Source organism: Dermochelys coriacea, chromosome 1 (genome assembly GCF_009764565.3).
Source record: "Dermochelys coriacea isolate rDerCor1 chromosome 1, rDerCor1.pri.v4, whole genome shotgun sequence".
NCBI lineage: Eukaryota > Metazoa > Chordata > Testudines > Dermochelyidae > Dermochelys > Dermochelys coriacea.
In genome coordinates this window covers 108,960,585-109,248,942 of record NC_050068.2, presented here as the reverse complement: position 1 = coordinate 109,248,942, position 288,358 = coordinate 108,960,585, and the positions used below count along the sequence as shown (strand labels likewise).

The window sequence follows — 288,358 nt, the reverse complement described above, 5'->3', positions numbered from 1 at the left end:
TACTCGAGATCACTTTTGTTTCCAATACAAAAAGCTTAAATAGCATCACATCAGAAATATTTTACTGCACCTTGGACCCTCAAAGGTGCTTGCCTTTGCAGTGAGACCAAAAGTCAGGCTGACTCCCTCAGCCATCACAAGCTGGATACAAGAGGACAGGAGCTAAATCAGCAAATTTTCTATTGATTTTCCTTAAGGTGGTCCTTTCCATAAATGAACCTGTTTCCAATCCACTCCAACAGGAATACAAGGAAATTCTGCTCCCAGCCTGGACACCCACAGGCCTGATGAGTTGACACACTGTCATTTACCTGATCAAGTGTGACCCAAGGACTTATTGAGGTCAACTGGCAGAGGGCACATGGGTACCCAGGGTACAGGGATCACCTGGGTTCACCAACAGGGATCATGTGAGGTCCCCATTGAAAGTCTATGACACACTGGTCATCAGAATCATTACAAGGTGTGTGTATGGAAAATATGTGAGGAGTTATGTACATATGCTGAAAATTATGTTCTCTAGGCCTTGTAATTAAAGGCAGGTCTCTCCAAGGCAATGTATCTTGAGACAAACTTCTTCAGAAAGTGGTGGGGGGACACTTATCTCCCTGAAAGACCATTGTGTTCTGGGTGTCTTACAACAAGAATCTATTAACATACTGACTCAAATGCTAATGAAGAGCTTATTGTTGCCTGATCTATTGATTGATTTTTATTACTGACTTAGTTCCCCCGATTAACATTCTGAAATTGGGTAGGTTCTTGTCCCAAGATCAGGCCCAGTATTATCAAAATTACTGTTCAACTGGGAGCCCCGATGTATACAGTTGCAACATCTTCACTTAGGAAATCACACTACATTTATAATAGTTTCATTAACATAATTAGCAAGTTCCCAAGCAAGTTGTGGCTAGACATCAGCTGATGTCCCTATCTAAAAATATTCCAAGCTGATATAAACTAAATACCCCAGCATTCTATCTTGTGATACCTTATGATCTAGGGTGACTCTAAGTTAGACATTTATGCTTAAGGCTTTTGGGACCTTATGCCTTTATTAGTTTGGCTAAGTTAGTGTCTTACAGGCCTTGAGGCTTGTGGGCTCATTGCATTATTGCCTTACCTTGTACTTATGCCTCACTTAACAAATACCTATACTTATAAGTTACATATGCAGATTTCAGAAGGAAATTAACAGGAAGAGGTAAACAGCAGGGAATAGGGGGAGGATATTTTCAGATGAACATCAAAGGTCTGGTTTGGTCCATCTGGGGGTATAGAGACACACCCAGGTATCCCTCAATCTGTGAGGACAAGTGGGCTTGATTTTAGGACAGCAGGATCTCAGCCAACCTGGCTGAAAATGCCAGGGAAAAGACTTGGAGTAAATTGTCCAGTAGGAAACGGGGGTGGTCTTATGAGTTAAGTTAAGGCTCTGGAAAGCATGTTATGATTTTGTTTTGTATGTAGCCATTTGTTTCCAATGTTCTTACTCACTTTCATTTGAATATTTGTTCTTTGATAAAAACCTTATCTTTGTTTTCACTATGAATGTATCTAAGTGTGTGTGTTAACCAGAGTGATGATCCTGAGGTGAATCTTGTAAGCTGGTGTGTACCGTTCTTTTGGGAATAGTGGATCTCAGAGGTCTGTGAGTGTTCAGTGGAACAAGGGCGGGACACGCTCAGAGGACTCAGGGGTTGGTGTGTGTATGTTGCTACCTGTACAGGAAAAGTGAGGCCTGCAGGGGCCTGGAAAGCAGTGCTTGTGTTGCCAGAGGCCGGTGGTGTCAGGGAGCTGATCCACAGCAGACACAGATAATACTCCCTCACACTAAGGGCAGGTAGTGGTGAGGTGCCTCACAATGCTGGATTCCCTGGGAAGTGTTACGCTGGTTTATGCTTTTGTACCCTCTTCTCTAATATGTAGGGCAGAGGTCAGCAACCTGCGGCACGCATGCCAAAGGTGGCACAAGAGCCGATTTTTTACTGGCACACTGCTGCCAGCCGGGCTGCCATTCAGCACGCTGCCTGCCTGGGTGAACAAAACCCCAGGCCAGCAGCGGGCTGACAGCCGGGACCCCAGACCGGTGGTGGGCTGAGCCACTCAGCCTGCCGCTGGTCTGGGGGTTCTGTCCGCCAGCCCTCCTCAGCCCACTGATATTCTGGAGTTCCAGCTGCTAGCCCCTTGCCAGCTGGGGTCTTGGCCGCTGACCCCGCTCACCCTGCTGCCGGCCTGAGTAAACAGAACCCCCTGCCAGCAGCGGGCTGAGCGGAGCCAGCACCTGGGACCCCGGCTGGCAGGAGCCGGCGAAACCCCAGACCGGCAGTGGGTGAGCCGCTGCTGGTCTGGGGTTCTGTCCACTACCCCGTTCAGCCCACTGACTGACTGGGGTTCTGGCTGCCGGCCCCTTTCCAGCTGGGGTCCAGGCCATTGGCCCCACTCAGCCTGGGATACCAGCCACCGGCCCTGTTCACCTCGCTGCTGGTCTGGGGTTCCAGCCACTCGGCCCCCTGCTAGCTAGGGTCCTGGCCGCTGGCCTGCCTCAGCCTGCTGCCAGTCTGGGGTTCTGTCAGGGGGCCCCTGTAAATGTAAAATTTATTAGTGGCATGCAAAACGTTAAATTAATGAAGACTTGGCACACCACTTCTCAACGGTTGCTGACCTCTGATCTAGGGTGACCAGAAAGATCAGCCATGATCCAGCAGTAGTGATGCTGATCACTCTGTTTTGGGCCAGGTGCTGTTGGTCTCCCAGACTGCTGCTGGTCCTTGTGCCAGCCATGGATCTTTTCAGTCTCATGCAATGCCATTCATCAAGACCCTTTGACTTATCTAGGCCTACATTGTCCGATACTCCCTGTCTTGTATATAATTGCCCATATCTCCCACCACTTGGGAGATGGCTGAACTCCGGACCACATCCAGAGAACTCACCCCTGAGTTTTCAAGGGTATTTGCAGGGTGTGTTGTTCCAGGAAAAAAAATCATACTCATTGCAATTTTCTACTAAAAACATCTCTGCTACCATACTAGTTGGGTTCCATAAAGGTCTGAGTTCCACTCTCTGCCCTGGCAACCAGGTCTGTCACCTCATTCAGACATATCTTATTTTCTAAACGACCCTTGATCTAACACCCCCTGGAACTTCAGTCTAGCAATAAAAGTTATTTGAGTCACTGGGGGAAACTTCTTTCTTCAGTATGTTTTCCTTTTGGTGATCACATCGCAGGAGGAGGAGTGAACTTGGGCCTCTTTCCACCAAACAGCCTGATTTTCCATTTTGTTTTTCCAGATAAGGTGGTTTCTGAGGCCAGCCTACAATTTCATTCCCAAGGATTTTTTTTTTTAAACCGTTTGCTGCTTTCGATCAGTTTATGCCTGGAGTAGCAGATTCCCATGACACAGAAAGAATAAAATTAGTTTCTTTACCATTAATATTTCTCTTGAATGGGAATCTGTTACTCCATCAGGATCCACCTTACATTTGACAACTTCTGAATCATGACTGCATGGAATTAGTAAATGATTATTCTCATCTGCACTTGTCTTTCATTCTATATTTCTAGTGAAAATTAAGTTTCATGGCCTAATCCACAGTTTATTTTCCTGACTATTTTGTATTTTCAATTTTGGTAAGACGGCCTGGGAAGATACATGGTTGTAGTGCAGCAGGCTCACCCATAGGTAGGCAGCACAGAAGACCTACAAGAACTTCTTGTTTCAGAGTAGCAGCTGTGTTAGTCTGTATTCGCAAAAAGAAAAGGAGTACTTGTGGCACCTTAGAGACTAACAAATTTATTAGAGCATAAGCTTTCGTGAGCTACAGCTACAGCTCACTTCATCGGATGCTGTAGCTCACGAAAGCTTATGCTCTAATAAATTTGTTAGTCTCTAAGGTGCCACAAGTACTCCTTTTCTTTTTAAGAACTTCTTGCTTTGTCTATTAGACACAGAAAGGTGGGGAAATCTAATCAGCCCTATCTTACAGAGCAGCCAATTCCCTTTGAGACACACAAAATAAGGAGTAAGGGGAAAATGCATGTTGTCCTCTTTCCTACAAGCAAACTTCAAATATTATCAATCACTTTTGCTTAAGCATTCAAAAAGAAATCCTTTGAAGATAAATCAAGCCTAGACAACATTAGCCCAAAAAGATGAAAGACTGTAAATCAGAAACAACTGAAAAGTATCTTAATACTGAAATATTTAGGCAAAATTAATTCTAGATGGAGCATTAGTACTCCAGCTATAATGTTAATGGTAATATCGCTCTCTCTCACACACACACACACACGCTGGTGATAACCTCTGCTCAACTGCATTTGTCATGCAAGTCTTATGAATTCCATCCATTAATTAGGGTATATCAAAAATTGTTACCCAAGTCCTTGCAAGAATATTTTGCACAATGTAGACTACTCATACTGCAATGTACCTCCATGCCTAGTTGGGCCCCCAGGACGGACCTGCCTCTCCTGGTACCTTGCACCACGTCTTCCCAAGGCAACACATGGGAGGGGTGCACATATCCCCCACCCCAGATTTCTGCCAGGGTTTACACCAGAATGTGGCCAGCAGCAACCTTTCGGCACTGTGAGGGAGGGAAGGGATGGGAGCTGTTTCCAGCCACTGAGTTGCAGGGTGTGTGGGGAGAGAGATGACCTAGCCCAGGTCTTTGCAGAGCTCATCTCTCCTCCCAACCTGGCTCCTCTGTGGCTGGAAGCAGCTTGTCCCTTCCTGCCTGCACAGTGTCGAGAGGCAGCTAACATCTCCAGGCCGCTGCTGGCCACAGACATAACCCAGCCACCTCCTGTCCCCCAACTACAGTGCAGGGAAGGGGTTAAGCCCTAAGGATGCATTGTGCACCAGGACCCAAGGAACCTGACTGCAGGGGCTTCAATGAACCCAGCCAGAGAGATGGAGCAGAACCCAAGGCGGGGGGGGGGGGCAAGTGAAGAGGGTGCTAAGCCTCTGCCCAGGGGCCTGCTGTAGACCCTGCAGATTTGGGGCATGAACAGGCTGGAAATCACTTTCCCCCACACAACCCCCGCCACTTCAGAGCTTAGCTGAGAGGCAGAGAGGCTTAACCATGCCAGCACTGTGCGGAGCTTTTTGCAGGGCTTGGCTCCTCCTCCTCAGCACCATGGGCCAGAGGGTCTTGGGTTTTCACAGGCACGAGCCCAGCCTGAGGCAGTGGGGGAAGGAAGGAGGCTTTTAGTGCACTGATCGTGGCTCTGCCACGGCTACCAAGTGGTCGTGTGGAAGTGGAAGTTGATCTGTAGACCCAGATTCTAGTCCTCTGGATCCTTACATAGGACAGTAGATGAAAGTCTGGGTCCCCTAAAATAACCATGGCCCTAGACATTATGTTGGCATCCATATTATTGGGGGAGACTAAAATCCCAGTTTATCCAAATTACAAAATACCAGATCTCTGTAGTACCCTGGTGTCCTGTAGTGTTAGTGTTCATGACCAAAGCCTGAATTATGAGTTAGTACTATCCTTTCCGTTTATATATGCATGCGCATTAAAGCCAGCAGATCATCAGCCTAAACTCAATCCACGTCTTGCCACCAATTGGGACAGAGGAGGCCAACAGAAGTCTACTGCATGCCAAGCCAGAAATGTTTTACTTTACTGAATTGCTGGGCTAAAAACACTTCCACGCAGAGGCCCAGAAAGGGCCAATAAATTCTCCCACAATACACGGAGAACTAATTCAGAGAGTGGGGCAGCTTAGTGCAGCACTAAGACCTACAGAATGTGCCCCCACAAGTCCTAGCACCTTACAAGGGTGAGTGCAGCTCCAATGTGGGCATAGCAACTCAGGCATGGCTCTAGTGTGGCTTTCCAGTGTGGATGCTCACATCTGAGCTAGGCTAACCCAGGCATAGGCATGGAGTTTTATTTTTCCCTGGGCGTGCTCCACCCCCGCTCTGCCCTGAGGTCCCAGCCCCTTTCTGCCCCCTCCTCCAAGGCCCTGCCTACACTCTGCCTCTTCCTGCCTCCACCCTAACCCCTCCCTGAGGCCCTGCCCACCACCACTCAGAGCTCTCCCACAAGCACCTCCGTCAGCTGCCAAACAGCTGTGACTGATGAATACTGAGCACTCACTATTTTTTTTCCCCCATGAGTGCTCCAGCCCGGAGTACTCACAGAGTCAGCGCCGAGAAACCCATGTGGCCAGACCCAGGTTTGCTCTGCAGTGAAGACATACCCTAAATGGGAGTTGAAATCTTCTGAAATTCTGGACCAAAATGTGGCTGCTGAGCACTTAATATTCTGGCCCTGAGCTCTTTTGAAAAATCTAGCCCTGAGTGCTATGTCAAGTGGGAGGATGTTCCAAGCATATAGCTGACATGAAAGAACATGAAAAGTGGAAAATAGAAGGGAGACAATAGGAGCAGATGTTTCATTCTTAATCATACAGAAATAAACAGAAAATAAAAACTAAAAACAAATGTCACAGGGAACAAACTTGTCATCAAAGTAAAATAATTAACAAGCAATCTTCTGGTTGCTGGCTCATTAGGACCCTGATCCAACATCCACAAGAGGCAATGGGAATGTTTCCATTGTTTTCAGTGCACATTGGATCAGGCAACAGGTGAGCTTTTCTTTAGTTTACTGCCAAGTTTCCAGCTGCTTGGGAACATGGTGTGTCTCTGCAAGAAAAGCAAGTAAGAGACAGTTTTGCGCTCAGATTTCTTAATGCACCAATCAGCCCCAGCTATATCATTTCCCTTAAGTGAAAGATAACCTACACTAGGCATTCCCAGTCCCAAAATCAGTTTTTCAGGTCAGGTGGGTTTACTTCAAGAAGAAAATATGAACAATTTCAAACCCCTGTTTAAAAGAGGCTTTTTATGTTTCCAACTTCATTTGTATATCTATCTTTATCGTCATGTTTGAAAAAGAAACTAACTCCTTCTCATAGGAGGGAACTGCCTGCAAACTTCCACAAAACCACCTCATAAACCCATCTCATAATCCCTCCTTCAAATTCTCCTTTGCTGTGATACGTACAAAAAACCCGACAGCAGTTAGAGATCTCCCTAATGCGCTGACCGGTATTATCTCACTGTTACCTTGTGTCTGTCTCTATATGTTGCCTCTTGTCTTGGAAGGAACCAACTTTTCTCTGTTTATGCAGGGTTGAGTGAGGATTACCACACATGCAGGGCTGAGGCACACAGATATATTCATTCAAATTTTTATTTGAACCAAAAGCATGGCCTTGCGTTTTACAATTATTATAAAAGCAATGAATGACAGCTATACAGAAATACATCTTCTCCTGGGGCATAGGTGGCTTAAGATGGATTCTCCTATGAAGCTCCAAGTAGCCCCTTGCATGCTTATACCTTTCCACATTATCTGACCATCCAAACAACATTAAGCACCGAATCTTACATAACTCATACAGTATGCATGTGTAGCCTTCTGTTGACATAATTTTTGCTATCCATGCTATTTTCATGTCATCATGTTCTCTTTTCCAATTAGTTTATTTCCATTGCACACTGATTAGGCCATCTCACTCAATATAGGGACTTTCCTGTTTTTCCCAATACAGTGTTTTTTACAGTACCTTTATGTATTTATTGTATATATTTATTATCAGTATTTATTGTCCTGATTAACTTCCTCTTATCTACATCCTTCAACACAGTACATTCTCTGACCAAAACATCACCTGTGTCCTACCCAGCAGGTCCACCTAAGGACAAATTTAGCAAATAACATTCATGGCAAGCAAAGACTAGGCTGAAATCAGTTAGCTTAGCCAGAGATGCCAAAGAAAGAGAGAGTGCTGCTGCTGCTTACTGAGACCAAGGGGAGTTACGAGCACAGGAGCCCAATATGATGGAACCAAAACACAGCAGCCTGGTGAGTGTCCAGCTGGGAGAGCTCTACCAGGATTGCGACAATCCCACCATGAAGGCACATTTCACTGGGGAAAATGGGATTGAAGCAATCACATACTCTATTATGATCACTCCTAGCCAATGTTCACATGCAATATGGGTATATAAAATCTAGGGTTTGTGTTTTTCCTCACATTAATTGATTGTCAAAGGACTTGAGCTAATTAATCTGATTGTAAATGAATGTTTGTCTAGGACATAAGTGTTTGTGTTTTACTCTAGAAGGTAGGTCACTTGAGTTAATTGGCAATCAATTAACTCAAGTTAAAACAGGACTGCAATCTCTAGTCTCTAGACATACCCTAGTCTATGTTTTATCACTGAGTCAAGATAACACAAGCCTTCAGACAAAAGTTGATGTTTACTACGTGAGTAAGCTGACCTAAGTTACGCTGCTCCATCTACGTGAATAATGTAGCTGGAGTCGACATAGCTTAGGTCGACTTACCCCGGTGTCTTCTTGGAGAGCTGGAGTACCAGAGTTGACTAGAGAGCGCTCTACCATCCATTTAGCAGGACTTCACGTGACCCGTTGAATCGATCCCTGTTGCATCAATTGCAGCAGTTCTAGTGGAGATCAGCCCTGAGAATAAAACACTCTTAATCAAATGTAACACTCAAGCCTATGTTATGGAGAACTGGAAGGCAGCTTGCACTGTATTCTAAGTTTAAGTTCTTGATGGGAATTCAAATGGAAGATTAAAGAGATTTAATCAGCTGTGTCAGAAATGTAGAAATAGAACTAAAACAGAAATTACCAAGCAGTAAAGTGTTTGCCAAAATGAGAGGAATACATAAGGTTGGAGCCATATTTGCTCAGAATAATATTTCTTCCTGAACGCAGGAGAAATCTAAGCAGACAGATTTGCTTATAGAACAGGGTTACAGATTATGTTTTTCCCATTGCAAAGATATTTTTTAAATTAGAACATTTCACAAATTATTCCTTCACGATAATTTCAAAGCCTTTAAGAACAGAAAGGTAAATTGCCCCCACAGGACTGATGGAATTGTCACTATCAAGAAGGAATATCTCACCTTGCGGCCTGTTCCCAATGATCTGAAAGGTGCACTTATCATTACTATTAATAATAAACAAAAGTAAACACCTCAAATGGTGTGTCTCCTTTTTCTCCTATTACCATACTGATTCCAAGGGCCTGATATTTGCCATAGCAGGTAGAATGTAATTATAGCATGGTGCATGCCTTTTAGTGACTGTTTTTTTCCCCCAAAATATATTTCTATAATAGATCTTGGGTAAATTTTTCAAAATCACCTATGCCTCATTTAGGCTTCTAAGTGCATAAATCACTTTTTAAAGCAGAACTTAAATTTAAAATCACTTAGATTCCTTGTAAAAAAAAAAATCACCCCCTGTTTAGCTGCATTTGCTTTTAGGAAATGAAGGGCTCTTCTGTTTAACAGAAGATTTGTTCTTTTTTGTAATGAGCAATGTTTACTCAAGTGAAATAATTCAGATTTTCAATTTAGACAATGCTATCTTTTTTAATCTGTAGTCCTTTACTGACTGTGTTAAAAGTTCACAAAGAGCACAAATACAAAAGTGGAAGCACTGTCTTTCCAGCTTTTTATATGTGTGTGTTCATATAAACCAGCATTTCTTGTCATTCATTGATAGGAATTGCCAACTGAAACAGTCATAGGATTACTAGACTAGCAACAGCTTCTTGCTGTGAGAAATTTGCTAGTTATTCTGTGGATTAAATCACTTTGTAGGTGCAGGCAAGGCTAAAATAAGCCTAGGCATTATATGCCCATACCTAAAGCCCCAGCTCCCAGAATCGTGATTAAATCAGAACATCAGCTTTCATTTTTAAAAAGTAAATCTCTAGTCTTCCTGATCGCAAAATCCCTGAAAAGCATGACCCGAGTGTGACTGATGCAGGATGTCTGCCTGACATTGTATATAGCCTGAAATAATAGCTCTGAGACACCCATGCATCTGAGTAGGGTGTTAACTCCACAATGTACAGTGCTCCACAGCAAGTGTTTAAGAAGTGCTCATTGCTTATTAACATTATTCAACCCAACTACAGCAATATAAAAAATGATGGCAAGTTTAAATATTAAAACTGTAATGCTGAGTGTCTCCCATAGGGATACAAGAACTGCCATACTGGATCCAACCAATGGTCTAGCCAGTCAACATCCCATCTCTGGCCACGATCAGTGCCAGATGCTTCAGAGGAAGTTGTAAAACCCCCCAAAATAAATAATTATGCAAAAAGACAATAACCAGATATATTTTTCAAATATGATGTGGCCTCTTCTCCTCTGGATGCCTAATGTTAATGGTTGCTACATATACACATTCATGGAAAAAAAGACCCCTACATCATCAAGCATGTTACTTATGATGAATTAAACATTCAATATGAATATGGTCATGTGGCTAAAATTTGCTAAAGACTTACTCTGAATTTTTTTAAATACAAGTTTAGATAGAAATATTTCTGTTTTTTTCTGCCACATAACACTCTCCAAACCTTCTGCACTGACTGATTTCCATATCTACATTTCAGTTTTCAAATTTTACAAGTAAACACACCTTTTTATAGTAATGGGATAAAGAGGAACACGCAGTAAGGAGGAAGAAAGAAAATCAGGACACTGAAATTAAACAAAAAGAAAAGGAGTACTTGTGGCACCTAAGAGACTAACAAATTTATTTGAGCATAATCTTTCGTGAGCTACAGCTCACTTCATCAGATGGCTCCCTGCCTGCCCTGGCTCTGTGCAGCTCCCAGTAGCAACCAGCATGTCCCTGCGGCCCCTAGGCATAGGTGCAATCAGGGAAGCTCTGTGCACTGCCCCCACCCCAAGTGCTGCCTGCGCAGCTCCCTTTGGCCAGGAATGCACCGTACAGAGCTGCCTGGCCATGCCTCTGCCTAAGGGCTGGACATGGTGGCCACTTCTGGGAGCATCTCAGAGCCAGGGCAGGCAGGGAGCCTGCCTTAGCCCCACAAACTGAGAGCCACATGAGGTAAGTGCTGCCTGTCCAGAGCCCGCATCCTGAACTTCCTGCCCCAGGTTGGAGCTCCCTCCCAGAGCCCACACCATCATCTGCACCCCATCCCCCTTCCCCAGGTCAGAACCCCTTCTCATACCCAAACACCTTCCCAGAGCCCACATCATCTACCACACCCCAACCCTGAGCCCCCTCCCAAACCCAAACTCCCTCCCAGAGCCTGCACCTCAAACCCCTCAGCACCCCAACCCCTGAGCCCCCTCCCAGAGCCACACCCCCTCCCATACCGCAACCTGACCCAGAACCCCCTCCTGCACCCTGAACCCCTCATTTCTGGCTCCACCCCAGAGCCCACAGTCCCAGCTGGAGCTCTCACCCCCTCCCACATCCCAACCCCTGCCCCAGCCCAGTGAAAGTGACTGTGGGTGGGGGAGAGCAAGCGATGGAGGGAGCGGGGCTGGAGGGAGTAGGGGTGGGGCCTCAAGAATGGATGGGGCAAGGGTGTTCAATTTTGTGCAATTAGAAAGTTGGCAACCCTATCCAATCTGCTGTGACAAGGTTCCTCCTCTACCTTGGTGGATCCTGCGCTTATTGGTGGATTTTGCTCACCTCAGAGATTCACAGTAGCCCTCAGTTTGGCCAAATCTGCCATTCACTCAGATAACCTCATCACTGGTCAGCATGGGGAAAAAGGAAGAAGAACAATCCCCATAGTCTCTGCTGGTCCACATAGTGGGTCGGGGGACAGGCCAGGGACCTTCTCCTCTGGTGGGGCCCGCAGTCCAAGTCAACTCCTCCTATATCCAATAGGGAGTTGGAGGATATGGGGGGGAACCTGAGCCCACCCTCTATTCCAGGTTCCAGCCCAGGGCCCTGTGGATCACAGCTGTTTATAGTGTTTTGTGCAATACCTGTGTGACAGCTATAGCTCCCTGGGCTACTTCCCCATGGCCTCCTCCCAACACCTTCTGTATCCTCACCACAGGACCTTCCTCCTGATGCCAGATAGCATTTGTACTCCTCAGTCCTCCAGCAGCACACCCTCTCACTCTCAGTTCCTTGAATGCAGGTCACTAACTGGAGTGAGAGCCTTTTTTAAAACCAGGTGTCCTGATTAGCCTTAATTAATTCTAGCAGCTTCCCAATTGGCTACAGGTGTCCTAATTAGCCTGCCTGGCTTAATTAGTGCTAGAAAGTTCTTGAGTGTTCTGGAATAGTCCTTGTTATTTTACCCAGGGAAAAGGGACCTGCTTAACCTGGAACTAATGTATCTACCTTTGACCACTCTTTTGTAGCCGTCTGGCCTGTCCCTGTCACACTGCACAGATCTTGGGAGATAGACCAGTCCTTGCTTACAGACAGCCCCCCAATCTGAAGCAAATACTCACCAGCAACCACACAACAGAACCACTAACCCAGGAACCTATCCTTGCAACAAAGCCCGTTGCCAACTCTGTCCACATATCTATTCAGGGGATACCATCATAGGGCCTAATCACATTAGCCACACTATCAGAGGCTCGTTCACCTGCGCATCTACCAATGTGATATATGCCATCATGTGCCAGCAATGCCCCTCTGCCATGTACATTGGCCAAACTGGACAGTCTCTACGTAAAAGAATGAATGGACACAAATCAGACGTCAAGAATTATAACATTCAAAAACCAGTTGGAGAACACTTCAATCTCTCTGGTCACTCGATCACAGACCTAAGAGTGGCTATCCTTCAACAAAAAAGCTTCAAAACCAGACTCCAACGAGAGACTGTTGAATTGGAATTAATTTGCAAACTGGATACAATTAACTTAGGCTTGAATAGAGACTGGGAATGGATGAGTCATTACACAAAGTAAAACTATTTCCCCATGGTATTTCTCCCCCCCACCCCACCCCCCATTGTTCCTCTGATATTCTTGTTAACTGCTGGAATTAGCCTACCTGCTTGTCACCATGGAAGGTTTTCCTCCTTTTCCCCCCCCTGCTGTGGGTGATGGCTTATCTTAAGTGATCACTCTCCTTACAGTGTGTATGATAAACCCATTGTTTCATGTTCTCTGTGTGTGTGTGTATATAAATCTCTCCTGTTTTTTCCACCAAATGCATCCGATGAAGTGAGCTGTAGCTCACGAAAGCTTATGCTCTAATAAATTTGTTAGTCTCTAAGGTGCCACAAGTACTCCTTTTCTTTTTGCGAATACAGACTAACACGGCTGCTACTCTGAAACCTGCACAGACCTGTCGCCTACGTGACATCCTCAGGACCATAGAGGTAGTATTAGATGCAGCCCATATAACACATCATGGGCCACATATGCAGCCTACAATGGTAAATAGGTTGAGAACCACTGGTGTAGACAAAGCATTAGACTTGGGGTATGTTTGCTTTTGTGTAGAAGCATGTTTAATTCTGTCACTGCACTGAGAAATGCTGTAAAGATACAGATTACTTAAAATTTATTTGGGTCTCCTTCTCTCTCTTTTTTAGGACTCAATTCCTATAACAAGATCTAATTAGATATTTTTAATAGTTTCACAGACTGAAAGAATTATCTGAGTTTCTCAGCTATATGACCACACTCATACTGGTGTAAGGTTTAGGATAAGCTGTCAATACCCCTGCCCCCTCCCATTACTCTTTAAAGACATAATTTCTGTTTAAACATAATGTTTAATTTAAAATTAAATTGTTTTAAATTTTAACATTTGAAGTTTAAATTACGCCAACAGATCAGAGTGCTTGAGTAGCCTGTGAAATGTACTTCGTATGAACTTAGGAGTTTATATTTTTTTCCAGAGTGCTTTTAGAGGGTGAATTTTTTTTTTTTAATCTTCTGCTTGTTACTGTGTTTTATCACAGAGTACTCAGTCATGTAAAGTGGATTTGCAGTGCTGGTTACCTGAACAGAAGATGTTTCATAAGTTCTCCCCTCCGTATGTGGGGTTTTTCTTTTTTTTTGGGGGGGGGGGCACAAAGGAGAAGGATGTTGTCTTGTTAGTTTAACTTTCAGCTGTTGCTCAGGAAATTTATTTTAATGTCACAACAAAGTTGGATGCTAGAATTGCAGAAATGAAAAAAATCAGCATTTCTTTTTCTGCTCTGTTCAATTTTTATATTTTAAAAATATACTGTCATGATAGCTGCTCTTAGAGGGAAGAATTTCCCTTTTTTTTTTTTTTCCTTTTGTCATGATATGGACTTGTGTTGTAAACTGATGTTGCTCCATTACTTTAGCATTTGGCCCTTAATGTTTATGAGAATTCTCTTTATGCTAAAGTGGACTGCTTCATTTTTATTTTATTTTTTTAACATAATCTTGTACCAACACACACAACAGCAGAGTCCTAAAATGTATTGATACATGTACATCTCTGGTGTACTCAGTTTTGCTCTTTCTTTTTCTTGGTTATAGTAGCTGGAAATAGTAAAGGACCACCTCTAATTTTTTTTCTGGTCAGTTCTTGAAATAGAAACCACTATTGCAAGCTGAATTTATTACCAAAAAGATCAAGACTAACTAGTCTGAAAAATGATTTTGCTCCCCTCTTCCCCCCGCCCCCCAGAAAACACTGACTTTTGGGGGGGGAGGGAAATCATGGGAGTCATGGTTTGGGATACCTCTGCTCCCATTCTCATCTATAGACTATGCTTCTTGGTTTGACTACTACTCCCATAATGCACTAGTCTCCCATCTTGAGGGGAGGAGGTAGCACACCAGGAGAGTCACATGGCAGTAGTTCATCATGGAAGATGAAGTTCAGTTGGGAAGCAGGGCCTGTAGGGCGGAGTGGGGATATGAAGCACCCAAACTTCAACTCCCATGAGGCACTGTGGTGATATTTCTAACTCTAAATATTTAGATTTTCAGCTGACATTATTTCAACAAACGATAATTTCTGTGGAAAAAAGTGTGTGTGTGTGAGAGAGAATAATGCTGTTTAGTTGAAAGCCAAAACAGTTTACTCAGACAGCTATATGCGTGCAACACATGTATGCACACACCCACACTTCTCACAAGGAGTCTGCTGTTTTCCACTTAACAAATCATAGAAATGTAGGGCTGGAAGGGACGCTGAGAAGTCATTTAGTCCAGGCCCCTGCACTGAGGCAGGACTTAGTGTTCTTAGACCATCTGTGACAAGTTTTTCTCCAACTTGTTTTTAAAAACCTGCAATGACAGGGATTCCACAGCCTCCCTAGGTAACCTATTCCAGTGCTTAACTACCCTTATACAGTAACTGCCCACTTAACATCCTCTCGCTTAATGTTGTTTCGATCTTACGTCCCTGCTCAATTACAGAACATGCTCTATTTAAAGTTGTGCAATGCTTCGCTATAACATCGTTTGGCTGCCTGCTTTGTCGGCTCCCCTACACCCCCCTCCGTACCTCCTATCCACCAGCAGACCCTGCAGATCAGCGCCTTCTCCCTCCTCCTCCCCTCCCGCCAGTGGCAATCAGCTGGCTTGTGGCATTCAGGAGGGAGGGGGGAGGAGCAAGGACTCAGCGCGCAGGCTCCCCCTCCCACCTGAATGGTGCAAACCAGCTGACTGGGAAGGGGGGAAAGGAGGTAGGGGGGAGGCTGTGCACCGAGTCCTCGCTTCTCCCCCCACCCTCCTGGCCCCTGAACATCGCAAGTCAGCTGACTGCCACGGGCAGGAGGGAGGAGCGAGGACGCGGCACACCTCCCCCCTTCCTCCTGCCCGCGGCAGTCAGCTGGTTTGCAGAATTCAGGAGGCAGGGGGAAGCCTGTGCACCATGTCCTTGCTCCTCCCCCCCGAATGCCCCAAGCCAGCTGATTGCCGCAGGCAGGCAGGGAGAAGCGAGGACGTGGCGTGCGGAGTAAAGTGGGGGGGGAGAAGAGGTGGGTTAAGGGTGGGGGCTTGTGGGAAGGGGTGGAGTGGGCGGGCCGAGGATTGAGCCCCCCCGCCCCTTGTGCTTGCAGAGTAGGGGAAGCTGCTGCTGCTGCGCATTGTGCTTCTCCTAGCTTACAGCACCTTCAGCCTCATCTCCTGTGCCAGTGGGCTGTGCCTGTGTGGGGTAAGGTGGGGACACCTCCCAACTATAGTACTGTATGGCAAAAAAAAAAAAAAAAAATTTCCTTGGAACCTAACCCCCCCATTTACATTCATTCTTATGGGGGAATTGGATTTGCTTAACATCGTTTCGCTTAAAGTCGCATGTTTCAGGAACAGAACTACAACGTTAAGTGAGAAGTTACTGTAGTTAGAACGCTTCTCCTAATATCTAAATTTAAAACTTCCATGCTGCAGATTAAGCCTATTACTTCTTGTCCTTCACTGGATGTGGAGAACAATTGATCATCCTCTTTATAACAGCCCTTCACAATCTGAAGATTGAGGGGGATCCAGATAACAGTCTTCTTTATCAAGACTAAAGATGTCCAGTTTTTTTAAGTCTTTTCTCATGGGGCAGGTTTTCTAAACCTTTTATCATATCTGTTGAACTCCTCTGGACTCTCTCCAATTGGTCCACATCTTTCCTAAAGTGCATTGCCCAGAACTGGACACAGAACTCCAGCTGAGGCCCCACCAGTGCTGAGTAGAGTGGGACGTTTACCTCCCATGTCTTACATACAGCACTCCTGTTAATAGACCCCAGATCAGCCTTTTTTGCAGATGCCTCACATTGCTGACTCATATTAAGTTTGGGATCCACTATAATCCCCAGATCCTTTTCAGCAGTACCATTGCCCACCCAATTATTCCCCATTTTGTAGTTGTACATTTGATTTTTTTTCTAAAGTATTTTGTACTTTTCTTTATTGAATTTCATCTTATTGATTTCAGACCCGTTCTCTAATTTGTCAAGATCATTTTCAATTCTAATCCTGTCCTCCAAAGCGTTTGCAACCCCTCCTAGGTTGGTGTCCATCACATGCCAGATTGCAATCCAGACCAATGAGGTTGTGTCATCACCTGCCCCGTAACCCTGGGTGCCTTGCAATGCTTTGCTGTTGTAGATCCCACCCTGAGCCACTTACAAACAACCAAACAGCATGCAGGTCACACCCTCAGTGTCTGTGTATAGCCACAGCCCTGGCCCAGGAACTCTAACCCCAGCAGCCTGTCAGCAACACTCCAGTCACAGTCTGACATCCACCAGTCTTTGTTAACCCGGCAAGTAGTTTCATACTCCCAGTCTTGAATTTTCCCAAAAATGTGTGTTCTGTATTATCCAGCCCTTTCCTGGAGAGTTCAGATATTAAAGGTCCATTGCCCCTGTAAATTGTCAATATTCAACAGTTTGTTATTTTAACGGGAGTTACCAAACAGTTCAGTTTAAACACCTCACTGGATTGGTTTAGATTAAAAAAATAAAGCAAGGTTACTAACAAAAGAAGATAGGATTTTAAGTATATCTGGTGTTAAAGTCAGAAAGGGTTACAAGAGAAATAAAGATAAGTTTTAGCTTCTAGAAAGCATTTTAACAAGCTAGGCTTGGTTCAAAGTAAAATCCTTACCTCGGGTTTCCAGCGATGTGGCTGACAAATTTCTCTGATCAGGATCTTCCCCCAAAGTCAAAGGGCTGGTTCCTTGGTTTTCTCAGGTGAAAGAGAGAGGGAGGTTAGTGTTGTCTGTCACTTTCTTTTATAGTCCAGTTAGCCTTTGAAGTGGATTCTTCTGAGGGTTTCCTTTGCCTCCTGACATCTGCTCTCTTGAAGATTCTTTGTGTATTACTTATACGCAAGTGGAGGTAAACATACATTTCTTTGTTCAGGATACTTCTGCCTGGACAGGGCTGTGTGGTTTTGAACATATGTTAAAATCATCATACAGAGGGATTTTATAATTTTACATATAATGTTGCTACACACATTTCACCAGGATATAACTGACTAGTGAGTAATTAGTTTTCAAATGCTCTCTCACAAGGCATATTTTGTACAAAGATTATTACAGGACTATGTAGGGTGTGAATACAGGGGGGCTTTCAGTCACAAAGTCATCTGCAAATATTATAGGTATGCTCTCTACTCTATTATCCACTCATTAATGAAAATATTGAATTGTCCTAGACCCAGGACTGACCCCTCTGGAACCCCACTAGATACATCCTACCAGTTTGACAACAAACTGTTGGTAACTACTTTTTGAATATGGTCTTTCAGCCAGTTGTGCACCCACCATATAACAACTGCAGCCAGACTACATTTCTCTAGTTTGCTTATGAGAATGTCATGTGGGCATGCATCAAAAGCCTCACTAAAATCAAGATATCACATCTACTGCTCCCCTTCTGCCCCCACCATCATCTACTAGGCCAGTAACCCTGTCAATGAAGAAAATTGGGTTGGTTTAGCAATTCATCCATGTTTCCATTTTTAATAGTATTCCTTTGTTAATTTTCAGGTCATTAAAGAGCTCCTAATGCAGCCACATTGACTTCTTACTTTTCTTCCTCTTCTTCCCCCCCCCTCCATATTAGGATAATTTGCAGTTGTGCCTTTAATATTGTCTCCTTGAGAAACTCCCAGCTCTCCTAAATTCCCTTATCCCTTAGACTTTTCTTCCCATAGGACCTTACCTATCAGTTCTGAGTTTAACATCTACTTTTTTGAAGTCCATTATCCTTATTCTGCTGCTCTAACTCCTGCCTTTCTTTAGAATCATGAAATCTATCATTTTATGACCACTTTAACCTCAAATACCTTCCACCTTCAGATTCGCAACTGGTTCCTCCCTGTTGGTCAGAATCAAGTCTAAAATGGCTGTCCACCTGGTTACTTCCTCCATTTTTTGGAAACAAAAAGTTGTCCCCCCCAATACATTCCAAGCACTTACTGGAAATTGTGTTTTGTTTTATGACCTTTTCCATCAGATGTCTGGGTAATTAAAGTCCCTGACTATTATCAGGTCTTGTGTTCTGGATATTCTGCTATTTGTTCTAGAAACCCCGCCTCTTCCTGATCTTGTGGTCTTTAGAAGATAGTACATCTCATTCCCACACTACCAGATGGTACATCTCATTCCCATACTTTATTGTTATGCTAGCGGGTAGGGGAAAACCTCATTGAAGCTGGTGGGAATCTCTACCCACTTTCATTCAGAATAAATGTAAGAAACAATCAAGCTCTTTTATGGAACCAGAGCGCTGAAACAATAGAAGCCACCATCCAAAACATAGGCAAATGACAAGGCGTGAGTAGAAGCTGAACCATGTGGCCTAAGGGGTGTCCCTAGGGACTGGTCTAGCAATCTCAGGGACTGGGACATTGATTGGTGGAAATGTGTGTCCATGTATGTGACAGAAGCAGCAGAAACACATAGAAGAACATAAAAGGAGCAAAGGACACAGCCAAAGCAGCCCTGGTAGCATGACCCTGGAAGAAAAGCAAAGAGAGCTTTTAGGTAAAGCACAAACTGAAAGAGACTGAGTTTGTTTGCTCACAGTTCCCTCTCCTGTTGTTTGATTCCTACTGTTTTCAGGGAAACAGGACTTTATACATTCTTTGTAATTAAACAGGATTGCATCAAAGAAAAACCTGACTCCATCATCAATTTCTCCTCCTAACAGAAATAACCCACTAGGCTCAGAAAATTAGCTAACTGCTCAAATCAAAAAGTAGTAAAATTCTATGTTGTATGTTCACACACAGCTTTATTGCTTCCTTCAGTCCATTGCACATTGTACTTGCACTCCAGGCTCCTTTTGTAAGTAAAGTTATAATAAATGTGCTGCCTGCCTGCCTAAATAAATCACAAACCAGTTTATTTCCATAGACCCAGAAGGACAATGAGCCATTTCTTTGTAAATTAGACTCCACAGAAGGAGCTGAGAGAGAGAGAAAGAAATTAGTCTAGAGACAACATTCCACTCAATATTCTTACATGAAGACAAATACTGTATATAGTCTACATAAAGGAAGCATTTAAACTACATATCACTTAAGATCATATACATTCTCTCAAGGTAATATGCAATGCTCAAATTATTTGTTTTGCTGTAGTGCATAAAAGCCACAGCCCCACTGTGGTCACCATTGTACATGCAAATTACAAAGAGATGACCCCTCCCCTTAAGAGCATACAAACTAAGTAAAAGTAAACTCATGTCAAAAGTGTCTGATTTGTCAGATAAGGTAATATGAAATTAAAATGTATCCTGTGACAATGATTACCTTCAAAATGGGGCTAATGATCCTTACCTCCTTCGCAAAGCACTTTGAGATATACAGATGAAGAGCACTATGTATTATCACTGTCATCATGTGGAAAGGTTATGAAATGAGACTGCTGCTAAGATGCGAGAAAAGAATACTATATTTTGGTCTACTGGAGGTTCTGGGTTCTCTTGCACTGTTGGAGCAACTGGGGAAGTAAGAAATGAAATGCACTTTTCGTTCCTGGCAAGGCAGTATCACTTCCTGTTCATTGGAGAAACAGGAAATATATTGGGTCATACACTACATCCCTAGAAGTGCAGTTAGATAACTGCTAGCTACATGCATTTCCACCACCAGCAGCCATCTAGCAACATAGCAGCGTGTCATGGCTAAGGCTATGTTTTAGTAAAAGTCATGGACAGGTCACAGGCAGTAAACAAAAATTTGACGTGTACTATATACCCCTGACTAAATCTTAGGAGGGTGGTCCAGGGATGCCGCAGGTGCTCAGGGTGGTGACCTTAGGGTGCCGCGGATGCTCTGGTGGTAGCAGCCCAGGACCCCCACTGGTGTGGGGAGGGTGCTGGCAGGGCAGGCAGGCTCCTTATCCTAACCCGGGTCCGCATGACTCCTTAGAAGCAGTGATACGTGTCCCTCCCTCAGCTCCTAGGCAGTCTGGGCACGGTCTCCACCCCAAGTGCCAGTTCCATAGCTCCCATTGGCCAGGAACCACAGCCAATGGGAGCTGCGGGGGCAGTGCCTGTGGGCAGAGGCAACGCATGCCCTCCACCTAGGAGCTATGAGAGGAGGATGTCGCTGCTTCCAGGGAGCCTCCTAAGGTAAGTGCCGTCCAGAGCCCTCATCCCCTCCCACGCCCACACCCCAGCCCCAAGCCCCTTCCCACATTCAAACTCCTGCTGCTGCTGGAGGGGGCGGTGGCCTGAGACTGCCCCATCAGTGGCTGGTGTGGCTGGCCCAGGGACTGTCTGAACTGCTCAGGCAGCCCCCAGGACAGATGCACTGGCCACTGCTGCAGTCATGGAATCCGTGACAAACTCGCAGCCTTAGTCAAGGCTAGTGTTACACACTGGCTCTGTTCAGAGCTGTAGCAATGTGCGCTCCACTATGTGCATCTCCGGGACAACCTTTGAGGTTCACTATTCTTGTAACCAGTGGTCAACTGGAGCCGGTTCGCACCAGTTCGCGTGAACCGTTGTTAAATTTTGAAGCAGTTTTAGAACCGGTTGTTAACCCGCTTCCCTGCAGGGGGCGCTGATGCTTTGATGGGCTCCGGCCGGGAAGTGATGTAATTCCTCCTCTGGCCACTGGGGGTGCTGCGCTGCAGGAGCCATGTGGGCTCCCGCCTGGCCCTGGGCATGAGCCCTGGTGCTGCTGCTGCTCCCCTAGCCCCGGGGCTTCCGCTGCTGCCTGGTGGGTCCCTGGCTGCTCTGTTGGGCCAGGTCTGCGTCCTGCTGCTCCAAGCCGTTCTCCCCGTGAGCGCCCCCTGCCCTGCCTCCAGCCCCCCTCTCCAGCCAGCTCTGCACCCCTTGCCCTACCCACAGCCAGCCCTGCCCCACACCCCTCTCTGCAGCTGGCCCCACATCCACTGGGGCCCTGAAGTTCCCAGGGCAGTAACTCTGCACATCTACTTCAATGAGGGAGGCATGGAGCAGCTGGGACCCACACATGTGCACACCTTAGGGTGACCAGACAGCAAGTGTGAAAAATCAGGACATGGGGGGGGGGGGTAATAGGAGCCTATATAAGGAAAAAAGACCCAAAAATCGGGATTGTCCCTATAAAAATCGGGACATCTGGTCACCCTAGCACACCACCAGGGAGTGGCAGGGACCCACATATGTGAAATGGAGCTCATTTCTAGATCAGGCCCATCTTTTTAAAAAAGAACTTTAGGCAGGGTTATCATACATCAATATTTTCCCAGACAGGTAAGGCTTTTTGGTTCTTAAATCGCCATCCAGGAAAATACAGACATACGGTAACCCTGTTGGTACAAAAAATATATATATATATATATATATATATATATATACTGGGTCACATCCCTTAAATCAGAACTTTTTATAGGGAACCAGTTGTTAAGATTTTGGCAGCTCATCACTGCTTGTAACGTAACCATTTGAAAGTCACCAGACCTAGGCTACAACAGGGATTGCTGTATCATGTGACAGTTTACTTCTATCATGACATTTTCATGGCAATTTGAAATGTCACTGAATTTCTCTCTCTCTCTCTCTACTGAGCAGAATTCCATTGGAGCAAATAAAGTGGTAGATAATTGCCTGAAATCAACATCTCCTGTCTCCCTACAAGATGTGTGTGATGTGGGCAGTCATAGTGAAATCTCCCTACAATTATCTAGCCATCAGCCTCCATCTTGACCTGCAGAGAGACCACTCCATCTACAGGAGCACAGAACAGCAATTCAGTCAGTATCAGGACTGAAACTGGCACTTATTTAGAAAGAAAGAAATAAGTGATGGTGGCTTCCAGAGAGACATTTCTCTGTTCAGAATCAAGCATTTGCTCCATCTAGCCATTTGGCCCCTAGAAGTATAAGCCTGATTCGGAGCTTTCTTGAACTGATGTAAAGCAGGAATAATTACAATGAACTCACTAGCATGAGGTCAGATTCAGACCCCATATTAATTGAAATTGGTGTTTAAATGGCCTCCTATCATTGAGATAATCATTAGTTCTTGAGTATTGAATTGTTCAGAAAACAAAGATTATGGATACAAGGTGCTAGTGCATTGTTAAAGCTGGCAGTGTTAGCAGCCTGCACAAGCCGGCTATATTACACAATACTGGTCTGGGTAAAGTTTTAGTAGGATATCTATAATACCACCATCTATTATTAAGGTTGCCCAACACTTCCCATTATAAAATCTTGTTTTCAGTTGCTTGTAGCTTTGCCAGACTTTAATTGTTTGGGCTGAAGTTTTTCATGCTGGATGTCTGCCTCGGGCTGAATATTTTTGGAAAATTTTGGTCAAAATGATTCAACTGTTTCCTAGATAGAGGAAAAGAACACATTCTTTTATGCACGTTGGAAAATTTCTGGTGACATTTTCTTTAAGAAACAACAGTCCCGTTGCAGCATGGACTTATCCTAGGACCTGCTGAGCAAGGAGATTGGGATGAAAAGCCTAGGGAGTGGAGACTGGCTAAGTGAGAAGACTAGGACTGGGATAAGGAGCTGTGGTGGGGAAGAGAAAAGACTGGGACAGTTGGAGGGGACCAGGAAATGACAAGAGTCTGTGCCCACTAGAGCACACTCCCTTCCAGCCTGGAAAAGGACCCAAGATTCTGGAGTCTCACAGTTCTGCTGCTGTCAGCAAATATCTGTGAAACCCACTGGCAAAGCATCTCTTCTCTCTCTAGTGCTAGTCTACATGGTGCTTGACAATTATCAGCTACTCCACTAACTCAAGTGGAAGAGGTCCGCCCTGTGGATCTACAGGTTCCAACCCTGCTGATGAGCCATGTGGGTCCCAATATGATGCCACATGGTGGAACTTCTATTTTTTCAGTTTGCTCTTTTAAAAAAAACAAAAATCTAGGAAATCACCCACAAAAAAAAGTTAAAAGAACATTATTAAGGTTGTAAAGTTAAGCACTCAAAAGACAAGACAGTGGCTATTTCTGTAACCTTAATTTGGCCTCCTTATGTGTATGCATTAGAATACAGTCTTAAAAATGATTGTTTGATAAAGCAAAATAAGTTACTTTTAAAACAAAATAAGATGGTCTACACAGGGGTTGACTTAATTTGCACCAGTTTAATTCACCAAAGTGTGTGTGTAGACAAGACCAGAGCCTGTGGTCAAGATATGGGAGACTGAAGAGTACAGATTATATTTTGTATGCCTTCTTTGCATCCTCACACCAATGTGGATGAAAAGCAAAATGCCTGGAGAATTGTGTCACCCCATCCACAAAACATACAATAAGAATGTTGGCAGTGCAAAAGGCTAGCTAATCTGAAGGTGGTGATCCTGTCCTTCATGATGATACATCTATAGGTCTTAATGTCATGTGCATGTGGGAGGTTGCCTCTTTTCAGCCCAAGCTGGTAGTGAGAGGTGAGGACCCTGGGGATGTTCCAGGTGAAGCAGAAATTAACAAAGGAATCTGGTATTTTCTTTTAGCAATTTTGTATATTTACAAGCAGTGGTGCTGGAACTAGGGGTGCTGCCACACCCCCTGGCTTGAAGTGGGAACACACACCAAATACATGGTTTCCATCAGCACCCCCACTAGAAAAACTGTTCCAGCACCCCTGTTTGCAAGGCATGTACAAAGTCCTGTTATTCCAAATGCAGGAGGAACCAAAACCAGGAGATGGCTTCTTGGCTTACTGCCCAAGCTTCTTTCAGCTAGCAACCCTCACTCAGAACTTTCCTCCAGGCTTCTTCCAGGGCTGCTGTTTGGCTACACCCCCCCCCCCGCCAAAAACTCCTGGGCACATTCACATACCCCTTTGTCTTAGGTTGCAGCTTGTGACCGGTTATCTCAACGAAGTTGTAACTTACCCCTAGCAAGGTTTCATAACCTAGGAGTTTAATACTAGTTAAGAGAAAAATGCAAACATACTGGATGTCATCCATTTTAATGGACTTTTCTATTGCTACCCGATAACCACTTACTATAAAAGAGCAATGGTGTTGTGTGCATATTATTAGGATGGTATAATATCTACATCAGTTCAGTTTAATGCCTTTTGCAGATCTTCCACTAAAGTCTTTGAAAAATTTCTAAATTATGGTTTGCAGAGTCATTCTCTATAGCAGATCCATCAGCTCCGCTCATCTCTGGATAAGGATCTGATCCTGACTGGAACTGAGCATCCTTAAGTCCCAGTGAAGTTAAATGGAGTTAATTACATTCAGTACCTTGCAAGACATATAGACAACCATATAGACAACTCCTGATAATGCTAATGGGGGTTACACATATAAATCTTCCATAGATCAAAATCAGAAGACATATCCACAAATCAAAATGAGACTAGATACCAGACCATTTGAGATATTCATATTTTAATATGAAATTCCCTGCATAACTCATTTTTCTCTCTCCTTTCCAGCTAAATTTGGCATGTTGTACACTGCAGGTCTCTCTCTGCCATATATTCTACAGCATTGTCCAGTCATGCCTGAAGAAGAACAGGAGACACCAGACATGGTTTCGTTAGGCCACAACTTTCTTTCTAAATGTCAGGGAGTACATGACAGAAGTGCACAGTGCAGGTAATTCCATAAACATTTACATATACCAAGGGTGGGACTGCTGTCAGCCCCCCACCCCTCCTTTGCCCATCCTGGTCCCCAGTCAACCCGCTGCTGGGATCTTGCAACCCCTCACCTTGAATGAAGGTTAAAGGGAGCTAAAAAGGAGCAGGGGTGGGGGAAGTTGGCTATCAGCCGGCTATCAGCCATACCAGTCAGAGGAGCCCCAAGCTCACTCTGTGTCTGCTCCTTTAAAGACTACCTCCTTTAAATCCTTTCCCATTCCATTTGATCTGATCATTGTATCCCTTCCCTACAGGGTCCCTGCCCTGGACATCTGCCCCGGACATCTGCCCCATGCTTACATAATGAGTGGCAACATCATAGCCTACCCTGTTTTTGTGTGTGTCTACTCTTCAACCAAGCCCCAAATGTACTGTGGGGAAAGGCAAAGAACACCCCCGCCTCACCTTGGCCAATCCGGTGGCGAGGGAAAAAATTCCCTCTCAGCCCCCCTGAGAAAGGAGCTACTAGCACAATGCCCCCAGCAGATCTTGGCCAAACCTGGTATTAAACTAATTACATGGGTGGGAGGGTTGGTGCTGCTTTATCTGGTCCAGGTAAAAAGGGCTTTTCCTGCACCAGCATCAACCTAAATAGTCCCCTCTCTCTCCCCCAGTCACCTGAAGGTGGAGGAATGGCTCAGTGTCCCCATGCTGACCTGGTCTGAAGCTGCCACAGCAGGTCACGCTCTAGCTATCTAGCCCCAAAAGGGGCCACACACCTTTTCCTACCAGCCAGACAACGGCCCCCCAACACTTAATATGTGGTGAGATCATTCTACACTTGAGCTGCTCCTTAATTGGTCATGTAATTATCAGCATCATATTATTTCACACTACGCATTTTCAACCATTTATCACAATGTTGATCTTTATTTTAAATATAAATCAGGCAATCATTTATGTCTTTTATGGTCTTTGTATTTATTCAAGAATATTTAACTGTAGACAAAAGGTGACTTATTCATTATTCATCCTGAACAAGGCAAGTATGGCAATTTGAAAAGCCTGACATTTGAGCTTTTTGCCAACAGTAGCAAAATTATATCCTTCCCATTGTAAATCAATGAAGTAGAATCATTGTGCACAAAAGAATTAAATTGCCTTGTCACTTTAATAAGGCCACCTTATATACAACCTTCAACCAATGCCATTGTGCAGAGAAGGGGTACATCCTTTGCCTCAGATCTCAGTAGGCTTTCCAATTAAACGAACATCCTTTTAGTCTTTCACTCCACTCCACTCCTCCTCTTTATTGAGAGGCAATGTCAGAATGTCATAGGCATAACTTGCTATCAGTGGTTTGCACACATCAATGCGAATTAACTTCCCCCAACTCATGCTTTCTTTTGGCAGCCTTTTAACTTGTTTATCAATTCCAAATTATGCCAGAACTCCAAGGAAAGGGATTTTTATTTTAAATCGTTTACTGTTCTTGGATAAAAACTACAAGGAAATAGACATTTGCAGAACAAGAAAACTACACAGATATGAGCATCCTTTGCCTGCAATGTAGATAATGCAAAATGACAAAGAAACAACATGCCCAGTCAAGCAAAAAAAAAAAAAAAAAAAAAAAAAAAATCAAGTGGCATGATCCAGAAAGGGAACAACTTCGTGTATTGTCACTTCACAGGATAGGATTTTATTATTACCATCAGACCTAATTTTTTCTATCCCACACCCTTTGGTTGCATTTCACACCGAGAGTGGAAACCTTTAGCCAGCTATTTCCAGTCTGTAATATGACTCTCCAGAACAGCTATTTCATAATTCAACAGCAGACTGCTGTCTGCCATAATCCTGCTCCTGCCCCCACATCTAATGTACACCAGTTTGTCTACTGACTGAAAGAGCAATTTCAAAAACTCTATTTTTCCCCCATAGGATAAAAAGGAAACTAGCAAAAGAAAGCTTTGTGTTAATAGTCAAACCACACTAATTTGAATAAATCTTCATATTTCAAAAACAAGTACAAAATGTTATAATATTACAGTTGTTTAACATCAAAATATTTTGTCCTGTTTTGATTACTGAAATATGCACAGTAAAGAAAAACAAAGGGGTATAGTAAGTGGTGACAACAATATTCTTGATGCTGCTAACATTTTGAGTTTTAGTTGGAAAATGTTAATACCAAATGAGCCTTTTTCTGAAGGGTATTTTAAGGAGGCCAAGCAATTTTCTGTAATATGGTTACCATAGTGATTGGCCCTTTAAAAAGACTGAAAAAAAGTGATGTACATCTGTAATCAACCAGCGATTGCAACAACAAATGGTTTAATACATCAACACATTTAATTTTTTGCAGGAAAGATACTATGTTTAGAAAGTAAAGCATTAAAAAACTATTCATGGGTGGAAAAATAGGACCTCTTTTATAGAACATTTATGAGGAGTTGGAAGGTATGTTCCTTGAAAAAATATATTTGTCCACAATAGCTATCCAGTTTTTTTTCCTCTTTTAGAAAAAACTTCATCACATATACTGTAGTGAGTGAGCCATTCAGAGAACAAAGCTTGAGATACTTGTGAGGTTAAAGGAACTTCTGCCTTTCATGCTGCTCCTCATCTTTTGCCTTTCACAAAGTATACTTTAAAGATATTTGTTTAAAACCACCAGTTTAAACATGTGCTTCCACCAGTCCTGCAAAATTAGCAGGAAGATTCACAAGCCTACTTACTTAGCGAGGTTCTTGGGTATCATGACCACGCGACATCTAAGTGCCTACATGAGCACCAAAATTGAGTAGATTCCTATTACCATTAGGATGTCATTACCCGACCTTGCTATAAAGAGGAGAATTTTTAAAACAGCTAATGGTATTTTACTTGCCATCAAAAACATTTTATTCATGAGCAATAAGAATTCCACAAATGACTTAAGTGTCACTGAAGAGACTAGACTCGCTGGGATTGATCCTGCTCCTACGAAGTGCTTGATTCAAAACCATTAAAGTCAACCAGAGTCCTTTTGTTGACTTTCGGTCAGGTTCTGATAATTATTTCATATCAGTGCAACTCCCACTGACTATAATGCATTTACTCCTGATTTGCTCTGATAAAGTCAGAATCAGGCCCTTGCCGATTTGCTTGTATTTCAAACTGAGAGTCACTATGCGTTTAATTCAGTTTTCCATACATGTAACAATGGTTACAATGTGAATCTGAGTTTAAAGTAGAGCTGGTTGAAGTTTTTTCAAAACTTTTTTTCTTTAAAAAAAAATGCAGTTTGATCAAAATGGAAACATTTGGTAGGAATGTGTAGATTCCTGTAGAAAATTTTGTTGCAAAGAGTCAAAAATAAATCATTTATCCCAGAGTTAAGGCTGCATTGCTGTCCTTAATCCCCCTCATCTTGCACCCCAGTTATGGATTTGAGCTATGCATATACTAGAAGAGCTATGAAAGAAAGGGAAACCATAAAGATGAGCTGTTCCTCCCCAATTCTAGCTCCCCTTAAAACCTGCAGGCATCCTATTCTACATCTCTTCTGTGGCTTTTGCAGCCAAGCACAATTCTGAGGTAGAGATCAAGGATATGATATCTACAGTTCATTCCTTATGACTGTAGTGGACTCACGGTTGTGCCTCCCCCTCTAGGTCGGAGGGAGGGCCACACTGCTTCACTACATTGCTGGGCTCATGGCTGAGTATCAGGGGGAAAATCAGCAAATTAGTCGTTGGTGTCCCAAACCTTTTAGCTGTCAGAGCAAAAAAGCAGTATATGGGTTCTGGCTCTTAGGCAGGGCAGAACAAATAAGCAGTATCTAAGCTCTCACCCTTAGGCAAGGTGGAGCTGGCATGTGGTCTATTGTCATGGCTCTGGTGGGCAACAGACAAATGCAGGCTTCATGGCCTATGGTGGGGAGGCTGCCACTCCAGGGGTGGGGTGACAGGGACACAGGCTCACCCAGTTCCACTGCATCCCAGCCCAGGGCCCTAACAGTGGTGGGGTGTCCCACCACTGGGTCAAGGGGGATCCTCCTGCAACACACTGACCAGCTGTTAAGCCACCACATCACCAAACTGAAGTCTGGTTTTCCCAGACTACTTCCTACCAGAGTTCCAGATCAGGCTCCATTGTCTCAGGATCCCCTACTTCATCAGGGTACTAAGCCAATGGCAGCCCCACCAGCTCCTCCCTGGCTTCGGTCCTCCCTAGGTCCAGGGCACCTCCTAGTTTGGCAGCAGGCTGCCGCAAACAAGACACATCTATCTCCTTCCCTGGCTCTACTCCAACTGAGGTAGGGGCTCCACCTTTTGTACTTCCTACCCCACCTCCCAACTTCTGGTGGGAGGGCTGAGCCCAGCCTGACTCCACCCACCCAGGCAGAGAGTGTGATTCTTTCCCCTCTGGCTCAGAAGGAGACTACACCGCCCTATTACAATAACCACTGATCTACCTGGGGCCTTACCCATACCCCTTGAAATTATGTCCACTCTTGTTTGATAAAACCAAGTAGAAGGAGTACCTGAGGACACAGGCAGCTAAAATATGGGCTCAAATTACCCACTTTTGATTTGTGCCTGTTTCAGACCAAAAGAGAATGATTCAAAGATAGAGGAGGAGTGTGGTCACAACTGTGGGGAAAATGACGGTATTAGCCTCAGAATTTTGAATAGACATTAAGAAGAGTTACAGGAATGAACAGAACAAGATGTTACCATAGTCAAAGTGAGACGGATGTTAAACAACACTTAAGCAAGAAACAGAGAAGTATGGAGAATAAGGGTAGAAGTGAGAAGTAGTGAGACAGGATTAGGGAAGGGTAGAGCAGATAACCATGACTGGCAATCTATGGCCTTCTCGATCTTTGCCTTTTCCATTAAATGACTGCCAGTTAACACATTCTAACTAATAGACACACCTCACAAATATTAGCTCCAGTTGTTGTCAATCAAATAAGAGGTGTTGCTGCACAACTGAAAATTCAAGGTTAGACTAGGTCCTACAGGTCTAAGTGATTCCTAATCAGAGTTCAATCAAATTGGTTGCTAGGAAATCCCACTGTTGGATAATCTCTGTTCATCAGATGACAAACACACCTTTTTCTTTTTCATTAATGCTGAAATTATCACCCCCTATTACCATTGTGATGTTATCTAGGAAGCACATGCAATGGACAAGGAACCACATGTGACAGATGCTAGCCATGTCACATAAAGTACTACTGGAAAATTCCCATATGTTACAGTGACAAGGACAGTATAGGAACCTGAATAAAATAGGCCCCTTTGATATCAGCAAGATAAATAAAAAAACCCAAAATCAAAATATAATGGTGCATCCATTATATGCCAAAAAGTGATTTAGTTTTTTCCTAAAGAGTTTGATTTCACCAATAGCGAGGATTAGCATGTTGTTAGCTCATCCAGATCAATCCGTTTCATAAGACCCACAACACTATTTTTTCCCCAAATACCAGCCAACTGCTTGATCGTTTGGCCAAACAAATTGTTGTTTTTTAAATCTCAAAGCATCAGTTCATCTTCAAGGCATTAAAGACCAATTTATAATGAGAGTGTTTTATGCTGCCAAGATTGTTGCATTACTTTGACTTTGATCTGATACTACTCTAACTTTGATCTGATAATCTGGTAATTTTTTGTCAGGAACATGATAGGATGGTGAAGGAATGTTCTGAGAATGATTACTATGAAATGAGTATTGATTTTGTGGATTTGTTATCTGCCACTAAACAAATCCATTAAATCATTTTTACCTCATGAGCTCCAGGTGAGTATTAAAAAGAAATCTAAATTAAATCATTAGGACATTAAACTCTTTTACTACCATGTAAAATGCATTCCATTTTCCTAACGGCTTCTTTACACTCAATAGTAAACACCACTCTACACAGATATTCAAGGACAAACTAAAGGGAAAAGGAAGATTATGGGTGAGATTTTGAGAAGAGAAGTGCCTTTGTTATAAACAGAAGAAATGACAGAATTCCAAATTAATGGGGCAGTCCAAGTGAATTGCTGCTTCAGGCCTTCTCTGGAGCTACAACAAATCATTGGTAGGAATGCCTTGAGTTTGTAGCAACCCTACAGTGCCTTACACACAACTCTAACATTTTAAAAGCATTTGGTTGTATCAATAGGTCATAATACTTGAGATGAAGAATTTAGTTTCAAGTCCATTTTAGCCAGTGGCAGCTATCTATAATTTCTTCTCCCCAGCATAAGTGAGTTGGTACAAGAGCTGCAGATGCACCAGGTTAGCCAGTCTCCCTGGCTCAGTCCAGTAGCACAAAGTTTCATATTTGTCAATGATTCAAAGCCACGTGCTCCCACCAATCATGTTCGGCACTGTGGTACACATGCTTCAGAATGCATCAGAGCAGCCATAGATGTAAAGTGTACTGCCCCTATGCAGCAAAACGTGCATGTACGCGTGCGCACACATGCGCACACTAAACTGTTCTAGGGAGAAGGAAGACTGACAACTAATCTTTCAGGCAACATTTTCTCACTCATAGACCCATTCAGCCTAGTTATGCTATTGATTTCAAGTGATTAACTGCATTTAGCTAGTATGGATGGTGAGCCCAGGAGATGGGACACACAGGGTGCCAAGTCTACAAGCACAAGCAAGGGGGAAGATACAAAATGAGGCATTACTAGCCTAGTGAAAACCCATGGATAGTTTGGAAAGCCAGGTAGGCGATATATGGACTACATTCCGTGCTGGATAGGCAGCTGGTTAAGGTGAAGGAGGATGAGTGTGATGTACTCCTACATCTTAGAGTAAGAAAATAGTATGCAGCATTTTGTATTTCCTGACATATGATAGAGCCAAGATTTTCAGAAATATGAGCCTAAAACTAAGCTCTAAAATCATTATTTCTCCTCCCAAGATGCCTAGCAGATCACATTGATTTGTATGGAAGGTAGTGGGTGCTCTGCACTTATGAAAATCAGGTGACCTACTTAGGAGAGCTAAATATGGGTCTAGGAGCCTAAGTTTAGGCTTTTACTTTCTCAGTCTTGACCTAAGGATTTCAAAGCACAGAAAAGAAAGAGCATTACCCTAGTGCAGAGGTGGACAAACTACGGCCCACGGGACCATCCTGCCCGGCCTCTGAGCTCCCGGCTGGGGAGGCTAGTCCCTGGCCCATCCCCTGCTGTCCCCCCACCCCCGCAGCCACACCGCCATGCGGGCAGCATGGATTGCACCCACCCACCTCCCAGGCTTTCAAATAAGCCTGTCCTGCCACTCTGAGCAGCAAGGTAAGGGGGTGGGGATTGGATAAGGGCAGGAGGCGGTTGGATGGGGTGGAGGTTCGGGGGGGGGGGCAGTCAGGAGACTGGGAGTGGGGGGGGATTGTATAGGGGGTGAGGTCCTGGGTGGTCAGGGGGTCCTGGGAGAGGGGGGAAGGAGAGCAGGGGAGTGGATGGGGGTGAGGTCCCAGGAGCGGGCAGTCAGGGAACAAGGAGCGTGGGGGGGTTGGATGGGTCAGGGGTCCTGGGGGTCCTGTCAGGGGGCAGGAGTGTGGATAGGGGTCAGGGCAGCCAGGGGACAGGGGGGGTTGGATAGGGGGTGGAGTCCCAGGGGGGCAGTCAGGGGACAAGGAGTGGGGCAGTTGGATGAGTTGGGAGTTCTAAGGGGGGGGGCAGTCAGGGGGCAGGAAGTGGGAGGGAGCAGGGGCCAGACTCTTTGGGGAGGCACAGCCTTCCCTACCCGGCCCTCCATACCAATTCGCATCCCCGATGTGGCCCTTGGGCCAAAAAGTTTGCCCACCCATGCCCTAGTGTGACCAAGTGCACCTGTAACAGAGTGCACCTAGCCCTCCTGGGTCCTGTCTCTGCTAGCTCCAGTAAAGTCACTCAGAGTCCCTCAGGTTCTGAAACCACTGGTGCTTTTATTTACAAGTTTGTGCTCCCACCACCTTCTCACCATTCAACGTGCACAGCTCTGGAGTCCTTGTGTCTGAATCCAGGCCGGCCGGCCGGCCTTTCTTTTTCTTTTTCTTTCCTCTCTCTCTCTGCCCGCCCTCCCTCGCTCTCCTCCATCCCACCCTCTTGTTGCCTTCTTCCCAGCCTCTTATATAGCCCTGGGCTAATTGGGCTGGCAGCTGGCTCTCATTCCCCAATTAGGGCAGGTTATTTTCCAGCCAGCTCCACTTAATCACTTAACTGGGGCTGGTGTGGCAGGGGGCTGATTCTGCAGTTCTCCTGCTCAGCACCCTGTCACACACCTTCCCCGTTTTCCAACTGCCAGGTTCGCCTGTCCATGTCTTCTTCTCCCCCTGCTGGGCGGGGTCCTCCAGGGGAGCCCTCTGCCATCTTTCCCATGACCCTCCGGGTCCTCCTTGAGGTGTTCAGCCATCCCCCATCTGCAGAAGCCACATTGTGTGGGGGTTGGGCGGCCCTATAGCTCTGCTGCCACCCAGAGATCCTCACACCAGTCACGGCCCCAGGTGTTTCCCCCTTCCCTTTCTGCCTTTGCCCCTACTGAGGGTTCGGGGTCACTTGCAGCGCTCCCCTGGACACCCAGGACCTCACGTTGCCCAGGCCCGTCAAGCGGGTCCTGAGCTCAGTCTTCTGGGAGTTCTGGGAGTTCTGTCGGGCCTTACCTCTCCTGCCTTTGTTCCTCCGCTTCTTCCGAGCCCCAGCTCAGTTGTCTAGGGTTATTGACCTCCAGGACCCTCTCCTCCTCCCTCGGGGGTATCCCCCCTTTTCCATCATGGGTTTCCTTCCCCCACCTCCCTTCTCTTTGTGGAGGAGTCCCCGTCATTTCCCACCACCATGGGGTACGGCAGGCCCCCTACTACCTTTACCCGCATCCAGCGGAACCGGCCCTGGACCTCCAGGGGCAGCTGGGCCATTGGGCACTTCCTCTTATCCCCCTGGATGCACCCCACACTCAGTTTGGCTCCAGGAATCACCCCCAGGCTTTACTAGCCCCCTTCTTATGAGAGAGCAGGCTGAGGCCACATCCAATAGACCCCGCATCAGGGGAATGATGGACAGCCACCTCCTTTTCCCTGGCCCTCTCATATTGGTCTACCCACAGAACTGGGCAAAACCACATTCCATGTCTAGGCAATCCCCCTTTTTATGTCCGGGCCACCAGCACTGCCAGCAGACAATTGTCTTGGTCCCTGTGGGAGCTCCCCGCCTGGTCTCCCATTTCTTCTTGGGACCCTTCCCGGTCGGGGGTTCCTTGGTTCTTCTCCTGACGTCCTCCTCTCTATAGGGACGTCCCTTCTTCCTGGGGAAGTCTGCCTCCGCGTACTCCTCCGTCAGTTTCACCGCTGCCTCTACTGTACTTGGTTGGTGCTTTCACACCCAAACCCTTATGTTCTCGGGGAGACCATGTAAAAACTGCTCTAAGACAAGCATGTCCATAGTCTCCCCCACTGTCTGGGCATCAGGCATCAGCCAGTCCATTAATTTCTGGGCAAACGCCTGGGGTCTCAAACCCCCTATCCACTTTGCTACCTGGAACCACTGGCGGTATTTTTCAGTGGATAGCCTCACCTGATCTAGGACAGCCGCGTTCACCACATCATAGCTTCTGGCCTGCTCCTCGCTTAAGGCCATGTAGGCTGCTTGGGCTTCACCACCCAGGTAGGGAGTGAGCTGCAGGGCCCAGGTTGCCCTGTCCCAACCTGCTCCCATGGCTACCCACTCAAATGTGCCCAGGAAGGTTTCGGGATCATCCACCAGGCCCATTTTACAAAGTCCCAGGCCCAGTCCCCGAATACATCCCCCACCGTGGGACTCACCCTTCTCTGGAGGAGCAGCTGCTGTACACTGGTCTGCTCTTCTGCTGCTCGGCCTGCCAGCTAAGCAAGGCCTCCTGCTGCAGCTGGTGGGTCTGCTGAAAGGTTTGCATGGCCTTTTGCACTTCTTCCCACTGTTTCATCAGCCATTGCAGGGTCTACTCTATCTCCGGGTTGCCAAACTCTTGCTCTGGCACAGGGTCCTAGACAAGCCCCCACATGTAACAGAGTGCACCTGGCCCTCCTGGGTCCTGTCTCTGCTAGCTTCAATAAAGTCACTCAGAGTCCTTCAGGTTCTGAAACCACTGGTGCTTTTATTTACAAGTTTGTGCTCCACCACCTTCTCATCATTCAATATGCACAGCTCTGGGTTCTTTGTGTCTAAACGCACACGGGTGGGCAGGCTCACTCTCCTCCATCCCACCTTCTTCCCAGCCTCTTATATAGCCCTCGGCTGGCAGCTGGCTCTCATTCCCCAATTACGGCAGGTTATTTCGAGCCAGCTCTACTTCATTCACCTAAATGGGGCTGGCGTGGCAGGGGGCTGATTCTGCAGCCCTCCTGCTCAGCACCCTGTCACAGCACCCCTACACACTATTGTAATGATCTTTGTGCCTTGCAAATTAAATTGAGGTATAATTTGTAAACTAGTAACTCATCTATTAATAATATCATGGCGAAATGCATGTAGCAATGTTATATGTAAAGTTATGAACATAAACACATTTCAGTCATAATTTCAATGTATCAGACAAGTCTGGGGAGTGAGTAAACCAGTTTCTCAAAGACAAAAGACAAGCTGATGCCTCTAGTCAGGTGTCATCAAAGTTAACTGGCAATCACCTGTTAAGTGGCCATTCTTTGGCAATGGAGCAGGACAGGAACAGATCAATCTTCATTCTAGCAAACAACAACATGGAACTTCTTTTACCATAACATTGCATATCCCCGTCCTCACAGCAGGAAGGAACTTTATCTAAAGGTAACCCTCAGGCAAATGCATTTCAAATGGTGACTGGACTATAAAAGCGAGGGGCAAAAACAACCAAGGATCTCCCTCCCCCCCCACCTCAGAAAACAAAGGAACAACCCTTTTGGCTTTGAGAGAGATCCTGACATGAAAATTTGGTTTGCAGTGTTGCTGGGAGCACTTGGTAAGGAGTTTACCTTGAAACAAATCTAGTTTAAGTTTTAGTTACTGGAAAACCTTTTATCATTATTTCTCTTGTAACCATATCACACTTTTATACCTTATACTTGTACTAGCTTAAAATCTCTCTTTTTGTAGTTAAACTTGTTTTATTTTTAATCAAAATTAATCCAGTGTTGTCTTGAAAATGAACTGTTTTGTAACTCCAACTGAAGTAGCATACTGTTGTACATTGATCCCTTACAGGAGCAATTGACTTTTAATATCTGAACTGCCCAGGAGAGGGCTGGACATTGCAGAACACACATTTTGAGGGGGAAATTTGAAACTGGGAGTGTGTTAGGGTGACCCTGCAGGTAGTCACCAAGACTGCTGGAAGCCAGAATGTGGCTGGAGTGTTGCTGACAGGATCCTGGGGTCAGAGTTGCTGGATCAGTGTTGCAGCTATCCACAAACACTCAAGGTGTGACTTGTATGCTGTTTGGCGGTCTGTGAGCAGCCCAGGTGGGGAGCTACAACAGCAAAGCATTGTGAGGCACCCAAGATTGCAGGGCAGATGGTGATTCAACCCCTCACTGATCTGGATTGCACTCCAGAACATGACAGCTAGTCCAGCTACAAAGTGATTAAGGCATGAATAAGGATGTTAGCAGAGGCAGAATCAAGGTAAGGACATATCTGGCTTTGTTACTGAAGTGACAATTAGCAGATTTACAGACAAGGGAGGTTTGAGGGGAAAAGTTTGGGGTCAAGGATGACCTTGGCAGAGATGATGTGTGAATTAAGGATAATAACAGAGCCAGAGACATAAGACAAATGACTTTTTTAGAAGGATTTCAGTCATTGAAGTAGGCATTTAAACCTAATCTCTTTTCAACAGCCTTGTCAAGGATGAAGAGGTATCTCACACAAAAGTGATACATTCAGAAAAGTGAAAATGGTTTATGAAGGAAGGAAAACATACAGAAGTAATGCACCTTGAACTGTTGAGAAAAGCTTGGCATGTTACTAAAGATTTCATTATCTATGAGAAGTAAGGGTTAGAAAATGTAAGTTGTGAGCATGAACAAAAAAAGCAGTATGAATATCACACTATATATGTGGGCAACTTATTGGGATTTCATGTAGTCCATATTTATCACAATACAGATACATTTAAAATAAATGGAGGAAGAAAAGCTGCATCTACTTGCTTCAAGCTTCAAAGAAAATGAAAAGATGGATCAATCGGAACCTTCTTTTCTTTTGTTACGAGTGTGGTGTCGGTTAGTTATTATTAAAAGTCACTTAAGAATATTGGCAAGAAGGAGAACGGACTTCTGAAGGAAGTAGGTTGAAAGAGGAGAATGAGGTGGCGAGGCTTGGGAGATAAGAGACAGACCATTCCAGGCACAGAGGTCAACACGGGAGCAGGTTTTTTAAAAAGCAAACTGAACAAAACAGAAACTCCATCACAAGAGTTCATATTGACACCCACATGGGTCATCAGCAGGGTTGGAACAGTTAGATCCACAGCACAGACCTCAGCCTCTTGAGCTAAAAGAATAACTGAAAGCAGTAATAAATTGTAATTCTCTGTGGACCAGCACTGGAGAGGTATAAGATGCTTTGCCGCTGGGTTCAGTACTGGGTTTACCATGGCACCCCTGGCGCAATGGCGTTGGGCCCATGCTCCAAAGGGGCCCCGGCCTGGCCCACTCTTCTCCGCCCCCTACTGTCTCCTGTGGGGGCAGCGGGCAGAAGCTTGGTCCTGCCAGCTCCTGCTGCAGGGCAGGCTCCACCAGCCTCCAAGCTCTCCCCCCCACCTCTTCCCTGGAGCATGCTGTGTTCCTGCCCCTCCCCCTCCAAGCACTTCCCATGCAACCGAACTGCTGTTTGCCGGCGCAAGGGATGCGGAGGAGCGGGGCCACAGCGTGCTCGCTGCTCGGGGGAGGAGGTGGAGAAGAGGCGGGGTGGGGCCTCGGGGGAGAAGGTGGAATCGGGGCATACCTGCCCCCAGCCCCTTGCTGTGAGCCGCTCAGGGCAGGGGTTTGGGAGCACCCCCACGATACCAGCCCACACCCCCAGCCCCTTGCCCTGACTCCTGCACCCCCCTCACACACACCCAGCCCTGACTCTTGCATCCCCCACACATACCCAACCCCCCCACACCCTATGCCCTGACTCCTACACCCCCTCAGATCCCCAGCCCCAGCCTGAGCACCAAACGGGAGCTCCTTCACCCCCCCACACACACACATTCCCACCTGCACCCCTTGCACCAAATGGGAGCTGCCCCAGGTAAGCACTCCACACCCCAACCTCCTGCCCCAACCCTGAGCCCCCTCCCTCACCCTAACTCCTGGCCAGACCCTGCACCCCCATCAGCCATTCTCTGTGCAGACTGCATCACATCTGCCTAGGGCTCTGCAACAATCACGCAACCTTATCCCACCACCTAGATACTTAAGAAATGCATAGGGGAAACTGAGGCGCCCACACAGTATTCAGAGAAAACATTAAGAACATTCTCACTTTATCACACTGGAGGTGGGACAGCTCAGTGCAGAGAGAGACGAAGAGAATGGGCTACAACCAGGAAGAAGGTAGGTATCCGCTCTATATGGGCAAGACCGGAAGGAATCCTGTTTACCCTCTCCCCAGCCCAGCTACGCTTGCAGTTTATCCCCAGCCCCTGTCTTGCTCCAGGGACCAACCCTAGCTCCCACAACGCTGTGCTTTTGCCCCCGGTCCTTGCCTTGCTCCAGTCAGCAGGGACTAATTCTCCTGCCATGCCCCACTATGCTCATCTTGCCCCTGACCCCAGCTTCACTCCAGCTGGGGACCAATCCTTCCTGTCGCACCATGCCCAGCTGTCAGCGTGGATAAAAATCAATGATTTTTTTTTAATCAAAAAATTTGATTTTTTTTAATTTAAATCGGATTTTTTGGATAAAATGCTTTTTGAGGAAAAACCTATCTAAAGGTATAATGTATCTCATCATGGAATAGAGATTATAAATTTGAATTCTATAGTATAAGACAATATATTCATGTAATGTTTAAGAAAAGTTTTATAAAGGAGTTCTAATAGTTCATGGATTAGGGGCCCAATTTTATGGTGTTCCACAGACTTCTGTATAGATTATTTAGGTTAATCTTTCTATCTACTCAGTGCTCAGTCTAGAAGATACCATCAGAGATGCTTATTTTGCAGTTCTCAAACTGTAGATTTGTGTCTCCAGAGGTAACATGCTTGTTAACAGCAAAATAAATAAATAAATAATATAGAGAGGTGAGAAATAACAGACCTCAACTCTATTGTCCCTCTGAAAATTTGTGTACACGGAGTCAATCCCTTACCTCTCTAAAAGTGAAAAGTTTCAAAAAGTTTAATGAATAGAACATCGTTGGGGGCGGAATAGATCTGGACAAGGAGAAGAAGTCTGGAGATAAATGTGAGAAGCAAGGGACATATGCTTTTTTGTTAAAATATTATGTTTGCTGTTGAAGAAAAAAATCCAGAATACCTAATGTTGTTGTTGTTGTTTTAGTTAAATAAAACAATGTAAATGTCTGTCTGGTGATGTTCTCCTCCTAATACAGCATGGCAAGAAAATCCTCCAAATATTAATGATAGTTCACCTCCCAATGACTTCATAAATATCTGCTTCAATTACTTTTGGTAAATGAAATAACCAATCATTCATTCATTTTCTGATATAGCTGTAAAACTCATCTGAAAAGTTTTAAAAACGTATAGTGTGTACCTTCTAAAAATGAAACCTGCATCTATCTATCTATCTTTGAGTTGTGAAGAATATGTTTTAAGGTTATAACAACCAACAAGAATGCACTTTTATGTAGAAATCCATGATTAAATCGAGTCTTCCTGACAAGTGCTTTAAAATCATGATTTAAATCAAATCCAACCTGCCCACTGTGCTCTTGCCTGTGGCCCCTTCATTCCCTAGGGGGGGCCCACAAATATGTTTGGCACCAGGCCCACAAAAAGTTAATCCAGCCCTGGCTGGGTTTCATACATATTTGCCGACAGCAGAGGAATGGTGAGACTCAGGAGTCAGGTGGGAGTGTGTGCTAGTGGCTAAAGACTCCTCAGACCCTTACAGCCTCTTTCTATTCCAGTCCAGGCTCTTCCTCCAGTCTTCCCTGTCTCCTCATCCCAATCCCAATCTTCTTGCCTAACTAGTCCCAATCCACCTTGGCTCCTATCTGATTCCTAGTCTTCCCCTCAGCCCAGTTCCAGTCTCCATCCCTGGAATCCTCATTCTAGTCTCCCTACTAGGCCCAGCCAGTCTCAGTTTCAGCCTCTGAGCTCCTCATCCAATCTCAATCTCCCTCTATTCCTGCTCCCAATCCGCTCCCAACCTAAGGTTCCTTGCCCCAGTCTCCTTTCCCATCCAGTCCCAGGTTTTGCCCCCAACGCCAACTTCCATTCCCAGTCACTCCTGCCTGTACAGGCTTCTTGTCTTCATTTCCCAGTATTTCTCTTTGTCAGCATCAGATTTTTTTAAGTTACACTGTGGATGTCTGTAGCACTTTCTGAGAATCTCACAGCACTTTAAAACATTCACAAATTTAAGACTCACTACTCACCTGGAAAGTAGGTATTATTTCTATTTTACAAATACACAAATATAGGGAAATAAAGATTATGTGATATTCCCTCCCCTTATTCAGGGATGTCTAAATGGTAGTGTTATGGGCTGAAAACTATTAATCATTCAACAGCTGGACCAATACTCATCTAATATGGGTTTAGTAGAGCCTGATCCTCCTAAGAATCCCCATGGAGGAAGAAGAAATAACCCAATTTCAGAATTTTCAAGAAACATTGGCTCATTGACCAAGATTCAAAGGCAAATGCTAGGACTGGGAACCAATCTAGGTGACCCCTAGGGAAAACTAAAACCATTGCAGGCTCTCTGAAGTACAGTTTATTTCCCTTCTTCAAAAGGATGCTGTAAGAATCACTCTTTCTGAGTACTTTTCATCTCCCAAAGAAAAGGTGCCAAACAAGTGCACAGTGCTCATATTCACCTAGCTCTTGGTCAATTGTCAACATGTGTTATCCAAGGTTTTAAATCCCACGTGCACCTAATGAAAAACACAAAGGGGCGGGGGAAGGGAGGGAAGTGGAGGGAAGACGTACAGCAATAAATACTTGTGAACCAAAGAAAACAGTCGGGTTTTACTGCCCCCAAAGTACCTTTCTTCTCTGTATCATAAAAAATCTGGAAGGAAGAGTAGCCTAGTAATTAAGACACATGACAGGGGTTCAGTAGCTCTGCCAAAGGCTTCCTGTATGAACTTGCACAAGGCACTTGCAGAATTTCTCTCAGAGAGAGAGTAATTCCACATGTGTAATTCAGGGATAATAATATTTCCCTATATCATGAGGATAAATTCATTAATGTTTGCAAAATGCTTTGTGAAGCTTGAATAAAAAAATCACTTTATAACGTATCAAGTATCATTACTATGGCACACTGTTCTGCCACTCACACATTAAAAATCATGTATTTAATTGAAAGACCAGATTAAAATGAATTTAAGGTAGCCAAAATGTAAGATATATAAAAGGCAGGAGAAAGAACTAAGTAAAGATAATGACAATGTGTCTATATAGTTTACCCCTGAGGGAATTCTGCATCAAAAAATAAATTCTATGCCAAAAAATTAAAAATTCTGTGCACAATATTTTAAAATTCTGCAAATGTTATTTGTCAATAAATAAATATGGAGGCTCCAGCATAGCAGTGGAGAGCACAGGCCACTGGCTGAATGGAGGTGGAAAATCACCAGATCCTGACACAGCACAAGGGACGGGCCTGCCCCAGAAATGCCCAGGGGTCCCTGCCCCTCCATGCCAGGTGCACCAATTGTGGGCAGACAGGCTCAGCGCAGCAGGATCCAAGTGTTGAGGAGCTTAATATGGGAGGATACAGGTGTGGAGTGAGAGGGTTCTGTGTGGGGCAATCTGGGTGTGGGCAGCTCAGTATGGAGGGTGGGGGGGATCTGGATGCACAGGGACTCATTGGTGGTTCCAGGTGCAGGAGCAATTGGACTCTGCATGGGGATCCAGGTGATGGTATTTGGGGCTCAACATGGGAGGGATGGGTGTGAGGAGATGGGGCTCAGCATGTATTCGCCTATCAGCTGGCATTAAATTAAGCATTGTAAGCCAACATAACTGTCATCTACATATGAAATCAACTGGGGAACATGAAATCGGCAGGAAAAAAGCAGGGACTCATAAAAAAAACAACCCACTGTCCAAGAGATGGACAATGAACATCGGGGATATAAGCAGAAGGCAAGGAGATACCCCTTTACTCTGCACCTAGGAAGTAATTGGGCAGTATGATTATATTCATGAAAATGGGATCTCTATCAGGCTCATCTGAAACACTGCAGAGGACATTAGGGTGAGATAAACGTCTTAGTTTAGACAGAAGAATAGCCTTTCAAGTTTAGGCTCTAGAAAGTGTACTGTATTATGATTTTGTTTTATATGTAACTCTTTAGTTTCCATTATCCTTACTCACAACATCTTGAATCTTTGATAATACTTTATTGTTGTTGTTTTCCACTATAAATACATCTCAATTCTTTGGTATTGTACAAGGAAATGATCATGAGTTGAATCATTTAAGCTTGTGTATACATTGTTCCTCAGAGGGCAACAGACCCAGTATTTCAGAGACTGTTCAAAGAAGAAGAGGCTGGACACTACTGGGAATGCTTCAAAGTAAAGGGTTGGCGTAGCCCAGAAGAGAGTGCTTGTGTGGCTAACAAGCTGGTGGTGTCAAAGAGCTGACACCCTGTTAAGCACAAACAAGTGTCCCTCTCAGTGGAGGCAGGGGGTAACAAGGTGACTCACAGTCCTGGGTACCCAAAGAACCGTCATAGAAGTACCAGCATATTTCCAAGTAGCATCTTCAGGAGCTTTGGGAAATAACACACATCACCCTCACCCTGGGAATGTCTTTGGCTGTGGACTCTGTGGATATATATAAAGTCACAACCTGGCCACTGAGGACACTGAACCACTCCCACTAGATCAGCGGGATGCTAAACATTTAAATTTAAGGTTTGGAATTTTGGATATTCCCTCTCCTTTGCATGTCATTTTTGGACCCACTGTGTTCTTCTTCTTCCCTAACCATGTGTGATGAGGCAGATGGGTCCCACCGTGACAGCCAGAGGGTTAAGGAGAGCCTGTGGATACAGTTGGCCCTGCCTTGCTACACCTGCACCAAATGTCAAGTATGGAGAGGGGAGTTAAAAGGACCAAACCTAGCTCACTTCAGGGCGGACCAGCAGAGCTGCCCGGAGGGGGCACGGGACAAAAACAGGCAGTTTTCCCTAGGCTCTCTATTTGAGAGGGCCCCCAAACCAAATGGCATTGTGACCTGGCACACTGGGTCACAGTGCCACTCAGGTTTGGCCTGGCCACCCCTCTATCAGGCCAAACCTGAGTGGCACTGTGACCCCACACACCAGGTCATAATGCCTGGAGCAGGAATCTGGGTCTAGCCCCACAAAACAGGGGTAAGTGTAGGGCACACACACGCACACCCCGAGCCTCCCCTCAGAGGTAATTTTTGAAGGGTGGGATTCAGTTTCAGATTTAGCCCCAGGGTCCGCAAAAACCTCTGTACAGCCCTGCTGACCAGGAAGAGCAGAGATCCACTTCTCCTGATGGGAAAGAAGCCTGGTCGTAACACAGAGACTGAGCTAGCTTACCAGGCAGATAAGCCCCTGCCAATAGGGACATCCAGATCCTTGTGGCTCAACAGAAGCATGGATTGTTTTGAGACAAGTCCTAACTACAAGGGCAGGGTCCCATTGAAGGTTCATCAGACAACTCTTTCTGAGTTGTGCTTTTAGTTTCTGATTTGCTTTGGACCTTAACAGCCTAGAAGGGGTAGGACTAAAGGACAGAGGGCCTCACAGAGACAGTGACAGGCCAGCGGAGACCCGAAACTGGGTGAATCATGCCCTGATGGGCCACTAGGGAATGCTACAGAGGCAACCCTGTTACTGATTTATTTGAAGCCGTCCTGAGATAATTTATGAATGCTGCATGTTGGCCTGGTTACTGGGACGTTTACTGTATGAATATATTGGTTTATTGAAATAGCAGGCTGCCTGGAAAAACAGGCAGGAAGGAAAAATATGGTTCAAGACAGCCACCTCTCCATTAACACTTTTGAGTTGTTAAGGGACAATGCCAGAACTATTAGCTTTGATGATTTTGTCCCCGTCTCCAGCCAACTTATAAAACTGGTTCTGAACAGGGAAGGAAAAGGTGCATGAATGGCAAGGAACAACTGTAGCAGCATTTAAATAAGCACATGCTCTCAAGAGAGGAGCAGTAGTTTCATAGACTCAAAGATTCTAGTTGTTCAGGGGAACCAGTCTGAGGCAAAGCTCCGGTGTCTGGAGAACCTAGGCCTGCCTAGGTCACTATCACAGGAATGCTGAGTTTCAGGTAAGAGATAGACATGCATGTAGGCAGTTGTTTTAAAATCCTTTTTTCTCTAATGCTTTGTTCCAACTGATAAAATAGACTATGCTTTGGCTTAATAAGGTTGCCTCATCACTGTGTACCACTGGTCACACACCTGAAGGTGCCTGAACTCAGTCGGACCTACAGGGTAACAACCGTGGATACATAAGGTACCGTAGCCCAGGGTCTGGTTGAGGAATGGGAGAACTGCAAAATTCTGTCCCAAGATATATAAATGTACGAAGCTGGACACCTGAAGGGATGCTTTCTGAGGGGGGGGCAGGGGAAAGATGCAGCTAGTCCTGCAACCATTACACCATCTTTTTGGCTTCTGTTTAAGTCAACTCTGGAAAGTATCGAACCTCACAATATCATTCCCACGACCAGCACAACAGTCTAAGACGACTTAAGTAACCCAGTCTTAACATGAAATACTAATACTATCCCCAATCAGGAAAAAGAGACAAGGTCCAGAGATCAAAGTGCACCTGTCCATGTCTGCTGACCTGACTGGTGATTTTCCATTGATTCAACTGCAAGCATGAGAGATCGCATCAGAGCAGGATTTTTATATCTTTGGCTATTCTATCTTCTCTCTTTTCCACGCGTGTGTGTGTGAAACCACTGTTAAGCCAAAACCAAACAACAAATTGACTGTTCTCCACAAGGAAAGAATTTAGTATCAGTAAGAGACTTTTAAAACCCATCTTTTGCCCTCTGAAAGACTTTGCTGAACGGAAATGAAAACATTTTCAAAATGAAAAAACACTCATCTCTTGATATCCATTCATTTTAATGGTTCTTTTTCTCTGTCTACGCATGTGTGTTCAAGAAATACTTAAAATGATGATTTTTGTAGTAAAATCAGGCCAGAGTCACAATGCCCCCCAAACCACAGAGAAATTGGTTTAATATTGTAACACTAAAGTGCAGGCTCTAGTGGCCATCTGGACATCACTGAGCCCAATAACTCCTAGTTAACGGCCTGGTCCAAACCCCATTTAAGTCAACACACAACGACAACCAATTTTGGAAGTTTTGCTTTAAACTCTTTCATACAGGGAATTACTCCTAATTGACCAAGAAACACTTTCCAAAAGTCTCTCTCCCCTATGGCCAGTTATGATAAAGTATATAATGAAACATTAAACAAAATGTATTGTTGTAAGGAATATTTTAGGAGGGCTCTAATGAGTGTTATACCATACGATACACTGCGCAAAATGGAGGAATGTACAATACCACAACTCCATATGGCAATTGGATCTTTTTTCTTTTTTCTTATTCCAGTTCTTCCAGTACCATTTTTCGTTCATCTTTGCCAGCATTTTAACTTTTACCTTATGCAAAAAGATTGCATTATAAAAATAGCAATAGCCTTATTACTCACTTCAGCTTGCAATAGTTAAACATACAGTAGGTAATCTTTTAAACTCAGCTTGATGCTTATGTAATGCAAGAGTTTAGCCACAGAAGATATACAGCATGGGCAGTGGCAATATGAGCTTCACCACAAATCCCCTTTGAGCAACATAGAGGGACCACCTCTGGGTAAAAGAGGGAAGCTCAGTCTCTGTGTCAGTTCAAATTAAATAATGCTTGACTGGTATGGGAAGCTGTGCAAGCGTTGCCCTAGTTACATCATTGTCCATGAAGCTTTGTCAGTTAGTGCCAAGTCTGACAATGTGTTTTGGTGACAGTCACTTGACTGAGAACAAACTCATTTCAAGCAATGAGCAAAAATTGGAATTTCTCAGCTGTTTGGTGGTCCAGAAGTGAAAGTTTAAAAAAGAACAGGCCTCCCTCAGGGAAAGATCAAGACCCTATGGCACCACAGTAGTGGATTTCGGTGTCCGTTGCTGACAATAAGGCACCTTTGAGAGCACTAAATTAAAATTAAAAAAAAAAAGTGAACAGTCACCGCCACAGCCCAACCACAGGAAAGTTGAGATGCAACCATGATATTTGTTAAAAAGAAAAGGAGGACTTGTGGCACCTTAGAGACTAACAAATTTCTTTGAGCATAAGCTTTCGTGAGCTCAAATAAATTTGTTAGTCTCTAAGGTACCACAAGTCCTCCTTTTCTTTTTTGCGAATACAGACTAACACAGCTGCTATTCTGAAACCTGTTATTATGATATTTGTTATGATTTTACAGACTGGGCCAGTTTGGTGATCCAATGGTAATGCTGTGCACTAACCAGGAAACTTGGGTCAGTTCCCAGTTCTGGTCTTTTGCTCTCTAGGCTAGTCAGTACTAGAAGTGCTTCAGAGTCTGTGCTGTTAGAGGAGAGCTTCTAATTTAAGTGTTTGCAATGTTACTTGTTTCTCCAACTCTGTTCCCCTATCCTCCTTTCCATTTGCCCCATCTCATGGTTTTACGTCTACCTAGCATTCTTCTATACATCGATTTCTTTTACTTTTCAAGCAGCACTACTGCACAACATGCAAAGAGAGTGCCTAGGTATATTCATTATACTTAGTCTAATAAAAATATGGCCTTACTTTTTGAATCATCAGAGCTAATTTTTCTTTCCTGTTGTTGCTTGTCTTCTTCATTAAAATAAGTAGCAGTGGGATATAGTTCTGGCACATTTTTCTGTCGACTCATGTTCTTTCTTCTCCTCTTCTCTACCAGAAAGCTAAATTAAATGATTTCCTGATTTAACTGTTGTAGCATTGTTAGTTTAACAGCACACTTCAGACTATGCGCATGGAGAGAAAGGAGCATTATCTCTTACTTAGGGCATGGGATTTTGAGCCAGGAATGCTGACATTCTAATTCTTCCTTAGAAACAACTCCCTCTGGGGTCCTGAGCAAATCATTGTTTCCAGATCTGTGGAGGAGGGAGTGTGATTATACTAACTGCTCTACTTCACAGGGATGGAAGGAGGATTAGTAATTTATATTTATAGAGTGCTTTGAAGATGAACAGTGCAAAGTATTACCACCACCCTGTGTCAGTGTGGTACTGTACAAGGTGGTACAAGGTGAGACTCCTCTTTTTCTGCAATACAATGCCCAGGCCTTCAGTCAATGCCCCAATTCACCTCCCGGCCTTGAGTCTGGCTTAACTGGTAATACAAAACCAGCAACATAACATACATCTCCCTGAGCATGGCTGTCCCTAAGGTTTCAATCTCCCCAGTCCTAGCCCCCTAGATTCCTCCCTCCAGAAAAGACTCCACCTACCTTTATTCCAGGTGGAGTTAATGAATTACATCTGCCACAAGTATTTATCAGCAGGACTTCAGCATCTTTAGGCAGGTTTCTAACCCCAACTAAGAGGGTGGGTAAAATAATAGCCCTGCCACAAGGATTTCTGACTACATGGAGAACACACTCATAGTATGGGTATCATGGGAGGTACATAAAGACGTATGTTTTGTACAAGTGGTTGTAATGGATAAAGATTCCCTCTAGTAATTACAGTTCTGGATGAAGGCAAAGAGGCGTTGGTTAGGGCAGTGGTTTTCAAACTTTTTTTCTGACCCAGTTGAAGAAAATTGTTCATGCCCGTGACCCAACAGAGCTGGGGATGAGGGGTTTGGAGTGCAGGAGGGGCTCAGGGCTGGGACAGAGGGTTGGAGTGCAGGGGTGAGGGCTGTGGGATGGGGCTGGGGATGAGGAGTTTGGGGTACAGGAGGGGGCTTTGGGTTGGGGGGGCTCAGGATTGGAGCAGGAGGTTGGAGAACCAGCCAATGGGAGTGTGGAGCCAGTGCTCGGGGTGGGGGCAGCACATGGAGCCCCATGGTCCCCCCCACACACACACACACACCTAGGATCTGGACCTGATGCTGGCCACTTCCGGTCAGCACCGCCTACGGGACTTTTAACGGTCCAGTCAGCGGTGCTGACCAGAGCCGCTGCGACCCAGTGCCTTGCATTCTGCGACCCAGTACTGGGTCGCGGCCCACAGTTTGAAAACCACTGGGTTAGAAATTCTGTGTTGCTTTAATTCCCTGCTTTTCCTCCTGAAGAGCCTTTCTGGGTAGGAAAGTTTTGGCAGATGGAAAAGAAAAAGGAACCTTAGGGCATGTCTACACTGGCAGAGTTACAGCGCCGGCAGTTACAGCACTGCTCAGAGACCGCAGAAGGGAAACCGCTGTTATGGTTCACACTGACAACTGCCTGCGCAATAGTGTGTTCACATTTGCGGCACTTGCAGCGGTCTTCAGAGCGGTGCACTCTGGGCAGCTATCCCACAGAGCACCTCCTTCTCTTTTGCCGCTAAGACTTGTGGGAAGGCAGCGGAGGTCGTGGGGCATCCTGGACTTTGCATTGCTTCGCATCCCATCAATCCCTGTGCTTCTGTCCGCATTTGGCGCCATCTTTCAACGGTTTGTGTACGGTGCACCCTGACTCTTTCAGTCTGCAGGAATGGATCCTGCACTGCTGACCAGTATGCTGCTCACTCTGACCAACACGTCACGAGTGGCAGTGGAGTTATTCCTTAAACTACAAAGGTAAGAAGAGTGTGACATTGATCTCGCCATGCATAGTAGTTATGGCACAACATTGCTTGTGGCATTCACTGAGGTGCTGACCACAGTGGAACATTGCTTTTGGGATCGGGAAACAAGCACTGAGTGATGGAATCACATCGTGATGCACATCTAGGATGATGAGCAGTGGCTGGCGAACTTTTGCATGAGGAAAGTCACATTCATGGGACTGTGTGATGAGCTCTCCCCAGCCCTGCAGCGCAAGGACACAAGAACGAGAGCTGCCCTGTTGTTGGAGAAGCACGTGGCGATTGCACTGTGGAAGCTGGCTACTCCAGACTGATACTGATCGGTTGTAACCAGTTCAGAGTGGGAAAGTCGACCATTGGAGTCGTGTTGATGGAAGTGTGCAGAGCCATTAATCGCATCTTGCTCCGAAAGACCGTGACTCTGGGCAATGTGCGTGACATTGTGGATGGCTTTGCACAAATGGGCTTCCCTAACTGCAGAGGAGCGATAGATGGCACGCACAATCCAATTCTGGCACCAGACCACCTAGCCACCGAGTACATTAATCACAAGGGATATTTCTCAATGGTTCTCCAGGCGCTTATTAGCTGAATAACCTGGCAGTTTGTGTATACCAGCGGTTCTCAAAGCCGGTCCACAGCTTGTGCAGGGAAAGCCCTTGGAGAGCTAAACTGGTTTTTTTACCTGCCGCGTCCGCAGGTTCGGCCGATCACGGCTCCCACTGGCCGCAGTTTGCCGCTCCAGGCCAATGGGGGCTGCGGGAAGGGCGGCCAGCACGTCCCTTGGCCCACACCTCTTCCCACAGCCCCCATAGGCCTGGAGCGGCAAACCGCAGCCAGTGGGAGCCGCGATCAGCCGAACCTGCGGACGCGGCAGGTAAACAAACTGGTCCGGCCTGCCAGGGGCTTTCCCTGCACAAGCCGCGGACCGGATTTGAGAACCACTGGTGTATAATCTAGTTCAGCCTTTCTGATTAAGGATCCCTACATGTGATCATAGTAAGGTCTAAAGCATGAGGAACAACACAGAAACCTTCAGGCAGGATCTTGGTCCAATGTTCTTCTAGTATAAGATTCCTCAGGGACATTACATCAGTGGGGAATCAACCACAGTGGAACCTTGCTCCACCATACCCCCTCTCTTCCCCACTGCCTTCCCACTCCCTGTCCCCAAGATACCCTTCTCATCCTCCCATGCCAGGTGGTGCTGCTCTGGTGTAGGAAGCAAGGAAGTCATCTCCACCAGCTTTACACTAGTAGAGACTTCCTCTACCCAGCGGGAATTCTGGATCATGCCCTACCTGTTTAAAAAAATCAAGTGATCATGACAGACCAGCAAATCCAGCCCTCTGGGTTACTATTCCCAGGGCAGAACTTGTATGGAAGAGGGGGAAATTGACAAAAAAGAAAGCTCTTTGCCATCCACCCACTGAACATAACGGAGAGTATTTTCCTCAGTATATTCACAGAAAAATCCTCTACTAGAACTTATCAGAGAAGCTACCTGAGAGGTTGGCGTTTTTTGAATGAATGGGGGAGAATACCATATAAGGCTCTCAACTGGTTGATGTACATTCTTCTTAAAAATGTGATCAGTCTCTTTAGGTTAGAATTCATGACAATGCTCCGCTTCTCTTAACAGTGAGAAGGCTGTAGATGCCACTGCAAAAGAATACACTGGGGCAAGAGGAAGGGCCCTTTCTGCAAAACATTCTCCAGAACAAATGGAATTACCAAAAGTGTTTCATTATTTTAGATCGTTCCATTGTATTTATGTTTCTTCTCTTTTGATGCTTGAGTCCTTAATTGTCTAATTTTTTACCCTTCCAACTTGAGGCACCGAGTGATAATGATACGTTTTGCCTTAATGAATCAAATGAACCTTAGGTACCAAATCATATCATTTCCTACACACCAGCTGCATCAAAAATAAATCTAAAAACATCAGGGAGTTGTGTGATTCTTTTTTCCTTTACCCTTCTCTGTTCCTAGATTATAATTAATGAAGCTACAGGCAATCTGTCAGAAAACCAAGGTTAAGTGAATTGTGCCAATAGAGCAACTAACAATTCAAGGCTGATTTGCTTGAGTGAGCCAAATAATGCAAGTGACACATCTTGATAAGTGATCGGGTTTAACAAAATATTCTAGATGCTTACAAAGCTTTTGATGAGGTGACAGCTTTGTTGAAAAGTCTCTTAATGCCCTTTCTAAACAGAAGAAATTGGTTATTTATTACAGACCCTATATGTACTATATTTCTAGGTTTTATATCAAGTAAACAAGTTTAAAAGTACTGAATGAATGAATACTTTAAAAGTATTGAAGTTTGATGGTACACTTACCTAACAGTACAGGGCTCTCTAAATTTAAATTCACACTTCTTGGAGCACAGCTTTCTCCTTCTCCTCAGCTTTCTATCTAGGTACTCATATGGCCCACATCACCGTAACATCTTAGTCCCTCACAAACATTAGAGGGACATAAATGTCTCCTCACTCCTGTTAGGTAAGGTACAAATGGGGAACTTCACATGGAGACTTTAAGTGACTTGTCACACAACAAGACAATGGCAGCGCTGTGCACAAAACCCTGATCCTCTAAGTCCCGGTCCAGTGTTTTAACCATCCTTTTCCACCCTAAAATGTCAGCCAGCAATAGGCCACTAAACATGTGGATACTTCAAACAACTCCAACAACCTACACACTTCTTGTACTGAATCAGAAAGTCACCACAGAAAAGGTAATTCAAAGCAATATTATACAGACCCTAGCCTAAGCCTTTTCTCTCATCTGAGCTGGTCGTATGGGACTTTTTCTCCTTGGGACCTGTCTACTCAAACTCTGGCTTCGTCTCCCCAGAGGGCTATTCTCATCTTTCTTATGTTCAGGGTAAAATCCAAAGAACCATGCCTCCCATAAAAAGAAAAGGAGTACTTGTGGCACCTTAGAGACTAACAAATTTATTTGAGCATAAGCTTTTGTGAGCTACAGCTCACTTCATCGGATGCATTTGGTGGAAAATACAGAGGGGAGATTTATATACACACACAGAGAACATGAAACAATGGGTTTTATCATACACACTGTAAGGAGAGTGATCACTTAAAATGAGCTATTACCAGCAAGAAGGAGGGGGGGGAAGGAGGAAAATCTTTTGTGGTGATAATCAAGGTAGGCTATTTTCAGCAGTTAACAAGAACATCTGAGGAACAGTGGGAGGTGGGGTGGGGGGGAGAAATACCATGGGGAAATAGTTTTACTTTGTGTAAATGACTCATCCATTCCCAGTCTCTATTCAAGCCAGAGAACACTTCAATCTCTCCGGTCACTTGATTACAGACCTGAGGGTGGCTATCCTTCAACAAAAAAAACTTCAAAAACAGACTCCAACGAGAGACTGCTGAATTGGAATTAATTTGCAAACTGGATACAATTAACTTAGACTTGAATAGAGACTGGGAATGGATGAGTCATTACACAAAGTAAATCTATTTCCCATGTTATTTCTCCCTCCCTACCCCCACCGTTCCTCAGATGTTCTTGTTAACTGCTGGAAATGGCCTACCTTGCTTGTCACCATGAAAGGTTTTCCTCCTCCCCCCCCCCCGCTGCTGGTGATGGCTCATCTTAAGTGATCGCTCTCCTTACAGTGTGTATGATAAAACCCATTGTTTCATGTTCTCTGTGTGTGTATATAAATCTCCCCTCTGTATTTTCCACCAAATGCATCTGATGAAGTGAGCTGTAGCTCACGAAAGCTTATGCTCAAATAAATTTCTAAGGTGCCACAAGTACTCCTTTTCTTTTTGCGAATACAGACTAACACGGCTGCTACTCTGAAACATGCCTCCCATAGTGAGTCAGAAGTAATTCACCTGCAGCTCCCAGGGGAGTACCAATATCTTCTGTCAGGTGAAATAAGTCCTGCCATCCTTCTCTAAACTGTGTCAGTTGCAATGATCTCAGGATACCATTTCCCAAAGTTCTTGGCATATCTCCCAGAAGCAATTGATTCTGAGAGATTTGAAAAGGCCTCTGGTGCTCTGTAGGACAACTATCTGTACTGTTTCAATACAAACCATTTTTAGTACCTTCTGCATTTGCTTGGAATAAGTCTAATCCTAATGAGTATGCACTTAAGCCATCTGGAGCACTTCTGTACCTGGACGCAAGCTGGTTTTACAAGTTTTCCATGGAATTAAAAGGGCTCATATAATGGTTAATTTCTTTAGGCTTCCTATATTCCTAAAAGCTTAAATCTTTAAAATAAATGCATACTATGATCACCATCTGGCTTTCTGCTTGTTTGCAGATCTTTGTTCATGTATTCAAGGCTTTTATGTAAAGCACAAAAAGAGGGATTTAACCCAGACTTCCTTAATGCCACAAGTCTTCTAGATATGATTAACTATCTATCATTTCTCTCAATCCTTCTTAAGTGGTATGGAGCTGTAATCAACCTCTGTCACCCTTTCTTCAGGACTGAGAGGAGTTAGTCTCAATGAATCACCATCAAGCTTACATCGCAGATTAAGGTGTTCAAAATAGTTTTGTCATGGTTCATACTATAATAATTCTCTGAATCCCAGTAGTGTTCACTGAACATTCCCTGGGCGACTAACAGACTTTCCTGTAAATCTAATGCCTCAGCATCTGACCGAATTCCCATGTATTTTGATTCAAGTTATGGGGCATTTTCATTTTATATTGTCTGAGTCAAACAATTAAATTGATTTTATAATATCAAAGTACTCACCTGTGAAATACAAATAAAATGAAGGATCCCATGATGAGTAGTATCAAGACGATGAACACTTGCATGTATGCTGAAAAATAATTGCATTTTAGTGTCATCTAAAGCTCTCACAGATTTTTTCTTCTTCTTTAAATACTACTTGGGACAGCCTGCAGATTAAATACAGGAACAGTATGGAGAGTGCTGTACTAGCTGCATGCACTAATCTTTGAAATAGCAGCAGCTTTTCGCAGTCAATATGTGCTCTCCTTTGCAAGGTCTAAGACACTCAGCTGGTCTCAGAAGCTACTGTTTGGAGTCTGGATTTTTCTGCTGAATATTGATGCCATTAAACTAAGAATCCTGTTTAGTTTACCTTTTAAAAAGATTATTCTTCACCTCTCTCCTTTGATTTGCAAATAAGACATGAAAACAACTTCAAAATGCAGCCAATTTCTAAAGGAATTCCCCTTCATACCTTTTCTCAGTCGTGTAGACATACAGTAGCCATTGATGGCAATGTGTTTGAATTCCTAAGGTATCGCAAAAAATGTATATACACTCACCCATAACCAATTTTTAAGGAAATAGTTTATTCTGACCAGAACTCTGTTGGAAGTTAAAATTATTGTACAATTAGATATTCAAGGGAAAAGTTTCAATTTTGAAGAATCAGCATTTTCCAACAAAAAATTGTTTTGTTGAAAATGTTCCAGTCAGCTCCAATAAGAAGGGGATGTGCCAGTTCAGCACATTCTCAGGAGGCCTACGTTAGCAAGGCTTCTACTGAGTCCTGAAGTCTTGAACTCTGCCGCCCGCACCTCTAGGAAAAAATCCATAAGGTTATAGTGGAACAGCTGCTACAGGGGAACATAGATCCCTAGGTCACTGAAAATAAACAGGGAGAAGTAGAAAAGCTATTTTGCATAAAGTGCAGACCAAATTATCAGGATGAAGCACTGGAGCAAACACACATGGGCTTGTTTCACAAAGAGGAAGGGAAGGAGGAAGATAAAAGCATGTAAAAAACAAAAGAAGAGCCTTCAACTGCAAAGAATCTAGAAATGGAAAATTAGGTCAGCTAGTCCACCCCCCGCAGTTAATACAGGAGCATCTCCAGCTGTATGTTTACTACCCTTTTGTCCAATCTAGATTTAAATCTACCTAGTAAAAGTGATTCCACCACTTCCATTGTTTCACAGGCTAAATGATGTCACTATCAGGAAGTTTTTCTCAACATGGATCCCAAATGTCCCTTTTCTTAGTTGCATTCCATTTCATTCCCCCTGTTTACCACACAAACTCCCTCTCCATTTATTATTGAAAAAAAAAAATCCTCTCCCTTCTTTGTGTTAAACTTTTCTATAGTATTTTCAGATTTCTCTCACACTTAATTGTCACTTAGCCAAGCTATTCATATGTAGTTAATCATCCATGGTAAATCAATGCATCATCCCATTAAAAATTTCATTATTGTCTCTCTGAATACCTTTGACCATTTTCCGTCATTGTTTGCAGTGCTATTGTAGCCATGTTGGTCCCAGGATGTGAGGGAGACAAGGTGCATGAAGTAATATCTTCTATTAGAACAACTTTTGTTGGTGGAAGATACAAGCTTTCAAGCTTCACAGGGCTCTTCTTTGGGCCAGGAAAAAGCAATCAGTGTCACAGCTAAATACAAGGTGGAACAGATTGTTAAGCATAAGGTGTTAACATAAGTTGCAGAAGATCACTTAAAATGAAGTGGACAATTAACACCTTTGCAGGCATAAGACAAAGGAGGGTTAATAGGTTACAAATTCTTGTAATGAGCCATACAACTAGTTTCTCTGTTTAGTCCAGAATTTTTAGTATCTAGCAGAGATATGAATTTAAGTTCCAAGACTCATCATTCAAAGGTGTTGTGCAGGTTTCCTTTGAGGACAAGGACTGAGAGATCATATATAGTGATCACTTTGTGAAAAGTATTTGCTGTTGGGTAATAGGGCATTTTTGTCTTATTTTTCTGTGTGACTGCATTAGAGAGTGTAGTGATTGTCTGGTTTCAAACACATAGTTGTTGTGGAAATTGATGTGCTGGATAAGGTACACCATATGTTTTACAGGTATATGTAGGACCCATGGATCTGGAAAGGTGTATTCTGAGGTTATTGATCATTGTAGCAGTGGAGATATTTCTACAGGTTTTGCATTTATTGTTCTTGTAGAAAACACTTGGAGTTGGTGTGTCCTGGTCTGTGGCAAGCTTGTGTCTGATGATGAGTTTTGAGAGGCTGGGAAGGTTGTCTGAAGGCCAGAAGAGGGGGTTCAGGAAAAATTTCTTTCAGGATGGCATCCCCATCAAGTATGGGTTGTAGTTGTTTGATGATACCCTGTATGGGTTCCAATGTGGAGCGGCAGGTGACAACTAGGAGTGTGTGGTCAGAGGGAGGTTTATTTTGGTATTGTAGCAAGTTCTCTCAGGGTATTTTGGAGGTCTGTCCATGATGCAGCACACCACATGTTGTGTAGGACCCATGGATCTTGAAAGGTGTGTTATGAGGGGTGTTGCTATTTGTAGCATTGGAGATATGTTTGCAGGTTTTGCATCTGTTGTTCTGGCAGGGTCTGGTGCTGCTTTGAGTTTCTGTCCTGATCTATGGGGAGCTTGTTTCTGGTGATGAAATTGGCATGGATGAGGAGTGTGGGGGTTGAAGACCAGAAGAGAGGGTTCAGTAAAGAGGTCTTTCCAGATGGGGTACTAATCAATGAGTTATAATTGTTTGATGATCCCCCGTATGCATTCCAGTTTGAAGTGGTAGGTGACAATTAGGGTGTGCAGTTGGAGGTGGGTGTTTTAAATATATTAAAGCAGGTTCTCTTGAGGTATGTGGGTGGCCCATTTCATGATGAGATCTCCTGCTGTGGTAAAGTGTCCTTGCTTGGTGAAGGCAGTTTTCCCTATTATACTGTAAGCAGGGTCTGAATGGACTCTCCCCTGGCAGCTAGTTGGGGAGGGAGAAAGACTTCAGGAGCAAACCGTATTTACATGAACACACCTACTGTGCATAAATATCTAGCAGACAGGAGCTGTGTAGCTCCAAATGATCAGCTTTGGCTGGTGTTGGGTTACAAATCACTTTAATACTGAACGCAGAAGTAGTGAAATGTTATCTTCATTGTATGTCTAAAGAGGAACAGAACTGTACTGAGCTTGACCCGATAGAGGGGTCATCCTCAGCGGAAAGGAACTCGCTAAGCCAGGAGCTCGAATGCCAGACCCCATGAAAGTAAAAGGGACAGGTGTCCCATCCAGCAGGTGTGGACTCTCCCTAAGGGTTCCTGATCTGGTTTAACCAGTTCCTCCCCAGTGTTCAAAGACAGAGCTAAATAGGGTTTATTTGGAGCCTTTTGTTATTTTAAGTATTCAATAAGAGCTGAAACCACTTGTGCTGTGGCAGTGTTTCTGCCCACCCTGTTGAGACCTAAAAATCATGAAGAGACTGACCTAAAGAGGTCACAGCAGGGTGGCAGCAGTGGGAGTGGCTGGCGAAAGTGTCAAACAGTCAGCCTGTGGGGTGGCCAGGCGGCGAGGAACAGCTGGTGAGGCAGCCAGCTAGAGCAAGTGCTCAGATGGTGGAGAAAGCCAGGTGCCTTCTTCCTGGGGTGGGAGGTAAACTCACACAGATGTTCTTCTGAAAGAACTCAAATGTGAAATTGCATAACTATTAACCGTGGTTTGTAACCTGTCCTTTAAATCAGCTTCTGTGCCCAATGACTGGAAGGTAGCTAATGTAACGCCAATATTTAAAAAGAGCTCTAGAGGTGATCCCGGCAATTACAGACCGGTAAGTCTAACGTCAGTACCGAGCAAATTAGTTGAAACAATAGTAAAGAATAAAATTGTCAGACACATAGAAGAACATAAATTGTTGGGCAAAAGTCAACATGGTTTCTGTAAAGGGAAATCATGTCTTACTAATCTATTAGAGTTATCTGAAGGGGTCAACAAACATGTGGACAAGGGGTTCCAGTGGACATAGTGTACTTAGATTTCCAGAAAGCCTTTAACAACGTATGACAAACCTTTGACAAAGGCTCTTAAGTAAATTAAGTTGTGGCGGGATAAGAGGGAAGATCCTTTCATGGATTGAAAACCTGTTAAAAGAGAGGGAACAAAGGGTAGGAATAAATGGTAAATTTTCAGAATGGAGAGGGGTAACTAGTGGTGTTCCCCAAGGGTCATTCCTAGGACCAATCCTATTCAACTTATTCATAAATGATCTGGAGAAAGGGGTAAACAGTGAGGTGGCAGAGTTTGCAGATGATACTAAACTGCTCAAGATAGTTAAGACCAAAGCAGACTGAAGAACTTCAAAAAGATCTCACAAAACTAAGGGATTGGGCAACAAAATGGCAAATGAAATGTAATGTGGATAAATGTAAAGTAATGCACATTGGAAAAAATAACCCCAACTATACATACAATATGATGGGGGCTAATTTAGCTACGACTAATCAGGAGAAAGGTCTTGGAGTCATCGTGGATAGTTCTCTGAAGACGTCCACGCAGTGTGCAGCGGCAGTCAAAAAAGCAAACGGGATGTTAGGAATCATTAATAAAGGGATAGAGAATAAGACGGAGAATATCTTATTGCCCTTATATAAATCCATGGTATGCCCACATCTTGAATACTGTGTACAGATGTGGTCTCCTCATCTCAAAAAAGATATACTGGCATTAGCAAAGGTTCAGAAAAGGGCAACTAAAATGGTTAGGGGTTTGGAACAGGTCCCATATGAGGAGAGATTAAAGAGGCTAGGACTTTTCAGCTTTGAAAAGAGGAGACTAAGGGGGATCTGATAGAGGTATATAAAATCATGAGTGGTGTGGAGAAAGTGAAAAAGGAAAAGTTATTTACTTGTTCCCATAATATAAGAACTAGGGGCCACCAAATGAAATTAATGGGCAGCAGGTTTAAAACAAATAAAAGGAAGTTCTTCTTCACACAGCACACAGTCAACCTGTGGAACTCCTTGCCTGAGGAGGTTGTGAAGGCTAGGACTATAACAGGGTTTAAAAGAGAACTGGATAAATTCATGGAGGTTAAGTCCATTAATGGCTATTAGCCAGTTTGGGTAAGGAATGGTGTCCCTAGCCTGTGTTTGTCAGTGTGGAGATGGATGGCAGGAGACAGATCACTTATGTTCACTTCTGAACACTGGGTCCTCATTGACCAAGGACAACCACTGTGAGTGGGGTACGGTGAGGGAGCAGTGTGGGGCACAGAAAAGGAACTTTTGGTTGTAGAACTCAAGAACATGAGGCAGAAGACTCTGCCCCCTGCATGCTGAGGTGGGTGTCCTGCTCACCGTTTTGCATTTTTGAATCCAGCTTGTGGCATTTTTCCCTAATTAATATCAGGTGACTTCTATCCTTTCATTAAAAGTTTCTTTTCTACATTCAGACTCTGTGCTTGTGAGTGGGGAAGTATTGCCTCTCAGAGGCGCCCAGAGGTGGTGTGTAATTGTCCCAGGTTACAGGATGGGGGCTCAAGCTGGTTCTGTGTTGTATTGTTGAAAAGGAACCCCTAGATATGGAACCCGGCCCTGGTTGCTGTCGGCTCCACCTGGCAGAGGGTTACAATACATACAAAACGGTGGGGTCTAAATTAACTGTTACCACTCATGAAAGATCTTGGGATCATCGTGGAAAGTTCTCTGAAAACATCCAATCAATGTGCAGCAGTAGTTAAACGAGCTAACACAATGCTAGGAATCATTAGGAAAGAGATAGATACTAAACTAGAAAATATCATAGTGCTACTACATAAAGCCATGGGGTGCCCACACTGAATATTGTGTGCAGTTCTGGTTGCCCCCTTTTCAAAAACAGATATATTAGAATTAGAAAAAGTACAGAAAAGAGCAACAAAAATTATTAGGAGTATGGAACAGCTTCCATATGAGAAGAGATTAAAAAGATTGGGACTGTTCATCTTAGAAAAGAGACCACGAAGGGGGCATATAATAGAGGTCTATAACATCATGACTGGTGAGGAGAAAGTGAATAGGGAAGAGTTATTTATCCTTTTACATAACAAGAACCAGTGGTCACCCAATGAAATGACTACATAGCCGGTTTAAAACAAATATAAGAAAATACTTCTTCATACAATGCACAGTCTACCTGTGGAACTCATTGTGAAGAATTAGATAAATTCATAGAGGATAGGTCCATCAATGGCTATTAGCCAAAATGGTCAAGAATGCAACCCCATGCTCTGGGTATCCCTAAATCCCTGACTGTCAAGCTGGAACTGAAAGACAGAGGATGGATCACTCAATTGCCTTGTTGTGTTCATTCCCTCGGAAGCATCTGCCACCAGCTGCTGTGAGAAGATGAGATACTGGACTAGAAGGATCACTGGTCTGCCCCTGTATGGCTATTCTTACATTCTTATGTTTTAAGCTGTGTATTCCAGACTTTCACCTGTAGCATATTCTGTGGTATCTGAGTGCCTGGCTGTAGATAACAGATTTCTTGGTGTGTCTGAGGTAGTTACTGGATCTGTGGACATAGGTGTGGTGATCCGTGTGTTGTTTCTTGTATATAGTTGTCTGTAAGGTTCCATTGTGAAGCTGATCTTGGTGTCAGGAAGTTGATGCTGGTGAGGGAGTGTTCTAGAGAGAGTCTTAAAAATGGGTGGTGGTTGTTGAAGTTGCGATGGAAATCTTTGAGGGAATTTAGGTCTTCTGTCCAGAGGATGAAAACACCATCTGCGTATCTTAGGTATATCATTGGTCCAGAAATTATTCTTCAAGGTGGCCTATGAAGAGGTTGGCATATCAGGGAGCCATCCTAGTACCCATGGCTGTTCCCAGGGTTTGGATAAAGTGTGTGTTGTTAAATGTAAAGTTGTTATGGCTGAGGATGAAATGGTTGAATTTGATGATGTGTTTGGGGTGGATGTCTGAGTGGGGTACATTGTCTTGTAGATATTTTTGGTGAGGGACACTGAAGTACAGGGAGGTGACATCCATGGTGGCAAGGCTAGTGTTCTGAAGGAGGTTGTGCTAGACATTAAACATACCAGACTCAGAGACACTGATTTTATGGCTCATTACAACAATTTGTAATCTACTCCTCCTTTGACCTATGACTGAAGCACTGTTAATTGCCCACTTCATTTTATGTGGTCTCCAGCAACATATGTTAACCCCTAATGCTTAACAATCTGTCCAACCTTGTATTTAGCTGTGATACTCCAATTAATATTTCCAGACCTGAAGAAGAGCTTTGTGAAGCTGGTCTCTTTCACCAGCAGAAGATGGTCCAATAAAAGTTTTACCTCACACACACCCCTTATCTCTCTCATACCTTTGACCATGTCTTTCTGATAACAAGGTCCTCATGACTCTGACACCTGGAATGTTGTGTTATGTAGAAACAGACTGTATTACAGGAGTACAACAACCATAGAGGCAGAGGCTATTTTCAGTCCACTATCTCACACCTTTATGTCTTCTGGCATTAGTCATTTTCAAGATTTTTCCCTCCCATTGAGTATCTCTTCAAATTTCTTTCCTTACATTTTTGCAATCCTATTTTATGATTTTTCTATCCATGTTATTTTCTGTCTCTCTTGTCCATAACACTTCTTTCATTCCTAACATGTCATTTTCTAGTGCTGTGGTTTTAAGTAGAGGAAGCTGAAACCAGAGCTGAATTCTCAGAAATGCAAATAAATCTAAAAAATTCAGTGTACTAATTGCAGAATATAAATCTAAACATAATGCTGAATGGGACTGAACCAGCTATGGCCACAATCCTTAGTTCTTCTCCAAATTAGCAGATTTCTCAAAGATTAATAACATGCATAATTTAGTATCTAGGATCTGACATGCAGGGATTTCTTATGTAATCTGGGATTGCAGTATCTGCCTCAAAAATCATATATTGTGTCACACCTACAGTTAGAGAAAGCTTGCACACTACTACCTGTCAGCTTAGATCCGTGGAGATCATTTTGTTGATAAACGGTATAGTCAATTGCTTGACCACACTTTGGTTCATTATAAAATATACTCAAGAGACAAAATAACCAATGTCCATTAAATGTATTGCTATAAACCAGTAATAATGTAGTACAGGAAAAAGATTTATACCACACCAGTCTCCAGAAAGCCATCTTATACAGTGAAATTAATTCACGTTACACAGAAGGTGTATTCCCAAAGTTACACATTTCAGCTGGTATTATTTGTCTGATGATTTGACAAGTTATACATCTCTTTACACGTCTCTAAAATCCAACCTGTTTGTCACAGTTCCCTAACTTCTTGTTCTGTTCCTTCCCTAGCTTGTACTAAGACATAGAACAAATGTATCTTGATTTTGACAAGTTTCCAATCTGCTTATGCCAAAGCTTACTTCAGCTAATGCAAGGCATTATAGGATATTTAGCACAAGAGAATAGGATTACAGTAAAGATATAGGACAATTTAGGCAATATAACTGCTATGTTATTTGTGCTTAATGCATACGAATGTATATATGGTGCAGATAATGCATATTATTTTAGTACATATTGTGACAAAGTCCCGAGCCTGTATCGGTGGGTCCCACGCTTCTGGGCAGTTTCAGTGGCCTCAGAAACTCGATAAGGCCCCAATGGGACCTCCCTTTCTCAGTGTAGTGGCAAGAGTCACAGCCTATTGAGCTACTTTCATCACCGGCCAGTAAGGGAGATGGGGGGGGATACCCCACAGTCTCTGTTGCTCCGTAGAGCTCAGTAAGCGCAGTTCGGCCTCCTGCTTGGATCGAGTCCTGCTTCCCTTCTCCAGGGGATCTCTGTAGAGTACGGGGGCAGGGGGGAACCTGGGCATGGCCTGTACTCCGGGTTCCAGCCCACGGACCCTAATGGTAGCAGCTGTTGGTGGCTTTCCCTTCACCACTGAGACTACTTTGATTCCCTAAGCCACTTCCCCCGTGGTCCCCTTTTCCTAGCTTCACCCTTACCTCAGGATTCAGCAATGCTGCTTCTCCTCCAGCTCCTTTCACTTCAGCCTCTTGGAGGGCACCAGAAGGAGAGCTTTTAAATAGTGTAAGTGGGACCTTGATTGGTTCCAGCAGTCTCCATTAGCCTAAAGCCCTTAACTGGTTAATTGGCGTCGGGTGTCTTAATAGGCCTGGAGTAGCTTTTGTTTGCTTACCCAGGGAACAAGGGCCTGCTCATTCTGAAGGCTGATATACCTGCCTTCCAGCACTCTCTTATATTCTTCTGGTCTGATCTGTCACAATATATTATAGTCAAGGGGACACCTTTGCCAAATTAATATATGAAGCAGTAGTGAAGGCCTTTATATGTGATTTCAAGTGTTTTACCAAACTGCGTGAGCAACAATACATAATTAGCACAGCTGAAATTAATACACCTTGTAATACAAGCAAAGCTTTAAATGCAACTTCTATTCAATGTGGGAAACCAGTATTTCAAGAGCCCCATCATAGATAAGGTCATTCAAGGCTTGTTTTGCCTTGTGCATGTCATTGCCAATTTGAGTAATGTGCATGTATTTCTGATCTAGTAATATTTTTAAATTTAAAGTAGGTGGATTAATATGCACATTAAAACAGGTAGGTAAGTTTTAACTCCATTCTGATATTAACCAAGTCAATGGAAAGACTCTTGTCCATATCAGTGGGCCTTGGGCCAGGCTCATAACTTGCTCCCAAATCCTGCCGCCTGAGGAATGAAAGATTTGAGCAAAGTACACAAAAGTAGAGCTAAGGTCACTTTAAAATTACAAACAAGGTCTTGGATCTGGAGTGTACCATATTGCTATTCTAAATACTTACATGGCACCGCTTTCCTGTAGCAAATTTGTTTATGGAAGCAACATCCTAATCCTGAACACTGGACTCTTGACACATTTTCGGAACATATTTCATAAAGAGGAAGCTCACATACTACAAAAAAACAAAACACTAAAAATAAAGCAACAAACATTAACTTTTAATGTAATTCCATTAAAAGTAGCATTTTTTTCATTACACCATTAAAAGTGAAAATTTAGCTTAGATATAGAATAAATTAAAATTTATGAGCAAACAAAATAAGACAATATTCTTTAGTGGAGGGCTTTTGCCAGTGCCAGCCTGAGTATTCTGTACACTGAAGCAGAAGACAGGCACAGAATACAACAGACATTTTGGAATTCAGTTTGTAATGTATAATTATTTCAAATTTAAATGTACTCCAAGTTTAAATTATCCATATCATGGGATTTTTTTTTTAAGATTTTAAGTGCATGTAATGAGAGACAAATTTTTACTCCAATTTTGACAGAAAAGATAGATAATGAATATGTGATGTACTACAGGAGAAGATTAATAAGAAAGAAAGAAAGAAAGAAAGAAAGAAAGAAAGAAAGAAAGGACATTTCCTGAAAAATGACATTTTCAATACATTCAACATTTGCAGTAAGAGGGTGTTTGTATTATAAAGTGGAAATGGGAAGTCAAAATCATTTTGACAAGATAATAAAAATTCTGAAATAAAAAAAGACCCCTATATACAGACACATCAAATGGACTACATGAGAAATACTTCATAATAGGATGGGAAAGAACAAGCGGAATGCCCCATAGGCACTTCCCAGCTGCAAAACAAGCACTAACAAAAACACATATAAATTAAAACAAAGCAACATGCATCTCAATAGAAGTTTTATAATAAAACATAATTGGAAGCATTCATAGCCCAGAATTGTGGATTTGCTCACATCTATCTGTTCATAATCATGGTGCATGATGGGAATTCGAAGTCCCATTTTCAAATACCATTGTTGCAGGCTTCCTCAAAAATATTTTTAAAATGATCCCAGGCTTATGAAAGATATTTGTATGGTTGGTCATTAAATCAGTGTTGCTTCACATACACTGCAAATCGCATAAGAATTTAACATAAGCACATCGGCACTGCAAGGGTCCTGGAGAATCATGATGAAGCAGAAATAAAGCACAATTTTTAAATAGTGGGGTGATTAACTATTGGAACAATTTACCAAGGGAGGTGGTGGATCCTCCATCACTTGAAATATTTAAATCAAGACTGGATATCTTTCTAAGAGATATGCTCTAGCTCAGCCAGAAGATATGGGCTAATTTTATTGCCTTTGAAAGACTGAATCCTGCTTAATTAAGCCTTGCCTTTACCTCTGAAACAGGCAACAGTAGCTGTGCAACTTCCTATAGCACCCTCCAACATGCCTAGAACCTGGCTTCGGTGGATGAGAGGGTAATTTAGTTCATCTACCCATCCATTCAGTCTTTTCCCTTCCAACAAGAACCCCAATTATTGCTTCCCCTCTAAAATGTCTAGATATTTTAATGACCCTTATCACCACAGTATCTTGATGTATCCATTTGAGATGATATTTTTCAACGGAATATTGAAGCAGTAGCTATATATGGCTTTTCAGTGACAATTGCTGGCACTAGGCTACCTAGGTAGCAGAGAGCCTGTTGAATTTCAGCAGACTTGTTCCTGAGTATCTGAGCACTATAGAGCTCTTCCATTGCCTCAAATTTTTTGATTTTGGCCTATCTGGCTAAACACTTCAAAGTGAGCTGTACTAACAGCCCAGATTATTTATCAGAGGAAAAGACTCAATGAGGAATCATAATATATTTACCACAATATTTTGGATTTTCTGTAATGTTCAGATCATTTTGTTGAACTCTATTTTCCAGCTGATTTACAAATATGCATAGATTCCAAGGCCAGAAGGGACATTTGTGATCATCTATTCTAACTTCTTGTACAAACCAGGGCATAGCATTTCCCCAAAACAATTCCTAGAACATTTCTTTTAAAAACACATCCAATCTTGATTTTAAAATTGCCAGTGAGGGAGAACCCACACAACACTTGGTAAATTCTCCCAGAGTTAATTATTCTCACTCTTACAAATTTACACCTTATTTCCATTCTGAATTCGTCTAGCTTCAGCTTCCAGCCATTGGATCATGTTATAATTTTCTCTGCCAGATTGAAGAGCTCCTTATCAAGTATTTGTTCCCCATATAGGTATTTATCAACTGATGAAGTCACCCCTTAACGTTCCCTTTCTTAGACTCAAGGAGCTCAATCTACCTAAAAAGTCACATTTACCTGCCTTGTTACATTTTAATGTGCTTGATTTCACCCAAGGCAGACTTATACTTAATAACCACCAGGTGGAGCTCCTCAATTATTTATAACATCTATGCCTCTTGCTCAAAGAGCCTGATTTACAATGTGCATAGGCAGATTTAGGTGTGTTACACGTTCCACAATCAGAATCTGCTTTACAACTTTCCAAATAATACACAGATTTTTTTCTTTTTCTAAGTGATCGTGATTTTTTTTTAAATGTAAAAGAATCAGCAATCAAAACAAACTAAGACCCCAATTTTTAAAAGTATGTAGGTCAGTGGTGGGCAACCTGCAGCCCACAGGCTGCATGCGGCCTATCAAAGTAATCTGATTGCAGGCTGTGAGACATTTTGCTGACATTGACCGTCTGCAAACACGGCCCCCTGCGGCTCCCAGTGGCCGCAGTTCACCGTTTCCGGCCAATGGGAGCCGAGGGAAGCGGCGGGTTGCAGGGATGTGCTGGCCGCAGCTTCATGCAACTCCCATTGGCCAGAAACAGCAAACCGTGGCCACTGGGAGCTGCGGAGGACCTGCAGACGGTCAACATCAGCAAAATGTCTCAAAGTCCACAATCAGATTACCCTGATGGGCTGCATGCGGCCCACAGGTTGCCCACCACTGATGTAGGTGTTGCTATGCTAACGTTACAATGTCTAACTGATTTAGGAGCCTAAATCTCATTTTAAGAAGGGATTTATGCACTCAGGAGCTAAATCCCATTAGACTCCTACATGTCTAAATCCCTTCTGAAAATGAGATTTAAGCCCCTAAATCAGTTAGGCCTTGAGACACTGAGTGCAGCAGCCGAAATACCTTTAAAACTCTGGGTCTAAGCGATTTCTTTAGGAGAATGTTTTACATGGGGGGTTGGGCTTTTGCCAGATTCTAGAGGGAGATGGGGAAGAGTCTGGAGTGCACAGTTTTCCAATGGCTTCATAAGGGGTGACATTACATAGCCCGCCTATGGCTGAGTTCTGCCACTTACACATGAAGTTATATCTAACCTGTGAAAATATTTCCCACATCATACTCACAATATATATACACAAAACCACATTCACAGCAGATTTATCTGCAGGAGTCTACTGTATTGTGTTCCCCAGGGATCCACCTTAAAGTGCCAACTGAAGTTTCCTCACTTTACCACAATCACCCTAGGCAGCGGCCCCTAGGAAAAAGATGAAGTTCCAGCTTGGTCTGGGGAAATTGAGCCTGGAACAAGGGCAGGGATAGGACTCAGGCCAGGAGGAGATATGGGGAATGGAACATCACTGGGTGAGCATATGGGCTCAGTTGTGGGGAGATAATTACCCTCATCCCATCCCAAGAGGGGGCAGGGTGCTCTTGCCCCATGAGAGGGGCCAGGGTAAAAGAGTCTGGTCACTCTCAGATGGATGGGCTGGTGAGTGGGACCCTGGATTTGGGGCAAAAGGAACTGGGAACAAAGTGCTCCTACTGACTCTTGGCTGGATGACTTGGACATGATGTCCCAAGAAAGGGGACTGGAAAACCACTGTCTTTATGTGTTTACAGTGGGAACGGGAGAATGGTTTTACTCCAAAGTTCTAGGGGAATATGTATATAATGGTTTTATATCAAACACTCAGAAACTATCATCCTTTTAAGGCTGAACCAAAGGGAACCAGAGGCTGGGTGCACTTTTTGTGCCATGGTCTGATGGTGGAAGGCTCCCAGAAGGGAATCACCCTATGACAGCTACCAAAACCCAAGAAAAAAATGTTCATAAGCATCTCAGGCACTTAGTTCTGGTTGTGCTTCAACCTTTGCAATCATTTCTTTTGTCAATAAACACACCTCAGCTGCAGACATCTCCACTGCAGCATCTCCCTAGGCTCAGTCTTTTTCCGCTCCCATACATTTCTATACAAATGAAAGCTTGACTGCAGGCAGCCATGCCTGTAGTTAAGGTTGCTGGACATTTCCCCCATTATAAGATTCTGTTTTCAGTTGCTTGTAACTTTGTCAAACTTTAACCATGCAGACTGAAATTTCCCATGCCGGGTGTCTGCAGAAGGCTGAATTTTTATTTATTTATGTTTTAAATCTGCAGCAAAAACAGTTCAGCTGTTTCTAAGAACAAGGTTAGGAAAAAATAGAATGATTTTAAGATGGGCTTAAAACAATCTTACAACTTGTATAATGAGCAGGTCTAGCATCCCCATGCTTTGGAGAAGTAACTCAAAATTTGCTGGTGAGTGGGCCTTTATCAGGAATCTGCTTTTTGCCATCTCCCTGAAAATCTCAGGAGACTAGGATATGGAGCCTGTATGTAATTAGACTATATCCTAATGCATATCCACAAGGGGGTTAAATTAAGGTTACACATGTGTAGTGAGGTAGCTGGAAACAACAGCCTTAATTCTGGCATTTCTTAACTTTTGAGTGCTTGACTTTGGGTGGCGGCTTCTGTTGTTTCCAGCTACCTCACTACACATAAAACAACCTTTTTTTAAGGTGATTCTTTTGTATGTAATCCCTCAGCTGTTCAACCCTCTTATTTATTCACTGCTTCATCCTCAAACTTCTTATTCCATGGTAACTTCCCTTCAACTCACCACACCAAAAAATTTACATTCTATTATCAAGTACAGACAGAAACCTCAACCACCACATCACCAACTCGACCTCATAAATAGCATTGTGGCAAAAGTGTGAATGAAATGCATAGTAAGAGTGATTAATGCAAATGCTTGATATGAAACTCTCCACAGAAAGGCTAGTCATAGACCCTGTTTACACACAGAAATTACACTGGTTTAATTTAAACCTTGTATTTAAGCTCATTTAGTTAAACCATTACAAATCTCTATGTGCACACTTTTATTTCATTTAGGACTGAATTATTGCAGGTTAGCTAAGTCAACATTAACCAGAGTGTTATCTATGTAAGCATGTCCACACAGCCTTTTGCACCAGTTTAACTAAATCCATTTTAAATCACAACTTCAGTTAAACCATGGCAACTTTGCGTGTAGACAAGCCCATGGAGGGGCAGGCGACAACAACCACTTCCAGTACCCAGAAGTCACCTACTACAGGACAGGCCCAACAAAGAAAACAACAGAACGCCACTCGCCATCACCTTCAGCCCCCAACTAAAACCTCTCCAACGCATCATCAAGGATCTACAACCTATCCTGAAGGACGACCCATCACTCTCACAGATCTTGGGAGACAGGCCAGTCCTTGCTTACAGACAGCCCCCCAATCTGAAGCAAATACTCACCAGCAACCACACACCACACAACAGAACCACTAACCCAGGAACCTATCCTTGCAACAAAGCCCGTTGCCAACTCTGTCCACATATCTATTCAGGGGATACCATCATAGGGCCTAATCACATCAGCCACACTATCAGAGGCTCGTTCACCTGCGCATCTACCAATGTGATATATGCCATCATGTGCCAGCAATGCCCCTCTGCCATGTACGTTGGCCAAACTGGACAGTCTCTACGTAAAAGAATGAATGGACACAAATCAGACGTCAAGAATTAGAACATTCAAAAACCAGTTGGAGAACACTTCAGTCTCTCTGGTCACTCGATTACAGACCTAAGAGTGGCTATCCTTCAACAAAAAAGCTTCAAAAACAGACTCCAAGGAGAGACTGCTGAATTGGAATTAATTTGCAAACTGGATACAATTAACTTAGGCTTGAATAGAGACTGGGAATGGATGAGTCATTACACAAAGTAAAACTATTTCCCCATGTTATTTCTCCCCCCCACCCCACCCCCCACTGTTCCTCTGATATTCTTGTTAACTGCTGGAATTAGCCTACCTTGCTTGTCACCATGAAAGGTTTTCCTCCTTTTCCCCGCCCTGCTGCTGGTGATGGCTTATCTTAAGTGATCACTCTCCTTATAGTGTGTATGATAAACCCATTGTTTCATGTTCTCTGTGTGTGTATATAAATCTCTCCTCTGTTTTTTCCATCAAATGCATCCGATGAAGTGAGCTGTAGCTCACGAAAGCTTATGCTCTAATAAATTTGTTAGTCTCTAAGGTGCCACAAGTACTCCTTTTCCACTTCCAGACAGTGACCTAAGGGGATTGTATGGATTAAGCACTCTCTTGTCTGAACTGATAGTAGCAGAGGAGCTGGCTTCATTGCGCATTTGGGTATAATTAAGCCTGTGTGAGGAGTTCTCTATAGGAATGTCTACACTACCACTGGGAGTGAGCCTCCCAGCCTGGGTAGACAGATACACCAGCTAGTGTACTAAAAATAGCCTGTCTACCCACTTTGGGACACTCACTTCTAGCTGCAGTTTAGACACACCTGTGTTGCAGAGCAGCTGGACTGGAGAGAGGTGATTGCCTAGGGCCACCTAAACTAGTCCACATTTAGTGTAGAAAACATGAGTCCAAGGGCTAGTGCTATTGGCCTAAGGAGGTTTCTCTGGTAAAAAGTGCAGGGAAAAGTCAAGATATGAGAACAGACTTTGTGGGCACTGAGCAAAGAAGACACAGGGCCAAGGTGGGTCACAGAAATAAGGTTTGACAGAGTCAGGTTTTAGTTGGGCTTTCTGCAAGCAAAGTTGCGAGAGTTCAGTTTTGATGTTGTTTTGGCCACTTCTGTTCAATATAAATAGGACATTTTGTAAACCAGTGAATTACTCTAGAAGATACTCTGGGTCTGTATCACCAGTTTCTCTCCTGGTGTGGCACTGATCCATCAAAATGTGTCACTGCTCAACAAAAGGGCAGCTAGCTTGTGCTCTCTGTCTGTGTCTACATATGTATGGGGGGGAGGGTGTATGTGTGTATGTATATATATATATATATATATATATATATATATATATATATATATGCCCCTTCTGATAAGAACCTAGGTGTTCTGTTTGACCCTGAGCTTTCACACTTGCCAGGTTTGTAAATTTGCTCATCACCTCTGAAACACCGTATGAAACCTTGTCTACACTGGGTTGGTTTTTTTTTTTGCAGCAGTGCAAATTCTAGTGTAGACACTGCACTGGAGGAAAAGAACGTGCACCAGTGTGGCTTACCTCAAGTATTAACAATAAGTAGACAGATCATGAAGTTAGTCCAAAAATACTTAAAAACACTCTCAAGGTACCCCAGTATCCTGACTAATCTTACATCTTGGCACATTATTGCCTAGAGAGTTATTACTTAGTGTATTGAAGTGCTCAAATAGTCTATGAAATGGGCTTTCACTTCCTGTAAAACACTGTTGTGCTTGAAGGTGTTAATGACGGCCAGCCCGTGCCTCTTTGATCTATGGACAATCACAGACCTGTTTAAAGCTAAGCACCCCACTCATAGGAGGATCTCTGGAACCCCTTTCTGTGTAGTGAGGTAGCTGGAAACAACAGAAGCCAACACCCAAAGCAATGGCCCACATGGCAAGGCATAAGCAGGGCTAAACCATGAAGTGTTTTCCTGGGACTGGTTGCAAATGCATGAGCTAACTGATTGTTAGGCAAGCTGTGTGTGAGAGAGGAGAAAACCAGCAGAAAGTGAGAGAAACAGTCTTGAGAGTGGCCCTGGGGGAGAAGCAGAGAGAGAGAGCTCTTTGGGCACAGAACTGACTGGAAATGCAATCCTGGGAATTTATAAGCAAGGAAACCACCTGTTGCTGTCTGTTTCTACTTTGTTCAGGGAAACAGGCCTTTGTTCACTGTTCATAAATAAACAGGATTTAACAAAAGAAATACTTGGCTGGTATCAATTTCTCCTCCTAATGGAAACTGTTCAGCCCTAGACCCAGATAATGGGTTACTGCTCGGGGCAACAATACATTTATTAGCAAAAACATACAAATTCAGCCCATCATCTTACCTGCGAATCCATGCCGCAGAAAATTTGTAGATCTTTTCTTTAACAAATGAGTGAAAGGTGCAGATTTCATTTCACTACCTGAGTTAGGGGGAAATTTAACAAATGCCCATGGAAGACTGCACAGCATGAGGAAATACAGGAAAAAAATAAACCGGGGATTCAGCCCCAGTACTTGAAGCCTTTTTGTTGGCAACACTAAAGAGAAAAGTTTGAGGAAAGCCGTGAAGGCAGTTGACAGAGAGTTCTAGCGCAGCCTTCTGTATGGCAAATGAAAGCTTTCAGAAAGTCAAAGAGAAGGACGTATTTGTGGGCAATTCAGCAGGCCGATAGAAATCTAGGGCTCACAGGTCAGGCAGATCTTTTTTCTTTCCCACCCACTTCCTGCCTGCCGAGATGCTGCCTCCTTCCTTCCCACCCACAGCTATGAGCAACCAGAGAATGTGACATCACAGCAGGCTCCCTGTGTTGTCACGCTCCTGGTTTGCCTCGGTAGCGGAAGGCTGGAGCATGATTCAGAAAAGGAATCGAGCAGGGAAAGGCAGACACAAGAGAACAGACTCCTCTGTCTTCAGAAGGAAACAATGAGGCCAGTGTTCTGGAGCCAAACCTTTAATAAGGCGCTCCCTCCAAAACATTCCACCTCTGGCAATGACAATATGTAGGAGCAGGATTTTATAATTGTACTAGGAGAATGAATGTATAAATTGATTTCATCCTGCCAGCCACCCTTTTGGAATAGCAGAAAGGAATGACTCTCTGGGACACTGGTAGAAATGCATCTGACAGACTGCCGGTGTCTGTACTGATGTTAAGGCAGGGACCGACCAGAGCAATCCTTATGACTGATTATGGTCACCCTCTTGTTTTAGGATAAGTTATAACGTCTACTATGGTTTCTGATATGTATTACAAATTAGGCACTCTAGTTAAATATACATTTCTTTGTTTTAAGGTTTAGTAAGTAAGAGACAGGATCTTGTATTGTGTCTATGTTAAGGAGATTAGAAGGAGGCTTAATTCACAATGTCTTTTGCTCAATATAAACTGATACCGTTTGTATTCTCAAAGGTCTCTGTAAAAGACATTGTGTGAATGAGGAATATATGCATCAGGAAAAGATAAGGTGTGAAGGCCATTGTTATAGGAATTGTCAAGGAAGGAGGAGTGAAGAGACTCAATGACATCAGAGAACCATCAACGCGCATCCATAATGAAGGAAGGGCAGATTGACGAACCTGAGGTGGAGGCTGGCACCCCTAAAGACAAGACAATTGATTAAATCGAAACCAGAACAGGATGGTCCTCTAAGAGGTGTTTTGGAATGTTAACATCAAAAGATACACCAATTAAGAAGTAACCAGTCACAAACTGACACAGCAAAATCCATAGACTTCAACAGAGAAAAAAAGACTGTAAAAACAGGGTGCTTGTCCATGGGATTTTGGGTTCGTCTTGCCACACTCCAGGAGCATCGGATCACAACCGACAGAGCCATGCTCCCCTCTGCGACCAATCTGGCTGGCCATTAGATCGATCCAGACTCTGGACTGGTAACTATAAAGATCAACTAGCGGGACTGTGTGCATGGTGTGTGTGTGATTGAAAAGCATATGCTAACTGTTGTATTCTCAATAAATACACCGTGCCGCCTTCTCCCCTATAAAGATCCTGTGTGCTTCTTATGGGATAATCCCTGGATAAAATACTTTACCCCTTATCTCTCCTCCTCCTTCCTCACCCAACAATCCCAAATCCATTAGCTCCCAGCTCTTCCCCTCACTAAAATCTATCAACCTGATGGAGAGAATCCAGACCGACCCTAGCCCTTCTGTCAGCTGGTATCTAGCTAGGTTTCCCTAACATGCTTATCACCATGGTATCTAAGCAGCTTCCAGCCATGCAAGGGGTTCGTAACACCACACTTGCTGTGGAGGTAGAGCACAGAAGTTGCAGCGAACTCAAAGAACGTCAGTTTCTCTATCAAACGAATGGAGGAAAGACACTCATTTTGACTGTTTTCCTGAAGACCTGATTTATTTCATCCCTACTGCAGAGCTCAGTCCCCAGAGTGGCTCCCTGAACACCCTTTTCTGAGCTCCCATCCTGAAGAAGTTCAGCTTTGGGGCAAGGGCCAGTCAATTTATCAGTATGTGGATGGATTTGACCACTGACTCCCAATACGAGCAGGGACCCAGCATTGGAGACATCGATTGCTGCCTCATGGCTGAACTAGCAGTTTCAGAAGGTCTCCATTGCCTTTGCATCACAAAGGAGGAGACTCCCTCGGCCATCTAACCCCCAGGGGAGCACCTTGAGTCAAGCTTGGCTACCTGGATGCATCCAGCGCCACACAAATGTAGCCTCGGTTGTTTTACTTAGTGTTTTTGTTTTATTTATCATATTATTTTTCCCCACCTTATGCAAGAATTTCTCAAATGACAGGTTTCAGAGTAGCAGCCGTGTTAGTCTGTATTCGCAAAAAGAAACTGAATCATTGTGGCACCTTAGAGACTATGCATCCGATGAAGTGAGCTGTAGCTCACGAAAGCCTATGTTCAAATTACAGTTGCACCTAAGCCCATTCTATGTGATATAATTATTGTAAGCATAATTGATTATATTTAAGTGACATACTGTGATAAAATACAATATTCTAAATGAACAGAAATCATCCTGAATAATCAGATTGTACAAAAGCTTTTTTCAAGGGGATGGCTCCCTAACAGTCACTTTTTAAAGTTAAATTTTATCCATGTTTGTTTCCAGATAAAATCTGGTTAATTAAATGTTACAAAACTTAAAACAATCTAATAATCTGCAACTGGAAAAGGCAAGAAGATCTGTATGGTTTGTGTTCTGTGCCTTGAGGAATGCAAATCATACACATACGACCATTTCTGTCCACAAGTGATGTGCAGACCAAACCCAAATATATGTTTGTGCTTGTAAATTCTGTCATTTGTGCATATTCATGGAAGTGAGCAAATCATGTGTATGCAAGTGATTTGTATGGGCAAAGGCCAGAGACTGAAGTTCTCTGGTTAGCCACAAAACTGGTGCAACATATAGAAGCTGTACAAGTTTCCCCATCAATATGCATCCCCTTTATTTAAAGTAGTAACAGGTTAGTCTGGTCTCCACAGCTGTTGAGTCCTTGGCTTCTCTGTTGAGATTGGCAGCAAGGAGGTTCACTGGGAGGAGTGTATATTGTACTTTGAACACTTGAGCCCCAGGGACTGAACTATAACCGTCAGCTCGTTTCTTCACTCCTGTTTGCCTTGTCATAAAATGGAGTGTGTGTTTAAAGAACCCTCAGGCCGCGTAACATACAAAGCAATATTGACAGTGACTTCAGCCAGTTCACAAGTCCCACTGGGAAGACAAAATGGCCCAGTGCTACAGGGGCCTGAACTCTCCTAGCACTGACGTCAGCTTGCCGGAAGCGCTCTGCACTATGCAGCAAGAGCACCACTTATTGCTGCCAAGGGGATTAAAGGTGAAATGCAGGGGGTGGAAATGCACATTGCAGAGAAAACAGCCCACAGTCAGTTATAAAGAAAAGGTCATCCTCTTAATATTTCCTGGACAGAGCTATATCAAGTTCAATGAGAACTGTTTATTGAGCAGCAGTCAGTCCGAAGGGGACTAAAAAATAATACTTGGGACTCACCACTTCTGTGAAATGATTGCTGACATACCTCACCATCCATCTATATCGAATGCAGAAGTATTACAGGCAGCTCAAAATGCAACAAACCTCTAATGATGGTTGAAATGATGCGTTGGTGTGACATCAAATGGCTGAGGGTTTTGGTAGAGTCCATGCCTAGTATTAAACTCTTGCGTGTTTATAGATGGTTTATCAAATTCTTGCTTTTAGTTTTGTGGCAAATTGCCGGCATGATTTTGATGGGTACCACGCTTCCTCTTCTTGGGGTGGGGGGTTCAGGGTGCAGTTTCCTGCTCCTGAACTAGGGTATCTACTGTCCCACTAGTAACCCAGAGAAAGGTAGTGGAGAGGGAGGGACCCGGGCCCATCCTCTACTCCCGGTCCCAGCCCTGGGGCCCTAGGGTTAGTGGCAAACCACTTGAACTAGTACTTCCTTCCCCTTGGCTACTTCCCTCTCCTGCTCTTCAGCTTGTGGGACTTCCTACCCTCTCTCTGCACCTAGGGTCTTGGTCTTCTAGCCAGCCACGGCACTTTTGCAAACTCTGTTCTGCTCCAACTCCTTCCCCTGGCTTATTGAAGCAGGGGTTTATCATCAGGTGACTGGTTTCAGGTGCTCTCATTGGCTTCAAGTGCTTTTAATTAATCTATAGCAACCTTCTTCCCTCTACAGGGAATAAGGCTTCTCCTCATCCTAGGGCTTACATATCTCTCCTATATCACTCTCCTGCTGACTTCTGGCCAGGCTGCATCACAGTTTGTACTCATTGAAAAAGTTCAGGGAGCAGCTCTCACAGCCACAGCCCAACCACTGTTATGCTCCCAGATAGGAGAAAGAATCAATCAATCAAGACACTAAGGACCTGGTGGCTCTAGCTGAAGCAATTGTGTACAGCTGAAAACTGCATTATTGTTTCAGAAACAGGACAAAATCTAGTTAACAGCAGTAGTTACTAAAACAGTCAACTTTAATTCCTTTGTGACTACAGCAAAATTAAGAGTTGGTTCTGAACTGGGAAATTTGGATGTGTATCCAAACTACCTGCAAGATCAGAAAGTTAATTTGGATCTTGATCCATGCTCCATGTATCCCTCCAAACTGAGATTTGGATCCAGGTCTAAAACCATCTTTTCTCCTATTCCTTCCACAATTCTGAGCAGTACACGGTGTTGTTTTGATTCATACCTGGGTCTATTTGTAATAAGTTAGCTATTTTCAACAGCCACTCATAGGAAAAGGATCAATCACAGGCTTTTAGCATTCTTAAGAACTTTACTCCATTACGTGATTCACATCAACTTGAAAAACAAAGCAGAAAACCAACCTCCTCATGTAGCACTATTCTTTTTATTTTTCTATAAAATACACAACGTACATTAATATTATTAAACATCCATGTTATCCCTCAGTTCAATCTGGATGTTCAGTTATACAACTTTTTAAAAGGGTGTTCAACAGCAGAACTTCTTAAATGAACCAAGTGGTAGTGGCACTAAGAATTAGTGCCTTTTATTTTCTAAAAAGAAGTATAGACATTTTCCTGGTCTTTATTCAGTATTGCCTGTTCTGTGGGTGAACTTTTAGTTGTGGGACAAGCATGCTTGGTCTACAGAAGAAGATATTATATATCATATACACACACACACACACACACACACACACACACAAATAGAAATGTAGAGTTAATTGCAGATTCAATATCATTTTTTTCCTCCACAAAAATAGTTATTTTATCTTCCCAACTCTATACAGGCCCATGATGTTCTTAATTTAGCAATGATTAACTTCCAAAATGCATAGCCCCAAAACTGAATTGGGGGTGGGGGTCGGGGTAACCATTAGATCAAGCACATATCAAAACTACAAGTTTGTTTTGTTTTAAGGCCAAAGCATTCATGAGATACAAAATGACAAGTATGTATCCACTTCCCAGATATCAGAATGGGCATTGCCTATAGAGCTGGGCAGGAAATGGCTTTTGTGTCCCATGAAAATTGTCATTATTTCAGAGCAAGATCCCAGACTAGCCAATCGCCCACTCACCTGGGACGTGAGACACCCCAGTTCAAGTCTCAAATCAGGCAGACCATGGACTAGGACCTGGGTCTCTCACATCACAGGTCAGTCCCCTGACAAAGAAGCTATTGGCTGTTACAGCCTTGCTCTCTCTGGTTTTGACCAGGCATTCCAGCCTGGACCTGAGAAACCTTTCAACAAAAGTTTCTCCAAAACCAGAAGATTCCCTCAAAGTTTTCCAGTTAAACATTTTGTGAAGACTTCCCAACCAGCTCCAATTACAAATTACATTCACCTTGAATTTGCTTTCAACACTTCTTCACTGGTTGCTGACTACATATTTCTGGGCTCTCCTCTGCAACCCTCTCACCAAGCATTTTCTGACCCCAGTCCCACCACTCAGGCTCCCTGTTTATTTCCGGTCCCTTTGGTACCCTCATAATCAGCCACTCTCATGCCCAATTCCAGAAGCTGATGACCCCGCCCAGAAGAGGCCTCTCTAGAGAGAGGCAGCAGGCTTCTCACCTGAACTCCAGGGTCAGGAGGCAGCAGCACTCAAGCTGTGACTGGGGAGTCAGGTGAGCCAGGAGAGCAGGGCAGCACCTTCAGGGTCACACAGAAACTTTAGTAGCTGCAGAACCCTCAGCACTGAGGAAGCTGCCACAACACCTACTATCAAGACTGAACAAGTGTGTCCTTTTCTCAGCTGTCCCTGCTCACTAACAAGCCATTCCATCCTAGATCAGAGGCTGGTGTTCCAGCTCTGTGCTGGTAGCATGATACAAAATTCCTGCCTCTCCACCAGCCCCTTTAAATTTCTCTCCCCCCCAAATCCATGCTGAACACAGCCACCCCAACTCCCATCCCTACAACCACTCAACTTCACCTCACCTCCATGTTCCCCCAACCTCCTCTTTGGCCCTCCAAGTCCCCCCCTTCATTGCCATGTTCCCCAGTCCCTTGTGCTCCTCTATTCAACCACATACTTTCCCCACAGTTCTGATAAGAATGTAAACTTATGAATGACATGCATGTTTGGGGGTAGCAGACATTTCTTCTGGCTATCTACAGTCACATCCCTGCAAACTACTCCCAAGCATTTGGAAAAGTGCTTACTAAAAGACTAACAATGGCTTAAATCTAAATATTCATAAAATGCTAAAAAACGTTCAGGAAATGCATATCAGAAATGTATCAAACATGAACTTCAGTTGCTTGGAAAAAATATAAATTGAGAGAAATTCTAATGGTGGCTGAGAAATGTTTAATAATTGCATTAAAATCCCTTAAACAAAGAGCAAGGTGGCCAGTTTCCAAGTTCATGTTTGTTTGGCTAAGTTGGGGAAGAGGAACATTTCCACTTCTCTTCAGGATCCCATCTCTACCCTTCCTGTGTTTTCTATTTATACTCCTGTGGTAACAAGCACTTAGTTAAGCCCTCCTAAGGTCCCAATCCTGCAAACATACAGGACTAATTTTACTCATGCAAGTAATCCAATTTGAGTTAATGCATGGAGTCCCATAAGTTAAACATGCAACAGATTGGGGCCTTTGTGTAAGGTTTTGTATACTGTTTATTTTTGAGACTTGCCCACCTCACACCCACGCCACCCCCAATTAAAAAGAAGATGGAAAGGCAGTTCTCAGCAACAAAATATACTTGGAGTTGGTAGGACAAGCCATTTCTGAAGCTAGGACAAGTCAGAAAGGAAAAAAATTAAAGTGAACTTCAGGCACAAATTTAACAACACTAACTTTAATTTTTTTTTTTTATTTTTACTATACTTCCTAGAAAAGCTTCCCTAGGATTAGATGCCTCCTAAGAAACTTCAGAAATATTGGTGTTTTGGGGGTGTCTAAGGGAAGTTAAAAATTGGACCTATATTATGAAGTTAGATCCAACCTTTGATAATTAAATAATCACTCACGTTTCCCTGCCCTATCCCAGACAGATTGTGCAAATCAGTACTGATGTTCTTGGTATGAAAGATAACCCAACTAATTTAGTTTATGATGGACCTACCAAGTAGGCCCCCTTGTTTGTTATCTTGTGTTCCTGTCTCAAAATGGCAAGTTGAGAATGCTTAAAATTGGCTTTCCATGCTGAAGACCATTCTAATCCAAAGGCCTCACTCCTACTTCTCACTCACTGAACTAACCAATGTTCTGTGAATCCAAACCCTCCATCCCTACATGCTTTCTTTCTCTCCATCCACCAACTCATCTAACACAATTCTTATTCTTCCTTGTCTTTTACCTGGACTATAAGAATCCTAAGAATATTACCTGTGAAGATAGTTTTGCTTCCCTTATATTTTATTTGATTTCTTCCATCATTTTGTCCAGTTTGTATTAGTTCATGTGGGCACATACTATGTAGATTCCACCCTGAAGCTGATGAAATTATCAATTCTAATCTTGGCTCCTGGAAGTCAGATCACTAACTGACTGCTCCTGTTCATTCTTCTTGCAGCTGAATCATAAAGTAGAATTACATCTTTTCCTTTTCTATTCTGGTTACCTATTTTCCCAATATGTTTGTAAGACCATTCTACTTCCTTAAATACCCACACTTCATCTCTTTTCTCCGTGTTCTTCATCCAGTGGATCAAGAATTAGGAAGCTGCCGTTTGTATAATCATGACATATCATATTATCTTTTTCCCAGTTTTGTGCTATCCTCTCTTTCCATTTCTCCTGCTTTCTTGTGATATCAAGGTTTTAGTTTGCTGTCAATATAAACACCATGCAAAGGTATTTTTTTCAGGATAGCAAACTGAATTATATATAGATAGCTGAAATTATATTTTATGAAAATGTGTATCAATAAAGGCAGTAAAAAGCTAAAAAGTTTTCCTTCATATTAAAATCATACATCACACACTAGATGAAATTTAACTTTTCATGGTGAAGGGGGAAAAAATCATTGTTTAATTACAACAAAGTGATATAAAAATTGTAGTAATCAGTATCAGGACATTATCTGTGACCTAGTCCAGTGGTTCCCGAACTTGTTCCACCGCTTGTGCAGGGAAAGCCCCGGTGGGCCGGGCCAGTTTGTTTACCTGCCGTGTCCGCAGGTTCGGCCGATCGCAGCTCCCAGTGCCCACAGTTCGCCGCTCCAGGCCAATGGGAGCTTCTGGAAGCGGTGGCCAGTACATCCCTCAGCCCGCGCTGCTTCCAGCAGCTCCCATTGGCCTGGAGCAGCAAACCGCGGCCACTGGGAGCCGCGATCAACCGAACCTGTGGACACGGCAGGTAAACAAACAGGCCCGGCCCGCCACGCGGTTTTCCCTGCACAAGTGGCAGAACAAGTTTGGGAACCACTGACCTAGACTATGGTTGAATTTCTCCACAATTATTGTAAATGTATACCCTGGATTCCCTAAGTGATTGGCATAAAGAAGGTTTATACAAAGGCAGTCAGTTGTTTAATTTTTAAGATGTCATGACATGGTGAAACAAACAAGCACATACATCATTTTAAGTACAGTAATGTTATGCTACATTTTTGAACAGTTTAGAACAGAAAGTGCTTCACATCTATAGGATAAGAAATGGCTTCACCTCCTCATCCTTAAATGATGAGAGCAAAGAAACAACCCTTTAATAAGTTAAATAAAAACAGTGCCCCATTTATCCATGCCTATATAAAGTTCCCAACAATTCAGAAGGTCACACTGTGAAATTTACAATCTTTATACAGCATAACAAATTTTACAAAAAAAAAAGTTATTTAGACATTTCTTGGTTCCCAAAACCCTGATCTTGCTCTCTGTTGTAGAGCTAAGGACAAAAAGCAACATACTGTATTAGCCTTTTGTTGTTGTTGTTTTTTAATACCAATTTCCTCATCCCAATTTATTTTGAACAACCAGTCATTAAATCATGATCATATTAACTGCTTAATTCTAATATCAAAGGCATATTCAGTAAGATACCAGTATGGGGGGGTACTGTCAAAGTGAAAATCATCATTAGATCTCACATGTACTGTCAGCAAATTTACACAGCAATGCTACTCTTTACAATACAATGTAAAATAAGATCATGTTATGATGGAACTTGTTCCTGAGTTAAAATTTGCTAAATACTGCTAGATTAAATGTCTTCCTTTTATGTTTTTCCTCTGGAATGTCTTTTCACGGGCACTCAACAGAAAATTAAAATTCACACTAAAATAAAAGCTGAGTAAATCTCTTGGATTTCAATGCCTGAACTTTACAACTTAAGCATACCTGAACAAAACTCAAATCGCATTGCTATTCCCAAATCTAAATTCAGGAAAAACATGATATATTTGTGATGTTTAGCATCACTTAGCTTACTCTTTTTAAAAGTAATGATATAAATTCTGCTAAACAAAAGGGCAATCAAATTTATCAGCCCTATATTTTGGTTTGAATTCAGCAACAGGAAATCATTTCAAGACAAGACATTGTAATTAGTAATGTCTTTGGGAAGATATCTAAAAATCTCTAACACACCTGAATGCTTTAACTTTTTCTCAGTCTGTTCCTTTAAGAATATGGGACCAATTTTCAAATGTGAGCACATGGAATTAAGTGCCTAAAATATATTTACATGTGTAAAATGGTCATTTGGGGTCTATGTGCCCATTTAGATCCCTAACATTAGGTTCCCAAGCTATTAATTTAATCCCCTGTATTGTTAAGTGATGATATTTTTATCTTTCTATTGTTAAAAGAATCTCCATCCATTTTTCTCAGCCAAGCAATTTGAAAATTCACTTTTCACCAGAGATTAATTGAAAACTGTATATGAAAAATGAAGTCTGTAGTTAAAATGGACTTTTCAGAGCAAACTCTAACAGTCCTCTTGCTAAAATAACAGTGCATGAGCCCTATGAAAAACTGAGAGGAATCGCATTCGTTCTACTTTAAAATGGTTTATCAGATAAAAATATTAATGAGTAATAAACGTAACAAGAAATCTATTTTATTTGCTTCATTTGGGCTCTGCTTCAACAAAGCCTTTAAGCGTGTACTTCAGTTTGAAATCAATGGAACTTAAGTTCAAGCTTAAAGTTCAGCAGATGCTTAAGTGCTTTGCTGAATAAGGGCTACAGTAAGTACCACTGAAGTCAATGAACAACTTGAGTAAAGGTTAAGGCCTTTTTTATAACAATGATAAAGCCAGTGCTTGAACTTGATATACAGGTGGTTATGTTATACCTCCATTTCTGGCTGCTGTCAGGTGAAAAAAAAAAAGAACAGAGTTGGAATACTCCACTTGAGTGGACGATACACCTCTCCCCTCTAATTTGATGACTAAACAGAGCAGAAATTTGTGTCTCCTGGTGCTTGATCCAAAGCTTATTGAAGTCAATGGGAGTCTATTAACTTCCATGAGCTTTGAATAAGATCCTTAAAGAGGGCACCAGCTGCAGTTCTGTAGTGTCTTCTATTCTAAATCTAGGAAGCAACCGTGTTAGTCTGTATTCACAAAAAGAAAAGGAGTACTTGTGGCACCTTAGAGACTAACAAATTTATTTGAGCATAAGCTTTCGTGAGCTACAGCTCACTTCATCGGATGCATTCCGATGAAGTGAGCTGTAGCTCACGAAAGCTTATGCTCAAATAAATTTGCTAGTCTCTATGGTGCCACAAGTACTCCTTTTCTTAAATCTAGGAAGACACTGTAGTTATTGCAGTTATAAAACCTACGTGGGCTGAATGTTTTTAATGGTGCCCACTGTATGCATTGCCGAGCTTCCAATCTGCCAGAGCTGCAAATTACAAAACACACTTTAGTATAACAGATGCCACAAAAAGGCCAATTGTAAATACAAACCTTATTTATAAATTTGCTTTTGTTTATTCATGCTGCGATGGAAACAATATTATTTTACATGTGATAAGAGAAGGGAATGTGGACAGAGACTATTCTTACACTGACGGTGTTCTGAAAAATATCCTGCCTACTAAAGGCAGAGCAGAATTCTGTCATTAGGTTGGCCTAACCTGAGTGGTCTACTCATAACTAGATTTTGAGTTTGTTTGATTATTGTGATCATAAAATAAATATTTTTATTCACAAAATCGAGATTAGGATTTGTTTTTGAAAGGATCAGCCAGTGTATGTTAAAGTACATGCACAACAACAGAAAATGTAGTACACAAACACCTAAAAATCAGTCATAAAAAAGCAAGCATGCACATCAGTCTTTAATTGGTCAAAATAGTGTTGTATATTAGTGCTCCAAACAAGTGTAAATAAATATGTCACGGGGCCATTAGAATGAAACAAAAAAAATGGTGTCAATCCACAATTTATTATATCTTTTTTGATTTAATATTGAAAAAGCATTTAAAACTGTGTTTAAATGTTTGCACAGACATAAATAATGTTAATTAGATGATTTAAATACACTGGTCAATAAAAAAAATAGTTTTGTAGATTTGTGCATGTGATATGAGTAGTATGTATCAAACCTACAAATGATCCAAACACAGCATCAAAGAACTCTGATCTTTCTGAGGTGAGAGTGTACTGTTATTTCTAAAACTTGTGACAATTATAATAATGGGAAAAAAGTACAGTATAACATTGTATCAGCCCTGATACATCAATTACATACGCATTCAAAATTATAGATATTTACAAGAAAATATATATATTTAATTAAAAAGCCACTGAAAAACATGGACTTTTAGTCAGCTGCTGCACATTCTGCAAAATGAGGTAATTTAGATGAAAACAAATTAGGTTTTGTAGAGTTCAGGATCCATGGTCTCCACACTTATAGATTGCTTCAGTTGAAAGGTTTGACTTGTTTGTATACATTACAAGCAAGAAAATCACTAGATCCAGTTAAATTCTGCTTTGTAGTGCTCTTGATGCAACACTGACTAGTCAGAAGGCTTCCCAGTTTGATTTGACAACTGGTCTTTCAATAGAAAGAAACAAACAATGGTAAATTAGTTATAAATTGGTTTCATCCCAAGAAGGATCATTCATATTCTTTAACACTTTCCTAACAAGCTTTTCCAGGTCCTTGCGAGCTCTTTGCTCTTCTTCTAAAGACTTCTTCATCTTTTTGTTATCCTGTTAAACAGAGGACAAATAGTTTATGGTAACTTTTTTCAACAGCAAACTGATCTTTCCTCACCAAAATGCGTGCTGCTAATTGAAGGGCAATGAGGGCTCTTTTAAATAAATGTCTGTTACAGATTTTGCTGTCTGATGCAGCTATTTTGTGTTGTACTTATTCAATATTCAAAAGTTACTGACACAATTATTTGGTACAGTGAAGCAGAAATGCCTAATAGAAACTAAAATGCTTCTCTCTCATATACATAGTTGTTATTGGAAACAAGCCACAAATGGAAAATAGCTTTAAAGTCCCTTGTGAGAGTTTAAGCACATAAAAAACTACCATGGAATATATTTGTAATAACACAGAAAGAGAATGAAATAAAAAGATTAGAATGAAAAACCTTATAAGAACCACTTACACCTTCTGGTATTTCAAAGTTCTTGACACTGAACTCTACACACTGAAATAAGTTTCACAAACCTAAACACTACTCTAGAGCTCACACAAGCTTTATTTTGCTTTATTGGTCAGGACACAGATATTAATTATCATTCTTTCTGACACGTGCTCTGTGACTTCACTTTCAGCTAGACAACCACCAGTCAAAAAAAGAGGCCTGAGGTATTATCTGAAAGACAGCTCCTCTAATTCCAGTTTCATCACTTGATTAGGAGTCCAAGTCCCAACATTTTGCCCTGTGTTTGAAACTTCAGCCCACAACTTTGGGGCCATAAGTAAGGGTGCTACCAACTGAACGCTACTAATGCTTACATTATACAATCCAGTGGAGACTGAGGTGATATTGGTAGGGGCTAGGGGAAGCAACCAGAGAATACAACACAGATTACATTAAAGCCCCCAAGATTGAGGGTGTGTGCCTGCTGTTTATCATTCAGATTTGTAATCTGGACAGCTCACTAGACTCTCAGCATCTATCAGATGATTATATAGTGGCAGTGAGCAGTAACTGCTTCCCCCCCCACACCCCCATCTTCATCAGGTTGGGAGTGAAATCTTTTCTCTCAGACACAGACCACATTTCTATCTTTTGTCACTTCAAGACTGGACTAGAAGTAGTATGCTCTGCTTGGTGCTACGATCTGAAATAGCTTAGAAACCAAAGGTGGTAAGGAGGGTGGCACTCACTTCTTAAGTGGTGTACCTCACCGTGAGGACATGAAACCAGTGGTCTGGAATCCACATTGGCTGCCTGTGGGTTTCCAGATGAAGTTTAAATTCTTGATTCCTACCTATAAAGCCCTATGTTGCCTGGGACTTGCCTTGCTTAGAGATCACCCCACTCCCTACGTGACACTGCCACAGTAGGGGCCTTCGAGATGGAACCCCCATGGTGTGTGAGAGAGGAAAACATTAGCAGGGTGTTCTCCATGTGGGCCCCTGGACTTTGGAATTCACTTCCCCCATTACTCAGAAATCGTCTAATGGTTAACAAACCTGGCCTATCTGAAAAGTCCATCTATTTGGAGAGGCCTGGGGTACAGTGGTAACATTTGGATCAGGTGAGGATGCAGATTTTTATCTCAGGGCATTGAGAGTTCTGCAGGAGTTAATGTGAGGCATTTTTGTTTTGCGGACTGGCTGCTTTGGTGCAGAGCAATGCTGCTAGTTTACTTTTGCTGTTTTTGTCTTAACTGAACTGTGTTTTTAATGGTCCATCAAAGGTACCTAGAGCCTGGGATAGGCATTCTTTATATGTTGAAATCAACACAAAACCCCTCTAACATTTTATTTTATGCAGCAATTGTGATATTTATGGGGACATCTGAATTGTGACTATTTCATTTGTTCTGGAACAAAAATTTTGAGAGAGAGAGAATACGGATTCATATTTATATGTATATAATTGAATCAGCTAGGTGTTTTGTGGTACACCGGAAGGGAGATTTAATCTAATAGTCTCTAGCTCTAAAAGCGAAGATCACTTAACTACTTTACATATAGGGAAAAAGGGCTAATTTGATGGCTTTTTACCCACCTGCACATTAAGGAATGCAGATGTGCAGCAGCAGAGAACAACAGCTGGGACTTCTCAAATAGAACTGATTCTGTGTGTTGGTTACATTTTTAACATCTCCCGCGAAAATGTGTCTGACGAGGAGACCAGATAAATTGCACCGGGCCCTCCTAGCAAGTGGTAGCGGAAGGGCAACTATGGATTTAAGTAAGTGCATAGGTCTGGCATAGACAGTTCTATCCATTACAGTCTAGCAAAGATAGAGTGACAGTATTTGATTCTTGAGAAATTGATAAGCATATTCTTGCAATGCTTTTATTATACATCTAGTTTCGTTTAGGTAGGCACAGCCAATCAAGATTTTTTAAGAATCTAGAGATTCTATGTTTACCCCCAAACAATAAAAGACCTTGTGACTTTGAAAGTGTGGGCTGACTCGTAAGTTACAGAGAGGAGGATTGGAACAGCCCAAGGACCACGGCAGGTACACAACAGATACAAATACATCTACATGAACATTTTTTCCAGTAATACAATCAAGATCAATGCTAACTTGGGTTATCTGCTATATAAGGAACGTGTACACAATTAAAAGCCTTGTTTTAGCAAAGGACTAAAGCAAGTGAGTAGTCTGACAGTGGGACTATTCACTTGCTTACACTATGGGTATTATTTAGTACTCATACTGTGGTAGCAGGTTAGGTCCCCAATCACAGATCAGGGCCTCACCGAGTCTGAACAGACTTTATTCTGTACCAAAGGACTCTTTTCCCTGTTCTTATTAAGTTTCCATATGCCTTCTTACCTGTAGGTGAAGCTCTGAAAATATGGACCCGCACTGAAAGAAAGCAGTTATAAGTATACCTGGGTGAAATCTTATGTCCGAAACTTTCTTATTTTTAATTTTTTTTTTTGGCCAAAAAAAATTGCAGAATCAGATCAATCAAAACATTTTGCGAATTTGTGTTCAATTTGCCAAATTTTGGGAGTAGATTCATAGATACTAAGGTCAGAAGGGACCATTCTGATCATCTAGTCTGACCTCCTGCACAGCGCAGGCCACAGAATCTCACCCACCCACTCCTACGAAAAACCTCACCTATGTCTGAGCTATTGAAGTCCTCAAATCGTGGTTTAAAAAGACTTCAAGGAGCAGAGAAGCCTCCCTCAAGTGACCCATGCCCCATGCTACAGAGGAAGGCAAAAAACCTCCAGGGCCTCTCCAATCTGCCCTGGAGGAAAATTCCTTCCCGACCCCAAATATGGCGATCAGCTAAACCCTGAGCATATGGGCAAGATTCACCAGCCAGATACTACAGAAAATTCTTTCCTGGGTAACTCAGATCCCATCCATCTAATATCCCATCTCAGGGGATTAGTCCTATTTACCCTGAATATTTAAAGATCAATTACTTACCAAAATCCCATTATCCCATCATACCATCTCCTCCATAAACTTAGCAAGTAGAATCTTAAAACCAGATAGATCTTTTGCCCCCACTGCTTCCCTTGGAAGGCTATTCCAAAACTTCACTCCTCTGATGGTTAGAAACCTTCGTCTGATTTCAAGTCTAAACTTCCTGGTGGCCAGTTTATACCCATTTGTTCTTGTGTCCACATTGGTGCTGAGCTTAAATAATTCCTCTCCCTCTCCTGTATTTATCCCTCTATAAATATATCAGAGGGATAAATACAGGAGAGGGAGAGGAATTATTTAAGCTCAGCACCAATGTGGACACAAGAACAAATGGGTATAAACTGGCCACCAGGAAGTTTAGACTTGAAATCAGACGAAAGTTTCTAACCATCAGAGGAGCGAAGTTTTGGAGTAGCCTTCCAAGGGAAGCAGTGGGGGCAAAAGATCTATCTGGTTTTAAGATTCTACTCGATAAGTTTATGGAGGAGATGGTAGAAACCTTCCCCAAAAATTCGGGGGGGGGGGGGGAAGGAGGAGGAATTTTTCCTTTTGACATGTACTAAATGAAACATTTTTATTCTAAATTATTTTTTGTTTAGAAATTTACATCTATTTATTTTTAAAAGTTTTTAAAGCTCAATAAAGAAACCAAACATTTTTTTTCAGGTCAAACTAAGTATTTTGTTTAACCTGAAATTTTTTCAACTGTTTGGATCACTGAAAATTTTGAAAAAAATTTAATTTTGGGTTGACCCAAAGCTAATTTTAATTTTCTTTTCATTTTTTTGAATGGCCAAACAAACAAAAATCAGTTATTTAGACAGCTCTAGTTGAAGTTCCATGTTAGTTTCTCAAGGGGAATTCTGCAAGATATCTCACCTATGTGATAAAATAATATCTGAGCTAACTTGTGGCATGAATGATTTTTTAATAGCGGTCACATGACAATAAGTGAGAGAAAGGAAATGAAAATGGCTCTTCATCTCCTGAAATGAGAAAATATAAGAATTGATCAAAAGGAGGTGCTCAAGTACCCGGGGGGAAGGTAGAGGAAGGGGGGAACTGGAGAAGGGATTAAGGCCTAAATAGAATCAGACAAATTTAAACCACTGAAGTTACTGAGTACCAGTATCTTTGGCTTTTTCTGTTTTTCAGCTGATATAGTAAACTTTTATAGTATTTTATAGTATTTTAAATTTCTGCCCAACATGTCACAATTTAGTGCTGTTTGAAAACAGTTTCCCTTAGTCAACTCACGGAGATAATATACTTAACTTCTTTCTCCTGGGTTTATGTTTTTGTTTTGTATTATCTGCCCTCAGTTTCTAAACTTTTTTTTTTTTTTTTAAATTCAACTGGAATAGACCTCCTTTTTTGGACAAAAAGCTGAAGATTCTGAATCTAGTCTTAACCCTGCTACTGAAAAAAACATAACCCTACTAACTTTAATAATTATTTGCTACAACTGCACAATCTGTACACCCCCTCACCATCCACAAGTGTTGATAAAATACAGTACGCATTATTTACCAACCTGTCTTAATTCCTGTACTTCATCTTTTAATGCATATACTGTGTCAACAAGGCTTCTAAAATAGAAGATTAAGATTCATTACAATTGTTTCATAAAGTGTAAATGAATTAACAGATGTATATATTATTACAAGGCATCAAGTACCATGAAATAAAATCCAACACATGAAAAATGAAAAATCATGAAGCAAAAGAGCCTGCTAGCACCTATAACTTCCCCGACTCTTTGCGTAATGTTATACATTCTTATTAAGACATAACCTAGCCAGGCAAACTCCTTAGAAAAAGGACCTGTCATCATATTTGTAACATATAGCATAATTGGTGTCACTTTGTCTCTAAAACACCATGCATGCCTAGTAAATTAAGTTATATACACTGTAAAATAAATACTAAATATACAGTTAGAAAAAAGCCTGCAAGTTGATGCTAAAGGAAAGACTCTCTCATTCAGTAACAAAATTGATCGATTTTCAGCTGGTAGCATACGCTATGAATAACCAGCGAAAAAACCTCCACCATATCACAACTGCTGTTAAATCTATTGCTACAGAATAAACTGAAAAACAACTTCACAAGCCAAGTACATCACACAAATTATTTTTGAGCAAGTGTGAAATTTACTGTTTTAAATTTAGACATTTTCTTACTTTTCTTCGATCACAGTCTGACCATTACTTTTTGTTTCTTCTACAATAATTTTCTCTTCCTCTGGAAGCAGCACTTGGGGAGCAGACTCTTTACGGGAGCCTATTACAAAAAAAAAAAATTACAAAATGAATAACATGCAAACACCACCAGAGCACTTTCAAGAGATTATTATTTCATCTCTATAATGCATGACACACTTTTATGAACCAAGTATTTGCTTTAAATTGTTTTTCTCATGAACACACAGCTATTGACTTATATCCTTTACTTCTTTAACAATGTTTTTCTGTCGACTCTGGAATTTAAAAAAAAAAAAAAAAAGTGACCCATTTTTTTCCCTTTTTGTTGTTGGTGGAATTCCCCGGTGTTGTCAGTGGTGATGCTTTCCAGAGAGATCAAGGCATAGTAAAATATTTGTCTCTTTGAATTTGTAAGAGTCATGTGGATTCACCACAGTGAGGTAAATGATAGTTTTGTGTGTGTATATAAACAAATTGCAGTCAAGCCTTTAGGGCTAATACTGAACTTATTTAGACCGGTATAAATCCAGAGTAACTCCTTCAAAGTCAATAGCTACACTAGTGAGAAGCAGTGAACGTGAGATCAAATGCTGAAATTGCAGTTTCATGGCACAAATGAAATCAATCACATAGGAGTGGGAGTAGCAAAAAAAAAAAAAAAAAAAAAAATTGAAGTTTACAAATAGCATCATTTATATATAAATAAATAAAGATGATGCTTTTTTACTCATAAATTGCCAGATTACATTATTAAAATCATTATACAAAGTACACAGTTAAAAAAAATATAAAAACCGTAAACTATACGGGAAAAATTGATTTCACAACAATCTCAAAACACATCTCCTTCAGCACCATTTTACAATGTACATTTTTATTATCATTCCAAAATGATGTCTCTAAGATAATTAGTGTAAATTGTGAAACAGGTGGCTCTGAACAGATAATGCACTGCTTTGAAGGCATGTGTCTTTCATGAAGCAAACTGTTCCAGAAATGATAATTAGGTTGCAACAAATTACTAGCATTTCTCAAAAAGGTTTGTAAATAAAATGCTTCCTAAGCATTTGTTTAGAATTACATATTTAGTTAAATAAAGCTGATAAAGCTTTGGAGCTGTTGTATATTTACCCAGAATGTCAACTTTGAAATTATAGACAATACCCACTCATTTACCAATTCATTATCATGGTCCTCCTCTAACCAGGAATGTATTAATTTTAGCATGATTTCAATTTACACCCAATAAATGCGTATTCTGGGGAGCATTTCTGTTAGTGGAAATTTGTTCATTCTTGATGACCAGCTGCTTCATTATAATGTTGCCTTTGCTTCACAGATGGTAACAAAATGCTATAATCTCTGAACACAAGGAAAATCATGTTGAAGAACATGAGCCCAATGAAAGACATTAACTATCAAACCACTGCAGTCATACGTTCTGACAACAGATAAGCCAACAGGAGAAAAATAGACCCCTGCTTACGGATACAGAAAAGCTCAAACTACTTTTCAGTAAATGAGGGCAATTAGTTAAATCAGTGGGAACAGTCCTTCGTTAGGCCCTGAGGATCTAACAGTAGATTCACATCTCTACACAATAACGATCATGAGAAAAGGATCTGAGAGCAGAATCTGGTCCTAAACCACCATAAATCTTATATAATAAAAAAGGGTCAAATACTGTTTTAAAATGAACTCATGCTGTTATATAATGAGAAAAATCATAATTTTGCAAGGAAGGAGTGACTTGAAACATAGGCACAGCAGAGCTCTGCATATGCATTGAAAGAAATTTCTCTATTGGCACTGTCCATCGTAATTTTGACTGATGCAAAAATTATCATCTTGTGCTTATTAATGACTAATAAGCTGGGGAACTGCCTGAGGTAGGCCAGGCTAATTGTAATATGTCAGGCTATTGTGGAGCAATGAGAGAAAAATTATTTTAAGAGGCTAGCACAGGGATCAGCAACCTTTGGCACGCGGCGTGTCAGGGAAATCCGCTGGCGGGCCGGGCCGGTTTGCTTATCTGCAGCGTCTGCAGGTTTGGCTGATTGCAGCTCCCACTGGCCGCGGGAAGCGGCGTGGGCCGAGGGATGTGCTGGCCGCTGCTTCCCGCAGCCCCCATTGGCCTGGAATGGCGAACCGCACCAGTGGGAGCTGCAATCAGCCGAACCTGCGGATGCTGCAGGTAAACAAACTGTCCTGGCCCGCCAGTGGATTTCCCTGACAGGCTGCGTGCCAAAGGTTGCCAATCCCTGGGCTAGACTAATGATCTCGCAGCATCGGAGGTTGGGTCCGAGTCTCAGTTTTAAGCACCCCAAGGCAGCAGGGGCAGAGGGTGGTCTTTACTTGGGAAAGAGGAATGTCTTGTATTTCTCTCCAGTGATTCCCTTTACCCAGTTGAAGAAATGAAGCATTTCTCTCTAGATAGAGCTGCATCCAAGTCTCTGTACTGGAAATAAGGACACAGTGATATCGGGCCTTTGGAGGGGTGGGGATGGCATGGGGAGAAAGATAGTTAAACCCAGAAAATGTTACAAATGTACAACTATTTCACAAATACCGTATCTAATTTATGTATACACACACACACACACACACACACACACACACAATATATTAATCATATATAACCATATCTGCATATATATGTGTATACCAATATTAAAATTGAAACAAACCACAAAGAAAATATCTTGTGACACTGGGGTGTAGAAAGCTGAAGTAAAATTTAATCATATTTTATAAAAAAGAAAATGTTCACATGAATAAAAACACTGTATACACGCACGCATGTGTGCATATCAGTTATGAGAAAGATAAACTATTCCCATGTCACTGGTCTTTTGTGCGCCAGAGTGTATAATAATGATGAAGTCAGAACATCGAGAGCTTCACTGTCATTCTTATTGCATTGACAAGCTTCCTAATGTTGTAATTGCTTTTTATTGTTGCCACCATACGATTCTCACTGCTCTGTCCTCAGATAGATGTGTTTATCTTGTTCCTATGAAAAAAAGTAATTTTGTATTTCAGCCTGTCATATTCTATTTTCACTTCACATATACCTGCTGATAGAATATTAATAAAAGTACGAGGAAACGTAGCATTTTTCAGCTTGTACTAAAAACATCTTAGTGGGGTAACTTATACAGTACTTGCAGAAAGTACAGATTTGATGCGATAACCTACAACAGAAAAATGCAAATCTCTATTAAATCTCTATGTTTTATTGCTCTGATGATTCTTTTCTATACCATCTTTGTTATTTTAAAAGAGAAACCATATTGACTTTGCTATATTTACTTGTAAATTTGCATTTGAAATAAGTTTTCATCTTAACCAGAAAATCTAACTTGGCTAATATGTGGCTAAATCTCCTGAAGGGCTTTGAAAATCTCAAAGGCCAAGAGTGAATAAATCCTCAGCCCTCTCCAGTCCCTTTATGCAGAAGACAGCCACAAGACTGTTTTCAGATGACCACCTTGCAAGCTATGGCATAGGGGTCAGTATTGTATTATTATGCAGTATTGTAGAGACTGCAGCAGTGCTGCACCTATATGGCAGACCCAGAAGGCCTGTTCAAATTACACCAAGGGTCTCTCCAGCTCCCAGAGAAATGCAGAAAGGATCAAAAGGGTGCAAATGTGGCTTAAAGCTACTTCCTGTGCTGCAACTCTTAGAGGCACAACAAAGAATCTCATCCCAAGTCTTTTAAACTTTAAAGATGGAATCTACAATAGCAGCAGTAACCTGTTATTTTCACTCTTTAAAACATAGTAATAACTGGGACCTTCCCACAACGGCCTGCTGACCTGAGATGAGATTAGTGATATTTCTAAAAGGACAGTAGTTTCATAGTCAGGTATACATTCAGACAAAGATCTACAACATAGCCAAGCCTACACTATTTTGGTTCTTAAAGCTCCAAAATACCAATTTAAATAAAGAAAAATCAATCCAAACATTATTAGGCAGCATTGTTTAAGTGCTAGAAACTTGTAATATTACTCCTGGGGGAATTCTGCACCACAGCACGTACAAAGAATTCAAGTCCCCTGCAGATTTCTTTGCTTCCCCGCAGAAAAATGAGTTTCTGACAGGGAAACAAAGGGAAGCTGCAAGAGTAGTCACGCACCACTCCCTAGCTGTGCAGATACATCATTTCAGGCACTCGGAGCGCCGGCAGAGAGGTAAATGACCGCAGGGTTAGGGACACCCCAGGCAGTGACTCCTACCCTGGGCTGGGATCAGCTGCTAGTCCCGGCTGGGCTGGAGGCAGGAGAGGATGGGACTTCCTCTTCCCCTTCCCCTGCAAGGAGTAACTGTGGCTGTGTCAGACCCACCCCCAAGAAACCTCCCCCAGCTGCAGGAAGCTCAGAATCCTCCCCTGCTTCCTGCCCCCAATGCTCCTCAGCTGTGGGGGAAGGGGTCACTGTATGGGGAGCTGATTCCCCCATCCGCCCAACCCCCATGCATGCGGACGTCCCATACCCAGACACTCCCGCCAAGCCTCATCCTGTATACCCAGAACCCCCTAGCCCTCCATACCCAAACCCTACCCCATTGAACCTCAACCCCTGCACCTGGAGCCGCCTGCAGCCAAACCATCCCCCACTGAGCTCCCTGAACTCAAACCCCCACCCTGACTTGCCCCACCCCCCCCACACCACCCTGAGCCTCCACATCCAGACCCCCACGCCACTGACCCCGAATTAGCTGCACCCAGACCCCTACCCCACCAAGCTCCACTCCCCCAGCACCCAGACCCCCACACCCATACCCCTCCGCTGAGCACCAAAGCACTTTCACCTGGAAGCCCTTGCAGACTCCCACTGCCCTTGCACTTGGAACCCTCCCTCCAATGAGCCTCTGTGCATCCAGATCCCTCTACACTTAGATCCCCCACTGAACTGCCTGCACCCAGATTGTCCCACACAGAATCCTCTCACCCACACCTGGATTCCCCCCACAATGCGCCCCTCGACACTTGGATCCTGCCTGGTTGAGCCTGCCTGCCCACACCTGGTGTGCTTGGCGCAGAGGGCCAAGGCCCCAGGTTATTTCTGTGGCAGGCCCAGGCCTTGTGCTGTGTCAGGTTTAGGTGCAGCCTCACCACTGAGTTGGTGTCTCCGGGGTGGATGGTGGGGAGGCTGCAGGGTGATCTCCCACCTTCATGCAGCCAGTGACCTGTGCTTCCGACTGCCATGCTGGAGCCTCTGCAATTATTTATTAACAAATAAACTTGTAGAATTTTGCAGAATTTTAAAATACTGTGCACAGAATTTTTGATATTTTGGTGCAGAATTCCCTCAGGAGTGTAATATAATCATGTTGTTTAAAACGTCCGAACAAACATGTTATTGCATTCTGAACAAGTTGTACATGATGAAGCTGCCCCACCCTTCCTGTGAACGAATTACAATTAAGGTGCATGTCATGATGGCATGTTTTACTATTGAGATGATTGTCACAAAATAAAATTGAGATGGACTGTCACAAAATAAAATTTGCATACATGATGCAAAACTGTACAACTGAAAAAAGCCCAACACTGCCTGACACAGAAAATGCAGAGTTGAAAGTTATGCCAGGTTTATGAACTCAATTCACTATGTCCAAATACACACAACCTCTATCAACAAGCAGAGACACAAGTTTCTACCCAGCAGCAAGACTTCTGTTTTCCCAGGGATGAGGATGAAGCAGCTCTGATGCTTCCTTCTAGCAATATCGTCCAAGGCACAGGCTGAACTTGTAGAATCCACAAAGTAAGAGAAATACATCTGTACATCAGCTCATACTTGGTACTCTATGCAGTATTAAGAGATTTCAGATACATACTCTTAACACGGGAAAGGAAGATATATACTTGCAGAATGCACATATCAGATCCCTCAGTGATCACAGTGCTTTTAGTCACCACTGACTGACATCTTCTAGGCATGGATTATTCACATGGGAGGACAGTTTCAGACACATCTGGAACATTCATCAAGCAACAACCTATGGCCACTTGTATTAAGAGCTGCTAAGACATTCACATGACAAAAATGGCCAGTTGATCTCACTCTAAAACCAGCAGGACAAGACTCATGACCCTGTTTAGCACAACTCCAAAGGAAAGCCAGAATGTAGACTGGAATCCACCAAAGTTCTCCCTGGCGTCCAACTGCACCTATTTTTAATGGGGTTGGGGTAGACTAAAAAATGACACATGCAAGAAAACATTGATATATGATGCAGCACTATTGCCTTCACAGGAGCTGCCTCAGAGATGTCTGACGGTTGGTTTTAAATCTGACATGAGGCACACTATATGAGGGTATCTGGATAAATGCAAACATAACTAATTATATTTTAAAAGGAAAGTGAAAGGGAGAAAACAAAAGGTAAACTTTTCTAATAACCACATATTAGGCCTTTTCCTAGATTCAGACCTTGGACTGGTTTAAATAAAATTGTTTTTTAAAAAACTATTAAGAAACAAATACTCTATATACACTACAGTTGAACAGCTGTTAATTGCAGAAATTGGGAGTATCAGTGATGACTGGACTAAACAACTTACACAGATTTCATTCTGTCTTTAGCTTTTCATATTTTCAATGGCAAAAATAAGTGGTGAGGGGGCAGACTCTTACACTGATCTAAATCTTTTGTAACTGTACAGTTTTCACATTAATGCCAGACATTCTTGCTTTCTACATCTCTTTCTACAAAAATCTGATTTTTAATAGAATGGCAAATCATTTTCTATTGTAAGAAATTATTTTAAAAATATCTACTAATAGGATTGTCGGGCTTGAGTTTCAAGGTCAAGTTTGGAGTTCAAATTCCACAAGTGCATATATTTAAATCAGGAGTGCACACACACTAATGGCTAGTTAATAGGGCTGTTGATTAATTGCAGTTAACTCAGCGATTAAACTCGAAACAAATTTATTGCAATTAAAAAAAATTAATCACAGTTTTGATCACACTGTTAGTACTGATTGCTGTTACCTGTTCTTGAATATTCCATTATTTCCCAACATCCAAGAAACGCTCTGCATAATGTCTCTCTTCAGTATGCGTTACTATTAAAGCAAATGACTGCAGTGTCCATCCAGTATCAATCAGGTGTGCCGTGACTCCAAGATAGCTGTGATTGCTCAAGGATGTCCAGTGATCACCAATCAAAGCAACAGCGAGGGCATTTTTCAGAAGCTCCAACTTTATGGTCTTCTCGTTGTAATATGGGTCATGTATTCATGATGGAATGGCTCCTCGGGAGGGCAAGGTGTATGACTGACTGGAAGATGCAATTAGAATAACATCTCTCAGCCTTCTGTCATTTACAGTGTTGAGTGATCTGCAGTTCATAGCTATCCACTTTGCAATAGCATGGGTTAAGCTGTTGTACTTTCAGGATTGTACAAGCCCTTGGATCAAACAAACTCTGTAAGCATACTCTGTTATGGCTGGTGGGATTCATTTGCTGTTGGTGGGTTATCTGTAGCACAAGATCTGGAGGCGAAAGCATGTTTAGCATGTAGGTGGTACTGAAGTACTTCTATAGTATTTGTGGCACCTTAGAGATTAACAAATTTATGTGAGCATAAGCTTTCGTGAGCTACAGCTCACTTCATCAGAAAGCTTATGCTCGCATAAATTTGTTAGTCTCTAAGGTGCCACAAGTACTCCTTTTCTTTTTGCGGCTAACACGGCTGCTACTCTGAACCCTTCAATAGTATTGGAACTTATCCCTGCAATTGCTACATATAACCATCTTTTTATCCGGTGCAATCAAAACTGTGATTAATTGAGACTAATTTTTTAAAAATCTCTTGATAGCCCTACTTATCAAGCTCAGTTTTGAAAGAAATACTTTTTTTGCCCCCACTATTCCCCTTGGAAGGCTGTTCCAGAACTTCTCTTCTCTGATGGTCAGAAACTTTCATCTAACTTCAAGCATAAACTTGTCGATGGCCAGTTTATATCCATTTATTCTTGTACAACCACTGGCCCTTAACTTAAATAGCATATCTCTCTCACTGATGTATTTATACAAAGCAATCATATCACCCCTCAGCCTTTGTTTGGTTAGGCTAAATCAGCCAAAGTCCTTAAGTCTCCTCTTGTAAGGTAATTTCTCCATTCCTCTGATCATCCTAGCAGCCCTTCTCTGAACCGGTTCCAGTTTGAAATCATCTTTGTTAAACATGGGAGACCACAACTGCACCCAGTATTCCAGATGAGGTTTCATCAGAGCCTTATGCAATGGTAATAACACTTCCCTGTCTCTACTGGAAATACTTTGCCTGATGCATGCTAGGACTGAATTAGCCTTTTTCACAGCTGCATCACATTGGCAGCTCATAGTCTTCAACCAAAACACTCCATCACTTCCAACTATTAAGTCCCCATGACCTCTCACCTTGCATTAGGCCTGTCAATTAAGGATTAAGTGACAGCATGATTAACGCGTAAATTTTTTTAATGTGTTAATTGCACTTCAGAGTCAGCCGAAGGCTTGCAGCCCGAGGGGGGCCAAAGGCCTGTGCCCCAAGAGACTGAATGTAGGGGATCATTTTTTTCTAGTGGGTGGGGTCATGATTTTTTAAGCAAGTCCAATTGGGGTAGCCAGCATCAAAAGTTTGAGAAACATTGTCTAAAGTTTTACATTGTTTTATTTTTGAGTGCAGTTATGTTAAAAAAAATTTCTACATTTGTAAGTTGCACTTTCACGATAAAGAGATTGCACTACAGTACTTGTATGAGGTGAATTGAAATACTCTCTATTATCTTTTTCACAGTGCAAATATTTGTAATAAAAATAATATAAAGTGAGCACTGTAACTTGGTATAGTCTTGTAATTGAAACCAATATATTTGAAAATGTAGAAAACATCCAAATATTTCAATAAATGGTATTCTATTATTGTTTAACAGTGTGATTAATCACACTTCATTTTTTTAATCGCTTGACAGCCCAACTGGCCATTTGGATGTACACTTGTGGTATATTCACGTGCAAATTAGACCTGTGCATACTTTAAATGTTCAACTTTTCATTGCATTATTCACATTCTAATAATTAACACAGGTGGATATTGCTGCCAAATCAGGTACCCAGTGGCCCATTGAACAAACTTTACAGAGTGTTCTCCTGTGAAGAACCCTAAAAATGGTACCGCTATGCCGTGTGTGTTTTCAGAATAAGTTTTTGCTACTTTTTATTCCTGTTAGCCCGTACAAATCTAAAAAAGAGTGAGCGGTATTCTGTGCTTTCTTGTGCATCAACTGAATTATTAACCAGGTTCCAACTGCAGAGCAATATTTTGCCTTAAGTCTAACGTATCAAATACTATTGAAAACCACTAGGTTGCAAAGATATGCTTAAGTACAAAGGGGCTGCACAGGTGCAGTTATTAGCTAAAGACAGAAGCTGATCTGACAAAACTTTGTTGCTGGTGGTTATGCATCAGTAGGAAAGAACCTAGCATGACGACTTTCTGATCTCAGGGTGAGTTTGTAGGGCTGGGAACTAAAAATCCATCATTTTATTTGTATGCCAGTATGTCAAATTCAGTCATTTTTTGGAGTAGAACCAATTTTAAAGAGTTTATAGACACAAGTAAATCCTTGGAAAAAGAACGGGACGCACAGCTGGTATATATGAATGGAGTAATACTAAATAAGGGGCCTTCTACTTTTGGAATAATGACAGTATGGAGAGCCCTAAGAAAAAATTTCAAAGGATATACAAAGAGTACTTACTTTAGATACAGAATTGCCCACATTTCCCTAATTGATACAGATGTTCATCAAAAAAGATTATGCTCACTGTTCAGTTAGATGGCCGCGGGGCTAGAAAAGAATTGCTACATTAGTAGCAAAACTTTAAGACCACAGATATATGTACTAATTTGTACTATTTGTTCTTGTGCACCAGGCCCTCTGCATATTTTATTCAATCTTTTTTAAATTGATCCAATTTTCTCCTGAGTGACTGCTTAGCCTGTTTCGCTACCAAGGATAAATTGACAAAAATCAATTTAAGTTTTCTCATATTAGGGGGGGAAAACACTATTTCCATAAATGGAAATGGGAAACATGTTCTGTAGATGACAATATCTCTAGAGATGGAAAGTTTTAAAATAAGAAAAAAAACCCAGCAGGACACAGAATAACTTGTACTATGGTGGATTACATTAGACTGACTAGATTACATTACACACAAATCATACATGAACACCTTCACTAAAGCAGGTTCGTTCTCTTATTTTAGCATTTGGCTTTCATTTTATTATGCTACTTTCAGAAAAGCCAAACAACAAATATGAAATTGTAAGTAATGCTGTCTTTTCCCCTGTATAATGATTAAGTATTAGTCACAGGCTAACAAATGCAAAATTTATTTCAACTGTACATAACAGATGTCCTTTTTTTTATAAAACAAAACACTTAATTGCTATATGCAACCACAAACAATTATAGGCATACTGTACAATACAATGCAACATTTAGATATACATCCAGTTTGTATTTTCAAAAGTCAGTCACCTACTAAAGATGGCTTTTCCCATTCACAAATGAAATGCACAATATATAGATCTGTCAATGTTTTACGTCACTATATACACATTACTGTGTTTTGGCAGGACTATGCAAAAAACACAATTAATATAGCTTGGTGACAATTTATGTTAAATACTCATTTAATGGAAACACCATTTAAGCCACAGGGAAAGGAGCTGACAATGGCTTAAACCTACCTTCTAATTCAGATTCTGCATTCTTTCAGTATAATATTAACTGTACACATATATTTTACAGAATTGCATAAACATAAGGTACTATTATTAGCATGACTAAAGTTCCACAAAAATAGAAACACTGAACCTTTGGACTGAATACCACCATTTTCACACTGGTATTTTTTAAGCTTCTTGCATTAATATTTCTGATTAGTTGACAATAGCTAGTGATCTGTAACATTGAAAACGCAGATATGATTTTTAATTCTGCAGTGATGTTGGCACTGAAGATCATCATCATAAAATAACATCATTCTGATGACAGTTAATGATTTAATTGCTACAATAACCAATGGTGGTAAACTGTCAAAGCTTTGGTGCATAGAAAGTCAAAATCTTCAGATCTGGGTAACAAAAGCATTATTTTGAGTGATAAAGGAAAGTTTAAGTGCAGCAACTATTTCAAAAACTCATAATATTTACAGTACATAATATATGTAACCTATCAGTATTTGTAAATGAACAGGCATTTAACCAATGCAGAAAACATCAATATTATTCCACCAGAACACTACTGCTTTAAAAAAAAAAATCAGGGGAAAAAATGATCCATGCTTTCAGCATTATAAATAGGAAATGAATCCTCTGTGTGACTTTTAAAATAAAAATGAAAGCTAAGTGGTTTGCAGAGGTATTGTCTGATATAGCATGGAGTACATACACCATATATTTGTCCCCTCAGCAATATTTCTTAGTTAAAATTAGATACAGTGCATACACGTACCTTGCTGCCACAAAGGGTCAATAAAATGACTAGTACAATAATAAACGCCTGAAATTTTTCAGATAAGCATCTCAATTTTCATTATCTAGGGTAACAAGTCGGTTATCAACACTTAAAACTGATAGTGAAGTTTTGGATATGAACTGCTTCTAACACAGCTTGTCCATTTTCTAATCCTTGTGGGATCATTCATGTATAACCATTGGTTTCCTATTTAAATCAGCTGCAGGAGTTTACTATTGCCTCAGGGCTTGTAAACAGTGTGATCAAATTCCCAGGCAGCAACAATTGCACCTATCTTAATTTGTTCAGATAGTGATATCAGAACTCTGAGCACTGTACATATTTGAAAAAAAAAAAAAAAATACAGCATCCTGGAATTTTAAGGAAGGTAAAAAAATGTTATCGCCCTTTTAGGATGTGGCTGTTTTCTTAATGCTAATGTTAATAAGGATTTGGAATACAGAAAGGTTTTCATTTCAATTCCAATTATGTTATCCACAATACAGGACACAACTTTCCCCCACCAACATCCCAGGTGCAGAATATATATATTGTGTCACATTTGAAACTGAATATATAATGTGTCAAATTCAGTTCTGTGCAAAGCTAAAGTTACTCTGAATGAAGAGCTGGTTGCTGAAAACCAATGTGCTTATGAGAGCAATTACAAAACACAATAAACACGCCTCAGATATATCCAAACTGTGGAAACCAAAGCCAGGCATTCCACTTTTAAGGACTTCCTACAACCCAATTTTGACCGCAATTATACCAACAGTTTCAGATGCTGGATACTCAAGCTTTCATAAAGGGAACCTTTCTGAATGTTTTTATCCAGATTGGATTTTGTGGTTTTCATAGAGAAGGACCGATGATTTGTTGATAGTTGTGCATTTTACTAGGCAGATCAGCGTCTAAAACCTGGAACCCTCCACACTATTACATACAGTAAAGGGACAGTATGACTACTGGTAGAGTGAAACTATACACTGCATTTAACAACACAGACTTCCAGGTCTTTAAGACAACTGCTTAACTTGTGAAAAATGTATGATTCTTCACCCATGTCTAAGCAATGAAAAAAAAACAGCAATATAAACATTTTCATAGATAATCAAACACTGCCACACAGATTGCCCAGATATAGGAGTATCTGAATAATTTTACAGTTCTTGTACTGCATATTTTAAAAATTATTTTCTCTTGTTCTCCCTGCTTTATACCTTGTGTTTATAATACATAGAAAACTAGACCACTATAAGGCTAAAGTAGTTCCATATTGCTGGCACTTAGCTCACAAACCAGTATGGTTTCAGTACAAAATACAAAAAACGTGTATCCGGGGGGGGGGGGGGGAGGAATTGTTGCTACACTGACCAAGTCAAAAACAGACTATTCATAGCTACAAATCAATGGCTGTCACTTTTAAAAAACCCTAAATGTATAATATCCTTAACAGGATATACACTCTCAATTTAGAATGACTTAATTGTATGTGTATTAAATTGGCAATAGAGCCTCCCACGAGGTACAATTGAAATATCAGAAACTCTCTCAAAAGTTGTTAAAATATCACATTGAAGAGACAAGGAACAGCAAGAAAACATCTAAGAAAAGCAGGCTGTGATACAACAAGCATTTGTTAAGAAAAGCTCAGAAGTGCATTAGTTCTGGTGAGAGATATATGAGCAACAGCTCTTACGAGATGTAGACCCCATTCTGTAACTATGGGCTGTCCATATACTGTCATAGTCAGAGTCTTCTGAGAGGTCTGAAGGCTCCAAACGAGAAAGGCTACTGCGACGACCCAAGGAGTCTAGACTTGATTGGTCATCATCAGCCAAGACGTGATTATGCATCAGGTCAGTGCCTTGCCATGCTAAGGATGTACGGGTGAAATGAAATGGTGGATGTTGATAGGCAGAGATGGGATGAGGAGGGGAACGTAAGGAATAGCCACAACCAAAACACATGAAAACGAAAGCAAAAGGTGATGGGAAGAGAAGGAAAAGAGAAAATATTGTTAAAAAGGCAGCAAAGCTTTATTATTCTTATTTTTGGTTGGGTTTGATGTAAAAATTACACTTGGCATGTAATAACTTTTGAACTGTCACAATCTAATTTTTGATTTTGTTTTAATTTTTGAGCAGTTTTATTGAACATATATGTCCTAACCTGAATACCCCTGAGATGTTTTGATTATTATTATGAACAGGACAGTCAACTCTAGTTGACAGAGAAATTTGAAAGGAGAGGAACATTATATTAGCCCACAGCTACAACTTAGCTATAACAAATCAATTGGAAATCTTTTTACAAAATGCAAAGTTAATAGGGCTAATCAAACATTGCAAGCCACAGTACTTATCTCAAAAAACTCCAAAATACTTGAAAATATTTTAGACTTACTGTACTATTTCCAGTTACCTCCCTGCCAAGACTAGCGTTTTCATGACTGTGTCTAAACTTACCTTCTCGATATAATCACTGTAAAATGTTTAGGGTGAACAAGGGGTGTAAAAATGATTTCTCTCTTCTATTTCTATTTGGAAGCTGGGTTTTTGCTTATGAAAGGTAAATGCCTGGAGATATTTGGAAACAAATTGTAGGTGGCCATATTGTGAGCTACTACACACACTGTGTTACTAATGATGTTAAACCCTTATCTAGAGAACTAACCTATTTTTCTGAGAGCAAGGAATGCCCAGCAAAAGACCAGATTTATAAGAAGGGAAAGCCCCACCTTTCATTCTCTTCTCTTCATCCTATTGCCCCATGATCTCTTCAGACTTAAAAAAACAAAACCTCTTTTCCCCCAAGTAGTAACAAAAAGCTGCTGTCCTACCTCTCATGCCACTGCCTTCCAATCCACTGGTGCCCTGTGCTGTGCTGAATTTGCACTTCCAAAAGCAGCACCTCCTGGATGCCAGACAGAAGGTGCTACTAGCAGAATTGCCAAATCAGCGCTATGAGGGATAGGCAGAATGTGAACACAGAGGTAAGAAAGGGGTACAAAAAGAATGTGACAATTTTAATAAAGTGTCTGGTAATTTTTGAAATGCACTGCTACTCTTACAAAAGCAATCCCAACACCAAATGGAGTTTTTCCACCTCTGATGGAAAGCTAGACATGGAATGGTAAAAAAAATCTAAAATTTTAATGCCATTACCCAGCCTTTACAACAGAAGAGGCCGTGCATGTAACTGATACTTCAGTTGTTTCTTAGTGCGGTTAAATGCAAATAGAAGCTGTTGATTTTTGATGTATGTAATGATATCTACTGCACTATGTATATTTCTTAAATATACATAGAAAAGGAAAAATAGAGGGAAAAAAGCAAAAATATACTTCGCATCAGTGGTATATGTTTCTGTGTACACACACAACTGCATAATTAAAAATTAAATGTTTCACAAACCATTTCTTGTCAGATTATCTTTGAAAAATGATCAGCACCAACTGAGCACAGTTGTGACATTTAAAATAGCAATAATTTAATTTAGCCTTATTTTGTTCCATAATTTGTCTTTATAATTTTAAACAGTAAACTTGTTTCTTTCATTTTTACCAGGTAAGCCACAATAAAACAGAATGATCATAGGGCTAAAATCAAATTTGTGGAAACTGAAACCAGTCCAAAACAGGGATGAGCTAATAAATTACTTCAATTTTATCACCTTGAAGACTTAGAACTTGATAAAATGGATCACAAAGACAGACCTGAAGACCTTTTCATACACATTTTAGCTTGAAACAAAGTAAATGAAAATCAAAAATATACATAAAATAACCTTGCAATAAATTCTTCCTTCATACAAAGAGCCAAATTCTAATATTAAGTATATTTGCATGCAAAGTAGGATTTTTCAAGGTGATGAGAAGGCAGGCAACTGCACATGTGTTAAAGAATTTGTGCACTAAATTTCCAGTCGTATTTTTTGACTTTCCAATTGCCAGTCTAAAACGCTTTTGCTTGGAAATGAAGTATGCACAAAAAACCGTTTTGGTAATAAACACTGACAAATACTTGGAAATTAAACAATTTAAACGGACAATGAATTATTTACAATGTCCACACTAATAATTGTTGACAACAATAAAAACAATAACTATCTCAGGATCATTTTACAGCATACCAGAGGTATAATTCCTAAACAAGGTTTATATTCAATGGCAAAACTGTGCAAATTGGATCAAACTGAACAGCATGCTCTCCTCCCTTACATAAATGTAACACATGCTGGTGGATTCCCCTGCTATGTGGAGTGTTTTACTTACAACACAAAGGACCTCCACAACTGCAGCCTTGTTTTAGATTAAGCGAGGATATGCGTTGTAAGTACCAATCAGCTGATCGTAAATTTGAAAAACTGAGGATGGCAACCTTACCCAAGACAGAGATCTAAGAAAATTAACAGTTGCTCCCTGAAATTATTATAAGAGAGGATTAAAATTTGTAATAATAAATATTTAATAGCTAGTGGCAAGGAAAACTTTATATGCCCCATTTACCCTTCCACAATAGGAGCGAAGGTTTCTCAGAAGCCCTTGAGCAAACCATATATCTTGTTGAACAGAACCCTCATAGGCATAAAGCAGATATAGCCCCAAAACCTAAAATGAATACTGCTCTTCCATTTACCTCTACACTTACCATTTTCTCTCTGAGAAAGTGTATTTCAAGTGTCATTAAATCCAGACACTTCCCAGTCCTTGCTGCACGCTTGATAACAGGTTTCATACCATGGCAAATTTAGTAATATGGATTATATTCACCAAAACTGGACTTCAAGCAAGGCTTCTTATGCTCTAAGTAGAGTACCCAAGCACCCCACACCAAGACCCACTCCAAAGGCTGATTTTCTTAGGACACACCCCATTATTTGTAGTGTTGGAACCCACCATTGTTTTTGTTATGTATCTAAATAGCATTTTGGTTAATTATTTTAGCCATTTCTAACTTACTTGAATTTAGTGTTTGGCGCGTTTTGGCACTTGTGCAGTATGCTTCAATGACCTTAAGAATCTGAGCATCTTCTTCCAGTGCAGCTGTACCTGAAGTCAACAGAAAAATAAACCTTTACTGTGGCTCGAGTTATTAAGTCAGTCATGTAACTTTAAAGTCGTTTTAAGCCGAGAGATAAGTACCAGATAATTCAACTAAGGTTCAGCTCAGCGAGTCTATTTATCACCACCCTGAACTACCCCCACAAATTGTACATGATACCTTAATCTATATTCAGGAGTGAGTGTCAATGAGCGAAAAGTAAAGAGTTTTAAAAAACAAATATATACTTAAATATTATAATAAAATGTATTGAAAAACACCTCAAAACTGGGCAATTAAGCCAAACCTAAAGAAGGTTTCCGAATATTTTAAAACTGCCCCTTTCTGTTTCTTTTCAAAGAGAGCTATGTGAAATATAAGTGTTTCAAAGAAGCATGTCTTCCTTCTATGGTATTGTGCAAACTGCAATCAGACATAAAAAGTATACCCAAACAGTTATTAGTTGCACCTTAATTCATATCACAGTTTAATTAGAGAAACACAAGGAATGGAATATTATCTTCTAGCAAATAAATAAGAGCATCATGTAGTTCAACAACTAAGTCTTTATTAAGGTTGACAAGTGATACAAACATACAGTTTTTCCATACCAATACTATGAAAGGAATCTAGAAATCTGAAAATTAAACTCAGCATAATATTACAACATATACTGTTGTACAATTTCAGCCTTGCGTCCATCAGGAAAAATACCATTTACCGTATGAGTACTTCTGTGAAATTTGACAGCATTTGACAGCTATTTTCAGACTGTGTTAAGTGAAGCTTGTAGGATTCTTAGCAGAGCTTAGAGCAGAGAAACATTCCAGACACAAAATTCTAAGAATATTTGCTTTGGAGTTAGTTAAAAAAAAAAATCCATGTGAAGCTAAATCTGTTCCTCCTGGGCTTCAACTAGATCCTTTTATCAAAGTTGCTTCAGCTAAGAACAGGGTGTGAAATCTTGACCATGATTTAAGTAAATGGGAGTTTTTAGTCTTGACTTCAATGGAGCCAGAATTTCACCAAGGTTGGTTGATTTGTTTTTAAATTTCCATCTGTTTTTTCCCATCCCCACAAAGCTTTATATACCATTGGCCTTGAAGATTTTCACTGAGGACATCTGAAAGTCTTTCAAAGTCAGCAAGTAACACAATCTTGTCCCAGCAGGCAAGACAGCCAGAAATTCCCATTTTTATTTTCAATTATTTATGAACACAACCAAACAGATACTCTACAGAATATCCACCAGTGATGACTGTTTGCAAACACCACTAATAAGAGCTCATAGCAACTTGATAGTCTCCCAATAACGTTTAAGATGTCCAAACATTTCCCACCTATTCCAGAACTATTTCCTTTTTTAAATAAATGCAAAAATCTGTCAGCAAAGCAATTCCTCTAGGCAAGATGTAACACCATTGTACTGTTTAGTACAGTAGAGCTGGAGAATTAGTAATTACATAGGCATTAACTTTCTTACATTATACCCAGGTCCATGGAAGTATTTGGTTGGTATATCTCACGTATCTGATTTATTTGTTCAAAGCGTAATTAACACAGAAGGACAAAGACGACTAATTACTGAAACACTGGAAAAAGAAAGATGAGTATCTGGCAGCATCAGTGAAGTTATTCAAGTAAGTAAAAGTCACTGCAAACAAAGTCATCAAGTTTCCCTTTCGGCAGACAAGCCATCCTTTACATCAAAAGTGCTGACAAGTGTAATTTTGAAAAGATATCTTTCAATTAAAAAAATGAGTTTATTTCATCTTTCTTTGAAACGAAACAATAGCTCGTTAGTGCATGTGCTTTGATCATCTCTCAGGCTACAGGTGTTTGCTTGGTATCTTGGAGAAGTGGAATGAAACTGCAACTGCATGATAGTGACTACTGAAGTTCCACACAAATATCTGATGGGATCTGTTGTACTGGGACTGCATGGCAGCAGTTTCTTTGCTACTTAACTGATCTCCATTGGTTAGAATACGTCAAATTCAGCATTGTTTCTCAATGTTGCTTCATTTCTATTCCTAATTATAGAAGCTGTGATAGATTAAAACATTTATATTTCAGCAGTTCTTGAAATTAAAAGATGGTCAGATTAGTAGCGACTTGTTTGTTTTTCGGTTCTATTCTATCCTTTCTTCCATATTTTAATTCTTTATTTCTCACATTCCCCTCAAATAATCAAGTTTGTGACATAACTGCTTTTAAAAGTGAAATACAAAGGCATTTTAAGTCACCGATCCATTTCCCGCCCCCATCAGCCCATCTGTAACCATCATACCACTCACTTAAAAGGCATAGTAATGAAAAGGATGTTACAGTTGTTTTTAAATTGGGTGGCTTCTGCACCTCTAACTAGCCCACTGTATCAATTAGTACTAGTAATTAATATTTTATTATTGGGAAGCAGTATTAAGCTCTACAATCTTTAAGATAAATACTTAAAGGAAGTATGCTTTGTAAATTTAAAGAATAACAAGAAAAATGATCCAATGTAATTATGTTGTATAGGTCCTTTAAAATGGATTTAAAATAAAACTATCAGTAAAGATATACAATTTGCTTGGATAAAAACATCATTGCTGTGTGTTGATAGAACAGAACAAAACTGTCACATTAAAGAAAGAGCTTCTATTGCACTTACCTATTATTCAGCCGAATCTGATAAAAAAAAAGATTTCCCCAAATGTTCTCTTCTGTGATTGGGGACGAACGAGAGAACTAAAACACCAACTTATTTTGTACTATAGGGAACCATTACTCTCTTTTGCTTTGAAGATTTTGAGAGGACAGTAGATTTAAATAAAAGGGAATGACTCTGACATTAGAGTGACTATAAAACCAGAAAACCCAATAATAATGGGGGATTTAACTATGCCCATAGTGACTGGGTAAATGTCACCTCATGACAAGATGCAGAGATAAAATTTATGGATACCATTAATGACTGCTTCTTGGAGCAGCGAGTCCTGGAACCCACAAGAGGAGAGGCAATTTTTGATTTAGTCCTAACTGCAGCACAGGATCTGGTCCAAGAAGTGAATATAGCTGAACTGCTCGGTAATAATGTAATTAAATTTAACATCCTTGTAGGGGTGAAAATACCACAGAAATCCACCACAGTAGCATTTAACTTCAAAGAGAAAAATACACAAAAATGAAGAGTCTTGTTAAACAGAAATTAAAAGGAACAGTCACAAAAAGTGAAAGGAAGCTGCATGGAAACTACTTATAAACACCATAACAGAGGCTCAAACTATATGTATATGCCAAATAATCATAGAAACAGTAAGAGGCCCCAAAATGCCACCATTATTAAACAGCAGAGTGAAAGAGGAGGTTAGAGACAAAAAGGCATCCTTTAAAAACTGGAAGTCAAATCCTACTGAGGAAAATAGAAAGGAGCATAAACTCTGGCATGTAAATATAAAAGTCTAATTAGGAAGGCCAAAAATGAATTTGAAGAGCAACTTAGCAAAAAGCAAAAAATTAACAGCAATTTTTTTTTAAGTACATCAGAAGCAGGAAGCCATATTCAGCGGGCCCACTTGATGTTTGAGACGCTAAAGGAGCATTCTAGAAAGACAAAGTCATTGTGGAGAAGCTAAATGAATTCTTTGCATCGGTCTTCACTGTGAAGAGGATGTGAGGAGATTCCCACACCCTAATCATTCTTTTTAGGCAACAAATCTGAGGAAGTGTCCCAGACTGAGGTGTCAATAGAGCAGGTTTTGGAATGAATTGATAAACTGAACAGTAATAAGTCCCAGGACCAGATGGGATTCACCCAAGAAATATGAAGGAACTCAAATATGAAACTGCAGAACTACTAACTGTGGTTTGTAACCTATTGTTTAAATCAGCCTCCGTTCCAATGACTGAAGAGTAGCTAATGTAATGCCAATTTAAGAAAAGGCTTCAGATGTTACATTACAGGCTGGTAAGACTAACTTCAGTACCAGGCAAATTGGTTGAAACTATGGTAAAGAACAGAATTATCAGACACACAGATGAACATGACTTGTTGGGAAAGAGTCAACACAGCTTTTGTAAAGGGAAATCATTCCTCACCAATCTATTAGAATTGTTTGAGGGGGTCAACAAGCGTGCGGACAAGGGTGATCCAGTTTCTGGACTTTCAGAAAGCCTTTGACTCCAAAGGCTCTTAAGCAAAGTAAGCAATCCTGGGATAAGAAGGAAGGTCCTCGCATGGATCAGTAAATAAATTCATAAATGATCTGGAAAAGTGAGTGACCAGTGAGGTGTCAAAATTTGCAGATGATACAAAATTATTCAAGATAATTAACTCCAAAGCTCACTGCAGAGAGTTACAAAGGGATCTCACAAAACTGGGTGACAGAGCAACAAAATGGCAAATGAAATTCAATGTTGAGAAATGTGAAGTAATGCACACTGAAAAAAATAATCCCAACTAAACAGAAAAAATGATGTGGTCAAGAAAGAGATCTTGGTGTCATTATGGAAACTGTGAAAATACCAGCTCCGTGTGGAGCAGCCGTCAAAAAAGAAAGCATTAGGAAAGGGATAGATAATAAGACAGAAACTATCATAATGCCATTATATAAATCCATAGTACGCCCACACTCTGGTGTACAGTTCTGGTCACCCCATCTCAAAAAAGATACATTAGAACTGGAAAATGTACAGAGAAGAACAACAAAAATAATTAGCATCTTTCATATGAGGAAAGATTAAAAAGACTGACTGTTCACTTTAGAAAAGAAACAACTACGGGGGGAGATGATAGAGGTCCATAAAATCATGACTGGTGTGGAGAAAGTGAATAGGGAAGTATTATTTACCTCTTCACCTTACACAAGAGGCAGGGGTCACCCAATGAAATGAATAGGCAGCAAGTTTAAAACAAGCAAAAGGAAGTACTTCTTCACACATCGCCCAGTAACCCTGTGGAACTCATTGCCAAGGCCAAATATATAACTGGGTTCAAAAAAGGAACTGGTTAAGTTCATGGAGAACAAGTCCATCAATGGCTATTAGTCAAGCCTGATGGGTCACTAACTTCTGAGTCCCAGAACCTGGTACTGGATAACGGTGGATGGATCACTTGATAAATCCCTTGTTCTTTTTGTTCCCTCTGAAGCATCCAGCACTGGCCACTGTCAGAAGACAGGACACAGGGCTAGATGGACCCACCATGACTGTTCTTAAAATGGAAAGACAGAAGGAAAAGAAAAGGAGTACTTGTGGCACCTTAGAGACTAACAAATTTATTTAAGCATAAGCTTTCGTGAGCTACAGCTCACTTCATCGGCTGCATTCAGTGGAAAAAGAATCGCTTTTAAAGAAGAAAATATTGTGGTCAAATGATGACCACTGTATATTATAATCTGGTTCAGACTTTGTAAATTTTCAAAAACATTTTTTTTGCCATGAATCAAAAATTATATTCAAAACCACATAACCCAATATTTTCAAATTTGGTTAATTACTGTATAGCATCAAATGCCATATTTAGGCACCTAAACAAACAATGGCTTGGATATTCAGAGTTGCAAAGGCATTCTCACAGCTCCCATTCAAATTCTGAAGTGTTGGCCAGAGTATTTAGTTTCCTAAACCCCCAACAAGTTTCTTTTAATTTGCTTAATAAAATTATACTAAAACTACTTCAAACTCACACCATGTGAATTCCTTAAAGGGCCAGGTATATGCTCTATCCAGTTACATACACCACAGAATGTAACAACAAAACTAACTTTTAAATATTTTATTGGGCCAATCTGTATTAAGGACATTGACAAGATGTCTTGGTATGATGTAGAATACAACTCATTGGTAATTGGTTTAAAAGGCCAAAGCCACGACTTTTATTGGAAAAGCTCAAGCCCTTCTTTATGGGAGGCCCTGAACCTGTGCTTGGTAACAAGTTCCTTTCTTGAGGAGGCCTTATGTCTTCTCCACTGTCTTTTCTTCCATCCATATACAAGATTCTAGTGAGAGGGATGCTTGCTTATGCAGTTGTCACATTAATAACAAACAACCCAAGCTTTATAGCCCAACTGTGTCATGCAAGTAAACTTGATATGGACAAGTCAACTATCCACATACTACTCAACTAAAGTTTCCATCAACATATGTGTAAACAACAAATCATTCCCTTCACTAACTTAAGTTCCTGCCATCGGAAATCCATAGCACATCCTAGGGAAAGAGAAAGCTCCCATGGTAGGTCAGCAAGTGGTGTCTGTGACGTTGCACTCCATATGTTTTATGAAAATATGCTTATGAATGTAAATATGATGTAACTGGAATATGATTTATGCAAAAGATCTCTTGTAAGGTATCATTACAAAGCTTACAATCTACTAAATTTGTTCATCCTATTTATTTGCATGTATTATTTCTATGTCTGAAGTTAGGAGAATAAGATATAAACTTGTATTACTAATGTAAACATATTAAGTGGAAGCCATTAAGGGTGCTTCAGTATCAATGAACAGTAAATGGCTCTGTTTACTTACAAACCTTCCTGGGTACCTGTGGGCCAGCCCAGGAAGAATGGAGGCTGGGGTCTCACAGGACATGTGACCATGTCACCTGATACTGGAATCCATCTTAAATCTGGTACTTTTTCCATTTAGAAGGAGGGGTGGGGACCCAGAGAGAAAAGATTCCCACCTTGTGCCAAAGCTATAAAAGAGGGTGGAGCAGGACAAAGAGGTGGTCAGTCATGAGAAAGCCCCTGCTTACCACCTAGGATGGCTGCTGGAACTAACTAGGACTGTACCAGGGGAAAGGATTGGGCCCAGACTAGGAAGGAGTCTAGTCTGTGAAAGAAGCTTATTGGAACATTTCTGAGGGTGAGATATTATCTGTAATCAGTTTTTAATGTATTTGGCTTAGACTTGCGTGTTTTTCCTTTATTTTTCTTGGTGACTTACTTTGTTCTGTCTGTTATTACTTGAAACCACTTAAATACTACTTTTTATACCTAATAAAATCACTTTTGTTTATTAATGAACCCAGAGTAAGTGATTAATACCTGGGGGAGCAAATAGCTGTGCATATCTCTCTATCAGTGTAATAAAGGGCGGACAATTTATTAATTTACCCTGTATAAGCTTTATACAGAGTAAAATGGATTTATTTATGATTTGGATCTCATTGGGAGCTGTGTGTCGGTGCTGGAGATAAGTAACCTGCTGAGCTGTTTTCAGTTAAGTCTGCAGTTTTGGGGGCGTGGACCAGCCCCTGGGTCTCTGTTGCAGCAGCCTAGTGCGTCTGGCTCAACAAGACAGGGTTCTGGAAGTCCCAAGCTGGCAGGGAAAACGGGCTCAAAGATAATTTCAGCACATCAGGTGACAGTCCCAAGGGGATCTCTGTGACCGAACCTGTCACAGTGTCATGGGAAAAATTCCTTCTCAACTCAAAGTATGGTGATTCTTTATGACAGCATTCACTATGTGCTTCACATGTTCCACAAACTCAAGATAGACAGGTCTCTGTTCTAAGGAGCCCACAATTTAAGGATACAGAAGTAGACAAAAACTGAGGAAAGCGAATTTGGTTTTGAGTACATGAACTAGATCAATCTAAATGGCTTAATTATTTTAAGCACCGCACAGACCCGTTATCACAAATGTTACTTATCCATTTGCACATATGAATCAGGATATATTAGTACACACTATATAGACAGAACTGGACTAAGTTAAGACAGTAGAATACAGACTGTTTCCCCCCTGGATAACACAGTTATTAACATTTGTCTTTTCTTTCATCCTTCCTATTCCCCCACACTTCTATTATACTGCCAATGCTGCCTCTACACTTGCTTAAGCTTTTGTTCTTTATGGTATTTTTTCATCTATAAACCCATCTTGTTCCTTGGAAACTTCTCTAGCTTTGTCTTATAGCCTATGGAACACGAAAGTCCAGATTTTTCACTGACCTCTGTTGCAGAAAAATGACATACAGAAAATATCCCGTTTCTAAGGAAATATCAGTACAGTTGTTAGACCTAAAAAAATGACCTACCCTGAAAGATATCAGTGTCAGTACCTAGAGAAAGTTGAAAATGGCAATTTTCAATGGGGAAAAAAAATTAAAAAAACCATCCATTTCTCTGAAACTTTCTTTTATATACACTGGCACCTTGTGAATACACAGATATTTATTCAGTCTTACTTACTTTTTCTCAGTGCAAACTCTTCGTCTGATGGCTTCCGTTCAGGCTTGCGCTTAGGAAGCAGCTTTTTCATGGTTTTAGGGCTTTTACTGAGATCCTGGGTGAAAAGAAAAGAAAAGAAAAAGTAAAGCTTCTTTTTTTAAAAAAATTTTCCAAATGCTGAAATTTTAATTTCTATTCAAGTAGCTGTTAACTGTAAAAATCTTATAAAGCTACAAAAAAATTTTGCTGTCTGATATTATTTTTGGCATATTTCAAATTTACTTGAATACACTTATTCCCCCAACCCCATTGGCTGTTTGCATGTTATTCTTCTAGTCCAGGAGCAGGCAAACTTTTTGGCTTGAGGGCCACATCAGGTTTCCGAAATTGTATGGAGGCCCGGTTAGGGGAGGCTGTGCCTCCCCAAACAGCCAGGTGTGGCCCAGCCCCTGCCCCCTATCCGACCTCCCCTGCTTCTCGCCCCCTGATGGTCCCACCGGGACTCCTGCCCCATCTAATCCCCACTTTTTCTGTCCCCTGACAGCCCCCCAGGAGCCCCTGCCCCATCCACCCCTCCCTGTCCCCTGACCACCCCCAGACCCTCCGACTCTGACTGCCCCCCACCGCCCCATCCAACCCCTCCTCTCATTCCTGACTGCCCCCCCGGGACCCTTGCCCTTCTTCAACCCTCCTGTTCCATGCCCTCTGACTGCCCCGACCCCTATCCACATACACCCCTGACCACCACCCCAAACTCCCCTGCCCTCTATCCAACCCCCGCCTGCTCCCTTACCGCGCTGCCTGGAGCACCAGTAGCCAGCCACACCACTGCACAGCACAGAGCACCGGGTCAGGCCACAGCTCTGCAGCTGTGCTGCCCGATAAGAGCTCACAGCCCCGCCGCCCAGAGCATTGCGCCAGCGGCACAGTGAGCTGAGGCTGCGGAGGAGAGGGGACAGCAGGGGAGGGGCCAGGGGCTAGCCTCCCAGGCCAGGAGCTCAGGGGCCGGGCAGGAGGGTCCCGTAGGCCAGATGTGGCCCGCAGGACGTAGTTTGCCCACCTCTGTTCTAGTCTTATTAACAGAAATACACAGCAATGCTGCTGTAAGTATGCAGGCTGTCTGGGACCTAGAGCGAAGGGAACAATGACAAACGGGACACAAACAAAGTATTTTTCTTAACTTTTGAGAGGTACACCCATCATATTTAGAAGCAGATAAAATAAGCCCTAAAGTGGAGGGTTGGTAGGTTATACACATCTATTTCTTTAAATCAAAATTTGAAGAGTGCTTGTTATAGCTTTGAAAGAACAGAGCTACAGCCAAAGAATAGATAAGGATACAAAATACATACTGATCTACCCCTTACCTTCAGAATACAAGACAGCCTCTATACATGTGTAGAACAAGAAAGTGAAAAGATGAATGAGCAGGATAAAGACCAATGAGGATGAAGATATGTTTCAAACATTCAGTCATATACTAAACACTGTAAAGATCAGTGAAATTTTGCCACATTTAAGAATTAAACAAATGTTATAAATACCAATGCATGAAAGAAATTTACTTATATTTAATTTAAAAGATGGACATGCACTGCAGCTGAATAAGCTAGCGCAGTAATTAAATCAAAATGTTTAACCTTCAAATTAAAGGCCATCTCTCTCCCACATTCTCTTTGGTGGTGGTGGTTTTTTTTTTTTTGCTTAAGTGTTTCATGAGTGACAACTGTTTGTCAAAAGACTGACCCCATTTTTTAAACAGAGAGCACAATTTGTGTGCCTGCAAAAAATTCAAATTTCAAACTCATCTCCTGCATGCACACTCAAGATAGTTGCAGGAACAATTGTGCACATTCCTTTGGGAATTGGTTCTTAACATTAAATCAGAATCATGACAATGCATGAAACAAGTTTTTCAACAGAAGTTTAATATTGCTTCTGAATAAAGTATAATACTTCTGTCATATGCCTATTACCTTGCCCTTTTATAGTGCACCCCCATAAGAAGATCTCAGCATGCTTTATCAAAGTGACTAAACACTATTTCCCCCTTTCTACAGCTTGTAAATAGAGAGAGACAAAGTGGCTGTGAGTTACCAATGGTCTCACAGCAAGTCAGTAATAGCATCTCTGGCTTAATTTACTAGACACAGCTGCCTCTGTCATCAAATTACACACACCACCAAATTCTGCATAAACCAAACATTTTAAATATTCTTCATTTTTACAGAAGGGCAGAATTTAGTGATAAGAACAAGTTAGTCTAGCACTACCATCCTTTTGTGGATTACTAAAAATAATTTTGTATTTCTTTTACAGCCCAGATTAAAATCTGCAACATTAAAGGATGAGGAGTGCGGGATAAAGACGAACAAAGAATCATTACACGTCATCATACATGATACCACAATTTGAAGCTGATGCACAAAAAGTCATACTATAACTTCTAGGATTAAATTTAAAGGTTTACTAAGTGCATGTAAACAACAGTTTAATATTCAGGAATGAAATTAGTCATAACAATTGTAGATTGTTCAAAATTATTTGCGACTCCTATGCAGTAGGAAATGCCGGTTAGATTGCTGATTCTGGACTCTTTCTCCATTCACCAGCAAGCAGTGGCAACACTCTGATCTCTGAGGTTAGAGAGAATGTCTCACTTTGGTCAATTTTAAACATAGCATTGTCTCACTGCAAAAGGTGTTTCTCGCACCCTATTGGACCAGAGGGATGGTAGAAGTAGAGCAGGATACAGAGAACTAGGTATATGGGAAGTAGAAAATCTTCATGGCGCAGATAGGGATGCATGAATGCAGAGGATTTCCACTCCATCTGCCCCAACAGATGATGATGATCATAATAAAATAATAATAATAATAATGAATACAAGTGGGCACTAATCAATTACCACTGTTTCAGTGTTAACTTAAATGAAGTGAAAACATGCACAATATAAAACACACATACAGAACTATGTAAGATCATGATATGAAAAGAACTGAGTTACACCTCTTAGTGTAGTCCTGTACTTTTACAGTCACATTTCTGGGTTACAATACCTCACCTCTTTATAACAGAGAGCTGCTGAAGGCCGTAGAGGAGGTGCAGGTCGTAAACAGCTCAAGCTCCAAGGTTTGGGAGTTTTAGGAGGTTCCAGAGGTCCCCAGTTTATAGTGGTATGTGGAGTCCCATGATGTGAAGGATGTGGAAGCGTGTGGTACGCAGGAGTCAGTGGTACTGGTTTGCTGTCTGAATGTTTGCTGGATGGTGTTACTGGATGAGAAGGAAGCTGCCAAATTAAAAAGTAATATTCAAAAACAGACAAAATCACTTACACTGGCTACCTAACATTTCTATCTATTACAGCTCCAACTAGCACAGTTTTAAAAGCTGAATAATAATTGTTGACACAACAGAACATAATTTAATTCAAGAAACTATTATTGTCTACCACAGAAACAGTATGTATTGAATCACAACAGCTACGAGATCCTTGCTCACACCCCTTTCACGTTTCACATTTAAAGAGTGAGCGTAAAAGAACAATTTAGCTTAACTCACTCAAATTTAGAATTGCCAGGAAGTTACCTGCACAGCAGATTGAAACTCAAAAGTTCTGGTTTTTGGGGGCATTTGGAAGTTAGTTTTTGAACCGAATCAGAACAAAAACAAATATTTTCCAAACTGCCTGCAAATCAATTTAATAAAATTTTCATTTCAGAATTTTGGTACAAATTTTGTTAACATGTTCTCCATTTTTCCATTAATTTTCCATTATTTCACAACATCCACTAGTACTACTAGTGACATCATAATTTGACATAATTTAATAGTTAAAATATCTTATTTTATTTTTAAAATCATTGTAGACAGCTGCTACTTAGTACAGACTGAAACATTTTATCTTTTTCTAGACTCCAAGTGTCTCCTCTGTGTTGTAACGAAACAATCTGACACAAATAAAATACATGAAATATAACAGTTAACGTAAAATTTAAAATAAGAATAGAATGTCACGTTATGACATGTCAAAAACAGCAATGTAAATTGTGCATGGCTCTAACTGACATATGAAATGATGTAAAATAATATGCAAATGAAAAAAAGCTCTAAAATAAAATTGCAATTCAAAATGATACTTCAGAATTTCCCAAAAGGTTTTTCAAAACTAACATTTTTTTCGTTTACAAGTTTCTTTGCCCTGAAGGAACGTTAGCCCAAATCAACACTTTCATCAAAAACAACATTTTGAAAAAGAAGCATTTTTAAACAGAAAAAAATGTTGTGGTGAAAAAAGTTTCCAAACAGTCTTAACCTGCTTTGCCACAGTGATGCAGCATAACCCATTATTCTAAGGACAATTAAAGGAAAATATCAAATGCAATATTCAGGCATAACAGTATTAAGTTAGAGATGGAGTCTCAGCCTCAACCACAAATTTCCTGGGAATTTTCTTTTGATCTGTTGAAGCCAAACTGTTAAATTACAATATATATTTTGTATCTGTGCATGAGTGACCAAACCTTTCTTCTAATTTTGAAAATATATAAAGTAAATTGGGTAAACAACAAATTGGGTCAATTAAAACATCTGGTTCCTGTTACTGGTGAAAAAAAAATTAGAATGATTTACATAGTAGTATGAGATTTATAATCCAGATAATCTTTCTCCTAATAACTCAAGCAAAAGCTTGTTTGTTTCAGCCCCTATGACTAAAGTATTTCTTACAGTGTGAGATGGCACAGAATGAGGTTTAATAGTGGGATTCCCAACAGTTGTAACTTTGGTTTGCTTTTGCAGATGATCCACCCATTCATGCAAATCTTGTTGGTTGTTACATGATACTAATATCCGCTCAATCATATTTCCTAGGAGAAAACACAAGATTTAGAAGGTCTAAAACACATTTTATTCTTTAGAAACACTAAAATAGTAATTGGTTTTTGTCACGCACCGAACCCTTGTAATACCTAAGAGCTGAACAAAGACTTAGAAGTGTAATTTCTGTCTGAAGGAATGATATTTCAACTCCTTTCCTCACTGTGATAGATTTTTCTTCAGATGTCTGTCTTTATAGACACAGGCCATTTTGCAATCTTTATTAAGGAAAGTTTATGCAAAGAAATTGATCCAGCAATTGAAGTCATCCTGGTCTCTATTGAGAAAGGCAGATGAGGCCCCTCCACCAAAAAGAAACAATCAAGCAATCAAAAAACAACATCTAATAAAAAAATATTACTTCATCTACCTTGACACTCTAGTATCCTAGGACTGACACGGCTACAACTCTGCATATAGCATCTAACCCTACAATTTCTCCCTAGACTCTATACAGTTACAGAACCACAAGATTAAGGCACACAGTTAGAGAGGAGACATGGATTGCTGAATCTTCAGCATGCAGATGACACAGCTTAGAGTCTCCATTTTCATTTGACCTGGCCAGAACAGTTGATTGCACTACTCAATGTTTAAGGGAGAGTGGGGGCACTGATCCAGTCTGGCTGCCTGACACTTAATCTAGATAATAAAATTGGGGTGAAAGTGCATCACTTGGGGGAAGCAACTGAAGGGTATTATGAAGACAACGTCAGGGCTGCTAGCTGAGAAGAGAGTGAGCGAGAGGGTGGTTGGGCAGGCCTTGACTGTTCTGGTTTGCTATGAGGTATGCGAGGTTAGATTTTCAGCTGCCTCTGAAAGCAGCAATTGGTAGCAGCAATAACTAGCTTTGGCTTTTTCTCCCTCGTCATATAGCCAGGAGGTTATTCTTTTGGCTGAAGGCCTTATGATCCTCATGACACCTTCGTCCCCCTGAGATTAAACTATTTCAATAGAATCTACTTGGGGCTACACCTTAAATTTACCCAGAAACTGAAGCAGGTGCAGAATTCAGCAGAGCAGCCCACTTGCTATGCAGTCTGTTTTACTGTGAGCACGTAAAAACTTGTCTTCAGTAACCTGCACTGGATCCTTTTGCTTTCTGGGGCAATTGTAAGATGTTTGTGTTAACCTATAATACAATAAATGGCTAGGAATATACCTAAGCAACTGCTTCTCTCCCCATGACATACCACAAGTGGAGAAATCTGAGCTGAGGCCCCTTGGTGATGGGAGTTTGCTTCTGGTAGTGAGTTCTCTGTTAGAGACTGTCATAAATATAAAGGGAAGGGTAACCACCTTTCCTTATACGGTGCTATAAAATCCCTCCTGGCCAGAGGCAAAACCCTTTCACCTGTAAGGGGTTAAGAAGCTAAGATAACCTTGCTGGCACCTGACCCAAAAATGACCAATGAGGGGACAAGATACTTTCAAATCTGGCGGGGGGGAAAACAAAGGGTTTGTCTGTCTGTGTGATGCTTTTGCCGGGAAGAGATCAGGAATGCAGCCTTACAACTCCTGTAAAGTTAGTAAGCAATCTAGCTAGGAAATGCGTTAGATTTCCTTTTGTTTAATGGCTGGTAAAATAAGCTATGCTGGAGGGAATGTATATTCCTGTTTTTGTGTGTTTTTGTCACTTAAGGTTTTGCCTAGAGGGATTCTCTATGGTTTTGAATCCGATTACCCTGTAAGGTATTTGCCATTTTACAGAGGTGATTCTTTTACCTTTTCTTTAATTAAAATTCTTCTTTTAAGAACCTGATTGATTTTTCATTGTTCTTAAGATCCAAGGGTTTGGGTCTGTGTTCACCTGTACAAACTGGTGAGGATTATTATCAAGCCTTCCTCAGGAAAGGGGGTGTAGGGCTTGGGGGGATATTTGGGGAGGAAGACGTCTCCAAGTGGTCTCTTTCCCTGTTCTTTATTTAAAACGCTTGGTAGTGGCAGTATACTGTTCAAGGACAAGGCAAAGTTTGTACCTTGGGGAAGTTTTAACTTAAGATGGTAAGAATAAACTTAGGGGGCCTTTCATGCAGGTCCCCACATCTGTACCCTAGAGTTCAGACTGGGGAAGGAACCTTGACATGGTGGCAGTGGTGGGATCATTTTGAACGAGAAGCACAGCAGGATTTTAAAAGCTTTTGTAAAAGGTGATTGCAGCTGTAGATTCTGTCTCTGTGCCTGGGGGACAGAGCAGCAGGCATAACAAAAGGATTTTTCTGTAGGCTGAGAACAGCTATCAGGTTACAGCACAGCAAAATTTTACAAGCCAGTTTTTTTTGTTTTGTTTTCTTTCTAGCTCTCGGGTGTAAAGTTAGTTAAAAACAGAGAGGTTACCTTAGCTTCTTAACCCTTTACAGGTGAAAGGTTTTGCCTCTGGCCAGGAGGGATTTTATAGCACTGTATACAGAAAGGTGGTTACCCTTCCCTTTCTATTTATGACAGAGACACTCTAGAATTTTCTTCCTTTCTTGGTCCAAAGTAGTAGACTGAATTTGCTGACTGTTAGAGACAGGCTGTAAGGCTTGTCTGTTCTTCCTTGCTTTTAAAGGGAAGAGGGGGAGAAAAAATTTGTGCGGGTCTAGGCAATTGTGTTGATGGGGTCAGGCGCCTGGGGAAGAGCTTATGTTTAATATAAAATGTGCTGCTTGGGGTACACGGGAGAGAACAGTGGAGTTAAAATTACACAAAATAAACTGAGTGTCAAGGGCACACACAGCCTGGGATGGGCAGTCTTTTTTTTTTAATTATTTTAAACCTAGGAGGCTGTGATTGGAGGTTTTAAAGAACTGGTAAAATGAACTGGGATGATCTAGCTGTACTTAATCCTGCCTCAGCGCTGGCAGATGGACTAGATCACTTCCTGAGGTCCCTTCCAATCCTATGTTTCTGTGATCAACAAAAACAAATCAATAATGCTCATGAACATTACCTGCTATTTCAAATGAATTTTTGTGATTTTCGCTGTCTTCTAGCTTTGTGATGGTCATTCCTGTCATTGGCAGTTTTCCCTAGAAAAGTCATAACATGGTTTTTTTTTTTTTTGAAAAAAAAAAAAAAGAACCCAAAGATGTTTAATAGCTAAAAAGACATACATTTAAAATATGCATAATTCAAACAGATGATAAACCAGTAAACTGAAACATACACATTAGATCAGCAATAATATTTAAAATACCATGGAAAAAGAATAACCAAATTACATAGCTTTTTGTGCCAAGAACAACTTCTGTGCTTAATATCATGAGACAACTTGAAATCTGCACGAGCTATGGGTAGTGCATGTAAATACATTACAATACAAACTCACTAAGAGAGGACCTTGATCATCTGTGGATTTGAGACCTATTAGGAACACATATTTCCACACGTTCCATACTTAGTGAAGTTGATAATTCAGTACTATAGATGGAACTTCTACCTGAGACAGTACTGAACCAAGACACCAGCATGATGCCAGCAGATCCTATGATACAGTGGAGCTGTCTTTCCGATGACATGTGAAACTGAGGACCTGTCCCTTCTTGTCATCAAAAGCTATAAAATCCTTTATGCAAGACTAAGGCTTTAAACAGAACTGGGCAGGTAATTCATAGTGAATAACGTAGTCAACAAATTACATTTCGTTTTCTGACCTAAAATGGTCTGCAAGCAGATTGCAGTTTTCTCATGTTTACTTAATACTAAATTAAAATGATTCAATAATTTCTGCACATAATTTTTGGTCTGTAGCTCATTCAAGTATTCAGTTTTCAACAATTGATCTCTTTTGATGGCATATATAGACCACATGATATGTTTCTGTGTGCTAACTGGATGACTAACTCTTAGAATCAGGTTTCCAGTATAAATAAGTATATATACAAAGGGAAATTCCACAAATAGTCACCTATTTTTGCTTTTTCGAATGCTGGTTCCTATGGGTATTCACTGTAGGCAACTCACAAGAGTACTCATTGAGGAGGAAGGTGTGAGGACCCGTGCTGCACGATGGAATACAGGACTGCTGAATCAAAGGATATACCTGCTGAGGTAGCCTGGACCACTGCATAGTGCCCGGTAGAGGTGCGTAGTAAGCTCCATGTTGCCACGCTACAGATTTTTGGAGGTACACCTTGGAGAAAAGCTACAGAGGTAGCATACATTGTAGTCAAATGAGCCCTCACCCTCTGAGGAGGATGGGTTTCCATTTGTTCAAAATGCAGCCAAATACAGCCCAAAATCCAGTTCAACAGCCTTTGTGATAAAATTTCATCCACTCAGTGAAGGAGATGAATAATCTTGGGAATTTTCTAAGGAGCTTTGTCCATTGTAGGTAGAAGATAACAGCTGCATGAACAACCAAATAATTAAGTGTTCTGTCTTCTCTAGTGATACGAGGTTTTGTATAGAACACCAGTAGATGTCTGGTCTGATTCAAGTGGAATTTGGAAGGAACCTTTGTGATGAACTTGAGATGTAACCTTAGGAACACTTTTATCCCTATGAACACCACATAGGGAATGTCTGCCATAAGCATCACAAGCCTCCCTAGTCTCCAAACAGAAGTAATTCCCATTAGGAAAGCTACTTTCCATGGAAAGATGGGGAAAGAAGCAGGAGGCCAAGGGCTTGAATGGTAAATTCGTAAGTGCTGACAGAAGTAGACTGAGGTCTCAGTTAGGAATCAGTGTTGATACTGGAGGGAAGGTTTGAACTAGACCTTTTAGAAACCTCGCAGTTGTAGGGTGGGTGAATATCAAGCAGTTATCTGTCAGAGGACGGAAAGCATTGATCACTGCCAGATGCATGTGCAATAAACTAATGGATAGTCCCAGTGACTTGAGGGAGAGAAGATATTTCAAGATGGCAAGGATTCCAGAGTCTAGTGGAGCTACCTGGCAATGCACCAGATGGAGAATCTCTTCCACTTGGCAGTATTTTCTTGTGGAAGCCTTTCTGCTGTTTTGAGAATGAACTCACCAGCCTCTGAGCACAATATTTCCATGCTCAATGCCGATCCAAACACTAAGCTGTGAAGTAGATGGATGTCAGGCTGGAATGGACGGTTCTGCCTTCATCCTGAGTCAGGAGGTTCAGCAACTGTGCAAGTAGATGCATGGACACATGAAAATCTGAAGGACGCTGGTGAACCAAAACTGTTTCAGCCATGTAGATGCTGCCAGAATCACTGTCAATTTATCCTGTTTAAACTTGTTCAGGAGTCATAGTCAGAGGGAGGCGAGAGGGAAAGTATACATTAGTGACTCTCACCACTCAACCAGAAATGAATCCCCTCTGGAAATGTGCCACTGAGCAGCACAGGAGCAATAGGCGGAACAACCGGTTCTAAAAGGGCTTCCAAATTTAACGGGCCAAAAGTGGTGCCTTAGGCGCCGACTCCATGGGTGCTCCAGCCCTGGAGCATCCAAGGGGAAAATTTGGTGGTGCAGAGCACCCACCAGAAGCTCCCTGCTCCACCCCCAGCGCACCTCCACTCTGCCTCCTCCCGTGAATGTGCCGCCCCGCTCTGCTTCTCCAACCCCCTACCCCCAGCTTCCCGCGAATCATCTGTTTGTGCGGGAAGCCGGTGTGGGCTGAGAAGCAGGTGGCAGCTTCGCACTCAGGCCCAGGGAGGCAGAAGTGAGCTGGGTTGGGGGGAGCACGAGGAGGGCCGTCCGCGCCGCAACAGGTAACCCGGTGGCGGCGCACAGGGGAACCGCTCCCTGCCCCAGCTCACCTCCGCCACCCTCGGCCTGAGCACAAAGCCACCACCTGCTTCTCAGCCCTCTCAGGCTTCCCGCCGAACAGCTGATTTGCGGGAAGCCGGGGGGGGGGGGGGGAAGGGGCAGGGCGGAGAAGCAGAGGCAGGGTGTTCAGGGGAGGAGGCGGAGCGAAGGTGAGCTGGGGCCAGGGGGGTGGGGAGCTGCCGGTGGGTGCTCCAGCCCCAGAGCACCCAGGGAGTCAGCATCTAAGGTGCCACTTTTGATGTGATCAGTGGGGGGAGCAGCCGCTCCCCCTGCTCCCCTAGCTACGCTCTCTTGCCCCTAGGAGCCAGAGGGACCTGACAGATGCTTCCTGGGAGCTGCCCCAGGTAAGCACGGCTGGGACTCCACAGCTCCTCCCCCGGCAGGTCCCTCTGGCTCTCATGGGCCACCGGGGTGGGTGCCCACCCCACCCCTGAGACCCTCCTGCCCCGTTCTGGGGGAAGTCAGGGGACAGGGGAGGGGAGTTGATGGGGCAGGGGTCCTGGTGGGGGTGGGCATCAAGGAACGCGGGGGGTTGGATAGGGCAGGAGTCCCGGGGGGTGGGGGTGGGCAACGACCCCCTTGGGGGGTGAGGAGGGAACCGGTTGTTAAGATTTTGGCAGCTCATCACTGAATAGGCTGGATACTTCTTGTTTACCTGAAGTGCAAAGAAGTCCCATGACGGTGGCTCGTCCCCCACCCCCCAAGCTGGAAGATGTTCTGTACCACTGAGCTGTGAAGTTCCCAATAGTGTTGCCTGTGGAAATGTCTGCTGAGACTGTCTGCTAGGGTGTTCATTATTCTGAGAAAGCACACTGCTGAGAGAGTGAACTGGTGTCAGAGGCACCGATTCCAGAACCTGATGGTCTCTGTGTAAATATGGGCAGAGCTTGCTACCCTCTACGCTTGTTTATGTATAAAACTGCGGTTAAGTTGTGCAACATGACCAGAACACAATGGAAATGTGGGAAAGGCAGAAACCTTCTGCAAGCCTCCTGTACTACTCAAAGTTCAGGTAGACTGATATGTAGCTTGGATTCTTGTTGGGTCCAAGAACCTTGCACTACTTGGTTGTCCAGATGTGCTCCCCAACAGAGTAGGAAAGGTGCATGTGATTAGTTTCTTTAAGGATAGAGGGGGCTTTCTCATTTTCCCACCAGGTAAGAGAAGACAGAACAATCTGAGAGTTCACAACTCACTTATACTGTGCATAGACATGCCTGAAAGCAACGAAGGAGGAGTCTGGAGAAGGGTGTTATGTACATGCAGCCGCCAATGTAGTTGAGAAGGACCAGACAGGGACAAGCTGTCATTTGGTGACTCTGTCAGAGCTGGGAAAGGAGGTCTCTGATCATGAGGAACCTGTCCTGAGGTAACAGATTTCAGAGTAGCAGCCGTGTTAGTCTGTATCCGTAAAAAGAAAAGGAGTATTTGTACTCCTGTCCTGAGGTAAGCAAGCTTTGACTGAAGTCAAGCCCAGAGGCACTCTAATGAATTCTATAATCAGCGTGGTGATTGAAGTGGACTTTTTCTAGCTTTACTTGAAGCCCTAAGGAGGGCAGGAGGCTGAGGAGGGAGTGTCCACTGGACTTCCTGAGATGATTACTCTGCGAGAAGTAGAGTCATCAAGATAAGGAAGCACGGACCAACGCCCACTGCTAGAAAAGAATCTTCTGGGCTTGTGTGCCTGGAGTGTGTGCACACCCACAGTTAACAGCCATTGGGCCCACCACTGGAAGAATAACCAAACTTTTCATCTGTGATCACCAGCTGCATGTTCCTTATTTTTAGTGTGCCTAACATGAGACACAGAGGGCCAGATTTACAGAAATGCTGAGCACTCGCTGCTGCAACTGAAGTCAATGGAAGATGAGCTTTGAACATGTGTGTTGTATAATGCTAAGTACTCTGAAAAATTCAGTCCTAGATGTTTACCTCACTTCATTGGGATATTCTGAAGATAAATTTATTAATGACTGCTAAACACTCAATTATTATGGTGACAGCATCACAGAAACACCCATAAGGAAGTTAATAATTTTTTATGCAGTGCATACATGAATGTTAAATAAGGCCTGGGGCCACACTGTGAATGTGGACTATAAAAAACACAGAATGAAAAAGGGGACTTTTGGGGGGAAAAACATAGTATGTGATCTTAGAATTAAAGACTGTACCATAATGCATAACTGTTAGGAGACTGAATTAAGGTTGCATAGGCAACCTTAATTTTGGAATTTCCTAACTTCAGAGTGCTTGACTTCGCAACCTGAATACTTAACAGTTTATGTAATATTATGAATAAGCTCTTATACTGCATTTTCCTTTATAAATCTAACAGCACTTTACAAAGGAAAGTATCAGTAGTAGGGAAACAATAAGACAGAGTTGAAGTTACTCGCCTACTTTCATATAGCAGATCAGTGGCAGAAACAGAACCTAGGATCCCAATAGCTGGACAATTCTGCCTCTCAGAGTACATATACATACTGAATACATATAGAAAGAGAAGTGAAAATAAGTTTAGAAAGCTTTTTTAAGTTTGCTGTTAATAACCATGATTAAAACATCTGTTTTACCTGATAGATAAACCCACTCATCCTAGGGCTGGCAGACAACATAAGCAAAATATTAGGGAAGAGAAGAAGATATCTTTCATTCTTTTCCTTATGAAAAAACAAAGAAAATAATTAAAAAAAAATAAATAAGGCAGTAGACTAATTTTTTTGTGTTCAAAACATTCACTGGTGTAGTACCAATACTACCGTACTTTTAGCAAAAGTTAACCTATGTATACTTAGCAATAAGAGGAGTCATACTGCACTCAATTTTCTGTTCAAAAAGGTTTGTAACAAGCTCTTGTATTCAGGTTTTTATAATGCAAGTTACTTTGAAGAAATAAACCTCAACACTAGCAACTGACTATACTGCCACTCATGGGATTCCTGTTGTATACGAGACATTTCATTCATGCTAGCTATCTTTATTTAGGAGTTGTCTTTTTTTTTTTTTTAAAGCAAAATATCTACCATTTTCCCTCTCTGCCCCTCCTAAAAGTTCTCTTAATCCAAAGTATTCTAAATGGAGTTTTTCAATATTTGTGTATACTATAGGCCAGTTTCTCAGCTGGGATAAAATGGCATAGCTACTTATAAATTCACGACCAATAAGCTAAGCAACCCAAGCTGAGGATCCAAGGTTTTCATATGCATTTGATAAGAGACATATGAGAGTATTTGAGGGAGGGTTTTGTTGGGTAAGACATATGTTTATGAGTGTTATAAAAGAACCTAAACTTGCTACAGTGGCAAGTTGCCTTATGGCAGAAATCTGGATTCATACCATTACTTTTTTTGGTGCAAGCTTTGTTTTTAAATGTTTTTTAAATCTTCTAAAATTCAGGATAGTGCATCTGATATTTTAAATCTTCCTATGCAAAAAACTTTGCAACTGCACTCCTGAGTTTTTCACTGCCTTCCCACTTCAATTTAGCTGGCTATAGGTCTGGCCTTAATCCTGACAGAGAGACCATCTCTAAAGCATAGCTCATAATTCAGGTCCAGTCAGTTCTTTGGCCTCTCTGCCAACAAGTCTGTCAATTAGTGCCAACTGTGGTGATGGTTTCTGTGATGTAGTTGCTTGTGTGTTAGGAAACTGAGAAAGAGACCTTCAATTATTTTATATAGGACACTGCACATGGGTCAGAAAGTAAAGATTTCCGATCACTACAAAGCAAGGCTGGCATTAAAACCAATGATCTCAAGGTGAAAGCATTACAATTCCCCAGAATCACTCAGTCCCCTGATTTTTGTCATTTTAATATTCAATATTTGAGGAAGGTGTCCAAAAACCCCATCAACCAAGGAGGAGTATGTCTGGGACAACAACAACATAAAGTAAGTATTTCCAAATTGTCTTTACATGTAGTAATAGCTACCATGGCAAATTTTTTTGGAATGTAACCAATACATAGGGAAAATTCCCTTTAATTTGCACTTTGGACTCTCTTACAACACCTTAAGACTTTATAATGTTTCCAACAGCTGTATCTGGCTATACTATTTAGTCAGCTTTTAGCTGAGCTTGTACATCTTAGAGTAGTTTCCCCCATTTATAAGGACACTTAGGTTAAACAAAATACTACATAAAATTTGTTCAGTATATATTTTTTTCTTGGAGTGGTCTTCTTGTTTCTACCACATACAATCCATTATTCATTATTAATTGTAGTTGAAAGAGAAGAATATTTAATGAAGATTGAACTGTGTTACCTCACTTCCAGCACACTGAATCATGACCTGGGACATGTAAATTACATTGCCCAGTGTTTTAATGTCCTCTCCCTCCCAGCAGCGGATGGCTTCCGTCAGTATTTGGAGTTCAAGTTCTTTTCTTTTCCGTACCTCTTGACATTGCGCCTGTTAAAGATAGGGAAGGTGCTAATAAGGTGGTGTCTGCGTGAACTGTATGAGCAGTCAGTATCAGCTGAAGTAATTACTTGTCCTCAGTGCTCTGCTTGAAGTATAAAATAAGGCGCAGTGACAAAGCTTTCAAAGTATGAAAATATGAAGTATTTCTTTCAGTGGACTACATTAAAGTAGCTTTTTAAAATGTACATTGTTAATTACAAAACTACTACTTTTCTTTTAATTTATTGATCTCAACATCCCTTTAAAAAGTCACTACCTTGTTCTTCTTCGAGTCTTAGAGCCGCTTCTAATGTTATGCGTATTATTCACTCTCAAACAATAACGAGCTAGCCCAGCAGAAAGCAGAAATACAGATCTACTTCATACTCCCTCCCTTATCCTTTCTGCTGTTTGTTCTCCCACTTGTCTCATCTGGTCTGAAACTCTTGGGGGCAAGGACTGTTTCCTCCTACTTGTTTTTACAGCATCCAACAAAAAGGGACCCCAAGTCTCACAGTGGCCACAAAATATATATAATGAAGTCACACTAATGGCGCAGCCTCATCCAACAGGAAACACACAATGTTGACTATTTTAGTAGCTACAAAAAGTGTTAGTGGGTTGCACACACATATCACTAACAACCACACCTCTTATTTCTTTGCTTGGATACCCATGTTAGAACTGACAGGTCTTATCCCCATCACCAGGAGCCTCTCAGCTCATCCATTCTGGGCTTCGATGATGTAATGCTCATTTTTACTCTTGCGCTCTTGCACTAGGGATGTACACTACAGGCTGGATTCCTTGGCCCACTATCACCACATTCCCTAAGTGGCACAATAGGCCATAAAGTGGCTGGAGAAGGCCAGGGACAAGTTCTAGGTGCAGGTGAGCCTTCTTCTGGTGTAAAGCTAAAAAGGGGATGATTTGGGAGCAAGTAGTGAACTGGAAAGGGAGGAGGTAAAGCAGAGCTCTGCTAAACCTAATTTTCAACTGACATTAAGTTAGGGCTGCTAACGTACTGCCTTAATTTCCAATGGGGCTAGACAAACAAGAATGAAGGAGCTGGAACAGGCTGCCAGCGCACACCTCCCACACACTTCACTATGCCTGAGCATGGAATCAAGCCCTACATTTCTAAATATTTCACATATCAAAATATTAACTTTTATAGGGCATGAAATTAGCAAGCATTCTCCTAAATAAATACGCATCTACTCTTCAAAATTCTTACGGAAAGGTTTTTGAAAGCCGTCATGGATTTCTGAATGTCTGGTCGATCGGGATGATAATCCTAAAGACAAAAAACAATAGTACTGTAATTCCCGGGGATGGTAATGAAACGTTTCCTAGGAGGCATAGTAACTACAGTATAGACAACTTTGTAACAACCCTTTTTGTTCTCCTCTTTATGCCCCCTTCATTGCCTCCTTCCATTGATAGAACACTTGTATCAAGAATGCAGAATCTCTGATGATGTTACTACTAATGCTATTGTTTCATGAATCCATAAAGCAATGCTGGAAAAAATATACCTGACTTAGATTTCAACAGATTACTTGCAAACTTAAGTTTCTGCCATTAGTACTCCTTTAAAAAGGTTAACATACATCTTATGCTCTTATATTGCTCTTTCCTTATTGTCACAGTTAAACCATACTCTTCTTTTCAGGTTATGATAACATGGAACTCTATCACAGCTGGCAAATCATAGACATGACACACCAACCCCTCCCCCCCAAATTTTTTTCTTAATAAAACATTTAAATGCAAATGTAGGCCCTTAAAACACTACCACATTAGAACACTTCCAGGTCTCATTGCCAGGCATATTTCAACAGAAGTAAGAGAGACTATATCAAGTAGGGAGCATTTGAACGACTAGACCACTACTATGAAAAAAAAATCCTTTCTTGTAAGATAAAATCTTGAGTAGCCTTAATTACAGTTTTTAGGAGACAGGTTCAAAACACAATCCACCTGGAGAGCTTGTGGATCAGATCCATAAGTGAGAAATTCAGATTCCTAGGTGGGTTTTGCTTTACACTTACTGAGTTGTTCAGTTAATCTGATTACACTGAGTTTTAAGCCTACTGCTTCTCTTATTTCAGAAGCAGGGCTCAAATCGTGCCGGAACGCCATTTTGGCACTTTTCATGGTGTTCCGGTACCTCCAATACTTTCACTTTCTGAGTGATAATCCTGGAAGTGCTTTCTGCCCTCCCCACCCCGTTTCCCTCCCACCCCCACCCCAATGACTGGAGCAGTGTTCAGAAGGCAAAAAGGAGAGACAAGGAGCACAATTTGGGGCCCAACATGCTTGACATGTACCTTTAAAATAACTGTTGTCAAATCATCATTAAGATGGAACATAAATGCTGATAAGATATACCTCCATGTGCCTTTCAAGCTCTTTGAGTAACGTGGGGTATTTATCCAGGCGCATGAAAGGTTTGCTGAGGCCAGTAGTCAATACAAGGATCCCAGGGCTGTTGGCACCTTTCATTTCCATAAATTCTCCTAGTTCCTCACTGCACATGCAAAATATTTAAACAAATGAAGAATTAATTATCAACAGGTGAAAAATAAATTAGACTCTTGATTATTTTGATCCTTCTGCTCAAGGGAATTTTGCCTGAGACAGCAAGATGTGAAAATAAACAAGTAGTAATTCCAATACAAAATATGTATTTTTATTTATTGTTTATCGTTCCGAGCTGAAACTCTGATGAATTTATAATATAAGGATACCCTAGAGTGGGGTATTAAAAGACTACACTTGCCAGAGCGCTTGAGAGAGCTCAGATGAATTCTGATAAGCTTATTAGCATGCATCAGGTTCTTTTATTATTTTTATGTTTTTTTCTGTAATGTTTTGTACCTAAATTCCCTGAAAGTTGACATGTGGATTTGGGAATTACTGGGGTTCCCAAATGAATTTCTTTTAAATATCTAATTACTCCCTTTCAGGTCCTGTAACTGGGCAGTCTGAACTAGTGATCAGAGCCGGGACGGAGTCAGGGTCACAGTCAGAAGTCAAGCCAAAGGTCAAAGCCAGAATCTGAAGCCACAGCAAGGGTGAATCCAGAGTCAGAGTCAGAAGCCACACCAAGTGTCAGTGCCAGGGTCACACCAAGGGCTAGGTTGCAATTGGGGTCAGAAATTACGCTAAGGGTCAGGCCAGAGTAAGTCACTGGAATTAGCGCAAGGACACAGGAACCAGGAGCAAGAAACGGAAACCAGGTGAGGAGACAGGAACTAGAACCAAGGTATGATAACAGGAGCAAGGAGGGGAAAGCAGGCAGAAAGTTGGTCTCAAGGGTCTAGTCAGCACCTGGCCTAGTGAGTAGCTGGTCAGACAAGAGGTGAGACAGGAAGCTTTATGCCTGGTCCAATCAGCAGTCAGCTGGGTCAGGTGACTAGCAACAAAGTCAGTGGGTGTAGCCTCTGTCTTGGGGGTGTTAGATCAGTTCCCTCATGTGACCTTGCAGTGTGGAAGCGAAGGGGGCAGCTGTGGCGGAGCCTTCCAAAGGGGGGAGAGAGGGGGGCTAAGTGTCCCCTCCCCCTCTGTGACCCATTCCGCCCCAGGCCCTGCCCCCAGCCAAGCCACAAGCCGGAAATGGCTGGGAGCTGCGGACCCTCCACCTGCCTGGAATGGGGTGGGGGCTGAAAGTAGCCCCCAGACCATGTCCCAGCATCATCAACTCCCCATGTCTCCCAAAATCAGTTAAAGGCACAAACAAGTCCTTACTCAAAAAACAATAGATTCAGACTAATAAGGGGTTTCAAGGCCAAGCTGTGTTGGAGTTATAGCAAGGCAAAATAGACAAATGTAAATAAAACTACTTTCTGAACATTTTCAAGAAGTAGAACTACCTGATTTTAATATCTGAATCTCCAGAATGCATCATCAGACCTGCCTTATACTTCCCAGAACAATTCTGTCTAACCTGGCATAAAATCACACCGATTTTGGTAACTGATTATTATTTGTGTCTGATAGTACTCAAGAGGTGCTATATGTTTTCCAAATAAAAATAAGGTTCAATCCCGGTCCCAAATACAACACAATTTAAAGTCAAACAAGTTAGCAAGGGTGTGATTGTCAAAAATTGATTTTATGTAAAATTAACATTAGCAGCTATGGAAAGTATATAGCCTTTAAATACCAGCAGTTTTGTTACTAGTTCTAGACTCAGTATAAACTCCATTTGGAAGGGAAACTATGTCTTCATACCTGCCTGGACAATGCCATGCATACCCATGGATGGCACTATATATAAGGGACCTTTATCTAAATATGAACAAAGTGATAGCTATTTCCTTTATTGAATATCAGACAAATGTTTAAGCCTATTATTTGCCTCTTTACCCAGATCTTGTTCTCCCTACCTATGAACGCTATCTACCTTCTTTGTCCTGCTCCTCCCTTATAAATTACTTCCTTCACACTATCTGCTCCTCCACCCCCCGTTCATGTAACACTATCCAATTCAATGTTTGGGCAGCCTCCCTTCGCGCCTCAAAAAAATCTCATCTGTTCCATGATACATTCCAACTACAAAGATCACAGCCCACTCTTTTAGCTGTTTTGTATTGTTCTCTACAGCACCAACATGTACCTTTAGACTATACTACACATGAATCCTTGGCCCCTCATCATTCAGCACATTATACGCACTGCACATGATTGTTTATATAAAGATGGCATAATAAAATAATATTTGCTGATCTATCTTCAAGTACAATGCCCCTTACTTATAAGGTCCTCTTACTTTAGAGCAATTATGATCACTGAATCCCCTTCCCATCACCAAAACAAAAACTTCTGCTCCTTGTGCTGGCCAAATATTTTGGAGGAAAATACTATTGTTCCAATTGCTTCCGATTTTGGCACCATGGAGGTTTCAGTGGGCCATAGATTTGGCAGGGTATTGGAGAAAAGCCAGTATGAAATACTGCCCCAATACAAACCTATTTTGACCCCTGAAATAAAGACAAATATTATCCTTAACTTTTTCCATTGTATGCTTTGTGATTTCTTCCTGTATTTGTTGACTTCAACCATATTTTCTGAGTTATTCTCTGTTCTTCAAAACAAAAGATACCTTGCAGAGTGTTGCATCAGTTTATTTGCTCACAGCATGAGAACACAAGCTTTAAATCTAAACCAATTTTAAACAGATTCAAAACCTGGAAAAAATACGTTTATTAACGGAAGCATTAAAAGACCATTTAATAGAGTGGTGTTAATAGATGTAATTATAATTGAATTACACAGTTTTGTTCTTAACATTACTAAGATGACAATGTTTTCTTTCACACAGTACTTCTCTAAACTTTAGTCTTGCAAGGTTTGTCATGTTAACTTGTACAAACAGCAGGATTTTAAAAAACAAGTACATCATTTTTTTTTAATGCAACTGACATTGAATTATTCAGACAAAAACGTTCTATCATGCAGACCCTATTAGGAGTCTGTTCAAGCCCATCAAAGAGTCTCCTACATGTGCAGTTTCATGAATATCCTTAGATTCTTCATGTCTGATAAAGACAATGCAAACAAAATGGAACTTCATTCAGATAATAGAACAATCTACTTTCAGTGAAATATGCGTTGCTTATCCAACATATTTTTCAATGCAGGAACACAACACTACTGGAGCTGGGGAACAAACTGCAGATCACACATCAGTTTTATTTACTTTTTCACTAGATCATGAGAACTAAAATCAATGCCATTAGCTCAAGATCACAGCTGTTTTGACAAAGACAATGGCTCTTTCATATCATGCAATTTTGACTGGCACTTACAAGTTTGGCACAGTGTATTGCCTCTATAATTACTGAAATGACAGTGTTAAGCAGCAGAGCACACACAAAAAGAAGCATCATTTAACTAAGCACAAAGTAACAATTACGCATTTGGAATCATGTATACTTTTAAAAAGGCTAAATGATCAAACCTATGATTTATTCAGAATAACTGATCATGAATACCTACTTTTTGAAGAACAAGAGTTATTAAGAGTTATTAATAAGAGTTATTTCAATATGCTACCTGTGAGATTTTACAGAATTAGTATATGAATAAAAGCATACTGGAGGCCTTTGTTCTATAAAGTGATCGTTACAACTTCTATCTTAATGTCTGCAGCTCAAACTAAGGCTAGCTTAGCAATATTTTTAGAAATCAGCACTACAACTTCTGTCTTTAAAATTTATCAATATTCACACCTTAGTACGTATATCTCCATAACAGACTCAACAGTTACAAAAAAGGCAGTTTTACAAAACAGATGAGAGAAAAAGCTAAAACAAGAAAGAATCACTCAAAGTTCAGACTGCCTATAGTAATTTGGAAGGCAGAAAAAGCCACATAATATATCAGACACAAAAACCAAGAGCTAAACATGCACTTTTAAGACTTTTTTTTTTAAACTTACACTTCTGAAGCAGATCTTTGTTTATAGTAGATAGAACATGAACTCTCACTGCTGAGGGGTCTGAGGACAGCACATAAACATCGCATTCTGACAACGTTACAGCAAGATCGTGGCTCACTTAATGAACCTAAGTTTTAAAGCTTCTAGTTCTCTAGTGCTGAATTTATAGAAAGAGTTCCTTACTCTGGGACTGTTGCTTAGAGTATGACATCAGCCTGCACATTTGCGAGCTCTGGGATACACAAAGCGGAGGAGGTACAAAGAGTTTTCTGACTCAAATTTATCCGTATTCCATGCTCCAATTATTGGAGTAACTAATGTACAAGCTCCACAGATTTATCCAAACTGCTATTAAGATGAGGATGTAAAATATAAATACAGCACATGCTTGACAGGCATTATCCAATAAAGTTGAAGTCACAAGAGCTAAAGAAATTGATATTGTTTTGCCTATCTTTTAAAAGCTTTAAATTAAGGATAATTTCATCTACCATCGAAAATCAACTCATTTTAAGTTTTGCACTGGCAAAGAAAAAGCTAAATATATTTACAATAATAATGATTCTGGCTTTTTTTTGGGCCATTAAATAATTTTTGCTATTGAAAATGTTATTCTGTCTTTTTTCCATTTATTTTGAGATTATGCGCTATTCACTACCTAATATAGTAAACTGTAGTTTGTTTGTCGTTTTAATCTGAGCAAACATTATTTTACTTTTTTCAGTCCATTGTCCACAAGTTTAAACACATATCACACTTGGCACCCATATATTTAATGTTAAATTAAGGTTATGCCCCTCATACTTCTTCAGAACAATTACACAATAATGACTGAGTGTAACACTTAAAGTGATTTTTCTTTTTAAAGATGTCATCACTCCTCCCCCCCATGCAATAGGTTATGTTTCTTCATTTTATAGATAGTCCACGTAAGGTCCCACTCCAAGTCCCTCCTTCCTTTTACATTAATTCTTCTTGAGCTTTTTTGCTGGAGTTTCCCTCATAATAGTTTTGGTGGCTCAGACTCCTGCCCAGGCCCACACATATCCCCTCATGCTTTTGATAAAACAGGTGCCACGTCTTGACTATTTTTCCTGTCCCTTCCCTTCCCAAAAATTATGTCTCCATTCTTTACCTCAACTCCCCCCCCTTTTTTCTTATTTTGTTCCATCCCCTTATTTCTTCCCCTTGTTTCTTCTCTCACAAAAAGACAAGCAAGTTATCAATGTGCAGTATTGCATGCAAGTAGCCTCACTAAAGACCAATGCTACTTAGTAGGCATTGAATGTGCATCTTTAAATATCCCTCTCTTTACTGCTACTTCTCTATACATTCAGCAGAAGCGGGAAATTTTCTGTTTATCTAACAAAAATATCTCCAAATACACAAATGTCCACCATATAGGGATGGGATTTTCAAAGGAGTCTAAGGGAGTTAGACACTCAATGCCCACTGAAATGAATCACAGAGACAAGATCATTAAGGGATAAGGTGGAGAGAAAGAAGAGAACTTAGAGGACGCTAGCAGACACTAAAAGTGAGAGACAAGAGTACCAGACTAGGAGAGGGGAAATGAGGGAGAATATGAAGTACTGATTTCTACCACAGTCTTCATGTCAGAAAGTTCATCAAACTTATTTATGTCTAAATTGACTGCATTCTTTAAAAATCTCATCAGTATCAAAAGACTGACGTTTCTGGTGAGACCAGAAAGACTGACGTCTCTGTATCTAAACCCCTGTAGTTTTATAATCATAATTTCCTATTTTTTATATTTTTTCTCTCCCTTGTTGATACGTTAAAAGCCCCACTCACAGATGCTTGTGTACGCTTTTGCTCCAGCCCTGTAAAAACATTATACCTGAGAGTAGCTAAGGGATTTATTCACATGCGTAAAATTCCTGGATCAAGGCCTGACTACATGCAAAGCAGTCAAACATACAACGTGAACAGGAAAATTACAGGGAAAATATTTTTTCCTCTAAGCTTTTACTTAGTTATCTTAAACATTACTGATATAGGTTAAAAAAAACTGAAGCTGATAAATTACCCCCAGAACAAAGACTCAGGACATTTTTAAGAAAAAGCCTTGTTAGGTTTATTCCTGGGAAAGAAGTTGATGGCTCTGAAATAATCCGTTGCATATAAAAACACTGGCCCAATTTCACAAAGAACAGTATTCACTGGAGGAATAATACCTTGGTTAGTGACCCTAATGCTTGGATAAAGTTACACTCCCACAACTGAAACAGAATAACAGGACTAGTTTAGACTGTCCCAAATTTAATGGAGGAGGTGAAAAGTGAGAATTCTTGTCTGAAAGCAAGCAACAACTCAAGAACAGATGGTGCAGCAGTCAAACTTAAGCATGCATTACACTAGATATTACCCCCATTTTTGCATGTTCGTTCATGAAAATTTAGGATTCTGGCTTTTATTTTCATTTATTTCAATGGTTTATTTTTGACTACTTTATTACTTTGAACTCAGAGAAAAGAAGAACAATGTATTTGTTTGTGGCTTTGTAAATTTGAACAAAACTCTGTTTCATTCACAATGAAAGTAATAAAAAAAAAAAGAGAGAGAGAGAGAGAAACTACCCCAAAGCTTTTTTTTAAACAGTCACTTATTGTTTGCATCCTATATTTCAATACTTTATCTGAACAAAAAAGCCTCTTTTCATGCTGACGCTATCTATATGTGACTAAGAAGAAAACTATGAAGAATATGAACAGGAAGTGATACAGACTGGAATTTACAATGGCTGGTGCAAACAGCAGGTTAACTCCACTCAATGTCCCTTTAAAATAAACCTCGCCATTTTCTCTCTCTCTCATTTTTCAACTGATGCATGAAAAATTACACTTCACCCAGACTACACTAGATTTCTAAAGAGCAAGAAGTCTGTTGGTGTGAATAAAAGAGGGTACACGAGCATGGAGCAGGAAATGGATGATCAAACGGGTGAAGAGTGTGCTATATCAGGGATCGGCAACCTTTGGCACGCAGCCTACCAGGGTAAGCCCCCTCGTGGGCCGGGCCAGTTTGATTACCTGCTACGTCCGCAGGTTCGGCCGATCGCGGCTTCCACTGGCTGCACTTTGCTGCTCCAGGCCAATGGGGGCTGCGGGAAGCAGCATGGGGTGAGGGATGTGCTGGCCGCTGCTTCCCGCAGCCCCCATTGGCCTGGAGCGGCAAACCGTGCCCAGTGGGAGCCGCGATCGGCCGAACCTGCAGGCGCGGTAGGTAAACAAACTAGCCCGGCCCGCCAGGAGACTTACGCTGCCTCCAACAAGACTCACTACAGGTTTTTATACTGTGCATTAAAGAAATCTGAATTAAATAATTTTTTTCATTTGTTGAACTAAAGCCTGAAATGAATTTGATCCTGAAAGGTACAGAACACCTTCTCCTTCCACTGTCCTCAGTGGGAGTTGAGGGTGCTCAGCACCTTAGAGGATCAGATAAATCTTCCCCATCTCTTCAAATCACAGATGCAGCCTCAAAACTCTTGCAGACTTCCTCCTTTCTGAGCCTCTATGGAACCTCCCCTCCAAGATTTGAGGGATGACAGAGCAAGCCAACAGATGTTCTCAAACTTCTGACATAAATGACGAAAAATAAGCACATATATAGGTCTCAGTCCTGCTCCCACTGAAGTAAATGGCAACACTCCTTTTAGCTTTAATAGGATCAAGTGTGAAGCCCCCACTTTTTAAAAATTGACTTCAGACTAAACACTAGGAGATGGGGTTCAGCGACAAGAGTATAAGAGAGTGACCAAAACATAAATAAAAAAAAAATCACAGCAAGGGGAGCTGCTCTCAGCATTGGGGCTAGAAGAGTTAACCCAATAACGTTAGTCTGAACTGCATGCTGAACATTCAAGGAAATTAAAGTCAATGTATGTCCTGACAGGAAAGTGGTGTTTTAACATGCATATTTTGGCAGTGTTCACCTCAACTTTATCTCCATCTCTTAACACGTTAGTTGAATTTTAACAGGCATCAGGATACCAGCTCACAGCGATGTACAGCTTGATATTTCTTTTGAACTATGAAGCAGTAGAAGCCAGCTACCTAATGTTTCCTTCAAAAGGACTGGATGGATGCCTATCGTATGATCTTAATATTATTGCATTCAACTGGGAGCAAATGCTACAATGAATGCTGTAAAATGGTTTCCATTATAACCCGTATTTTTGCATGCTCATGACTATGAAAAATTCACCTTTATGGATGAACTTCTTCCTGATCGAAAGTCAATTTTTATAATTATATTTTTTTAAGCTGGAACTAAATCCTTCTAGCAGCTCTAGAATGTTATGAAAGTGAAAAATATACTATTTTTAACAATTAAAATAATCTTTTTAAAAAGTCTTAGCTACAGTAAGAATATCCTAAATGTTTTTTATAACTTGGTATGGACTTAGTCCTCTTTGAGGAGCAGTGGCTTTGATAAATTGCAGAAAACTTGTGGGTTTTTTTTTTTTATGTAGCAAAAGTTATGACTTTAAAATTGTATACTGAGCAAATGAAGTAGACCATTTTGTAGGCAAGCGCTATGCACAAGTGTTTAGTTACTGAAGCACACAGAGGCTGAGTGCAAGGAGGGTACAATCTCTGATGGAAAAGCTGTAGGGTGTTAGTTCCAAGCCATTTTCCATTTTTCTCCCTCAAATACAATTAAATCAGTTGCACACTGTACAATTCAAATCCCAAAAGTCAGTGAATGAATTCAGAGTACACGTGTAATATTCTCTACCTTTTTCTTGTTAAATGTATAGCTCAGTAATATTCATGTTTCTGCTATTAAATACATACCATAAAAATATACAGCCTTTGCAATGCAACTGAGCATTGCTTTTGCAATCCTAACTTTTCCATTCTTTGATTTAGTGTAAACTTAACTGTGCAATCTTAACCTAGTTTTTGGCATTTAATAATTGTAATGAAGTTCCCTCATTTACTGTTTTAGACGCTGCTATCCCTTAACCTCAGTGTAAACTAAACATTTCTCACAGATCTTTATGGTAACAGAAAAAGTTTTATGTAACTAGGAGACTATACATGGTATTATTAGAATTTTTACATATTTATATATTTTTACTTTGTGCCATCAGTATGTTCAGTGACACTCAAGGCAGAAAGAGACATGTTTCCAACCTTTAAAATCTTATAATCTAAGGCAGGGGCGGGCAAACTTTTTGGCCTAAGGGCCACATCGGGTTTCCAAAATAGTATGGATGGCCGGTTAGGGGAGGCTGTGTCTCCCCAAACAGCCAGGCATGGCCCGGTCCCCACCTCCTATTTGAACCCCTTGCTTCTCACCCCGACGGCCCCCCTGGGACTCCTGCCCCATCCACCACCCCCTGCTCTCTGTCCCCTGACCACCCCCAGACTGCCCCCTGCCACCCCATCCAATCCCCCATCTCATTCCTGACTGCCCCCCCTGGGACCCCTGCCCCATCCAACCCCCGTTCCCCGCCCTCTGACTGCCCCGACCCCTATCTACACCCCTGCCCCCTGATCACTCCCCCGAACTCCCCTGCCCCCTATCCAACCCCCCCTGCTCCCTTACCACGCAGCACAGAGCACTGGTGGCGCTACAGCCATGTCACCCAGAGCACCGGGTCAGGCTGTGGCTCTGCAACTGCGCTGCCCGGCTGCCCAGAGCATTGCGCCAGTGGTGCGGTGCAGTGAGGCTGCAGGGGTGGGTGGGACAGCAAGGGAGGGGCTGGGGGCTAGCCTCCTGGGCCAGGAGCTCAGGGGCTGTGAAGGAGGGTCCCGCAGGCCACATCTGGCACGTGGGCCATAGTTTGCCCACCTCTGATCTAAGGGGTTTCTGTTGTTCTATAAGAGAGGTCAACAGTTTTGGAGTTGCACTGTTAAATTTAACTTCTTGCTTCTTTATGGTAGATTTTGAAAACAGTATTTTCAATGGCATACATTGCGGTCTGCTATAGCTGTGTTTAATAAAAGAAAAAGCACTAAAAATTTTAAGTAGCAAGGTGGAGAGGCCTACCACTGAGACTCACAGGTAGGAACCACTCCCCGCCCTCTAGTGGGTAGAGCCAGGCTGGGCCTGCCCCTTGTGCTGGAAGCAGAGGGGCAGAACAGGAAGTATAAGACATGGAGCCTCCAGCTCAGTTGGGCCAGAGCCAGGGATGGAGTTGGATGCCTCTGCCTTGCTGCTGGGCCCGGGACTGAGCTGTGCCAACCCCTGCCCCCGAGGAGGACCCTGAGGGAGGGGAACTACTGAGGCTGCCGTCGGCCAAATACCTCGAGGAGCTGCTGGGACTTCCAGCTGCCAAGTATCCCGAAGAGACTGAGGGCCCAAGAGCAACGGAGCCTTATGAACAAGGAGGGGTAGGAAGTAGCCCAGGGAAACCAGACATTATTCTGGCTGTGTTGTCAAAACCAGAGTCAGCATGTTCTGGCAGGATCCACGCTGACCCAGTGGCAGGACTACTCGCCACTGGTATGGCCCTGGGCTGGGACACGGTGGAGTAGGGTGGGGCTGGGCCTCCTACCCCTGTTGCCAATCCCCCCTGGGGTGGCAGCCTCCCCACCTTAGGCTGGGCAGCCTGTCTGTGTTTGCTGTCTGCCTTAACCAGGGATCTGGGCTAAAGACTGCCAATTGCCCTGCCCCAAACCAAGGGGCCAGGGTCCTAGACTCTTTGCTGACTCTTACTGTGCTAATCCCCTGGCAATTGACTATCAGCCGTTAGGTGGCGCAAGGTGGAGTGGCCTCCTTCAGTGACTGACAGGGAGGACCCACTCTAAGCCACTACAGGAGGCAATTACAAATCCAGAGTTCCTATTTCCATTGACACATCTCATTCAAACAGACAATACAACATGCTAAACGGGAGCTCATTCATCAGGACATGCTTCCCTTTGCTCTCTGCCTCTGGTAAACAGTCAGATTACTTTGAAACTAGCTGCACGTCTACAGTGTACTATTTAATTGTTCTATGATATTTTTGATGACTTCTATAGAGATTCACAAAGTTGATTTTACAGACCAGAAAGGGACTGCAATATCTTTTATCTGGGTGATACCTTCCAGAAGCAGCATTTCTTCTTCTCCCCCGTAACACAACTACAATCTTCCCCCATTATAAACATTTTATCTGTAATTCTAAAGGCACCGGTTTTCTCCTCTGTTCTCTGAACAGTTTTGAAGCACTGGATAAATTTTTCCCCTACACACAGCCAAATCTTAAGAAATATATCTGTTCACTTTGCTATCGATTGCCAAGTCCTATTTACATGGAATCCCAGCCTGGCATGTGGGAAGATGGCAGAGGCACTAACTACTTAGCAGAAAATGTGAGAAAGTCCTTAGGCTGAACAAGATTATTAAAAATTCTGGACGCGTATTGTCTGAATACTTCACAGTGTACAGAGAATGCCAGCTGAAACTAGTCATCAGCAAGAAAAAAAAATCATAGCATTTTATACATTTTGTTTCATTTTCCTTCCTCTTCACCTCCCATAGAGTACTCTGTCACTGTTTGCTTTCACTGTAACGTGTAGCAAGCATTTCAGTTTGTTCTTTCACAAACACAAAAAATTAGAAAACCTTAGTTAAGGAGGAAGTTGGGGACAGATCACCTGTATCAAATGATTCAAAGGTTTATATTTTACATGATTGTGAATTAATAAGAAGCATGACTAGACCATAGAACATATTACTGAAAAACTAATACTGTTGAAAATGAAGGCCTCAGTCATGTCTGACTTTGCACAGGGAAGGTGGAGAGGGTGCAAAGAGCCTTTTTCCCTGGCTCATTGCCAAAGGCAAAAATTCTGGTGGGATGTACAGGCAGTGCTCCCTGCTTGCTCCCCTATGTCTTCTAACTTCATGGAGAAGGGCAGGGTAGGATGGCTATGGTTCTCTGACTCATGCCCACAGCAGCCACCAAAGCTTCCTAAAAAAGAAAAGGAGTACTTGTGGCACCTTAAAGACTAACAAATTTATTTGAGCATAAGCTTTCATGAGCTACAGCTCACTTCATCGGATGCAAGCTTCCTAGGCTTCCAAAGTGAACACACACTCAGTCCCTTGAAAAGTTACTGAAACAAATGCCACAGCATTTGCTTCTCAGGAGTCCTTAGGAGGAGATCCAGTTGCAGGACAGCTCCCCACCTTTACTAGAATGCGGCTGTGGCTTAAAAGCAACAGTCTAGCTCCAAACTTTCTCCCTCTGTAAGACATGGTGCCTGTAACCGTGCTATAAATGAATGGGGCCCTAAACATAGCCAAACAACCTCAGCAGCTAAAGGTAGTCATGTTAGCTCAAATGCTTGTTTCTGACAAACAAGAGATGCTCATTTTGTAAATTATACAAAATTAAGGCCCGGATCCTGCAACACCTATGCACGTATTACTTATAGTCACATAAATCGTGACATTGACTTCATTGGAGTGAAGTTGAAAATAAATATAAATGTTTTCAGAACTATTAAATTAACATTTTCGGAATGCTTTCCATGCAAATTTATTGCTCTCAAAATGTAAGATCCAAGTTCTAATTCCAATATGTGGAAATGCACACCACCTCTTACTGTATTGAAAAATTAGCATTTCACATGTGTGTGGAAAGGTATCAATTTTTTCAAGGCATGTCATGATTTATGCTTATGCATCTGAGATTAGACTCTAGCCCTGCACTTGGTCTTTCAGAAGCTGGAAGGTTAGTTCTCCAACACAACCCTTCAACGGTTAAGATACAGATGGCAGACAGTAGAAAGTTACAGAAACCAAAATCAGTCATGCCAGAACTTTCAAAATCAACAACATTTTCACACACATGCTCTCAAAACTAAGATAATATGTACTACGGTTTCCTTTACATGTTGACAGTTTATGTGCATTCTTTATGTTATAAAAATCTTCTCAAAGAATAGTTTTCCAGAGAGTGATACAATGGCCCTGGTTGTGCAGAATAGCTTTGGTTTGGTTAAACAGGCTACAATGCAATGAGTACTCACCAAAAAAGGCTGTAGGGTATTCAAAGTAAGTGCACCTATCAGCTTTTTTTTAAAAATTACATACTTCTTATTTTAATCACTTTTTCCGTAGGAGTTTTAATTGAATATAAAATAAACATACCTGTGTTCTGTGAGAACATTTACTGCTGATGGGTGGTTGGCACAGTATGCAAGGTATAAATTTTTCATTTGTGGCATTAAATTTAGAAAGCATCCTCCAACCCTTTGCTGAGCTTCAGGCAACCTAAAGTAAGTGACATAAAGGAAGATTAAATTATAGTTACACTATCAAGACAAAACAAAAGACTTAAACAGCAAGAACATGTTACACTTTGAGAAAGGAGACCTCAAATTACTCTACAACCATCAGTCTATCCTAGAATCAGTAACTACAAATATCTTCCTCTTCAAATGATTCTATCCTGTAATCTCCATATATTGCCATGCAAAGCTATGTCACCATACTGTAGGCAGAATGTATAGCGACACTTATAATTAAGGCTACAATTTAGTCATTGATATTTTTAGTAAAAGTCATGGACAGGTCACAGGCAATAACCAAAAAATTACAGGCTGGTGACCTGTCCATGACTTTTACTAAAAATATTCCGAATTAAATCTTAGGGTGTGTATCTGTGTGGCTTCCAGGGATGCTGCTGATCCTGGGGGTAGGGGCATTCCAGGCCCCCAGCTGCTGGGGTAGGGGGGCGGCCCAGGACCCCACCACTGCTGCTAGGTGGGGAATGGCCTGGGGCCCCACCACCACTGCTGCTGCTCTGGGCAGGGGGTGGCCAGGGGCCCTGCCGCTGCTGCAATCCGTGACCTCCATGAAACACTCGCAGCCTTACTCATCATTAAAGGTAGTTTTTGGCGGGATCTTCACATCAAAGTTATACTTGTATGATAACGTCAGTCAGGGGTGTGATATTTTTGCCAATATAGTTATACTTGTACAAACCCTAGTATGGATGTAGCTATACCAGAATAAAGGTGCCTTACACCGGTATAGTTACCCCTCTCCCCCGAGAGGAATAGTTATACTGATATAAAGCACCTTTACACAGATATAACTGAGTTTACACTAGCGGGGTTGTACTGCTGGTGGTACAGCTTTCTATTGTAGACAAAGCCTTTGTCAGTTGCTCATAAACCTTTTCAATCATTTACTTTTTAGGGTGTAATTTCCCGTGTTTGGTTTCTGCATGAGGGTGAATTTGGCTGAAAAGTTTCAACAAAAACAATTTAGCAACCCCAGCACTAATTCCAGCACCACTGCCTACCAGGACTGCTGTGATGGGAATCCAAGCCTCTGCCACTCTGGATCTCCAAGTTCCTGGAGCCTGGACAGAGCCCAACCACTGCCCCAATCAGGCAGCTCCCCGCTCGGACTCCCTCCCAGGGAGGGCGGCGGAACATGCTGTGGGGGCAAGCGCAGCAGGAGGAGAGTGTCCCCCTACAGGTAACATGCAGCGGAGAGAGCGCGGTGGCCTCGAGCTGGGTGTCCAGGGGTTGCTGGAGAACGGACGGACACATGACCAGTCATGTGACCTCCCCTTTAGATCGCGCCCCCATTCATCTATGGCGGGGTGCACTCGGGGGAGGGGGCAGAGCGGAAGAGGCAGGGTGGGGCTTTGGAGGAAGGGGTGGAGTGGGGATAGGGCTGGGGACGGAGTGGGGGTGGAGCATACCACAGAGAATCAGAAAGTCAGCTCCTGTGCTTCAGACTCCCTGGTATTTAAAACACACCCCTCTCCCAGAACTGCACCCCAAAGGTGGCAAGCTTCTGGTTTACTGCTGAACTCTCTCAGGTGTACCCAGCAGTTGGTGAAGCAGAAAGAACACACATTTTGTCCAGTTTAACATCTTTACTCTCTTTGTATCCCTACTCATGTAAAGCACAAGACAGTACAAAGCATACTCATAAAACGTCCCTCATGTCCTAGTTCACCCTTTCCTTGTGCAACCATCCGGGTCCAGGCAGACAGCCAGGGTCCTCTACCCCCTTGCCCGCCCACCCACCCTGCCCACCCTCACCTTAATCTGTTGCAAAATGGCTCTCTCCCCTAGTTCCCTCCTATGAGTCCCTTAATACACTTCTGCTTCTTTCATTCTGCCTCCTGGTAACTTTCCATTGCTTCTAAATCCCTCTCTCTTCAGACAAGAGGAGGAAGTGTCTTTTCCCAGCTAGAGCCAACCCACTGTCCCAACCTATTTTACTTTGAACAGACCACCCTTGTGGGCTGATCCCTCACTATTGTCTCTGGCCAGGCAGAAGCAGGATACAACCTTGCTAATTCATGGCTGATCCACAAACATACAGGTTTTCCATGACAGTACTTTCATGATGCAATTTCATGAAGTTATGCACCGTTTAGAAGTGGTACAGACAGTACCCCGAACAGTCACAATGGCTTTGGAGAATAACTGAGGCCTGTCTGCCCTCCTCAGCTCGTTTTTGAGAGAAGGAGTGCATCTCTCAACCGTTTGAAGAAATAACAGCTGTTCTTGTGGATTTCCTTGTAGCATTTTTTCTGTCTGGACCCAAGGTCTCTCTAATACTTCTAATCTGGAGTTAATTGAACATATCTGATCACAGGCACCGACTTTCATTTTTCTGGGTGGGTGCCTCAGCCCCACTCCACCTCTTCCCCTAAGGCCCCACCCTAACTCCGCCTCTTTCTGCCCCTTCTCCCTAGCGCCTCCAACCTGCCACCAAAAAGTGGCTGGTGGGTGCTGAGCACCCCTTTTTTTTTTTCCCTCTCCTGTGAGTGCTCCAGCCCCAAAGCATTCACGGAGTCAGCACCTATGCTTCTGATCTAACCTCAGAGTGCTCAACAAAAATCTCAAAGCACCTAATACCAAGATGACTCAACAGCATAGTTCTACATCCGCGTGGGAGTACAAGTATATGTTACCCTGTTAGCATCCTATGTGGATTTGTGGTAATGTAAAAACACTCCGTTTAAGGTATGATAGTTAAATAGAAAATATAAAAACGATTATATATAAACTTGGTGGGGTGGGAGGAAGGATGCAAATAGATAACAGAATGTTTGGAACATTATTAGGGGAATATGTTCAGAAGTAGTAGCCTTCGGGATTGTCTACACTGCCCCACAACTTGGACTAAGGGGGTGTGAATAGCAGTGCACACCAAAGCACAGCTCTGTAACTCTCCCATGTGGACACTGCAAGTAAAAACTAAAAGGTCCTTGTTCATGTTAACATAGTTCTGACTGATGATGATTTTCTTAATAAGAGGGTCATACAGTTAATATGAGTAAAATCAACATTCCTACCCCAGTATAAGGACATATAGAGAAGCAACAAAAATAATCATAACTACAGCATAATTTTTTTCACGTTATTTCAAAGCCACATAGGCTTGGTCTTTACCAGGAAAATGACATGCCACTAACAATGTTGGTCGGCAACAGGCCACCCCCTCACCCCCTGAATTGCTGCTGAAAAAGGATTTCTCGGTCTCTCTCAATATTGTTTTCTGTTTACCCGACACATTTTCGATAATTTTTCCACACAAATTTCCACAGGTACAAATTACCTGTACCTTCCCCTCAGACATTCTGTACTTTTACCAAAAGACCAGGAAATTATTCTCTACTGTACCTTTTTAGAGGCATTGTAATATTAGTCTATACATTCCCCACCGACATCAGCTAATTAACATACAAGACACAATGTGAGGCAGTTGGTAACCCATTTCCTTTGACTTTTCTAGATCATGCATCAGTCATTAATATTTTTCTATTATTTTGCAGGAGCAATGAATACATTAACTATTATAATGAGCATGTCATTTTTATCTCCTTTAGCTGTCGAAGAACAAAGGTTAATATCTGTCACCACATCGCATGAAGCTATTAGCAATTAGCATGTTCAAATCCAATAAAGATGATAGTTATTTTATATAATTTATTCTCAAGTTGACATTTCATGAGTATTCTCATATTTTTGGTATTGTAATTAAAAAGCAATTACAGAAATTAAAAATACTCAGATACACAATACTCAACAGATACATACATACATAACATACACATAAATGATTTAGAAATGATAATTTTTCTCTGATAGCGAAGTTATAGTTAAGGGTCTGACAAAATATCTATTATAAATTAAAGTGTTATGGTTTTGGTTTTTGGTTTTTTTTAGCTCTACGAAGTTTCAAGATAATATAATTTTTGAAGTCTCAAGTCTCAGACCAACAGCTACTTTATTTTCAGAGAAATTTTGAATTAAAGTACAGTGGCGTGACAGTTTGAGTTATGAGAGGCCAAAGATGTGTATTTACTCTGTATATGAAATTATAAGGTCTAATACACAACCTGCATTGTTGCACATTTACTATACCAGCTGAGCTATGACTACATAGGAGTGTATCTGTAGATTACAGTTATGAGGGGATATATGAGGTCTAGCCTCAGTGATATTACTTAGATTTAAAATGGAGCACTATTCCCCTGATTTTTCAAAAAATAGTGACTAAAAGTGGGATATGCAATAGCTCAGTCACAATCTTTTCAAGAGTCTGGACGCCTAGGACTATGAGCTATATCTAAGACTAGACTGGCAGCCAGCATAGACAGTAATATTAGTATTATATGTCACTAAATCCTATATTGAAGGACCTAGGTATTTTGCAGAATACTGGACCTAAATTCTGATGCAAGGACCCTGGATACCGCAATACTCCGGTGAAGATCTTAGAAATGTGGTAGCTTCAGACACTTTTTTTTTAAATTTAGTTTTTTATAGAATTAAATATAACAATAAATACAATCAGTACTGCAGACCCATTGTTATTTAATTTATGCTGTCCCCACATTTTCAGTTTTCAAAACATGACATGTACAAAATGTCAGAGGAAAGCTGGAGGTTTTGGCAATTGAGTAAGGCTGTTGGCACTCGAGGATGCAGTTTGGGATAGTGGAATAAACACATTAACTCAGAGGTCCCTAAACTGTGGGCCGCAGAGGAACATCTAGGGGGCGCAGAGGAACATCTGGAAGGGTCTAGGCCAGCTCCCATGGGACCTGCTCTGCCCCTAGTTCTGCTCTGGTCCTGCCAGTAGCTGGGTCCCCAACTCCCAGCCCTGCTCCTGGCCCTGTCCCCAGCCTCGGCTGCAGCTCCATTCCTGGCCTGGGACCAAGGCTGGAGGCAGAGCCAGGAGCGAAACCCCACCTGGCCACAGGCCCGGCTGCCAGCCCCCACCATAGCCTGGCTGTGGCTCTGCTCTGCCACTGCACCCACTCCCAGCTGCGGCCCCAGGCCCGGCCCCCTTACCCCTGTCCAGAACCCCCCCCCCACAAGCAAGGGGGGGGAGCGACCCTCAAAAGTTTGGGGACCACTGCATTAACTGGATGTTGATGTTTATATTGTCACGTTTAGGTTTCACAATTAATAACTCATTGAGAGGAACGGAAGGAGGCATTTCACACTTCTCCAGGCTATCGTTTTAGGCTGCCTACAAACTCAGGAAGAACTGTATTTGTTTACAATTCAATTCACATTTTCAAGGTTTTCTTTGTGACTATGGGAAGGTTTCAGTTAAAGCCATCCTTCTTCAACCATCGCCCTTACTGGCCCTTCTACTCCTCTCTCACTCACACTCAAGTGGTATTTCATAGACAATTTGTGGACCTCACTCAACTCCACCCAATAATAATATTCCCGCTTCCCTTAGATATTATTCAATGAAACCAAAATGAGACAACAGGCTGGGCAAAATCTGTAGAGACAGCATAGTTGAACTCAATGTAAATCTAGCACTAGGAAGAGTCTTGAGGTGTAAGTTAGTTAGGATCTTTTCAAATACTGCACTTTTACTGTCACTTACCTGATGAAGAGAGAAGTACTGTAACCCTAAAAGAATCTGTCTGATGGCAGCAACTGCCCAGGCAGCCAGACAAGAAATGTTTGTGGGGCACCAGATTGTCTATGCTGTAATATAAGTGTCTGGAGGCAAGTTTAAGGAGGACAAACCTTCTATAGAACACAAGAGAAACTTCCAGAATGCTGCAAACAAAAATCAAACTACCCCGCAAAGATTAGGTTCCAAAACACTTGAGATTTTGCCATATCAAAAAATCCTACAACAAACCACAACTTTATCAAGCTGCTAGGTGTGTGTGTTCTGTAATAATCTAATTTACACCAGCAGCAGGATTAAACAAGTTAGATAGCAAGATTCCTGAAAAGACGCTTAACAATGCACTGGAAAATATCTGTTGTTGAGATACAAACCAATGAACCTTTTGCAAGCAACTCAAAGGGCAGAAAAAAAATGATTCTACTTGAAAAGAGGAAGTGATATTCAATTTATTTCCATTCTCATGCATGTCAATATGTCACATTATTTAGGCTGGCAATACTAACATAAAAACTATTTAAAATTTCTGGCAGTGTCTGCATTTGGTCATTTGTGTACATCACGTCTTTTCACTGTACACTGCAACATGAAGTGCCTGAACGATGAAACCTTAAGATCCCTGCCAAAAAATAAAATGGTAAACCTATTTTGAGCCTAGAAGCTGCTATCAGTTTATAGAGCAGGTTTGCCAGCCAAAACAACATGGCAAGTTGACAAAAATCAAGACATCCTGGCAGGCATTCTTCTACACTACAGGAGTTATGATGGATTGGATTGAAACAGCAGGAAGTCAGCAACTCAAGTCAGTACACAAGGATGAAAATTAAAATGAAAATACAAGTTGGTATTGCCAATGTGTTTATGAGGAGAATGTAATACAGAACATTTGCAATCTTCTGTAGTCCTGGGGCAGTTTCCTCTGCCCACCTACCAGCATCCGTTATGTTCTCAATATATTACATAATAGCATTATTTTAAGTAGCAAGAACAGGAAATAAAGGACATTACAGGAAGGTGATCTGCTACAGTTTAAATCAGGTAGCAAAGCCTAAATAATTGTCTTCATGTAAGTTTAAATGCTGAAAATCATCACACTAATCTATATGTCAGAGGTACACAAACTGGCATTATTATATGGTAAAGGAATTTCCTTGTATAAAGGAGATGGGTGTTCTGCTCTCTTATTTTTACATATATATATAATATCTTAACCATCAAAATGCATGAAAAATTATAATATATACATGCGGAACATTTCACTTAAGTGACCTCCAAAATTCAGCAAACGTTATATTGGCACCCACAGAACTCGGTAACAGAAGTGAAGTGATGAAGTAAAGAGGCATTTAAGAAGGCAGGATATAGTTTCTCTCAGGGTTTTATAAATTTACCTAACCCATTCAAGCCAAGGACTAAATCTACTTGGCCGGGTGAGATGCCTGTCTCCCAAAGCACCAGTGGAGGGAGCACTGTTACAAGAATTCCTCTGTCACCCTGCATGTAGTCCCAAACTCTTCCTTACCCTCTCTCCTTTGTACAAGTTGTCCAGATTTGGACGTGGAGCCAGATGCGGGGAATAGGATAAGGAATTATAGAGAGGGCCACTGCTAAAAGAAACGAGGTTTTTAGTTCCTTAAGTGTGCTTAGGTTTTTGTCACCATAAAACTTTCATTCAGAAAGTATTAGCTCATATTCTGTACCATGTAGTACAGGGACATAAGCAGTAAACATTACGTTAACATTTCAACCTATTCCTGCTGGGGGAGGCCTTGATAACCTGATCTGCCCCCCACGGCTGCAGGTTTGGCAGCACTAGCTCTTTTCTGGTCATGGCACAGCCCAATTGTAGAGTATGCTATTGGGACCAATGATCCTTCTAATTCCCTCTGCGCCCCTCCCCCTGGATGTGTGAAACAAACGACTAGCAGAGTTCAAGACTTAAACCTATGAACATAATCTTTCCCACACACAGTCCATCTCCTGATTCACACACGCTCTTTCTTTTTTTACATTATTTCCCTGCCATTTTCCTCACCGTACACGTTCTCTCCAATCCCAACAATCTGTCTCTCACTCTCTCCACTGGAAGGGGAGAGTTCCCTTCTCTCACAATAAAAGGCCTCTTTCTCTACCAGTAGTACCACCTGCTCAGCTTTGCCTCATCATATATGTAGTGACATAATGCAACATTCCCACTCCCAACCTGCTGCTGCTGCCACTGCTTCTTAAGCAAAGAGCTGAGTGGGTTTTTCAAGCCTAGATTGCTGTAAAAAGATGAACCAACCTTTGAGATGACAGCACTGAAAAATGAAAGTTTCATTTTCCAGAAACAACAGTGTCCCCCAGAATATACAGAAGAAAGAATTTCCCAACTTTAATTCTGCAGTCTGTTTGTATAGTACTTACTTGGTGCATTCTTCTAATGACTGTACAAGCATTTGCTGGTAAGAACTGATTTCTTCCAGGTTTCCCATTAAATATGAAGTATTTGCAGAGTTTAATCTGAAGCCAAGAAAAATAAAGCTTAGTAAGCAACTGCAAACTCAAAAAAAACCCCTAACCTACATATAAAACTTTACTTCTATTTTTGCTTTAATCAAAGTCATAGATTTGACAACAAAAATATGTATTTACTATTATTATTAATTTGCATTACCATAGCGCCTAGGAGCCCTAGTCATGGAGCAGGACCCTACTGAGCTAGGCACTGGACAAAGAGGACAAAAAAAACAGACCCTGCACCAATGATCTTACAATCAAGGCTTAAGAAATTATAGGCAAACATTTCAATGCTAAATGACTACTTAACTGTAAAGCTTGTAAAACTGAAGTTTTGATCATATGAAAAACAAAATCTAAGCCCTAGTTAAATTAAAAGAAAACAAAATGCACATACTTTTCAGTGACTTGTAACGGTCGCAAGTAGTTTGAAAGCATTGTCTGTAGTTCCTTAGCATATTCATTTTCTGTTTCTAAAATATTTTGTAGCACCTACAATAAATATATGACAATTAGTGACTATTTTGTTATTTTCAAAGAGACATCACAAAATATTTTTAAAAAATTGAAATATTGTTTTTAGCATTTACTGTAACAAGTATACTGTAAGACCATAAAACTTACCCAAAGAGCTAATAATCAGATACTGAATTAGATTCATACACTGACAATAAGTTGTTAAATATTACACAGTGCAGCTATTAAACTTATATCAGATACTGTTTGAAAAACACTTTTCCTTCAGATGTCTATGTACCACAAAAGGAGTAAGCCCAAAGGAAGGTTTCATTAAACTTAGCAACGTTTCCTGTAGAATTTAAATACCTACACACTGAGCTTTTTTAAAAGTAGGAGAATATTATTGCTTCTATACACTTTAAAACGGTTGAGGGGTTTTCAGAAAATTACAAAAAAGTACCAGAAGTTAGCACTAGTCTTTTGAATCCCTTGTTACCATCTATTCTTCTATTGGGATTATTTCCTCAATCTTAATGATTAAAACCAATGCAGAAACCTAATCTTGACTGCCAAATTTGTTACTGAGTTTACCTGGAAGCGCAAATCTGTGTCTAGGAGGACTGTGGGTAAATTTTAAATACACAATGTGATTATTTTAAGATATTTCTGTTTAAAAATACATTACAGAATGTTGACTGAATGTGAATGTAACAGCAGTAAACTACTGCAGAAAAATTACTACAGTTTCGGACATAAAACAAAGAAACAATATGGCACAAGATTTTTTTTACATCGTATCACCACATGTAAATCAACAGCAGTAATTTAGAATAACTTGAAATGTATACAGGAGATCATTCTTTATTAGGCAACCTCCTCTAAAGAGATTGCCCCAAAAGATCCTAAAATGTATTCTGCTCGGTTCTAAGAACATAAGAACAGTCATACTGGGTAAGATCAATGATTAACACTAATTTTTAGTCACGGGTATTTTTAGTAAAAGTCATGGACAGGTCACGGGCAACAACAAAAGATTTATGGCCCGTGACCTGTCCATGACTTTTACTATATACCCCTAACTAAAACTTGGGTGGGGGGCTGCGGGTGTTCTGGGGGGGCCATCCAGAGGTGCTGCGGATGCTGGGAGAGGTGGCCTGGGACCCCACTGGTGCTGGGGGGGTTTGATGGGGCTCGCAAGCTCCCTACCCAGCTCTGCCATGTGTCCCTGCAGCTCCTAGGAGGGGCCAGGGGGTTTCGCACGTGTTCCTGCCACAAGCACCAGCTGCGCAGCTCCCATTGGCCAGGAACTGCAGCCAATGGGAGCTGCAGAGGAGGGGGCATGAGAGCACGGGCAGCACACGCAGCTCCCTGTCCCCTCCGTTTAGGAGCTGCAGGACCATGCTAGTGGGAGACATGGAGCCCCCCACCTGAGAAAAGCACCCCACCGCCCTTAGCCCCCTCCCACACACCCAAACTGCTGCTGTTGCCCCTGGGGCTGCTCGGCTTGGGCAGCCCCTGAGCCAGCACCCACCACTGTAGAAGTCACGGAGGTCACAAAACGTCACAGAATCTGTGACCTTCATGACAGACTCGCAGCCTTACCAATGATCCATCTAGCCCAGTTCCGGTCTTCCAACAGTGGCCAGTGCAAGATGCTTCAGAGGGAGTGAACAGAACACGGAAATTTATCAAGGAATCCACCCCACCATCCAGTCCCAGTTTCTAGCAGTCAGGGGTTTAGGGACACCCAGAGAGCATGGCGTTGTTTCCTTGACCTGATGCATTTATAGTAGAAGTCCCTCCTTTGTTAAGCAACCACAGTTCTGTAGCCCCTTCAGACAGGTTTCATTGTCTCCAAAATGTCAACAGACATGCACAGTACAGATTTTACTTACTGGTGATTCAGCAACAGAATGGCTGTTAGAATTTGTTAGAATATTTTATATGTAAGGAAGCAGACCATTTTTAAGCTTTTCTGCCTTACAGAATCACAATTAGATTTGTTCTTGCTTTATGTAAACCAATGTAACATGGGTGTGTTCTGGATAGTTCTGCGACTTTTAATGCATTGCATGTAAGATGCCACATTACCTTCTCTTTCTTGTGTTATATTTGTCTATATTAACATCTAATTTCATCATTTATAATAAGGACTGCACTAAATGTATTATTCACCGTTGTAGTCTATACTCTGTTTTAAGACATAAAAAGCCATTCATGTCTAAATGCAAACGTGATGAAACAAATGACATCTGAACTATTTAAAATGAAGAATTCACTGTTTCTTTCATTGGTGTCATTGAATTCTGCTTTATTCTCTGAATGGTTCTATTCATCTGAAGGAAAAGAGATCACTTTCGAGTTCACTCTCTTGTTGGAACTCTGAATCCTGACCCAAAGATTAAAATGTCTCCATTCTTCAAGACACCGTGTCAGAGGAATGCCAGAGAGAAAGCATTAGCTATTAATTGCGCAGCTAGAACATACAGTACAACATTAGTGCACAAACTGTAAGTGGAATAAACGTATTAGTTTTAATGTATTTGGAAAGGGGCTAAACAAAGATAAAAACTATAGCTGATCATTACAGAATCACAAACAAGAGTGAACATGGTTTCATGCAAAAATATAACAAAAAGAGTGCTAAAATAAAATGCATAACACAGAGCCATTTGCCCTCTCATGGCTAACTCCAAAATTAATTTTTCCAACATGGCTTTCCCATAAAACAGTATGTACACACACAAAACTTTCCAAAGCTGAGAAGAAGGAATGAGATAAACCAACATCAAGAACATGACATCCTGAACACGACAAAGTGCTCCAGTACCAAAGTGAAAGAAATTTGCTGAAGACTTGAAAAAAGCCTCAGTACCATGGCAGTCTCTATGACACAGCAAATATTCTGAATGTACATTCTGTTTCACAACGTAATAACTGCCTGAAAATCTGGCAACTAAATATTAACTTGTACAGAGATCGCTTGATTTTTTTTGAAAAAAAATCATTTAAAAGGGTAGCAAATATTTCAACATTTTTAAGAATCAATATGCAGCAGTACCCCCAGGAAATTAAAATGCATTGAACAGTCAATATCACTGTGCTGTAAAGCCCTACTCAAAAAGGTAAGTTACCAGATTCAACTACTTTGCTTTAAATTATTCCAAAACTTTACTGGTGCGATGCAATGCTCTTAGACATGCACATATTATTAAAAGTCATTTAAAACACATTAAACTTCTCCTTTAGTTGACTTTCCTGTCTGCATAAAGAGTGATGACTGTCATTGTATACAGCATTTTTGTTTCTACTTTGAGAAGCATTTTTTTTAAACCTGGTTCACAGAGATCTAAATGCCATTTTTCTGCGTCACCCTGCCCCCAGCAACTTTCAGTATTACTTATCTACCTCACAACGAAGTTGTGAGGATTAAATGTCTGTACAGCACTTTGAAGATATAAAGTTCTATAAAGTACACAGTATTACAAGTGCCTCTCCAGAGTACTTCTGAATTCCTAATCTCACCATCATGCCTGTATTCTCTAAAAATCACCTTTCTTGCCTTTCCTGCTTTCTGCATGTTCTGGCTGCTGCAAGACCCCATGAGACCTCAAAGACCTTGTTCTCAAAGCTCCATCACAACATTTGCACAGATAAGTCTGGGTACCAAAGGAACGGGTCGTTTTCATTGAAAGGGCAGCTTTTACAATACGTAACACTAATGAATGGCATAGAAAGCTGAACTCATCCAGTGCAAGCTTTCCCTTAGTCACAAGGCATGGAAAAATCAAGCGTGGTTAACAGTTCTGTCACACAAACCCAGTAACCTCCCCAAGGCAAAAACTATCACCCAAAAATGGATTTAAATGACCTACATAGAACTGAGCAACTTTCAAACCACATGAAAAGAAAATCAGATTTTGTTACAACATTAGGGACATACGGCACATTACCATTTTGTCACACCACTACCATCACTCATCTAAAGTATCACCTCATTATAACAAATAAGAATCATTGTGTACTTTGCTTGCATCACTGGAACTCAACAAGCCACATCCTCAAACATGGACTCCTAAGCAGGGCACGCAAATGTTACACATGCACAAATTCTACATCTATAAGCAAACAAAGGATACTTGGAGATTTGTTACGAACTATTTTGCACATGCAAATGCCAGCTGATGCTGCTTGGAAAGTCTGGCCTTATAGAAGGACTCTCATTTTAAAGCATACAGGAACAAATAATGGAAAATTAGAGTCAGAAAATGAACTATTTCTTTACCTCGTTTTCCACCCCTACAACAGTCACTAGAAATCCTCTACTTGAATTTGTGCTATCTGCATAGAGTGGACAATTATCTTACAGACTTACATAATAGAGAAATAAAACTTGACACATTAAGCTTTATTATTCTATAATGGTCAACTAGCAAAAGGTGAAAGTACAAATAAATTTATTTTTTTTAAAGCCTGTCCTACGGGGATGTCATGTGATAACATGCCCACTTTGCAGCAACTACTTACTTATTTATCCTTCATTTAAAGTAATGTATTTCATTGTTAATTCTACATCTGGTTCAGATTATGTAGTTCTTAAGTATCCTTATACGTCAAGATGGATGGGCTTTGCATCAAAATAATCCACTGCAATTTATTATTTATATATTCCCCTGCCAGGCACACATCTTGTCCTGCATACTCAATTACATAGTCTAATATGTACTAAATCAAACTTACTCTGAGATCAGAATGTCTGAAAACAGTTTATTAATTGCAGACGGTGCTCTATAAATTGATAAAATAAAATAACATGATCAGGGAGGAGTGGGTAGCATATCTGTGGAAAGAGCCCTGAGGTCATCAGATTATGAGATTTTCCACTGCCCTGTCCCATCCTGGAAGGGGAGTTGGCAAAATTTCCCCCATCATATTCTGAGTTTGCTCTGAACTGCACTTTGACTCCTTCCTCCTTCCATGAGGGCTGTCTAGTATCACAATTCTTTCTCCAAAAACCTACTGTAAGGCTTGAACATAAGAATGGCCATACGGGGTTAGACCAAAGGTCCATCTACCCCAGTATCCTGTCTATCGACAGTGGCCAATGCCAGGTGCCCCGGAGGGAGTGAACCTAACAGGGAATCATCAAGTGATCCATCCCCTGTCGCCCATTCCCAGCTTCTGGCAGAGGCTAGGGACACCATCCCTGCCCATCCTGGCTAATGGGCATTGATGGACCTATCCTCCATGAATTTATCTAGTTCTTTTTTGAACCCTGTTATAGTCTTGGCCTTAGCAACATCCTCTGATAAGGAATTGCACAAGTTGACCATGCATTGTATGGAATAAATACTTCCTTTTAAATCTGCTCCCTATTAATTTCATTTGGTGACCCCCTAGTTCTTGTGTTATGAGAAGGAGTGAATAACATTTCCTTATTTACTTTCTCCACACCAATCATGATTTTATAGACCTCTACCATATCCCCGTGGAGATTCCTGCCACGCATCAATACGTTACAAGAACAACATGACTAGAACTCCACAAGCACCACCACATCCAAGCTTGCCAGTTTCAAAACACCCATACAAGAGCTAAGATTTTGGGGCAATCTTTTTCAAGACCAGAGGTTGGAATCGTGGCTATGGGTCTATTGGTACTGTCATACCCTGTCCTTAGGTTAAGCAACAATTCCTAACCTTAACTCCCCTGTAGTTTGCCCATGAAGAATCCATTTACTTCAGCTTTCTGAATGGGGGGAATTTTACCCCTAATACAGATTGACAAATTTAAAAAGTATTTATTATTTATGAATGAAGTTTCATACCCAGGATAAAATTTTCTGAAAGCTTCAACCAGGTCAAATTTTGATTTATGTTCATATTTGAAAACCTCATACTAATTAACACACTAGTAATAAATGTAAAACGCTGATCAAAACAACAACACAGAGCAATAGGCAGAGTGAAAAGAATTTTAAAAAAACTAGACACACCAAGAGACCAAAATGTATGTTATGTAAACTAACAGCACTACTGCAAAGAATGCTGAGCTTTACATCCTTATTTCAAAGGGAGGTTTAGATACTAGCTTCTAAAAGATTTAGTCAAAGTCTAGAAAACTGAATTTCATACCTTGATTATTCTTTTCCCTTTAGTCTCTGCCAATATTAAAGTGCCATTTACTACTATTTATGAAGAAATAAAACTAGAGAGATACAGGTTGCACCTTTGTTCAACATAAATGTTTATACTCTAGTAACTTTAGAAGGGTTAATCCTCAGACAATAAATGCAAAATGTATTCTAAATAAAGGCTGCCATGTTCATAGAATCATAGAATATCAAGGTTGGAAGGGACCTCAGGAGGTCATCTAGTCCAATCCCCTGCTCAAAGCAGGACCAATTCCCAACTAAATCTTCCCAGCCAGGGCTTTGTCAAGCCTGACCTTAAAAACCTCTAAGGAAGGAGATTCAACCACCTCCCTAGGTAACGCATTCCAGTGCTTCACCACCCTCCTAGTGAAAAAGTTTTTCCTAACATTCAACCTAAACCTCCCCCACTGCAACTTGGGGCCATTACTCCTTACTACCACTGAGAACAGTCTAGATCCATCCTCTTTGGAACCCCCTTTCAGGTAGTTAAAAGCAGCTATCAAATCCACCCTCATTCTTCTCTTCCTCAGACTAAATAATCCCAGTTCCCTCAGCCTCTCCTCATATGTCATGTGCTCCAGCCCCCTAATCATTTTTGTTGCCCTCCACTGGACTCTTTCCAAATTTTTCCACATCCTTCTTGTAGTGTGGGGCCCAAAACCGGACACAGTATTCCAGATGAGGCCTCGCTACTGCTGAATAGAGGGGAATGATCACGTCCCTCGATCTGCTGGCAATGCTCCTACTTATACAAATTAGCCCAAATTGCCGTTAGCCTTCTTGGTAACAAGGGCACACTGTTGACTCATATCCAGCTTTTTGTCCACTGTAACCCCTAGGTCCTTTTATACAGAACTGCTGCCTAGCCATTTGGTCCCTAGTCTGTAGCAGTGCATGGGATTCTTCCGTCCTAAGTGCAGGACTCTGCACTTGTCCTTGTTGAACCTCATCAGATTTCTTTTGGCCCAATCCTCTAATTTGTCTACATCCCTCTGTATCCTATCCCTACCCTTCAGCGTATCTAAAACTCCTCTCAGTTTAGTGTCATCTGCAAATTTGCTGAGGGTGCAGTCCACGCCATTCTCCAGACCATTAATGAAAATATTGAACAAAACCGGTGCCAGGACTGACCCTTGGGGCACTCCGCTTGATACCGGCTGCCAACTAGACATGGAGCCATTGATACCCATTGAGCCTGACAATCTAGCCAACTATCTATCCACCTTATAGTCCATTCATCCAGCCCATACTTCTTTAGCTTGCTGGCAAGAATACTGTGGGAGACCGTGTGAAAAGCTTTGATAAAGTCAAGGAATATCCACTGCTTTCCCCTCATCCACAGAGCCAGTTATCTCATCATAGAAGGCAATTAGGTTAGTCAGGCATGACTTGCCCTTGGTGAATCCATGCTGACTGTTCCTGATCACTTTCCTCTCCTCTAAGTGCTTCAGAATTGTTTCCTTGAGGACCTGCTCCATGATTTTTCCAGAGATTGAGGTGAGGCTGATTGGCTTGTATTCCCCGGATCCTCCTCCTTCCCTTTTTTAAAGATGGGTACTACATTAGCCTTTTTCCAGTCTTCCGGGACCTCCCCCGATCACCATGAGTTTTCAAAGATAATGGCTCTGCAATCACATCCACCAACTCCTTTAGCACCCTCGGATGCAGTGCATCCGGTCCCATGGACTTGTGCTCGTCCAGCTTTTCTAAATAGTCCTGAACCATTTCCTTCTCCACAGAGGGCTGGTCACCTCCTCCCCATGCTGTGCTGCCCACTCCAGCAGTCTGGGAGCTGACCTTGTGTGATGTTATTGACATAAACTGGGACCGTATAGATCATTGTTGCAACCAAGGTCCTGTAGTGGCACCAAATCTTGTGTAAAGGGGGTCAAATGAGGTGTCTAAGACAAGGTTATGGTTTGCTGGTTATGATTATGCTGTCTATATGTGTGTATCATTTTTATAGTTAAAGTTATGAATATTGACTCTATACTGTCTGTATTTCAAACTTGTGCTATGCTTCTGGGGAACACTCCAGACAAGTTGGTGTCAGCTCTGCCTAGCCTGCTTGATGGCCCATTAAGGACCATCAGCTATACAACTGACCCACTGAGAGAAGGCAGACACGCCTTGTGACTCAGCAAGGTATGCAGGGACATGCCTATGGACAGAACTCTGAGGCTTTTCCAGGCCATGTGATGGACAGCTTGTCTTTGGGACAAAGAAAGCAGCTACCACATGGCAAGAGAATAAAAAAGCTCCTGCAGCTCCTCCATCTTGTCTTCAATCCTGCTTCTTACCTCTGGAGGAACTTTGCTACACTGAAGCATTGAACCAAGGACTGAAAGACCCATCCCGCTGTGGATGTACTCCAGAGACTTGATTTGAACCTGCAGTTTATTCTATTACTGCTGCAAGCCTGAACCAAGAACGTTGCCATTACTGTATGTAATTGATTCCATTTAACTAATCCTAGCTCTCATCTATATCTTTTTCCTTTTATGAATAAACCTTTAGATTTTAGATTCTAAAGGACTGGCCACAGCGTGATTTGTGGGCAAGATCTGATTTGTATATTGACCTAGGTCTGGGGCTTGGTCCTTTGGAATCGAGAGAACCTTTTTTCTTTTACTGGGGTATTGGTTTTCATAACCATTTGTCCCCATAACGAATGGCACTGATGGTGATATTGGGAAACTGGAGTGTCTAAAGGAATTGCTTGTGTGAGACTTGTGGTTAGCCAATGGGGTAAAACCAAAGTCTTCTGCGTTTGGCTGGTTTGGTTTGCTTTGGTGTGCATAGAAACCCCAGCCTTGGGCTGTAACTGCCCTGCTTTAAGCAATTTGTCCTGAATTGGCACTCTCAGTTGGGTCCTGCCAGAACCAGCATCGTTACACCTTGTTCGTGAAGACAAAGGACAAAAAAGCATTGAGTACATTAGCTTTTTCCACATCCTCTGTCACTAGGTTGCCTCCCTCATTCAGTAAGTGGCCCACAATTTCCTCGATTTTCTATTTGTTGCTAACATACCTGAAGAAACCCTTCTTGTTACTCTTAACATCTCTTGCTAGCTGCAACTCCAACTGTGATTTGACCTTCCTGATTTCACTCCTGCATGCCTGAGCAATATTTTTATACTCCTCCCTGGCCATTTGTCCAATCTTCCACTTCTTGTAAGCCTCTTTTTTGTGTTTAAGATCAGCAAGGATTTCACTGTTGAGCCAAGCTGGTTGCCTGCCATATTTACTATTCTTTCTACACATATGGATGGTTTGTTCCTGTAACTTCAACAAAGATTCTTTAAAATACAGCCAGCTCTCCTGAACTCCTTTCCCCCTCATGTTATTCTCCAAGGGGATCCTGCCCATCAGTTCCCTGAGGGAGTCAAAGTCTGCTTTTCTGAAGTCCAGGGTCCGTACTCTGCGGCTCTCCTTTCTTCCTTGTGTCAGGATCCTGAACTCGACCATTTCATGGTGGTCACCATGGTCACTGCCTCTCAGGTTCCCATCCACTTTTGCTTCTCCCTACTAATTTTTCTTGGTTTGTGAGTAGACAGACCCATTACTTTGTGCCTAAGGTCATTGAAGAACAAAGTGTGACTTCATGAAAAACATCTCTGGTCCTATTTGGGTATAAAAATTTCAATTTTGAAAATAAGAATTTTGGAATTTAACTTGGTCAAAGTTTGAATTTCTGAATCAAAAAAGGTAAGATAGATAATATTCCCCCCCCATACTTTGAACAAAGCCAACCCTTTCTCAAGAGGCCCATCTGTGGATCATAAAACGGCCTGGAACAAACATCTGAACACATTATTGTGACAATTAGTCAGATTTTTTTCCATTTTCACATCAACTAACTATCTAGACCCAACAAAATGAAATAAAATAGCTGGGATAAGAGAGAAAAGGCAAACAGAACTGATTCCTTACTGACAACTTCAAACCATAACAGGATCATGCACATTTCCAGGGGATGGCATCATTGAGAAAATCACTTTACAGATCAAAATTTTAAGATTAACATTTTCAAATCAAGGAAAACACAGGAGTGAAAAGTGAGCAATGTTTTAAAAACCCAGAGCAAGACTGCCAATGTTTTGAAGTTTTCTGTTGAAGATTACATTCCTTTACACACTTTAAAAAATTTTTAAATAGCAAGTTGATTGTCATGTTACAGTTACAAGTATGATTCCTTCAGATTGCAAAGGGTACATGGCAGAACCACTATTTTTTATCCTGGCTATCAGGTATTGGATGAGCCTGCTCCCCAGATACAGAAGTCAAACTACACCTATGCCCAAGCGTCCCTCCTCCCCTACAGCTGGAGCCCAAAATGGGCCCCACGCCCTGCTGGGCTCTGGCATATTTATAGCATGTTGAGGGAGCCTCAGAAAGAAAAAGGTTGAGAATCCCTGATCGGGGGGTGGGGTGGGGTGGGGTTTCAAAAAATTGAGCTATATACTATCATTGCATTCTTCAAGGTGGTTCCTGTTAGCCGCCGCACTTCTTCACAAAACATAAGAAAATCAAACTAATAACTATATTCTCTACTTTAAGAGCCCTGCTGAAAATATATTAACACATAAAAAAACCCAACAGCTGCATCAAAGAAAAAGACTTGATGTTTTGACATCAGCAAAGACCAGTAGTTTACAATTAACACATTTATCATTTTTGTTAACAAGATGACAGAACTTCCGTAAGTACCTTTATTTTATAAAATACGGGATGAAAGCTATTATATTCATTTAAAAAAAGCAAGGGTTTTATATTATATCTTGTATCTACTAAAGAAATGTCAATAATATGCTAAGAAAATATATAAAATACATCAAAGGTTAACCACCTCTGTCTACACATTTCCTCGTTCAGATAAACTGTGTAAATGAGAGGTCCCAGCAGCTGATTACTCAGTTATATAGGTTGATTAAAGAGCACAGCAAAATAGACAGGGAGGACAAGAAACTTCTCTGCCAAAATGTTTAACCTCTTTGGTTTAAGACAAAGGACAAGTAAAGTATAACCTTGTTAATTTAAAATGACTGGAAGAGACTTACTGCAAATAGCTGATTTTTGCAAATTAACAAGTGAACAATAAAAGTATAAAATGCACTCCAGAAATAAACTTTCTTCACTTACTCTGACACTGTTTCATTCAGCTTATTTATGATCACACTTATAGCATATTCATAAATGTACAATAGAATATTTTGTAAAAATAGCAAAGGCCTTGGTAATGTGAAAATTAACTACGGCCCTTGGCTTTTTAATTTTGGCTAAGAGGTGGCACTTTTTATACAGATTCTTAAGTGAGCAAATTATTGAAGTTCTATTAAATATAATTCAGAATAAGGAAAGGGATTACTCACCACATTGTAATAGCTTTTGCTAATTGCTGACGTATCAAAACCTTTGGGAGGACTCTTCAGTGTTCCTGATTTGGGGGAGACTGGTTTTTCTGAAATGTAAAATGTTTTGTCAGTGAGATGCAATTTCATATTTCAACACTAGAGGTCAAACAAGCTGCTCTAAGATCACTGAAATGAGATACAGTGGAAACAATGCTTTCCTGAGAAATGTACAGAGCTGTGTTAAAGTCAAGTCTTACATACTAATACAGGATCAAAATGGTGTATATATTCACAAAAGATGAAATTCCAGCGCCACTGAAGTCAATGGCAAAACTCCCATTAACTTCACTGGGACCAGGATTTCAGACAAACAGAATAACTTGACCAAAATATCTTTTGAAAAATGAACACATCATCACAGGCAGGCTGTGATTTTAAAATGAGATATTTGCAGTAGTCCAGAAGGTGTTATATGTTTAGACAAAAGCAGTAAATTACTTTTGCTTTCACTGAATTAAAATGGATAAAAGCAAAATCCACAAAAAAAGTCCAACTTTATATACTTGTAGTTTGTAGAAATAAAATATAAAAAATTGTACAAGTTAGTACAGAAATAAAACGATTTACCAGATGATCTTCTGGAATATTAATTATACTTATTATCTATGTAAAACAAATGCCTCTGCGCTGAAAACAATTTCTCCATCAACACAGAATATGTGCAATTTTCCAAAAATAAACAAAAAACAAAACAAAGAAAACCCCAACCAACATCCCCGGAAAATGCAATCCTGTAAAGAATCTATTCCTCAATTATGCTCTCTGTGGAGAGACAACATATGTCTGCAAGATTAAAATGACTGTTCTGACAGCTTGCAGCACAAGACCGAATCACTTAATGAGCTGTTCTGAGAGTTGCCTCTCTCAGCAGTACATACAGACACAAAATAAACACTCCCAACCCTCCTTCCACCTCCTCTTATTAGACACTAGTGGGATGCAAGAATTTCAAATGTAAAGCTGCTCTCTGCTGAATCAGAAGATGGGATATACAGTATAGAGAGTGTCCTCCTGACCTCGTGCACATGACTGAAGTAACAGATCTGAATGAGCGCGCTCTTTTGGCAATTGCCAATTATACTATAAAAAGGCTTTATTCATCTGGACATTATGCTCCATTCACTTCATATTAAAACAGACTGGTTTTACAGGCAGACTTCAGACAATTACCTTACTTACTAATAGCAGATAGTGAAATGACAGATTGTCTGAGATGAACTGTAGTAGGATCAAAACACTCCTACTGAAAATCTAGGCATGCCTCTATTTTGAAGACACATTCTTCTGTTCAGTCAAGCTTTAACTCATAAATATATTTAAAATTTAACTTTAATTCTGGTAAGTTGATTTTTAAGAATGTGGGGTGAGACTCTCGGGTGCAGAGCAGCACCTTACATCACATGAGAAATCTGCCATTGAGTTGGATAAACCAGTCATGGGAGGGAGATTCTCCGGTGGCTCTTTTGCCACTCCCCATCACACTGCCAACCGGGAGGAAGTTTCCAGAGGAAAAAGGATGTGGGCCAGGGCAGGCCATGCTGCACCAATACCCAGCTGTGGCTTTGGGGATGGACAGCAGCTGTTAATTTATAGCCACCCACAGGCTACTGTGCATTATTCTCAGGGCCTGGCCATGCACACAGCATCCCCAGGATTAGGCTGAGTAAAGAGGTGATGAGATACTCTTTTGCCTTCACACCCCACAGCTGCCTTGTGCACGCTTTGGCCTGACCACAGGATTTGGTGATGGCAAGTGATTGATAGCTTGATAGTCCCTCAAATCTTTCTTTGCTCTGACATCAGAGAAATATGGACACATTGTTAAGGAGTAGTTCAAGAGAATAGCACAACCATGCAGAGACAAAATTAGAAAAGCTAAGGCACCAAATGAGTTATTGCCTTGTATGTCTCTTACCAGGTGTAAGAGGAGGTTCTTTAAATACATTAGAAGCAAGAGAGGGATGAAGGAAAGTACAGGTCCTTCTAGCTAACAGCGGAGAACTAACAACAGATAACATCAAGAAGGTTGAGGTGTTTAATGCCTATTTTGCTTCAGTCTTTGCTAAAAAGGTTAATGGCGACCAGACACTTAACACAATATTAACAATAAGGGGGAAGGAACATACGTCAAAATAGGAGAGAACAGGTTAAAGAACATTTAGATGAGTTAGATGAAGTCAGAAATTCATCCTAGGGTAGTTAAAGAACTAGCTGAAGCAACCTTTGAACTATTAGCAATTATCTTCAAGAACTCACAGAAGATGGGTGAGGTTCCAGAAGACTAGAAAAGGGCAAACATAGTAGCTAGCTTTAAAAGGGGGAACTAAGAGGACCAATGATTATAGACCAGTCAGCCCAGATACTGGAACAAGCTATTCAACAATAAGTATCTAAGCACCTAGAGGACAATAGGACTATAAGGTCAAGGACAAATTATACCAAACCAACATAATTTTCTTCTTTCACGGGGTTACAGGTCTAGTAGATGGGAGAAGCAATAGATATGATAGATCTTGATTTTAGTACAGTTTTTGACACAGTCCCACATGACATTCTCATAAGCAAACTAAGGGAATTGAATCCAGATTAAATTACTATAAGGTAAGCGTACAACTGGTTGAAAGACTGTATTCAAATATCAATGATTCGCTGTCAAACAGGGAGACATATCTAGTGGTCGTCTTGCAGGCGTCAGTCCTGAGTCTGGTACTCTTCAATACTTTCATTAATTACTTGGATAAAGGAGTGGAAAACCTGCTTATAAAATGTGCAGATGACACCAAGCTGGGAGAGGCTGCAAGCACTCAGGAGGACAGGATTAGAATTCAAAAGGACCATGACAAATTGGAGAATTGGTCTGAATTCAACAAAGATGAAATTTAATAAAGATAAATGCAAAGTACTATACTTAGAAAGGAAAAAATCAGTGCACAACTACAAACTGGGGAATACACAGACTAGGTTTCAGTGCGGGATGGTAGGCTGTAGTGACTGTGAAATCCTAACAAAAAGTCACATCCACCACAATCTCACCACTGCCGAGAGGACAGTTATACAGTCTCTGAAATCCAACCACCGATAGCGATCAAATCAGCAGACAAAGGGGGCACCATCGTGGTTGCAACAGTGCTGACTATATCAACGAGCCCAACCAACAACTCCCTCCGTGTATATCTACGCTGCAATAAAAGAGCCATGACATGGCCACAGTTGGCTCAGGTCAGCTGACTCAGGCTCATGGGACTCAGGCTGTGGGGCTCCAGCCCAAACATCTACACTACTATTTTTAGCCACAGAGTCCGATCCCTGCGAGCTCGAGTCAATTGACCCGGGCTCTGAGACTCGCTGTCATGGATTTTTTAATCCAGCGTAGACGTACTCTCAGACATCACTTCCTATAAAGAACTCAATGAAAACCCACACCACAATGCATCCAAGTATTTGAGGATATCATCACATCTTTCTCCAAAGAACTCCAAGAGAAACTCTACAACCTCATCCCCCATGAACCTACCCCAGGGGCCTTCTACTGGCTTCCCAAGATACACAAACAAGGGAACCCAAGCAAACCTATCACATCTGGCCACAGCACCTTACCGAAGGAACACTGGGACTCAGACACCATCCTCAAGCCATTCACCACACAAAGGACCAGCTTCCTCCAGGACACAACCAGCTTTCTCTAGAAACACTGCAACATTAGCAACCCCCCCTCAGAACATCATCCTCGCCACTGTGTATGTCACCTCCCTATACACCAACATCCCTCACAATGACAGCATCGCTGCCTGCTTCAAACATCTACAAGACAACGGATAACACTCAGATATGCAGCCCAAACACATTTCATTCTCACCCATAACAACTTTACAAGCAACAACGAACACTTTGTCCAAACCATGGGAACAACCATGGGTACTAAGATGGCTCCCCGATATGCCAGCCTCTTCATGGGCCACCTTGAGAAAGAATTTCGGGGGGGGGGGGGGGGGGGGGGGGAACAACCCCACACTGTGAAACCAATGATACACCTGAGATAAATAGATGATATTTTCATCCTCTGGACAAAGGACGTAAACTCCCTCAGAGATTTCCACTGTAACTTCAGGAACCAGCACCTATCTGTCAAACTCTTTTTAGAACCTTCCCACACTAGCATCAATTGCCTAGACACCACAATCAGCTTCAATAATAGAACCCTGCAGACAACTATATACAAGAAACCAACGGATCACCACACCTACTTCCACAGATTCAGTAACCACCCCAAACACACCAAGAAATCGGTTATCTACAGCCAGGCACTGAGATAGCACAGAATATGGTGCAAGGATAAAATCCAGGATACACTCCTTAACACACTTAAAACTGCCTTCCCCAAACAAGGGCATTCCACCAGAGAAGTAGATCACATCATGGAACAGGTCCACCCAAATACCCTGGGAGAATCTACTTCCATACAGGGGGAAAGAAAAAAAAAATGGCTGCACATCCTTAGTTGTTAACTATCACCCCATCCTTAAACCCACACAGAGTATCATAACACAATTACAACCCATATTCAATGGGGACCACATCCTGAAAGACATCTTTCCCAAACCTCCTCTTTTTGTCTTCAAACAATGCCCCCAGCTTGCCAAGCTTGTCATCAGAAGCAAGCTCCCCTCTGACCAGGACACACCAACTCAAAGGGGCACCAGAGCCCAACAGAACAGATGCAAAAGCTGCAGACATATCTCCATTGTTATGATGCTCAGTACTCCCCCACCACACACCTTCCAAGATCCATAGGTCCTACACATGCCTCTCACAGCATGTGGTGTACCTCATGCAGTGCATCTAATGCCCCAACAACTCTGTGGGCGAAACCAGACAATCACTCAAATGAACTCGCACAGAAAAATGATAGACAAAATCATATCACATCACACGGGGTTTGAACACTTTTCACAAAGCGATCACTCTATATCTAACCTCTCATTCCCTATGTTCAAAGGAAATCTGCACAACACCTTCAAAAACAAGCCTGGGAACTCAAATTCATAACTTTGTTACATACTAAAAATCATGGATTTAATAAAGATGCTGAATTTATGGCTCTTTACAACAATCTATAACTCACTACCCTCCTTTGTCCTATGACTGCAGAGGAGTTAACTTCCCAGTTCACCTTGAATGGTCTTACAACATGTGAACTCCTTATGCAAAACAATTTTTTCCACCTTGTATTTAGCTGTGACACTCTGGGTAACTTTCCCAGATCTGAGGAAGAGCTCTGTAAGCGCAAAAGTTTGTCTATTTTACCAACAAAAGTTGGTCCAACAAAAGACATTAACTCACCCAACTCATCTATCACACACATACAGGCGTCTGAAGACTATCGTAATACAGAGGTTCTTAAACTGTGGTCTGTGGACTACCATTTGCTAGTGACTTGTAGAAAGCTGGCTGGTTATATAGTGCTGGCTCTCTTCTTCCACTTGCTACATCACATAAGCTTGGCAAGCTGGTGAACTGAGCAGACAAATAATGTCCATTGATCACCTATTTGTTGACCATACTTAATTATTAAAAAATATTCCAGCGAGAATGCCCTGATGTAGGCAGAAGTTTACCTTTTTCATTGCATCCCGGTGCCATCTGTTAACAAGACTACTTAAATGCCTTGATCATTCACTTTACCATATGCTAACACCAACTGTTAGGAAAAAGATGACCAACTGAAAATTGAGCATCTTGACTGGATGCAATCTTCTGGAACTAATAGTGCGTGTGTGTGTATAGATATCTTTCCTTGTACACCAGGACATTAACATACATGCTGGTTTACAATTTAAAGACAATTCCTGCCTAAAAGAACCTACAATCTAAACTGATTAGACAAACATAGGGTATATCAGGGGACAGCAACCTTTGAGAAGTGGCGTGCCAAGTCTTCATTAATTTAAGGTTTCGCGTGCCAGTAATAAATTTTACATTTACAGGGGCCCCCCAACGGAACCCCAGACTGGCAGCGGGCTGATTGGGGCCGGCGGCTGTGACCCCGGCTGGCAGGGGCCAGCGGCCGGAACCCCAGACCAGCAGCGGGCTGAGCGGCTCAGCATGCTGCCAGTCTGGGGTTCCGTCTGCTGGTCTGGGATCCTGGCTGCCGGCCCCGCTCATCCCGCTGCTGGCCTGGATGGATGGAACCCGGGCTGGCAGCGGGGCCAGCGGCCGGGACCCTGGCTGGCAGGGGCCGAGGGACAGAACCCCAGACCGACAGTGCAGGTGGCAGACGGTGCAGGCGCTGAGCGGCTCAGCCCGCCATCGGCCCAGAGTTCTGTCTGCCGGCTTGGGGTCCCAGCCGCTGGCCCCGCTCAACCTGCTGCCGGCCCGGGGTTCCGTCCATCCAGGCCGGCAGGGGGCTGAACGGGGCCGGCGGCCAGGACCCCAGCTGGCAGCAGAGTGCCACTAAAAATCAGCTCGCGTGCTGCCTTTGGTGCACATGCCGCAGGTTGCCAACCCCTAGGGTATATCTACACTGCAATCAGACACTTGCAGCTGGCCCATGCCAGCTGATTCGGGCTAGTGTGCCTTGGGCTGTGGGGCTGTTTATTTGCAGCATAGACTTCGGGTCTCAGACTGCAGTAGCTTGAGCTCTAGGACCCTCCCACCTCACAGGGTTACATCGTGAGCCTGGAAGTCTATGCTCCAATTAAACAGCCCTGCAACCTGAGCCGTGGGTTTTTAATTGCAGTGTAGACATAGCCACAGAAATTAAGTCAGAAGGGAGTGAGAGAAAAGTTCACAGTCATTAAACCTCCTTCCCCAACAAAAAGAGAAAAGATGCACAGTCATTAAGCTGCTAAGAGAGTTGGCCTGCTGCTTACCTATCATAAGTGCATTTCAAAATGACTTTTCTTTTTCAGTTGCTACGTTTGTTTTATTTAATTTCATTTTTCTTTCCTTTTTGTAACTGTTCACTCTTGAATAATGTTCACATTTAAATGCTAGCCTAACATTGACTAAAAAAAGGTAATAATAATTATTCTTTAATTTTTTAGAACTTCATTGTGTTTCACATTTTTCCAAGTTAAAACTCAGTTAAGAAATAGGCCTAATTAAAAAAAAAAAAAATTAAGTACCTATGGCTAAGCTTACTGCGACCATAAAGTCTTGCTCTTTTTGTTACTGATGTTACTGTTCTAATAAATTAGTGCTTTAAAATATTTGACCATTTTTGACATTCATTTGATAAAATTTGACCAATCGACAAATTATTTTTTTGACTGATCAAATGTCCAACCCTAAAATCACATTCAAGTAAGTAAAAATTCATTCCTTTTCCCTTTAAAAAACTGCTTTAAGTTACTAGAGATTTTTGTTGGAATAAATAAATAATTAGAATTTCAGACTATGAACTACTCAGCTGAAACAACTCTTAACAACAGAGCCATAGGATCAAAGTTAGATATTCCCAAATCACTTGGTAGATTCATTATATACTGTATTTTGAGTGAATCGCCCTAAACAAATTCAACTTTTAAAACCTTTTGAAATATAGGATTTGTTTAACTGTAGAAATATAGCATTTGATATAGCGCGTCAGATAAGCTGTCAGATCATGTCTGGTAGTCTGCCTCTGGTCAGTGCCTTGCTTCATAAGTGGGTATAAAAAGAGCCACAATGGAAATGACCAACGGGGTGATGCAGCATGTGGAGGTGGAAGCAAGGAAGGGTGAGATGAAGTTATTTCTTATTATTCATACTAAGAAAGTAACAAAACTTTTCATTTTTGTAGCCTCTTTCTTCAGAGGATCTCAAATAATTTGACAAATGTTATGATGCATAATTTATTAATACAGTGGTTCCCAAACTTTTTACTAAGCCAACCCACCACATTCATTTTGTCGACCCATCTTTACACGTAAAGAATGTGCATGTGTGTAAATATACGTGTACACACACACACACTTTTTTTTTTTTTTTTTTTTTTAAGTAATTCAAACACAAAAGAAAAAAGAAAAATCAAACATTACATGCTTTCCACACTACTGGTACCCCTGCCCAACTCCATTTCCCTTTCCCCTCCCCAGCTAGGCCCCCTCAGATTCCTACTGAAGTTTTCCCCTGCCTTGCCCAGGCCTGCAGCCCAAGCTAGCAGGGGAGGCCCTGAGGAGGCAAGGGATATTGGAAAACAAGCCCACTTCACACTCACTTACAGCAGCGGCTCCTGTCCCACAGCGCTGGGCCTGGCTACTGAGTGTTGAGACACAGCACACGAGGTCACAGCACCATGTAGATTTGGCCTGGCCCCCCTCTATCATGATGGAGGGGAGGCCATGCTAAACTCAATTGGTGCCATAACCCAGTGCATGTTGTAACGCCACTGGGTTTGAAGGTCCTCTCAAATGGGGATGTGGGGCAAACTGCCCCTTCCTACCTACTGTCCTCCATGGCCCGGGTTGGGGCGAGTGCTTCTAGGATGTGTGTGGCAGGGAGTGCCATTGGGAGCAGTGACTGGCAATCCATCTAGACCAGAGGTGGGCAAACTTTTTGGGCAGAGGGCCACATCTGGGTGGGGAAATTGTAAGCAGGGCCGGGACAGGGGGTTAGGGTGCGGGAGGAAGTGTAGAGTGTGGGAGACGGTGTGGTATGCAGGAACAGGCTCAGGGCAAGAGATTGAGGCAGAGAAGGGGTAAGGAATGTATGGGGGGCTCAGGGAAGAGGGCTGGGGTGCAGTAGGGGTGCAGGGTGCAACAGGGGGCTCAGGGCAGGCAGATGGGTGCACAGGTGTGCAGAAGGGGACTCAGGACAGAGGGTTAGGGTGCATGGGGGTGCAGGGTGCAGACAGGGGGATCAGGGCAAGGGGTTGGGGTGCACAGGATAAAGGGTGCAGCAGGGGCTTAGAGCAGGGAGTTGGGGGGCAGGGGGCGTTCGGGCTCCGGCCCAGAACAGCTTACCTAAAGCAGCTCCGAGGTGGCAGCGGTGCACACTGGGGCCAGGGCAGGCTCCCTGCAGCCAGCACCACGTCCCTGCGCAGCCCCTGGGGGAGCAGGGGGGCACGGGGCTCCGTGCACTTCCCTTGCCACGCCTCCAGGTACCTCCCCGAAGCTCCCATTGGCTGTGGTTCCCTGTTCCCGGCCATTGGGAGCTGCGGGGGGCAGTGCCTGGAGGCAAGGGCAACACGCAAAGCCCTCTCTCCCCCCCCCCGCCCCCCGGGAACGTGGTGCAGGGCCTGTGGCATCACGGGGGGCAATCCCACGGGCCAGATACAAAGCCCTGAGGGGCTGGATCTGGCCCGCAGGCCATAGTTTGCCCACCTCTGACCTAGACTCTTTCCGCAACCCATTGGTGAATCGGGACTCACCATTTGGGAAACATTGTTTTAATACACCCTATGTAATAGGTACTAACCCTATTAAACATATGGGGAAACAGACAGAGGCTACATAATTCACCCAAGCAAATCCAGTAATTCACCCAGTGAGATGGTGTCAGAATCAGGAATAATACCCTGATATCCTGTCCCACACTCGTCACTAGGTAACACTCCCCTCATTATTATGTGTCAAAGTGCTGAATGCCATAACCTCCTGCATGTGTGAGCCTTCTGTCAAAATGAACTGACTCAGAGACCATTTCTTGATAAGACTCAACCCCCCAGGTCCCAGTTTTGTGAGTCCCAGTTCCTTTCTCAGTGAAAATATGTAAAAATCTAAAAATCAAATCCCATAAAAACTAGCATCTGACCCAGCACTCAAAGGGACAAATCTAGAACAAGGATGGGACAAAAGAGGTCACTTGTTACTGCAGTTTCCATTCTGAGTAACCAAGAATTATATTCCTTCCTATCTAATTCTGATTGAATAAATAGAGAGCTCGCACCTGTAATCATCATTACCATCAGAGATCTACTTCCCCGAGTCTGATTAAAACATTTTCTTTAAGCTCCAGGTAAACTCAAGATTTCCCCCCACACACACACCCCCTTGTTATAGCCCACAGTACCTGATACACAGAGTAGAAATGCTCACCCTTGTGCTCATTACAGCAGCTGGGAAGACTATTTGAATAACCTTTTATAAATGCACATAAAAGTCTCAGACGTCTGAAACAAATGATTTTAGAGAGACAAGGTGGGTGAGGTAATATCTTTTATTGGACAACTTCTATTGGTGAGAGAGACAAGCTTTCAAGCCTACACAGAGCAAGGCTTGAAGAAGAGCTCTGTGTAAGCTCGGAAGCTTGTCTCTCTCACCTACCTTGTCTCTCTCATATCTGGGGACCACAGCTATAACACTACATACAATAAACAATTTTGTCCTTTACGAATAGCTGCTTTTTTAAGAGACTGCAAATGGCTCTGAGCCACACCTGACTCTTTCCAAGTTTTTTTATTTTTAGTTTTTTGTTAGACAATAGAAATATTTGTCCGGTTTATTTTCAATTCAGTCTCATGCTCTCTATCATTCAAGGCTCTTCCATGTGTTGCTAACTTACCTCAGGTTTACTGTCATGGGGCAAACTATTTCCTTGAATAGAATACACTTCTTCAGCAAAACATTTCAACCACAACTTCTGCAAGATTTATCATCTTAAATTCCTATCACTAGAGTGTGTGTGTTTACTGTTCTATTTGCACCTACACTAAATTTAAATTCCTAGTTTCCTTATATGTTTGTACAGCGCCAAGCGCATTATAAATGCTCAACAAATCTACTTCACAAGTTTACATTCATTAAGACAACTGATTTGAAAAAGAATCTAACAGGTTAAATTTTAGAAACAGAAAGAGAAAGATATTTTATGGGAACAGAGTGGCAAGAAAAGGAAAAAAAATTATTCAGTAAGTCAACAATACATAAAAATAGTTTAATAAAACCATACCGTCTCTCCTCACTATTACAGCCTGGCTAAAATGCTGTCTCCAAGGCTAAGAATTTGAATGAAAGACCAAGCAAGCAATATCTCTGCTACAGCAAAACAATCAGAAGAACTAGTGCACAAATGAAGGCAACGGGAAGAAGTAAACCATACAAGTGAAGAAAAGCTGTTGGACAACAAACATTAAGATAGAATGTACTACTGAAAATAGCATGGAGAGAAAAACATGATTTTTATTGCTTCTACTCTCTTCCTTATGTCAACTCGCTGTGAGAGTGATCAATGCCAAATGGTACCAATCCTAAAAGGTTTCCATAGGAGAAAGTTTACAGGATCAGGTCCAGTAACAGTTCATAGGCAGGTGAGATGTGGCCAGGCCTTTTTTCCCGTGGAAATTAGTATGCTACATAACTAAGAGTGTCAAGCATCTGACTACAGAATATTTTTTTTATTTCGGGTGTAATTAGAAAAGAACATTAAAGTATTACCAAGTGATAGCATGATTGATTAAAGATCTGTGAATCAAATGACAGTCACATGTAAAAACTTGTTTCAGAGTAGCAGCCGTGTTAGTCTGTATTCGCAAAAAGAAAAGCAGTACTTGTGACACCTTAGAGACTAACAAATTTATTAGAGCATAAGCTTTCGTGAGCTACAGCTCATCACATCCGACGAAGTGAGCTGTAGCTCACGAAAGCTTATGCTCTAATAAATTTGTTAGTCTCTAAGGTGCCACAAATACTGCTTTTCTTTATGTAAAAACTTGTATCATTGCCAAGTATCAGGGTAGCAGCCATGTTAATCTGTATTCGCAAAAAGAAAAGGAGTACTTGTGGTAGCATCCGATGAAGTGAGCTGTAGCTCACGAAAGCTTATGCTCAAATAAGTTTGTTAGTCTCTAAGGTGCCACAAGTACTCCTTTTCTTATTGCCAAGTATGATTTCTTATTCATCTCAAATTAACCACCTCTTAAAACAAGTCTCCAGATCTCTCCTTTTATGATACAAAAGACACAGCACTGCCTATGTGAAACGACACATTTTGCACCTTCTTAAGTTCACTTTTGTGATTTTTTTTTAAAACAAAAAAGACATGCTATCAAATACATTACCCAGTAAATATTTTTATCCAGCACATCTTTTTTGCCCCGTCATACGTAGCAGTTACCCAGAGGGATGAAAATAAGGATATTCTCTCACTTCAAATACCTTTCTATCTGCTGCTCAAAATATCTCTTGGAAGAAAGGAGTACTCTGTAGGCTTTAAAGGGGACCAAAGGGAAGCAAAAAAGACGTACCCTTCTTTTTGATTCTTTACAATGTAAACTAAGGCTTAAAAGGGGTTTATTTTTCTGACAGAAACAAAACCTGCTTTTTGTTTATTTCAAACGATGCCAAAAAGAGTTTTAAAACTGCAATGACAAAATGGAGAATAACTGGTGAGACAAAAATATTGCCGAAAAGGACCTGGGAGGTTATAGTGATCAGTAATTGAATTTGAGTCAAGAGTATGACACTGCAGTTGAGAACCAGAGGCCCGGCATCTGGTGTCATCACTTGCCTCCCAAAACATTCCTCTGTACCTTTCTGGGGGGGCACACCCCACCTTTTTGGCTGCCTCACTGAGAACTGTGTCATATTGGCCTTGTTGAACTTGAGCTCAGTCCCCTTTGGTTAATCAGTCTGATCTCTTTGCCATTTATTCTGCTTACTCATCTTATATCTTTATTTCCTTTACCTGAAATAAACAAATTAATAAACTCCAACCTTTATTTGTTTGCAACCTTTTAAATCTCCGAGTCTCTGGCTTATAAATGCTGGCAGAGCGATTTTTGGCTAGCAAACGGTACCAATCCTGCCAACTACGCCACTGTGATGTTTTTCGGGGCACCCAGGGCTAACAGTCACCTTGTTACCACCTGCCTCCAGCATCAGGTAGTGCTGCATATATTTAGGGCCCTACCAAATTCATGGCCATGAAAACCGTGTCACGGACTGTGAAATCTAACCTCCCCTACGAAATCTGGCACCCAGCCTGGGGCTCCTGCCCTGTGCAGAGCTCCAGCTGCTAATCCTCTGGGGATGGGAAGGGAGGAGAGTTGTTCTTCCCCTGCAGGGGCTGTTCCTGGAGAGGGTTAGACCCATCTCTGGGATCTCCTCCAGCTGCAAGAAGCTCAGATGGCTTCAGCTGTCGCCTCCCCCCGGCGCACGAGACTGTGGCTGGAATTACAACCCTTCCACATGGGGAGACTGCAGCCCCAGATGTCAACCCCCCACTGGGACAGGAGACTGCCAGGAAAACCAGACCAATGGTAATCCACCCCCCATGCCCTGCGACCCTCACTTCTGTGCTGCTGCTGGAGGTGATGCTGGCTTTACAGCTGGGCACGCAGACAGCAGCCTTCCTCTCTGGCTGCCCAGCTCTGAAGGCAGCACCCTAGCCAGCAGAGGAGTGGCAATCCCATGCCCTCCCCTCCCCAATAGTCTTGTGACCACCCCCCCCAACCCTGGCTGCTTTTTGGGTTGGGACTCCCACGGTTACAATAACGTGAAAATTCAGATGTAAACATCTGAAAACGTGAAACTGATTAATTTTAAAGCTCCCTGGCTGTGAAATTGACCAAAATGGACCATGAATTTGTTAGGGCCCGACACATATTGCATGGGTGTTAACTCCCTAACAAAATCAACCTATCAGCTACTCAAGCACTCTCCCTCTTAAATCACAGGGAATAAGTGCATAAGCTAGTCTAGGCAAAGACAAGACTTGTAACAGATGCACCCCAAGCTCCTAGTCCTTTCGAAGTGGTCCCTGTGGAATCCAGCCCCAATCACTGGATGCACCCAGAAATCCCAGATCCTCTGTTCCCAAAGGAACAGCATATTTCAGTTTACCAATTTTATCTCAGACCACCACTCCTGTATGACACACAGCACTTGACCTCAATTATAAAATGAAAAGGAAATTTATTTAAAGGAAGAAGAAAGATTTCATATAAAAAAAAAAAAATCAGTGTGACAGATGGAAACGGTTACATGTATAACATTGTAACACACATCCAAATTTAACTAACAAGTTATCCTCCTGTCTAAAGAAGCTAATCTTGCCCAAAGTTTATGAATATTATGTGTGTGTGCATGAGCGTGTGCACGCTCACCAGTATTTTTCCCTTTACACTGCAGTTATCAAAAAAAATGTATAAAAAAAATCCAGTGTGTGGAGACAATCTATTGAAATACACAATGAAACAGAAAGCCTATCTCCTCTCAAAATAATATACATATTTTGAAAAGGGAGACAGTCAGAAAGAATCACTTTGAAAATCTACAAAGGCATCCTTAAAATACATAGCTAGCAACATAGAAATATGGTTATTCATACTTACTTTAAAAAGATAAATGTTTTATGAAAAATATGACATGTTCCATTTAAAAACTTGCTTTTTCTTGATGAGGGGAAAACTGAAAACTCAATTCCATGTTGTTGGGAGATTGTCTTTTAAGAACACTCAGGCTTCTTTAGATATTATATGCAAAGCACTGAATGTTAAAAGTCAACGGTTGTCCATGCAGTGGTCAATAATAAGAATGCACAAAGGGCATTCATTTCCATGAAATGCCTATGTACTAACCAGCCTAGGCAGATGCTAAGATTTTCGTAGAAGATGTTTGAGAATGCGGAGAGCCTCCCTTGAAATCTTATTGACCAATAACAGAAGTCAACACCAGAACAAATGCCCCCACCTCCCCCCACACACACAATACTGTAATCAATATTTTTAGGTGACAAAGACAAACATAACTGTAAATATAGCGGATACAAACAGAGATATGTCTACATCTCTTTAGCACGTTCTCTCAGCTCCTTGAAAAACGTACCTCCCCCATGCACTCAATCTAGGAACAAAAACTATGTTAATAATTTGTAAGAATTAAGGATTCTTATGGCTGGGACAGACAGCGTACATACTGAACACTAATCACACATTCATTAGCATTAGGAAACAATCAGTTATTTCCATCTCTTCTTGAAAGCCAAGAATCACATTTTGCAAATATGCTCTCTTTCAGACTTACCATTTGATTTTATTTCTCGTACATAGTTACTAGGAAACCATCCTGTTTTGCCATTGTGAGTCCCTTCCCACCAGCCTCCTTCTTCCACTCTTGTAACGTGAATAATGTCTCCTTTTGCAAAAGAAAGTTCATCTTCATTGGTCTGTTGAAAACTGAATTTTGCTCTCACCACCAGCTGGTGATTGCTGTTATCAGTCATGTCCTAAAAAGTGAAAACGCAAATGAAGGACAGGACTTTAGGTGCATAAGGGTTACTTCATGACCAATATACAAGTCTCTTCATAAAACAAATATATTTAAATTAAAACAGCATTTTTATCAGAAGCTGTACTACAAGACCTGCAGACCCCAATATGCAATATGCATCTATCTTGACATTGTATTTCTGTGATTTGTGTCTTTCAATCTAGATAGTACTTTATTCCACTCAGACTTCTTAGAATCAGGCAAGGCCAACAAAAGTAAAATGAAAAAGATGTGTTCTTCAAAGATCAGATTCAATATCTCTATGAATAGAACAAATTGAAAATGTCTTTGGCTACTACTTAGGGTTACCATATTTCAAGGTCCCCAACAGAGGACACTGCCGGGGGGAGGAGAAGCGGAGCTGGGGGGGGTACAGTTGGGAGGGGCATGTGTGTGTACTGGGAGGGGTTATTTTGGGGTGCTGGAAGGTTGTGTGTACTGGGATGGGAGAGGGTATTTGGGAGTGTTGCTGGAGGCATCATTGGGGGGAGTGCTGGAGGGGGTGCCTACAGCTTCACACTCTAGGTGAGGGGCAGTGTTGTGCTCAGTCACAGTGGCAGGACAGCTGGTGCAGGCCCAGGACACAGTACCAGCCCGTCAGTCAGCGCCTCCCTGAGGGGTGTTGGGGCCTAGCTCTGGCACCCCTGCCTGCTAGGCTCCGAGGCCCAGCAGTAGGACAGGAAGCCTGGCCGAGAGGGGTGCAGGCCGGTGCGGGCATGATCCCGTAGCTGCGGATGAAGGGGAGGGACCAATCGGCGTGTGGAGGAGACACTAAGAAATTAGTTAAGGACATTGAAGTCAATGGTAAATGGGACAAAATACAACATGGTTTTACAAAAGGTAGATCGTGCCAAACCAACCTAATCTCCTTTTTTGAAAAGGTAACAGATTTTTTTAGATAAAGGAAATGCAGTGGATCTAATTTACCTAGATTTCAGTAAGGCATTTGATACCATGCCACATGGGGAATTATTGGTTAAATTGGAGAAGATGGGGATCAATATGAACATCAAAAGGTGGATAAGGAATTGGTTAAAGGGGAGACTACAACGGGTCCTATTGAAAGGCGAACTGTCAGGTTGGAGGGAGGTTACCAGTGGAGTTCCTCAGGGATCGGTTTTGGGACCGATCTTATTTAATCTTTTTATTACTGACCTTGGCACAAAAAGTGGGAGTGTGCTAATAAAGTTTGCAGATGATACAAAGCTGGGAGGTACTGCCAATTCAGAGAAGGATCGGGATATTATACAGGAGGATCTGGATGACCTTGTAAACTGGAGTAATAGTAATAGGATGAAATTTAATAGTGAGAAGTGTAAGGTTATGCATTTAGGGATTAATAACAAGAATTTTAGTTATAAGCTGGGGACGCATCAATTAGAAGTAACGGAAGAGGAGAAGGACCTTGGAGTATTGGTTGATCATAGGATGACTATGAGCTGCCAATGTGATATGGCTGTGAAAAAAGCTAATGCGGTTTTGGGATGCATCAGGAGAGGCATTTCCAGTAGGGATAAGGAGGTTTTAGTACCATTATACAAAGCACTGGTGAGACCTCACCTAGAATACTGTGTCCAGTTCTGGTCTCCCATGTTTAAAAAGGATGAATTCAAACTGGAGCAGGTACAGAGAAAGGCTACTAGGATGATCCGAGGAATGGAAAACTTGTCTTATGAAAGGAGACTTAAGGAGCTTGGCTTGTTTAGCCTAATTAAAAGAAGGTTGACGGGAGATCTGATTGCTCTCTATAAATATATCAGAGGGATAAATACAGGAGAGGGAGAGGAATTATTTAAGCTCAGCACCAATGTGGACACAAGAACAAATGGGTATAAACTGGCCACCAGGAAGTTTAGACTTGAAATCAGACGAAGGTTTTTAACCATCAGAGGAGTGAAGTTTTGGAATAGCCTTCCAAGGGAAGCAGTGGGGGCAAAAGATCTATCTGGTTTTAAGATTCTACTTGATAAGTTTATGGAGGAGATGGTATGATGGGATAATGGGATTTTGGTAAGTAATTGATCTTTAAATATTCAGGGTAAATAGGACTAATCCCCTGAGATGGGATATTAGATGGATGGGATCTGAGTTACCCAGGAAAGAATTTTCTGTAGTATCTGGCTGGTGAATCTTGCCCATATGCTCAGGGTTTAGCTGATCGCCATATTTGGGGTCGGGAAGGAATTTTCCTCCAGGGCAGATTGGAGAGGCCCTGGAGGTTTTTCGCCTTCCTCTGTAGCATGGGGCATGGGTCACTTGAGGGAGGCTTCTGTGCTCCTTGAAGTCTTTAAACCATGATTTAAGGACTTCAATAGCTCAGACATGGGTGAGGTTTTTCACAGGAGTGGGTGGGTGAGATTCTGTGGCCTGCGCTGTGCAGGAGGTCAGACTAGATGATCAGAATGGTCCCTTCTGACCTTAGTATCTATGAATCTATGAGACGCAGGGCTGTAACCAGGCCAGGGCAAGTGGGGCCCAGGGCGCAAAGCCACAGGAGTGGAATAATGACAGGGACCCAAGGGCAGGGAGCTCAAGTATGCTTGCTTGTCCCAGGAGCTAAAGAGTCTAGCTATCGCGCTCCAGAGATGGGTCTTTCTGATCAGCAACAAGCAAGGGAAAAATCCCAGACATTTCTTCACATTTCAAGAATCTGCCCAAACGGAGATCGGAGGACCAAAAAAGAGGTCATGTCTGGGAAAACCCTACAACTACCAAGAAACATAACTGCTTTACTGGAAACATGTTCTTTTCAAAACAGAGACTGGAGCGGGAGGAAGGGAAAACAGATGGACCTGAACCAAAATCTTAAAGTTAGATCTATGTCAGAGTTTGCGTCTCAAACTTAATTCGGTAATGCATCATATTAGGATGTGATGGAGTGTTTAGATTGAAGAGTTTAAATTCTAGTTCAATTGGGGAAAATCATGACAACCCTGCTGTGGAAAAAACCCACAAAGGTTTATTGTAAGTTACACAATTACTATGTGATACATTTATTAGCACAGCCATTCTTCAAATAGAAGAATGATGGTTGCAGAAGTATTTTTGAACATCCACAATGTGTTTTAGGTTTGTGTTAGGTGTTACTTCTTCCTCATTGATATTAAATAGTCCTTGGCTCAGAAGTTTAGGTTGATGACATTCATGAAATTCTCTTTTTTTCATTATTTGAGCAAATGGTAGTCACATCCTTGTCATATTTTTCCTCTGCTTTCTGGGATGGTGTTTTAAGCAAAAGCCTGGACACATTAGTTAGTGGATTTATTTTGAGACCCAGAATCAACAGTAGTAAGCAGTAAGCCTATATGAATGCTTATAGCCATTATCAGGTCATATTTTGTATTCAACCAACCATCTTGCATTAGTATCAGTGCTGATTCTTTTTTCCCCTCTATATCCTCATTTGCAGCATCTATTAGCAAACCTGCAACTTTAAATCTAACTGGAGGAGTAAACGCAGGGTGAAGTGTTTCAATAATTTCTTTGTTTGATTTGTGCCAAATGCAAGGTGGTTCCCAGGGGAGTAGTGGGGGGTGAGGGGAACCTAACTTATTTCAAGACAGAGCTTGATAAATTCTTGGAGGGCATAATATAATGAGGCTGCCTACAATGAGCGTATGGTCCCTCAACAACTGCTATTAGCAAGCATCTCCAATGGCCAGAGATGGGACACTAGCTGGAGAGGGCTCTGAGGTACTACAGAAAATTCTTTCCCAGATGTTTGGTTGATGGGTCTCACCCACATGCTCAGGGTCTAACGATTGCCATATTTGAGGTCAGGAAAGAATTCTTCCCCAGGTCAGATTGGCAAAGACCCGGGGGGGGGGGAGGGTTTGCCTTCTTCTACAGTGTGGAGCATAGGCTATTTGCTGGTTTGAACTAGTGTAAATGGTGGGTGCTCTGTAACTTGAAGTCTTTAAATCAAGATTTCAGGTCTTCAGTAACTCAACCATAAGGTATGGGCCTATTAGAGGAGTGGGTGGATGAAATTCTGTAGCATGGGGATGTGCAGAAGGCAGAAGATCACACTTCTAGCCTTAAAGTCTATGAGTCTAAGTTATTAGTTTCAATGGGTGCAACCTTCTTGTCGAAGTGTTTGCCTTTCAGTTGTTTTTGGTTAAATTACAGAACGATTTTTTGCTATTGTTCTGATGTCAAAGACTAACAGAGACAGCTCCTGAATGAAATTTGTTTAGAGGTTTTGGGAGGCCTGGAACTGGGATGGGACTTAAATTATCATTGCAACTATGTTTTAATAATGACAATGGCATAAAAATTCAACGAGTGTAAGTAAATTGTTCCAATGGCTAATTACTCTCACCATTAAAAATGTATGCCTTAATTCCAGCCTGAATTTCTCTAGATTCAACTTCCAGCCATGGGATCATGTTACACTGTTCTCTGCTATATTGAAGAGCCCATTATTAAATATTTGTTCCCCATATAGGTAATGACAGACTAAGTCATTTCTTAACCTTCTCTTTGATAAGCAAAACAGAGTGAGGTCCCTGAGTCTATCACTATAAAACACGTTTTCTTATCCTTTAATCATTCTCACAGTTCTTCTTTGAACCATCTCCAATTTATCAATATCCTTCTTCAGCTGTGGACACCAGTACTGGACACAGTATTCCAGCAGCAGTCACACCAGTGCCAAACAAAGAGGTAAAATAACCTGTCTGTTCCTACTCAAGATTATCCTGTTTATGCATCCCACGATTGTATTAGCTCTTTTGACCACAGCTCATGTTCACATAATTATCCACTATGACCCCCAGATCTTTTTCAGAGTCACTGCTTCCCAGGATAGACTTTCCCTTTTGTAAGTATGGCCTACATTGTTTGTTTTTACATGTATACCAGGGATCGGCAACCTTTGGCAGCGGCCCGACAGGGTAAGCCCCATGGTGGGCCGGGCTGGTTTGTTTACCTGCCGCGTCCGCAGGTTCGACAGATCATAGCTCCCACTGGCTGCGGTTCGCCGTTCCAGGCCAATGGGGGCTGCGGGAAGTGGTGCGGGCCAAGCGATGTGTTGGATGCGGACACGGCAGGTAAACAAACTGGCCCAGCTCTCCAGGGGGCTTACCTTGGTGGGCTGCGTGCCAAAGGTTGCCAATCCTTGGTGTACAAATGTATATTTGGCCACGTTAACACTCATATTGTTTGTTTACACCCAGCTTACCAAGCAATCCGGATGTCTCTGCATCAGTAACCTGTACTCTTCATTATTTACCACTCCCCCAATGTGTGTGTCATCGACAAGTTTTATCAGTGATGATTTTACATTTTCTTCCCGGTAACTGATAAAAATGTTAAATAGCATAGGGCCAAGAACTGCTCCCTCCAGGACCGCACTAGAAACATACCTGCTCAAATACGATTCCTCATTTCCAACGCATTTTGAGACCCATCAGTTAGCCATCTTTTAAGCCATTTAATGTGGGCCATGTTAATTTTATATCTTTCTAGGTTTTTTTTTTTTAAAATCAGTGTCATACACTACCAAGCAAAATGACTTACCGACATCTAAGTGTTTTAGATCAGCACTATTACCTTTATCAATCATGTCACAGTAGCAAAAAACCAATATCAAATTAGTTTGACAGGATCTATTTTCCATAAACTCATGTTGATTGGCATTAACTATATTACACTTCTTTAACTCCCTAGTCAGCCACTCCATTGTCTCGCCTGGGATCCATGTCAGACTGACAGGTTTATAATCACTTAGGTCATCCTGTTTACTCTTTTTAAATATTGGAACATTATCTCTCTTCTCTAGAACTTCCCTGGTGTTCCAAGTCTTATTGAAAAAAAAAAAACCTCAACATTACTGGTCCAGCAAGATCCTCAGACAGCTTTTCTAAAACTCTACAAGTTATATGAACCTGTTAATTTAGAAAGGCCTAACTTTTAGTAGCTGCTGTTTAACGTCCTCATGAAATACTAGTGGAGTGGAAAGAATGTTGTTGTATGACTACATCATCTGTTTTTTCTCCAAATACAGAACAAATATTTATTGAACATTGGTGCTTTTTCTGCATTATTATTGATAATTCCATCATTTACATCTACTAATGGAACAATACCACTATTAGTATTTTTTTTTGTTCCTCATATACTTAAAAACTTGTCATTTTCCTTAACTCTGCTGGCTATAGATTTCTGCTTGTGTCCTTTATATATTTTCTCCAATTTATAGCTTCTGATTTATATTAATGACTATCAAATTCTCAATTCTTCCATTTTTGAGCGCTGCCTTCACTTCCCCTCTAAACCAATTCTTTTTTTTAAAAAACAATATGGCCTTCTTTCTCAGTTGTGGGATTGTGGCTTTTGGGACATCAGTAACATATTCTTAAACAATCTCAATTATCCTTCACATTTTTCTTATTAAATTTACTGATTTGGCTCGTGATTATTTTCAGTTTTGTGAAGTTAGTCCTTTTAAAGTATGAGGTATGTATCTCTCTCTCTCTCACTAGTGTGGACTTCATTCTGTTTGCACTTTATAAATGTAATAAATTCTGGATCCTCTGTATCTGTCAAGATGAGATCTAATACAGAACTCCCCCATGTTGGATGCAACACTTTCTGAGTTAGGAAACTATCGTCTATAATATTCAGAAGTTCCTAGGCTGTTTTAGTACTGGAAGCATGAGAACACCAGCATGTGTGATTCAAACTGAAGTCCCCCATGATGATGCAGATTTTTTTTCCTATACATTATAGATAGGATGACTGGCTCCGTATGCACCTATTACCTTGTGTGGTTGGTGCCTGTAGCAGACACCAATACCCCATCTTGTGCTTTATCTGGTAGGACATTCATCCATAAGCATTCAAGATCAAACAGGCAATGCCGTTTTTGACATAGAGGGCCACTCACACTTACCCTCCGTTTTGCCTACTCAATCCTTCCTAAATATATTATAACCTTTGATTTTCACATTCCAACCCTGGGAATCATCCTACCACTTTTCAGTAATACAAACAAGATTAAATTTATGCCCAGTGTAAACAATTAGTTTTATTATTATTAAAGTTTCATTCAATGGCTCATTTTGCCTTAGACTACTAACGTGGAAAAGCAAAATGCTGGATCTAGAGCTCCTTCAAGTGAGAATTTTTTAATGCCACTGTCGTTATCAAAATGTAGTCCCATACCAGTTCCAGGCTTTCTAAAACCTATAAACATCAATTTTATTCAGTCTTCAATATCTCAGAGATCACTCTGTGATTACACCACACATACATACTGGGGGACACAACACTCATTTCTATTCCCCTGGAAGGACGCTGAGATATCAGACTTTAAAATCAGGACGCATTTCTGAACAGAAAAGCAATGTTGCACAGAAATGTTTTACATATATTAGTTAAAATATCTTCTCTCTCTGAAACCCTCTATGGCTGGATTCATAATAAAGAAGGCATCTGGCTTTGCAAGCCGAAGAATAGTGGCAATTATTATTTTTTTTAAACTCTAGCACAGGGGTTCTCAAACTGCAGGTCATGACCCCTCAGGGGGTCGTAAGATGGTCGCAAGCGGTCAGCATCATGGGGCTGAAGGCCCTGAGCCTCCATTTAATTAAATTACCCACCCCTTTTTTAATTTATAATTCACATGCTCAGAGGCTTGCTGTGTGAAAGGGGTCACCAATACAAAATGTTTGAAAACCACTGCTCTAGCACATTTCAAAAAGTACTTTCTGTAACTTATGTGGTACATATAGAATACATCAGGCTGTATTGTAGTACAAATGGTTTATCTACCCTCATCTGGGATGACCTGAATAATTAATCAGAGTTTACCCCGCACACATGTGCTCATGCAGATACAGCCTTTAAATCACAACACACACGTATACTATTTAATCATGTATGTGAGTGAGTAGGAGAGGGAGGGAGAGAGAGAGGGAAAAAACAGGCCCAAGGACTCCATCTAGCAACGCAGGCTACTTCTGTTAATCCACCCTGTTAGTAGTTACAGCTCCATATAAAGCAGCTGAGTAAATTCTAGTAATTCATTCCAGCAGGTACTGCTTGTTAACTTCACCAGAGAGGTCACTGTGACTTTCTGATTAGAGGGATCTAGAGCCTGAGACTTGGAGGTCTCTGGAGGGAAACCTAGAAACAGCCATATTCGGGATGAGGGCTTAAACAGATTTATGTTGTGTTAATGTTTCACATACCAGTCAGTATACAGCTCTTCAAACATGAACTAAAAGAGGAGGTCTGGGCTCTCCCTTCAAACTTTTTCACTGCTGAAAGGGATCTCTTTCTTGGAGCTCCATATTGTTTAGAGACAGGTGAGAGTCAGGGATCTCTTGGTACCAACTGGCAAGTGGACACAGAGGATGCACAGGCCTGTATAGGGATCCCCTGTGTTGGATGAATGCATAATAGTTCACCAAAAGATGGCATGTGAGATCTCTGAGAGCCAGTAGCACACTGGTTGGCATAATCATGCAAAACATAGGTACAGATAATATTTAAGGAGTTAAGTATCTATATTGAAAAGAAAAGATTCTTAAGGTCTTGATCTGATTTAACTCCACCAGAAGGTGACATACCTCGGGAATGTTTCTTTCAGGCAGAAGATAACAGACAACTCTCTCACTGTCTGGTCATTTGTGTATCGTATGCCTTATGGAGTATGCCCGTTTACATACTGAGCCATGCGGCTCAGTAACAGATTGCAAAATTTACAACAGAGGAAGTCTACAGGATGGAACAAAGAGCAGGAGCATGTCCTACTTTAAAATAAAGACAATATATTGTTTGGGTATATCTTGGAGTGCCAAGCGCCACACTGGATCCTTCACCTATGAGGCAAGTTGACAGCATGTCTGGCTCATGAAAGGAGGATAACACTTAGAAGGCTTGAGCAGTGGAGTGTGCCTATCGCTAACCTGTAGAGACAGAGAGGCCTGGAAGCCTAGGAGAGAGTGCTTGGGGCCACCAGCAGGCACAGACAAGGCTTCCTCATGTGAAGGGCAGGTGATCGTGAAATGCCTCACAACTCCAGGTTCCCCCGGAAGCGTCAGCACAGGAAGATACATTTTGGTATACGACTTCTCTGCTCGACAACCTGATTTTAGAAAACCAGTGGTGAGGGCAGCCCACACAGCCCAGTGTGTTTTGTGGCATGTCTCCACATTTGCTCTCTCTAAATCTGAAAGCGAGTCCAATGGCCAAGCCAGCCAACAACTACCACTACCTTGCAGAACAGGCTGTATATTCCTAGACAGGCCAAGTCAGTTTTCATATCATGTCCTCAGTAATTAGAAGTCTTACAACTAGAATTTCACTGGGTTGGGATGTCCTGCAACAGATGTTTCCACAGTGGAGTCTTGAGAAAAAAGCTTGAAAAAAACTGAACAATCTGGTCCCACATGTCCTCACCTGCAAGAGGGTACATTTTTGACTATACACTGACTACAGTATATTCAAAACATGGTGGGAAGTCAACTGCTCAGAGGGTGTGACATATACACGTACACTCACACAGTATCACAGTGACCCTATAGCTATTGCTGAGGAATCAGTTCTTACAAGTACACAAAGATAGAACCTCTCAGGCCACCAAACTTTGGGGGTAAGAAGGAACTAGGAGCTGTTTGAGGACCGTGCTGTAGATAGCAGTCTCTTGCCCTTTGTCTATTCAGTAAAGCTAAAAGTCTGTTTAACTATGAGATTCTCAGTTTGGTGGAGATCCCCATATTAGTTGCTGCAACACTAAGCTGTGTATACCTGACACTTCAACAATGTGGTTCTATGTATGTTGGAACCATGTGGTTGTGTGTGTGTGTGTGGCTTCAAAAAACTGGGACTCAGGGTCTCAGTGTACAAGGCTGCCAAAACTGCTAAGTGGCTGGGAGATCTTCCAAACCTCTGGGACTGAGTGAGCAAAGCTTCATAGGAGGCTCACTGCCCTTGGAAACCCTGGAACGTTGGGATGGCACAGTCCCACTGGAGGAGATGGAAAATTTGCCCTTTTGAGAGGTGCTTCTTTATTGAAAAAAAAGAAAATCAAAGAAAAAAATATTTATGCATGCATACAACAAGAAGTTTGAAGTGTTACAACAGAAATACTTCTGGCTGAGAGCATGCAGAAAACTGACTTTCTAACTCAGAAGAGAATGAAAAAAAGCCACTGCAACACAGCATAACTTCAGAGGTCCCAGTTATATGTAGGCAAGAGCAAGAGAGCAGTCAAGGACTTGTGAAATTGGGTTCACCCATCTTCGCTTGCAACACTGTTTTAATCCAGATTGATAAGGAGAAAAAAAAAAATCCTTGAACATGATTAAATTCCAGCAGAACTTACCAAACTTCGATACTGTCCCTGAAAGAGTTTTGAAGTTCTACTGTGCAAAGACTGGGATCCAAGGGAATCAAAAGATTTTATCCGATGAGATGAGGGCCGTGCACATACGGAATCACTTCCTAGCCCAATGTCTGTAGAGATGACAGCAAAATACTAGAATTGCAGAAATTACATACACTTTTTACACACCAAGATCAAGCTTGGGTACCTAAAGCAGATCCATGGAATTTGTGGGTGCTCAATACCTCTGAACACAAGAAATAAGATCAAATATACCTAAATGTGGATTTAGGTGGCCAGCCTTAAGCACCCAAGTTTGAAAATCTTGGCCTAAAAAGAAAAAAAAAAAAAAGAAAAGAAAAAAGAAAAACCCAAGAGAAGCCAGAGGAATTCCAAACAACCATAAAAGGTTTTGGAAAAAAAATTCATACCAGCCCTTTTCTGTTATGAAAACACATTCTGAAGTTAAAATATTTATTCAAACAAAACAAGGTAAATTAGAATGTCAGTTAAAAAGTATGCTTAATACCTACACCGATTACATGATTTCAGGTGATCTGAGCCATAATTCAATCTTCAGTCAATTCCCATTACTTGCAAGGGACGAATTTAATCTAATCTGTGACAGTGGCAGTTTCCTTCATACACATTCTTACGGAGGTCAGGAAGAGTGGTGAATGGATTCCAAAATTTTAGGAGGAGAGAAAGGACAGAGTATTTCTCATTTTCTATCAGCTACCAGTCCAATTAAAGAGTCTAATAACCAACATTGTTTCAGTTGATAGTCAAAAGAAACTCAAATAGCTTAAATATAGGCAAAAATAATGTAACTATGTCTATTTCTTTTCCCTCTTCCTCCTACCCACTCATTCTCTCTTTGATATCTGGATTTTGCTCATTTAGTTTTTCATCCACACCCTTTATTTCTGCCCATCCATCATTTAATTAAAAAAAAAAAAAAAACCAACTCTCTCCACTGCCCCTTTTTTCTACATTTGTCTCCTTTTCCTCTCCGCCGAGGCTTAGGTTGTTGCTAGGGGCGGAGGGTTGCGTTTTTGGTTCTCTCTTTTTTCAAACCTCTTCATTTGCTTCCCTTCCCAACGGGCCACACAGCTGAGACCTTCCATCCAAAGGAGGAGTGCCGCCCTCAGCTTTCTTTAGAGCTCCTCAGTGCTGCTCCTTCATCAGACAGCAACACAAAGTCGATTCTTATCTCAGCTTTGTTTGGGCAGTACTCCTGGCTCTAGTGATCCCAAACAGCAAGGCAATACATTTCTTCCCAGCTCTGATGCTGTACTAGTAGGCTAACAGGCAACTCTTCCCCTTTCTTTGTGCCTCTCTACCATCGCCCCTGTTTGTAGCATGTTTTATGGACATTCGGTTGGCAGGTGGAGAAACAACTGTTCTCCTGCACATGGCACTTTCTCAGCAGCAAACTGAAACAGACTAACAGCTTGCAATCAGTCTATTCCTGTTGCACTTCCCTAGCAGTGCCATGTACAGAAACAAAAGGAAACGTAACATACCTACCATTCCATGTCAAATTAAATCTGAAGGTAAAACGGCTCATTTGGTGTGGCAGAAATGTAATGACGTGTGTATGTATGGAAAGAATGAATGGAACAGCAGGGAAACAGAGTGCTGTCTAATTCATAGGATGCTCTAGTTCCTTTAGGAAGTTACTAATACTCTTATCTTGTACCAACGACTCATCTTTATCTTTCAGAAAGATTATAAATATACTATGTTACAAATGCATAATGATTAACTGGTGCATTATTAGAGCTATTTTTCTCTCTTCTCACTAAAATATACATTTTATTCAGATTGACATCAACATACTATAACTTGAAATCAGTGGAGCACCTGTATTCCAAACAACTTCCTATGCTAAATTTTTTTTTTTTTTTTAAATCACCGTGTTACTATAAGAGCTTAAAATAGGTTTGGGGTTTTCTTCTATTTGTAGTATGCCTAAGCTCTAATTTTTTTTTTTAAGGATACACTGGGAGCACGAGGGACCAGACAACATTGCACAAGACAGAACATTTCACTTATGGATCACAAGTTTACTACCAAAGTAGTTGTCTTCGTTACTTTAATACTCCTTATAGTCAACTGTAAAATTCCCGATATGAGGACTGTCTGAGAGCAAGCGATTTCAGAGAAAGGATAACAGTGACCTGAAATGTCTTTGTGATGCATATATATCATCACGAAAAAAGAAAACATATTTGCAATTTGCAAATGAAGTGAAGCAGAGGAACGGACAGGTCACCAAATCCAGTGGTAAACCTGAAGGCGTTCATCTCTGTTTCCAGATGGGAAATCCCTACCCCCCACACTTCTTGCTTCGATCAATTTTGGGTTTAATTTGTTCATAATTTTTTTTAAATCCCCCCCCATTTTCTTTTCTGAAACTGAAAATTTTTTGATTTTCAAAAATGGACAAGAAACAATTATTTTCAGCCACTGCAAAAAGGGAAAGGCAAAAAAAAAAAAAAAAAATAGAAAGGAAAAAAAAAATAGGAGGCTCATTCCCCCCCCCGCCCAATTTTGAGTTAGTGTAAACAAATTAAATCCTGCAAAAGTGCGCCGTAGTAAAGTCATTTTTCCACTAAAACCTTTTGAAAACGTTTCTGCTAAACTTGCGTAAATACAGAGATTTGAGGGCCTGCTGTAATTTGCATATTTAATAAATATGCATTGCCTCATTTGCATAGAAGACCACCACCTTATACCTACCACTTCTCTGGCTCCCCGCTTTCAACTTTCCCCTATCCCTGATTCTCCTCAATCCCCTTGGAGTTTCTCCTGTCTTCCTGCAATGTAGTCTGTAATCATAGGACGCTGCCTGGAGTGTGATAATCCCCACCCCATGTGTGGTTACAGAAATACGGTTGGAGTGAGTGTTTGCATAGTAGCTTTCTATCTCACTGACTAGTACTCGAGCCATATCCCTGCCTGTGGGTAGGCTAGGAACTGTGCTCTTGGAAAGGTCTGTATGGTTAGAGTCTTTGATGGAGGCAGTGCAGCCTAATGGCTAGAGCACTAGACTAGGATTCAGGAGACATGGGTTCTATTCTCACCTCTGCCACTGGCCTGCAGGGTGAACATAGGCGAGTCACGTCACCTCCCTGTGCCTCAGTTGCCCCATCTGTAAAATGGGGCTGATACTGACCTCCTCTGAGGTCTACTGAAAAGTGTTATACAATAGCTACATATTATTTATTATTAAGAACTCATTGGAGATGGCGACAGCAATCCACCAGGACTAACCATTGATATACTGCCTAGAGTGCTTCCCACATACTCTCCCCATAAAAATAGGAAAAGCAACTGTTTGGAAGAGGAGCCAGCCTCGGATATTTAACAGCTCTGGCCACTTCTACGAGTAAAAGGACAGTTCAGCTTGCATGAGCATCCAGTCTTTGTTCTCCCTTTTGAAAGATGAGCAAAAACTTATTTCACACACAGACCACTACAGTCACTGGATGGTAGCAACTTTAAAGGAATACTGAAATGGTCTGCATTCACACGAGTGACTTAGACTGAAGGTCAGCTGGTGACTTCACTGGAGCTATGTCAGTTTACACCAGCTGAATATCTGGTCCTAAATGTTCTTACTAATCTACAAAACCAGTGCAATAAAAATATTTTATTTTTAAAAAAATAAAACAAAAACACAATTTTCCACATATAACAGATGAGTGTGGTAATATTGAGGGCTGTGCTGAAACTGCACTCTATTACTTTCAGAGTGGGGGAGAGGGTGTTTCCTAGTCCTGCTTGCAAGCTCAGTAGCTCTACAGGGAAGCGTGACCTCTGACTCAGTCTGCTGACAGACAGAAAGCTTATATAGTAAAGTGGTATGGATTGTGCCTCTATGTATGAGGGAGCAGACTGTTTTGTGTCTCTGTTTTAGGGTTCTTGTGTTATTGTTCTGATTTCTAAGAAATAAAGTAGTGGTACGTTGCTACTTTCTAGCAAGAGTATTTACATTTTTACCTAACTTCTATGTGTTTATGCCATGAACATAACAATGAGCACAATAAAAATGAGAAATTGCATTTGAAGAGCTACTATCATATTAAGGAAAACTCATTTACAACTGACTTCTCTTTACATCCATTTATACAAAACTTTTCTCCTCTTAAAAGTTTGGAGTGTTTAAATAAGGGCCTTCGTCCTTAAAGCTCATCTTCTCTTCCTCATTTTGATACCTAATATAATGACATAATGTTACTTTGTAACATTTTCATGACAAAACAGTGTCCTGTCATAAATACAGGATTATGGACTCCATGTAGGTTCAGAAAGAAACTTATTAAGGAAGGAGAAAGTCTTTAGTGGCCATCAGTCCAATCCTGCAAACCTTAATCATTTACTTCAATTAAATTAGTTGCACAAGTAAAATTGACGCGTGTGAGAAGATTGCAGAACTGGACCCAATGTGTATGTTTTCTAGGATCTAAAGAAACACACACACACACACACTGATCAGGTACTTTAAAAAAAAAAAAAAATTAATTAAAAACCTCCACATGTACTTCACTGTGAAACCTCCTCTAAAAACAGTCTAGACAATACTGACAAATCCTTACAAGCTCCTTTAAAACAATGCAAGACTAATACATGGGAAGATGAAGAAAATATAAAGAGAAAGCATCTCTGAAAAATGACCATTGGCAGCAATTTTAGAAATGTCAATTATATTAATTTATCTGAGCTGCTTAAGGATGACATCACAGATCACCTTCCTCACAGCATGTATTAAAGCAGAAAAGATTTTACTTACCTGCAGTTACTTTATTTAGAGCAACTAGGGAGCTGAGAACCTTGCTGAAGTTCTGTCCCTGATACAGATCATTTGCATCAAAAGTCTGAAAAGGAATAGGAAAACAACATTAGGACACCAGTCACTGAGAAAATCATACTAAAAGCTAGGTAAGTCTGCAGTTACCAGTAAGGAGAAAAACACACACAAGTACAAGTACAAACATTTCTTACCAAATTTTTGTACTATGGTTTTTTTTAGAAGCTACAAGGTAAGAATTAGAGTGCATATTTTTTGTTTTATTTTAAACTAGAGACAGTTCTATTTGGACACAGTGAAATATGGAAATGTGAGTTTAAGATATCTGAGGGTAAATTATAATGATGTAGAATTGGTCCAGCTTTGGCAATTACAATTTGCCTACCTAGATTCTATGTTTTCAAGCGGAAAAAGTTATTCTTCCCGTCATATCTGATGGGGGATTATGAGGTTTGAACACACGCACTGATCGTCAGAGCCCTTGGTGCATGGGACCCCAGTAACGAGCGAGTACTGCAGGAATGTGGAATCAGCGCTACTCTCGACTGATGCGGCAACTAGTGGTATTGGACACCATCAGGTGGCTCAGGGACATCTATCTAGAACACATCACTGGACATCAGCAATACCAGGAAAGATGAGCTGGAGTGCCATTGAGAAGCAGTTGGGAAAGTAACTGGAATACTCTGATGGATTATAACTACTGAGAGACAATCTAACCTAAATGCTCAGTTACTGAGGGACAATCTATACTCATTGCTATATTTGTTTTCTACAACCAACTCTCTGTATTAAACTTTTTTGAGTGATGTACCAGAATATTTGGATGCTAACATCTAAACTGTAGCATTGTTAAATTTATTCATCTAAATTTGAGTTATTCCTGATTATTTACTATATGTATTGTATGACTTTTAAACAAACTTTGTACTTCTGGATAATTTAAGTGCTATACCCAGATGTACAGACACTCCTTCCTTAACCTGTGTATTAAATAATTCTAACATTAAGCTTCAGTGAAATTTTTAAATCTGTTCTTACTGTACTGTTAAATGGCAGCTGTGTTTTACCTGAGATATGCTTCCACTACAGTGGTGACTAATTAATGTAGGTATACATATTACACACACACACACACACACACACACACACACACACACACACACACACACACACTGTAGTTTATAAAGCACTTTGAGAAAAAACTGTATTGCATAAAGCGCTGAAAGTGCCTCTGGTGCGCTACAAGACACAGAAGACATCAGCCCCCAGACAATGCATCAATAAAGTTTTCTGTTCTGAACAGTCAAATCACTGGAACTTAACAGCAGCTAAATCACATTCAGACAATTTTTTTTTTAAAAAACACAAACAACTGCTGGAGAGGAATCTAAATTCACAAAAATCCATAATAAAATATAATTATTCAGTAGACAAAACACACTTGAAACTTTGCAGAACTAGGCGAGGACATGAAACATCTGGATTTGCAGACAAAAAATGACCCTGAACATTTGCTTGAAACTAATCCCAAACCTCATAAAAACAGATATTGCACATGACCCTATTCATGTCGCAAGGCATTACAGAATTCTCACGCGCAAGTTCACAAAGAGGACAACAATGCCAGCCCTCTTATAGTTGCTCTGTCTGGTATAAGACAGGGAGAAAATCTTAAGTCTCCTCCAGCACAGCAGCTTTCATCTACAAAGTCAACAAGCTCCTGTTTCTCTTCCTGAAAAGAGACCCACCCCACAGGCATGTCGGAAAGAGTCTGTCCCTCTGAAGAGAGAATTTCAATAGAAGGGAAATGAAAAGATCATATTGTTTCGGGGCAGGGGGAGCGAAGGAGAGAGGAATTAAGAAATGAGAAGACATGCAAGTCATGCAGAATGAAACTTATCTCAAACGACTATTTAGAGGACTCACAAAGCAGTTTTTTTAGCTCAGGGGTTCTCGAACTTCATTGCACTGACCCCCTTCTGACAGCAAAAATTACTACATGACTGGGGGGAAAGGAGGGAGAGGACCGAAGCTTGAGCCCACATGAGCCCTGCCACCCCAAGTGGAGGGAGGGCCAAAGCCCAAGCCCCACTGCCACGGACAAAACCAAAGTCCAAGGGCTTCATCCGCAGGCAGGGGGCCTGTAAACTGAGCCCTGCTGCCTAGGGCTAAAGCTCTTGCGCTTCTGCCCCAGGCTGCGGGGCTCGGGTTTGGCCCCAGGTCCCAGCAAGTCTAACACCAGCCCTGGTGACCCCATTAAAATGGGATCGCAACCTACAGTTTGAGAACCGCTGGTTTAGCTGATTTTCTAATGAAGGTGGAACAGATTTCGGAGGTTTTGTTAGCCAAGCAGCGTCCTAATAAAGAAAGTCTTTTCTAAAGGATTCACTCTATTTAAGATGTTCTTACCTGCAGAGCTGCTTAGATTACCAAAAAATAAAAAAAAGGTTGCCAAAACCACAGCTTGTCCTTGACTCTACGTACAGCCAAACAGCGTTCAGCTCCAGTTTAGCTGCACTGGTTGCTGACGCCAGTTGTTAGCAATGGATAATTTTCATAGTATAGTACTGTGGTTCTCAACCAAGGGTACACAGAGGTCTTCCGGGGGTACAGCAACTCAACTAGATATTTGCCTAGATATCAGTTTTATAACAGGCTACATAAAAAGCAGTAGCGAAGTCAGTACAAACTAAAATTTCATACAGACGGTGACTTATTTATACGGCTCTATATACTATACACTGAAATGCAAGTACAATATTTATATTCCAACTGCTTTATTTTATAATTATATGGTAAAAATGAGAATTAAGCAATTTGTCAGTAATAGTGTGGCTGTGACACTTTTGTATTTTTATGTCTGATTTTGTAAGCAAGTCGTATTTAAGTGAGGTGAAACTTGGGGTACTCAAGACAGACTCCTGAAAGAGGTACAGTAGTCTGGAAAGACTGAGAGCCACTGGTGTAAAGAAGAGAATCATAGAATATCAGGGTTGGAAGGGACCTCAGGAGGTCATCTAGTCCAATCCCCTGCTCAAAGCAGGACCAATCCCCAACTAAATCTTCCCAGCCAGGGCTTTGTCAAGCCTGACCTTAAAAACCTCTAAGGAAGGAGATTCCACCACCTCCCTAGGTAATGCATTCCAGTGCTTCACCACCTTCCTAGTGAAAAAGTTTTTCCTAACATCCAACCTAAACCTCCCCCACTGCAACTTGAGGCCATTACTCTTTACTACCACTGAGAACAGTCTAGATCCATCCTCTTTGGAAGTCCCTTTCAGATAGTTGAAAGCAGCTATCAAATCCACCCTCATTCTTCTCTTCTGCAGACTAAATAATCCCAGTTCCCTCAGCCTCTCCTCGTAAGTCATATGCTCCTCATAAATCTTGAAGATTCTCACATCCCATCTTGTAGTCAAGGCTCAAGAGCTCTGCATGCCTACAGAATCAAGCTGTTACTCAGCAGCTAAGTACTAAAGTCCTCCAAGGAAGTACAACTTGTATAAAATATCCCAGAGAACCTCTTCTTTAAATATCACCATAGCAGAGACAATTCTAGGACATGCAGGCGTATTTAAAGTTAGAAGAAATAATAAGGGGCTCTCAAGTATCCCCCAGCTGCGAGTCTGTAATGCCAACTATGAAACATGAGAGACAGTATTAAAAAAAACAATATCTACATACATAATATACAATGTAAGTGAATGAGACAGTGCCAACCTCTATAAGAAGCGAACAGAGAATTTGTTGATTTTGCCCTTTTGGCAAAGTCACATTTTAAGTTAAAGAGAAAAGGACACAGGGATGACACAGTATTAGGAGGACGGCTTAGGTTTTATATATTCTGCTGGAAATCAACTTGCTGATGTGTTTTGGGGTTTTTTTTAATTTGGCATCCAATTTGAAAAAATAAAGAGTGCCAAAAGAGTTACAAAGATTCAGGCTTCCTGCAAGTATCTGTTTACTGTGGTAGCTTTTAAGTGGACATAAATTACGAAGTGTAATAGAAGTATGAAACTACAGTGTGCTAATCCTATAAAAGGATCCACACGAGCAGACTGACTCCACACGGAGTCCTATTGACTTCATTGTGAATATAATTTGTGCTTTCAGAACTCTTTATTGGACTGAGGACTCTAACAATAAGTAGACATCAGAAATGCTTCATAACCTGGTAGCACAAGGAATGACTACTTTATTAAGGACAGTAATTAAATTAAAAGGATGGGAGGGTATTGCTTACAAATAGTGACTCAATTTCAATTTTCCTAAACTTTTTTTTTTGTAAAGTAAAGAGTAAGTCTTTTGCTTATAAAGATGAGCCCATGTTCATTATACACTGAGGAACAAGAATTCTGTTTCTGTCCTGCCATGTAAAACAGAGTTAGGCCAGCAGAATTTATGCCTCAGAAATACATTAGATCAAATAAAAAGAATTAACTTCTCTATTTTAAAAATACAGTTTAAAAATGTGGACAATAAATTTATGCAAATCTAAAATAAAAAGCATAAGTATATTTAAGCTCACCTTCATTGTGGATTCTCCTACAGCAAAAAGCTCCACACCAAAACTAGTTTAACTCAAGAATAACAGGAAGTAAAAAAGCCTTAAGTTTCCTGTTATGCTGAGACTTATATGGGATACCGGGAACAATTTATGGGTTATCCAAGCATGCATAATGTTATCTAGAAACTGTAACTGGGAAGCAAATCTTGTCTGTATGACTTCACAGGAAGACAGACAGACAATAAGAGGATGGAGGAAGGTTTTGCTTGTGAGCAATATATAATTTTACTAGAAGAAAAGCAGCCCTTACAAAGGCTGTCTAGCCATGACAAAACACAGTTCCTAACCTGTTCAGTAACTGCTGTTCTGAGTCATGTTGCATGTGTCCATGCCACTCAGTGTCGGTATACCCAGCGCATGGCCGTCAGAAACTTTTCCCCCCTCAGCAGTACCCATTCGTTGGCTCAAACTCCTTCTGCTGCCAGGCAGCACTAGGCCTTACTCCCCCACCCCTCCATTCCTTCTTGCTGGAACTCAGATACAGGTGGATGAGTCATGAAATGGACATGTACAACACTTATCAAACAACAACAGTTACAGAACAAGTTAGTAACCATTTTTAATTTGAGTGATTGCACATGTGCTTTCCACTCCTGGTGACCCGCAAGTAGTAAAAGTAGGAGGTGGGATAGGGGTTTAGATTGGAGAAAAACTCATCCAACTCTAACATAGTCTCTGGAGTCTTGAGCCACAGCATAGTTGGAGGCAAATATGTGGACGGAGGACCAGGTTGCTGCTCTACAAATGTCATCAATTGCGCCAGAAAGACAGCCCAGGCTGACAGTGGCCTCATCAAATGAGCTGTGACTCTGTCTGGCAGAGCAAAGTTAGCCAACGTTAGTGCATGCGTATACAGGATACAATCCAGGAAGAAAGTCCCTGGGTGGAGACTGACCAACATCTTATTCTGTCCGCCACTGCTACAAACAGCTGGGAGGATTTATGAAAGTACCTGGTTCTGTCCAGATAAAACACTAAAGATTGCCTAACGTCCAAAGTATGCAAACGTTGTTCCTTTCTGCTCATATGTGGCTTTGGGTAAAATACGGGCAAATAAATTGCTTGGTTGATGTGGAAAGAAGAAACCACCTTGGGACGAACTTCGGATAAGGACGCAGGTAAACCTTGTCCTTAAAAAAGGGACTGTATACGAAGGCCCCAATACTAATGCCCATAGCTACTCTACTCTTCAGGCCAAGGTAACGGCCACCAAAAATGCCACCTTCATTGATTGCTGCAGCAGAGAACAGGGGAACAAGCTCAGATGGAGAACCTAATTCTTGACAATCCTAAATTTAGATCTTTGTCTCTGAGAATATAATCTGACTAAGCCTTTTAAAAAAATCTTATGCACGTCATTGGGAAAAATAAAGTGACTGTCCACTTTATACTGGGACACTGAAATAGCTTCCAGATGATGGAACCAATTGCAAAACCTTGGTGTTTCAGATATAATAAGTAGTCCAAAATATGTTGAGCTGAAGAACAGGTCAGTGATACTTCATACTGGCGCGACCAGACAGAAAAACGCTTCCACTTAAGAGAGATATGTAGCGCTTGTAGAAGGCTTTCTACTATTTAGCAAGATCTCTTTAATGTCTTTTGAGTAGGCCTGCTCTACAGTATCTAGCCACGGAGTTGGAGTACCTAGCCACGCAGGTAAGTGAAGGGATTGTAGGCTCGAGTGGAGTAGGAGACCATGATCCTGGAGGATTAGGTCCAAATCTAGTGGAAGTGAAATTGGAGATATCACTGATAGTAACTGGAGAGTGGAGAACCAGTGCTGATGGGCCTATACTGGGACGATAAGTATGACTCTGGCCTAGTCCTATCTTATCTTTAGTAATACCCTGTGAATGAGCGTGACTGGTGAGGAAGCACAAAGGAGCATGCCTGACCACGTCATAAAAAAAAAAAAGACGTTTGTTATGGAACCTGGACCATGACCCCATAGGGAGCAGAAATGCTGACGCTGTCGGATGGACTTTGTTGCAAATAGGGCTAACTGGGGAAACCCCCACCAGTGGAAGATACATCTCAAAGAGACCACTCTGGTGACTCAAACCATCTTCTCAGATCAGGGGTGAGCAAACTACGGCCCACGGGCTGCATCTGGCCCTCCGGATGTTTTAATCTGGCCCTCGGGCTCCTTCCAGTGAGCAGGGCCCGGGGCTTGCCCCGCTCCAGCACTGCAGCCGTGGAGTGGGACTTGCCCTACTCCGTGTAGCTCCCAGAAGCAGCAGCACATCCCCTCTCCAGCTCCTACATGCAGGGGTAGCCAGGAGGCTCCGCACGCTGCCCCCGCATCTACCATTGTCCAGGAACCGCGGCCAATATGAGCTGCAGAGCCACTGCTTGGCAGAGTGGCGGAACAGCGGGCTCCTCCCTGCTTGTTGAGGTAAAACACTGCCTTTGTGTTTTCTGTGAGGACTAAACAGTCTGCTTCCCCTGATCTGTAATAGAAATACTTGGCAAGCCTATCTCACAGCTTTTAGTTCTCTGGTCCTCAGAGAATTTAGCTTTACATCATAGACTCTGCATCTGTAGAGAGCACAGGTGGGCTCACACCCCAGAGCAGAAGCCTCTATCTCTAGCGTAGGAGGCGATTCTGGGTGGGCAAATGGAACATTTACACTTACATTGGCTGGATTAGTGCACCAATATAGGGAGGTGAAGATATGAGAGGGTACTCTTACCACTGAGTTTAATTTATGGCAGCTTGGCGAGTAGGCTGACATCAGCCAGCCCTGCGCAGTCCTGAGGCGCAGTGTGGCATATTGAACAACACAGGTGCAAGAGGCTAGGTGACCCAAACCCCTTAAAGAGTTTTGCATTGTTGTGACCTGGTGAGTCTTCAAACCTTAAACAATTGATCAGACTGCCTGGAACCCAGAAGAAAGGCCCTGTCTTGAGATGAGTCCAGTACAGCCCATATAAACTCTAATCTATAGACCAGGGACAGGAGAGATTTTTCTGCATTAACAAACAGTCCCAGGGCACTAAACATTGACTGGATCAGGGCAACCCTGTACTGTACTTGTAGTCTGGACCAGCCCCTGGCCACCCAGCCATCCAAGTAGGGGAAAATCTGAACTCCTAATCTTCAGAGGACTGCCGCTTCTACTGCCATGACATTTGTAAAGACCATGGGAGATGCTGATAAGCTAAAAGACAGTACATTAAACTGGTAATGATTTTGATTTACTAGAAATCAGAGGTACTTCCTGTGAACTTAATTGATTGCCACAAGGAAATAGGCATCCTTTAAATCAAGGGCAGCATATCAGTCCCCAGGATCCAAGGAAGGGATAATATAAGCTAGGGTGACCATGCAAAACTATCTTCTTTAAGAATTTGTTGAGTTGTTGCAAGTTTCAAATTGGCCTGAACATTGGGTCCTCTGGGAGTAAATGGGTAGGGCCCTTTCCAACCTCACAGGACGGACAGCCTGCCTGCCACCTCCTGTTCTGCTTACCAGAGAAAAGTCCTCACATGGCTCCTCCTCCCCCTTTGTGGAGCGGAGTTCTCCTTTATATTGTCCAGCTAAGAGCGTGGGCCAATCTTGAGGTGCTGATCAGCTGATTCCCAACACCTGTGCTTCCTCTCCCTCCTTCCTCCCTTCCCCACCCCAGGGCTATTAAAAGGGTAGATCATCCTGTTACAGTATCATTTAAGTTTAGAGGCATAATGTCCTTGTCAGTGTGGCTGGCCCCTGTAAATAAACTAGTTCCAGCTCCCCTGTGACAGCACAGGTGCTCCCATTTAGCCAATGAAGAGGGTCAGGCAGCATCAGAGGCTATAAAGGTCAGGGAGAGACCCAGAGAGGGAGAGTCCTGGTGAGAATCATTCAGGAGACTGGAGGAGCTCTCTGGAGAATGCTACCGAGAGTAGCAAGTTCTGTGCAGATCCTCCCTAGGAAGAGGGAGGAATTGGCTAGGAGACTATATGTTTGGGACCTGGGAGAAGGCCGAAGGCAGGAGAGCAGCAAGAGGAATTTGCTGTTGGCATACCCAAGCCTGAATCAGGGCCACAGGGCTGAAGAAGGGGAGAAGCAGAGGGAGTTGCCCGCAGGCTCAAAGCAAGAGCGCCACAGACTCATGTGGCTGTCATGGTACAAGGACAGGAGAGGGCAGCACTGGAGACGCAGTGTGTGGTGACAGACACCAGGCCTGTGCTGGAGGGCCAAAACATAATAAGGGATGCCAGGGCTGTAGGTTGCATGCCGAGGCAGTACTGGGGCTGTATGCTGCATTCAGAGGCAGTGCTAGCCCATTAGGGGCCCTATTTTGGGGAGCCCCCCATACACACAACACATACTAAAAAAGTGAATAGGGGACCCTTGAGCTGCTCAGGGTCCTAAGTAATTGCTTAGTCTGCTTATGCCTAGCACCAACACTGGTGATGTGTACTTTTTGGACTATGCTGGGGGAATTCTGGACTGGGGTTATGGGACCTTTGTAATAAATTAAACCCACCAGAGCTGTATTTATATTTGGGAAGACTCTGGGGGCTTTTTCTGGAGATTCAGAAGAAGGGAAACTGAGGCACACAGACCTGTCATGCTGTGGCTTACTGCAGGAAGATGCCTTGGATGGGGCTGAACGATGACAGTCCCATACTGACATCCTGAACATTTGTAAATCTGTTGAGGTTTCTGAGGTCCAGAACGGTTCTCACACAGCCTCCCTTCTTGGGTATCAGGATACATCTGGAGTAGAACCCCTTCCCTTGGTGTTGTAGAGGAAGTTCCTCTAGAATCCGCCTTTTGTGGGAGAGGGAAATTTTTTTTTTTTTTCTGCCACAGAATTTCTTGTGAGAGAGGTTCCCAAAGGGAGAGTGGGGAGACCTGGTGGGAAATTGGATTAACTGTCTGATGGTATCTAATACTCAGTAATCCAAGGCAATCTCACACCAAGCACTGTAAAATGATGAGAAGCAGTATGAATTGCAGAGAGGTGTGGGGTTCTCCAGGGTCAAATCAAAATTGCCGATTTGCCAAATCAGTAAGTGACAAAGGACCCTGCTTCTGTATAGAGGCCTTTTAGCAGGAGCAAACCTGGAAGAGAAAAAGACTGGTATCTTCTCTGAGGCTGGGTGCTCTGCACAGAGGGAGACTGTCTGTCATACCACACCTGGTGATACCATTCCATCAATTCCTTTAAGTTTCAGGTTTGCAACCATACTCCTGCCAGAACCCAGCGGCCCCAAAAATCCTAATTAACTACACACTAAGAAATGATAAGAAGAGAGAAAAAGGAGCTTGTGGATGTAAAAGGTAGTTCCGTTTAGTTCTCAGTGATGGCGGCAAAAGAGTTGAGGTGAGAGTGAGAGTGCTACTATACCCACTGCTTCACAGCAAAAATGGTTTTTCTATCTGGTTCTGCAATTTGATGGTAGAGGCCCCAACTCCCATAAGTAACAATACAAAGGGGCCCTTAAAGAACACAATCTCATCCAAGACCAGAGATCACCATAGTTCTATTAATTAGCAACAAAGGTAGCAGTAGAGTTATGGTGAAACTGTGAAGACAAGATCCTTGGACCAGAGTATTTAAACAGAACTATTTCCTGACCATTAAGCCCTGGTTTTTAAATCAATATAACTGATTACACAAAATGTTCATATTCCATGAATACAATCTAATCAATAAAACTATTTTAGCATTAAATCTGTATACATTTTAAAATGTTGTAGTGCAATTCCCTTTTATGATGCAATAGTGTTTGCACACAATATGTGCTTCTGAAATGTGATCATGAGGACGACTACCTTAAAAGCATTCTTTAATTAACTCTTGCAAAATATTGCAAGTCTCCAGTACATCATAGATTACAAGGCCAGAAGAGAACTTTGGATTCAAATAGAGTAACCTCCAGTATGACATAATCATAGGACTCCCCTGAATTAATTCCTGTTTGTATCAGAGCATACCTTCTAGGAAAAAAAAAAAAAAAATCTAGTCTTGATTTAAAGATTCTCAGTGATGGAGAATATACCACAACTCTTGGTAACATGGCCCAATGATTAATTGCCCTCACTTTTAAAAATTGTATCCTTATTTCCAGTCTGAATTTGTCTAGCTTCAACTTCCAGCCACTGGATTTTATTACATCTTTGTCTGCTACACTGAAGAATATTATCAAATATTCCCTGTATAGATACTTATGACCTGTGATCAAGTCACCCCTTCTCTTTGATACACTAAATAGAGTAAACTCCTGGAGTCTCTCACTATAAGGCATGTTTTCCAATCATTCTTGTGGATCTTCTCTGAACCCTCTCCAATTAGTCAACATCGTTCTTGAAGTTTATACACCAGAACTGAACACAGTCAGGGTGAATAAAAACCAATGATTTTTTTTTTTAATTTGTAAGGATTTTTTTATTAAAATGCTTTGAGGAAAAAAACCTATCTAAAGATACATTATAGCTCAAAGATAGCTCATCATTGAATAGGAATTATAAATTCTAGTTTATAGTACGAGACAATATATTCTTGTAATGTTTAAGCAAAGTTTTGTAAATGAGTTCCAATAGTTCATGGCTTAGGAACTCCATTAGGAACGGGGTTCCAGGGACTTCTGTATAGATTATTTAGGTTAATCTTTCTATCTATGCAATGGGACTCAATGCTCACTCTAGAAGATATCATCAGATATGCTTAGTTTTGCAGTTCTCAAACTGTGGATTTGTGTCTCCAGGGATAACATGCTTATTAACAGCAAAAATGATTTTAAATAAATATATAGAGGTGAGAAATAACAGACCTCAACCCTATTGTCCCTCTGCAAGTTTGTGTACACAGAGTCAATCCCTTACCTCTCTAAAAGTGCAAAGTTTCAAAAAGTTCGATGAATAGAAGATTGTTGGGGGCGGAATAGATCTGGACAAAGAGGAGGTCTGGAGATCAATGTGAGAAGGGAGGGACAGGCAGTAGAAACAAAAGTGAAACTGTTTGAGCAGCACATTCCAGAAGTCTTGAGGTCTTTCTGAGCATAGCCCTCATTGATTTGAGATCTACCATACCATTCTCTCACTAGAAGGGAAAACTTATAATGGCAGCAGGCCGTAAAAAGAGACTCAGTTTGGGAATATTTTAATGAAGTTCCTCTACCTGTGGGTAAGACAGGCGAGTGTGCAAAATAGAAATGCAAGGCCTGGTTGCCCAAATGAAACAAAATCATGAGAAGTGTTCCTTCTCAGGAAGAACCTGCGTTGAAGACTATGAAAGCAACAGGTCTGAACATTCAGGATCTTCAGGTTGGTAAACTTTTTTATTTCATGTTTCTTTCTTAAGGACTGCCTATCTTCCTTCTGGACTATTCTTGAATTCTCATGTTTGAGCAAAAAAAAAATATAGTTGTTACTCTATGGTACTATCACTTTAGATGCAGATGTGAAAAGAAATAAATAGCTGAATAGACAGATCTTCCTTTTACAGTTTCACCTTTAAAGTAGTACTGTGTGTCAGTCAATGCAATGAGTAATACTGAAGGAGCAGTATGGTAATAATAATTAAATGACTGCATTGACTTGTTTTGTTTAGGAGAATCCATCCTCGACAGAATTCTGAAGACTATCAACCTTCAAGATCACCATCATTTTCTATAGTTTCAGAGTTGTCTGCCAATGATAATGTTTCGGTCACATCATGTACGTCATGTAGCCATAGTATATCACCTATAGCAAAAAGAAAAAAAACTTCATCACCCAGAAACAACCATAGATAAGTTTGTGATAAGAACCAGCAGATTACAAAAAGAGGTAACCGATGAAAAAACTCCCCGATTTGTTTATGCAACAAACTCTCCTTTCCGTATGATTGAGAACCCACACTTCATTAACAGGGTTCAATCATTCAGACCAGGATACAGTCCACACAACAGAGCAGATGTCGCAGGCAAATTGCTGGATAAAAAGTGTATGAAAAAGAGAAATTGAGTGTGCAAAAGTTCTAGAGGGTAAAATTGTTAACCTGAGCCTTGATGGGTGGAGCAATGTTCACAATGATCCTGTTGTATGTGCTTGCGAGACAACAGAAGAAGGGAATGTCTTCCTTAGAGAAACAATCAATACAACAGGATATGCACACACTGCAAAATACTTACAAGAAGTGGCAGTAAAAGCTATAACAAACTGTGAAAAAAAATTCAAATGTCTAGTATGCAGCTTGGTCACAGACAATGCTGCAAATGTATCCAAGAGGAGAAGAAATTATTTAGAAGAGAGTCCCAAGCTAATAAAATACAGTTGCAGTGCTCATTTGATGCACCTCCTAGCCAAAGACTTCAATGTTCCAGAAATAAAGGCTAATGTTGTTGAAATTGCAAAATCCACTTTGCAGCGGCTACTCTGAAAAAAATGGAAGGAACCAAGCTAACTCTCCCACAAGACGTGTCATGGAACTCAGTAGTGGACTGTTTTGAGCACTATCTCAAGAATTGGCCTAATCTGATGACAGTTTGTGAACAAAATCATGGAAAAAATAGATGGCACCGTCACAGCCAAAGTTCTCAACACTGGGCTGAAGAGAAATGTCGAACACATGCTGAGTACCCTGAAGCCTATTGCTGTAGCCTTGAACAAAATGCAGGGAAATAGCGATTTTATTGCTGATGCTGCTGAAATCTGGAGGGAACTGAGTGAGATCTTAAAAAGAGAAATATACAATAACAGAGTTAAATTACAAGCATTAAAAAAACAAGCACTATCACTATGGGACAAGCACTATCTCCAGCTCATTTTTTTGCAAATATTCTCAATACTCGGTACCAGGGTCAAACCTTAACTGCTGAAGAAGAGGAGTTGGCTAGAACATCAACATCCAGCAATCATCCCTCCAAAATGCCAACTATAATAAACGTCAGAGCTAAGGGTGAAGCATTCAAGAAATATACGTTTGCTGATGATGTTTTAAAGAAAGTCACACCAATGAACTGGTGGAAGTCACTTAAGCACTTGGATTCAGAGACTGTTGAAGTGATAATCTCACTTTTAACATCAGTAGCTTCTTCTGCCCCGTCAAAAGAATATTTTCTTCCTTTGGACTAATTCATTCCAAATTGAGAAATCGTTTGGGATCTGAAAAAGCAGGAAAGCTTGTTTTTCTTTTCCAGATTATAAACAAAACAGGAAAATGAAGGTGAAGCCGACTGAGTTAGCTGCAGAAGCCAATATGTTAAGTTTCTCATGTTGACCTGGCTGACATAGTTGATTTAATTTTTGTTTTATTTTTAAAAAAATATTTCATTTAACTATTTTAGTTCAAAACAATTTTAACAAAAACTAACCTGATTTTAAAAAACTTGAATGTTTAACTAAATTCAGGTTTCAGAGTAGCAGCCGTGTTAGTCTGTATTCACAAAAAAGAAAAGGAGTACTTGTGGCACCTTAGAGACTAACAAATTTATTTGAGTATAAGCTTTCGTGAGCTACAGCTCACTTCAATATCCGATGAAGTGAGCTGTAGCTCACGAAAGCTTATGCTCAAATAAATTTGTTCGTCTCTAAGGTGCCACAAGTACTCCTTTTCTTTTTAACTAAATTCAAGAATTCATATGCTTATTTTGTTAAAATATTATATGTTTGCTGTTGAAGAAAAAAATCCAGAATACATTACTGTTTTTTTGCAGGGAATCAGCAACCTTTGGCACGCAGCACTCCAGGGTAAGCCCCCTGGCGAGCCAGGCCAGTTTGTTTACCTGCTGCGTCCGCAGGTTCAGCTGATCGCAGCTGCCACTAGCCACGGTTTGCCGCTCCAGGCCAATGAGGACTGTGGGAAGCAGAGGCCAGCACATCCCTCGCCCCGTGCCACTTCCCGCAGCCCCCATTGGCCTGGAGCAGCGAACTGTGGCCAGTGGCAGCTGCGATCAGCTGAACCCGCGGATGCGGCATGTAAACAAACCAGCCCAGCCCACCTGGCGGGCCACAGGACAAAGGGAGTCGAGCCAGTACTCTACTCAGCACAACATTCTTTTTAGAGTGCCCATGACGGTTCATCCTCCTGGTTGCTTCTACTGGCAATGGTAGCTCCTTCAGCTCACTAATTATGTTCATCCCTAGAATCCCTGGGACTCCTTTTCCCATATGGCTTCCTTCAGAGAGTCTTTGTCTTGCAGGATGAAGATGCATTTACCTGGCAGCGTCTAACCCATGTAGTCTATGTTTGCTTTGAGGCATCCCACCACTGGGATTGCCAGTCCATTAACTGCTGTTAGACGTACAAACTGTGTGCTGTGCATGGTCAGCTCCTTGTCTTTCAAATATTTTTGAAAATGCGACTCAGTAATGCTGCTGACTTCTGAGCCAGTATCTAACAAACATCTGGTCTTCACCCCTGCTATATATACTTCAGCAGTTAGACAGTCTCCGAACGCTCACTTACAGAAGGTCACTAGATATGCCGGCATTGCCCACGTTCCTTTCAACACTGTGTGCAGAGTGACTTTCCACCAAGGAGAGGCCTAGGAATCCTTCTGTCACTGCTTGGCCTTCTACCGCAGATGGGCCACTTGCTCCTGGTGCCCCATTGGTTTCGAGTGCCTGGGACTCTGTTCTCCTTCCCAGTGGACATTCCCGGCGAGTGTGCCCTGGCCTCTCACAAGCGCAACAGATGCACCTTCCCAGCTCGTCCTTCAGTGGGGCTCTTCGGGATACCGGTGCCCTTTGACATACTAAGGGGATTTTTTTCTTTCATTAACGCAGTCATCACTTTTATCATCTCCTCCTGTTGGACCGCCAGTTTTTGGACAGCCTCACTTAAACTTTCCAGCGTTAACTGTGTTTGGGGCAGGACCTTTTCCCCAGCAGCTGCATTCACTAGGCCCCTACTTCGTGTACGGGGGTTAGGCTTGGCTGTCTCTGTCACAGGAACTTCCTCTTCTTCTGAGCACATAATGGCAGCCTGCATGAGTTCATGGAACTTCTTACTGGGCTCTTCCTTAAACCTCCTTTCCATTTCATGGCGGAGGGTATCATCCTGGAGCCCTAGCACTAACTGCTCTTTCAGAACCGTATCTGGGTCTGGAACTCGCTGAGAGTCTCGCCACTCCACTTTGCTCATTCTCTCCTGGAGGTCATACACATATGCCTGGACAGTTTCACCGGGCTCCTGCTTTTGCTCAAAGAACTCCTTTAGTCGGGTTCCAATAGGTACCTTATCTCCATACACTTCCAGGAGGAGTTCAAACATCTTTTCCACATCTTTTTTGTCTGCCACTGCCATGAACTTTACTGTGGCCTTGACCTGGCCCTTGAGGTGCTCCTCTATGAAGTCCACATGATCATCGTCAGGTACTCTTAGCACACGCAGAACCATTTTCACAGACTTGACCCACTCCTCTACCATAATGTCTCCTGGTCTAGTTGGGAAGCCACCAAACTCTGTGACCTTCCGCTCCCCTGGGACATAAATAGTAGGGGGTTTCTTAGCTTCTGCTGCCTGTTGGTCTATTACCGCCTTAGCCAGTGATAAGGCTTCTCTCTGTTTGTTCTAGCTTGTTGAAATGCCTCAGCTTGGTCTGACAATCTGCGCTGAAGTTCAGCAAACTGGGCCCGTAGTTCTTCAGTTCCAGCCATGGCAGGGTTCTGGACCAGGTCTGGACAGTGCTACCAGAACTCAACCAGTAAACCAATGGGGTGGACCCTCTGGATAGGATCTTGTTTGTGATGCCAATTATGTAAGCGGGGGAATAGTCCCACTATTGAGGGGAACTTTCCTGGCTTCTGCACTACCCCGGTGAAGTGGGCTACCGAAAGGATCCGAGTCCTCACTCCCACTTCCTTTACCCAGTGGCCTCCCTGCCCTTGAGGGCTCCCCTTCCACTCCCCTGTCTGGCAGAGTCCTCGTAACCCCAACAAGGCTGGGCCCAGGATTCCTAGGGGGCTCGACCCCCAACCCTGCTGTGGTCACCTAGGACAGGGGCTAGGGTGTCCCCACTCCGGGGTACTCTCTGCACTGGCCACTTCTCTGACTCACTGACCATTACATACAAGTTAAAGCAAATGCAAGTTATTTAATCAACAATTAATTTTGAAAAGAATAAGGGGAAATGGGAAAGGTTAAAGGAAACATCACCCCGCTCTGTGGCAGGGAACATCACAAATAGTGTCTCTGGGACATCAGGGCAGTTCCCAGTCTGTTCCTTGTAAGTCCCAGGCCTTCTTCTCAGGCCCTGGCTGTGCTGCAGGGATGCTGTGGATTGGACACTCGCTCTGGTGGTGGCCACAGGCTCTAGGTGGCAGGGCCCTTCTTCCCAGCATTGCCCCCGTCCTGTCGGGGTTACCAATCCCCCTTTGAGTCTGGTCTGCAGATCCTCCTGGCTGAGGTGTCTCCCTGTGCTGGGCCCACTGCCCAGGGTCCCCCCTCGCTCTTCCCAGCTGCTCATGACACCCGGCTCTGAACTGCTACTGCTCCAGCCCCAGCCCCAGCCCCACTCTGTCTGAGCCTGGCTGCTGCTCTGCCTCCAGCTCCCTGGGCTGCTTCTCTGGCCCCTCTGGCTCTGGTTGCTACAGCTCTCCTCCCAGGATAGGTCTGCTCTGCAGGCTGCTTCTGTGACTCTGCTCCCAGCACTGACCTGCTTCCTGGGCTGCTCTTCTGGCCCCTCTGGCTCTGGTTGCTGCAGCTCTGCTCCCAGAGCAAGTCTGCTCTCTCTGGGCTGTGCCTCTGGCTTTGGGGCTGCAGCTCTGCTCTCAGGACAAGGCCTGCTCTCTCTGGATCTGGCACAGCTCTGCTCCCCAGGTCACCTCGGGCCCCTGCTTTCTCCTGAGCTCAGCCCCACTCGGTCTGACCCAGGCAATTCAGGCTCACATGGAGGACGGGACCTCCCTGGCCTCCTGACTCCCTGATTAGCCTGCCCGCCTGGTCACTCAGGCTGACCTGGAGCACTGGCCTCTCCCCATTGTTCCTGGGGGCTGTCAGTCTCAGGGTTATGATTCCCCATCGACCCTTCCCTTTGGAGTACTTGGAGCTAGGAACTAAAACACCGCCACTGAATGTTAGTAAGGAGGCAACAGTCCCCTTACATAATTATCTATCATGACTCCAGACCTTTATTCAAACTCACTGCTTCCCAAGAAAGAGCTCCCCCATCCTGTAAGTAAAGCCTGCTTTCTTTGTTCCTAGATGTTTGACTTTACATTTGGCCATACAAAAAAAAAACAAAAAACAAAAAACCATAATTTGCTTGGGCCTATTTACCAGGGGACCCAGATTGCTCTGAGTGACCTGTCCTTTTCATTATTTTCCTCTCCACATTGCAAACTTGCTCCAGTGGCTGAAACCAAAGCAGCAGCTAGACTGAAGCTGTTGGGGAAAAAAACCTCAACCTTTGAAAATGGTGACACTGATAAAAAGCCACCAAAAATAAAACTCCCTCTCAGCCCCTCCCAGAATTCCTATTCCTTCCCCGGCTTTTTTTTTTTTTTTTTTTTGGACCAGCTGTCTTGGTGGCTCCCTTAAAGCCACTTGTTCTTCCTCTCTTCCTGCAGATGCCACTAATGCAGCCTGCCTTGGGAGAAGACCAGGTGTGCAAGACTGAAGCCCCTCTGCCCAAGCTTCTCTTTCTTCCTCTACCACTCAGATCAGCATTTGAGAAAACAAATGTAGCTGGCCTCTCTTAACCAACAAGTGACAGCTCCCACCTTGAATAGCACATACCTTCTGAGCAGCCTAGAAGGGAAAACAAACAAACAAACAAGAGGCAGACAGACAAGGAAAAAAGGGAACCAAGAAAACAGGAACAGAAACAGAAACAGGGGAAAGAAGAGATGACAACTTGCTGGCATGAGGAACACTGCTCCTACCTACATCTGCCAATTTGCTGCAAAAAAGTTGAGAATCATAAGATTTTTTTTTTTTAAAGAAAAGGAAAAAAAAAAGAAAAAAAAAAAAGAAGAGGCATTATATGTGATTGGGAGGCCAGGCACTTTCAGCATAGGAGAGCCATATGGTTTAGTAGCAAAAAAAAAAGTAGTATTAAAATGTAACGTTGTTCATGGGGGGGGGGGAGAGAAGACATGACACCTAGGATAAAATCTAACCCAGATATAAATCCAGTTCTTCAGAGGTAAAAACTTCATTGCATTAATGCATTGCATAACCTAAACAGTTTTAATTCCAAAATTTTGTAATACATCTTTAAGAAATCTACAGGAGTAGGCAATACAAATACAGATTAAGTAGACAAAATGTACATATTGGTACACACTAAACAAAAATTCAAGGTACTGTAGTGAGGTGAGAAATTTCATTTTTTTTTTTTAAAGCCACCTGAAAATCTTCTGCTAAGCCCTTCCCAGTCGCAGGGTGGATAAAAATGAATGATTTAAATAAATTAGTACATAAAAATAAAAAAAAAATCTGATTTTAAAAAAAATTTAAATTAAATACAGGCCTATCTTTAAAATAAGCCTATTTAAAATTAAATTTGAAATCATCAACTCATGTTAAGGCCTAAAATTATTATAAATTTATTTGAACAACAAATTAAATACAAAAAATAATACATTTGCTGCCAAGCTTTAAAAAAAGTCAAACCACTGAACTAGTAGAAATCACTGGTGACACAGAGGCCCATGGTGACAACTGGCAAAGGGTTCACCACTCTTTCCAAGCAACTCCTGTCTTAGACCTGACAAACTCACTACACCTAATACATCACTTTCATGGTATTTATCCACAAAAGGCAGCATATGAGGTCTCTACTGAAAGGTTGTACCTTATCAATACTCAGTCATTGTGAGAGGTATGAGCAATATTTAAGGAATAATGCAACCATATTGAAAATTATGCCCTTATGGTCTTGGAGTGAAGGTGAGTCACCAAGGAATAATGGCTCAATGATGGCCCATTTGAGTTGTCACCCCCTCCCTGGCTAGCCAATTATCTAATGTATTGCTCAACTGTTTACCTTTGCACCAACCCAGAAAAGTCAATGGAAAACCAGCAAAGACACTATCAACATCAACACCACTTGGAAGTGAGAAGGATGACATGACAGTGAGGGGGATCCCTCTGCATGAATAAAAGACAAAACTACTTCAGGGTATCGCAGGATGGAGAAAGACACTACAGATCCATTCACTGAGGAAATACCTTCATGAGTGGGGGTGCTTCATGAAACACTGGGTCCTAGCTCCTTACAGCAAGCAAGCACTGCAAAAGACTGAACTTTGGGGATGAGAATCTACTTTATTAGGTAGGGAAGGTAACTGTTAATACATATAGGACCCAGTTCATATATTATTTTGTTCTGTATGTAACCATTTGTATTTATCACTCACATTTGTTTTGAATCTCCATTCTTTCTTCAATAAAATTCCCCCTCCCCCCCTTTTTTTTTTAAGCCACACACACACTAATTGAACTTAAGTGCTGGATGTATGCAGGAGTGGTGGTCTAAGATAAAACTGGGATTTTTGGAAATATAGGATCTGGAATTTCTATGGGTCCCTCCAGTGATTGGAAGCTGCACATCACAAGGGGACACACTGAAGGGGTTCCGGGACTGGGAAACCTTGGTTGTCAACCTGTAGGAAAAAGGCAGGGCTGGTATAGCCCAGAGGAGAGTGCTTGAGTGACTGGTTGTGTTAGGGAGCCAACACTCAGCTGGAACAGGCAAAACCCCCTCACACTGGTGGGTGGTGACAACAAGGTCACTCTTAAGCCTGGGTGCCCCTAGAACCGTCACAACTTGCATCTGGAACCAGAGTCTGTTGAAGTGCTAAGTCAGCTTTTGACAGCAGTAGCCTCTTCTGCAGGTGCAGAGAGAACATTTCCTTCATTTCAGTTGATTCAACTATTCAGTTCAATTATTAGTTCATTCAAACTTTAAAAATCAACTGGGAGTTGAAAAAGCAAGAATGCTTGTTCTCCTCTTCCAATCTATAAATCAAAATGAGGCCTGAGAAATGACATCTATGGAAATCTTGAAAAGCATGGTGACCAGTTCAATTTACTAAATATGGATAATGCTTCCTTTGTTTAAAAAAAATTTAGTTTTAAATGGCAAACATGTTTTGATAAGAAAAAAGATTATGTATCAGCACATTTAAGATTGTTTTAATTGATTAAAACAGAAACGATTTTATGCATTTTGAGCTGGACACAAATCACAAGTAGAAAATTAATTATCTAGTAAATAAGAAATGAATCATTCACCATTTTCTTACAATCAAAAATTTAAAAATTAAGACTGAATAAATCTAAGAGATATAATTGCTTAAATCTGTATATCAACCTTGTTAACCAAAAAGTAGCACCAAAGTTAGTGTAAAAGCTATATTTAATTGCAAACAACATGTTTTAATGGTTACCACCCAATGAGAATCAACCCTTTTTTAGGAAAGTAACTAAAAAGTACAAATAAAATCGAGGATTTAAATGAAAGTTTCCCGATTGCTAATTCAAATCATGATTAAAATTGGCAATTTAAATCACTTTGATTTCAGCAAGTCACACTGCCAAATCCCAAGCTACTTTTCCAACTGTCTTTAGCATTAGGACACTAGCTATATCAATTATGTGGCGCATATTTTTAGTTTTAAATGCTAAGTTATATTTTATTGTATACAGAGTGTCAAATTCCAGGTCAAATTTTAACATTAGTGAAAGTACTGAATGCACGCTATACAACTTGCATTTGTGAACTTAAGCATGGATGGCTCCAGAAAATGTAATTTTGGCGGACTTCAGGTAGCATCAGATTCCCCTCTCAGATGCAGACAAGAAACCTAGGCAGTTGTTCTGAATTTTTGTTTCTAGCTAAGCCCTTAAAACGGCACTGTCAGGTTTGCAGGAGGGCATTCTTGGTATTTAAAGCTAGTTCTTAGTAGACTTTCTTTGAAACCTAAAATGGAAAAAGAAAAGGAGTACTTGTGGCACCTTAGAGACTAACAAATTTATTAGCTCACGAAAGCTTATGCTCCAATAAATTTGCTAGTCTCTAAGGTGCCACAAGTACTCCTTTTCTTTTTGCGAATACAGACCAACACGGCTGCTACTCTGAAACCTAAAATGGAAAGAATCTTTCAAGAATATTTCAAGTCTTACTAGACTTAGAGTTGTTGGAAGAGGCAATCAGACATACTATAAAAATCAGTGAGGAAAGGTTTGAGAATGCAACTGCATTTGTATTTTCACATGAAAAAAGCCTCAGCATCTTCAAGCGCCTACCTGCTCAGCTAATTATAATAAACTAACATTAGAGTCACACTTCAATCCTGATGCATTGCAAATTGCTTTATAAAGTTAAAATGGTACCCAGAGGGATAATCTCATCCACCTCTGAAATGTAGTTAAGGGTTTACAGTATTTTACCCTATCAGTTTACAACAACACTACAAAATGATTTAAGGCAAGAGTTAAAGGATATTTTTTCCAATTGAATCTGCAGGTGGAATGTGGTTTCTCAGAATGCAATTGCTGGAGTTGTAATTTGACCAGAACACTAGGGCTCAGAATCCTCCTCTTGCAAACAAAAACGTGTGCATTGATTGATTTCTCAGATGAGATCTAAAACTGAGGTCCTACCACTTGCACAAATTAAACAGTGTCTTGAGCAGCTCAGACCCTCCTGACACCACGCTGTGGAATTAGTTTAATATTAACTCAAAGGAAAGAATAACACATGCAGAATCATTAACTCCATGTCTTGCAGCCCATCCAGGTGTGCCTTGGAGGTCTCCTGCAGAGCAATGACTCAGCCTCACATTGTTTAGCTTACCACACGATGGCATGATTGCACACATCAGTGAGTCAACATTTATAAAAGAAACTCTTAAAACTGATTCCATCTTTAAAAAAAATAATCTAATTTCCTTTGGACAGTCAAGTCATCAGACCTCAAATGGCCTTCACTCCATGAGGACAACATTCTGATCAAACAACTGTTACCACATCATCCTGCTTCACAAACCTTCTAGAAATAGAGAACAAAACAAAGGACATTTCTATCATGCATTTCTTATGCTTTTGTAAACAGGCATTCAAAATAAAGTATTGTGCCACATAATGACTGTCTTTCACCTTGGACCACACTAAGACAGCTGTCATGCCATAACTCTCCAGGAACAGCTGATGTTTTCTGGCTCAATATGTTAACAAAATACACAAATCCTGCCAACCTGTCAGACACAAAGATAAAAATATGATTAAACAGTTAAGTATTTGAAAAAAAAAATATGACCATAATAGTGGTGGATTGTAAGGAATGCTACTAGAAGTCAAAGGTACTTCTCTTTCCTAAAGATGCAGGCATGGATCCTACTTTAGGTTTTGGCCCACAGGAAGGAGTTAAAAACTAGGGGAGGAGACAGAAGTTGTTGGCCAAACCAGATTGTCTCTACGCAAAAGAATAAATGGATAAAAATCTGACATCAGGAATCATAACATTCAAAAACCGGTACGAGAATACTTCAACCTCTCTGGCCACTCAGTAAAAGATTTAAGGGTGGCAATTTTGCATCAGAAAAGCTCCAAAAACAGACTCCAAGGAGAAACTGCTGAGCTTGAATTAATATGCAAACTAGATACCATTAACTTGGGTTTGAATAGAGACTGGGAGTGGCTGGGTCATTACACATATTGAATCTATTTCCCTATGCTAAGTATCCTCACACCTTCTTGTCAACTGTCTAAATAGGCCATCTTGATTATCACTACAAAAGTTTTTTTCTCCTGCTGATAATAGCTCATCTTAATTAATTAGCTTCTTATAGTTTCTATGGCAACTTCCACCTTCTCTGTATGTATATATCTTCTTACTATTTGTTCCATTCTATGCATCCGATGAAGTGGGCTGTAGCCCACGAAAGCTTATGTTCTAATAAATTTATTAGTGTCTAAGGTGCCACAAGTACTCCTGTTCCTTTTGCAGATACAGACTAACACGGCTACTCTAAATCTAAAGTTGTTGGAAGTAGAGCAGAAATGGAGTAAGTTACAGTACTCTGATGCATTAAGCTGAAGATACTGATATCCCTTTCCTTTTTCTTTCCACCTTTAAATGGAGTGTTTGGACCTGGGTGTGTATCTGCTTTGATGAAGTTTTCACTTGTTTAACAACTGCATGTACTGGGAATCAAATCTAGGCACTTAATTTAGTAAGTATAATTTTTTCCAACACATTGAGCAAAGAGGAAAAAGGTCCTACTGGACTTCCCTCTACCCTCCACTAAAAGGTCTCAGATCACAGCAACTCACCCACAGCTGGACTTTTGGAGACTGCTAGTGCTTCTTTGCAAAAAAAAACCAGCAACAAGTCCCTTGAGAGCGCTGTAAAATCTTGTCTCTAGCCCAGAGAATGAATGTGCTGCCAAGACAGCACAAGTGATAAAAACACCTATGCTGACAGAGAATGCAGAATGTTAATATTATGTATGTTAAGTAAGACATGGAGTTAATGATTCTGCATGTGTTATTCTTTCCTTTGAGTTGGTATTAAACGAATTCCACAGCGTGGTGTCAGGAGGGTCTGAGCTGCTCAAGACACTGTTTAATTTGTGCAAGTGGTAGGACCTCAGTTTTAGATCTCATCCGAGAAATCTATCAGTGCACGCGTTTTTGTTTATATGTTAATATTAAACTTGTCAGTAAGCCTTTTGTTAAGCACAGGCTGCCACCTTAACATCAAAGTTATATTCAGCCACTGCATGGCACTAACTTAAAAGCACATGATCAACACTGTAATTTGTTTCAGAGTAGCAGCCGTGTTAGTCTGTATTCGCAAAAAGAAAAGGAGTACTTGTGGCACCTTAGAGACTAACAAATTTATTAGAGCATAAGCTTTCGTGAGCTACAGCTCACTTCATCGGATGCATTTGGTGGAAAAAAAATGCATCCGATGAAGTGAGCTGTAGCTCACGAAAGCTTATGCTCTAATAAATTTGTTAGTCTCTAAGGTGCCACAAGTACTCCTTTTCTTTTTACTGTAATTTGTATTAGATACAGAATCCTAGTTCATAAAACTCCACGCCAAATTTTTCAAACCTAGGCACCTAAACTTGGACTCCAAAATACTGAGGCTCCTCAACAGAAGTGGCCAGTTTGTCAGAAGTACCAAGTTGCAGGAGGAAAAGGGATGAGGATGTCAGTTACTTTTTATTAAAGATGTTGTGAGACCTCTGCTCAAGAAATCATCTCTTGATGCTGGTAATCTTGCTAGCAACCCACCTGCGTCCAATTTCCCTTGTTGGGATAAGCTGGAGGAGAGAGATTATAGAAGGGCAAATCTGGTGTTCTCAGAGTCTCTCTCAGATTTGTAGGTCTGGGCATGGGACAGAAATTGAACCGGTGGCACGGTCTGATTATTCTCATCTGAAATTAGATTAAGTCTTCATGCTCGTTCTTCTAAATTTATCATCTGTCTTTGATAGTGTTCACACATCTGCGACCCCTGGCAGGTGTGGATGGAGTCCCTCTTGAGTAGCTGTATTCATTTTTATGTAAGGTCCCAGAGGCTAGTTTTGAGGAATTGCTCATCTGCCCAGAAGTTTCTCCCTTGTTGAGTACCCCCAGGGTTCCATCTTGTCAGCCATCCTGTTCAACATCTATAAAAGGCCATTGGAAGGGTTAGCATGGAGACACAGGCTAGAATGCCTTCAGCATGTTGACAATAACCACGTATGCCTGTATCACCTCCAATCCTGCCAACACAGTGCAACAAATGACCCAGTGTCTGTACAAGTTTAGAGAGTCTGAATGACAGCAAGCTGGCTAAAACTCAATCCAGACAGGACTGAGGTAATGCAAGAAGGTTGGGGGAAGTAACTGGAATAACTGGAGGGGAGTATGAACTCCTGATTGAAGGAGTACCCCCCCCCCACACACACACACACCCCGGACTGAAAGAAAGACGGGTCTGTAATTTAGAGGTCTGTGTTATACACTGGGCTTCTCCTGGATGTAACTGTCGGGCCAAGAGCACTCACTCTGTCTCTTTTAATTAAATGTCAGAATTAATTCTATGTCTAAAAAGCAAGACGATTTCTGTGAAATTTTCATGACCTTATTTCCAATCTGAAAGCATAAAGCAGTATGAATCAGTCATTGGCAGCTACCCAGAGATAATGTCATATCTGTTCTATCAATTTTATAGAAATTCAAGATTTCTTCCACTGTCTGGATAATGTTATAAAACAAATGTCTAAATAAAGTTGGAAAACAAAGGGGGGGGGGGGCCCAATGCAAAACAAATACACACAGGAACGCAAACAATTACAAAGCCATTTTTTAAACACAGGTATAAAAAATTCGGGTTCAGAAAAGAATCATGTTACCTCAAACAGACCAGCTATAACTGTAGCACAAATCAAAACACATGACCGGACTCTGTCAATGACAGACTCTTAAGATTAGAGAAACAAACCACCCAGCTAGTCTCCAGCAGTGAGAGAAAATAGTCTTCTTGCTCATTCAGTTCAGCATGCCCTTCCTGAATACAAATATGCCCAGTCATGTATGTACATGCTGTTTCTGCAATATAAACTATTGTTCATTAGTGGCTGAGCTGAGGGAAAAATTCACCATATTTTTATAAGGGCCAGGAGTCAGAATACAGATTCTGCTATGGACATAAGAGGAAACATTAAAGCTATGTTTCAGGAAACCAACAATTAGGAAGAATGGTAAAAAAAAAAAACAAAAAAAAAAAAAACCACACAACCAGAAACAAGAAGTAGTCTCATTCTGGAGGGCTTTAAAAAAAAAAATTAGATTTGTTCTATAATGCAAAGAATAGGAACATATCAATTAAACTAAGAGTAATTACATATTCACATCCCGAACACAGGAACAAAATATTTGCCATAATGTATCAGAGCAGAGAGGCAATTTAACTTCTCTCAGGGTCAGACTGGTTTCAGAGTAGCAGCCGTGTTAGTCTGTATTCGCAAAAAGAAAAGCAGTACTTGTGGCACCTTAGAGACTAACAAATTTATTAGAGCATAAGCTTTCGTGAGCTACAGCTCACTTCATCGGATGCATTTGGTGGAAAAAACAGAGGAGAGATTTATATACACACACACACACACACACACACACACACAGAGAACATGAAACAATGGGTTTATCATACACACTGTAAGGAGAGTGATCACTTAAGATAAGCCATCACCAGCAACAGGGGGGGGAAAGGAGGAAAACCTTTCATGGTGACAAGCAAGGTAGGCTAATTCCAGCAGTTAACAAGAATATCAGAGGAACAGTGGGGGGTGGGGTGGGAGGGAGAAATACCATGGGGAAATAGTTTTACTTTGTGTAATGACTCATCCATTCCCAGTCTCTATTCAAGCCTAAGTTAATTGTATCCAGTTTGCAAATTAATTCCAATTCAGCAGTCTCTCGTTGGAGTCTGTTTTTGAAGTTTTTTTTGTTGAAGGATAGCCACTCTTAGGTCTGTAATCGAGTGACCAGAGAGATTGAAGTGTTCTCCAACTGGTTTTTGAATGTTATAATTCTTGACGTCTGATTTGTGTCCATTCATTCTTTTACGTAGAGACTGTCCAGTTTGGCCAACGTACATGGCAGAGGGGCATTGCTGGCACATGATGGCATATATCACATTGGTAGATGCGCAGGTGAACGAGCCTCTGATAGTGTGGCTGATGTGATTAGGCCCTATGATGGTATCCCCTGAATAGATATGTGGACAGAGTTGGCAACAGGCTTTGTTGCAAGGATAGGTTCCTGGGTTAGTGGTTCTGTTGTGTGGTGTGTGGTTGCTGGTGAGTATTTGCTTCAGATTGGGGGGCTGTCTGTAAGCAAGGACTGGTCTGTCTCCCAAGATCTGTGAGAGTGATGGGTCGTCCTTCAGGATAGGTTGTAGATCCTTGATGATGCGTTGGAGAGGTTTTAGTTGGGGGCTGAAGGTGATGGCTAGTGGCGTTCTGTTGTTTTCTTTGTTGGGCCTGTCCTGTAGTAGGTGACTTCTGGGTACTCTTCTGGCTCTGTCAATCTGTTTCTTCACTTCAGCAGGTGGGTATTGTAGTTGTAGGAATGCATGAGAGAGATCTTGTAGGTGTTTGTCTCTGTCTGAGGGGTTGGAGCAAATGCAGTTATATCGTAGCGCTTGGCTGTAGACAATGGATCGAGTGGTATGATCTGGATGAAAGCTAGAGGCATGTAGGTAGGAATAGCGGTCAGTAGGTTTCCGATATAGGGTGGTGTTTATGTGACCATCGCTTATTAGCACCGTAGTGTCCAGGAAGTGGATCTCTTGTGTGGACTGGTCCAGGCTGAGGTTGATGGTGGGATGGAAATTGTTGAAATCATGGTGGAATTCCTCAAGAGCTTCTTTTCCATGGGTCCAGATGATGAAGATGTCATCAATGTAGCGCAAGTAGAGTAGGGGCATTAGGGGACGAGAGCTGAGGAAGCGTTGTTCTAAGTCAGCCATAAAAATGTTGGCATACTGTGGGGCCATGCGGGTACCCATCGCAGTGCCGCTGATTTGAAGGTATACATTGTCCCCAAATGTGAAATAGTTATGGGTGAGGACAAAGTCACAAAGTTCAGCCACCAGGTTAGCCGTGACAGTATCAGGGATACTGTTCCTGACGGCTTGTAGTCCATCTTTGTGTGGAATGTAGCCACAGATTTCTTATGCGACCTTAAGCAAATCACAGTCTCTCCGAACCTCAGTTCCCCATCTGTAAAATGGGATAAAAACACTTTCCCACCTCACAGAGGTGTTGTGAGGATAAATACATTAAAGTTTGTGAGGAACTCGTATACTGCTGTAGGGAGGGTCACATAAGTACTTTAAGCAGAATAAATGTGATCCCCTTACTTACACTGGTGGGTAATTACACATGCAAACAGTCCCTTTAACTTCAATACAGCTTCTCACGTGGGTGACTCTGCCTCCCAATTTGAGTAAGACGCTCACATCCTAACCCCCAAGTAATTTTACTATATATTAAGATATCTTTCAATGCATCAACAACTGTGGAAACAAGAAAAAGGAAGATTATACAGTAAGGTAATTTTGTTTATAGAATCATAGAAAAGTAGGGCTGGAAGAGACCGTGAGAGATCACCGAGTCCTGCAGGGACGCATGACCAAGTAAACCTAGACCACCCCGACAGATGTTTATCTAACCTGTTCTTTAAAACCTTCATTGATGGGGATTCCACAACTTTCCTTGGAAGCCTATTCAGGTACTTAACTATCCTTATAGTTAGAAAATTTTTCCTAATATCTAACCTAAATCTCCCTTTCTGGAAATTAAGACCATCACTTCTTGTCCTACCTTCCACAGACATGAATAACAACTGATCACCGTCCTCTTTATCACAGCCCTTAACATATATGAAGTCTTATCAGATTCCCCCATCCCTCCGTTTTCTTTTCTCAAGACTAAATATGCTCAGTTTTGTTTTGTTTTTAACCTCTCCTCATGGATCAGATTTTCAAAACCTTTTATCCTATTATTTCTCTCCTTTGCACTCTCTCCAATTTGTTCACAGTGTTCCTAAAGTGTGACACCTAGAACTGGACAGAGTACAACAGCTGAGACCTCACCAAAGCTCAGTAGAGCAGGACAATTACCTCTTGTGTCTTACATATGACACACCTGTTAACATATTCCAGAATTACACTGGTTTCCCCCCCCAACTGCACCACATTGTTGATTCATATTGAGTTTGCGATCCACTATAACCCCCAGATCCTTTTCAGCAGTACTTCTGCCTCGCTAGTTTTCCATTTTACAGTTGTGCATTTGATTTTTCCCTCCTAAGTGTGGTTCTTTGAACGTGTCTTTATTGAATTTCATCTTGTGATTTCAGACCAGTTCTCTAATTTGTCACGGTTGTTTTGAATTCTAATCCTGTCCTCTAAAGCGCTTGCAACCCCTCCCAGCTTGGCATCAGCTACAAATTTTATAAGCATGCTCTCCACTCTGTTATCCATTCAATGAAAATATTGAATAGTACCAGACCCAGGAGCTGGCACCCGAGGAATCTCATTAGATACACCCTCCCAGGTTGATAGCGAACTACTGAGTATGGTTTTTTAAACAAGTTGTGCATCCACTGTATAGTAATTTCATCTAGACCACATTTCCCTAGTTTACTTATGACAGGGGCTCTTCACAAGTTAATATGCAGCTCCTTGTATAGGCACTGACTCCCGGGCTAGAGCTACAGGCGCCAACTTCCCAATGTGCCAGGGGATTCTCACTGCTCAACCCCTGGCTTTGCCACAAGCCCTGCCCCAACTCCACCCCTTCCTATCCCCTCGGGAAGTGGAGAAGGAAGAGGAAGGCGCTGATCAGCAGGGCTGCCGGTGCCCGGGAGATGCTGGGAGTAGGGGGCAAACTGATGGGGCGCTGCTGACATAGTACTGTGACTCTGGCAATGTACATTAGTAAATTCAGGCTCCTTCTCCGACTCAGGTTGGCACTCCAGGCTTATGAGATTATCATGTTGGACTATATCAAAAGTCTCACTAAAATCAAGATATATCACATCAACTGCTTCCCCCCCCATCTACTAGGCCCGTAATCCAGCCAAAGAAGTAAATTAGGTACATTTGGCATGATTTTCTCTCAACAAATCCAAGTTGGCTACTATTTAAGTGGGCAAACTTTTTGGCCCAAGAGCCACATCTGGGTGGGGAAATTGCATGCAGAGCGGGGGCAGGGGGGCGGGGTGTGTGTGTGGGGGTGCGGTATGCAGGAAGGGGCTCAGGGCAAGGGATTGGGGCAGAGGAGGAGTGTGGGTTGCTTGAGGGAGCTCAGGGAACGGTGTTGGGGTGCAGGGAGAGAAGCGGAGTGCAGGAGGGGGCTCAAGGCAAGGGGTTGGGGTGCAGGAAGGGTGCGAGGTGCAGCAGGGGACTCAGGGCAGGGAGTTGGGGGGCAGGAGGGGTGCAGGGTGCGACGGGGGTTCAGGGCAGGGAGTTGGGGGGCAGGAGGGGTTCGGGCGCCACTTACCTGGAGCGGCTCCAGTGTGGCAGCAGCACACACCGGGGCCAGGGTCCCGCACCACTCCTGGAAGCAACCGGCACCAAGTCCCTGTGGCCCCTGGGGTAGGGAGGGGCAGAGTCCTCCATGCGCTGCCCTTGCCCGTGGGTACCGCCCACGAAGCTCCCATTTGCCACGGTTCCCCGTTCCCAGCCAACAGGAGCTGCGTGGGGCAGTGCATGCAGACGAGGGCAGCTCCTGGCGCCCTCTGCCCTCCCCCACCAGGGGCCTCAAGGACATGGTGCTGGCCACTTCTCGGAGTGGCGCTGGGCCCGCGGTGCCACAGGGGTGGCAATCCCACAGGCCAGATCCAAAGCCCTGAGGGGCCAGATCTGACCCGCAGGCCGTAGTTTGCCCACCCCTGCTCTAGGAACTTACAAATTGACTGTTTAATCATTTGTTTTAGGATCTTTCCAAGTACTGAAGTTAAGCTGACTGTGCTATAATTCCCTAGGTCACCTTTTTCCCCCTTCTTAAAAGGTAGGTACTATGGTTTTCCCTTTTTCAGCCCTCTGGGACTGCACTCATCCTCAATGAGTTCTCAAATACGGTTGCCAACAGTTCTGAGATCAGCAAGTTACTTAAGTACCCTAGGATGAACTTCATCAGGCTCTGCCAACTTGATTACATCTAACTTATCTAAATATTCTTTAATCTGTTCTTTCCCTATTTTGGCTTGCATTGCTTCCCTTTTGTTGTTTGTGTTGAGTCTGGTCACCATTAAACTTTTTAGTGAAGATTGAAGCAAAAAGAGGCATTAAACATCAGAGCCTCCATGATGTTATCAGTTATTAACTCTCCTTCATTACCTAAGCAGAGGACCTACACTTTCCTTAGTTACTTCTGGGGGGATTCTGTGCCACTGCATGTGTGCAGAATTCATGTTCCTCTACAGAATTTATTTGCTTCCCTGCAGAAAATGACGAGGAAGCAAAGGGAAGCCATGTGGGGCTGGTGGTGGGGCTGGGGAGGCATAGTTTGGAGGTGGGACATTGCCCCCTGAAATAGAGGTGAGGGGAATGCAGAGTCACATGCCACTGTCCCCCCACCATTTCTGCAAGTGCAGAGATGTCCTGCTGAAGGAGGGTGCTGCTCAGCTCCACTGATTCTGCAGCTGGACACTACCTCCTGGGTCCTAGTGCCGGTCATACTCCTCTTCTGCATGCTGGAAGCCATCCTGTTTTCTGTACAACAGTGAGTGCCCATGGTGGGGCAGGATAAGGGGGACAGGGTGAGGAAAAGAGGCAGTGGCAGGGAAGGAGGGCAGATAGGAGGGGGATAGGCACAAGGTACAGTGGGGAGGGGAGAGAAGGGGATATGGGAATTGCATGGGAAAGTGGGAGCCCGGCATGGGGTGTCCTCACAGCAGTGGCAGCAGCTGGGACTCTCGCATTAAGCAGGCCCACTAAGCCCCAACCAGCTGCACCCAGACCCTCACCCCACCAAGCCCCACTCCCCCAGCACCCCAGACCCCCCAGCTGAGCCCCATGCCCCCAAATCCAGACCTCTCGTGTTGAGCCCCAACTACCATGACCTAGACCCTCCCCCCAGAGTCCTATTGCCCTTGCACCCAAAACCCCCAATGAGCCCCTGTGCATCCGGATTCCCCTCAGCACCTGGACTCCCCCTGAGCCACCCACCCACAGACTGCCCCATACACAACTCTCTCACCCCACACACCTGGATTCCACCCACACTGAGTCCCTTCACACTTGGATCCAGATGGGCTGAGCTTGCCTGCCCTCACCTGGTTCGTCTGGCACAGAAGGGCAGGGCCCTGGAGTGTTTCTGGGGCAGGCCCAGCCTTTGCACAGTGTCAGAGTTGGGTGCAGCCTCACCACCAAGTCCTTGTCCCGGGGCTGAGGCAGGGAGGAGATTTCAGGGTCATCTCCCGACTATGCAGCCAATGGCCTATGTTCCCCATTGCCATGCTGGAATCTCCACATTTATTTACTGACAAATAAAATTTACAGAATTTTGCAGAATTTTAAAATATTGTGCACAGGATTTTTACTTTTTTGGTGCAGAATTCCCTCAGGAGTACTCATTCTCTCTCTTGCTCTTAGTGCATTGTTTCCTCTTCTTATTGCCTTTGTGACCCTGGCTAGGGGTAACTCATTTTGTGCCTTTGCTTTTCTAATTTTGTCCCTATTGGTATTATTCTTTTGTACGCCTCTCCGCAAATTTGTCCATGTTTCCACTTTTGGTAGGATTCCCTTTTGATTGTCAGGTCGTTAAAGAGCTCCTAATAGAGCCATATTGGCCTCTTACTAGTCTTCCTGTCTTTCCTTCAAATAGGGTTAGTTTACTGTTGTTCCCTGAATCTGCTGCTCTCACTCCTTCCTTTCCTTAGAATCATTACATCTATAATTTCATGATCACTTTCACCCAAATTGCCTTCAACCTTCAGATTTGCAACAAATTCCTCACTGTTAAATCAGCATGAAGTCTAAAATGGCTATCCCCTGGCTACTTCCTACATCTTCTGAAACAAAACATTTATATTAGTAACTATGGGGGGAAAGGAAAATTATTTTCAAATTTCTGGAATAGGACAGGATTGGTTTACGAGGAGATGGAATGCATAAACCCTGACAAACCTAGAACAAGGGGAAAAAGGAAATCTATTTAAAAGGACATTTTAAAATGCAGCAATAATCATACAAATACAAAAATAAGTGTTACCAAAACAGTCTTCTTGCAGATGGGAAGAATTCACTGTGTTCAGGAAACAAATTAAGATCCTTGTTAAAAGTGCCAGAAACTAAAACAAGAATAATTATTGCAGGAACTCTATAGTTAATGGCTGTACAATTTTCATTTAGAATCCTATTTTGGGGACTGTATGTTTCTTCTATTTCTAATATTGGATCCAGATGAAATTTGGCATGCAAAAGAGTTGTGTGTTATAATCCACTAAGATGGTTTAAAACTGCTTATAACATCTTTGAACTACAGCCATCCAAAAAAAATGACTCCCTCCCCCCTTCTATCCACAGCTTACAATTTTGTTTTCAGAAAGCTTGACTACAGTTACAAACACTTAATTTTGCAGGTACTTGGTATTTAAAATGTGGTCTAGGCTCATTTGCTATTTAAGTAAGTAATTTTGAAGAGCAAACTAAAAAAGTTTGGGATAGTTCAAAATAGTTTCCTGAAAACCCCAAACACTAAAGCTCGAAGGACGATAATGCAGCCGTTGTGAAACTCCTGCTTTAAAAAAAAAAAAAAAAAAAAAAAAAAAAAAAAAAAAAAAAAAAAAAAACCCACACACAACATCTATGGTTTTACAGAGAAGACATTTGGTGGGTCCCAATAAACTAATTATGGTACACAAAATAAAAAAATTCTCTCTGAATCTAATATAAAGCAGAAATAGAGGCCTGCTGGCTAACAAAATCTTCATTACTCCAAGAACCTTTCATGCTACACGGTTAAGTTTTCACACACATGCCAATCAAATAGTTTATATGATTCTATTGAGGTGTGGCAGTTAGGAAACCATGAAGAGACCCTTGGGCTATCAGATAAGGAAGGCACTTCCCAAAACACCCATGAGTCCAGGCAGCAAAGTGGCAAGAAAACCCACTCACCTAAAACCACTGTGAGAAAGACAACAACATTTCACGGGTAGGACCAACTGTCTATTCAGCTCATCTGTGAAAAGATTTATTTCTCCAACAAGTGACAGACTCTAGGCAAAGTCTGATTCTCTCTGCTCACTGAAATAGCAGGCTGGACTGAGGAGACAGTGGCTTTTGGTAACTTTAGGCAATTTAGTTAGGCAGCCATGACCGAGTTATCCCACTGGACTAGGACTTGCTTGTCAACACCTCCCAGAATGGAAATAAGACCATTATTAGAACAATTATATTTACTATTGCTCCAACTTGAACAGAGAACATTTCACCTGAGCCATCCTACTCCTTTCCAAGTAAATTTACATCTTGGATTACAGCTATCCATTGGAGATGGAAGAAAGAAATCCCCTTTAATAAGTTAAAGTCTCAGAGATTCACAAGAAAAGGGCAGCTCAGCAATCTCCAAGTCTTTGGTCCAATGTGTACTGGCACAGCTAAGGAACGGACGTCAAATCCAAAACTAGGAAGAGGCCCAGGGAACAGCTGCGAGGAAAAAGAAAATGGCTGCTCATGTACAGTCCCTGGCAGAGAGAGCAGTGTTGGAGAAAGGAGTTCCCTGACTGCTGACTACTTTGGCTGCCTTCTCTACAGTCAGGAAGGGTCTCTCAAGGCATTGCACAAGTAGACTCAGAAGGATGATGTTCTGAGGTGGGATGACCATGCTTTTGTCCAGTTTCATAACTATGAACAGGTTCCAGCACTACAACTAAAATGTGGGAAATGGTAGAGTTTTGAAAAATGAGATGCCAGTGAAGGTAGGAAATTAACATGATCCAGTTCTTCCAGAAGTGAGCAGCTACCAGAGTTCTGTCAAGATTTGAGATGGATAAAAGCTGAAGGACTGCATGACAGAGATACCAGAGACAAAACAGCAGTAGCTGGAAAGCAACTGGACACATGAAAGGCAATCTAAAAGTCTCTTGAGGCAAGGAAGTTCACTATGGACACTGACTAAAAGGAAAGGGATTCTGACTGCTGAACCACTGGGGAGCAATGTAACAGTTACAATTCAGAACAGGGAATATTCAACTAAGATGCCAAGAAACACTGAGCTAAGAGAACTGAGATCATGCCTATATCTAGTGATAAAGTTTTCCAGGGAATTTTATGCCACAGTTTATGAAAGAGGAGAGAAATTCAGAACTAACGGATTAAGATCTCTGGCAGATTACAGTGAATAGAAAGAGCCAAATGGACACACAAAAACTGTAGGACCTTAAAGAACTACTAATCCATTTTTCCAGAGGATACTTGGGGGCAGTGTTTCACTCTAAGTAGGGAAAAAGAAACGGAGTACTTGTGGCATCTTAGAGACTAACAAATTTATTTGAGCATGAGCTTTTGTGAGCTACAGCTCACTTCATCAGACGCTGAAGTGAGTGTAGCTCACAAAAGCTCACGCTCAAATAAATTTGTTAGTCTCTAAGGTGCCACAAGTACTCCTTTTCTTTTTGCGGATACAGACTAACATGGCTGCTACTCTGAAACCTCTAAGTAGGGAAGACTTTCCTGAGCAATTGGCTATTGCAATCTTCTTTAAGAGCAAGTCACCCATAGCTCTGATTTGTCAGCTGGTAGTTTTTATAATTTGAAAAAAGCAATAGGGAAAGTGAAACCAATATCAAAAACCCAGTTGAAGGTAAAGAACACCATCAAGTGAAGCAGATAATGGCATAGAGAGTACACTTATAAATCATTGATGAAGATGTTGAACAGAACCAGACCCAGAACCTGAATTCACATAAACCATTTAGAAAATGTTGACACGGGTTAAACTCTAGTACTTCTTCAAAAAAACAGCTACCAGTCAATGTCAAGATGAGTACTGACCTGGAAATGGTAAGGGACAGATGAATACATAAACAAGAATTATCAGAGAAATAACTCCTTATATGATCTTACACTAACAAGTGTAGGTTGGGTGGTTTGGGTTTTGGGGGGGAGGGTAGTCTACATCACAATTGGGGGCTACAGTTGTGATGTAGACTACCATTTACAACAAAGGAAATTCAGAATTAAGGTTGAAACACTATCCTGAATTCATTCCACCATGCCTAGGAGTGATCTTACAAATTACAGGCTATATATTGCTCTTGGTTCATAAACACAGCTGACATTAATGGGACTTCTGCAGGTGATTCAGGGTTATCCTTTGACACCAAATACGTCAAAACACAAGAAAGCCCAACCGGGGAAAAGGGAAGTCATACTGGAAACATATAGTTTAAATACAATTTCAAAAAAGAAAAAAGGAAACTAATGGAAATGCATGAAACTATTACGTACTTATAAAAATTCTTACCATCCATCATGTAAATCAACATGAAGGCATAAATGGCTAAAATATTCAGTCATTTAGTGAGCCAAAACAAGAAACACATTAGATTGATCTCCGGAACACCCACAGAACTCCATTTGAAGTCAGTGGTATGACTGAAATCAGAATATGGCCTCTAATGCTAAAAGGAAGGGGGTCACAGTAGAGTAGCTAGCATGTGTTGCTGGAGCTACATATTAAATAGGAGACCAGGACTATATGATAGGATAGACTAGGTTGGATGTTAAGATAGTGCTGAAGAGTAGAGGGAGGTGGCACTGGAGAACAAGCAGTCACATTGAGGCCTGGTCTACACCTAAAAGTTAGGTCAACCTAGCTACATCCCGAGAGGCAGTTAAGCTAATCCCCAGTATAGACACCACTAGGTTGATGGAAGAATTCTTCTGTCAACCTAGCTATCGCCACTTGAGACGGATGGATTTAGTACAGAAACAGAAAAACCCCTTCCATCGCTGCAGGAAGTGTTTACACTCCAGCCACATAGCACAGCAGTGCTGCAGCTGTGGCACGATAGTGCCTGTAGTATAGACAGCCTGAGTAAAAAACTATTTGTGAATCAACAAGCTACTAGGGCTAGAACCCCATTTTAACAAAAACACAGAGTAAATCCAGATAGAACTTAATTTTCCATCAAGTCTTAGAAGCATTCAACAGGACATCCAGCAAGATGCTTTGTAAATGTCAAACTCTGCCACTGTACCCCGCACATCTGAGGTGCTCTCTCATTTGAAGTGGGAAGAGAAACAGAACTATGCAGTAGCAATTAACGTCAAGCTTACATACAAAGTGAGGTAGCAGAAGAAGGCTCGTGTGTTTGCAACAAAGGACTACACTAGAATTTAAATATGCGATGCTACCAAGTGTTATCTAACACATACTAACTAACCCATCTTAAAAGTCTAGCATAGACAAGGCACACATGCTAAATTGGGAGAGTTAAAACCTAGGTTTCCCCCTGCAAGTAGCTTGGCAGCTGGCAAAATAAGCACTCTGAAACATCAGAATTCTAACTGAGGATATTGCAGGAGCATTATGGGATCACACTGGGAGGATTAGCTGCACCAGTGTACATACAGACTAGCACCACAGTGGTGTAGAATGACCTGCTGCAGGATACAATTATGATGAGACTTGTCCTGGGCAAATGCAGTTGCTAGCAAAGTCTACACAACACAAACAACTTCTGCACGTGAGCACCAAGTGAGTTTCAAGTCTGCCAGATACCTGGAACAGAGCTGGCAATATCAATTCCTCTAACATGCCGTATGCGTCACGTTTAATCCTATTCCTCCTCCCCCACAATTCAAAGTATTAGGAATTAACAGGTTATTATCTATTCTCTTCTTGTTCTATGCACGTGCAATAAATGCTTAGGGACTTGGACAACTTTCCAAAATCCTATAGGTTGATCTCATGTGAAAAAGCAAAATGACAACAGACAAATAAAAGAATGAAATTGCTTAGGAAAACATCATGGAAAAAACAAACAACCCTAGAAGTAGGTGAGAAGCCAAACAATAAGTCATTCCAATAGGATGCTGCTAGAAACTTTGATTAAATCAAAAGTTTAGCTCCAGCAAGATGGAACTGTTTTACAGTCTTTGGCTACAGACTCACACAGTTGGTGTTACAAATTATGTCATTTTCCAGAATGATGACCACAACTAACTGAATTAGGTCTAGAAGACTGAAATTCCAGTCATTTCATGGATAAGTTATTTCAGATAGCTATGCTGCAAAAAAAAAAAAAAAAAAAAAAAAAAAAAAAAAAAAAAAAAAAAAAAAAAAACACACAATGCTATGGTACAAATTTCCTTTAAATGTGTCTTAACTACAATTCTGGCAAACATACAACTCAAGTCAAAATTCTTTCTTTTCAACCTTTTGGAAACTGCAGAAAAGGGTGTTTTTATGTGCATTCATACTATGTTTAGCAGCCTGGAAGATGCCAGTCGGATACACAGTAAAAGGATGAACGTAAAGTCAACATTATCAAACCATTTTCAAGGGGTGCTGAGTGTTCAGCTAGGTAAGACTGCATGATTGAATCAGCATGCATAGATGGTGTCTCAGATGAGCCAAAGGAGATTTGTTTCTAACCTGAAACACAGCTGGAAAAACCTGTTCCAATTGTCTGCAGCCTCATCTTACACACACTCTCTCTCTCTCTCCCTCCCCCCCCCCCCCCCTCTGATGACCTGGAAAGAACAGAAACTCACGAAGTAAGTAAACCCAGAGGTGGAGTAGCAAATGCTGCCCTCTATTTCAGGAATACTATTTCAAACTCTGCCATACCATTGCTCACATGCTAGCCACAGGCTTGCTTTAGATATTTATATTTTTGTGCTGAATCTATGGCTCAGCTGCCTATTCCTTTCCTCTCCTATAATGGTTGTCTGTGTCTCATTCCCCTTATCTAAATCAGCACTATTACCTGCTTGTCTGTTTCCCATGCCATGGCCCATTATATAGTACTTTCACTCCACCCTGTACATGGTGTGAACACAGGAGTACTGCCATCTGTGGGGGGAAAAAGAAGGATGTGGCAAAAAAGATGTGGACTGGAGGGACACAACATTCAAGGCAATCAAGTGAAATTGGACAGATCATACCCATGAGAGAGTAGTGAAAACAGGAAAGACTGGCAGATTGGGAAACAGTGCATATGGCATTGAAAGGAGGCAAGTACGGATAGTTAACACAGTAAACCAAGATATCACAGTGCAGGGTCATAACAAGGACAATGTAAAAGAGAGATCAGGAAGAAGTCATTTCTAATTTCTCCGATTTAGAAATCTAGGACAATGATTTGCAAAAGTTCTCTAAAATATCTTAAGTGTGGGTGAAAATAGCCAATGAAGCACGAGGAGATTTTGCATACAGCTACGCATCTGCTTTGTGCATGCACTCATGGTATTTACATGTGAGCAGTAGGCATGCAATTGCACATGCAGGGTTTTGAAAAATCAGATCCATAAACAGGGGACTTTAAAAATCAAGCTTTGCGTTTGTGAAGACTCGTGCAGTATAAGCATTTGCTTTTCCACAGACATAAGATACATCTAGAGTAGCCTGCATACATTCCACACAGCAAATGGCACATGGCCCAATGTTCCATGTACGATGAAGTAATAGGCTACATGCAGTACACCACCTGAAATATTGACTGCTATGCTAACTTCGTTCTGCATTTCACTGACTAAAGCAATACACAGGGCTTTGAAATTTTAAAAGATGATTTCTCCAACTTTGATCTAGTGTGTGTTTACCATTTGTGATGCATATGTTGGTGGATCCCCAAGCTGCTTTTTAGATGATCACATAGCAGGAGTGTCCAGGAGCACTTTTTACCACCTGCACCTAGCTAGGAGATTGTGATAATGTCTTTCACATATGGACCTTTCTTTTGAGATCCAGTACAAAAACTGCATGTAGACAAGCCCTGAATTATAGGCTGCACTTTGCTTTTTTCATCTAATATTCATATTTATGAGTGTTTGTACTTTTAAATAATTTAGGGTATACTATACCTTCTCTCTCATTTTTCTCTCTGCAAGGAAGTCATTCTTTCCTGGAGTCCAGAAATCCAGACTGCTCTGGAGCCAGAAAAATATTGTTTTGAAGATAATAGCAATACAAATAGTTTGGTTACAATCATTTACTGCATTCTGAAATATCTGTTGATTTTCTTTGTGACTAGAGGTTCATTGCATCTAAAATGCAATTTTAACTAAAGTAGTAAAGTGAAACACTGAACTGCCTTGACTAATAAGCAAGTATAGGCCAGACAGATGAACAAGGTAACAGGCACCTTTGAAACAGCAGAGTCCTCCAAGCCAACTAGTTAACTTAAGAGTTAAACTGACCACGTCTACATATTATTTATGACCTCTCAGTTTACAATATCAAAGTCCGCTAGTTAAAATAGCTTCCCAATTTGTAACACTAAGACTCTGTTTACACTACAAAGTTATATTGACTTATATTATGTCAGAATACAGCCAGCAACTTTTGTATACAATTCAGGCATGTGCACCTCAGCTGTTCACATCAGCACTGCATATCCTCACCATAAATGTATGTCTATAGAAAATGCAATGCATTATGGGCAGACATCCCAGCATGCCCCACAGCGCAGTCCTGCACAATGTTTTGTGGAACATTTTTGCACTACTTTGTGGAGTATTAACAATTAGCCCCAGGCTTTCTGGGACTATGGGGTTAAATTCCCATAATGCCACCTTCTCCATCCCATAAAAACTTCATACCTTTTTTAAAATTCCCACAGTCCCGTGCATTGCTTTTCTATCTCTGCCATCTTTTGTAGACGCAGGGACCCTGCAAAGCTCAGCGCAATTCTCAACACTGTTGCTAAATCAGGACATGCTATTATCCTGTATTTGTGAAATTTCAACGAGTACTACTACAGCTTGTGGTAGGATATGGAAAAGATGTCCGATGACTATGGATGCTGATGGATACAGCAGATAAAAATGTCAGGTTGCTACTGGGTTCACAGAGCACTCCACGTGATGGACTGGCTCTTCTGGACCCAAGAAACAAGCACCGATTGGTGGGAATTACATCATGATGAATGCTTAGGATGACAAGCAGTGGCAGCAGAACTTTCGGATGTGAAACACCACATTCCTGGATCTATGCGCCAACTCTCCAGCTGCCAGAACTAGAGCTGCGTTGACAACAGAGAAGAGAGCGGCAATTGCATTCTGGAAGCTTGCAACACCGGATTGCTATTGGTCAGTGAGCAAATCAGTCTGCAGTTGGAAAATCCACAGTAGGGGCTGTTGTCATTCGAGTGTGCCAGGCCATCAAGCATATACTGCCGCATCGGACTGTGATTCTCAGCAATATGCAGGAAACAGAAGATGGATTTGGAGCAAGGGGGCTCCTGAACTGTGGTTGGGTGACAGATGGAATACATGTCCCTATCCTGGCACCACTCCATCTTCCCAGTGAGTACATAAACTGAAAAGAGTACCCTTCCAGGGTTATGCAAGTGCTGGTGGATCACTGGGGGTGCTTACCGTCATCAATGTACACCACATCACACTTAAGATTTAGTTATATACTCAAATTGTGACTACATAAGGCAGTAGATTAGGAAGTTAATTTAGATTTGTACAAATGAAGAGCAGAACTGCAATGTAATGCATATTGTGACAGGGTCAGGCCTGATGGCTACAGGAGAGTGATCCTATTGGATCCCACCCACCCACTGCTAAAAGATCCCCCCACAGCCTAAGAGGGGGAATCTAGAGGACCTGGAAACCAACTGAACACAGGGGACAACTAATAATATAACAGGGACAGGAGTGTGGTCAAAGGGTGAAATGAAGGAAACTGGATGGGGACACCGAGCAGAGAACCCAGGACAGACTACAGGAGAGTGATTGAAGGCAGATACATTAGCCCCAGGTTAAGTAGGTCCCTTTTCCCTGGGTAAGGTAACAGGGAAGGTTCCAGAACAATGAGGAACGTTCTGGAAACAATTAAGGCAGACAGGCTGATTAGAACACTTGCAGCCAATCAAGAAGCTGTCAGAATCAATTAAGACAGGCAGGCTAATCAGGGCACCTGAGTTTAAAAAGGAGCTCACTTCAGTTTGTGGTGTGCGTGCAAGGAAATGGGAGCAAGAAGCTGAGAGTGAGAAGTACAAGCATTATCGGACATCAGAGGAAGGTCCTGTGATAAGAACGAAGGTGGTGTTGGGAGGAGGCCATGGGAAAGTAGCCCACAGAGTTGTAGCTGTCACACAGCTGTTACAGGAGCCACGGTAGACAGCTGCAATCGACAGGGCGCTGGGCTGGAACCCGGAGTAGAGGGCGGGCCCGGGTTCCCCGCAAATCCTCCCAACTTCTGGTCAGACACAGGAGGAGCTGACCTGGACTGCCGGTTCCACCAGAGGGGGAAGGTCTCTGGCCTGTTCCCCGATCAGAGAGACTGCAGGGATTGTTCTTCTTCCTTTTCCCCATGCTGGCCAGTGATAAGGCTAACTGAGTGAACGGCATATCTGAGCCACGAAAGTAGCCAAACTGAGGGCTGCCGTGAACCTCTGAGGTAAGCAAATCCGCCAGTAAGCGCAGGACCCACCAAGACAGAGGAGGAAATTTATCACAATATCCATATGTAGCCAAAGTGTTGTTCTCTTGTTCCAAATCACTTTGGTTCTTTTTCTCGTTGTCTGTCAGGTAGCGTTCTTAATGCCACAACCATACTGTTCATTGGCTAATGCTTTGGCTTCTCTTGCCAGTGTAGCACAGTACTTTCCAGTCTTCTTATTGCTTCTACTATCAACTGTGGATACATAAGCCACCATTAACTCCCACTGGTTCATGATGCACATTACTCCAGCCATCTTGTATTAATCTAACTGCTTTTCCATGTAATTTGTTGTGTGCTTCCACCTTTAAGCCATCAGTTACCGCATCTAACAGTTCACCTGCTACCTGCTTTCGACTGGGTGCTTTGTTGCCTGGCTTTAGGCAACTGATCTATGCTTGAAAAGTTGGCTCAGATTCATAGACTTTAAGGTCAAAAGGGACCACTGTGGTCATCTAGTCTGATCTCCTGCACACTGAAGGCACACTGAACCTCACCCACCCACTCCTGGATCCTCAATAATGGAAAAGGGACTATTAAAGCCATAAAAAAAAATGCTGCAATTTTCAAACCTTTTGTTTCAGTTCAGTTTCCTCCTCGTTTTCTTTGGCTGACCGAGATCCAGCTCTCTTTTGATGTAGTTGGTAATGGCAATGCAGGTATTATCAGTACTTTCATTCGCAGAGACTGACTGTAATACTCACGTACATTTAGCTAAAGTCAGTGGTTCTAATGTCTTTGTTGTTCCACCTTAGAGACTAACAAATTTATTAGAGCATAAGCTTTCGTGAGCTACAGCTCACTTCATCGGATGAAGTGAGCTGTAGCTCACGAAAGCTTATGCTCTAATAAATTTGTTAGTCTCTAAGGTGCCACAAGTACTCCTTTTCTTTTTGCGAATACAGACTAACACGGCTGCTACTCTGAAACCTTTGTTGTTCCACTGCATTTCGCAAAATATTTCCTCATACAGCCTTCCTGCTCATTTTTGCTTTGCAATTTCTGCACGTATGACTCTTTACCATCTTTATTAACCTTCTCAAAATTGGATCAATTGGTTTTGTATCTTTGCTCATGTTGAAATATTTTGATTTGAGTCACTGTACTCACTGAGTTTGGTTGCAGTTACACTCCAGCTAGTCAAATCAAAAGACAGAGCACTGGACTGGGCAGTTAGTTAAGCAGTTTACCTCAAACAGAAACTTCAGCTTCTGAATCTCGGAATTCTCCTTTGTTTACTTAACAAAGAAGGGGAATTCCCAAATTCATGTTTCAGTTGCTGTTTGAGGTAGCTAAGCCAACAGCATAAAGCTCTAGGTTGAAGGTCTTTGTTTTAATCTTACTTCCTTTAATAAAAATTAAAGGGACCATATTACTGCACAAACTAGTATCAAATTGCTAAATATGTGCCAGTAACTTTCGTTAGTATATTCTAATAATTTATTTTTTCCCCAGTTTCAACACTATTTACTAGCACCCTGTCCTAAACTAATTTTTTCCCTGGGGAAAAGAGCAAACCTTGAGCCAATTGATACTATATTGGAGAGCTGTTCTTCCATAAACCCTGGATTAAACTGTTCCCTTAATGAGGTTCCCTGCTCTTGCGACTGGCACAGATTTCTTCCCTACCCCTCTCTCTTTCTCAGATACCAGGCCCTCCAAACACCCCTTAGCAACAGGTTAAGGGACAGTTGGAATGATGGAACCCAGAAATTAAGACACTTCTGGGGAGGACACATGTATTGGTGCAAGAGACAATCATTCTGATCTAAGGCAAAAAGCACCCTGAGAGATGTCACTGGAAAATAATATTACATTGCGACTTGTGACCACCAGCTTCTGAAACCTGTCCGTTGATAGCAAAGTAATATCAACTGCATAGAGTCATTCAGCTCCCAGTGGGGTTGCCACATCCATGTTATTCCAGAATAGAACCTGGGCTGCATAGTGGCTCCTTTGTGGACCTTTTGCAGGAAAAGTGCCAATAAGCAGGTCAGCTTAGAATTGATAAACATTAAGCCTTTTCTCCCCAAATAAAACACGTTAACTAGCACTTTGGGAAACACCCTTAGAGAGGCGGTAAAGCAGTATACCAATAGCATTGTCAGTGGCATGTGAAGCGGAGATATATCGTATGGGAGATTCATGTAATAATGTGTAGACAGGTACTCTTCAGATCTGTTAATAGAGAAATTGAAGTCTTCCTTTGGGGAATTGCTGCTTTGGTGGAATTTAGGTCCTCCATGCTGAACTGTGGCTTCTGGAGGAATGTGTTCAAAACATCTGGTTGAGTGTTCCCGTCTTTGGAATACACGGACAGTAAGAGGAAGATGGAATAGAATCTTTTGCCTTCTTGATTCCTGGGATTCCTTGATTTACCACAGTCTGAAACAGTTATATTGCAGTCTTCATACTTTTGTGTTTCAACTGGTTGGAGGAAGAAGGGGATATCAATAACCTGGGCTCTGTAGTTGCATTTAATTCTGAAGTGCAAATCTGGCTGGGTATATCTCTACCTATGATTTTTTAATTTATTTTAAACATATTATTGATCCAACACTTCAAGACTTCCGGCCACTTGCCCCATATTTGGGGAATCATATAGAGTCAACCTGCATGCTTGAAGAATGCAGATGGTTTTCCTGTAGTACCTCCTCTATCTCTGATGCCATTCAGTATATTAAGTCATCTATTTGGTTCTCTCTCTTGCAATCCTTAGCTGGATCAAGAGTAAAAAGACTTGTAATAGGGTCTATATTTCCTTTTGAGCTACAAAGGCCTCCTTAGTTTTTATTTTAAAAAGTTTATTTTTATTTAAAAGGTTTCCATGACAGCTCTCTCTAGTCACTGAGAAGTCTCCCTCCTGAAGAGCCTGGTTAGCGGTAACCAGTGCCTTCTTTGCCTGGGGATTGGTTTTCCATGGCCTTAGGCAGGGCTGATGTTGTGACACAGAGTTATTATAACTCATTGCTCTTACTGTAAATCCCCTCCCTCAACCGATCTCCCACAACAGCCACTGATAAGGAAACTTTCTCAAAGAATGCTCCCAGACCAGAGATCTTCTGACCTAGAATGGCACTGTGGGCACTAAGGAGTCTGATTATGCATGCGTGACTTTAGCCACGATGTGGAAGAAACAAATGCATGGATTGCTACAGTGGCTTTACTTGCTTATTATTATTTTAAATGCACACTTTCCATTTCTTTAACCAGACTTGAGGGTTGTATGAACTTTTTGGAAGTATAGATCAGTAAATATTTATTTGTGGGTGGACTCACTCCCCTTTTCCGCTTCCTCCCATGCTTCCCCTTTCAGGAGCTCATCTGGAGAAATATAAAGTCCGCACACTGGTTTCAAAATACGTCTTCGCAAACGAAAAACTGATTCTGAGCTTTCTCCTCTAAACTCTGGCTTCAAGTCTAAAAAACCTGCCCTTGCTCCCAAAAAGATTAATATGAGGGGCCCTCTGCAGTTTCTGGGCCCTTTCTTGTCAATTTTAGAACCTTTGCACTGTATTATGGTGAACTGGAAGAGAGTCCTGCACCTCTTGTTCTTTATTTTACTGAAAAAAAACTTGGTGAGCAGAGTCCTATTAGCCTAGCAGGTGTGACATGGCTGACCTACGGCACAGATTTAGAAATTCATTTTCTTTTAGTTTCCTCCCAACCCCCTATGTTTTCTCTTCATGTGGCGTTTACAGATACAAAATAATATGTCCAGAGCACAAAAAAATTAAAACTCCTGCTTGCTTTAAATAGATACAAAAGACGAGTGGGAAATTCACAACTGCACTCCATGAAAGGAAGAGAGTCCAGCGGTTAGGGAACAAACCTAGGATGTGGAAGACTTGGGTTCAATTCCCTCTTTCACCAACTTCCTGTGTTACCTTGGGCTAATCACTTAGTCTTTCTGTAATAGGCATTATAGGCACTGCCCTAATGAGATGTTCAGCTACTGGAAAGAGGAGGAAAACGCTGAATACTTACTACTGTCCATAAACCTAATACTCCACCTTGTTCAACCCCTTCTGGCTGATTAATAAACTTAAAGAGCTTCCATCTCTCTCCCCCTCTATCAGAGGGCTGAGAGGTGGGCAATGGAGCTCTAAACCCTGTCTTTATTAATAACTTTTTCCAAGCTGAAACACAGAAATTAACATGATTCTTGTAAGTTTCATTGATGCCTCAAGGGTTCTGAACAGCAGCAGCAAAACTGACCAGGGGCTTGCTAATTTCATTCTATTTCTGCTTGGCAAAGCTATGAGCAGCACCACAGACACTGTACTGATCTATGGATTAATGAAGACAGCACTGCATTGGTTTACATTCAGAAGCTATTCTTTATAATCATATGGGATAAAAACTTTTTTCCTAAAGAAAGTTTAAATTATACATAGCAATTGTGTGGACCTGCAATAGTTAAGGCAAGCTTTTCAGTCACCAGGGCTAAGGAGACTTTTCAACCCATGGTGATGTCACATGAACTCTAAATTTTTAACATTACTGAAGAAGTCAGAAAGCACCGTGGATTGGTTATACAGCAAACCCTACAAGTGATGTGCAAACATCCTGATAATCCACAATGACAGGAAAGGAAATATAGAAAATGCCCATGATAATTTAGTAAGGTTTTAGATAAAATACTTATTTTTAAAATGTAAGACAGTGGTTCCTTAAGCGTTTATTAAATTCTACATATCAAAAAAAAAATCTCATTGGACTTTTACTGAATAAAATCCTATATGACAAGTCATCATCTAAAAGCAGTTTTTGTAAACAAAATTAATACAACTTGAATTTTATCATTGAAACACTACACACAGGATCTTTTCACCTGCCAAAATAAACTTTATATCTACATGTCAATGAAGCCATAAACAATTCACATCAAGACATGGAACGGAATTTCGGCAACTTTCTGCAAACATCCCTCCCATTCTCTTTTACAAGTAATGAAATAGGACGCTCCCACACTCCTCAAATACTTCTGAGGAGGAAACAAGACAAGAAGTTAGTGTTCTCTTTGTCTATCCAAGATCACAGTTTAAACAACGTGAAACGACACCAAAGGAAATTCTCCTGCTTTAGGAAAGGCACCACAGGGCCTACTCCGAGTCTCTAAATACTGTTTAGAGTCAGATACAATATGATTTCAACTGCTTCTGTAAACTGGCTATGAGCACTCACTTCTAATAAACTCTTAGATTTAAAAACTGTGTACTTACACAGTGTTTTTAATCGCATAGGAGCCTAGGCATTATACACATTTAAATGAATCATGAACTATAGGGCTCTACCCAGTTCATGGTCCATTTTGGTCAATTTCACAGTCAAGCATTTTAAAAACTGTAAATTTCATAATGTCAGTTATTTAAATATTAAATTTCAGGGTGTTGTAATTGTAGGGGTCCTGACCCAAAAAGGACACCAAAAAGGTGTCACAAGGTTACTGTAGGGAGATTGCAGTGCTGCTACCCTTACTTCTGCACTGCTGCTGGCAGCCGTGTTGCCTTCAGAGCTGGGCAGCTGGAGAGCGGTGGTTGCTGGCCGGGAGCCCAGCTCTGAGGGCCCACCTCTGCAGGCAGCAGCACAGAAGTAAGGATGGCATAGTATGGTATTGCCACCCTTAGCTTTGCTGCCTGCAGAACTGGGCCCTCAGTCAGCAGCTGCCACTCTTCGGCCACCTAGCTCTGAAGGCAGCAGCGCAGAAGTAAGGGTGGCATGGTATGGTATTGCCACCCTTACTTCTGTGCTGCTGCTGGTGCGGCTCTGCCTTCAGGGCTGGGTGCCTGGCCAACAGCTGCCGCTCTCCGGCTGCCCATCTGTGAAGGGAGCACAGAAGAATGGCAATATCACAATCCCCCCTAAAATAACCTTGCAACCCCCTGCAACTCCCTTTTGGGTCAGGACCCCCAATTCGAGAAACTCTGGTCTCCCCCAAGATATCTGTATAATATAGGGTAAAAGCACACGAAAGACCAGATTTCACAGGGGGAGACCAAATTGCATGGTCGGTGATGTGTTTTTCATGGCCGTGAATTTGGTAGAACCCTAATTATACACCAAGTTTACCCTATCCACCACTGAACCTCAGCAACCTCTGTGATGGAATGAATACCACAACAGAGCACTCAACTACAATAAATACCTGAGAACAGGAGCAGATCAGGAATTTAAGCAACTCAGTTTGGAGATGAAGTGAGCTGTAACTCACAAAAGCTTATGCTCAAATAAATTGGTTAGTCTCTAAGGTGCCACAAGTACTCCTTTTCTTTTTTCAGTTTGGAGAGTAAATTTAAGTAGGAAAAACAAAACTTGTCAGATCAGAATCTGGCCAGTGGGATCTTGAACGACCACATGAAATCAGAAACTTGATGTAAGGTCTCACCCAAAAACCTCTTCAAAGTGCACTCCAGCATCACGCTGGGTTATTTGTTCAGCATGGACTCAAGAGAAGACAGTAGCACCACCACATTCGTCATCTTTTACAGATCAGTTTTACCCTCAGAGGCTACCATCAGCCCCCACTTCCCCTTACACAAACAGCAACCCTTTTCAGATCACCATTCAATGGCTCATCCACCTCCTGGGGCCACAGACAGCTCCGAGGACCCCAGCAGTAGCTCTAGGAAATCCCCCAGGACCAGAAAATGCCAACCTAGTTCACTTCAGGCATAGGTGCTGCCACTTCAAGCCAGGGTGTGCGGTCCTGCACCCCCTGGCTTGAAGTGGTTTCCATCATATCCAGGGTTTACAGTTTGGTTCAATGACAGGTTTCAGAGTAGCAGCCGTGTTAGTCTGTATTCGCAAGAAGAACAGGAGTACTTGTGGCACCTTAGAGACTAACAAATTTATTAGAGCTTAAGCTTTCGTGAGCTACAGCTCACTTCATCGGATGCATTGAAGTGAGCTGTAGCTCACGAAAGCTTATGCTCTAATAAATTTGTTAGTCTCCGAGGTGCCACAAGTCCTCCTTTTCAGTTTGGTTCAATGGCCCTCAGCACCCTCACTGTACAAATTGCTCCAGCCCCCCTGGAGGCAGGAAAGTTAACCCCAAGAAGGGAAAGGGAACACCCTCTGCAACTTGCCGAGAGGATTCAAGGAGCCCCGAGGAAACCACAAAAGGCTGCGTGCCCAGCCCGGCCCCAAACCCCCCTGCCCTGCCGCAGACTCACCTCCAGGCGGAGGGAGGCGCCGCAGCCGCGCAGGAACTCGCGGATGTTGCTCAGACACTCGCTCTCGGTCCGGGGCTCCGGATAAACCTGCAAGAGAAGAGGCGCTGGGTGAGCCGGCTGCGCTGGGAGCGCGGAGGACCCTGCTGCCCGCCCCGGCTGCTCCTGCCCCACTCACCCCATACAGGGCCGGCGGCTGCTCTGGGGCCGTGGAGGGGCTTTGACCCGGGAAGTAAACACGGAGCCAGGAAATCACGTGCGGGCCGGGGAGGGGCCCAGGAAAGTGCCGGGCCGAGCCCCTCCCCGCACCGCTGTGCAGCGCCGAGTGCTGCTGCCCGGAAGCCAGCGTCTGGGGTCAGCCCGGGGCTTCTCCTCCCAGCCCTGCAGGGATGGGCCGGGGGCACGGCTGCGCTCCCAGCCCTCGGCCTGCGGCGCTAGGCGGACTTCGGAGGCGAGGGTGCAACACGCACAGTATGAATCAGGGACGGAGGCAATCGCGCCGCCGTGGCTGCTTTCATCTAATGGACAAACTCTGCGTGCAAGCACCATCAGCGACTAACCCAGCCGCCCCCTGGGAGCCAGCCAATGCCCAGCACCCTTGCCGGGGGGGGGGGGGGGAGATAACATGCCTCAAACAGATGCATCTAACCGCACCATGTGCTCCCTTTGTTCAAAAGACGGCGACTTTCCCTGAGCCCCGTGGAAAGGAAGTCCTGCCTTGGAAATGATGCTCGGTGCAACACAACTTTCTGTTGTACAGCATTTTTCAAACACACTGAATCGGCAAAGGGAGGGGTTTAGAACCAGATCCTAAAATGAATGCAGCCCCGGCTGTTCTGCGCTTCACTCAGAATGATCACTTATGTAGGTATTACAGTCGTGCCCAGGTAGGACCCACAGGTCCATTGTATTGGAGTGCTATACTAACATATAGTGTAAGGGAGGGTACTTGCCCCCAAAGAGTTTTCAACTAAAGGCCCGCTAGTCCTGCAGTCTGATCCAAACAGGCAAGCCACTGTACCTGTGCAAAGGCCCATTAAGTTGAATGGAAGTCCCACTGAAATCAAAGGAATCCATACAAGTGTAGCAGTCTGGCCCCTTGGATTAGATTGCAGGATTGGTGCCTAAATTTAGACACAAGTGGACGTAACAAAGCAAGTGAAGACAAGGGTAACAGTGATAGCAATGTGTGACAACAAAGAGTAGATTTGCATGATCTTTATCGTTTTCAGTAACGGACGATAAAAAAATGCAGAGTATACAATAAAAAAAGTAAAGAGATAATAGTGACCACATGAAAAACTCATTGTACCATTAAACGTCTTTACCTGTAAGTTAAAAAGACCATATTTTAAATCATGTCTGCTACCATGTCCAATCCTGCAAGATGCTGAGCACCACCATCTCCCACCGAAGTCAATGAAAGCTGAACTCAAGGGGAGAGGAGAGCGATCAACACCTCTCAAGAGGTGCTCAGTACCTTGTAGGAGCAAGTCCTTAATTTCTGAAGACCAAGACCTGGAAATCCCAATCCCAATCCCTTCGCTGGCTCAGAACCAAACCAATATCCAAAATTCTGACATTTAAAAAAAATGAAATACTTTTCATAATTCAAACATCAATTAAGAATGCAATCTAATTTCAGGGAACATAGTGGGTATCACACTATGGGATGTAGTCTGCTCTTTGTTGTGTATGCAGTGCTCCCTTTGACTCCAATTTGCACTTCAAAATCAATCCGTATGTGAGAGGAGAATGTGGCCCTATGCCTTAAAATCATGAGTGGAAATCCCAAGAAAAACTTGATAGTAAAGCGTCATATCTGCTTTACTAGTTATCAAAAAGCTAACACTAGACAGTGGAATTTAACAGTGATTATTAACTAACTTTCTTTGCTCATAGTCTACGAGACATGTGATTTCTTAATAGTCCACTGCAAAGAAGGAAGCTTGCAAAGGGGAAAGACTTGATTGAAATAAAGATTTTTTTTAAAACAGAAGTGTCTGTGCTCCACAGCCAATTATCACTTATTACACCACCCTTACTCATACAGTGGTAGCTTAGGTTTCAGAGTAGCAGCCGTGTTAGTCTGTATTTGCAAAAAGAAAAGGAGTACTTGTGGCACCTTAGAGACTAACAGACTAGCTTAGGCACAGTCCTGCAAATGCTTAAGTACATGGATACCTCCACACATGTAAGCAGTCCCATTAGCTTCAATAGGACAACTCACATGAGTAAAGTTCTGCATGTGCTTAAATGTTCGCAGTACCAGGACCTTACTTCACAAATAATTCTATTGATTTCACTGGAAAAATGTACCAAGTAAGATACTGCTCAGCTTGAGTAAGGATGGGCAGAATTGGGCCCTGAATACATATCTCTATTTGGGAGGGAAAATATTGTATGGTACTGCAACATAAATGGGAGTTGAGGGGGCTCAGCACCATAAAGAATTGCCCATTGGATTATAAACGACTTTAGGCAGCGACTTTTTAAAAAAAAAATTAAGTCATCTGTGTATGTCATGCATGCTTATGGCACTAGAGACACAAGTATAATTCTTCCATTATACAGTACTTGGTTTCCCTTGGAATATTTAACTCCTGAAATGCTGACATCAAGTTCTTTTGGGAAGGGACTGTGCCTTCCCATATGTTTGTACAGTGCCAAGGACATTTTGGGCTCTATGCTTATTTAAATAAAAGTCAATAAAAATGGATGACTTGCTTGAATCAGGAAAATTTGAATTATTAGAAATACTTAGTCACAATCAGCTTCCAGATTTAAAGTTTAGATTGTAGCGAAGTCTGCCTCCAATTGGGGAATGACCATAAAAAATAACCGATGCCAACACCTTTAGATCAGGATCCAAGTGACATGAAGCAGGCCAATTTAAGGTTTAAACCACGCATTAAATCTTTAAGGAATTCTACATCTAAACTTCAGCACTCTAAGATCTAAGCCCTTGAAGATCTTTAAAATATAGGGCCTGTAAAAACGTAAGGAAGGTGCTTAAACTATTGTTTTTCCTAATACTCTATTAGACATGATTGCCTGCTTAATGTTTTTACTTTCATGTTTGCTCATCTTTCAGCAATCAAGGGTTTTAGTGTTTCTGTATCACATTCACTGAGTATATTCTATATCTATTGAAAATCAAAAATACAATTTAAAAACAAGAACATTTAGTGTTTCTGTATAACATTCACTGAGTATATTCTATATCTATTGAAAATCAAAAATACAATTTAAAAACAAGCACACTCAGAAGTAGTCTTGTCCATGGATTATTTAAAACATGGATAGGAAAGAGCTGAAATAAATAGCCAATTCTAGGCATGAAAGGAGGCCAACAATGGGCTGCCTTACCAATCATTAAGAAAGATGTTGTTCAGATACATTCACTAATTATCTAGAAGATAGGAGGCATAACAGAGGCAGCAAAATAGGTTCATGACTCAAAATTATTTAGCTTAATAAAGAAACTCAGCAAGTAATTCTTTGGAAAAGGAAACAATGGTAGAAGAAAATGCCTGAAAAGGTTCATTAAGTAAATCCCTCTTGCATTAGTGGACTGTTTATTATATCTCCTAATTGTTTTGCTTCATTTACTTTTGGACATCTCTAATGACAGTGCCTCAAACTCCCTCAGCAAATTATTCCATCACCCAATGGTTAGACTATGTTTCCTAAAGTCTACCTTTTCCTTTTCTCTCCTATGTCTATGCTCTGTATTGTGCAATCTTAAATATTTTCTTCTCCATGTTATCTTTCAAGTATTTATAGATTGATCATATTCCCCCTGGGTCTTTTCTCTAAAATGTATACATATTAAATTCCCTTAATCTCTCTTCATAGTTTGTATTTTCTAATCCCTTTATCTAGGGTAACCATATGTTCCATTTTGGCTGGGACAGTCCTTTTTTTAAACCCCATCCTGGCCATCCTGACTTTTTTTTGGCAAAAGTGGGTATTTGTCCAGTTTGCTCTTGCCAAGTTGGCAAGTGGCTTGGGCCAGCCCTGCATGGGGCTCTGGCAAGCAGCTGAGGCCGACCCTGCATGGGGGAAGGGAGTCTTGGACAAGTGGCTAGGGATAACCCTGTGCAGTGGGAGGGGAGGAAGGGAGGCCTGGGCTAGCCCCACACAGTATTCCATTTTCCCTCTGGGAAATATGGTCACCCTACCTTTATCATTTCTTACATCCTCCTCTAGATTGTCTCCATTTTATCATAATCTCTTTTCATAATGAGGAACCCCCAAAACTATGCACAGTGCAAAAATAAGAATGACATGTAACCAGTCACTATAAATCCAAGTTTCTCTCATCAGAAACAAATTCCTTGTCCACCAAGTGATTCTTGTCTTGTGACTCAATCATGTTTATCTCTTTAACAAGCAATAATCCTTATTCCTAGGCCCTCAACTAGCTAAATACAGGATTCGGGAGTTTTAAAGTACTAACCCTGTGTAGCTGGCCCAGAAGTCATAGACATTATCTCATAGGTAGCTGCAGTATCTGGTAACAGGACAAACAAAGAGCTCAAAAAGGATGCCATCAAATATGATGGGATGGAGACAACTGCCAATCAAGGCTTTGCAAAAATGGCAAGAAGAAAGGTAGTTAATAAACCCTGGCAAATCTTTAAAAAGGCAGTTCCTTCTCTCTCAAAAAAGGGAGTACATTTCAAAGCCCTGCTTTACTGTTTGTCAGATCAATGGCACAAACATAGATTCAATTTTCTCAGCTGCATTGGCAGAACTACCTTTGCATCTGCCAGGAAATAAAAGCATCTGAGCAAATGATCAGAGAATCTAATATATCCAGGTCTTTCTCTCCTAATAGAGTTCAACAGACAAGACTAAAGAGGCTAAAAATAGAAGCAACGACACCCAGTTATTACTCAGGGAATTCTTAAAACTGTGTGAAGATCCTTGCAATCTTCTTCAACAAATGGCTTAGAAACAGTGTAACACAAGGAATAAACTCAGAGAACTGTGGATATAATTTCAAAATGCATTAGGTAACATCCCTTCCAAGAAGCTATAGGAAACTTGGAAACTTTAACTCTCACACTCAGAAGTAGTCGTCCATGGATTATTTAAAACATGGATAGAAAGAGCTGAAATAAATAGCCAATTCTGGGCATGAAAGGAGGCCAACAATGGGCTGCCTTACCAATCATTAAGAAAGACGTTGTTCAGATACATTCACTAATTATCTAGAAGATAGGAGGCATAACAGAGGCAGCAAAATAGGTTCATGACTCAAAATTATTTAGGTTAATAAAGAATCAATACTGTGTACACCTAGTCTGAGAAAAAAACATGTTTGTAATTCTGTTTTCGCATCCCCGCTCCCTCCCCACTTTTGCCTATTGGATTATTCCCATCTGTTATAATCAAGGGACTATCTTTTCACTACATGTTTGTAGAACACCTACCAAATGGGGCCCCTGTTTCCTGACTGGGGCTTGTAAGTATTACAGTAATACAAATAACAAAGAATAGTAATAATTAGAAACTACAGGAATGCCAGAAGGATCTAACAAATATTTAAGTAGGAATTGGGGCTACACAAAGGAATTCAAAGAGATAAGTGCAAGGTAAAACTTGTAGCAGGTGCAGCATGAACAATTTAAACCATACAGTGGGTTCTGATTAAGTGTTAATCGCTCAGAAATTATTATGGATAGTTCAATGAGGATTTTTGCTGGATGCACGGCACTGATCAAGAAGTGAACAAAAGTTTAGTATGAAGAAGATGGAAAGTAATGTGATAAGTAATAGAATACTACATGATATATATAAACGGTACATCTTCACCTTAAACTGAATATTACATTCAGTTTATTGAATCTACATCTATGCTTTTCAGACAAAAAAAAATCATCTAAAAGGACACAAAAGAGATAGATAATATTCAAAGTAGGCATGGTAGAGTTTCCATGCATGAAGAAACTGAATACATTACAATTATTTAATTTGGAAGGTGGAACAGTAAGGGGAGCTGTGGCAGAGGTGTAGAAAACTATTATATTTACAAAATGGAAAGAAAGCACTCTCATTTTAGTGAATGAACATTAGAAATTGTAATGAATATCTTCCTGAAGGCCCACTTCTTACTTTTTCTGCTATACCTATGAATAACCAAGTCATCTACTTATTTTATTTATTTATCTTATGAGCAAACTGCTTATTTATAGGGCTGTCAATTAATCACAGTTAACTCACGCAATTAACTAAAAAAAAATTAATCGTGATTAATCACAGTTTTAATCACACTTTTAAACAACAGAATACCAATTGAAATGTATTAAATATTTTTAGATTTTTTCTACATTTTCAAATATATTGATTTCAATTACAACACAAAATACAAAGTGTATAGTGCTTACTTTATATTATTTTTATTACAAATATTCGCACTAAAAATTATAAACAAAAGAAATAGTATTTTTAATTCACCTCATACAAGTACTGTAATGCAATCTCTTTATCATGAAAGTGCAACTTATAAATGTAGATTTTTTTTGTTACATAACTGCACTCAAAAACAGAACACTGTAAAACTTTAGAGCCTACAAGTCCACTCAGTCCTACTTTTTGTTCAGCCAATCGCTAAGACAAACAAGTTTGTTTACATTTACAGGAGATAATGCTGCCCACTTCTTATTTACAATGTCACCAGAAAGTGAGAACAGGCATTCACGTGGGACTTTTGTAGCTGGCATTGCTAGGTATTTACTTGTCCTATATGCCAAACATTCGTGTGCCCCTTCATGATTTGGCCACCATTCCAAAGGACATGCTTCCATGCTGATGACGGATTCTGCTTGATAATGATACAAAGCAGTGCAGACTGATGCATGTTCATTCACTCTTCCAGGAATGGAGCCTGCCACCCCGGGGCATGAGCTGCCTGCTGCCCTTGGTAAGCCACTTTCTTCCCCGGATGGGAGGAAGTTTGTGGCCAGGGCCTGTTATGTGACTCCCCAGGAGAAGGGGAGCACAGAAAAAAAAGTTTGGGAGCCTCAGCTCTACGGTAACTATTGTAGCTGTATTAGCCTCTTGCCTGCTCCTGCGCCCATGCTCTGCAGGGATCAATGCTTATGAATCTACACAGTAGCAGATACTCCAGCATGGCACCCCCAGGCTTTCCTAGTCCACCAGTGACTGCTGCACAGGGTCATGTAGGGAGCACTCCATTGAGCTGAGCTGGAGAGACACCCTTCCCCATCAGGGAGGAGGAAGCAGCACCTGCTTCTTGGAAGGTTTCAGAAAAGAATTAGACTCTTGCAGTATAGTAATAATAATAGCATCTGCAGCTACAGTTAAAGTGCCAGATCCTTGGCTGTTGTAAATCAGCAACATACAGCATCTGAAGGCCTGGTCCAAAAACTACAAGGGCTATCCATCCTCTTGCCATTGACTTCAACTGGCTTTGAACCAGCCCTTATATGTGTAATTATTTTTTTAAAAATGTAGGTTGGGGTTTTCAGTGGGATACAAGTTGGCTAGGCACCCAACTTCCACTGACTTTTCACAGGAATTGGGCACCAACTCCTTTAGGCTCCTTTGAAAAATCCCACCCTAATTCATTAATTTTTACAAATAGTGTACTTAACAATTAGTTCTCTTTTCAAATGAAAGGTTTCAGAGTAGCAGCCGTGTTAGTCTGTATTCGCAAAAAGAAAAGGAGTACTTGTGGCACCTTAGAGACTAACAAATTTATTAGAGCATAAGCTTTCGTGAGCTACAAGTGAGCTGTAGCTCACGAAAGCTTAAGCTCTAATAAATTTGTTAGTCTCTAAGGTGCCACAAGTACTCCTTTTCTTTTTTCAAATGAAGTGTCTTACCGCATCTTATGGATAAAACTATATTGCATCTGTAGTGCTGTAGTTCTTTAGCACTGATTTTTAGTGATCTGGAAAGTATATAAGAACATGTGTGTACACAGAGTTTGCAGAGATACTGTGTGTATCAGACATGCAGCAATAATTGTGTGCTGCATACTTGCACTTCTCTGTAAGGGAAAGCTCTGAAAATTTAGGCTCAAGCACAGCCAGTGTAAATAGTGAAAAACTAAGTTATAATAACATTAGTAAATTAGAGATAGACACTACCATTTCACTAAAAACTCCAATGCACTTCTGTGCCAGCCTTAAAAGCTTGATTCCTTGGGGCTTGCTCAGAAATTGGACCAGTTTTTAATTTAATCTGATGCATGAAAATTATACTTTAAGACTGACACAGCATCTTGAACTCACCTTGTTAATTTCCACCCATGCTAACATTAATCAATATTCAGAAAAAAATCTATATACTGTGCAATAAGTAAAATACTGTGTTTCAATACCTGTTTCACAGCCTGATCCAAATCCCACTGAAATCAATGGAAAGTCTCCCATTGACTTTAGTGGGCTTTGGTTCAAGCCCTTAAACATAACAGAATGAGCTAAAGATGCCATGACAGCTTTAGCTAATAACATATTTGTTTTCATTTGTTTCCATATATGTTCATATTATACACAAAGGTACATTAAAAGACTGTTATTTAAGTTGCAAAGTCAAGCTCTTGAAAGTTAGTAAATATAACATTTATAGGTTTCATAGTAGCAGCCGTGTTAGTCTGTATTCGAAAAAAGAAAAGGAGTACTTGTGGCACCTTAGAGACTAACTAAGTCTCTAAGGTGCCACAAGTACTCCTTTTCTTATAACATTTATAGTTGCCTATGCAACTTTAATTCTGCCCCATTGTGGTTCCAACCTGTGTACTGAGGCAGGGGTCCTGTGAAAAAATTAGTATGTGATTGTATAATTGATTGTATCTTAATGCCTACACACAAGGGAGTCAAATTAAGGTTGCCCCGGCAACTTTTATCATTACATTTCCTAACTTTCAAATGTTTGACTTTGCAACCGAAATAACTTTTACATTGTAATTTTCTAAATGTATGGATTTTTTATTTTGCACAGCTGTCAGAAATCCCCACCCTGAATCATCAGCAGGGTCTGAATCCTAACATCCTTCAGCATTATAGCACAGACTGCTACTACTTGAGCTCTAAGGACTAACATTAGATGCCAGCTGATAAAGGTTTACTTTTCCAGAGCTGGCAGGTGAGGAGCGAAGTTGATGGTTTGCTGCTCCAGGGGTGGTTGAAGGGAACCCAGCCTGTCTCTACCAGACCAGAAGTTGAGGGAGCTCTTACCCCCTGTGGTGCTTCCATGGAGTGGGTGATAAATGGGGCAGTGGAGCCATGACCAAGGTGTTGGGGTTTATTGAGCAGGAGAGCCCAGCCCAGGTATCTTCCCTGCCGGCGCCTCTCCCCCCACTAGCAACACGTTGGTGTTCCCTCTACAGTGTGTGCTGCTGCTGCTGCTTTGGTGGTAGCATAAGCCCAGCCTTAGAGCGTTCAATGATTTAGGCAGGCTGACAACATTTTTCTGAGGAACAGAAGGAGAGAAGGAAAATGGTAATTGTTAATATTTTATATCTCAGCCAAATCTGAATGGAATGTCACAGGACAAAGAAAAGGCACTTACATAGCCTGGGGAGATTCCCCCTGCTGCAGAGTGGATTTGATTTAAATCAAATTGATTTAAATCATGGTTTAAATCACTAGTCATGAAGACTCAATTTAATCATGGTTTTCTACATAAAAGTGCATTCATGTTGGTTGTTATAACCTTAATATATATTCTTCACAACTCAGAGATAGATGTAGATTTCATTTTTAGAAGATACACAGTATACATTTTTAAACAGTGATTTATTTTGAAAACTTTTCAGATTAGTTTTACAACTATATCAGAAAATGAATAAGTGTTTGCTTATTTCATTTATCAAAGATAATTGAAGGAGATATTTATGAAGTCATAGGAAGGTGAATTATCTCCAATTCAACAGTTTAATCATTAATATTTGGAGGATTTTCTTGCCATACTCTATTAGGAGGAGAACATCACCAGACAGACATTTACATTGTTTTATTTACCTAAAACAACAACGTTAAGTACTCTGGATTTTTTTCTTCAACAGCAAATATATAATATTTTAAGAAAACAAGCATATGTCCCTCGCTTCTCACATTTATCTCCAGACTTCTTCTCCTTGTCCAGATCTATTCCACCCCCAACAATCTTCTATTCATTGAACTTTTTGAAACTTTGCACTTTTAGAGAGAGGTAAGGGATTGACTCTATGTACATAAATTTGCAAAGGGACAGTAGAGTTGAGGTTTGTTATCTCTCTCTCTATTATTTATTTATTTAAAACATTTTTGCCATTAACAAGCATGTTACTTTTGGAGACAAATCCACAGTTTGAGAACTGCAGAACGAAGCATCTCTGATCGTATCTTCTAGACTGAGCACTGAGTCACTGGGTAGTATGACAGGGTCGGACCAGATGGCTATAGGAGAGTAATAGAAGGCAGATATATTAGCCCCAGGCTAAGTAGGTTCCTTTTCCCTGGGTAAGGTAACAGGGAAGGTTCTAGAACAATTAGGAACCTTCTGGAGACAATTAAGGCAGGCTAATCAGGGCACCTGGGTTTTAAAAAGGAGCTCACTTCAGTCTGTGGTGTGTGTGGGTGGGTGAGTGAGTGAGGGAGGGTGAGGGTGAGGAGCTGGGAGCAAGAGGCACTAGGAGCTGAGAATGAGAACGCGGACTGTTGGAGGACTGAGGTGTATAAGCATTATTGGACACCAGGAGGAAGGTGAGGATAAAGAAGGTGTTGGGAGGAGGCCATGGGGAAGTAGCCCAGGGAGTTGTAGCTGTTGTACAGCTGTTCCAGGAGGCACTCTAGACAGCTGCATTCCACAGGGCCCTGGGCTGGAACCCGGAGTAGAAGGCGGGCCCGGGTTCCCCCCAAATCCTCCCAACTCCTCGTCAGACACAGGAGTCGACCTGGACTGTGGGTTCAGAAAAACGGCCAAGCTGAGGGCTGCCGTGAAGCTCCAAGGCGAGCAAATCTGCCAATAAGCGCAAGACCTACCAAGGTAGCACAGGAACTTTGTCACAACTGGTATCAGAAGTGGGTTTTGGTGTCCACAGCGCGGCGGAAGAAGGAGGGTGTTTGGAAGGGGAAAAAAAAAAGGGAAGAGGATCTATTTTTATTTTTTTCACCACAATGGAGGAGGTAGTGCAGGCACCGATACGAGCCACGGCTGCCCAGCAGGAGACTACTTGTGTCCGGGCAGCTGCCCAACAGGAGGCAGTGGGGCTGCAGCAAGCTGCAGCAACTAATCGCATGCTGATGGACCAGGCTGCTCAAGACCGGGCTATGTTGCGGGAACTGGTAAACCAAGTAAAGGCCCTTACAGAGCTGAACTGCGGCCATGATAGGACGCAGATCATGCGGGCCAGCAATTGGCCGCAGAAAATGATGCGGGAGGATGATGTAGAGACGTACCTCCTGGCCTTTGAGAGGACAGCCCTGCGGGAGGCTTGGCCCCGAGAACAGTGATCTGGCATCCTTGCTCCATTCCTGTGTGGGGAAGGCCTACTATGATTTGCCTGAAGAGGCTGCGGCAGACTACCCCCAGCTGAAAGCAAAGATCCTGGCCAGATCTGGGGTAACTACCGCAGTGCAGGCCCAGCAATATCATGAGTGGAGGTACCAGGAAAACAAAACCCCACGGTCCAAATTATATGACCTTATCCATCTCGCACGAAAGTGGTTACAAACTGAGTCCCGGAGTCCAGAGGAGATACTAGAGGTTCTGGCCATCGACCGGTACATGAGAGGACTACCGCCAGACCTTCGTCCCTGGGTAAACCAGAATGAACCCTCCACCAACGACGAGGTTGTTGTGCTGGTAGAAAGGCAAAGGACGGTGAGGGAGCTGACCCGACCAGTTAAGGAAGAAGCATCCCGGGTTAAACTAGCAGCACCAAGCCCTAGAGCTCGGGTGACTGGGCCACCAGGAGAAACCAGGTGGAAAAAGAGAGGGGCTGAAGGCCCACCAGTAGCCACAAAGAGTCAGAGCACTGAGGGCGAAGAGGATCGTGATGTTAAATACCCAAAGCAAGAGACCGGGGAATGCTTAGGGCTCCATACAGATGTTACGCCTGTGGGGAGTGGGCACACATAGCTGCACAGTGTCCCAATGCCGAGGAGCCTATGCAGTGTAACCTGGGGAACTGGGCAGACCCATGCTCCCTAATCCACCTTGTGGGGGTCTCACTAACCCCACATATGTACAGAAGACCAGTGAAGCTAAATGGGGTGGAGACCACAGCACTGGTTGATTCGGGGAGTGCTATCACGCTTGTCTCGGGGAAGCTCGTGAAGCATAGTCAGCTGCTGTGGCTAAGCGTATGGGGATAACATGCGTCCATGGGACAGTTGGTTATTACCCCACCATCCCAGTAAAAATAGAGATTCAGGGGAACACTACTGAGTTAGCAGCAGGTGTAGTTCCTAAACTCCCATACCCAGTGCTGATAGGGAGGGACTTCCCAGGGTTTGGAGACTTACTCCCGGTAGGGGAATTGGAGAAAGGGGGAAGCCCTGAAAGTAGTGAGGCATCCACAGTAGACTGTCAACCCCTAACCTTCTCTGAAATATCCCCAGATTTGTTCTCCACTCCCAGACAGCGTAGAAAGACGAAAAGGGAAAGAAGGGCAGCTAAGGCCTTGGGAACCCGAATACTGGCTCAAAGCCACAGGGTTGCTCTCGTAGGTAGGCAGACCCGAGCAGCTGAAAAGGAGGTCACCCAGGAGGGAGAAGCACCCGAGTCTGACCCGTACCGTAACGCCTCTGAACCAGTAGAGGCAACAGAGATTGGCTCCCTAGATCTCGGGCAGATTAGCCCCGGGAGAGGAAATTTTGGATGGGACCAGGCTGAAGACCCAAGGTACGACAACATTAGGAAGGAGGTGACCGAAATAGATGGGGTCCCTGTGGAAGGGAAAACCCAGGGACCAGGACCCTACTTCATAATGAAGAAGAATCTCTTATACTGGGTTGCACCAGTACAGGGGCAGAAGGTACAGCAGATTCTAGTACCTCAAAAATACCAGAATGCTGAATTAAGTCTGGCCCACAGTCATCTTTTTTGGGGGCATCTGGGGTAGAGAAGACCCTGGCACGGGTCCTGCAATGATTCTTCTGGCCCGGAGTACATGAAGAAGTGCAGAGGTACTGTGCATCCTGCCCGGAGTGTCAGCTGCACAGTCCCCATCCCCACTTGAGGGCACCTTTAGTACCCCTTCCCATCATAGAGGTCCCCTTCGAGCGAATAGCCATGGATCTAGTGGGACCTCTGGAGAAGACAGCCCAGGGCCACCAATATATATTTGTCATTCTGGATTACACTACTTGCTACCCAGAAGCCGTCTCCCTGAGGAACACTGCCTCTAAAACGATAGCTAAAGAGCTGGTGGGGATCTTTGCCCAAGTGGGCTACCAAAGAAGATATTAACAGACCAAGGTACCCCATTTATGTCGAAGCTAATGAAGGACCTCTGTACACTGCTCCATATACATACCCTGAGAACTTCAGTCTATCATCCACAGACCGATGGGCTGGTAGAAAGGTTTACCTTTCGAACCCTCAAGGCAATGATAAGGAAAGTGGTAAGTCAAGACGGGAAGGACTGGGACACCCTACTACCCTACCTTATGTTTCCAATCCGGGAGGTATCTCAGGCCTCAACTGGATTTTCCCCCTTTGAATTATTATACGGACTCCAACCCCGTGGCATACTAGATATTGCAAAAGAAATCTGGGAAGAGGAACCAATGAGGGGAGAAATATAATTGACCATGTGTTGCAGATGCGAGAATGGATAGCCTGGCTCACCCCTATTGTACGGGAACATTTGGAAAAGGCGCAGGAGGCCCAGCGAACTCATTACAATCGCCATGGAAAAGTTTGATGGTTCCAACCAAGGGACTGGGTGAAGGTGTTGATACCCACGGCAGAAAGCAAGCTTTGGGCCCAATGGCAGGGGCCCTATGAGGTGGTTGAACCTGGGGGGGAAGTAACCTACAAGGTGCGGCAGCCAGGGCCCTGGAAACAAGAACAAATTTATCACATTAACCTCTTAAAGTCTTGGCACCAACGAGAGGCATGTGTAGTGGCCCAAGAGACCCCGATCCAGGGAAATAATATGCAGGAGCAGATCAGGATATCCACTGATCTGACACCAAACCAGAAGAAGGAGGTAACTGAGATGATCAACTGATACCAGGACATGTTTTCAACCAAACCAGGCCGGACCACTGAAGCATATCACCACATTATCACAGACCCTGGGGCAAAGGTAACTTTAAGGCCCTATCGGGTCCCAGCAACAAAAAGGGAGGAGATCAAGGCAGAGGTAAAAAGGATGCCGGAGCTGGGAGTCATCGAAGAGTCCCACAGGCAGTGGTCAAGCCCGATAGCGTTGGTGCCCAAACCCTATGGCACCACTAGGTTTTGTAACGACTTTCGCCAGCTGAATGAGATATCCAAATGCGATGCATACTGCATACCCCCCAGATCGATGAGTTAGTTGACCGCCTGGGTAATGTCTGATTTTTGACCACCCTTCATTTAACAAAGGGATACTGGCAGATTCCTCTTGCCAAAGATGCGAAACAAAAGATGGCATTCTCTACACCAGAGGGTCTGTTTCAATATACTGGTCTTCCTTTTAGACTGCATGGGGCACCTGCCACCTTTCAGCGTCTTATGGACAAGCTCCTACGGCCCCATACCAGTTATGCAGCGGCATACCTGGATGATGTGATTATTCACACCCCCGACTGGGAAACCCACTTAGGAAGGGTGGAAGTGGTTCTGGACATGCTAAGACAGGCTGGCCTCACAGCCACCCAGCCAAGTGTGCTACAGGGCTAGCCGAGGCTAAATACCTTGGTTACATTGTAGGAAGGGGCATGGTCAAGCCCCAACTAAACAAACTAGAGGCTATACAAAATTGGCCCCTGCCGAATCGGAAAAAGCAAGTCCGGGCATTCCTGGGTGTGGTGGGGTACTACCGACGATTTATTCCCCATTTTGCTACCACAGCGAGTCCCATGACAGACCTGATAAAAACCCGGGGTCCAGACATGGTGAAGTGGACAGATGCCGCAGAGAAAGCATTCGTGGATCTACAGACAGCCCTCTGCAGTAACCCCGTGCTTATAGCCCCAGACTTCAACAAAGAATTCATTTTACAAACAAATGCATCTGAAGTAGGATTGGGAGCTGCCCTATCACAGATGGTCGGAGATGAAGAACTCCCAATCCTCTACCTCTGCAGGAAACTCCTGCCAAGAGAGCAGAACTATGCCGTGGTTGAAAGAGAGTGCCTAGCTGTGAAATGGGCCATGGAAACACTACGTTATTACCTTCTGGGACGACGGTTTACCCTTGTGACCCACCATGCACCTCTCCAGTGGATGCAGCGAAATAAAGAGAAGAACACAAGAGTGACCAGATGGTTCCTGTCCCTACAACCTTTCCAATTCACCATACAACACTAGGCTGGAAGCCACCATAGCAATGCAGATGGCTTGTCACGAGTACACTGCCTGACGTCCCAAGTTGCCCAACCCCAGTGTTGAGCTGAGGGGGCCGATATGTGACAGGGTCAGGCCAGATGGCTATAGAAGAGTAATAGAAGGCAGATATATTAGCCCCAGGCTAAGTAGGTTCCTTTTCCCTGTGTAAGGTAACAGGGAAGGTTCCAAAACAATTAGGAACCTTCTGGAGACAATTAAGGCAGGCTAATCAGGGCACCTGGGTTTTAAAAAGGAGCTCACTTCAGTTTGGTGTGTGTGTGTGTGTGTGTGTGTGTGTGTGTGTGTGTGTGTGTGTGTGAGGAGCTGGGAGCAAGAGGCACTAGGAGCTGAGAGTGTGAATGCATACTGTTGGAGGACTGAGGCGTACAAGCATTATCGGACACCAGGAGGAAGGTCCTATTGTGAGGATAAAGAAGGTGTTGGGAGGAGGCCATGGAGAAGTAGCCCAGGGAGTTGTAGCTGTCACACAGCTGTTCCAGGAGACAGCTGCATTCCACAGGGCCCTGGGCTGGAACCCGGAGTAGAGGGTGGGCCCGGGTTCCTCCCAAATCCTCCCAACTCCTGGTCAGACACAGGAGTCGTCGACCTGGACTGTGGGTTCAGAAAAATGGCCAAGCTGAGGGCTGGCGTGAAGCTCCAAGGCGAGCAAAACCGCCAATAAGCGCAAGACCCACCAAGGTAGAGCAGGAACTTTGTCACTGTAGATAGAAAGATTAACCTAAATAATCTATACAGAAGCCTCTGGATCCCCATAAGATTGGATCCCTAATCCATGAACTATTGGAATTTATTTACAAAGCTTTTCTTAAACATTACATGAATATATTATCTCATACTATAGAATTAGAATTTATAATCCCTATTCCATGATGAGATATCTTTGAGCTATAATGTATCTTAATTAAAACTATCTTTAGATAGGTTTTTTCCTCAAAAAGCATTTTATCAAAAAAATCCAATTTAAATTAAAAAAAAATCAGATTTTATTTTTTTTAAAAAATCATTGATTTTTATCCACCCTGCCCTGCTGAACACCAAAGGCCTACTGCAAACACTGAAGATGTGAGAGCTTCTCAATGGAAAGGTAACAAGACTCCTTTATGATGGAAAGTGTTACACAACCTAAATATAGGGGCCCAGTTCCCCCCATCATTATTTTAACACCTTGTAGGTTGTATTTACTGCCTCATTGTTACTTTGGGACCTAACTTCCATTCAAATGAATTCCTATTTCCTCCCCCAGGCACTTGAAAGTAAGGACTCTTTATTGTAATGGAAATATATTATACAAACATGTTAGGGAATATCTCTGGCTTTGGGGTCAGAGATAAGATTAACATAACGGGTGTGCTCTGTGATTCTGGATCAGTGACATTTGCTGCAAAATTTGAAATTTTGAAAGAAGCGGCAAAATTCAACATTTTGGATGCAGAATTCTCCATTCTACAGCAGCCAGGCACCGCACGTTTGGTTTTTCTTCTCCATGCCCCAGTCTGCCTGCAGTTGCCTCTTTGTCTCCAGGATCCCTTGAAAGGAGGAGCCATCTGGATTATTAACCTATGCTCCCACTCTATTGGCCTTAAAATGGGTAGCCCGAAGGAAAAGGAGATTTCTTTCCAACCTTTGCAGCCATCGGTCTATACAGAGCAGGACAGATCCAGCACATCATACAGGTTGCTCTGAACAGCATGGGGCACTGGAACCACCACTGTACTTCTCCAAAGAGGTATGGCGGGAACTATACACGGTTCCATAGATCTTGTTAGTGAACCCAGGATTGCCAAATCTGACCAGGAGCCAGGGAGCAGAGCTCCCTAGGGTGCCAGCTGGAGTACATTTTTGACTTGTTGCCGACTCTTATGATTTTATCACAAGCCTTATGATATTTGGTGTTTTTCTTAAAGCCCCTGCTCCAGAACCAAGTGGTTGCATCAGAATCTCAACTTTCATTTTTTTTAAAAGTCATTTTTTGGAGAAAAGCTTGAAAAATGTGACCTCTACAGGCTCAAAAGCTGGAAAGTAAATAAAAAGAACCCAAATTGTATTATTTTTGAAAATCTCAATTTTTAAGTCATTCTCGTGAGTTTTTGAGGCTTGATTTTTGAACATCTGGCATCTGCACACCGTGGTCTGCCCACCAGTGAGTCAAGGAGCCAGGACTGTAGGCTTGCTTAGGGAGCCAGAAACCTGATACTGGCTCAAAGCTCCCTCTTTTCCTCTCACAGATGGAGGGTGTTCTGAATCTGAGCTGGGTAACACTGGGGCAACTGAGAACCCAGGAGCTAAGGAGAGAGGATCCCCTCTGTCCTACTGGTAGGGAGAGGAGACGGCTGAACCAGGCCTGTCTGGAAAGCACTGTGGCAGCCAGGGTCCAGGGAAGCAATATGAATGAGAATAATACCAATAAAATAATTTCTCTCGCAGCACAGGCACCAGCTTCCTCCTTTCCCTGGGGGTGCTCAACCCCAGCCTGCCCCATACCCCTTCCCCCAAGGCCCTGCCTCTTCCTACCCCCACTCCGCTCCCACCCAGTTCCGCCCCTTCCCCAAAGCGCGCCCTGTCCCTGCTCCTCCCCCTCCCTCACAGCACCTCCTGCACACCGTGGACCAGCTGATCGCAGCAGGGGGAAGGTGCTGGGTGGGAGGGGGAGGAGTTGATTAACAGGGCCGCCAGTGGATGGAAGATGCTGGGGGTGGAGAGGGGAGCTGATTGCCTGTTGGGTGCAAAGCACCCAATTTTTTTCCGTGGTGTTTCAGGGCTGAAGCATCTACGAAGTCAGCACTTGTGTCTTGCAGTAGTTGTCACAAAAGTATTTTCCTCACTCAGTATTTTCAGTGTTTGGGGAGGGTGGGTTCTCCATGACTCCTCAAGCCTCCGCAGCCCTGATGTTACCCAGGAAGCACACCCACCCTTTTTGACAAGACCCAAGACAAAGCCAGCTTGAAGCTCCCTTCTTCTCTGGGAGCATTCAGTACTTCCTTGGCTGACGCCACAGTCGCCTAAGCCCGGGGAACCATGGAGAGGAGCCACTGTGGAAATGGCAATGTACCACCCCTCTATCTTTGTCTGCTAGATTCTCATCCCCTCTAGCCATAGGGATGAAGGGGACAAAAAGGCTCTAAATGTGCTATGAATGAGTCCTTAACAGCATCAAGCTGTCATTTTTGTTAGCCTTTGGAGCAGCTGTAAAACACAGGCAATAAAATACTTTCTGTAAATTATGTGGGCCACATTCTGGCTAATGCAGGGAAAGTGGTAACAAGCCCACAAAGTACAGCAAAAGCAGAGCTAATCTGCACAGGGAATCCTAGTGCAGAGGCACAAATAACCTCCTTGGGGTTAAGTCCAGTAAGTAAGGACTATTGCCAGGAGAGAGACCATATGTGCAGAAATACACAAACATGTCTCCTGTTCCCTAGGTCCAACCCTGCTATGTCTCTCAACTACTGTGCTAAGGGCCTGCAAAGTGTTTCTCTGTGGATTTCAGTGGGCGGGGGGAGGGGGGAGAACAGAACATCCTCTTGGTGCTAATCTGCATGGTACAGACCTCAGGTGGTGATACTCTGATGCCCTGATCGATATCACGGGGACCAACCGGCTACATTTTCTGTGCCCCCCACAATCTGCTCTCAGGTAGCACTATAAACTCACACTGCACAACGGTACCAGGCTTCCCCACCAAAACTATTTCCCCATGGTATTTCTCCCTCCCACCCCACCCCCCACTGTTCCTCTGATATTCTTGTTAACTGCTGGAATTAGCCTACCTGCTTGTCACCATGAAAGGTTTTCCTCCTTTCCCCCCCCTGCTGTTGGTGATGGCTTATCTTAAGTGATCACTCTCCTTACAGTGTGTATGATAAACCCATTGTTTCATGTTCTCTGTGTGTGTGTATATAAATCTCTCCTCTGTTTTTTCCACCAAATGCATCCGATGAAGTGAGCTGTAGCTCACGAAAGCTTATGCTCTAATAAATTTGTTAGTCTCTAAGGTGCCACAAGTACTCCTTTTCTTTCCACCAAAAATGTCATTGCTTTCTAGCTTAATACACCTCCAAATGCCACTCTCTTCTGATTCCTAACCACCTTCTCTTTCTTCCTCCCAAAGCCTCAAAACACTAGATTCTGTCCTCAGACTTGCGTAACTGACAGAAAAATGTGGCCCCAAGAATTCAGTGTGAAATCAGAGACAAATGATCGTTTTCAAACGATTTCAAACATCATTCTCATTTTGCCAATCACAGTAGCTGCCTGAAAGGAGAACAGTTAAGGGAAAACGGCTGTGCATGAATGCTTGGGCTCCCTTTATGGGAAGTGATTGTGCATAAATGCTTGTGCTCCAATTAAAAGGACACCCAGTGCTGCGTTTGTTTTCTATGGATCATTAGCAAATTAAATTATTTTTGTTCGAAAATTAAAACTCGAGACATTTATTTAGGCCAGAGACCTCACTCCTAAAGGGATTAGGAAGACTCAAATGTATTGGCCCCCTCAATCCTGATATTATCCCTTTAAATAACCAGATTAATTTTACTTTGGTGTCCGAGCTTTCTTATGAGTATAAATTTCCCTTGAGTCTCAACCAGCAAAAAAGTGGCTATCTATTCTTCCTAAACCTGACTCTGTTCTTCCAAAGCTATGGTTGATGCAGAAACAGAAACGGAAAGTGGCAAATGTGGCTTCAAGTCATCTTTGCACCTCCTGTATTGTGGCCCTGCCCCCTATATAAATCAGAGCAGCTTCAGGATTGCTATAAATTACACTCAGCTTCAGGAACTCACTAGGGTCTGTTCCACAGATAACAGCCAAAGCTAGGCTTCAGCCATACCCTTTCTCTCCCCAGCGTGCCTCCTATTCAAAGGGCTTCAAAGAGCCACCCCACTTGTGAAACCTCATTACACAGAATCATAGAAATGTAGGACTAGAGGGGACCTCGACAGGTCATCTAGTCCAGTACCCTTCACTGAGACAGGACTAAATATTATCTAGACTATCCATGACAGGTGTTTATCTAACCTGTTCTTAAAATCCGCCAATGACAGAAATTCCACGACCTCCCTGGGTAATTTGTACCAGTGATCAATTACCTTTGCCGTTAGGAAGTTTTTCATAAGGTCTAACCTAAATCTCCCTTGCTGCAATGTAAAACAGTTATTTCTTGTCCTGTCCTCAGTAGATATAGAGAACAATTTATCACCTTCTTCTTATTATAACAAACTTTTATGTACTCGAAGACTGTTTTCATGTCCCCTCTCAGTCGTCTCTTCTCCAGGCTAAACAAACCCAATTTTTTCAACCTTTCCTCATAGGTCATGCGTTCTAGACCTTTAATCATTTTTGTTGCTCTCCTCTGGACTTTCTCCAGTTTATCCACATCTTTCTCAAAGTGTGGTGCCCAAAACTGGACACAGTACTCCAGGTGAGGCCTTATCAGTGCTGAGTAGAATGGAAATATTACCTCCCATGTCTTGCTTACAACACTAATACATCCCAGAATGATGTTCACTTTTTTTGTAACAGTACTACGTCATTGGCTCATACTTAATTTGTTATCCACTATACCACCCAGATCTTTTTCTGCAGCATTCCTTCCTAAGCAGTCATTTCCTATTTTGTATTTGTGCAATTGACTTTCCTTCCCAAGTACTTTGTGTTTGTCCTTATTGAATTTCATCCTATTTATTTCAGACCATTTCTCCAGCTTGTCAAGATCATTTTGAATTCTAATCCTGTCCTTCAAATGCTTGTAACCCCTCCCAACTCAGTAATGTCCACAAATTTTATAAGTGTATTCTCTATGCCATTATCCAAATCATTTATGAAGATACTGAGTAGAACAGGACAAAGGACATATCCCTGCAGGATTCCACTCAATATACCCTTCACGCGTGACTGTGAATCATTGATAACTACTCTCTGAGTACAATTTTCAAATCAGTTGTGCATCTACCTTATAGTAGGCTCATCTAGGCTACGTTTCTCTAGTTGGCTTATGAGACAGCATCCAAAGCCTTACTAAAGTTGTGATATATCACATCCACTGCTTCTCACCATCTTCTTTACCCTGTCAACGAAGGATATTAGGTTTGACAAGATTTGTTCTTGACAAATCCATGTTGACTGTTACTTATCAACTTATTATCTTCTAGATGATTACGAATTTGATTGGTATCTGGAAAGATAAAACAGCAAATAAACAAAGTTAGACTGGTCTATAATTCCCTGGGTTGTCCTTATTCCCTTTTTTATAGGTGGGGTACTATATTTGCCCTTTTCCAGTCCTTTGTGATCTCTCCTGTCCTCCATGAGATCTCAGAGATAATAGCTAATGGCTCAGAGATCTCCTCTTCAGCCAATTCTTTAACTATTCTAGGGTATATTTCTTTAGGCCCTGGCAACTTGAAGACATCTAATTTGTCTAAGCAATTCTTAACTTGTTCTTTCCCTATTTTTGCCTCATATCCTACCCCATTTACATTGATGTTCACTAGGTTAGTTTTCCTATCACTGCCAACCTTTTTGATGAAAACTGAAACAAAAAAGGAATCTAACACTTTGGCCATTGCTGTGTTTTCTATTATCGTCTTTCCCTCCTCATTGAATAATGGCCCTACTCTGTCTTGGTCTTCCTCTTGCTTCTAATGTATTTGTAAAATATTTCTTGTTACCCTTTATGTCCCTAGCTAGTTTAATCATATTTTGTACCTTGGTCTTTCTAATTTTGTCTCTACATGCTTGTAGTGTTGTGGTTTTTTTTTTTATATTCATCCTTCGTAATTTGACCTAGTTTCCACTTTTTTGTCTGACTTTTTGAGTTTCAGTTTCTTGAAGAACACCTTGTTAAGCCAGGGTGGTCTCTTAACATATTTCCTATCTTTTCTACGCATTGGGATAGTTTTCTCTTGTACCCTTAACGTTTCTTTAAAAAACTGCCAACTCTTCTGAACTCTTTTTTCCTTTAGACTTGCTTCCCATGGGCTCTCAATGATTAATTCTCTGAATTTGCTAAAGCCTTCCTTCTTGAAGTCCTTTATTCTCCTGTTTCCCCTCCTTCCATTCCTTAGAATCATGAACTCTTATCATTTCAAGATCATTTTCACGCAAGCTGCCTTCCACCTTCAAATCCTCAACCAATTCCTCCAAAGCGTCAGAATCAAATCTAGAGCCTCTCTACCTTTTCTAATAAAAAGTTGTCTCCAATGCATTCCAAGAACTTGTTGGATAAGTTGTGCCCTTCTGTATTATTTTCCCAATAGATGTCTGGGTAGTTGAAGTCCCCCATCAACACCAAGTCCTGTGCTTTGGATGATTCTGTTAGTTGTGGGGGAGCACAATAAAGGTGTCAGGTCACAATGAGGAATCCCTATGTCTTTTCCTCAACATGACAGTTAGCCAAATAAGAGTCTCTTTGGAATAATGCTCTTTATAAATAGGGACAACAGACGACAAGCGAAAGTACAAGAAAACTTAGTGGAGTATGACAAGGAATGTTCCCACTTTAGTTTTAATCCTTATTACAGTATCAAAAGTGGGTCAACTGGTCTGAGATGGAGCAACTTATTTGGAAAACGGTCCACATAATAAAAGGCATCTCCACTGCAACTTTTATGAACAGTTCCCTCCCTCCTACTATCAGTATAATTCTAATTTAAAATACGTGGTTGAAATGCTGTAATTTGAAGCCATGGCTTTTCAGTCAAACAATTGCTAACATTGATGGTGATGCATGTGAAAAGATCCCTACTCTTTCAAAGAGAATAACTCCCCAATATAAACATATGTGCTCCAAAAAGCTTGTAACAATTTTCTTTTAAGAACTGGTTTTTCTTTTGTTCCTTTCCCATATTCAAGTCAAAGTTTTCAGCAGAACCAGCACGCACCCCAGCACAAACTTTTCTGTTTAGCATTCACATATTTTGTTCTGAAATGCAGAGAGTACCGTGATCTGACATGAAAGCTTAAAAATAAGAGACACCATCAATAGTAACAATGCTTTCCTAATTTTTTCAATGTACACTTCTTGAAATCTGGTAAGTTTAGAATCTTCTTGTGTTGAAGACAGAATATAGTTTTAATGTGAAAATAATTTAACCATAGCTTTCTGAAAGGAAACTCTACTTGTTATTCTCTCTGATGTGGTATATTTACTGTAAACAAAAAGGTCAGGCCACCTACTATCAAAATCCATTGACTTGTTTCTCCACTTAAGACAAACCTGTTTTTTGAGCTTTTTGCCTTTTAATGGGCACACTGCCTTTGTTTATTATACTTCTGTTTTCACTAATTTTTATTATGGTGCCCAAAGGCCTTAAAAGCAGGGCATTAAAAAAGTATTAATACGGTTCTATGTAATTTCCTCTTCAATCCCTCTCCCCAGACAGGTGTCTTCTAAACCCATACTATTTTCTAAAAGCATTTTCTAAAAAGCAGCTGATTGACAAACGTTCTATTTAGATCCTCTCCTGCTGATCTGTCATTTATTTTCCATATGTCCCATCTGTTTTTAATTACGAGGGGTATTTGCATGAAAATGAGGTCTGTGTTTCTTAGTAGTCTGTTCATATTGTTTATGGCTAGTGAGTCACAATCCTAACTCTTTGGGGAAGTGAAAGAGTCTTAGGCCTTTTCTACACTATAGAGTTTTGTTAATGCAAGTTAAGCCGACGATCAAAAAACATAATTCAATCGTTTGTGTATGTTCACACAATGCTTCTTCTGGCGGCGGAGCATGCCCACAATTGGTGCTCTAGCATCGACAGAGAGAGCAGTGCCCTGTGGGTATTTATCCCACTGTACTACTCACCACCTTCTGCAGCTAGAAGTTATGGGAAGGCAGAATGGATTGCAGTGCATCATGGGTGAGAGCTCAATGTCCCATGATGCAGTTTTTTTCCATCCCATGATTCCCTGGGTTTCTGACTGTGTTTCACAGCATTTTTCAACAGCCCATGTTTACTGTGCACCCACCTTCTCTGTCTGAAAGGATAGAGCACTGCTCTCTACTATTGTGGTCACTGTTATGAACACATCATGGCTGGTCATGAGGACCAAATCCATCTAACCTGCTGTGTGCTATTGAAAGAAACACCACCAGATTACTTTTGGCATTCACGGAGAAGCTGCACATAGTGGACTGTTGCTCTGGGACTCGGGAAACAAGCACTGAGTGGTAGGATTCCATCATTATGCACGTCTGGGATGATGAACAATGGCTGCAGAAATTTCAGATGCAGAAAGCCACTTTCTTGGAACTGTGTGCGGTGCTCACACTGGCACTGCGGGGCAAGAACACCAAAATGAGAGCTGCCTTCTTGGTGAAGAAGCGTGTGGCAATTGCTGTGTGGAAGCTGGCGACTCCAAAAGTGCTACTGGTCAGTCATGAATCAGTTTAGAGTCGGGAAGTCCACCATTGGGGCTGCATTAAGGCAAGTGTGCAGGGCCATTAATCACATCCTGCTATGAAGAACTGTGGCTCTTGGCAATTTGCATGAAATGGTGGATGGCTTTGCAGAAATGGGTTTCCCTAACTGCAGAGGGAAGGCAGATGGTACACATGTTCCAATTTGACACTGGACCACCTTGCGATGGAATACATGGATAGGAATGGGTACTTCTCCATAGTGTTGCAGGCACTTGTTCATCACTGTGGGTGTTTTACTGACATTAAGGTGGAGCGCTCAAGGAAGGTGCATGATCCATGCATCCTCAGGAACACTGGCCTGTACAGAAAGCTGGAAGCAGGGACTTTCTTTCCAGACCAGAAGATTCCAATGGGCGATATTGAAATGTCCATAGTGATCCTGGGAGACCCAGCCTACCCCTTACTCCAATGGCTCATGAAGCCTTACACGGGAAGCCTAGACAGCTGCAAGGAGTGCTTCAACAATAGGCTGAGAAGGTGAAGAATGACCCTAGAATGTGCCTTTGGCAGATTAAAAGCACACTGGCGTTGCCTTTATGGCAGGTTAGATATAAACAAGGAAAATATCCCATGGTCATAGCACCCTGCTGTGTGTTCCGTAATACTTGTGACGCTAAGGCTGAGAAGTTTTCCCCGGGGTAGAGCACGGAAGCAGATCACCTGAGGGCTAATTTTGAGCTGCCAGATATCAGGGCTATTAGAGGGACACAAGAGAGGTCTATTTGAATCAGGGAGGCTTTGAGGCACCATTTTGACAATCAGCTCCAGTAATGAGTCATTCTATATCACACTCGGCCATGATTTGTTAACATGCCGCCTTGCATGAAAATTTTTACTCAGCAAATTGTCAAATTGCCACTGCGTATTCATTCCAGCAGCAATCCCTGTGTTTTGGAGACAAATAAAGATTGGTTAACGTTCAGTGAGTTTGTTTTTATTAAATACCAATAAACAACACAAAAAAAAGCTTGGTAGGAAGGGAGATAACAACGAAGGGCAGTGTAGGCTCTCATAGCTGCAAGTCCAGCAATCATTTTGGAAGCTGTTCAAAGAGGTGGCGGGACCAGGGTACCAAGATGGGCTGGGAAATTGCAAGGAATGTGTGGGAGGAGTTTGGGGAGGGCATGGAAAGCAGATCTGTTTCATCTGCGGGGGGGGGGGGGGGGGGGGGGGCGAGCACATTAATTCTGCCTGCAGTGTGATTAGGAACTTAGACACCTCTGTTTGCTCCTCCATCACTTTTATCATCTGCTCCTGGCCCATTAAAATTCACTCCTGGCTCTCCTTTCTGTCCTGCTCGTCTATTTTATAATTTTCTTTTAAAGTCTCTCTCCACTCCCTGCGTTCTTGTTTTATGGCCTCTGAGGATTGGAGCACCTCTCAAAACATGTCCTCCTTGCACCTCCTTGGTTGCTTCCTTATCTGGCAGAGGTGCTCCGCTGGCATGTAGTGGGTTCCACTGAAGTCCACATCTGCAGAAGCACAAGAAACAAGAAACAGAAGCATGAATTTTAGTGCACACACCGCATCGACTCATTATAGTAAAATGCACCTTTTAAAAAATATGAATCAGTTTCTCACTGTCTCTTGGCAAGCATACACCTTGGTGAACACCTTAAATATGGTGAGTTCAGCCCAGGGCGGGGGGAGAGGGAGGCGCTCAAGATGGGACAAAGGGTCTTGGTGTTTTTTTAAGGGGATCACTGCAGGTGATTAGGGACAATATTGTAAATTCTGCCACCATTTTCCACAGGCAGGGGTCATTGAAGACGGTATTTCACTCCTGAGGGTAAGTAAGGATTGCAAGGGTACGTCTCTTGCATGAGCGTGGTTTCAGACCAGGTCCCTATGCTGCTCGCTTGTGTGCCACTTTGGTCACCGCACAAGTGATTGCCAGTTGCCAAGGAAAAGTTTCCTACAATTGGGGAAGGAAAAAAGCAGCTCTGCCAAGGAACCTTCAGCAGAGGATTAGCGAGTACCTCCAGAGAAGTTTCCTAGAGATCTCTCTGGAGGATTCCCATGAAGTCTCGGTGTGCATTAACATGCTGTTCCGCTGCACTGCTAAGCTACACAGGGGAACATGAAGCACAGGCCAACACAGCTAGTCTTGTACATTTCTATCCCTTGACCCATTTCTAGCATATAACAAAGCAAAGGACAGCTCTATTTCACATAACCGAGCAGCAACAACTCAAAAAGATCACTTACCAGAGCTCCCCTCTCCTGCATCATGCACGCCAGAGACAGACTGCTGGGAAAAGAGTTCCTGACTCGCCGCGCCACTGGATGACCCTGCTGGGTGCTCCATGTCATCTTCCAACCCGACCTCCTTGTCCACCACTTGCTCATCGGAGTTGAGTCCACTGTCTCCAGCCCCACCAAAGTATCCACAGGGCTCTTGGTGGTGAAAATGGGGTCACCACCGAGGATGGCATCCCATTCCTTATAGAAGCAGCAAATCTTTGGCACTGCACCGGAGTGACAGTTTGACTCCCTTGCCTACTGGTACGCCTGCCTCAGCTCCTTTATCTTTGCGCGACATTGATGTGTGTCCCATTCATAGCTCATGCCACAAAAATCTGACTGTAGGTATCAAAGTTCCTACAGCTAGAGTGGAGCTGGGACTGCACAGCCTCCTCTCCCCACAGCACCAGCAGATCTAACAACTCAGGTGTGCGCTGAACAGGAGAGTGTTTGCTGCGGGGAGTCGCCATGGCCAGCTGGGAAGATGAGATGTGAGCTGTCCATGCCAAACAAACAAGAACTGGAATTTCAAAAATTCCCTGGTCTTTAATGCCTGTGTACCTGGGTGCAGGGCAGCAGAGTTCTAACTACTGACCAGAGTAGTCAATATGGGCATTGTGGAACACCTCAAGGAGGCCATTTACAGCAACATAACCAAGCTCAGAGTTTACACTGAGCCTCTGTCGATATAACTTTGCCACCAACAGCTTTATGCCTCTCATCAAGGTGGTTTTATTTTTGTCAGCAAAGCACGAGGGTTTTGTCAGTGGAAGGAGCATTGTAGTGTGTACACCTCCACTGTTTTGTCAATGGAAGCTGACTTTTGTCGACAAAACTCCGTAGTGTAGACATGCCATTAGTTTATGGGCCCAATCCTACATTTCTTGGGCCCCCAAAATGCCCATTTAAATCAGTAGGCTTTTGGGTGCCAAGGAGTAAGTTACCAAGGGCCAAATTTGAAAAGAACTCTGTATGTGTCTGGTGCGATATTAATTACTATTAGTAGTAGTAATAATGTTGCAAACAGAATGATAACAAGAGGAGAACATCAACTCTTAAAAACAACTATTCTGTTTTCTTGCAGATGGTTCTAGTAACAAAAAAAAAAAAAAAAAAAGAATGAGAATTAGAGAAAATGGAGCCAATCCTACTATTCTTGTGCACCACAACTCCTATTGCTGGCAATGTGTGATGTGTGTTCGGAATTTAAACAGAATCTTTAAAACGTTGACATGGAGCATTAGTAAAGTTTTCTGAGTGTAGTTTTTTGGATACGCAAGTACAGTATGAGTGAAAATCATCCCTTCCCCCATAATGAATAAATTAATGGGATTTATTCAGGAAAGTAATTGAGGATTAGGGGGATACAATCCATACACACACCCAAAATAAGAAAACCACATCTCCTATATAGCAGCTATTATAGCCAATGAATTGAAACAGCTGTACAACCCCCTAGACCAGTAGTTTTCAACCTTTTCATTTGAGGACCCCTAAAATATTTTGAATGGAGGTGCGGACCCCTGTGGAAATCTTAGACATAGCCTCTGGACCCCGCCGTGGTTTGCGGACCACAGCTTGAAAACCACTGCCCTACACAGTGGCTCCAAGCCAGTAGATCTATCAACATGTGGGTCCAATAGGCTCTTCCTGAGTCCCCTTAGCAGAGACCTAGTCACCGCTACTTCAGAGCTTCCTGCGCAGCACACAGGGAATGTGAACCGCCCTCTGTGTAGCTGACCAAGTACTGTGCCTTACTGCATAGCCCTATTGCAGAGCTTAAGTGTGATGGAGAGCCTTGAATGGGCCCTCCATGGGGGAGTGAGTTTTGTCCTGTCTGAACAGTTGTGTGACGTTGCTGGTTCTAGTTACTCTGGTACCTGGTATAAAAATGGCAGATAGTCTGTCATTTGAATGACCAGTTCAAGCCCCAATTCTGTGGCACTCGTGTAGAATTCATGCACTCTCTGAAGATATTGTTCTCTTCCATTCCGCTTTCTTAAGTATTATTATTTATATTACAGTAGCATCTAATGGCCCCAGTTAAGTTCAGGGCCCCAGTGTGCGAGGCTCTGTATATACATATAAAGAAAAGGAATACTTGTGGCACCTTAGAGACTAACAAGTACTCCTGTTCTTTTTGCGAATACAGACTAACATGGCTGCTACTCTGAAATCTGTCTATATACATATAGTAAGAGATAGTCCGTGCCTCAAAGAATCTAAAGCTTTGACCCAGCAAAGACTTACTCTGGGATTACGCAAAGTGTGGAAAAATTAAACCAGGGGTGAATCTCTGCAGCATTGGATCCTACACAGACGTGATACGGGGTGGGAGAAAGGAAGTACTATCCCCTATATTTTACAGATGGGCAACTGAAGCACAGAGCGATTAGCTCGCTGATGTGCTGTGACCATTCCTTATCACATTGCTCACATGCATCTCATTGATATTTTGTGCTTCAGCCCTCTGTCTGTCACTTCCCCTTGCTGCCATGTCTCATCGTTAGATTGCATATTCTTTGAGTCAGGGATCAAAAATGTTTTTGTTATGTGTACAGTGCCTAGCACAATGAGATCTAATCCCTGATTGGGGCCCCCTGGGCACCACTGCAATGGCAATGCAAATAAAGAATAATAGTAATCTGTAGCAAAGACAAGACTTGACCTCAGATCTCTTCTATTTTAGTCCAGTGCCTTGACTACTAGACCATTCTGCCTCATTTATCATATTGTATTTTAAAATACATGGGTTTCCCATTGGCCCACCAAACACTCTTCATCATTCTTTTCCTCATTATCTTGTATGGTATAAAAGCAAAGTTTTAACGCAAGTGCTGATACGTATATCAAAGTTTGCATATGTGCTCTGTAGAAAAAATAATATATATAATATGGTGTCCACACAAACACTAATTCCTTTAATATTCTGAATAAAAATTGGTAAATAAAGCCCCGACGTTTCAATTTGAACATTCCAAATACTATAGCCTCTTTTGGGCATGGAATAAATCCTCTCTATTTGGAATACTAGAGAAATTATTGTATATATGTGTACATGGTGCATGAAAGTTACAGTATTTCACACCATATGTTTGTATTTTCCACACAACACAAACTAAAACTGTAATGCCATTTTTATGTCACTTTGAAAAAAAGTAAAAAGAAAAGGAGTACTTGTGGCACCTTAGAGACTAACAAATTTATTAGAGCATAAGCTTTCGTGACCTACAGCTCACTGCATCGGATGCATTGAAATGAGCTGTAGCTCACGAAAGCTTATGCTCCAATAAATTTGTTAGTCTCTAAGATGCCACAAGTACTCCTTTCCTTTTTGCGAATACAGACTAACACAGCTGCTACTCTGAAACCTGAAAAAAAAGTAGGATCTTCTGAGTCACAGGTAAACAATAGAAGGCCTAAACAATACAAAAACAAACAGTCCTCATGAAAACTATTTCTAGTATTTAAAAACATTCCTCTAATGTTTACTGAGACTGGGTCACATTGCATCCTGTGCTGTTTGAAACATTTTTAGTATTCCAGATGTTATATGGACTGGTTTTGGAACGTCCTGAAGGAAGACTGAAACGGATACATCGGATTCTGTACACATTTCTCCTTCACATACAGCTAGGATTTTAATATTAAAAGGCATTTTCTCCCCTATAAAATAATCTCATAAAAATTGTGAAACTCAAAAAAAAAAAAAAAAACAAAAAAAACACGAAAACCTATGTACCCAGCTCACCATTTGAACACTCTGCTTGTTGTCTCATCCACTCTCCCTGCTTATATTCACCTCTACTTAGGCCCCAATCCTGCAGTCGGGTGGATCCCTGTGCCTGCACAGAACCACTGGGGCTCCATTCAGGTGCCCCCACAGAAATGAAATCAGGTCTTCTAACCGTAAATTACGCAGGACAAGGACTCTCTTCACAGCACCTTGCACACTTCAGAACCAATGATGACGACCACGGTGTCTATTTAATACACTCTTCCTTATTAAATTTTCCTAAATAACCTCAGCTCACGTGGTTCCTGCAGGAGGATGCCTGATTGGGAAATTGTTTTTATCTGGCCATTTTAATAAACCAGTACTGAGGCCAACACATTACAGCCACATAAAAATAACCTCGTTCCTATCCACTGGGCACAAGCTCCTCTTCTCCCGCACACGGGGGGGGGGGGGGGGGTGATTCCACAGCTCTGGACCAGCGCAGGCTCCTGTCCCTTTAAAAGTGACCTAGGAGAGTCCAGCCTTCCTGGAAACTCTGTGCCTGCCCGCGGCCCCTCCTCTGCCCCAGCCCCGGGCAATGGCGCCTTCGCAGCGCTCCTCGCGGGAGGAGGTGGCCGTGCGGCTGGCTAGGGGGAGGCGGCCGCACGCCCGGGGAAAGGCCGCCCGTTCCCTCAGGCGCTGCCCGTGCTTTCGAGGGTGGGGTGAGGGGAAATCGCTGCACAAAGGAAAGCGCGCACAGCTCGGTTCGCTCCCCGGCCGGGGCGAGGGGAACCAGGGCGGGGACGCGTCTCCTCGGGTTCATCCGCCCATGTGGCCGCGTGCAGTAAGCCCCGCGCGCTCTGGGCTGCGGCGCTTAAGCTTGCCCCCCCCCACCCCACCCCCATCCCAGCCGGGGGCCCCTTTCCTCCCTCCAGAGCGGGCGGCGGGAGCGTCCGAGGCTCGTTCCGCACCTTCGGCTTGTGCGGTCAGCGGCTCAGCTGCCGGGGGAGCCGGGCCGCATCGGACACGCCGCAGGGTGGAGGCATTATCCAGCCCACGGGGCATTCCGAGCTCCTGTGGGGTGGGACGGGGCAGGGCGGGGGGGGTGGGTGCGGTCTCGGGTCCAAACACACGCCAAGGCTGGGTGGGGGTGGGATTCGGGGGCAGAGGAACATGCACTTACTTTATCTATGGTGCCCGGGAGCAGGCGGTCCAGCAGCCGGCACAGCACCACCCCGTCTTTCAGAGACGACTGCAAAAACCCCTCGGGGTCCGAGATGGTCTTTTTGGGCGACTCCAGCACGCCCAGGGTGATCAGCCATGTAACGGTCTGCTCCGCCGAGTTCATGGCTGCGGCTGCTGCGGCTGCTGCCGCCGCCCGCCGCCGCGCGGAGGGTAAATCCCAGCCAGCCGGCGGGGGGGGGGAAGCAATCGCGCGCAGGAGGAGGCTGAATTTGGCCTGTGGGGCCCCCCCGCTAGGATCCCCCACCCCTGGCTTGGGGGGGGGGGCTTCACATTGGAGCAGCTCCCTCCTCCCTCGCCATGGAGCTGCTGCAGACGACGACTCGCTTTGCGAAGTCCAGCGGGTCCAGTTTCCCTCTCTCTGGCTCGCTCGCTCTCGTGCGTTTTGGCAGCTCGGCCCGCTGCCTTCTCTTTACCCGCACGTGAACCTGCAGCGCCTCCTCCCCCCGCATGACATCACCGGCAGCCGGCGGGGAAGAAAAGGCGCCAGGCCCCTTCGCGGCACGCAAACCTGCGGCGGAGCCCGCGCCCCTCCAGCGGGCGCGGCTCGCGCGGAGCCCGGCGGCGGCGGCGGCTGCAGGCAGGTCTCCTTCGTAGCGCGCATCGCGCGCCGCTTGCCGGCACCTGGGCGGGGAGCTGCCGCACGCGGGATGCAAATGCAAACGTTGGAGCTATTGTATAAATGCGTCCTGCGTAGGTAATAGGGCCCGGGTGTGGGTGGGTGTGTTTCTGTAGTATGGATTCACCCATATTACGTGGGGATGTGTGGTCCCATGCATATCCGTATCCATATAAAGAAAAGGAGGACTTGTGGCACCTTAGAGACTAACACATTTATTAGAGCATAAGCTTTCGTGAGCTACAGCTCACTTCATACACATCCCCAGTAAGCACGGTCAGATTTAGGCAGACACTGTCTGGGAGGCCATTTAAATCCCGCCCCTCCTCCCCAGTATACATGGTGGCTAATATTGGTAATGCTTTTACTTTAAAGTGGATATTTGAGCTTCAAATCGTGGCATCCTTCAGGATTTTTGGTTTGTTTTTGTTTTTTTGTTTTTTTGGCATGCCAATAAGTATGTGGGCCGTGTACTCCTTTACTACCCAGCAAGCCAACAGTTGCTGAGTGAACATTTTAATTCAGTGTGTCAGCAGATGGATCCTAAGCAGTGCAGCATGGACTCATAAATCTATCAGGAATAGGGTTACGCGGTATTGTGCTTGACCTTGGTAACGTTAACAACGATCATCCGATGAAGTGAGCTGGAGCTCACGAAAGCTTATGCTCTAATAAATTTGTTAGTCTCTAAGGTGCCACAAGTACTCCTTTCCTTTTAACGATCTAACGTTGAACAAACAGTTTACGTTGTAGGTGCCCTCTAGTGGAGGGTCGGTTTATGCCACTTGATTGCAATCAGTGAACTCGCCATATAAAAGAGAACAGATGTATAAATAAGGGTTTTGCATCATTTGATATTTCCAAGTGAAAGTGTTTTACTACTCTTACATTTGAAGCAGTCCCTGACAGTGTTACTTCTGGAGCCATACAGGCACTAAAAGAAAAAGAAACCTCCTGAAATAGCTTAACAAAGACTTCCACAAGCAAACTGCAGTTTTTTGAAGGAGAAGAATTGGTTAGACCAAGTCAGGCCTGGTCTACACTAAAAAGTTAGGTAGAAAGAAGCCACCTTAAGTCGACCTGTTAATGTATATGTCTACACTGCTGGGTCCTTTACAGCGACCTAAGTCACCTCTAATGTCGACTTCTGGAATCCAGTTCTGCGAGAGGCGTTGCATTTAATTCGCTTTTTTATGGGTCGACTGCAAAGTAGTGCAGACGCAGTGTCAGTGATGTGCTGGGAAGGGCTCTCTGTGCCCCCTTATTAACATTCAACCACCAAACAGAAAAGAGGATTGGGATGCTGTCTCTACTTTTGATAAAGCAGACCCATTCCAAACAATTGTCAAGTCCCCTTACAGAGTTGACATCCCTGGATTTCATAAAAATATTCCTGAGGAGTAGATTTTTTGTCTTTGGAATGTACCAAATTGTAACTGGTTGCAAAAATTATCAGGGCAGAATACCCCTAAACTCCCCTGCAAAGCTACACACATCTCCATATTTCAAATTACACAAGTTTAACATAGTGTACAGCATAAGCATTTTATTTTATATACAATTTTAATGTGGCATCTTTTGCAAGAACAAAGGAAAACACTTATAAAAATACAGTTGGCTGTGGTCAAATTGTTTTTGTTTAAACAGGAAAAAAAATGAATAGATTCATCAGTCCCTCATTGTCCTCTCTGCAAGTATGCTCATGTATGTTTAATCAAATGTATGTTTATCAAAGGCTAAAGGGGAACATTTTTATGGGAATTCCTTCTAGGATCATTGGCAGCATATCCCTGGCCAACTGATCCATTTTGATCATTTTATTTATTTGCTTACAGTTTATATGAGCAATGAAGCCAATTATTAAAACAATGTATGGTGTCTGAAGTGCTACCTTCCCTGGCTATGTTCATTTCCAGGTATCATGTCTACAGTCTGCCATTTGTTTCACTGGTTTACTTTCTGTGACTTTCCACAATTATAATTTATGGTAGTAGTTGCTAAGCCAATGTAAAGTATTTACAAATATTTTGAAAATGAACCTGTACAAAATGGTTTACAATGTATTTGTGCCTTTTTCCCCATTTACTTCAGTTAAACTACTTCTATCAGTGAAATTATTCTAGACAAGACCCTATCCAGGAACTTAAGGTTAACATTTTTCTATGTCCACACTAGGTGCAAAAAGAAAAGGAGTACTTGTGGCACCTTAGAGACTAACAAATTTATTTGAGCATAAGCTTTCGTGAGCTACAGCTCACTTCATCGGATGCATTGTTATGTTCAGAGTGCGGTAGCTAACATATTTTCAAACACAATCTGTTTTCCTAGCCTAGACAAGGCCCCTGTGGTTGCAGGATTGGCTCCGTCATTAGTTGCCCATCACACTTTGCTATATGTTGCTGCTAAGATCATTTTATATGCACACGGGAAACACAGCAATTGCTGAAGGGCCATCTAGTCCAGTATCCTGTCTCTGACAGTGCTTCACACCAAGTGCTTCAGAGGAAGGTGCAAGCAATCTTGCATGAGGCAGACCTAGGATAGTCTGCCCCCCTCAAAATCCTTTATAGTTAGAGATTGTCAAACTCAAAAACATGAAGTTTAATAACTTTTCCAAAATGTATGCTAGCATTACACTTTTGCTTTTCTACTTACTCCTTCAACATACCATTTAACAGCAGCTAAATAACAAATATCTGTACAAAAAAAAAATAGAAGAATATTGGAACATTTGCTATTTTCGTTACTCAGCAAACAGTAATGATGGTCAAACTAACTGGGACGCCTGTGAACATACTTACCAATAGCATAGGAAACAGTAAGAAAATATTTCCAAGCATTAGAGGAAAATTTTCAAAAGTGACTAAAAGATATTTAGGAGTACAAGTCCCTTTAGCTGTCACTGGGACTTTTGTGCTACTAAAACTCTCTAGCACTTTTGAAAATCTCCCCATAAAATACTTTCATACAATATATATGTCACCTTCTGCATCTGGGCTCAAGAGAAGAAAAAGAAACTCCAGGTTAGACCCAGCCAGAGACTCAGGCCAGCAGGAGCAGCTGCAGAGACAGCATCAACAGAGACCTTGGGAAACAAATCAAGTCATCAAACCATTTTCTACAGTTTTCACTTTGAACAATCTCTTCCCTCTCCTAATTGGCTGCTGGGTCCAGTGGCCCTTCCCCTCATACTCTCTTCACTTCAGCCTCCTATTTCCCTCCATGTCCCTCTCCGTCCTGCCTTCTATCTTCTTCCCATTCTTTCCTCTCCTTTCCCCTTGCCTCCCTTTATTTTTTCATTTTAGGTAATCCCTTCCCATCTTCCCTTCCCTCCTACCCTTGCCCAAGAATGTAGTTAATTCAAATAAAAATAAAGTGTAAAATAAACAAAATGCCACCCAAAAATTGTTTACAAATTTAAAATATCCTGGCAGTTCCATGACACTGATAAACCATTGTTCTGTTTGTTCCGCCTGTATGTTCTCATCTATCCCTTCCCCACACCCTGTGTCTGTCTTGTATATGTAGATTGTAAGCCCTTTGGGGGCAGGAACCATCTCTTACTCTATCTACACAATGCCTAGAACAATGGAGCCCTAATCTTGGTTGGGGCCGCTATGTGCTACCGCAATACAAATAATAAATTATCATCATAATTCTCAGTGTTAACCTCTTTCAACTACAATCAGTATGACTCATTATTGAAGCTGGTCCAACCACTTGTTATGATTAGGCTTGATAGGATTTGATTTTATTGGTAAACGTCAATTTCACAAAACACATATAAACAGAGGAAAAAAGTTCCCATTGATGGTAAAATTTACAGATAGTCAAAGTAAGAAAGATGCTGTTTGAGAACTTATTAGCATTTAATTTAAAGATACTTACTTTGTATATTTTGCCATGTTATGTTATGTTTTAATAGTTATAAAGATTTGACTTTTTATATCTCAGTGTCTTTTGTTATTAAGTAATTATTGTCTGACCCCTTCTACTGTCTGACCCCCATAATTTCCTGCAATGTGAAAATTTAATCAATAAACATTGAAAAAAGTTTAAACTCGTAATTTTACTCAACTGAAAATTTAAATTGATAACAATCTAAAAAAATGCTTAAAAATAAACTTGAATGTTATCCATCGAAAAATGAATTCTGCCCAGCCTAGCTATAATTAATTTATGCTTGGGATTTGGCCCTTTTTTGCTTTCAAATTGTCTGCAAATTGCTTGTAAATTTTCTGACATCTAAAAAGTTTCTAAGATCATCTGAATCATAGGGCATGTTTCCGCTACCTTTTGGAATAACCTAACCTTTGTAAACATGCAGAGCCTGAAAAAATGATTGGGGCATTTACTCTCTTAGGGAAAGTATAGGAAGCATTCTAAGGAGAGAGTTATAGTACATGTGCTAGCTTAGGAAATCTTAAAACTTCTGTGCTCTACACAAGAAAACTATTTGGATATCTAGAGGAAATCCCAGTCTTAAAAACATCCTGGTCTCTTCCTGACTAAGGGAGAGAGAAATACATAATCCAGATTTGTTGGATATCTGGCGGTTTTTACAGCATTCCATTTGGAGTGAAATATTAGCTAAAGAAGCATCAGTTGACTTAATTTATTTGGACTTTTAAAAAGCTTTTGACAAAATCCCTTACAAGAGGTTATTAAGGAAACAAACTAGTTTGGGGATGATAGGTAAAGTACTGTCGTGGATTAGAAACTTGCTAAGAGACAGAAAACAGAGAGCAGGAATAAATGGTCAATTCTCAACATGACAGCAGGTTAGCAATGGGGGTTCCCAATATGCCACACTAGGACTGTTGTTGTTTCATAGATCAGTTATCCAAAAAAGAGTCCGAGCAGTCAGGTGGCAAACTGTGTTTCTTCTGTGGTTTTTAACTTTGGTTTGTGTTCTAGCCCACGCCCATTTGTTTCTCTTTTCTTCTTTGTTTTCTCTTGTGACAATTTTTTTGATTTTCAGTTCTGACCCCCATCCTGTTTATCACTGGAGAAGACAGTGAGATGTTTTGACCAGTTATACTTCTCTCTCTTCTTCTGTGCCTAACAGACGTGGGGACTTGGAAGGGAGCAGACTAAAGGTCAATCCAGAATCATGGTGACAGTTGGTAGTTTGCAGTCTTGGAGTCAGATTGGATCAATGGCTGTTTTAGGAAACCCGTGGGCAATGTATTTTTTCCTTCTGTAGGTTTAACCTAGAGACTGACTGTTTCTTTCTGACCCTCCCTACAATGATCAACACTTATGTATTGCAACACAGAGCTAATTATTGCCATGTTTCCTACCTAAAGCTACCTTCAAAAAGAGCCTTGCGCTTTAATTTGTGCAGAATCTGGCCTGTCCCCTTAAGTGGAGTAAGCCACCATTGGCACTAACACCCATGCTCCTTGTTGCTCACTGACCACCTGCTAGCTTCTGAGTGCACTTGAAGCTGTTGATTATAATCTATAACTCTTAAAACCAGTGTTTTCCTACCTGGGGAGCAAATCCCCACTATCAGGGAGGTGCCAGGTAAGGTTAGGAGGGGAGAAAATAGGATAGAGGAACAGTGGAATGGGGGGAAACCGCCTGGCCATAGATCCACCCGCTCCCACTGGAAATGTGCTTTTGTTGCTTCCTTCTCAGCTCCCACAGTAGTCCTTTTCACAGCTGGAGGAACATCTAAGGTATAGGGCTGCAGTCACAGGCAGCAGCCAGGCAGCTGAAGCTTCTCTTCTGAACCACTCAGCTCAACATGGGTGGTGTCAGTAGGTGATCCCTACCCCATCCTGAGCAACACATAATTTTCTAGTGAGTTAGCGAACTAGGAAGGGGAAAAAAGAAAGAAGCAAATAATAAGAAAGAGCAATAAAATAAAAAATATAATGGAAAAATAAGAGACAAGCTGAACAAGAAAACGGAGAGAATTATTTATCCAGGAAGTGCCAAGCTGCTGGACACACTAATAAAGAAGGGAATGACTGCAAAGAGCTTGCATTCTAAAACAAAAGAATAAAATTAAAGAGATGACAGCCATTGTGCTGATGAAACGGGCCACTTGGACGGGAGCTTTTTAGCTGCCAATTCACCCAAAGAAAGTCTCAAAAGGGAAAAACTGGTGTTTAGGAACCACTGCCCTAAATTCTAGGGTTTTGTACCTCAAGTTTTGATTGTGGTACACACCATATAGGTTAGGGTTCGTGTGGACACTCCGGACATAATTGTTCCAGACTACAAACATTTGTTCTTTACCATTGACGGACCTCTTTTCTGAACATTTTCCAGTACAGTGTGGACCCCACAACTTAATACAGTCTTACAATAACAGCCTCATTAATGCCATGTACAGTGGTTATAACACCTCCTTACTTCAACTTAATGTTTGCTTATAAATCCAAGGATTGCATTTGCTGTCTTTGGCCCTCATGTTGCACTGGGAGCTTATGCTCAGCTGGTTATTGGCCAGGATCTCTAGTCCTTTTCTGAGTCTGTGTCAGAGCAGGTGTCTACCTCAGCTATTGAAGGTAGCTATGTCTAAGAGGTTTAGGGAGCTTCTGTATCCCCGATTGTTCCTCACATTCCAGATAGCCTAACAGTCAAAACGTGTTGTTAAATCGTTTTTTATTTCACAACGTTATTGTGATCACTTCTTTCAGATACAGACCTTGCCATAGTCGTCCATTCTTTTCTAACTTCTGTCCTGGATTACTGCTATGTTCTTTAGGACTTACCCTTCAAGAGCACTCAGAAGTTTCCGAGGGTCCAGGATATGGCTGCCTATATGCTTGGCAATGTTGATCACAGGATGTTTTTTTACATCAGTTCAACAACTAAACTGACTTTGTCTTTTCTTCCAGGTTCAATTCAAGGTAATGATGTTGATCCATTATATGCTTTATTAAAATTTATTTCTAATGACCGATGTTCATTCAAGACATATTGCTATACTGAGCAGAATTTGATCTGTGTTTACCAGGAACAAAAAGTCTAGTAGAACAAGTGTTCTGTGTGATGAACGGGCTAGTTTGAAAAGGGAACTGAGTGCAGACACAATCAAGGCTGTTGTTTCACTCAAAGTGAATATTAATTACACTTGTTCAGTGCTTCATGATAAAGTCATTCAGAGAATTACATTAATGGGAAAAAATCCTGCACTATGAAAAATATGCATATGTTGAGTCAGAAGTTAGCCATAATGACACCAGCACGTTTTAAAAAATGGATACTTTTGTATGAGTATTTTGTGGACACTCGTGAATCACAATTATCCTCGTTTGGGTTTTGAAAATATGGTCATTGGCTGCGTGAAGCAAGGTCCTGCACTCAATTTGATGGTATTCCTTGTCTGTCCACTTGGTGTCTGTCTGTCTGCTATGATGATAACTTTTGAATGCTGCATCTGATCAGTTCCAAAATTTCAGGGACTGGTCTGGGCATCAGTGGGCAGTACCTAACTGATGCTGGTGAAAATTGGAAAACAAAAAAAGGGGGAATGGGGCACTCACACAGAGTCCCTTCTATCTGGCTGGCAGACTCTGTAATTATCTATAGATCAAAGAACCGGTTGATGGTAGCCATTAACACCTTCCATTTTAACCATACCCCCCACCTCAGTTCTGCCCATCCACACAATACAATTTAAAAGGTAGACACCCTGAATAAATTATCTCCCAGACAGAAAGAAAAGAAATAAGAATGTGATGGAATGGGGACACACAGAGCCCCTGGCATGGAGGGAAGAATAGAGGACGATGGTGGGACATATTACCACCCCAATCATGAAAGAGTTAAAGCAGGGGTCGGCAGCCTTCGGCATGTGGCCCATCAGAGTAATCCGCTGGCGGGCCGCGAGACATTTTGTTTACGTTGACCGTTTGCAGGCACGGTCCCCTGCAGCTTCCGGTGGCTGTGGTTCACCGTTCCCGGCCAATGGAAGCTGCGGGAAGCAGCAGCCAGCACGTCCCTGCAGCCCACATCACTTCCCGCTGCTCCCTTTGGTTGGGAACGGCAAACTGCAGCCACTGGGAGCTGCGGAGGGTCATTGCTCTGAATGATCAATGTAAACAAAATGTCTCGCGGCCCACCGGCGGATTACCCTGATGGGCTGCATGCCAAAGGTTGCCGACCCCTGGTCAAAAGTATACATGGGTTAAAAAAAGAATTAGATAAGCTCATGAAAGATAGGTACATCAGTGACTATTAGCCAAGATCATTGGGTGTCCCTAAACATCTGACTGCCGGAAGCTGGGACTGGACAACAGGGGATGGATCATGCAATAAATACCCTTTTCTGTTCATTCCCTCTGAAACATCTGACACTGGCCACAGCTGGAAGCTAGGATGCTGGGCTAGATGGACCATTGGTCTGACCCAGTATAACTATTCTTACATTAAAGAGCTCCTCTGGGCACAAACAGACCCAGCCCGGTGCAACCTGTGAGGCCTGTCAAACCTGGAGAAGGACAGCTCCTTAAAGGGGAGTGTCCAACCCCCTACAAGGGAGCAGGAGGCAGAGCTCCCTGGACTCACAGAACAGGGCTGCCTACCAGGAAAATGGCTGAAGGCTCTGCCACCTGGACCCGCTGGAGAAATAACAGCAGAGGTGAAAGTAAGCCAGTACAGTCCGGTACAGCATACCGGCAAGAGCCGGTACACAGCTAACCATACCAGCAGGGGGCAGCTTTCCCAGGCCAGCAATTTAAAAGGGCCCTGGGCTCCTGGCAGTGGCTGGAGCCCCTGGCCCTTTAAATCACTGCCAGAGCCCTGCGGCGGTAGCCCTGGGGTCGCAGCGGTGGCCAGGAGCCTCGGGCCCTTTAAATTGCCCCCAGAACCCCGGGGCTCCTGGCCACCATGAACACTACCATGGGGCTCTGGTGGTGACTTAAAGGGCCCAAGGCTCCTGACCACAGCTAGAGCCCCAGACCCCTTAAATCGCTGCCAGAGCCACCGGGTAGCAGTGATGATTTGAAGGGCCCGGGGCTCTGGCAGCGATTTAAAGAACCCGTCCCTTCCACCCCTTCCACCTGAGCACCCCTCACACCTTGCTCAGGACCCCAGCCCTGTGTACCAGTAAGTCCCTTAAATTACTTTCACCCCTGAAGAACAGGATTGTCTTTACTTTGTTTTCCCTTTTGTTTCGAACACAGGGTGCTCAGCCTGGATCCTCTGGGTCTAGACCTTTTTACAGAGACTACGGACCTCTTACCTTACCTTGTGGGGAACTGCTGGGTGAGTCTAGACAGTTTTGTGGGCTGCAGTGTTGTTTGGTTAACACCATTTTTGATTGTTCTGTGCCTCTTTTATGTTTGCCACCCGCCAAAGGCTTACAACGAGAGGACTATTCTCTTCACTCTAAGCTGACTCTACAGCTATGCCTACAGCCAGAGAAGGATGTCTGTGAGGAGACAGATATCCACCCTCACCCCCTGGGGTTGAACTAGACAAGTCAACCTATGACAGGGACCCTGGTACAGGAGAAGGGAGAATTGGGGTCGCACAGCGC

General features: G+C 42.2%; 2 protein-coding genes and 2 long non-coding RNA genes across 15 annotated transcripts; all 4 read right to left on the bottom strand.

Annotated features, from left to right (window-relative positions):
* Positions 1 to 6,396: 6,396 nt before the first annotated feature.
* Positions 6,397 to 29,597, bottom strand: LOC122457108. The gene is made up of 2 exons (XR_006276490.1): positions 29,425 to 29,597; positions 6,397 to 6,668 (listed from the first exon to the last, which is right to left on the bottom strand). It is a non-coding gene; the product is annotated as an uncharacterized LOC122457108 (long non-coding RNA).
* A 15,806-nt stretch (positions 29,598 to 45,403) lies between these two features.
* Positions 45,404 to 78,214, bottom strand: TEX29 (testis expressed 29). Of its 4 annotated transcripts, XR_006276381.1 has the most exons (5): positions 78,204 to 78,214; positions 75,665 to 75,669; positions 54,000 to 54,057; positions 47,271 to 47,407; positions 45,409 to 46,105 (listed from the first exon to the last, which is right to left on the bottom strand). XR_006276381.1 is itself a non-coding variant. In XM_043499406.1 (4 exons), the coding sequence occupies exons 1-4, from the start codon at positions 63,968 to 63,970 to the stop codon at positions 46,095 to 46,097; spliced, it is 369 nt and encodes a 122-aa protein (XP_043355341.1). In that variant the 5' UTR covers positions 63,971 to 64,932; the 3' UTR covers positions 45,404 to 46,094. The 4 variants fall into 4 exon arrangements, 2 of the variants coding, with proteins under 2 accessions (XP_043355341.1, XP_043354970.1); XM_043499406.1 differs by lacking the exons at positions 75,665 to 75,669; positions 78,204 to 78,214 and adding an exon at positions 63,820 to 64,932 and having other exon boundaries at positions 45,404 to 46,105; positions 54,000 to 54,069; XR_006276316.1 differs by lacking the exons at positions 75,665 to 75,669; positions 78,204 to 78,214 and adding an exon at positions 62,980 to 63,030 and having other exon boundaries at positions 45,411 to 46,105; positions 54,000 to 54,069.
* A 5,547-nt stretch (positions 78,215 to 83,761) lies between these two features.
* Positions 83,762 to 278,526, bottom strand: ARHGEF7 (Rho guanine nucleotide exchange factor 7). 9 transcript variants are annotated; one of them, XM_038392408.2, is made up of 22 exons: positions 278,182 to 278,526; positions 246,098 to 246,184; positions 196,273 to 196,357; positions 191,475 to 191,605; positions 180,896 to 181,097; positions 165,912 to 166,000; positions 154,325 to 154,419; positions 153,835 to 153,930; positions 145,660 to 145,782; positions 132,486 to 132,624; positions 131,329 to 131,388; positions 129,954 to 130,100; positions 128,262 to 128,348; positions 122,889 to 122,967; positions 119,807 to 119,946; positions 118,143 to 118,367; positions 115,100 to 115,193; positions 106,836 to 106,925; positions 103,572 to 103,748; positions 90,314 to 90,413; positions 89,665 to 89,719; positions 83,762 to 84,746 (listed from the first exon to the last, which is right to left on the bottom strand). In XM_038392408.2, exons 1-22 carry the CDS (start codon positions 278,344 to 278,346, stop codon positions 84,624 to 84,626), a joined length of 2,589 nt encoding a protein of 862 aa, XP_038248336.1. In that variant the 5' UTR covers positions 278,347 to 278,526; the 3' UTR covers positions 83,762 to 84,623. The 9 variants fall into 9 exon arrangements, with proteins under 9 accessions (XP_038248336.1, XP_038248327.2, XP_043352082.1 ...); XM_038392399.2 differs by lacking the exon at positions 103,572 to 103,748 and adding an exon at positions 87,519 to 87,551; XM_043496147.1 differs by lacking the exons at positions 103,572 to 103,748; positions 278,182 to 278,526 and adding exons at positions 87,519 to 87,551; positions 246,273 to 246,302.
* On the bottom strand, positions 214,294 to 219,327 carry LOC122456840. Its single transcript, XR_006275985.1, has 2 exons — positions 217,871 to 219,327; positions 214,294 to 217,708 (listed from the first exon to the last, which is right to left on the bottom strand). It is a non-coding gene; the product is annotated as an uncharacterized LOC122456840 (long non-coding RNA).
* Positions 278,527 to 288,358: the final 9,832 nt, after the last annotated feature.

Excerpts from the sequence above, each read along its gene's own strand:
- ARHGEF7 (XM_038392408.2), bottom strand. The coding sequence starts at position 278,346 with ATGAACTCGGCGGAGCAGACCGTTACATGGCTGATCACCCTGGGCGTG. Across the intron at positions 246,185-278,181 it reads TCCCGGGCACCATAGATAAA|GTTTATCCGGAGCCCCGGAC; the intron begins GTAAGTGCATGT and ends CTTCTCTTGCAG. Across the intron at positions 128,349-129,953 it reads TTCAGTGTGCTGGAAGTGAG|GAAAAGAATGAAAGATATCT; the intron begins GTAACACAGTTC and ends TTTTTTCATAAG.
- TEX29 (XM_043499035.1), bottom strand. The coding sequence starts at position 63,970 with ATGTTTGTTGCTTTATTTTTAGTGTTTTGTTTTTTTGTAGTATGTGAG. Across the intron at positions 54,070-63,819 it reads CTACAGGAAAGCGGTGCCAT|CATACATGCAAGTGTTCATC; the intron begins GTAAGTATTTAG and ends ATTATTTTTCAG. Across the intron at positions 47,408-53,999 it reads ATTTTATTTGTATTTCACAG|CTTTCTGGTAGAGAAGAGGA; the intron begins GTGAGTACTTTG and ends CATTTAATTTAG.